The 234321-nt window shown below is 44.6% G+C and overlaps 1 protein-coding gene, 2 long non-coding RNA genes and 2 pseudogenes across 22 annotated transcripts; 3 read left to right on the top strand and 2 right to left on the bottom strand.

Moving 5' to 3' along the window:
* The first annotated feature begins 13459 nt into the window (after positions 1–13459).
* Positions 13460–218106, top strand: brip1 (BRCA1 interacting DNA helicase 1). Of its 20 annotated transcripts, none has more exons than XM_088380206.1 (19): positions 13468–13877; positions 14296–14354; positions 35862–35973; positions 38639–38760; positions 48598–48864; positions 77593–77814; positions 77993–78192; positions 78300–78432; positions 100933–101087; positions 101421–101619; positions 116596–116736; positions 132851–133012; positions 149540–149699; positions 150396–150517; positions 153904–154016; positions 160772–160854; positions 177506–177739; positions 185783–185854; positions 185924–186517. In XM_088380206.1, the coding sequence occupies exons 5-19, from the start codon at positions 48733–48735 to the stop codon at positions 186406–186408; spliced, it is 2613 nt and encodes an 870-aa protein (XP_088236332.1). In that variant the 5' UTR covers positions 13468–13877; positions 14296–14354; positions 35862–35973; positions 38639–38760; positions 48598–48732; the 3' UTR covers positions 186409–186517. The 20 variants fall into 20 exon arrangements, 16 of the variants coding, with proteins under 16 accessions (XP_088236339.1, XP_088236331.1, XP_088236330.1 ...); XR_015859327.1 differs by lacking the exons at positions 14296–14354; positions 185924–186517 and adding exons at positions 196696–196762; positions 212692–218106 and having other exon boundaries at positions 13480–13877; XM_088380199.1 differs by lacking the exon at positions 14296–14354 and having other exon boundaries at positions 13469–13877; positions 132935–133012.
* Positions 88360–107512, bottom strand: LOC148394793 (uncharacterized). Its single transcript, XR_015859330.1, has 2 exons — positions 105834–107512; positions 88360–88778 (listed from the first exon to the last, which is right to left on the bottom strand). It is a non-coding gene; the product is annotated as an uncharacterized LOC148394793 (long non-coding RNA).
* On the top strand, positions 95760–96983 carry LOC148394794 (uncharacterized; annotated as a pseudogene).
* On the top strand, positions 126564–129246 carry LOC148394792 (uncharacterized; annotated as a pseudogene).
* Positions 134072–135913, bottom strand: LOC148394791 (uncharacterized). Its single transcript, XR_015859331.1, has 3 exons — positions 135426–135913; positions 134588–134698; positions 134072–134492 (listed from the first exon to the last, which is right to left on the bottom strand). It is a non-coding gene; the product is annotated as an uncharacterized LOC148394791 (long non-coding RNA).
* Positions 218107–234321: the final 16215 nt, after the last annotated feature.

Here is a 234321-nt window from a genome sequence, read left to right as displayed (position 1 = left end):
CGAAGCAAGAGGTCATCAGTAAAGGAAGAGTAACTCCAGAGTTAAAAGGTACGCACGATCGAAAACAAGTTTTTGATTCCATGTGCTTTATTGAGTGTTTTTATGTGTGAAGACTGCTGATCTGAGATTTTAATTAAAATAGTTCAAATTAAATAATGAATAAGCCACACTAGAGCAGCGTTCCCCAACCTTTTTTGTGACACGGTTAGTTGTTATGTTCAGAAACACGCGGACAACGGCTCCGTGCTCAGCCACACTCGTGTACTTTGACGTAAAGTCACATACCACACTCAGTAATCAGGGAGCTTAATTTTGTCCGATCGCGCAACTGCAGCGCACCGCCAAACGCGCAACCGTTGCGCGCTGCCGACCGCGCAACTGCACCATGCGGGTCGCATTATTGTGACAGAGCAGTCGCTAAAATTTAGAAAATATTTTTAAAGTCCTAATGGACTTTCCAAAACTTAAGTGGACCTCAGTGCGCAGGGAGCTTAATTTTTTCCGATCGCGCAACCGCAGCACGCCTGGCGCTCACTGTCGCATTGCTTTAGGAGAGTCTTTGTGTTTTAGGATGGCTTTACTGCTCCCACTTGCTTCCTTTGGAGGCATGATTACAGTTATGCAATCCTCAGAATAACGAGAATGTAATAACGAACGGAGTCAGTTGGCATACGGGTCCTCTCGGCTCATCTCACGAGGTTCGACAACCGAATTTCGTCCGACATCCGAAGCAAAAAATCTCGAAGTTTTTGTTTGAATACCGATATGTTCGAGAACCAGGACGTTCGATAACCGAGGCTCCACTGTATTCTGAAGTACTGTGGTGGTCCTAACGATCATTCGTTCATTTAGGTTTTCCCGCGTGTCAATCTGCTCTGTAGAGAACAATTAAGAGAAAAGTTATTATTTGGAAATTGTTTGAAAGACAGTATAAGCCAAAACATATTTGTATTTCTTTTTAGTTTTACAGTTTTCTGTTTTGCACATTGGTGTAAAATAAAGGAGAGGAAAAATCAGAGGTTGGCATTCCTTTTGTTGTTCTCCCCACCTAGCTGTTCTACAGTTGCCAGTAGTTAGATACACAAACAGATATCGTAAAATTCGGACTATAAGCCGCGATGTTATTCTCAAATTTTGAACCCTGCGGCGTATAGTGCGGTGCGTCTTATATAGGATTTTTCCCGTGATTTTTGTGATGACTTGATCACTTTTATATACTCGTAAAAAGGCTGTGGACCGCTGTTGTGCGGCACCGCTTTGCTGGGCGGAGGGATACTGGGGAGAAAAGTGGTGTGTTGATCGCATGTCCATCCGCAAATAGTGCCGTATAATTCACACAAAGAAGAGACAGAACGAGGTCAAGATGAACATTACTGAAAGGAAGCTTTTATACACAAACCGTCATTATGGGGGACAAAAGAAATGCATGTTACACCACTTTTAAGTTAAAGGCAGTCGATTTGGCCCATTGTTGATGACATTGTGTTTTCTTTCTTTATTTCCCAGTAACGTCTACTCTGGAGCTATACGTGTAGCTCGCTATTTTAATGTAACTTGGTGCTTCGTGCATGAATAGAATTAGCATGAACAGACCCTCATCATGGAAAATGCTAGAAGAAATGCATAAAAGCGACGACAAAAGAGACTGAGAAAGCGTGTGGCAAAGGATGTCTAACGCTATTCCAATCGGACACTGAGGAGGAAGACTTCGATGGTTTCAGTGCACAGGAGGTAGATGAAGATGACTCTTTTAATGGCTCTTTTTTTTTTTAACTTTTACTGGTGTGTGTTTTTAACCAGCCCTGTTAGTGCTGTACTACTGGGTTGCTGCTGTGTTACCGCCGCGTCTCAGTGACTTTTACCGGTATGTTTTTTTTTAATCCAGCCCTATTAGTGCTGTTATTTCCGTGTTGCTGCAGTATTACTGCCGCGTCACAGGCAGTGTTTGGAAAGACATGTTAAAGTTTGTTGTTAAAACTTTAAAAGGCTTTCTGTGTACTGTCTTTCTTAGTAAATAACTCCTACGCACGCGCGGCTTATAGTCCAGTGCGGCTTATATAAGAAAAAAAAACTAAAATATCCACGAATTTTAGATGGTGCGGTTTATAGTCCCGTGCGGCTTATGGTCCGGAAATTACGGTACATAAACAGACAATATAAACATCAGACACGACAAAAACTATAACAAAAGAGAGGAATAGATCAGATTAAATTAAATAGATATGTTAATTAGAGATGGTAAACTCGAATCAGCCCGCTCGACAAAGCACTGAGAATTTTAGAAGTGGAAGTGTCGCTGAGTATGCCCACTGTCACGTGACCACTGCGAGTGAGGCCTCGGTACGTCACAATGCATCATGAGCTTCGCGGGAAATTCTAAAAATCTGGCCATTTCAGTTCTGTACGTTGAGTATTTAAAGAAGACCTGAATCAGCTCAAACCATGGGGTTGAGAGAAGGAGATTGACATTTCCATTGCTATTTGTCACAGTTATTACTTCACCCAGGGAAAGTATTTGTATAGTATTAGCTTATATTAAGGTCTAGAATAGGGCCAAACTTTAAAAGGTATGATGGAAAAAAAATAAGAAGAGGATATAAAGAAGGCTATGGCTGAGCTGAAAAAAGTAGAGTCAGTCAGTCTGACTGCTATGACAAAGCTGCTATGATCATATGAATCTGGATGGAAATCTTGGGGCCACTATGTGAGAGATAATGGCACTGATTTAACGAGTGTTTTGTTGGGAGTGGGGCATTTCACCCAGTCACACACAGGCGGACATTTAAGGGATGCCATGGAGCTGCAAATTGAACAATGGGGCTTGAAAAAGACAGTTCACTGTTTGATTACAGACAACGCTTTGATCTTGTTTCGATGTGCACAGCTCTTAAAAGTGCGCAATGTGCAATGTTTTGCACACAGTTTCAACCTTGTTGCGAAAAAAGACTTCGAATTAATGACTGTGCTTGGAGGGGAGCCTGAGGACTGTTAAAGTCAAAGTCAAAGTCTGCTTTATTGTCAATTTCTTCACATGCCAAGACATACAAAGAGATCGAAATTACGTTTCCCACTATCCCACGGTGACAAGACACAGTACACAATATACACACAAGTAAACAACACAAAAAGTAAAAACAAGACGGCACAAACAATGAATAAATAAGCGCGATGAATAAATAATAAATAAACAAATAACATAATAAATAAGAGGAGCAAAAATGGAGCAAGTGTGCATACAGCAGACAGTCTGAATATAGCGCAAAAGTACAGGACGTTACGCAGGAGGGGGGAGAGAGTTCAGGATCCTAACAGCCTGGAGTATGAAGCTGTTGGTGAGTCTGGTGGTGCGGGAGCGCAGGCTCCTGTACCTCTTCCCAGAGGGCAGAAGATCAAACAAAGAGTGAGCGGGGTGACTCTCATCACACACAATCGTGGTCACCTTGCGGGTGAGATGGGAGGTGGAAATGTCCTTCAGGGAGGGGAGTGAAGCACCAATAATCTTACAAGCTGTGGTCACTATGCGCTGCAGGGCCCTCATGTTGTATTCAGTGCAGCTGCCACCCCACACAGCAATACAACTGGAGAGGACGCTCTCAATGGTGCCACGGTAGAATGAGGTCATGATGGCCGGAGGAGCACTTGCTTGCCTGAGTTTTCGCAGGAAGTACAGGTGGCGCTGAGCTTTCTTCGCCAGTGATGCAGTGTTGGTGGTCCAGGAGAGGTCCTCACTGATGTGCAACCCCAGGAATCTGGTGCTGCTCACCCTCTCTACCACAGCACCGTTGATGGTCAGTGGCAGGTGTTGGGTGCGACTCTTCCGGAAGTCAACAACAATCTCCTTGGTCTTGTTGACATTCAGCAGGAGGTTGTTGTCCCTGCACCACGTGGCCAGAAGGTCGACCTCCGACCTGTATTGAGTCTCATCGCCCTCGGTGATCAGAGCCACGAGAGTCATGTCGTCAGCATATTTCAGCACGCGGTTGCTGCTGTAAGTCGCAGTGCAGTCAGGGTGAAGAGCACCGGACTGAGCACGCAGCCTTGGGAGGCCCCCGTGCTCAGCGTGATGCTGGCGGAGATATTGTCCCCAACACGTACTACCTGAGGCCTCCGACAGAGGAAGTCCAGTAGCCAGTTGCAGAGGCAGGTAATGAGGCCCAGCTTGTCGAGTTTGCAGATGAGTCGCTGCAAACTCGATAAGCTGGGCCTCAGTACCTGTAAAGGGGGTTGGCTCGGAAGGGTATGCTCTTTTCGCCCCCGGGTGTCGTACAGCACGTGAGTTACAATGCTCGACTTCTGACGTCACACAACTTTGCAAGACGGCATGCATTACATAACTGACTGGATGTAACTGCTTAGATACTACAAGAGCTATAAACTGAGACAAGTTAGACAACACGCCAAACATAAGTCACGAAAGACAAATAAAACTGGATTCCTGAATACCTGGCGACTGTTCGTCACCGTGGCGCTGCGCAATAGCGGCGGCCATGCGTGGAAGCTGCCCATACGACGCGAGGCAAACTTCAAAGAGCGTGCCCTGCGATCGTCTGGCAACCAGTTCAGGGTGTCCCACGCCCGCGACGTCCACGACCCCCGTGGGGACAAGCGTCATAGAAAATGGATGGATGGAACATAGGAACATTTCTAACAGTGCTTGCTGAAATAAGAGTAAAAGCATGCCGAATTGTCACCTACTTTAAGACCAGCGTCAAAACAAAAGAAAAACTTGGTGATATTCAAAATCAACGACAGAACCCATCACACAAACTCATACAAGAGGTTGAAACACATTGGAACTGAAAGCTGTATGAACAGCGTGAACCTGTCAAAGCAGGCCTAGCATCCCTCACAACCGATGTACCTCCCCTCTATTACCATGACTATGAAACGGCTCGGTGGGGCACTGGTCAGCACGTTCACCTCACAGTTAGGAGGGTGCGGGTTTGAGTCCACCTCCGGCCCTCCCTGTGTGGACTTTTCATGTTCTCCCCGTGCCCGCGTGGGTTTTCCCCGGGCACTCCAGTTTCCTCCCACATCCCAAAAACATGCATGGTAGGTTCACACTTCAAATTGCCCCTAGGTATGAGTGCGAGTGCGGATGGTTGTTCGTCTCTGTGTGCCCTGCGATTGGCCTGCTGCCCGATGACTGCTGGGATAGGCTCCAGCACGTCCGTGACCCCCGTAGGGACAAGTGGAATAGAAAATGTACTATGTATGTATGGATGGATGAAACAATCAATGTGTTTGAAAGTCTTGGCAGCATTTAATATGACCTCTACAGCAGTGGTCCCGAACTTTTTTTGCGCCACGGACCGGTTACGTCTCAGAAATATTTTATTTAAATAATACATTTATATAAATAAATAATACATTTATAATAAATACATAAATACGATGAACTAAAATGATACGACTTGTCAATCATGCACTTATCTGATGTAAGTTACCGGCTCTGCGTTTAAAGGGTAAAATTCTGGACTGTAGCCCATCTGCAGTAACGCAGTCTGTAGGGAAGACAGTAATTGATTTAAAGGCCTAGAGACATCCCTTTTTTTTTTTCAATTAGAACGGAATTTGATAAAATGTATAACGTGAACACATTTGCCGCATTGGAAATTAAAAATGGACACCGATTACTAAGAATAAAGCTAAAATGAAATGCCAGTTTATCGATCGGGTCCCGCACGAAGCCACACTGGCGACGCCATTACTGTGACGTCACAAGTTGTGCATATGGATGTCAACAAACCCAAACAACATGGCAGATGATAGCGACAGCTCCGTTTCTAGCGGCAATATTAGCATCATTTTATCCGATTCAGAAACCTCTTTTGACGCAGAATATGATGAATCTAGCAGTTCACTTGGGCTGAGCTGAGCACATTTTCTGAATTGTGCCCCTCCCCTTACTCTGGTTAGGTTGGCATCGTAAAAAGTGTTCTTGGGGGCTTTAGAGTGCCGAGTTTATCTCGGCACATGAAGACATGACCACCTGCAACGTTTGGTTTAGGTTTTATAAGCATTTTTAATTTTATTGCTTAAATTGCATTTTCTCGACGAGCTGAGCACGTTTTCTGAATTGTGCCCCTCCCGTCACGCTTCGACATACTTTTCAAAGTCAAAGTCTCAAAGTCTCCTTTATTGTCAATTCCTCCGCATGTCAAGACACACAAAGAGATCGAAATTACGTTTCTCACTATCCCAGGGTAACAAGACAGAGTTCACAACGCACATACAAGTAAACAACACAGGAAAATTAAAACAAGAAGATGAACAATAAGAGTGATAGCACGCTAGCCTCTCCCGATGCACAGCAGAGTCCGGAAAGATGACAGTCAACCAGGCCACTGTGAACACGAGCACACAGCAGGCACGCACTGTCCGGTTCGTGGATCCTATCAGGCGAACGCAACCCATCTTGTCGTCCCGCGAACGAACGTACGCCAGGAGAATGGAAGGCACGGCTAGGCGAGCTGGGTTGGCCGCAAACCTGGCCCGACGTCTCCGCGCTGGCCCCTCTTCTCTTTTTGTTTACATTCACTGAAGCTAAACGCGTACAACTTGAGACGTCATGCGACGTCACTTCCGGCTGGCGGCTCGGTGCAGTCAAACTCGTCTGCGCGGCAAATTTAAATTATATTTTTCAGAGCAACAACTTCCTTTTCGTTGTTTCGATCGTCAATTTATATTTATAAGCCCATAAGCTAACTAAAACCGATCTATACATATACCGGTGTCTGTGGGCCTTTAAACCGGTATGGAAAGAAGATTCGTTCTGAGTCTAACCGCTGTTCAGATGACTAATCTATTGTTAGATTAATTCCGTCATTTCCGGACGCCAGTCCCGCTTAATTGTCTCGTTAGCTAGCCTGTCGCCACATATTATGCAGAGTGGGCTTGGTTTGCGCGTCAGTCACCTGTGGCGATAAATCCATATTTTAAGTAGGACTCTTTTAAATGCAGCTTTCCGATTCTTAGAACCTATTCTTCTTCCGTCTCCTCATTGTTTTTTTTTCTCTTTGCAAAGAAGCTTTCCAAACATCTCTGTTTCTTGCTCATATTTGCTTGCTTCGCGGGCTCGACTGAGGTGACATGTCACGTGACCGAGACGAGTGTCTTGACCTGACCCGATGGATGTAATTGGGAAAGAATCGCCAATTTTTTTATATTTTTCAAAATAAATTTTTACTCATTTTTGCTAGCTTTGCGGGCTCGACTGGGGAGACATGTCACGTGACCAGGACGAGCATCTTGACCTGAAGTAATTGATCGTCAAAAAATAAATAAATAAATAAATAAAAATTCTGTGCGACTTGGCGCCCCAATACCAAGTGACGCATGGACCGGTACCGGTTAGGGACCCCTGAATTAGTGGGAGCACTCAGCTTGTTTCTCAGACTCGAGCCGGTCCAATTTAGGCGTAATCTGAGACAATGTCCTTCTTGTTCACGTTTTTTTCCTTAAAAAAAATCCAAAGGTTTATCTTTTAATGCAGGGTCCTTGGTCTCCATGTGCCGAAGCAGTTTTGAAGGCTTCATTGCCTTGTTAGCTAGCCTGTCGCCACATATTGTGCAGAGTGGGCTTGGCGCGTCAGAATCACCTGTGGCGATTAATCCATATTTTAATTAGGACTCCTGAAATTTTCTTTTAAATGCAGCTTCTCTTTTCTTAGAAGTTGTAGCCTCTTCTTCTTCCGTCTCCTCATTGGTTTATTTTCCCTTTCCGAAGAAGCTTTCCAAGCATCTCTGTTTCTTGATCATCTTTGCTAGCTTCGCGGGCTCAACGGGGGTGACATGTCACGTGACCGGGACAAACGTCTTGACCTGAATTAACTTGTGTCAAGAGATACAGATGCACCGATGGATGTAATTAGGAGAGAATCGCCACATTTTTTATATTTTTCAAAGTAAATTCTTATTCATTTTTGCTAGCTTTGCGGGCTCAACTGGGGAAACATGTCATGTGACCGGGACGAGCATCTTGACCTGAATTAATTGATCGTCGATAAAAGATATATATATATATATATATATAGCCGTATATATATATATATATATATATATATATATATACGGCTGACTAGCTCAATCAGTAAGTGACATGACTTACAAACGGAAGACCCGGGTTCGATTCCCGGCAGGGGCACAATATGAGCAATGAGCGATTACCTTACCAACAGTCAGTGTGGGTCCTTAGGCAAGACCCTTAACGATACCGCCTACCTCAGAGATAATGAGAGTACAAGAAACGAAAGACATGCCGGCTCAGACGTCGCCCGGACAAACAAGGTCTGCGTCAGGTGCTGGGGAACCAGAGCACCCTGATGAAAAATGGGCTACTGGAACAAGACACAAATGGGCGAGATGTGAGAATAAGGATCTGTTGGAATGCTACTACTCCAGCAACCCGAGCGAGAGGGGTTACATGCGGAGAATGCGGGAACAATGGCAATTTCAATACCCACAGTCAACACTATCGTCCAAGCAACTAGTAGCTCAATGTTCCAATATCCATAAACGGCACCTGCTATCACACCTCGAGATTGATGAGATACAACACAAATGCCATAACGAAGGCCAACCAGAGCACCGGGTCAGAGACGAGTTAAATCCATGTAAAAGTCCAGAGGTTGGGTACGAAACCCCAATAAGCATAATCAAGCTGAACGAGGCAGCAACTGACCTGAAGAACAAGATCACGGTGAGAATGAATGCTCGGGAACCTAGATACACACTGCAGAGGCTAAGTGAAGTACCCTCAGAAAGTCTCCTAGAAGATGTGAATGCAGCATTGACAACAATTCCTACGGCTACCATCACTGAAACCAATGAGCTGATATACACCTCAGCAGCAGTGATCCTAGAAATGCTTGGCTACAAGAAGAATGACCATATGCGACCACAACACTGCCCACCATGGAAGAGAAGGCTGGAGGCCAAAATCAAGATAGCACGGAGAGAAGTGAGCCAAATGACAGAGGCCCAGAAAGGTGCAATGAAAAAGCTCCCAATAAATACAGCCAGATGCCCATACCTGAAGCACTCGAAACTGCCAAACAAAGACTCCAAGCCTTGGCCAGCCGCCTAAAGAGGTACACAAGAGAGAATGAAGCCAGACGAATAAACAGGTTGTTCACAACACAACCAGCGAAAGTGTACGCTCAGTGGCAGGGGAATAATAGCAGAGCAGACCCACCAAGGCTGTAAACTGAACAGTACTGGAAGGATATATGGGAGCGGGAGGCATCACATAAGAAGGATGCACAGTGGCTGGTGGCTCTGAGAAAGGACCACAGCAAGCTCCCTGAACAGAACCCAGTAACCATCACAGTGGCAGACATCCAGAGAAGAGTCTCAGGAATGAAAAACTGGACAGCACCAGGCCCTGACATGATCCACAGCTACTGGCTCAAGAAACTTACAACTCTCCATGAGCGCCTGGCAGCACAAATGAACCAGCTGCTAATGGGACTCACCCTGAATGGCTAACCCAAGGGCGTACGATCCTGATCCAGAAGGATCCATCAAAGGGTACAGTCCCATCCAACTACCGGCCAATCACCTGCCTCTCCACAACATGGAAGCTGATGTCGGGCATAATATCAGATAAGATCAGCAGGCACATGGATCAATACATGAGCACTGCTCAGAAAGGGATTGGTAAAAATACCAGAGGAGCAAAACATCAACTCCTGGTGGATAGAACAGTCACCCAAGACTGCAGAACTAGACGTACCAACCTGAGCACTGCCTGGATTGATTACAAGAAAGCATATGAATCAATGCAATATACTTGGATCACTGAATGCTTGAGGCTGTACAACATCAATGGGACTCTGAGAACCTTCATCGCCAACTCGATGAAACAGTGGAAAACCACACTTGAAGCCAATGGCAAGCCACTTGCACACGTGACCATCAAATGTCGTATATACCAAGGACGCTCTGTCCCCAATGCTGTTCTGTATAGGACTGAACCCCCTCAGCCAAATAATCAACAAGACGGGCTATGGATACCAACTCAGGAATGGGGCCACCATCAGCCACCTCCTCTACATGGATGACATAAAGCTGTACGCTAAGAACGAGCGGGACATTGACTCCCTGATCCACACTACCAGGATCTACAGCTCTGACATCGGAATGTCATTTGGACTTGAGAAATGTGGCCGCATGGTGACTAAAAGAGGAAAGGTAATCCACACAGAGGGGGTCTCACTCCCAGAAAGAACAATAGCAGACATTGAGGACAGCTACAAATACCTTGGAATTCCACAGGCAAATGGCAACCTTGACGAGGAAACAAGGAAAGCAACCACAGCCAAATACCTCCATCGAGTAAGGCAAGTCCTAAGAAGTCAGCTCAATGGCAAGAACAAGTCCCTAGCCATTAACAGCTACGCCCTACCAGTAATCAGATACCCTGCAGGAATCATACGGTGGCCAAAGGAAGATATACAGACCACAGATATCAAGACACGGAAGCTCCTAACCATGCATGGAGGGTTCCATCCCAAGTCCAGCACCCTGAGACTGTACACTAGCCGTAAAGAAGGAGGCCGAGGACTAGCGAGCGTGAGAGCCACTATCCAAGATGAAACATCCAAGATCCATAAGTACATTAGGGATAAGGCCCCAACGGATCACGTGCTCAGTGAATGTCTCAGACAATGGGCATCAAAGGAAGATGAGGTGCTGGAGGGACCATCATGGGAGGACAAGCCCCTACATGGGATGTACCACCGAAACATAGCTGAAGTAGCTGATATCCAGAAATCCTACCAATGGCTAGAAAGAGCTGGTCTGAAGGACAGCACAGAGGCACTGATCCTGGCTGCACAAGAACAGGCCTTGAGCACCAGAGCAATAGAGGCCCAAATCTACCACACCAGACAAGACCCCAGGTGTAGATTGTGCAAAGAAGGTCCTGAGACAATCCAGCACATAACTGCAGGGTGTAAGATGCTGGCAGGTAAAGCATACATGGAGCGCCATAACCAAGTAGCTGGAATAGTGTACAGGAACATCTGTGCACAGTATGGACTGGAAGTCCCAAGATCCAAGTGGGAAACACCTCCAAAGGTGGTAGAGAATGACCAAGCCAAGATCCTCTGGGACTTCCAGATCCAGACAGACAGAATGGTAATGGCGAACCAACCGGACATTGTGGTGGTGGACAAAGAGCAGAGGAAAGCCGTTGTGGTTGACATAGCCATCCCAAATGATGGTAACATTAGGAAAAAGGAACATGAGAAACTTGAGAAATATCAAGGGCTCAGAGAAGAGCTGGAGAAGACCTGGAGAGTTAAGACTTCAGTGGTACCTGTGGTCATTGGAGCACTAGGGGCAGTAACCCCCAAACTGGAGGAGTGGCTGAACCAGATCCCAGGAAAAACATCTGACATCTCAGTCCAGAAAAGTGCAGTACTAGGAACAGCAAAGATACTGCGTAGAACCCTCAAGCTCCCAGGCCTCTGGTAGAGGACCCGAGCTTGAAGGGAAAAAGATACCACCCGCGGGGGGTGAGGAAAAAGTTTTTTTTTATATAGTATATATATTTGTTTTCTGTGCAGCTTGGCGGCCTGGTACCAAGTGACCCACGGACCGGTACCGGTCCGTGGCCCGGTGGTTGGGGACCACTGCTCTACAGAGTTGTCTGCAGAAAAAACTGTGTGCGCTTCAAAAGTCATACCTTTAAACCGAATGGTACAACACAAACTCGCCACAAAGACTCTAACACTGGCGAATGATACAGCAATTGAACTGAGCCAACACTTGCAACATCTTCTGGCTACAAGATGCAATATGGAAACTGTAAGGGTCCTGGCATTTACCACAGTTCTCGATCCACGTTTTAAAACACTTGCCTTTGGAAACCAAAGTTATGCAAAAGAGGCAGTCAACAGGCTGAATGCAGAATGAGCTTCTGGAGTTCGAGTCGACAGAACTTCAGAGGTACATTTTCATTTAATGAAATGCTCTATTTTGTAACATATGGCTGCCCCTTCAATATGATGAACTTCATCAGGAAGCACCACAGGAGGAACACGAGAATGGGGAACTTATGGGAACTGTTGGACAGCAGAGTTGGTTTGTATAATTATATGTCCAATTTTCCCTCTCGGTCGTCCTCAGACGAGCTTCCATAGTAGAAGCTATACATTGCGCATTAATAATGACTGTGGGGCGCAGCTCCTCACAGCATCCCCAATCCAACCCTTAATGTTGAGTGTCAAGCAGGGAAGCATCGGGTTCCATTTTATAGTCTTTTGGTATGACTCGGCCGGGGATCGACCAACAACCTCCCAGTCTCAGGGTGGAAACTCATACCACAAGGCCACTGAGCTCTGAGAAATCTTCAAATTAAAGTTAAAGTTAAAGTCCCAATGATTGTCACACACACAACTGGGTGCGGTGAAATTTGTCTCTGCATTTAACCCATCCCCGAAGGGAGCAGTGGGCAGCAGCGGTGCCGCGCCCGGGAATCATTTGGTGATCTAACCCCCCAATTCCAACCCTTAATGCTGAGTGCCAAGCAGGGAGGCAATGGGTCCCATTTTTATAGTCTTTGGTATGACCCGGCCAGAGTTTGAACCCACAACCTTCCAGTCTCAGGGCGGACACTCTACCACTAGGCCACTGAGCTGTTGTAAAATGATAATTCATTTTATTTTTGTTTTAGGTGCAACTCAAAGACAATGCGACCACGGATGCCACTGTCGAGGTCCAACGCTTCTTGTCGCAGCCCTTCTGTAAGGGATCAGACAGTACAGCTAAGTGCGTAGCGACAGAGACTTTATTGTGGGAGGGGATGATGGGAATAGCTGGTGCTGGAGCGGCGATCTGGCTGGGGTGGACAAGCAGTTCTGCGGATTTCCGAATTGTAGAGTCAGTTTCTCAGGGACTGATGAGCGAAGCATCACGGAACAGACTGACACTCGGGTCTGCGCTGGCGGCGCTGATATAGCGCTGTCCATGAGCCCGTGGCAGGTGACGGCGATTCCACTGACAGGGGGGCGTGGTCCTGTCGCAGGTGGTGCCAGCACGTGACACCTTCCTCTCCAGAGAAGACCCTCTCAAATAATGGGCTACACGGGCAGCAATCTACCCACATTTGCAGAAAATGGCAAAAAAAAAAAAAAATTTTACTTAAATTCCTAAAAAACCTACAATAAAAGCTTAATTGAGATAAGAGCTATGAAATGCATTAAAGTACACGTGACTGGATTTTTTCCCTTTTATCTTTATTGTCATAATTATTATAACTATTACAACTCAAGCCACATTAGTCATAAATTAATGCGCGCGTTCGTCAGAGCATTCTAAATCCGGAAGATGTCACTCTTCAAACTGTAAGTTTGGGACAGTTGTGTTGAAGTGAATCATTGGTTCATCATGAACGTGCCCTTCACACCCGCGACGAGGTAAAAAGAAGGAAGGAGAAGAAGAAGAAAAAGAAGGAGAAGAAGAAGACGAAGAACAAGAAAAAGCAGAAGAAAAAGCAGAAGAAGAAAATACTGAAGAAGAAAAAGCAGAAGAAGAAGAAGAAGAAGAAGAAGAAGCAGAAGAGGAAGCAAAGAAGAAACAGAAGAAAAAGCAGCAGAAGAAGACGAAGTAGACGTTTTCAGTTTGCGGGAAGTTGAAAAACGTTTTTCAATTTGCGGGAAATTGAAGACCTTCGAATGCCATCGAAGGTGGTCAAATGCACAGTCGGTGTCGGTACCTGGTCTACATCAGACGAAGCTTCAGTGTGTGGGTGTTAGTTAAACGTATTACAAAAGCAGCAACATGGCATCATCGTTGGAGTACATCATTGGAGGTGTGCGGATCCAGTTCCCGTGTAAGGCGTATCCATCCCAGCTGGCCATGATGAATTCAGTATGTAAAATAAACACGTTCATGTTAGCTCAAAAGAACGCGCTCAGTACGCTCAAGTTAAATGTTCGTGTAGACAGTCCATTGCATTGTGTTTATTACCATAATATCTGAGCGAAGCGATAAGAAGAAAGACTCATTACAAAATGAAAATACAAATATTTCCCAGGGATAAAAACGAGGAACAGATAAGCAGGCTTCACATAACATTGTTGAAACTGGGTGGTTTTTATGGCCTTTACGTTTCGTCTTATTTCTGTTTGTGTGCAGCATCACCAAATTGTGATATCTTTCATATCTCTTGAGGGTTGTGTTCAATTACTCAATGGGGAGTGCACCAGTCGTACTCCGCGGCATGAATCTAACACTGATTGTCTATGCTAACTTACTCAATGTGTGTTCGTTTTTCTTCTGTGTTAAGGAAGGTACAGTAATCCCTCGTATATCGCGGATAATTGGTTCCAAGACCACCCGCGATAGGTGAGGATCCGCAATGTAGAGAAAATATGTTGTTACAATATCCATAAAATACTTTTGTGAACCTTTATTGTACTTTCAAACACTGTATACTCTATTGTACTTTTAAATATGTCATTGTATTTTAAACACTTTTTAAAAATTTTATACGTGTCACGGCTCCTGCCTTGCTGACCGGCTGACGCGCCCCAGCAGCTCAGCAGCGAGGGCATCCGCACAAGACATTTAGACCATAATTTTCGGACTATAAGCCGCACCGGACTATAAACCGCACCAGCTAAAATTCGAGGATATTTGAGTTTTTTTCTTATATAAGCCGCACCGGACTTTAAACCGCACGTGCGCACGAGTTGTTTACAAGATAGACAGTACACAGAAAGCCTTTTTAAAGTTTTAATCATATTAACATTTTGTTGTAAACACGGAAGTAACAGCACTAGCTGGGGTAAAGTTTTAATAACACTAACATTTTGTTGTAAACACGGAAGCAACAGCACTAACTAGGCGGGTAAAAAACAACAACACACCAGTCAACAAAGTCACTGAGAGCCGTCTTTGTCTTCCTTCTGTCCACTGAAACCAGCAAAATCTTCCTCCTCAGTGTCCGATTGGCGCCAGATGTACATCGCAACACTCTTTCGCATCCTCTCTTTCGTTGTCGCTTTCATCGTCACTCTCGTCCTGAGGCAAATACACTCCTGAGGTTGTGCTCTCCTCTCCGTCATGCAGCAGACCGGCTTTTCGAAACCTGTTGTTGATGGTGGATTTTTATTGTTATTTATTTATTGTATTTTTAAACATTTTAAAGTGTAAACGTGTCACAGCTCCGCAGTGCTCTTGCCATGCTGAGCAGCTGATGCACCCCCGCAGTGCAGCGTGAGGGCATCTGCATATACATATCCTTTACACTTATAACAAAATGGCGGCGCGCACGGACGCAGCGGCTTACGGCTCTTCACGCCAGTGCTCTTTTCTCTTTACCTATCTTTTTTTATTTTTACTCTTTGGCACATTCTGTATTGGGAATCTCAAGTACCTCAGATCTACACTTTTTCACTGTACTTCTATGACCACTGATTGTACTTCTGCTGCTGTGTATGTATGTGTGTGTGTGTGGGGGGGGGTTGTGTGTTATGTCTGTGTTATGTCAATACTCTTATTACACACTGTGTGTGTGTGTGTGCGTGTGTGTGAATGTGAGAGAGAGTATTTTATTGTACAGTATTGCACATGTCTTATCAGCATGTTAGTGTTGGAATGACTGCAATGTGTAAGTGTGCATTGTCTGTGTTTATGTTGTGAATGAATATGTCAGAGAAAGAATTGTAAATTCAGTATGAGTAAGTTAGCTGTGTGTGTGTTGTGTGTGTTGTGTGTATGTGTGTGTGAGAAAGAAAGAGATTTATGTCAATGTCTTATTTAAATGTTCTTAGTTAAACTGCACATTGGAGACTGGTCAAACGCAATTTCAAACTTCTGTGCTAACCCTGTTACATAGAATTTTTGACAATAAAGTAAACTTGAACTTGAACTTGAACACTTTCCACTCGCTAATGGACATTGGATATCAATCACGGATATTTATTTCAAGTAACTTTCACCGCAAGCACAACATCCCAGACGAGATCGCGAGATCGCCGGGGTCTCCGTGGATTGTTGTTGGGTCTGGGAGGCGACGCAGGTGAAGAAGAGAGAGGAAGCAGAAGCGAGGCCGTCGGTCTGGCCTAATGCTAAGGCTACGTAAACAACCGCACAAGCGGCCTCTCCCGAGCCTGTTTCTCTCCAACGCCAGATCCTTGCTGCATAAAATGGATGACCTGGATCTACAGCTCACAGGGAACCGCTACGTCCGGGACTGTTGTGTGATTATTATAACCGAAACCTGGCTACACCCGGACATCCCCGATGCTAGCAGCTAGCTAGCCGCTCCCTGCTACGCGCGGACAGAAAATTGGACTCCGGTAAACGCAGGGGTGGGGGGCTTTGTATGTATGTGCACGATAACTGGTGCAACAATGCGACCATCGTAGGCAGCCACTGCTGTCCGGACCTCGAGTACATGTTAGTTAGGTGCTGGCCTTTTTTCTTCCCGAGGGAGCTAGCTGTTATCGTCATTGCTGTTTACATTCCACCCGACGCTGACGTAAGCAGGGCACTCTCTCTTCTGCTGAGAGCTGTGAGCGAACAACAACGGGCTCACCCTGACGGCTTTCACATTGTAGCGGGGGATTTTAACAAGGCCAACTTAAAGACTGTACTGCCAAATTTCCACTAGCACGTGAAGTGTGCTTCACGAGGCGAGAACACCCTGGACCATGTCTACACCAGCATCAAACATGCATACAGAGCCATCCCCCTCCCCCACCTCAGGCAATCAGACCATCTGTCCCTCCTGCTCTTCCCTGCCTACACCCCCCTCAGATGCAAACTCAGACCCACCTTAAGGACCATCACCTCCTGGCCTGAGGATGCACTCCACAAACTCAAAGACTGTTTTCAATGGACAGATTTGGACCTGTTCGACCACCAGGAGCTGGGGACACACACAGACACAGTTCTGGACTACATCCAGTTCTGCACCAGCAATGCGACTGTGACCAAAACCATCCGGGTCTTCCCTAACCAGAAACCCTGGATGTGCAGCCAGGTCCGCTCTCTCCTCAGAGCCCGCGACGCCACCTTCAGGTCAGGAGACAGAGCTCTGTACAGCGCTGCCAAAGCTGAGCTGAGGAGAGGAGTCAAACGGGCAAAAGCGGACCACAGACAACGCATCGAGTCCCGCCTGTCCAACAACAACGGCCGTAAGGTGTGGCAGGGCATCCAGGACATCACCAACTTCAGGGACAGTGCCGCTCAAATCGAAGACCAAGGCGCACAGCTGGCAGAGGAGCTAAACAGCTTCTTTGCTCGGTTTGGAACATCCCAGCAGCACTCCCCTGTCCCAACACTGCCCCCTCCCCCATCCAGCTCTGACATCACTCCACTCACTGTTCAGGAGCACAAGGGCAGAAAGGTGCTCCTTGTAGTGAATCCCAGAAAGGCCGCAGGCCCAGACGGAGTCCTCGACAAGGTGCTGAGGGCATGCGCTGAGGAGCTCGCCCCCACCTTCACCACGATCTTGAACCGCTCCCTGGCCCAAGCAACCGTCCCACCCTGCCTGAAAACCTCAACCATCATCCCAGTGCCGAAGAAATCGACCATCTCCAGCCTGAATGATTACCGACCAGTGGCCCTCACTCCGGTGATCATGAAGTGCTTTGAGAGGCTGGTTCTTCAGCACATCAAAGATTGTCTCCCCCCCCCCACACCTTGACCCCCACCAGTTTGCATACTGGACCAACAGATCCACAAAGGACGCCATCGCCGTAGCCCTCGACTATGCGGTGAACCACCTGGAGCAGCAGCAGAGCTATGTCTGGATGCTCTTTGTGGACTACAGTTCGGCATTCAACACCATCCTCCCGGACAGACTCACCACAAAGCTGGACACCCTCGGACTCCCCTCTCTCACATGTGCCTGGATTAATGACTTTCTGACCAACCGACCCCAGGCTGTGAGAGTTGGCCCCCACCTTTCCTCCACCCGTACGCTGGGCATCGGCTCCCCACAGGGCTGTGTGTTGAGCCCCCTCCTCTTCTGCCTCTACACTCGCGATTGCAGACCGGCTCACAACCACAACCAGATTGTCAAGTTCGCCGACGATACCACTGTGGTCGGTCTCATCTCCAAGGGTGATGAGGCAGCCTACAGAGAGGAGGTCCTGAAGCTGGCTGACTGGTGCTCAGAGAACAATCTCGCTCTGAACACCAAGAAGACTAACGAGATCATCATAGACTTCAGAAGGCATAGCCCTGAGCCAGCTCCCCTCTTCATCAACGGCGAGTAAGTGGAGAGGGTCCACAGCGTCAAGTACCTGGGCGTCCACATCTCTGACCGGATCTCCTGGTCAGAGAACATCACCACCATCGTCAAGAAGGCCCAGCAACGGTTACACTTCCTGAGAGTCCTCAGGAGGTACAACCTCAACACCGACCTGTTGCTGACCTTCTACCGCTCTTCCATCGAGAGTCTGCTGACCTACTGCATCACAGTACGGTTCGGCAGCTCCACCGCCGCTGACAGGGAGAAGCTGCAGAGAGTGGTGAAGGCAGCTCAGAGGATCATTGGCCGCCCTCTGCCGTCCCTTACGGACATTTACACTGCCCGCTGCCTCAGCAGAGCTAAGGCCATCTCAGCGGACAGCTCCCACCCTGGCTCCGCCCTGTTTGACCTGTTGCCCTCTGGAAGGCGCTACAGGCAAATGAAGACCAGGACAAACAGACTCAAAAACAGTTTCTTTCCCAAAGCCATCGCCGCCCTCAACTCCAACCGGCACTGATGACACTTTTCTCCATGCACTATTACCGCACTTTATCCGCACTACTGTATCGTATTATTCATTTGCTTTCCTATTATTCATTTACTTGACTGTGTTCCTTACTGTATCCCTCCTTAGTTTGTGGTGCTCCTAAGGACGGGGACACCGGGGCATCCTTCTTCTGTTGATTATTTATTTGTATCTATTTAGAACATGACTTGTACTTTTATCTACCTCTCATGCACTGAATGGAGGCCTCCAATTTCATTGTACTATGTAGAATGACAATAAAGGTTTTCTGATTTCTGATGTGATACACATATTTGTGTATCAATAAGTATTTATTAAACCATATACCGTATTTTTCGGACTATAAGTCGCGTTTTTTTCATCGTTTGGGTGGGGTGGCGACTTATACTCATGAGCGACTTATATGTGAAATTATTCACAAATTTTTACTTGGTCATTAACACATTACTTACTAGTATAGTTGATCACTTCACATGTTATTTTCACTTTAAACCTATTAAAGGGCGCACTATGGCTGTGGAAAAACGAGGCTCCACTGTACTTTTTATATCGTTATATGGGCCTGTGGAATAATTTGAACTGCAACTGACGACGTGGAAGAGCGATCCAGGGTGCTTGCATGTGTTGGCTCACATGTTGAGCTCTTGATTTGTGAAATAAAGAGCCGGTTGCATACCGTATCGTTTAGCCTGTTGTTTCTAGTTCGTGTCTGTTCTTGGTGTTGGATTTTGTCGAATAAATTTCCCCCAAAATGCAACTTATACTCCAGAGCGACTTATGTTTTTTTTCACTTTATTGTGCATTTTATGGCTAATGCGACGTATATTCCGGAGCGACTTTTAGTCCGAAAAGTACGGTAGTTATTTGAATGGTTTTGTTTATTTGGTTGTTTTATCAAAGACAAAGTCTGCTTTATTGTCGATTTTTTTTTTTCATATACCAAGACACACAAAGAGATTGAAATTACGTTCCCACTATCCCTCAGTGAGATAGTACACATATCCATACAAGCAACACAAAAAAACCCAAGAAGGCATAAACAATGAATAAATAAGAGTGTTGAATAAATGATAAATAAACAAATAATAATAAATAATAATAATAAATATAAGAGGAGCAAACAGACAGTGGACTTGGACATGGTGCTTTAAAGTGTTAATTGCTTTATTTGATGTTTTCTCTATTTTTTATGTTTTGAATATGTTCAAGATAAAGATATAAAAGCATGTTAAGTGATCAACTATACTAAAAATAACATGGGAAGTGGTCAACTATACCTTTAAGTGATGTCTTAATAATCAAGTAAAAATTTGTGAAAAAAAACATATATAAGTCGCTCCTGAGTATAAGTCGCCCCCCCACCCAAACTATGAAAAAAAAACCGCGACTTATAGTTCGGAAATTACGGTACTTTATAGTTAGCTAAAATGCAGAATTCAAATATTATTTTAAAATGTACCAATATGACTGACCAAATTGAAGAATATTAAGACTGTGACCAAGGAAAATGGACCAGAATCTGAATAAAGACTTTAGAATGTACTTTAGAATGCACATTTCAATATATATCTAGTATATTTAGCCAGATGGAAGTATTAATAACACTAACAAAATTTTTAAGTTTTCTCAAATGATCAAGTCCACACAAATGCATGTTTGGGTTAGATTAAGGTTGGGGTTGAACTTGATAGATCATCTTTATAAAGGCAGACCTAACAAGTCTTAAATCTTAACAGCAAGCACCATAACTGGCTAAATAAATCGTGTGTATAGGTGGACCTCTTATGGTTGAAATATTAAAAGGGAGCCCCATAACTGACTAAAAATCTCGTGTGTAAAGGTGGACCCCGCAAAGCCTGAGGGTTAGAAACAGGCCCCACAGGTGACTGAAAATCTAACATGTGATTTTGAATCATTGAAAGTGATTTTTAGTAACAAGATTTTTTTTGGGACTTGCCTGATTTTTTTCATAGTTCTTGGACCACTAGAAAGGGTGGACCCCACAACTCAGTAAAGTACTTTGGGTCCTGCTGAGGATGTGTGTGTGTGTGTAAATACACCGAGGTTTGAAATATATATATCAGGGCTGTGGACTCGGACTCGGGGACTCGGATTCGGTCATTTTTGCCGGACTCGGACTCGGTGCTGATTTTGACCGAGTCCACCGAGTCCAACAATAAAAAAAAAAAAATACGTTCAATTTTATTTTCATCATGCTGCTGAGAATGCGCGTAGGAATACTGTCCCTGCTTACGATCAATGCGGCCACGTTGAGTTGCACTTAGGCTAATGTTTACATTATGTACCAATGTCAAGGATGATTATGTCACCCATCTTATATCATTATTTTGATTTTGATCTAAATTAGCCTTGAATAAAGACGAAGCAGTCACATGAATTAACAGAAAAAATGGACAGCCGGACTCGGACTCGGACTCGGTGGTCAAGAGGCCGGACTCGGACTCGGTGCAAAAATCCGACCGAGTCCACAGCCCTGATATATATATATATATATGTATTATATACAGTATATACAGTATCTCACTAAAATGAGTACACCCCTCTCATTTCTGCAATGTTTTAATTATATCTTGTCACGGGACAACACTGAAGAAATGACACTTTCCTCCAACGTTAAGTAGTCACTGTAGAGCTTGGATAGCAAAGTAAATTTACTGCTACTTCAAAGTAACTCAAAATACAACAATGAATGTGTAAAATGCTGGCAACAAAAGTGAGTACACCCCAACTGAAAATGTCAAAATTGGACCCAAATGTCAATATTTTGTGTGGCCACCATTATTTTCCAGCACCGTCGTAACCCTTTTCGGTATGGAGTTCACCAGAGCTTCATGCCGCTGGAATCCTCTTCCACTCTTCCATGATGACATCACGGAACTGGTGGATGTTGGAGAGCTTACGCTCCTTCATCTTCCGTTTGAGGATTCCCCACAGATAGGGTTTAGGGATCAATAGGGTTTAGATCTGGGGACATGCTTGGCCAGTCCATCACCTTCATCCTCAGCTTCTCTAGGAAGGCAGTGGTCGTCTTGGAGGTGTGTTTGTGGTCGTTATCATGTTGGAATACTGCCCCGCGGCCCAGTTTACGGAGGGAGGGGATCATGCTCTGCTTCAGTATTCCACAGTACATGTTGGCATTCATTGTTCCCTCAATGAACTGTAGCTCCCCAGTGCCAGCAGCACTCATACAACCCCAGACTATGACGCTCCCACCACCATGCTTGACTGTTGGCAAGACACACTTGTCTTTGTACCGTATTGGCCCAAATATCGGCCCCCCAGATCCCCGGCTACTGTTTTTTCACATTTGCCATTCTCATCCCTGTATATATAGCCCCAAAATTTCACTTGTGCGCAGCGGTAAGTTAAAGGTTGCTGGTATCGACTGAGTATGTTGCTGTTGTCGTGTGGGTCTTTGACACAAACTGAGTCACACCACGGTTTTCGACCACAATCCGTTCCAGAAGGCGGTTCGAGAAGTGAATCGGTCGAATTCCAAATCTATTTTTCCCATTACAAATAATGGAATTTTTTTTAATCTGTTCCAAAACTAAAAGAAACGCCTTTTTAAGCATATTTTCATTTGTGCATTTTTGTCCGATCGCGCAACTGCAGCGCACCGCTGAACGCGTAACTGCAGCGCACTGCCAAACGCGCAACTATGGCGCGCTGCTGATCGCGCAACTCCACCGCGCTGCTCGCATTATTGTGACGGAGCCGTCGCTGAAATTTACAAACTATTTTTAAAGTGCTGATGTGCAGCTCAGTGGGCTAGTGGTAGAGTGTCCGCCCTGAGACTGGAAGGTTGTGGGTTCAAACCCCGGCCGGGTCATACCAAAGACTATAAAAATGGGACCCATTGCCTCCCTGCTTGGCACTCAGCATTAATGGTTGGAATTGGGGGGTTAGATCACCAAATGATTCCCGAGCGCGGCACCGCTGCTGCTCACTGCTCCCCTCTCCCCCAGGGGATGGATCCAAATCGCATGGGGATGGGTTAAACGCACAGTACAAATTTCACCACACCCAGATTTGTGTGTGACGATGGTCATTGGGACTTGGGGGGGACTTTACTTTCCAAAATTTAAGGAGACCTCAGTGCGCAAGGAGCTTAATTTGGTCCGATCGCGCTGGGTGCTCACTGTCACATTGCTTTAAGAGCGTCTTTGTGTTTTAGGAGGGCTTTCCTGCTCCCACTTGCTTTCTTTGGAGGCATGATAAGGGGTGAATACAATTCTCATAGTATCGGAAATACAATAACAAATGGAGTCAGTCGGTATCCGGGCCGCGGGGTCGGGTTTTCTCGGGTCCTTTCGGCTCATCTTGCGAGGTTCGACCTCCGAATTTTGTTCGACAACCGAAGAAAAAAAGTCGAGACTTTTTAGTTCGAATTCCGATTTGTTCGAGAACCGGGACGTTCGAAAACCGAGGTTTGACTGTACAGTATGGTCTCATAAAATTGGAATATTGTGATAAAGTTCTCTATTTTCTGTAATGCAATTAAAAAAACAAAAATGCCATACATTCTGGATTCATTTCAAATCAACTGAAGTATTGCAAGCCTTTCATTATTTTAATATTGCTGATTATGGCATACAGCTTAAGAAAACTCAAATATCCTTTCTCAAAATATTAGAATATTTCCTCAGACCAAGTAAAACAAAAAGATTTATAACAGCAAAACGAAATCAAACATTTGAAAATGTCCATTAATGCACTCAGTACTTGGTTGGTAATCCTTTTGCACGGATTACTGCAACCAATGCGGTGTAGCATGAAGGCAATAAGCCTGTGGCATTGCTGAGGTGTTATGGATGCTTCAATAGCGGCCTTTAGCTCATTTGCATTGTTGGGTCTGGTGTCTTTCAGCTTCTTCTTCACAATACCCCACAAATTCTCGATGGAGTTCAGGTCAGGGGAAATGGCAGCCCAATCAAAGACAGCAATGCCATGGTCAGTACACCATTCACTGGTGGTTTTGGCACTGTGGGCAGGTCCCAGATCATGCTGGAAAATAAAATCATCTCCTGCTTTTCAGCAGACGGAAGCATGTAGTGCTCTAAAATCTCTTGATACACATCTGCATTTACTCTGGACTTGACGAAACACAGTAGACCAACACCAGCAGCTGACATGGCTCCCCAAACCATCGCTGACCGTTGGAACGTCACACTGGATTTCAAACGACTTGGATTTTGCTCCTCTCCAGCCTTTCTCCAGACTCTGGCGCCTTGACTTCCAAATGAAATACAAAACTTGCTTTCGTCTGAAAAGAGGACTTTGGACCACTCTGCAACTGTCCAGTGCTTCTTTTCCATAGCCCAAGTCAGACGTTTCTTCCGTTGTCTTGAGTTCATAAGTATCTTGACCATGGGCATGGGAATACGGCTATTGTAGCCCATTTCCTGGACACGTCTGTGAACAGTGGCTTTTGATACCTGGACTCCAGCTTCAGTCCACAGTCTTTGAAGCACCCCCAAATTCAGGAAGCAACTCTTCTTCACAATTCTGTTAAGGCTGCGGTCATCTCTCTTGGTTGTGCAGCGTTACCTGCCACATTTCCCCCTTCCAACAGACTTTTTGTGGATGTGCTTTGAAACTGCACTCTGGGAACAGCTTGCTCTTTGAGAAATTTCTTATTGTGTCTTACCCTCCTGATGGAGGGTGTCAATGATGGTCCTATGGACAGCAGTCAGATCAGCAGTCTTCCCCATACTTGTGATTTAGTTTACTGAACCAAGCTGAGTGTTTTTCAAGGCTCAGGAAACCCTTGCAGGTGTTTCGAGTTAGACGATTCAAGTGATTAGTTGAATACCCAACTAGTATACCTTTTCATGATATTCTAATATTTTGAGATAGGATATATGAGTTTTCCTAAGCTGTATGCCATAATCAGCAATATTTTGAACCACTCTGGAACTGTCCAGTGCTTCTTTTCCATAGCCCAAGTCAGACCCTTCTTCCGTTGTCTTGAGTTCAGAAATGGCTTGACCAAGGGTGGGCAAGCTCTTTGAGTGGCGGGCCAAACTTGTTTCTAAATTTTGACCGGGGGGCCGAACCAGGAGCAGATGGATGTAGTGTTTGTGTGAAGTAATAGAAATGGCATGTAAAGGTCATTTCATAAAAGTACTTTTAGTGGGTAGTAAAGCATGGATATTCAAAAAAAGCTTTTTGAAAACAAATGCATTTATTAACAGCATTAAAAAAATATTTCACCAAAAAACTACTATCAGTGATTCTCATTAAATACGACACTGTTATTATGAATAATAGTTTCCACCACTTCACCGCTTGCAGGTCAGATTCATGAAATATGTTTATCTAATGAGGCGAAATCATATCAAACGGCAAAAATTCTGACCAAATACATCATCTTGAAGAATCAGTGAAAGGTAAAGAGGTAAAGACCCAATGATTGTCACACACAGATCTGGGTGTGGTGAAATTTGTCTCTGCATTTAACCTATCTCCGAAGGGAGCAGTGAGCAGCAGCAGTGCCGTGTCCGGGAATCATTTGGTGATCTAACCCCCCAATTCTAACCCTTAGTGCCAAGCAGGGAGGCAATGGGTCCCATTTTTATAGTCTTTGGTATGCCCCGGCCGGAGTTTGAACCCACAACCGTCCAGTCTCAGGGCGGACACTCTACCACTAGGCCACTGAGCTGAAAGAATACATCTAAATAAAATAATAAAGAAATCAATAGTATTGTTTGTCTCGCTTTTTTGCTAGTGCATCATGGTCTGGAGTAAAATTTGTTGTGGTAATTCTTAGGATAAAGCCGAGGTGTCGGTCCGTTAACCTAGATCTGTGACGGGCTTTGTTGACGTTCATGTGGCTGAACGTCTGCTCACACATGTAGGTCAAGCCAAATTGTCCACTCTTCTTTTTTTTAAACACTCGGCACTCAGTGTCCACCTTTCTTTTCCACGGGCCACTCATTTTAATGGAAGGATTCCAGGGGAAGGTTTCGAAATTCGGCAATGATGGAAATAGAGCGCGGAGTGCGCCGCGTCCGTACTACTTAGTACGTACACGCACTTGTGAGTGTGCACAGAGCTTTCTGACATGGCTTCCGGTAGTAAATGCGCGGGCGGGTGTTTCCCCATCTATTGGGGAAACATAGTAATTCCTGGGAAAATGACGCAAAAAAAAGTTTAATAACACAATTTATTCAGGTTTGGCGGGCCGGATTAAACGGCCTTGTGGGCCGGATGTGGCCCGCGGGCTGTAGTTTGCCCATACCTGGGCTTGACCATGGGAATAAGGCTATTGTAGCCCATTTCCCGGACACGTCTGTGAAGAGTGGCTTTTGATAACTGGAATCCAGCTTCAGTTCACTGTCTTTGAATCTCCCCCAAATTCTGGAAGGGACTCTTCTTCACAATACTGTTGAGGCTGCGGTCATCTCTCATAGTTGTGCAGCGTTTCCTGCCACATTTCCCCCTTCCAACAGACTTTTTGTGGATGTGGTTTGAAACTGCACTCTGTGAACAGCTTGCTCTTTGAGAAATTTCTTTTTGTGTCTTACCCTCCTGATGGAGGGTGTCAATGATGGTCCTCTGGACAGCAGTCAGATCAGCAGTCTTCCCCATACCTGTGATTTAGTTTACTGAACCAAGCTGAGTGTTTTTCAAAGCTCAGGAAACCCTTGCAGGTGTTTCGAGTTAATTAGACAATTCAAGTGATTAGTTGAATACTCTACTAGTATACTTTTTCATGATATTCTAATATTTTGAGATAGGATATTTGATTTTTCTTTAGCTGTATGCCATAATCACCAATATTACAATAAGAAAAGGCTTGCAATATTTCAATTGATTTTTAATGAAATCAGAATGTATGACATTTTTGTTTTTTTAATTGCATTACAGAAAATAAAGAACTTCATCACAACATTCTAATTTTCTGAGACAGTCCTGTATATACGTACATTTCATTGTTACTACTGTCCACTGTTGTGCCGTTTGTCAGGTCGCGGTTTGCTTTGTGTGCGCGCTGTTTGATTGACAGGTCCGGTGCGCTCCTTTAAGTTTGCCTCGCATCGTACGAGTAGCGGTTACGCAGCGGCATGGGGACTAACGGTCGCCAGCAAATGTACCATATTTTTCAGACTATAAATCGCGTTTTTTCTCATAGTTTGGGTGGGGGGGCAACTTATACTCAGGAGCGACTTATATGTGAAATTATTCACAAATTTCCAAAATTCAAAACTCCGCGATGTAGTGAAACCGCGATAAACGAACTGCGATTATTGCAATTTGAACTGCAACTGACATCAGCGGCGCGGCGCACACGCGCCGGTTGTTTACATAAAGGACAAAGGATTCAATCATGGGTTTTAATGACTTGGAGTGACAGATTGTTTGATAAAATTGTTGTTTATAATTATATGGGCCTGTAGAATAATTTAAAGGGCTCCGACGACAGCGGCGCGGCGCACACGCGGCGTTGATTCCATAAAGGCCAATCGATGTATTTAATGATTTGCAGACACATATAGTTTGATAATATTGTTGGTTATATAACAGTTTTTGATATATAATTTATATATTGTTATATGGGCCTGTAGAATAATTTGAACTGCAACTGATGACGAGGTCCGCGGCTTAAAAGATGATCGATGGATTTAATGATTTGGAGTCACACAGATGGTTTGATAAAGGCGTTATTTATGTTATAGTTATTTGGATAACTGTTAATGTTACGTCAGGCCCGTTCTCAGCTCTTTGTTTGTGTTTGTCACGTTAGCATACCGTATCGTTTAGCTTGTTGCTCGTTCATATCTGTTCTTGGTGTTGGAGTTTGTCGAATAAATTTACCCCAAAATGCGACTTATACTCCGGTGCGACTTACCGTATTTGCCGGTGTATAAGTCGACTCGGTGTATAAGTCGACCCCCTAAAATTCGACGGAAATTTACGATTTTATGATATATCATTTGTATAAGTCGAGCTCAATTGTTGCATTATATTAAACTTCAAAATTCAATCAGAAATATGCGGAATTTATTGACGAAATGTGTTCAAATTCTGGGAGGCCATGCGCATGCGGCTGTTTATAAGCACCGCGGAGGAGATCGCGGAGCCTCATTCGACTTCCAGCGGCCGGCGAGCTCGCGCACGCCGCCCGGCACCACCGGGAGGCCGGAAATAGCTCCAAGCCGAGCGGATCAGCACTTTATAAGCACCGCGGAGGAGATCGCGGAGCCTCATTCGACTTCCAGCGGCCAGCGCACTCGCGCACGCCGCCCGGCACCACCGGGAGGCCGTGCACACGCGCCAAGTGGCCGGAAATAGCTCCTGCCGAGCGGACCGGCTCTTTATAAGCACCGCGGAGGAGATCGCAGAGCCTCATTCGACTTCCAGCAGCCGGCGAGCTCGCGCATGCCGCCCGGCACATCCGGGAGGCCGTGCGCACGCGTCAAGTGGCCGGGAATACCTCCCGCCGAGCGGATCGGCTGTTTATAAGCACCGCGGAGGAGATCGCAGAGCCTCATTTGACTTCCAGCAGCCGGCGAGCTCGCGCACGCCGCCCGGCACAGCCGGGAGGCCGTGCACACGCACCGGGTGGCCGAAAATAGCTCCGGCCGAGCGGATCGGCACTTTATAAGCACCGCGGATGAAATTGCGGAGCCTCATTCGACTTCCAGCGGGCCGCGCACTCGCGCACGCCGCCCGGTTCAAATTTTCTAAGTGCCAACGGCTCTTGCGCCATAAAGAGTCCGCCTCGGCTGGTTCCCCATGTCGGCCAGAACAAGTGAAAATTCGGCCTCTTCCCCTGGAAGTCCGGCCAAGTTTGGCGAATATTTTCTAAGTGCCAACGACTCAACCGCCGTAAAGTGTCCGTCTCGGCTGGTTCCCCATGTCGGCCACCACAAGTGAAAATTCGGCCTCTTCCCCTGGAAGTCTGGCCAAGTTTGGCAAATATTTTCAAAGTGCGAACGACTCAACCGCCGTAAAGTATCCGCCTCGGCTGGTTCCCCGTGTCGGCCACCACAAGTGAAAATTCGGCCTCTTCCCCTGGAAGTCCGGCCAAGTTTGGCGAATATTTTCTAAGTGCCAACGACTCAACCGCCGTAAAGTGTCCGGCTCGGCTGGTTCCTCCGGTCGGCCAGAACAAGTGAAAATTCGGCCTCTTCCCCTGAAAGTCTGGCCAAGTTTGGCGAATATTTTCTAAGTGCCAATGACATTCATTTAGACATGGCGATTGAATGTTTACGTACCGGTAGTTATTGTCGTTGCTTGACGCGCGATGACTCGCACATTCGCTCAATACCCAGTACTTCCCCCTAGCAGTCATCGTCGCTGCCTGGCTTTCGATGTCCGTTATTGAGGTGAGAATATTTGAAATTTTTGCTGAGGATGCGTGTTAATGCGACGAACGCTTTATAATGATTCAGTTTCTCGCTGTTTGATGAGCCTGACGGACGCACACCCACGCACAATGAGATGCATGAGAAACGGCCTTGGTTACCATCACATTTGAAGCGATGAATACGAAGTTAAATTTTATGGCTCGGTGTATAAGTCGAGGTCGATTTTTTTTGGTCGATTTTGGATCGAAAAAGGTCGACCAATACACCGGCAAATACGGTATGTTATTTTTTCACTTTATTGTGCATTTTATGGCTGATGCGACGTATATTCCGGAGCGACTTATAGTCCGAAAAATACGGTATTTTGTTGTCTCGATGACTTATGTTTGGTGTGTTGCTGAGAGTATTTCATTCATGGTTATTTAATATAGCGGAACCGTTACGCGCAGTTAGTTATGTAATGTGTGCCGTCTACGAGTGTTGTCACGTCAGAAGTTGAGCGTTGACTTGCGTGCTGTATTTCTGTCTGTTGCTGAACCACGCGTGCGCACGTGCGCACACACACACACACACACACACACACACACACACATTACACACACACCCACACACCCCACACACCCTTCACACGCTTCATACAATAATCAAACACACGAGAATCACATTCACACACCCAAAGACTCAGCCATGTACACTACACACACCTGCTCTCATGTCCTTACGACCAAACAGGTGCCTACACCCTTTTGCCAGTTTCCCTGTATGCCCCTATGAGCAACAGTGCCTGTTACTTTTTTGCCAATAATTTAGTAAAGCAGTCATAACTGAATCACGTCTTCCCTCCTGTGTTCTGACCGACACCCGGGGGCGAAAAGAGCATAACCATCCGAGCCAACCCCCTGTACAGTCGAGTAGCCGTTACGTAGCGGGACGGAAACTAATGGTCGCCAGCAAATGTATTTTGTTGTCTCGATGACTTATGTTTGGTGTGTTGCCGAGAGTATTTCATTTATGGTTATTTAATATAGCGGAACCGTTACGCGCAGTTAGTTGTGTAATGTCTACTAGTGTTGTGTCACATTAGAAGTTGAGTGTTGACTTACGTGCTGTATTTCTGTCAATTGCAGAACCACACACGCACCAACACACATGCAATCACACAAACACATCACACCCACCCACACAACCCACACACCCTTCACATGCTTCATACAATAATCAAACACACAAGAATCATATTCACACATGTATGTAATGTGTGACGTCTACTAGTGTTGTGTGATGTCAGAAGTTAAGCGCTGACTTCCGTGCTGTATTTCTGTCTGTTGCAGAACCACGCATGCACACACACCACACACATCACACACCACACACCCTTCACACGCTTCACACGCTTCATACCATAATCAAACACACAAGAATCACATTCACACTCCCAAAGACTCACCCATGTACACTACACACACCTGCTCTCACGTCCTTACGACCAAACGTATGCCTATACCCTTTTGCCAGTTTCCTTGTGTGACCCTATGAGCAACAGTGCCTGTTACTTTTTTGCTAATAATTTAGTAAAGCAATCAAAACTGAACCACGTCTTCCCTCCTATGTTCTGACGGACACCCGGGGGCGAAAAGAGCATAACCATCTGAGCCAGCCCCCTATACAGTCCTCAGGCTCCCCAACAAAAGCGGTAGCAGTTTGCATTATTTTATTGCAATGTTTTTCTTTATTCAGATTTGTTTCAAGACTACAGTTACAGATAGACTTCAGTTTGATGGTTAATGCAGTTATTGCAATGTTGTCGTTTTATTACAGTAGATTGTTTTATTTACATTTCAAAAACCAGAAGCCATTCATTTACAAATGTGATTGCACTTTAGTTTACATATTTAAATGTATGTACATCAACTCTAATCATGCCTCCAAAGGAAGTAAGTGGGAGCAGTAAAGCCCTCCTAAAGCAATGCGACACTGAGCGCCTGGCGCGCTGCGGTTGCGCAATCGGACCAAATTAAGCTCCCTGCCCGCTGAGGTCCACTTAAATTTTGGAAAGTACATTAGGACTTTAAAAATATTTTATAAATTTTAGCGACCGCTCTGTCACAATAATGCGACCAGCGCGGTGCAGTTGCGCAGTCGGCGGCGCGCAACGGTTGCGCGTTCGGCGGTGCGCTGCAGTTGCGCGATCAGACAAAATTAAGCTCCCTGCACACTAATGTCCACTTAAATTTTGGAAAGTACATCAGGACTTTAAAAATATTTTCTAAATTTCAGCGACGGCTCTGTCACAATAATGCGACCAGCGCGGTGCAGTTGCGTGGTCGGCGACGCGCTACGGTTGCGCGTTCGGCAGTGCGCTCCAGTTGCACGATTGGACAAAAATGCGCAAATGAAAAAATGCTTAAAAAAGTTTTTTTTTTGGCTTGGAACGGATTAATTTTTTTCATTATTTGTAATGGGAAAATATGATTCGGAATTCGAACCATTCACTTCTCGAACAGCCTTCTGGAACGGATTGTGTTTGAAAACCGAGGCTCCACTGTGTGTGTGTGTGTGTGTATATACACACACACACACACACACACACACACACACACACACACACACACACACACACACATATATAATATCAGCCCCCCCAGACCCCCGGTCAGAACCCCAGACACCCGGCTACTTTTCAGTGTTTTTTCACATTTGCCTTTCTCATCCCTCTTAAAACTAATTTCACTTTTATGTCAATATTGTTTTTTTTATTTCCAAAGACGATTTAGTTTTACTAAGATTTAGTGACAGTTTATCATTGAACCACTCATTTAATTTAGTAATTACATTAGTCAATTAATCCATTAACTCTTTTCGTCTCTTGCTACTACCCAGGATGGTTATATCATCGGCAAACTATCAATTTTAATTTACTTGTAGTATTGCATATATCGCTAATGTATGTACAATAGGAACAGCGAAGACCCCAGTACCGACGCCTGGGGGCCACCACAAGTAATACGTTTCATCTGCGACCTGATATTACCCATATGTACAAATTGCGGTCTGTGAATGATATGTGAATGATATGAATACATATAAGCACATGCACTTTAAACCAATGGGTATATGCATATGCATTTTGCTGACAGGGAATTTGAATCCACCCCTTCAGTCACTCTGAGGCCAACCATCAAAAGATGATTTCCGCCTGCATGTAACACCAAGTCACTCTGTTGACCCCTGCATGTAACCTCAAGTCCCTCTGTTAGCCTCTCTTCCAGGGGTTCCTTTGGGGAAAGGAAAAAATTCAATCCATGCTGGAGTCCAAACAAAATTCAGTCCAGCCACAGTCACCACAACTGATCACATTCAAGCAAACACTCCACACACAAAAGCTGAACACCGTAGGTGCTCTAACATCACTTATAAAACATTCAACCACTAAGCCATAAACATTATAATGTATGTCTCAAACAACAACAGACTGACTACAATTCAAACCAGGATGAGGGAGGGGGGGATCCTTCTGTTTGAAATCCCAAGCAGTTACGACTTCTGGTCAATTGATTGGTTATTGAGACTGGTGTTGTGCCAGTGTTGTGTTGTCCAAAATTTGTTACTGAAACTTCTGGACTCTTGCTGGTGATAGTCTTTGCATTTTATTGAGTAAACTAACTTTATTTAGATCTATGCTTGTCAGGGCTCACAAAATACCTAGCCTGACGTCAGGCAACTAAGATTTTACACCACCTGCCTGACTGACTGCAGTGCTGTCCTTCTGCATGTTGTGTGCAGCCATGCAGCTGCTCGCTTCCCCGCTCACTTTCCCGCTCTCCTGTTTGCTCACTTTCTTGTATGCAGGCTGAGATGTCTCAAGGCTGTGGAAAAAAACTACACTCAAACAGTTAAGAAAAAAGGCAAAAGGTCAAAAAGACAAAAGTCCAAAGGAATAACCATAACCTTATGACATCTCCATAAATGGGGAATCAGTTGGATCCTTTTGTCCTGAGACAGCTATTTATTTCTGGATGTTGCGCACAAAGGCCACAAGACATATTGTACATAAAACTGTAAAAACAGTGAGCAGAGGCAGAGACTGTGGCACAGAAGGAAATGTCTTAGGAAGATTCAAGATTCAAGAATCTTTATTCGCCATGTTTGAGCATGCCAAACAAGGAATTTGACTTCGGTACATCACAGCCTCTGTTCAACATTTAGGTGACTAACAACACTCAGGACATGTGTGAAAATTGACAAATGTTCTCAAACATCCCCTGATCTTAAAGTCCCAGGAGGGCAAGGAAATACTCAAAACTCCAACTAGGGGAAATGAGAAACCTTAAGAGACCACAGATGGGAGGATCCTTCTTCTAGGATGACCAGGCTGCAATGGATGCAGAGTGGACACACAGTACAAATAATACAGACAATTCTAAAAAGGTGTGGAGAGCAGGATGTTATTGCACAGCAATGACTCTGAGAGTGAAGAGTGGTGTGAGTTCATCAGAGCAACAGCCTGGGGGAAGAAGCTGTCTCTGTCTGCTGGTTTTGGCGTACAGGGCTCTATAATGCCGTCCGGAGGGGAGTAGCTCGAACTGACTGCAACCTGGGTGAGAAGGGTCTACAGAGATGTTACTTGCACGTTTCCTGGTCCTGGACAGGTACAAGTCCTGGCTAAATGGGAGGTTGATTCCAATTATCTCATATGCAGACCTGATTGTCCGTTGGAGGCCGATCCAAACCAGACAGTGATGGAGGTGCAGAAGATAGACTGGATGATGGCAGTATAGAAGGTCTTCAGCAGCTCCCGCGGCAGGTTGAACTTCCTGAGCTGTCTCAGAAAGTACAGCCTCCTCTGGGCCTTCTTCCGGACATAGTCTATGTGGCTGGTCCATTTCAGGTTCCGAGAGATTGTGGTTCCCAGGAACTTGAAGGTGTCTGTGGAGAGAATAGTATTACTGCGGATAGTGGGTGAAAGTGGTGAAGGGTCTCACCTGAAGTCCACTGTCAACTCCACGGTCTTGAGCGGGTTCAGCTCCAGGTGGTCTTGGCTGCACCAGTGGACCAGCCGCTCCACCTCCTGTCTGCATGCAGTCTCGTCACCGTCCCGGATCAGTCCGATGAGTGTTGTCTACATACTTTAAAGTTTAACTTTAACTTTCAGGAGCTTCACAGGAGAGTCACCTCAGTAGCAATTGTTAGTGTGGAGAGAAGAGCAGTGGGGAGAGGACACACCCCTGAGGGGTGCCAGTATTGGTGGTCAGGGTGTCGGATGTGATGGTCCCCAGTCTCACGCGCTGTCTCCTGTTGGTCAGGAAGTTGGTGATCCACTGACAGCTAGAGGCAGGCACCGCGAGCTGGAAGAGCTTCTGTTGGAGGATGTCAGGAGCGATGGTGTTGAATGTCGAGCTGAAGTCCACAAACAGGCGTTTTTTCCTGGGGTGTCCAGGTGGTGCAGGATGCAGTGCAGTCCCATGTTGATCGCATCGTCCACCGACCTGTTTGCCCGGTAGGCAAACTGGAAGGGGTCAATCAGGGGGCCCGTGACGTCCTTCAGGTGGTTCAACACTAACCTCTCAAACGATTTCATGACCACAGATGTCAGGGCGACAGGTCTATAGTCATTCAAACCTGTGATGGCGGGCTTCTTGGCCACCGGTACGATGGTGGAGCTCTTGAAGTACGAGGGCACCTCACACAGCTCCAGGGAGCGGTTGAAGATCCGTGCCAAGGTGGGTGCCAGCTGTTCAGCACAGACTTTCAAGCAGGAAGGGGACATGCCATCTGGGCCCGGTGCCTTCCTGATCTTTTGTCTCTGGAACATCTGGCGCACTTCCTCCTCGCGGATCTGGAGTGCGGGCCCGGCCTCCACAAGAGAGAGAGTAGGTGACAACGGTGATAGAGGTTTGGACAGAGCGGTTGTGGGGGGAGGTGAGTATGTTGATTGTGCTGCAGGAGGTCCTGTTTTGTGGCAGGCCCGATTAAACCTGCAGTAAAACCTGTTTAGCTGGTTTGCAAGCCTTGGGCTCTCTACAGGACGGTGGGTTGGTCTCTTGAAGCCTTTGATGCTCTGCAGACCTTTCCACACTGTTGAGGGATCAGGATTTGCAGAGAGGTGTCTCTCTAGGCTCTCCCCGTAACACCTCTTGGCTTTCCTGACCTCTCGGTTCAGCGTGTTTCTGGTCTGCTTGAACAGGTTCCGGTCGCCACTCCTGTAGGCCTCCTCCTTGACAATGCGCAGCCTCCTGAGGTTCGGTGTAAATCAAAGTTTGTCGTTGTTATCTGTGTTGTCTGCACACACAGGTCCTCCCAAAAACTGATGTATGATGTCACAGTGTCAGTGAGTCAGTGTCAGATGAGACTGTTCCCTTAACTGGCATTTTTTAATTTACCAGAATAATGCATTTTCTTGTTCTTGTTCTGCATTAATAAAAGATCTCAAAATATTAGTTAAGTTAAATGTGCTATCACTTGCATTAAAAACAGAAAATGGGCCAGTTCATTTCATTTCGGGCTACCAAAACCTGAAGTGCCTGCCCGAAGGGCCACTAGGTATTTTGAAATTTTGCGAACCCTGCTTGTATTATTGCGTACGTTTTGTAGTTTTCTATGTATTGTATTGTATTATGTTTTGTTCTGTAAAATGCTTTGTTACAGCGACAAATGTTGTGTAAGCACAATTTCTTCTTGTATTATGTTTGTAAACAGGAGTGCTTTTAATTGTATTTAGAACCCATGATTATCAACACTATCATTACTAACAGGATACAATTTTAAACTTTCCGTCAAATTTACAGATCATACGAGGGTTGAACTCTGGGCAGCATTGTTTGCTGGAGAGTCCTACTGGAAGTGGCAAGAGTCTAGCCTTGCTGTGTTCAACGCTCGGATGGCAGCAGGCACAGTTTGGTCAGTAAACAAATTCTCTGCTGAACTTTTATCCGGGTTAGTTGTGTGCAAATGTGACCTGAATACTTTTATTTTTTATTACATTGGTACAGTATTGAATTGTTAAATTCCATCTTCATCCTCATTAAGTACTCTCTAGATCAGGGGTCCCAGACCCACGGCCCCGGGACGCTAATTAGCGGCCCCCGTGTTTATATGACAGATCAATGTTAGTGCGGCCCGCAAGATTGATATTTCTGACACTTTTCTGCGGAGCTGAATGAACCAATCACGGTGAGGTATATGGCTCTGGAGGGCGGGACATCGGCCGGGCTGTCCAGTGCCTCACTCACTTATTCATTCATTCCTCCAGTCAGCTGGGCGGAGGAGAAGCCATGAAGACGCTGACTCCGCTCGGCGCCCACAGTCCTCCAATTAAGTGTAGGCGCTTGCAAGTGAAACTGAAACTTAAAAGTAAGTGTGTTTACATGACACTTGAGGAATTTGGATAACTGTCGTTATCCGATACGATCGGAGAAGGAGGACTCCGATTGAGCTACCCAGAGAACTCCGATAGCTATCCGGATCTCTCTGCCATATATACACCTTTTATAGCGAGAGCGAAAGTGCTTATGCGCCACAGCCCCAGCCAACTGAAAGTTAAAGTTAAACACCAGACTGACTCCAAGTGGAATCACATATTACAGAGCCCCAAAGATGTCTCTTTCAAAGCCTGCAGTGAAGAGAAAGGTCGGTGATGAGTACAGACAATCTCAGGAAAAGTGAGGAGTGCAATATTTCTTTGTTGAGCACAGGGGCACCCCAACGTGTCTTATTTGCACTGAAAAAATTGCGGTGCACAAGGAATATAATTTGAAATGTCATTGTAACAACTTTTTGTTTTTTGACAGTACTTACAATAATTTTGATAATGGACCAGTTCTAAGTTCGGCTATATGTGTAGTGGTGATAGAATAAGCAAAATAAATGACCACAGACCAAGGTTTGACTTGAACTGCCGGCTTATTTTAGTAGAGAAAATAGTTGACATACAATTTACAAACAATAGACATACAATTTACATTTAAACTCAACGTTAGTTGAAGAAAATAATTTCCCTTTCAGTTAAAACTTTTCAGTTTAAGGAATTTTAGTTTCAACCCGGGTTGTTTTATTAATTCTAAGTTTCAATCTGTTTAGTTACCTCACTTTTTGTTGTTTGAATAACATTCAGTACAGTTAAGTAATTTGAAAGTAATAGTAAATCTAATTTGAGTTCAGTTAAATCCACTTTTAAATTCCCACCATTTCACTGATTTTGTTCAAACCAATCAATATTTCAATAACACCATTACAGCATCATCACATATATGGTTCACAAAAATAAAAGTGACAAAATGTACAAAACTCAAAACAATTCAGCAAAAGACTGAACGACTTTCAATATCCAAATGTCTCTATATCCCTTCAGTTGGCTTCTCCTGATTTTCCTGAATAGTCCGTCAATCCTTTCCGAATTCACTTCAGTGTAGCAGAGGAAAAAAATGGATAGATCCTACCAGGTTCGATGAACAACGTCCAGTGAGTGCTCTCTGCTCCTGCGTGAGAGACAATTCAAAGGTCTCTTTGGTGACTCGCCATCTTGCGACTCGCACAATAAATCAGCTTCGTTATTAGTTCAGATGTTTCTGAACCAACTCTCGTGAATCAAGTCCCGTTCCACACTTAGTGCATCACCAAGGTGAAAAGAAAGCTTGAAAATAGAAAAATAAGTCCATCAGATACAAAAAAAAGCTTGATATAATCCTGTTTCACTCTCTCTCTTTGCTTTACTTTAACGTACTTACTCCCGTATTTAGTGCACCTTCATCGTCATCCCGAAAAAAGAATGGCGGGAAAAAAAAAAAAGAGTTGAGTTTGCATTTCTGGTCGCATGGGTCTTTTCTTTACGTCATCATGTCTCCTTCAAAATAAAAGTGAATGTTCACACTTTTATCATTTTAACAAATACAAAACATTAATGAAATAATGAATTTGTATTGTTTTAATTTATATGCTTTTAATCTGTGTTGGGCTGTTTAGAAGATATTTACAATGTACTTTCTTTATGACTGGCTCTTATTTTACAAGGCTATGTTAACCTGGGTTACATCATTATACAACAAGACATGCTGAGGAGTACGAAAAATATTGCGAGTGGTTAGCAACCAGTTCAGGGCGTCCCCAGCCTACTGCCCGAAGTCAGCTGGGATAGGTTCCATTGTGCCCGTGACCCTCCTGAGAATAAGCAGTTTGGATTATAATATAAAACAACTTTCACTAATAAAAAAAAAAAAGAACTGCAACTTTAAAAAAAACTCAATTCAACTCTCTCCATATAATTTTAATATCGAACACCGATTTTTGATGATGGTGTGCCTCAAGTTTTTTTTTTTTACTATGAAAAGCTGTGTCTTGGGTGAAAAAAGGTTGGGAAACACTGACTCAAAAGATATGTTAAGTTACCCAAACATGGTATTTGATTTGAATAGTACTGACAAATTGGTTGGTTGCAAAAACAATTGTTTCCTATCCCTATATCATATGTATTGTTCTCACCAGGTGTTCGTTTAAAATTGATAATGTATGATGTCACAGGCAGTATATTTATCACATGTACTCACTTGATTTTCGTTGTGTTTGTCAGCTAAGTCAGTTCCCGGAGAAAGGTTACCCTCTGAGCTGGTTGAGACAAACCAGTTTTCCCACATTGGTGACGAAGCAAATTTCCAGCCTGAGAGGAAACGCATTCGCACTGCAGAACCCAAGGTGGGATTAAGTTTTCAATTATAATTTAACTTTACAGCATGTTACCTTACAGCACATTCTTCACGCAGAAGTCAATTTTGGGCCCTGCAGAATTTTATTTATTTATTTTTTTATTTCATTCTGACGTTTTATCAGACCCTATTTGTTAGTTTTTCAAAGTATTTGACATACTCAGCATCTGTTGGTGATGATTATATTTGCACAAAATAGGTGAGAGGCATTTATTGTATGGAAGAAACCAAGACCAGAGAATAACTTATAATATTATGGATTTACCTGGACTCTAATTTCACCTGGTATTTTTTGGTATATTTCTCAGTTGGTCGTACCAGCACTTGATTTGGGCGCACTTTTTTTTGTGGGAGATGTCCAGCAAGACCTTTCATGCTGATTTCTGAGATACAGTAATCCCTCGTTTATCGCGGATAATTGGTTCCAAAACCACCCCGCGGTCAGTGAAATCCGTGAAGTAGGGTCACCCTCTCATCTGTACATATTTTGTGTGTCGATAAATGTATATGAAACCATTTATATTGGCTAATAATATGTTATTATTAGAACATTAAATAATAGTTTCAAACATGTAAATAATACATTAATAGTATAAATAACAGAAAATATTGTATAAATATTGAAAATATAAATATGATAGGTGCGTGTGTGTGGGTGTGTTTGTGTAACATATGTAGATGTGACGTTCTGTTGTTAACTTTGGACCTCTAGTGGTCACAAGTTACCATAGCAGCGCGATGCGCATTTTGTAGACGTACGTATAGGGGAGAGTGGGGTAAGTAGTGCCAATTTTTACTTAAAGTGCCCTTAAAGCAAGGGGATAACAGTAATGCCACCAACTAAAGTCAAAAGTCAAAGTCTGCTTTATTGTCAATTTCTTCACATGCCAAGACACAATCGATGGATTTAATGAATTGGAGTGACACCGATGGTTTTATAAACATGTTATTCATGTAATAGTTGTCCTTAATCACTCTATATGTTACGTCAGGCCCGTTCTCAGCTCTTTGTTTGTGTTTGTCACGTTAGCATACCTATCGTTTAGCCTGGTGTTGCTATTTAATGAATTGGAGTGACACCGATGGTTTTATAAACATGTTATTCATGTAATAGTTGTCCTTAAATACTCTATATGTTACATCAGGCCCGTTCTCAGCTCTTTGTTTGTGTTTGTCACGTGAGCATACCTATCGTTTAGCCTGTTGTTGCCATCGTTTAGCCTGTTGTTGCTCGTTCATGACTGTTTTTGGTGTGGGAATTTGTCGAATAAATTGCCCCCCAAAATGCGACTTATACTCCGGAGCGACTTATATGTTTTTTTTCACTTTTGGGGGCATTTTATGGATGGTGCGACTTATACTCCGGAGCGACTTATAGTCCGGAAAATACGTTATATGTATTTAAATGTTTATATATGTATATATGTATATATATATATATACCCCCATATAGCCTATAAAAAATACTTTTCTCAACGGATTTACACAATTCACGAAAATACTTTCGACGGAAAAAAAACACGGAAATCTGCGGATCCGCGGAAAATTCTCATCCCTGACAATAACAATAAAATAAAATAAAGTAATATATAGTAAAAAAACAGAATAAGTTGGCCCTTTGGCACAAATCACCCCAGCCCCACCATTTAAAAAAAAATGCATCCCCCTGCTGTTTTGAGCAAGCATCATGCTAATTCTATGGACTTATGCTGTAGCTTACTAAAGCACTAAAACACGTGTTTTCAAAGTTGTTTATTATTCTTCAAACACAGTAATCAAAAACATTAATCACAGAAATTTCACTTTTGAGGGCAAAAAAATGACCAACTTTTCCTATGGTTTTCTGGAAAAGGGGTGGCACTACTTGCCCTTTGGCACAAATTACCCCACTCTCCCCTATGTAGATGTAGCTATAGTATGCATACTGTAAATATGATTTTAGGACTCTTTTATTATTATAACAACTTTTTACAACAAGGTACAATACTGTCAATATATTTTCAGAAGGCTTTTATTATAACAACTTCTTTTATAACAAAGAACACTGCAAGTATGTTTTTAGAATTTTTATTATAACAACTTTTTTTTAGCTGGAAAAAATCCGTGATGCTGTGAAGCCGCGATAAACAAACCGCGAAGTAGCGAGGGATCACTGTTCATATGTGCTGTCCTCACGACATGTGACTGTGCAGCTAGATCTAGATACAAAAATAGAAAACTCCTTTTCTTGCTTTTAGTTTTCTTGTCCATACAATCATGTTTGTATGTATACATCTATTTGTCTCTCTCATTTTGTAACTAACAAAATGAGGAAAGAATACAGAACATATTGATAAATAAATAAAAGAAGCTTGCTCGTAGTGCTGGCCTACATAATAATAAAAATAAACAGTCTTTTTAATGAAACATAACTACACGTTTCACCTCAAATAACTCTGTAAAAATGATACAGTAATCCCTCGTTTATTGCGGATAATGTTTCCAAGACCGCCTGCGATAGGTGGAAATCTACGATCTAGAGAAAATATACTGTTACAATATCCACGAAAGACTTTTATGAACCTTTATTGTATTTTTAAACACTTTATTGAACTTTTAAACTATTGTTTTGTATTTTTAAACAGTTTTATAAACATTTTAAAGTTGAACTGATTTCCAGAAACATTCTCATTTATTCAAATAAATAGGAAATTAAAGAAAAATAAACAAGAGTAAATATATTTTTACAATATCCACACAAGACTTTTTTGAACCCTTATTGTAGTTTTTAACACTTTTTTAAAACACTTTTTTTGTATTTTTAAACATTTTTGTAAAAATTTAAGTCAAACTGACTTTCAGAAACCTTATTTATTTAAATAAATAAGTAAGAAAATAAGAGTAAATATATTATTACAATAATCACACAAGACTTGCTGGAGTGTTGCTGGACGACAAACTCGACTGGTCTGCGCATAAAGACGCTTTGTGCAGGAAAGTAAAATGGAAAGGGTGCGTCCTCAGGCGGTTGACATCCTTCATTGTCTGCGATGTCATGCTGCGGCTGTTTTATCATTCTGTTGTGGCGAGCGCCCTCTTCTTTGTGGTGGCATGCTGGCGGTGGGATGCCTCCTGCCTGGATGAACTTGTGAAGAAGGCGGGTTCTGTTGTGGTCACAGAGCTGCCTGATCTGACGTTTGTGACAGAACAGTAGGTTTTGGCCAGGCTGGTGTCAATCATGGACAACCCCGTCCACCCACTGTACAGCACCGTCACTGGGTGGAAGAGTAGCTTCAGTGACAGGTTGTTGACACCATCTTGCTCTACGTAAAGGCTCAGGGGCTCATTTCTTCCGCATGGCCTGAGACTTTTTAACTCGTCGCTGGGGGTTAGCGGAACATTCATGGTCATGATACTGTTTATTGATTATTTATTTATATCTATTTAATTATTATATACATCCATCCATAGATCCATTTTCTGAACTGCTTGTCTCCATGGGGGTCGCAGGCGTGCTGGAGCATATCCCAGCAGTCATCGGGCAGTAGGCAGGGGACACCCTGAACCGGTTGCCAACCAATCGCAGGGCACACAGAGACGAACCACCATCTGCACTCGCATTCACACCTACGGGCAATTTGGAGTGCTCAATCCGCCTACCATGCATATTTTTGGGATGTGAGAGGAAACCGGAGTGCCTGGAGAAAACCTACGCGGGCAGGGGGGGAACATGCAAACTCCACACAGGGAGGGCCGGAGGTGGAATCTAACCCGCACCCTCTGAACTGTGAGGCGGACATGCTCCACCGTGCTGCCCGCATACCAGTTACCATACCTTGACATTTTGGCGTAAAACAATGCTTGTTACCATTTCTTTTTAGCACCAGTATTTAAAAATAAAGAAGTTTGCCAACTCTGTCTCAACGGCAAATATATATGTATGTTTGTAAGAGGCTGACCGGTATCCTGTTCAAACTGTGACAGGTTTTGATCAAAGTCAAAGTCCTAATGATTGTCACACACACAACTGGGTGATCTAACCCCCAAATTCCAACTCTTAATGCTGAGTGCCAAGCACGGAGGCAATGGGTCCCATTTTTATAGTCTTTGGTATGACCTGGCCGGGGTTTGAACCCACAACCTTCCAGTCTCAGGGCGGACACTCTACCATTAGCCACTGAGCTGGTTGCATTTGTAACTCTACACTCCCTTCAAAAATAAGTAGAGTATGACATTGTTTTATGCCCAATTTGTAGAATTTGACATTACATTCTTGGTTGATGGTAATGGTGTAAATGTATTGTCAGTATGACGGTAATTGTGTAAATGTATTGTCATTATTAACAATGGATAACATCAAATACAGTCATAGGCTAATATTGCATGCAATGTAAAAACTGTTTGTTCCCACTGTATTTTTAGGGACTGTCCACAAATTAAATGTCCTAGGGTGACGGATATCAGGCGAACCTCTGTTTAGGGAACCATCATCAAATTACAGGGTGACATGTCTGAAGTCACCCTCAGTCAAATAAGATTTATTGTTTTAATTATTCTTAAAACGGACACGGTAGACTACCTCTCGCCACAGCTGAACGTGGGATATGTCTCATTATAGAGAAATGAGGGGCATTTAAGTTAAAAGGCATAAATTGACAAAAATATTAACCAAAAATTAAGTGGAAGTGGAATTGAGTTTTTTTTCTCATTCATATACAGCAGGGGTGTGCAAACGTTTTGCAAGGAGGGCCAGATTTGATAAAAAAAAGGGGCCCGGGGGTCAATAGTTTTTTCGGACATTTTTTAACTACAAAAATTTCATGTAAATACACACTGTTATGAATCAAATTTAATTGTCCCAATTGTCTTTATTTTTTAAAATGACAAAATCACCGAATATTAGCCACTCAGGCAGATGTGAACAATCTAAAAACACAAATTCTGCCTTTCATTCATATCTGAAGATTCAGATAACATTGAACAAACTCTATGAAATACCTTGAATTTACATGAGTTTAAAATTATTTTTGCCTCATGGACATTTTAAACAGGGGTTATTAGTAATGCAAAGTTGTCTATTATTAAAACTTAAAACAAGTGAATTTTGCTCTTGTCATTTGTAATATCTTTTAGAAAGTAATACCGTATTTTTTGGACTATAAGTCGCGTTTTTTTCCATAGTTTGGGTGGGGGGGCGACTTATACTCAGGAGCGACTTATATGTGTACTTATTCACAAATTTTTACTTGATCATTAACACATTACTTTCTAATATAGTTGCTCACTTCACATGTTATTTTCACTTTAAAACGCATGAGGGTGCACTATGGCTGTAGAATAATTGGAGCCTCACTGACAATGAGTTCCATTCACTAACTTCCTGAGTCAGGAGATTTAATGACTTGGAGTGACACAGATGGTTCGATAAACTTATTTATGTTATAGTTATCTGATATATAGTTTATTTAGAGTAGCAAGATATGTTATTGGACTTCAGTAGTTTCCAATTGTCTAGCAAGGCCGTGAAGGCAGGAGGGGGTGGGGGCGGGGGAAGAGCGATCCAGGGCACTTGCTTTGAGCACACACTCATATGTTGAGATTGAGTGAAATTATATAATAATATAATAATAATAATAATAATAATAATAATAATAATATCTGTGAAAATAAGAGCCGGTTACCAAACCCACGTCTTGCCTGGTACTTTGGTAACACTAGGAATATATGTACTTATATACGTAGAGCTGTGGAATAATTGGAGCCGCAACTGACGACGAGGATGATGTCAGCGGCGCATGGAGTTCCGGAGTCAACAGCTGTTTTTTTTTTTTTTAAGTGACAGAGGACGAAGATTTCGATGGATTTAATGATTTGGAGTGACACGGATGGTTCAATAAAATTGTTGTTTATATTATAGTTTGACATATAATTTATATATAGTTATATGGGCCTGTGGATTAAGTTGAATTTCAACTGACGTCAGCGGCGCACTGCACACACTTCCGGGGTGAGAAGCGCCCATGTTTACACAAAGGACGAAGATTCCAATGGATTTAATGATTTGGAGTGACACGGATGGTTCGATTGAAATTGTTGTTTATATTATTGTTATTTGATATATAGTTTATATCTAGTTATATGGGCCTGTGGAATAATTTGAACTGCAACTGACGACGAGTCCTAAAACACAAAGACGCTCTTAAAGCAATGCGACAGTGAGCGCCCTGCGCGCTGTGGTTGCGCTATTGGACCAAATTAAGCTCCCTGCGCACTGAGGTCCACTTAAATTTTGGAAAGTACGTCAGGACTTTAAAGGTGTTTTATAAATTTCAGCGACGGCTCTGTAACAATAATGCGACCAGCGCGGTGTAGTTGCGCGGTCGGCGATGCGCTACGGTTGCGTGCTCAGCGGAGTGCTGCAGTTGCGCTATCGGACAAAAATGGGCAAATGAAAAAATGCTTACAAACGGCGTTGTTTTTAGTCTTGGAACGGACACATTTTTTTTTCCATTATTTGTAATGGGAAAAAGAGATTCGGAATTCGACCGAATCGCTTCTCGTACCGCCTTTGTTTGTGGTCGAAAACCGAGGTTTGACTGTAATTCCCATTTCTCTTGAAAGTGACGGCCCTCAATGGCAACCTTCCTCGTTTTCTTTGTAGTCGCCATGGCAGAAATGAGTGGAGGGGTGGTGCTTCCACCTTTTGGTAATAGGAGAAATTACAGTTTCAAGTTTCCTTTGTATTCAGTTTGACAGTCCAGGCCGTAAGTAATACATTATAAGACCGAAGCTGCGGGCCATATCAAATCTGACCGGCGGCCGGACTTTAGACATATACAGTATACATAAATACTGTATTTTTCGGACTATGTCGCGTTTTTTTCATAGTTTGGGAGGGGGGGGGGGGGCGATTTATACTCAGGAATGACTTATATGTGAAATTATTCACAAATTTTCAAAATTCAAAATTCCGCGATGTAGTGAAACTGCGATAAACAAACCGCGATGTAGCAAGGGATTACTGTAATTTGAACTGACGTCAGCGGCACGGCGCACACGCGGCGTTTACATAAAGGACAAAGGATTCGATCATGGGATTTAATGACTTGGAGTGACAGAGATTGTTTGATAAAATTGTTTATAATTATATGGGCCTTTCAAATAATTTGAACTGCAACTGACGACGAGTCCGGCGTCAGCGGCGCACACATGGCATTGTTTACATAAAGGACGATCGATGGATTTAATGATTTGCAGTGACACAGATGGTTTGATAATATTGTTGTTTGTATAATAGTTATTTGATATATAATTTATATATTGTTATATAGGCCTGTGGAATAATTTGAACTGCAACTGACGACTGGTCCGGCGGCACAGCGCACACGCGGCATTGTTTACATAATGGACGATCGATGGATTTGATGATTTGGAGTGACACAGATGGTTTGATAATATTGTTGTTTATATAATAGTTACTTGATATATAATTTATATATCGCTATATGGGCCTGTGGAATAATTTGAACTGCAACTGACGACGAGTCCGGTGGTGCACACGCGACATTGTTTACATAAAGAACGATCGATGGATTTAATGATTTGGAGTGACACATATATACTGTATGTACATACATTCACTTGTATACACTATACAGTAAGCTTACATTAATATAAAAAATACAGGCATTCATCTATTTAAATGAAATGACATTTTGCAAGATTGGTTTTGATCCCCTCCACTCCTAATGAATGTGTGCGTGCATGCGTGCGTGCGCAGGTGTATGTTCACTAAACCAGTGATTTTCAACCGGTGTGCCGCGGCACACTAGGTGAGAGATCATCAGGTGTGCTATGGGAAGGCTATTTGTATTCACTTTCAGCTAGGATGCAACAGCACCGAGTCCGCTGTGCTTGGTATATGGTGAGAAGATGTCCAATAGCGCCATGGTGCCAAGCAAGCCTAAATGCCATCTCCAAATGAAACACCCTTCCGTTCAAAACAAGCTGATGGGCTATTTTGTACGCTTACGTACAAACAATGAGAAACAGGCAAATTTTTGGAGAAAAACCACAAAGGTAAATGAGAGAGCCCTCAAAGCTAGCTATCTTTTCGATGATCTCGTAGTTAAATCAAAAAAGTCGCACAGTGTGGCAGAATCATTAATACTGCTAGCTTGTAAAGCCATTGTAAATTAGATGTTCTGACGCAGCCAAAGAGATAGCTAAAGGGCCTCTCTCAGATAACACAATTGCCCGTCGTATTGATGACATGTCTATGGTTATCAAAACTGTTGTTTTAGAAAAGATACGTATCAGTAAGAAATTTGCCTTGCAACTTGATGAGTCAATGGATATTGGTGGACATTGTCGGCTCTTGGGCAACGTGTGTTTTGTGGATGGAGAAGCCATTAGAGAAAACTTCCTACGTATTTTGCAAGGCACTGCCTCAACAGGAGAGGAAGTATTTCTGGTCACGTCGGAATATCTTTACAAAAGCGGACTTACATAGAAAAACTGCACAGGTGTCTGCACTGATGGGGCAGCAGCCATGGTCTTTGATGCGCAAAGGCTTCGTAAGTAGGGTCAAAGAAAAAACCCCAGATATTACTGCTATGCACTGTTTTTTTGCACCGTGAGGCCCTCATGGCAAAGACCGTACCAGCAGATCTAGCTCCTGTGTTGGATGATGTGGTGCGCAAAGTGAACTTTGTGAAGATGCGACCTTTGAAATGTCGCCTATTTGTGTCTTTGTGTGAGGGAATGAGAGCGGAACATTAAGTCTTATTGCTCCACATGGAGGTCCGGTGGCTGTTGCGCGGCAAAGTGCTGGCCCGAGTGTATGAGCTGCAAGAGGAACTTAAGGTTTCTCTGACAAACGAGAGGTCCGGTTACTCAAAGCTGCTTGCAAGTGATGAGTGGTGTGCAAAGTTGGCATACCTGGCTGATATACTATATATTACATCATCTGAATTAACTTAACACACAGATACAAGGCAGAAATGAAAATCTGCTTACAAGCACTGATAAAATTAACAGATTCCGTATAAAGTTGCAGCTCTGGCAACAACATGTGCAGTGTGGCAGCCTTGAGATGTTCCCACTCACCATGAAGCTGCATGATGGTAACACTGCTACAATGTACAAGGTCATTGGCACACATTTGAAAACTCTTGAGGAGAAATTGTCATTTTATTTCCATTCAGCCTTTATAGAATGCCTTGACTGGGTTAGGGATGAATACAGCTCAACATCTGTTGCTGGAAAGGACATGTCTTTAAAGGAGCAAGAGGAACTCATTGAACTGAAACAAGATTGCAGTTTAAAGCTAAAATTTACTGATCTTCCTTTGGACATTTTTTGGTTATCTGTTGCCAAGGAATTCCCCATTCTGGCCAACAAAGCTATTTTGACATTGCTCCAGTTTTCAACCACATATCTGTGAGCTGAGCTTCTCAAGCTTGACTGCGATTAAAAACTAAAAACATAGACTAGAGCTGTTGAGCAAGGATATCCATTTTGTGTTCATCGAAACAGGCCCAGCTTTCACACTAAATGAGTGTATAAATTCATTAAAAAACACACTAACTATATGTATTACTGTGTTAGTGTCATTTTGTGTAATTTATGTTGGTGGTGTGCCCCAGGATTTTGTAAATGTAAAAAATGTGCCGCGGCTCAAAAAAGGTGAAAATCACTGCGGTAACTCAATCAATCAATCAATCAATCAATGATAATCTTTTGACATGTTTTGGTTTTACAATGTTTTTTATATACGGTGTGAGGACCCATGAAGTCTGTCTTTCTGTTGTCTAATCCATCTTTTTATTTTTTTCTCTATTTGTAGTCCCCTGAATCATGCTTCCAGTGCCCATGTGCATCAGCCAAGGATAGTGCAAAGAATAAAGATGGAAAAAGGAAGGTCCCTAAGATTTTTTTGGGCACACGTACTCATAAACAAATAACTCAAATTGTTCATGAGATGAAGCGTACTGGATACTCCACTGCTCCAATGACCATATTATCCAGCAGAGATTATACATGTGTCAACCCAGATGTGGCACCTCTCGCAAACCGGAATGACCTCTGCAAGGACCTAATGGAAGCTAAAAATGTGAGATGCCACCAACATCCATCACACTCTTTTACAAAGCGGGCTTTGCATTACAACCTGAAGTTTTTGTGTATCTCTGCTGTCATAACAGTTTATGCACACTCATTTGGTTGTGTGATAGTGTTACCTTCTGTGATACAGTTGGCCTATTTGACTTACAACTCAATCATTTTCGTACTACTTTGGCATTACTTTCAGTAAAGTCAGTAAATTTACGGATTTATTTTTCATCTCGCCAATACATTTAAGGCCAATCACTATTCCGCTTAGCAGTCTGTTGTAGGTGTTTTACAAGAACAGGATATTACAATTCTCAGAGGGTTGGTCATCATCCGAAAGCGGAGACAGCTCTGATATATAGCATGTGAGCTAGCAAGTGTATGCCACACATAGGACCAAGCCATCTCACATGACATCACAAAAACAATCAATCAAAAAAAAGGCCCAGCTATGCACCTCCATCTCTATGCACCTCTATGCATCTCCAATGTTTGTAGAATGTCCCCAAGACGAGAGCATTTTGAAGTGGTGCTTTCTTTGGAAAATATTGCTTGTCATTTGGCGAAACCACTGTTTTACAAAACATAGGGTAAGACATGTTTTTATTTACGGCCATTTGTTTGTTCCTCTCCCCAACCTATTTCGTGCAACATCCACTTGTGGATTCTTGATGAGCAGCGAAATTCATCGCAGCCTTTTAAAGGACACATCATGGAAAATTGACTTTTTTTTGCTTTTAAAATAATTTTCTTGCGTATTTGGAGTCTCCAGGAGTGTAGAAAAGTATAATCCATCCCTCCAGGTGCTGCAGAGATACTTCTATGATTTGTTTGGGGGGGCTATTTTTTTACTCCGTTCAGATTATCTATTACATCACATACGTTGGGGCGGGACAAACCAAACAAGGTAATGGGGGTTGCCAAATGGAAATCCGAGTAATAAACATGGCGGATTTGCGAAACCACCATGTTTTTTACGAATCCGCTATGTTTATTACTCTGAGAGACTTTTGTAGTTCACAAAACTCAAGGATGTCGAAGTGGAGAGATTAAAATGTTCCGTTGTTGGATGCATCAATCCACACAAATCATTGCACCAAGTGCCTGGTTAAACTTCATTTTTCAAGCAGTGTTCCCACGTCTGTGGGCAAAGTCCTGCTTGTTCAAGGAGTGTTTCAGAATTATTTTGTCAGTATAGAGAAAAATTCGCCGAAGACTTCGTTTCGTTGATGGTTCAGTTCAATCTATGGAAACGACGGACACTGTAAAGCGGTAAGCTTGAGATGACACAAAAATAATTAACTGTATTTCACTTTGTCTATGCACTCGTTTTCATACCATTAGCGTTAGTCTTTCTGCTGATTTTGGAGCTGTGCGCTCCATGTTTTTACTTCTTGTGGGTGTATTTTGAGTAGTTGTAGCAGATGAATTGAATCGAAGGTGCTGTATTATTCTTGGGGAACACAATAATGTAAATGTATTTGTTAGCTTCTCGCTAGCATTAGCTTACTTTGTAGCTTGACTGCAGTGCTTGTTTACAAGATGTTCATAAATATTGTGAGGGGATTTATTTTATTACGTGTTATTGTCATGCGCCGGTGTCTCTCAGCCACGCCCCGCAATCACCAGGATCACTATCACCTGTCGCGGGCTCATTGGGAGCGTTATATCAGCGCGGCCAGCGCTGCAACCCTTGTCAGCTTGTCTCGTGATGTCCTTGTGCACACCGGTCCTCGTAAACTTGACTTCCCGTTTCATTACGATTCGGTCCTTGTCCTGTCTGTATGGTTCTACCTTGTCAGTCCACAGTTGCTCTCCTTAGAGACCACCCGCCCGCATCCAGTTCATGCCCACGAGAAGCCCAGCCGCCCGCTCCCTCCCCTGGCTTCCCATCAGACTACCCACCCCCGACGAGCGCAGCCTCACTCGTTCGCCGCTCCAGCTCTCCACCGTTCCCCTTCCCCTCAGCAATAAAGTCTGCTTCACCCTGCATTTGGCTGTACTGTCTGATCTCTCACTGTACAAGCTGACCAACACAATTGGTTGGACCAAATGCATTGTTCCGACTGGAGCGGACCGAGACAGCAGTCAGTAGCCTCTCAGCGGACAGCCGAACCTTGATCAAGGCGGGCCAGCAACAGCAGCGCCAGCTGCAGCAACAGCAGCAACAGCTTAATCAGCAGCGGCTGGAGATGGCTCAGGTACTTGGCACCCTCCGCAGCATGTCAATAAGCCAGCCACCCAGTCACGCTCCACCGGCTGTTACTGCATCCTCCTCCACGTCCACCCGTCACCGAGCCCCTGAGGCTCGTGGATGTTCCGGAGCCTTGTCTCGGCAATATAGAAAAATTAAATGGAGATCCAAAACATGTCAGGGCGTTCGTGACCAACTGTCGCATCATGTTCGGTCTCCAGCACGTCACGTTCGCGACCGAGCCAGCTAAAGTAGGGTTAGTCCTGACTCACCTCACGAGCGAGGCACGACTTTGGGGAATGGCCGAGTATGAGCGAAGAGCCCTGGCTTGTGATTCGTTCGACGCCTTTGCGAGCGAGCTCCTATGGCCATTTGACAGAAGACGCCGCCGAGGAGCTGGCTACGTTGCAACAGGGTAGCCGATCAGTGGCGGACTATGCGCTCAAGTTCCAGACATTGGCTGGCAGCAGCCAATGGAACACACCGGCTGTTGTGAGCACCTTCCTCCACGAGCTCGACGATTATATATGAAGGACGAACTGGTGTCCTATGAGCGTCCTCGAACCTTGGAAGGGGCAATGGACTTGGCGGCCCGAGTGGACCGAACTCGGTGACGCGAGCGGGAGCGAAGAGCACCGCGAAGCCCGTGTAGCCACCCTCCTCCACTTGTTCGGGTTCCATCAACCGCCCTACCCGCCGAACCGATGCCGTTGGGGCGAGCCCGCTCTCCCGCGGAGGAACACCGTCGACGGCTCAAGCAAGGACTGTGCCTGTACTGTGGGGAGGGAGGCCATCGGGCAGTGAGGTGTCCGTTAAAAGGCAAGAGCTCATGTGGCGTCAGGGGATCCGCGTGAGCTTGACTAGCACCAGCTCTCCCAGCTACAATCCCAGTTCCTTCAGGCTACAGGCACGCATCCAGCTTGCGGCGGGCGGCCGCAACGTGGCGGCCTTGGTGGATTCCGGGGCGGAAGGGGACATCATGGTTGGCCCGTCAGTGGGGGATCAAGGTGCTGCCCCTGAGCCCTTCCATCCCCGCTCATGCCATTGACGGGCGACTGATCGGCGAGGTGACATCCATCACGGAACTGGTCATCACCATGAAACTATTCAGTTTTTCCTTCTGTCCCTCCCAGAGCAGCGGCTCATTCTGGGGCATCCCTGGCTGCGGCAGCGCAACCCGGTGCTGGACTGGGAGGTGGGAGTTGTTCGGCAGTGGCGCGAACGTTGCCATCGCCTATGCCTAAAAGCAGCAGCCAGCCCGCTCTAAAGATCCACTCCCGGCTCAAACCCCGACGTTTCCAACATTCCAGTGCAATACCTAGCACTCAAAGACATTTTCAGCAAAGCCAAGGCGACTTCTTTTTCCCGACACCGATCGTACGATTGCGCAATCGACCTGCACCTCCCAATAGACGGCGGGCCGAACGCGATTTAAGTGAACTTGATTGATTTGCATTGAGGGAGTACACAATTCTTTGTGTGTGATATCTAGTTATCATATTAACCCGGATCTGCCCACATTTTTGTTTCTAAAAAGGTGCATATTTTCTGGGTCCTTAGGTGTCCCTAAGTACGAATATGTTGCACGTTTTTGGTTATGACAAAAACAATTTGTTGGGAGCTAATTTTTGGTCATCCTTTTTCACAATCTTATATTTTAATTAAACATTTTCTCATGCATATCGTTGGACACCTGTATCTGATAAACCAATGACAATTCGCATACGGGGATTGAGGACCCCCCCCAAAAAAAATGTAAACAAGATGGACCTGCATGCTGTCTGCATTGCATCGGAAGACCGTAAATACAATTCTAATAAAACTTTCAAGACTATGATCCAACTTGTGTAGTGTTTTCATTAAATTTCACTAAGATAGTTGAACCCTGGCATATTTCCTTTTGTATTTCGCAAACGATTGAGCCATACTGACGTTACCGAGCTTGCTTGCAATTAACCTAGATGGCTAACGTTAACGTGATATTAACGTTAGTGCTTGTAACGTTACTAAGTGGCGTATTTATTCATTTAGGTATTTACAGTGGGAAAGATTGAAGTGGGGTGCTGCATGCATGTGTGCCATTCATGAGAAGAGCCCACTAAAATAATTCCATTTTCAGAGACAAGTTGGGTCAAATGTATTAATTGTACATTGCAGTGGGCTAATTTAGATGTCCCAGAGAGTGCAATAGCGCAATTTGCTGTTAAAACATTCAACTTAACAGTTAACAGCCCGATTCCAAATGTGCTAGCTAATGCAAGTTGCCACAGAGAATGCTACGTGCAATTTGCAAACACACGGAACATAGAGGCTGCCTGCAAGAGGAAGGAAAAAATAACAAAGACCGCAAAAGGTTCATACCAAATTAGATTAGGTTCAAATTTATTGTCAATGTACAGCACAAGTACAGTACAGCAAAAAGAACTTTGACATCCAACCAGAAGGGCAAAAAGCAGTAAATTGCAGAGTAAAAAGAATACTGAGCAGTAGGTACAGTGCAATCAGGTAAATATGAGGCGAGTTATACTATGCGGGATAATATACAAGAGGGACGAGTGCGGATATGACTGGCTAATTATTTACAATAAGGTGCAGTAGAAAGAAAAACTTTACAGGCGGTTCTAGAATGCTAATTATAAATATAGGGTTATAAATATATATAGTGTCAGTATAACCAGATATGAACAGATATGTACAAGCGGAGTAAGAGTGATGAATACATATATAGATTATATAGAATTATATGCAGATATGGACAGTATATGCAGGTAATACAGGTGTTGTGGTGGGGTTATTGTGCTGCAGGGTTCAGAATGATAAGAGTTCAGGGGGATGACAGGGGTGTTGAGCTGCGGAGTTTAGGGCGATGACGGCAGAGGGGAAAAAGCTTTGATGATGCTGCGTGCCTTCTTCAGGCACCGTTTTTGGTAAATCGACTCGATGGTAGGGAGTGATGGGCCTATGATGCGTTGGGCCATCTTCACCACCCTCTGCAGTGACTTCCGGTCCGTGGTTGTGCAGTTGCCGTACCAGACCGTGATGCCGTTGGTGAGGATACTCTCGATGGTACACCGGTAGAAGTTCACCAGGATTCGAAGAGATAGATGGGCTTTCCTCAGTCTCCTCAAAAAGAAGAGACGCTTGTGGGCCTTACTGACCAGTGACGAGGTGTTGAGGAACAAGGAGAGGTCATCGGAGATCTGGACACCCAGGAATTTGAAGCTGGCGACCCGCTTGACCTCCTCCCCGTTGATATGGATGGGGGTGTGCGTGTCAGCCTCAGTCTTCCTGAAGTCAACGATGAGCTCCTTGGTTTTCTTGGTGTTGATCACTGCCGTAATCTCAATAGTCAGTCTAATATTTATTTATTCATATATTTATCTATTTATTTACTACGTAGTAGAGTGCCATGACATGACGTCACATCAGATTTTTGTTTAGTTATGTGTCAGTGATCAGATAGACAAACTGCAGTTGAAAACCTAAATGTTACTTGAAGCACTCTTATTATTTTCCTTCGACAACTTATTATTGTACGTACTTGATAAAATGATGAAATTAGAATTGGAAGCTGTTATCCAAAAGTGTTTCCAAACATTTGACTGGTACTGGAGCATAGCCTGGGGATGTGTCAATGACCTCCCTTCTCAGGAGTCTGAAATATAAGCAGAGGCTGAAGTGAGAGGATCTTTCAATTTGGCAGTAATAACTTTATTTAATTCCAATCCTAAATCTCATCTGGAGGAAGGAGATGTGACGAGAATGTGAATGATTGCTGGTCACAGCCTTGTCTCAATGGTGGCTCATGTATGGATCTGATAAATGACTACATTTGTCATTGTCCTCTTGCTCAATGGTAACAGCCAACATTGGATCCCTGTTTGAGGATTTGACACCACCACATGCTTAGCTCCATTCCGCCGATTTTGGACTGCATACTTGGATCGTTTTTTTGGACTCGAGGCCAATCATCTCGAAGACTCTTGGCTGGACTGGCAGAAGCGGATCAATCTAGTACAGCGTACACCCCCAACGCGGCATTTGTCCTATCAGCTGACGGTGCCACGGGCAATAGGAGACCGGCCGAGGAGGGACTCGGCCGGTCTCCTATTGCCCGTCTCTGTACTTTGTGCACTTTTCAACGTGTATTATTACAGACGCTTGCCTATGGTCTTTTGGCCTATGTTGACTATTATCTGCCTGAGCGTTCTGGATCAATCCGGAAGGACCACTGGCAGTCATTCGCACAGGCCAGCCATAGTCTACTATGGTGGTGGCACGATGGACTACAGGCTATTGCCCAGAGACGTTCTTACTTTCTGGATCACTAGAAATACAGGACTTCCTAATCTGTCTGGGCTATAATTTCCACTGTATTCCTTTTTTCAAATTTATTGTTAATGCACAGCACAAGTACAGTACAGCGAAAAGAACTTTTACATCCACCCAGAAGTGCAAAAAGCAGTAAAGTGCAGATTAAAAAGTAATACTGAGCAGTAGGTACAGTGCAATCAGGTAAATATGAGGTGAGTTATACTATGCTGGATAATATACATGAGGGACGAGTACGGATATGACTAGCTAAGTATTTACAATAAGGTGCAGTAGAACAAATATTTGCAGGCGATACTAGAATGCTAATTATAAATATAGGGTTATAAATATGCAACATAGTGTCAGTATATGAACAGATATGTACAAGCAGAGTAAGAGTGATGAATAAATATATAGGATAGGAATGCAGCAATCATATGCAGATATGGACAGTATATGCAGGTAATACAGGTGTTGTTGTGGTGGGGTTGTTGTGCTGCAGGGTTCAGAATGAGAAGAGTTCAGGGGGGTGACAGGGGTGTTGTGCTGCAGAGTTTAGGGCGATGATAGCAGAGGGGAAAAAGCTTTTCTACTCGTCTTGACCCGAAGAGTCTGGTATCGCTTCCTAGAAGGAAGAAGAGTAAACAGTCTGTGGTTGGGATGATAGGAGTCTTTCAAGATGCACTTTACTTTAAACATATGACACATGGTTACTGTATTGTATTTTACTGGACTGTCCATGAAATTTGCCCTGGTTTTTCTCTTAAGGAGAAAGCTATGAATATGGGTGTGAGAGGTGTATTAATCCTGTAACATGGACACAGCATCTTAATCCTGTAACATGGGCACATCATGTATGAGTCAAAGTCAGATCTAGTCTGGAATAGACACGAATCAACAGAATGTTTATTTTGTGATGTGTAACTACAGTGCAGGGGTGTCCAGCGCAATCTTTGATCTTGCAAGATTACGATACACCGCTCAGGCTAGGTTAGATTAGATTAGGCCTAGAAGATATCTGTAGTGTCGTCCAAGGTTGAGCATCTGGGGAAACAGAAAAACAACCAATACATTTTAGAGCATTGCTACTACAATACATAAAGTTAGTCATCACATTATCCCTCTATCTTAACCGCCCATCCCACTGTATTTCCCTTTCAAATGTAGAAGACCCAGAGGCACACGTAACTGAGAGAGAAAAATGATGAAGACAAGAGCACAGGGAACATACAGTATCACAGAGGATACAAGCACTTCTGTGAAACACCTACCTTGTGCAGACGTGTGTGTGTGTTTGGACTGTCTGTACATTGTTAATTACAAATGGTAATGTTGTTATTGTGTTACCAATATACATGACACAACATGCTAGTGTAACAACCCACCCAGCGCGGCTGTCGAGGTGGGCTAACGGCGAAGCTAAAAGCTAACCCCTACAAACCGCCGCTTCCATCCATCTTCCTCTCCAACGTCCGCTCACTGGATAACAAAATAGACCATCTACAACTGGAACTCTCTTCAAAGAGGGAGTTTAGAAACTGCTGCGCTCTCATCCTGACGGAGACATGGCTGAACTCATCAATACCGGACAACGTCGTTAGCCTGGAGGGGCTCGCTACATTCCGCGCCGACAGAAACGGCGAACTAAGCGGTAAATCCCGAGGGGGTGTGTGTTTACATCAACAACAACTGGTGTAAAAAATGCTAGATCTGTCGCCAGCTTCTGCTCTTCGGACATCGAGCTTTTGACTGTTAACTGCAAACCCTTCTACCTGCCCAGGGAGTTTACTGTTATTAGCATCACTGCTGTGTATGTGCCTCCCAGCGCTAATACTAAAGAGGCCATGAGCGTTCTCTATCGGAGAATCGGTGAGCTGCAATCCACGCACACAGAGGGTGTTTTCATCATTGCTGGGGACTTTAACCAGGCTAATATGAAGATGATTCTCCCTCATTTTTACCAACACGTGGATTTTCCAACTCGGGGAGAGAACACTCTAGACTTGGTTTACACCAATATAAAAGATGCATTCAGAGCAGCCCCCCGCCCCCACCTCAGCTCTTCAGACCACCTATCTGTTATGCTAATCCCTGCATACAGGCCCCTGCTGATCAGAGCAAAACCCACAGTGAAGCAGGTGAGGGTGTGGTCTGAGGGGGCCATGGAGGCACTCCAGGACTGCTTTGAGTGCTCTGACTGGGACATGTTCAAATCAGCAGCAACATATGACAACCAGATCAACATTGATGAGTACGCCATGACTGTGTCAGCCGAGATCAACAAATGCACCGAGGACGTCAGCACCACTAAGAACATCATCACCCGGGCCAACCAACGACCCTGGATGAATGAGGAGGTACGTCAAACGCTACGAGCACAGAACTCAGCCTTCAAGTCTGGTGACAAGGAGGCACTGAGGACAGCGAGAGCCAACTTGAACCGGTTAGCGAAGCGGAGCCACAGTCGGAAAATTCAGGATATTTTCCACGACGCCAACAACACCAGGAGTATGTGGCAAGGCACACGGGCGATTACAGACTACAACTCACCCTCCCCCCCGGTGGGTGAAGTTGATGCTGTCTTCCTAAATGGACTAAATAACTTCTTTGGGAGGTTCGAGGCACTAAACAGCACTCCAGCAGTTAAAACTGTTCCCCATCAGGAAGAGGAGGCACTCTGCCTTGACTCTGCCGATGTGTTGAAGACTCTGAGGAGAGTCAACCCACGTAAGGCCCCAGGCCTTGACAACATACCTGGGCGGGTGTTCAGGGAATGTGCAAGTCAGCTGGCTGGGGTCATCACAGACATTTTTAACACTTCGCTGGGCCAAGCCACAGTGCCAGCGTGCAGTAAGACTGCCTCCATCATTCCGGTGCCGAAGAAACCTCAACTCACCTCATTTAATGATTACCGGCCTGTTGCACTGACTCCGATCATGATGAAGTACTTCGAAAGGCTCCTTAAAGAACACATTGTCTCCAGAGTCCCCCCAACATTCGACCCGTTCCAGTTTGCCTACCGGCAGAACCGCTCTACTGAGGATGCCATCTCCTCCGCTCTTCACCTGAGCCTGGCTCACCTGGAGGAGAAGAACACCCATGTGCGGATGCTGTTCCTGGACTTCAGTTCAGCGTTTAACACCATCATCCCACAGCATCTGGTAGGAAAACTGGAACACCTGGGCTTCAGCACCCCCCTTCGCAACTGGCTGCTAGACTTCCTCACCAACAGACCTCAGTCAGTCCGGGTCGGACAGAACACCTTCGATGTCATCACCCTCAGCACAGGCTTCCCTCAGGGCTGTGTCCTGAGCCCTCTGCTGTTCACCCTGATGACACACGACTGTGTACCCAGGTTCACCACCAATCACATCGTGAAGTTCGCAGATGACACAACGGTGGTGGGCCTCATCAGAGACAACAACGACCTGGACTACAGAGAGGAGGTGGAGCAGCTGGTGGGCTGGTACAGAGACAACAGCCTGATCCTGAATGTGGGGAAGACGAAGGAGATCATCGTCGACTTCAGGAAAAAACAGCCTCACCACGCTCCACTGATCATCAACAGCTCAGCTGTGGAGGTGGTCAGCAGCACCAAATTCCTGGGGGTCCACATCACAGACGACCTCACCTGGACTGTGAACACCACGGTACTGGTCAAGAGGGCACAGAAACGCTTGTACTTCATGCGGAGGATGAGGAGAGCCCACCTGCCCCCACCCATCTTGAGGACGTTCTACAGAAGCACCATAGAGAGCATTCTGACAAGCTGTCTCTCTGTGTGGTGTGGAGACTGCAGCGCCTCCGATTGGAAGAACGTGAGGAGAGTGGTGAGGACAGCAGAGAGGATCATCGGGGCTCCTCGTCCCTCCATTCAGGACATTTCATCCCAGCGCTGCGTGTCCCGAGCCCGTAACATCATCAGTGACCCATCACACCCCCACCATGGACTGTTCTCCCTGCTGCCCTCTGGGAAGAGGTTTCACAACATCCACTGCAGGTCCGCCAGGTTCTGCAATAGCTTTTTCCCTGCTGTCATTAGACTGTTGAACATTTGAACTGCTGAACTCTAAACTGAACTCTGCATCACACATACACAGAACTGAACATTATGACACTACGAACCACTATCTTGCACTGCCAACTTTGCTGAACTTTTACAATCCATGTAAATTTAAAAGTACGCAACCTGGTTTAGCATTCCTCTGCACACTTTTTAAATACTGTTTTGTCTCCTTGCACTGTTACATACTTATCACACATACGGCTGGTAAGATTATTGGTGCTTCGCTCCCCTCCCTGAAGGACATTTACACCTCCCATCTCGCCCGCAAGGCAACCTCGATTGCCAGAGATGTGAGTCACCCGGCTCACTCTTTGTTTGACCTTCTGCCCTCTGGGAAGAGGTACAGGAGCCTGCGCTCCCGCACCACCAGACTCGCCAACAGCTTCTTTCTCCAGGCTGTTAGGGCCCTGAACTCGCTACCCCCTTCTGCGTAGCGTGCGGCACTGTTGCGCTATTTTCGGGAATGTCTGCTGTACGCGCACTTGCTCCTTTTTTTTTTTTTTTTCCTGCTCCTCTTATTTATTTATTTATTTATTGTTGTGTTATTTATTCATTATTTATTCAGCACGCTTTTGTTATACTTGTTTACTTGTTTGTCTGTTGTGAGCCATGTCTTGTCACCGTGGGATAGGGGGGAACGAAATTTCGGTTTCTTTGTGTGTCTTTGGCATGTGGAGAAATTGACAATAAAGCTGACTTTGACTTTTGACTTTGACTTTGCACTTTATACTTCCATCCATCCATCCATCCATCTTCTTCCGCTTATCCGGGGTCGGGTCGCGGGGGCAGCAGCTTTAGGAGGGACTCCCAGACTTCCCTCTCCCCAGCCACTTCATCCAGCTCATCCCGGGGGATCCCAAGGCGTTCCCAGGCCAGCTGAGAGACATAGTCTCTCCAGCGCGTCCTGGGTCGTCCCCGGGGTCTCTTACCGGTGGGACATGCCCGGAACACCTCCCCAGGGAGGCATCCAGGAGGCATCCTGATAAGATGCCCGAGCCACCTCATCTGGCTCCTCTCAACGTGGAGGAGTAGCGACTCTACTCCGAGTCTCTCCCGGATGACCGCGCTTCTCACCCCATCTCTAAGGGAGAGCCCGGACATCCTGCGGAGAAAACTCATTTCGGCCGCTTGTATCCGAGATCTCGTTCTTTCGGTCACGACCCATAGCTCGTGACCATAGGTGAGGGTAGGAGCGTAAATCGACCGGTAAATTGAGAGCTTTGCCTTTTGGCTCAGCTCTCTCTTCACCACAACGGACCGGTACAGGGTCCGCATTACTGCCGACGCTGCACCGATCCGCCTGTCGATCTCACGCTCCATCCTCCCCTCACTCGTGAACAAGACTCCAAGATACTTGAACTCCTCCACTTGGGGCAGGATCTCATCCCCGATCCGGAGAGGGCATTCCACCCTTTTCCGATCGAGGACCATGGACTCGGATTTGGAGGTGCTGACCCTCATCCCGACCGCTTCACACTCGGCTGCGAACCGTTCCAGCGAGAGCTGGAGATCACAGCCTGAAGAAGCCAACAGCACCACGTCATCTGCAAAAAGCAGAGACGCGATGCTGAGGTCCCCAAACCGGACCCCCTCAACGCCTCGGCTGCGCCTAGAAATTCTGTCCATAAAAATTATGAACAGAATCGGTGAAAAAAGGGCAGCCTTGGCGGAGTCCAACCCTCACTGGGAACGAATCCAACTTACTGCCGGAAATGCGGACCAGACTCTGGCATCGGTGATACAGGGACCGAACCGCCCTTATCAGTTGGCTCGGCACCCCGTACTCCCGAAGCACCCTCCACAGAACCTCCCGAGGGACACGGTCGAACGCCTTCTCCAAGTCCACAAAACACATGTGGACTGGTTGGGCGAACTCCCATGCACCCTCGAGGATCCTGCCGAGGGCGTAGAGCTGGTCCACTGTTCCACGGCCAGGACGAAAGCCACACTGCTCCTCCTGAATCCGAGGTTCGACCCCCCGACGGACCCTCCTCTCCAGCACCCCTGAATAGACCTTACCAGGGAGGCTGAGGAGTGTGATTCCCCTGTAATTGGAACACACCCTCCGGTCCCCCTTCTTAAAGAGGGGAACCACCACCCCAGTCTGCTAATCCAGAGGCACTGTCCCCGATGTCCACGCAACGTTGTAGAGGCGTGTCAGCCATGACAGCCCCACAACATCCAGAGCCTTTAAGAACTCCGGGCGGATCTCATCCACCCCTGGGGCCTTGCCACCGAGGAGTTTTTTAACTACCTTAGTGACTTCGACCCCAGAGATTGGAGAATCCCGCCTCAGAGTCTCCAGGCCCTGCTTCCTCAATGGAAGGCGTGTAGGTGGAATTGAGGAGGTCTTCGAAGTATTCTCCCCACCGACTCACGACGCCCCGAGTCGAGGTCAGCAGCACGCCATCCCCACTGTAAACAGTGTTGACGTTGCACTGCTTCCCCCTCCTGAGATGCCGGATGGTGGACCAGAATTTCCTCAAAGCCGTCCGAAAGTCATTCTCCATGGACTCACCAAACTCCTCCCACGCCCGGGTTTTTGCCTCAGCAACCGCCGAAGCCGCGTTCCGCTTGGCCATCCGGTACCTGTCAGCTGCCTCCGGAGTCCCGCAGGCCAAAACGGCCCGATAGGACTCCTTCTTCAGCTTGACGGCATCCCTTACCACCGGTGTCCACCAGCGGGTTCGGGGATTGCCACCACGACAGGCACCAACGACCTTACGGCCACAGCTCCGGTCGGCCGCCTCAACAATGGAGGCGCAGAACATGGTCCACTCAGACTCAATGTCCCCCGCCTCCCCCGGGACGTGGGAAAAGCGGGAGTTGAAGCTCTTCCTGACAGGAGATTCTGCCAGACGTTCCCAGCAGACCCTCACAGAGCGTTTGGGTCTGCCAGGTCGGACCGGCATCTTCCCCCACCATCGGAGCCAACCCACCACCAGGTGGTGATCAGTTGACAGCTCCGCCCCTCTCTTCACCCGAGTGTCCAAAACATGCGGCCGCAAATCCGATGACACGACTACAAAGTGTGAAACAACTATTAGCATTGGGTTAGGGTTGTTTGACTAAGGTTTATGTTACATAACTATCTGAGAAAGACAGTAAGGCAAAACCAGGAGTTACTATAGCTACTCTCTGTAACGTAAATTAGCCATGTGTAATCTCTGAAGCCAAAATTGACTGCAAATAAACTGCTGATGACTCCTAACATCCTATCAAATTTTAGGGCTTTTCACACTGCACGTTCTTAGCCCCGAGGCTATCCTTAGCCATTTTCAATATGAATTTATGTTAAATAAGAACTTACCAAGTGCAATCAAAGTCCATTGTTGTCAATAGAGCGGAGACAATATTTACTTCCTAGTTCCTGAGTTGGAGGAATGCCATTGGGAGACATCAAGTCACATGACGTTACGAGTTTTGACCCCTTTGCAGCAGTGCCTGTTGCGTTTCGCAATCAAACATTGATTTTCATAAAACGATGACCAAAAAACAGCTCCCAACAATTAGAAATGTGTTAATATAAAATCTGTGTCGGTCATATTAAAATATCACATCCTCCCTACAACCAGATCAATCATTTCACTAACGAAAGCCTCTAGCGAGCTTCGGCCCGCCACCTACAAGGGTCGCATACACTCCTTTTCTGTTTGTGAGCGCAAGGCCATGGAGGAGTACATCTAGGACTCTCCTGCTGCTGGTATCATTCAGCCATCCTCCTTGCCCGCAGGAGCTGGACTTTTCTTCGTGGGGAAGAAGGATGGGATGCTTCGCCCATGCATTGATTAACGGGGGATCAACGAGATCACCGTAAAGAACCGCTATCGCCTGCCTCTCCTCTCCTCCGCCTTTGAGAGCCTGCAAGGCGCCACCATATTCACAAAGCTGGACCTTCGCAACGCTGATCACCTGATACGCATCGGGGAGGGAGACTAGTGGAAGCCTTCAACACCCCGAGTGGGCACTATGAATACCTGGTGGTTCCGTTTGGGCTCACCAATGCTCCAACAGTTTTCCAATCCCTAATTAATGACGTCCTGCGAGACATGTTAAACAAGTTCGTGTTCGCTTACCTCATCTTCTCCCGATCACTCTCCGAATACATTAAACATGTCCGGGCAGTGCTGCGCTGTTTCCTTGAGAACTCCCTGTACGTAAAGGCAGAGAAATGCGAATTCCACACTTCCTCTGTCAAGTTTCTCCATAGAGATGGACCCCGAAAAGGTGAAAGCAGTCACGTCTTGGCCAGTTCCCAAGACACGCAAGCGGCTACAACAATTCTTGGGATTTGCGAACTTCTACCGCTGCTTCATCCGCAACTACAGCACCATGGCGGCACCACTCACGCTCTTACCAGCCCCGCCTCCCCATACAGATGGACAGACCAGGCAGAGCGAGCATTTCTGGAACTAAACAAGAGGTTTGCGTTCGCCCCTATCCTCCGAGTGCCCCATCCCGAAAGACAGTTCGTGGTCGAGATGGATGCCTCCAATGTAGGAGTCGGGGCAGTGCTGTCCCATATTAGCCACGAGGATAATCGACTCCACCCATGCGCCTTTTTGTCCTGCCGCCTGTCATCCGCGGAACGGAATTATGACAATCGGGAACGCCTGGCAGTCAAGTTGGCTCTAGAGTAGTGGAGACGCTGGCTGGAAGGCGCCACCACTCCGTTCATCATCTGGACGGACCACCGGAATCTGGAATACCTGAGATCGGCCAAGAGGCTGAACGCCAGGCAATCTCAGTGGGCCCTTTTTTTTTGACTGGTTTGAATTCTCGCTCTCTTTCAGGCCGGCTTCCCGCAACGCGAAAGCAGACGCCCTGTTGTGGATGTTTCCTGGGGAGGAGGAGGAGGAGGAGGAGGAGGGGCCAGCTCCCACTATCCTCCCGAGCTCTGTTTAGGTGGCGGCCCTGTCATGGGAGATTGAGCGTCAGGTGGAGGCTGCGGCGCGCGATCAACCTGGTCCCAGCAACTGCTCGGAGGGTCGTCTGTTTGTCCCCGAGAACCTGCGGTCATCCGTCGTTCAGTGGGCGCACGACTCCCGCCTCGCCTGCCATCCCGGGACTGCCCACACAAGGTTTTTGGTGGCTCAGCGGTTTTGGTGGCCCACCTGGAGAGAAGACACTTGCGATTACGTCCAGGCCTGCCCCATCTGTAACCGCTGTAAGTCATCTAATCGGTCTCCGGCCGGGCTGCTCCAACCTCTGCCCATTCCTCGGCGTCCCTGGTGTCGCCCTGTCGATCGACTTCGTCACGGGGCTCCAACACTTGGATGGGAAGATGGCAGTTTTCACGGTCGTGGACCGTTTTAGTAAAATGGCCCACTTTATTCCCCTGCCCAAACACCCGTCGGCGAAGCAAACGGCGTCCGTTCTGCTGCGGGAGGTAGTTCGGCACCACGGCCTTCCTCAGGACATTGTTTCGGACCGTGTTCCACAATTCGCTTCCGCTTTCTGGGCGGAGTTCTGTCAACTCCTTGGCGCCACGGCCAGCCTCTCCTCGGGGTTTCACCCGCAGTCGAATGGGGGAACCAGGAGCTAGGCAAAGCCCTCCAGTGGATGGCCGCAGGAGATCTGCGCGGGTGGGCCAAACAGCTTTGTGGTGATTAGGAGTGTGCACACACATCATCAGCAAACAACACAAGCTTTTTGTTCAGTGAGCAACACAGCAGCAGCAGCAGCAAACAGCACTGAGCTCCACGGAGAAAGGAAAAAACTCATGGGAAAAGGAGACCAAAGTTTTTCACCTTGATTGTTTTGCTCAATAAAACCCAAACAAAGAGTGAAATCCCAGTCTGGTCAAATCCTTCCTTTTCAAGTGTGGAAACCCATGAAGTTAAAATACACTTGCCAGTGCCAATACTGAGTGGCACAGCACATTGAGTTTTCTATTTTTTCCTCCCATTGTTTATTGTTTTAAATGGCCGTTTGTCATTTGCTCTTTCATAAAAAACACAAGTTCTCTATATAAAATAAAATGTTTCCCTTGATATTTTTTTTCAGAAAATAGTCTGCATGTGTCCTAATAATGGTGAGCATGACTGTTAGGGTTGATAGATTAGTTTGATCCTATGCTTATGTTGGAATGTAACCTGTAATAATTAACCTAGCTTGTCCTGTCTTAACAAAAGTAGTAGAACAAAGTGCTAAGATCTTTAGAACTGATTGACCAGCTGCAGAGGAAGCAATCAAAGTTGTTCTGTTTACATGTCGTAAAAAAAAAACCTGCTATGCTTTGACCAGAGGCCAGGGGCTTCAACCCCATCCTGTCCACTCTCACCACCACTTTCACCTCCACTCTCACCCTGACTCTCACCCCCACCCTGTTTCTCTCAATAAAAATGCTCTTGCAAGAGGCCTGAGTCAGACCTCATTCGATCATCGCTGTACGCACAGCGATGAATAACTCTCCACTTGCAAGTGCTTAAAAAGGGCATACTGTCTCCCGTGTGGTTCTTGCAAAAATAAGTTAGAGTGAGCACCACTCTAACAATGACTGTTTTGCTGTTTTGATGTGTCTACAAAATGTTATGTGCTTGTTTGCATTTTTAGATCCTCAAAATCAGTCGTCAGCTATTCCGTAGCGGAATCCATCTCCAGGTTTACTTTCATGTAATAGTATAATAGTAAATATAAGCAATCAGGTGTCACGTCTCGTCCCCAGCCGTGTTACTATGTGTCTCTGTCTTGGTTTCTGTCTGTGTGCTCGCCCCTCCCCTCCTGTGTGCCCATGATTAGTTTGATTATTCTCACCTGCGTCCTGTTACCTGCCGTGTATATAAGTCATGTCTGCCCCTCACGCCCTGTCGGCTCATTGTGTCTTGTTGTCTTGATGTCTTTTTGGTTCCTGTTGTTGTAATGTCTTCACGTCCTTTGTTTCACGTCCCTGTCGGTTAGTCCTTTATTTATTTTGTTAAGTCGTGTCAGTTTGCCGAGTCTGTCTTTGAGTTCCCATCAATAAACCCTGGTCCAAGCTGTATTTGGTCGCCCTGCTCCATCCGATCCATGACATCAGGTTTCTTCTCCATGATTAAACTGATTCAAGAATTGACCACCTGATATGAAGTGATCACATCAGTCTGTAACTGCCACTATGAGAACAAGCCTGTCAGGTATTTTCTCTGACTGAATATCTGTATAAAAGAAAATGATCAGCAGACAAAACAAGTGAGGCAGAATATTTAGTTTTTTCTCGCGAAGAGTGCATCCAGATTTACAGCAATCTGACTACACTAAAACTCTGTTTGCACTCTTCGCTCTTTTTATTTGGAATGCCCTACCCACAATGTGAGACTAGCCCCTAAGGAGGTGGGGAGAAGGCGTGGACTTTGTCTCATTAGAGAAGAAACGAGATTCTATGTGAAACAAGGAGTCGCAGACAAGACGTCATGAGAGCAAGGACAAAATGCTATGTGAAACAAGAAGTCGCAGACAAGATGTCATGAGAGACTAAAGAGAGTGCAAGGACAAAATGCTATGTGAAACAAGAAGTCACAGACAAGACGCCATGAGAGAAGAATGCAAGGACAAAATGCCATGTGCAGACATCAACAAAATAGAGTGAGCTATCAACAACTTTCATGGTTTCCCAGAGGTGTAGAAGGTCAGGAAGCTCCAGACAGCATGGTTTGACATGTTGTTGACTGGTGGACGTCTGCAAGTCGAAACAGCAAGCATTCTGTGCAATAATCTTAATAATAAGTACTCATTAGGGAACGCATGATAACATATACATACAATTTATCTAACAAAGCCCATTCGTCTTTTTTATCTCTCTTCCTTTTTTAGGGCTGCATGATGCATTAGTTCTTGTTTTGGCAGTCTGTAGAGCGCTGATCACTTTTTTCCCTACTTGCTGTTGCACACAAGTTGTCTTTCATTTCCCAAGTGTGGCTTTTGCGTTTGTTCAAAGGAGCAACATGTGTTCTAGATTACCAAAGACTACTCGATCTTTGCGTGGTGTAACCCAGAAAGATCACACTTCTCAGGTGAACTAGTGTCCATCACCCTGATCCTCTGCAGGGATGAGGATGATGAGGCACCGCGCGTCCCTTCTCAGAATGGTTCCCTTGCAGTCCTTTTCCTTAGACTCCTTGGCAACCGGATTTGGAGACTTGAGTTGAAACCTTCATGTGGACATCCCGGACGATGCCTTTGGAATCTGCATTTACACTGATGACTCTTGCTAGCTTGAACTGCCCCCTTAGTACATTTTGATCGCAGAGCCAAACTATGTCTCCTACGGCAACATTCCTATCCACAATATGCCACTTGCTCAATGTGCTGTGTCACTCAGTATTGGCACTGGCAAGGGTATTTTAACTTCATGGGTTTCCACACTTGAAAAGGAAGGATTTGACCAGACTGGGATTTCACTCTTTGTTTGGGTTTTATTGAGCAAAACAAACAAGGTGAAAAACTTTGGTCTCCTTTTCCCATGAGTTTTTTCCTTTCTCCGTGGAGCTCAGTGCTGTTTGCTGCTGCTGCTGCTGTGTTGCTCACTGAACAAAAAGCTTGTGTTGTTTGCTGATGATGTGTGTGCACACTCCTAATCAGTAAAAATTACGCTCAGCTGTTGAGGCGCTCTGTGGAGCTCCGCTGCGGGCTGCGCGTTCACGTCACACACCTGCAGTCACCCCTTGTGGTCACATGCACCCGCAGAGAGGCGCGCACCTCCCAGGTCGCCACAACACCTCCCACTCGATCTTTGCGTGGTGTAACCCGGAAAGATCGCACTTCTCAGGCGAACCAGTGTCCATCACCCTGATCCTCTGTGGGGATGAGGATGATGAGGCACCGCACATCCCTTCTCAGTATGGTTCCCTTGCAGTCCTTTTCCTTAGACTCCTTGGCAACCAGATTTGGAGACTTGAGTTGAAACCTTCATTTGGACATCCCGGACGATGCCTTTGGAATCTGCATTTACACTGATGACTCTTGCTAGCTTGAACTGCCCCCTTAGTACATTTTGGTCTCAAACCCAAACTATGTCTCCAACGGCAACATTCCTATACACAATATGCCACTTGCTGCAGATGAAGAGGTTTGGACCTGCAAGTTGGCTCCAGGATTTCCAAAAGTAGCCAACTTGCTTCTATATCTCTTGCAGTCTTTTGAAGTGGTAAGTAGTGTAGTCGAATGCCTTGAAATTTCCGCTCTGCGTGGCTCGACCAAGCAACAGGGTGTCTGGAGTGATGCATTGGATGCGGTCTTCACGGCTCTGGATTCTGGCGTCGATAGGCCTTTCATTGGCTAGGTTGAGCACAGTCAGGAATTCACTGAACGTAAGGCCTTGTCCTGTACCAAGACTTTGGATGGCTCTTTTCGTGATCTTGACAGCAGCTTCGGCTACACCATTTTGGTGAGGTGAATCGGCTGGAAGGATTCTCCACATCCAGTAGGACCCATTCTTGATAGCATACTCTTCGAGCGATGTCTGGTTTTGTTGTTTCAGGAAAGTGTACATTTCTTCGAGGACAGGTTTTGCTCCAATAAAGTTCGTACCTGGATCGGACCAGATCTTCTGAGGATGGCCTCAGACAGATGTGAACCTCTGTTAGGCCACTAGAAAGCACTCTGTTGCTAGCGTGTTTGCCAGTTCAATGTGTATGGCTCAGCTTGACATACAACAGAAGAGTACGCCCCATACCTTCATGCTCACTCTCCTCTTGACGTCATCCTTCACTTGGTATAGTCCGAAGAGGTCAACAGATGTAAATTGAAATGGTGCAGCCGGACTTAACCTCTCTTCAGGCAAATCTCCCATTACTTGCTGACACACTCTTGCGTTTGCCTTTTTGCAGACGACACACTTGTCAACAATTGGCGTTATTCTCCCTCCGATGACCCATGCTCTCTTTCGCATCCGCAGCAAAGTTCCTGCCACTTCATCATGACCCTCACTGTGTGCTTCTCGGGCACGGAGTGTGGAGATCCAAGCTTGGAAAGGTAAGAGAGGAACAGCTCTGTGGTCTTCTTTAAAGGTCTGGATCCTGCCACCACACATCAGGAGTCCACTTAAGTGATCCTTGTAAACGACCAGTCCGTTGTTGTGTTTCGAAAGTGCACACCCTCCTGTCTGTTCTGGAACACAGCTTCTCTTTCATCGATCGTGATGATGCCAGATGACTGCACTGCCTCCCACTTTTCTTTATCTCAAATCTTACACAGGAACTCTTTAGCTGCTCTCAAAGTCCATGCTATTGTCCCAACCAGCTGCCTTATGCTGCTGAAGCACCTTTCGTCCAATAGCTTTTGGACTGCTACTGCCGGTGGTCCTCTGGACGGCTCCTTTCTGCTTTGCTGGAGCCACAATGCCAAGTGGATCATAGAGACCAGAGACTTGGCTTAACAGCTCTCTTCTGGTGAGTGGGTCTGGGATTTGTTCTCTTACTTCCTCTCTTAGTAAGTTCTGGCCGAGGCGCATTGTCTTCCTTTTCTTGGAGTAGTTAACTTAAACCATGACATGTAGCTTGTCATCTTTGATGGTATAACTAAGGCCGAGGGCTTTGTTGTCCACTTCAGTAAGCTGGTTTGGCAGAATCATGGTCTTTGACTCCATCTTCTCACCTTCCGGCCCTTTCCTCCCACTGTGATCAGAGTAGACCCAGGGCTTCATGAAGAATCCCCCTGCTTTAAGGATCTGCTCGATGTTCGACGTGAGGAGTTTCAGTTGGTCGAGGTCGTTGTGAGAAGTCAAGATGGCGTCGACATATGCGTCTTCCTCTAGCACACACTTCTCCTCTTTGAAGAAATGGCTGAATGGAGGCAGGTTGGCGGTCTCTCGCATGGCGAGTTCGGCTATGAACCTGCAGGATTGTGTCCAATGTTGACTCTTGTTATGGCAAAATCTTCTATTTTAGATTCCTCAGTATCACGCCACAGGAACCTGTGCAGGTGGACCTCTCTTTCTTCCAGCCAGACAGAGTTGTACATTCTGTGGACGTCACCAAGAGCAGCAAAGACTCCAGTTCGGGAACCTGAGCAGGACAGCTCTGATTGTATTCAGGACGTCAGGACCTTTGATCAGCATATCGTTCAAACTCAGGCCTCTGTACTTCTGGCTGCTGTTCCATACTAGCCTCACTGGGGTGGAGACTGAATGGGGATTTGGTCCAATCAGGTGACTTATGTACCACCCAGTCCAGTTCTGCAGAACTTCTTTGTATAGCTTCACTGCAGCCTTGCGATTAACATGGACTTGTGAGCTATTGGCCCTCTTCCACTCTGGTTCCTTTACCAGCTGCCTCTCCATTCTGCAAAATGTGGCTTCAACCGCTCTTTTATTGTTGGGTAGAGATACTGGATCTGCTGTCCATGGGTACTTAGCGTGCCAGTGTGGTTCAGGGCTGTGATGGTCCCCTTTCACATACGTCAAACCATCTCTTCCCATCTCCATCTCTCGTTCTTCAGCCAATGTCATCTCTTTCCCCCCGGGTTGGCGGTTCCCGCAACGGCATCCTCCGCATCTCGGCTCACAAGCGGCTCCGATGCTTTCCCATTTTCACCACTTCAGAAAGTCTCTGCTGCTAATGGCTGTATTGCACTGGGTGCTGGGATGGTTGGGAGCCTGGAAGGAGACTGGATCCTTCCAGGTGAGCTCAGTTTATTTGACTGCTGCAGTTCTCATGGATCTTGTGAAGTGTTTTTGATGTATGAGCCATGAAGGTGACTTCTTCGAAGAGGTCTGGGTGCCTGCCTCCGATGGTCTTGCCGAGCGGGCCGTCCCAAAGCACTAGGTCACAGACAGAACGTACCTTCTGGGGTACCAACTGCCCTTCTTTGTGGCTGATCAGAAGTTGCACTTCCTTTGGTCTTGCAAGGTCTTGGAGGGAAACATCCGGGAAGATCCTCTGTAACTTGACTGCTGGAACATGTATGTTTTATCAACAGTTGGTGTGACTTGAGAGTTCCTCTTGGAGTACTGGCACGTATCCTGAGGAGGTAGCACTTGGTTGCTACAGACACCTTCATCCCTCCAACGCTGTAAACCACCAGTGTCACATCTTGACTTCTCAGGTTTAACTTGCTTGCAGCTTTGTGCGTTATGTAGTTTGTGTCTGATGCCCGGTCGATCAGGGTCCCAATTCTTTGCCCATCGTTGGCAGTGACGTTAAGGAGCATTAGGATTACTGGGTACTCGTTTAAGCAGTTTTCCTCCAGAAGGCCTCTCTCAGCTGCAGTGGAGTTGTATGCCCTGGATGCTACATTGCAAAAGGCGTCGACACTGCTGCGCGAGCTCCGGCGTAAGTTTGGAGAGGAACTTTTATTGAGTTTCTGTGTATCTTTTGCCCTCAGCTCTCACTGGACTGGATTTGGGTGTTCCCTGGGACTGAGGTCTGGCAACTAGACAGAGAAGCTAGTGGTGTTGGTCTTTGCACTCTGGATTCCTGCACAGGTAAGTAGTCTTCTTGCAGTCGTCGCCGTTGTGGACTTCGAGGCAGCTTTTGCAGGCACCAAGCTGATCTGCTGCGTCCCTCTTCTCCGATGGCATTAGGTTTATCCTAAACTTTCTGCAGAAATATAGTTTCTTTCTGTGCTTTGGGTCACCACAAATGATGCAGCCTACTGTTTCACTGCTGGACTTGGTTGTCTTTGTCCTGGCATACTTTTGAAACTTGGTTTTATCCTTGGCAGGTTCGACGACATCTCTCAGCTGATCCAGTTGTTCATATATGGATTCTTGTGATTTCAGGTATGTGATTAGCTTGTCGAAGCGGTTGTGGCAGTTAACAGCATTTCTCTCATCAGCAGCATAGGTCAGCCAGTCTTTCTTTAAGGTTTCCGGGAGCTTGCCCTCGATGGATTTAGTCACCATCGGGTTCTTAATGGCGTCTGCATTACCCAGTTCTCTTAAATCATAAAGAGCCTTTTCCACCATTTGGATGAGCTCTATGACTTTTCTTGGCTGATCGTTCCGGACTGGTGGAGTCGCTTGTAGCTTTTCGATGATCTTGAAAGCGATGGTGGTTTGGTTCCCAAACTGGTTCTCCAGGACTCGAAAGATGTCATCTGATGAGTTGTATGTCGACAGACATAGATCTCTAGCCACCTTCTCATCGAGGCTATCAAGCAGTTGAAATTTCTTCACCTCTTTGGAGCTGTTCGGTTCCCCTTGTTTCTGCAGAGCCTCCCATTCTTGCCTCCATCTGTAGTAGCCTCTCTGGTTACCAGCAAACTTTAGTAGGGCTGTGGCTGTTAGCTTTATGGCTGCCACTGGATGAGGACCTGGGCGTTCTTCATCGTCTGATTTCATCTTTGCTGCTTTGATGAAGGCTGCCTTTCTTGACGACAACTGGGTAAGGTGCACCTCCAGCTGTCTTAGGTGGTCATCAAAGTCTCTTTGTTCGGTAGGGGGAGCCCAGCGGTTCCAGTTCTGGTGCGCTTCTTTTGCCTTAAGCACCAACTTCTCTAAGTGAGTCAGCGTGAACTCATAAGCCTCCAGAGTTATGTCTGGCTGGTCGGATGAGACATTTCTGCGCTCAACATCTGCAACATGGCTAGCTAGGGACAGTTCTTTTCCTCCATATACGCCCCATTGTGTCTCTTGAATTAGACATTTAACTTCTTTAGTCTTTTGCCCACAATCCTTCTCCGTCTTTTCTAAGTCGGTTCTCAGTTGGACATCTAGATCCTCCACAGTCGTTACATGGGCCTCTGCCATGTATGCGGCTTCCATTTCTTCGTTTGCATCCATGACTCTGGAGCTCTCTAGTGTAAGCTTCTTGAAGTTCTCCTTGAAGTCCTCTATTGACATCTCTGTGTGGGTCCTCATAATGCTATTGGCAAGACGGGAGAAAAGTCTCTTAGCTGTGGTCCTTTCCAATTTCAAATCATCAAGTGACTTTGCCACCTTGTCCTCTTCAGCTGATGGGCAGCAGGCTTTTATCCTCCAGGCCCGCAGGAGGAGTGTCTTCCCTCTCGGTTGTGGCCACAAGTGGAGTCTTCACCGGTCCCAGGCAGTTTTTCACTGGCAAGTGTATTTTAACTTCATGGGTTTCCACACTTGAAAAGGAAGGATTTGACCAGACTGGGATTTCACTCTTTGTTCAGGTTTTATTGAGCGAAACAAGGTGAAAAATTGGTAGTCCCTTTGGTCTCCTCTTCCCATGAGTTCTTTCCTTTCTCCGTGGAGCTCGGTGCTGTTTGCTGCTGCTGCTGCTGTGTTGCTCACTGAACAAAAAGCTTGTGTTGTTTGCTGATGAACACTGGTGTGTGCGTGCTCCTAATCAGTCAAAATTGCGCTCAGCTGTTGAGGCGCTCTGTGGAGCTCCGCTGCGGGCTGCGCGTTCACGTCACACACCTGCAGTGACCCCTTGTGGTCACATGCACCCGCAGACGGGTGCGCACCTCCCAGGTCGCCGCAACAGGCACCCTTGCTTGTAAATCAGTATGGGAACATATTGTGACGCTCCTTTGGTAAATTACAAATGAGAATCTCTTATTCTAAATTGTCTGTGCTCATGGGACATGAATCAACCAACAAATGACGAAAAGCAATCTGTTCTTTTTTTGGTTTATCACAATTTTGAAAGCAAAGAAGCTGCCTGAGGACATCAAAAGTGCTATAATTCGTGAATACAAGACCTCCAAAGTGTATATAGCCATTTCCAAAGAACCTCCCTGGATGAGGGAGAAAGAGAAAAAAAAAACAAGTTTGATGCAAATGCTTGAAAAAAACCCACAGCAAACATCCAAAGTCCTGAAGGCCAACCTGGAATAGTCTGGGATCATGCTTTCGACATGTACCATACGCCGCACACTGAACCAAGCCAGGCATCATGGACAAAGCAATGACTAAACTTTGCTAAGGAGTACCTGGACAAACCACAATCCTTTGGGGAAAATGTTTTTTGCACGGATGAGACAAAATTAAAGCTTTCTGTCAATGTATTCAGAAAATGAATGTATGTAAAATATGAAGGGGTGCCAATACTGATAAGGACAAAGGTATGTTGCTAAAAATGTCATTCTAGTAATGTTTGTGTTTTTGAAAGGAGCGTTTAGTCAAACACCGAAATTTATTTCTGAATAACTTTGGGTAAGAGTACATTTTCAAGAATTACAGTGGTGTCCTTAAATTGGTGCCGATAACGAACCGATTCTCAACATCTCGATTTTATCTAAGTTAAGAAATAAGAAATTGAGAGACATCCATTTTTTAATCCCAGCAAGACGTGCCTCATGATTTCAGCAATCCTGTGGATTTGTGATTTCCAGTGGCATAATTGGGTATTGTACGCATAACAATGAAATCTAATGTTATATTTACGTATAATGCCAACAAGTGGAAGCATGTCAAAACATTACAGAAAAGGTCTAAGAACAGATCCCTGTCGGACGCCACGTCACATTAAGGTCAGAAGTTGTGTTGCCATACACTACACCAGGAAAGTGCTGACCTGAAATATCAATGCCCATTGTAAGACCTCTAACAGTATGTTATGATTGGCAGTGTCAAAAGCAGCACTAAGATTGAGTAATAATAGTATTGATGAGGTGTCCGAGCTTGTAGGTAGGTTGGAGAAGGTTTAGCAAGGCTTGTCTCAGTAGAGTGGTCAGCTCTGAAACCAGGTTGAAATCGATTTTTAGCAACTATATAATCATTAAGTTGTTGCACCAAGACTTTTTCTGGGAATTTTTGCAATGAATGGGAGATTTGACGCCAGCCTATAATTAACAAATAATAATAGAAATAATTATTGAACGAGTTTGCCAGAAATTGGGTTGAGTAAGAAAGTTGTCGGTTTTGCCATATATTTGTTTTCCCATACATTTGCCATACAGTTGTGTAAGACTTTCAAGGGACACGTTTTTAAAATGTGAGAGGCCTTATTTATTTTAACTTCCGTAATTGTAGTTTTTGACTGGGTTGTTGGAACAGTCTCTGTGATCTCATCCCTAATGGACTGAATCTTCTGAGTGAAAAATTCCATCAATTTTTTTTTGTATTGTATTTCGGCAGGCTGTCACACCATGCCTGACAGAAGACCTCATGGTTAGTTACACACCATTTGCACTCAAGCTTCCTGTGCAATTGTTTATATGCGCGAGTTTCATCCATGTACCAGGGAGTAAGCCTCGTAGGACAAGTTTAAATTCAGTAGGACAGTGATAAATTCTCCTGTTTTACATTTTACTCATTCAGTTGTGGTCTATATAAAGTGGAACAGCGATGCTTTTGTCTAAATTCCTCGTTTTGAGAGCATCACAGGTTCCTCTTTTCTACTTGTTCTGAGGTGCGGCTCAGAGCAAACCGTTCTGGTGCGGTCTCTTTAAATGCAAATGAGAAACTTCACACCACAGTCCCTCTAGGCAGCAAGATGTCCAACTCCCTTTCCGGTCGACACATTTGTAGTTATAGCCGAGGTAGCGTTTACTTGCGCCGCAAACCTTTTGATTGATTAAAATATGTCACTGGCAGAAGAATTGTCCATACATACATAACATGTAACAAAATAAATCCCCTCACAATATTTATGAACACTTCTTGAAAACAAGCACTGCAGTCAAGCTGCAAAGTAAGATAATCCTAGCGCTAGTGTTAGTGAAAAGCTAACTAATGCATTTAACAGATTGTGTTCCCCTAGAATAAAACAGCACCTTTGATGCAATTCATCTGGTACAACTACTCAAAATACACCCACAAGAAGTGAAAACATTGAGTGCACAGCTCCAAAATCAGCAGAAAGACTGACGCTAATGATATGACAACAAGTGCATAGACATGCAATATTATTAAAGTGAAATACAGTTTATTATTTTTGTGGCATCTCAAGCTTACCGCTTTACTGTGTCTGTCATTTCCATAGAGTGAAGGAACTGAACCATCAATGAAACGAAGTCTTTCAGCAAATCATTCTCTATATTGACAAAAGATTTCTGAAACACTCGTCCTTTAACAAGCAGGGCTTTGCCCACAGACATGAGAACACTGCTTGAAAAATGAATTTTGACTAGGCACTTCTTTGAGGTTCTTATGTTGGGGGACGGTTCAATGATTTGTGTGAATTGATGCATCCGACAATGGAACATTTTGATCGCTCCACTTTGGCATCCTTGAGTTGTTTGGACTATAAAAGTCTCCGAGTAATAAACATGGCAGATTTGCGAAACCGTCGATCATAAAAGTATCTCTGCAGCACCTGGAGGGATAGATTCGTCTTTTCAACACTCCTGGAGACTCCAAATACACAAGAAAATGATTTTAAAAGCAAAAAAAGTCGATTTTCCATGCCATTTAAAAGGCTGTCATGAATTTCGCTGCTCATTAAGAATCCACAAGTGGATGAGACATTGGAACCAGGTGTGAGATTATCAATTGAAGCAATATTAGAGGGGAATGAGGCAGTTGCCAGAGGAAGTAGCTCAGTCGTTGTTGCAGAATTAATATTACGGCTGCTGTAGCTTTAATTGCATTCCTGATGTTAAGAGAAAGCCAAAACTTAGTGATCAGGCCATAACAGTAGTGTACGGTACCATTATATTTCCTTCAACCTTTGCTGCTAAGACATGAAGAAAGAGCCTTCTTGGCTTGGCCAGCTGACTGCAAACCCACTCCAGAACCGCTCCGAGCTCATCAATCCAACAAGACGTTCAGTGAGTGCAAAAAACCAGGGTAAAAAACGTTTGGTGCTTAAATTAGGTTACAGGATTTAAGTTAGTTCATGGCCATCCCCGTAAAACCATTTCATGACATGATATTTTATTTTAGGTTGCTTTTATTGTTTGTCTTGTTCGTCAGTTGGTATTCTCATTATTTGCTATTCTTTCCATCGTAATTAGTTTTCCTTGATATACTACTTGTAATGCACATGTAGATTTAGAGAATAAATGTCCATATCATAAAGCTACACAGGGTATCATGAGTGTGCTTAAATAAAAGCAAGTTACCTCTACGTTCCAGAACAAGCGCAAACCTTTTTACTGGAGCAGCCTTCTGACAGAGGTTTTTCATGAGTTTAAGCCTTTTTAAACTTTGAAGAAAAACAATGGGATGCCCTTAGTGGAGGTTGATTGTACTGCAGGCAGTAGAATTCCACTGCCATTGACTAAATAATTACTTAATTAATTTGATCATTAATGACACCATATTTGCCACAGAAAGTAATTGTCTTACTGGTCCGTATCACAATATTGTCTTTACATCTTAGGGACGATCATGCCATTACTTCCATGCAGTGCAGAAAATCGGCAGCCAGAGCACAATGCAGTTGGTCCATGGAATTCACCAAGCCTGGGACATTGAGGACCTGGTCTCATTGGGCAAACGGCTTCATTCATGTTCATATTATGCTGCTCGTGAACTCATGAAAGGCTCCGACATCATCTTCTGTCCTTATAACTACCTGTTAGATCCACTAATCAGAGAGAATGTGAGTAAACTCGGAAATCTTTGATAGAAAAGGAATTTGTGATTGTGCAATTACTTACGCAATGTTTAATGCATGTAGAATATAATTAAAACTGTAGCATACGATTGACTAGCTAATACGGGTAATAGCAGCAGTCATTTTTCTCCTCTCTCTAATCCATTGTTTTCTTGTCAACCAGATGGAGATTAATCTTGCAGGCCACATATTAGTTCTGGATGAAGCCCATAATATTGAAGACTGTGCTCGGGAAAGTGCCAGCTTCACATTAGACCATAATAGTTTGCTGATGTGCAGGGACGAGCTTGACAGCATGGTCAACAACAACATCCGGCGTTTAAAACACGAGCCTCTTAGGGATTTTTGCTATAGTTTAGTCAAGTGAGTGTAATTCTTTCCCTTTTTTCCTCCAGCCGTCCCGTGGCCTACATCTGTGTACAGTTTTTTTTTTTAATTATTCTTATTGTGAGGCATTTATGTCTGAATAGCTGGATCTGGCAGAGCCAAACCCTAATGTCTGATATGGAATATGAAGATGCATCTAAAGTTTGGAATGGAGATGAGATACTCAGCATTTTCCACACCCTGGGTATCACTCCTGAAAGTGTCCGGATGCTGAAGGTATGCTAGTATTATTGTACATAGAAACCATAACATTTTAGCATTTACAATTGTTGGTTGCTTTGGAGATTTTTTGTTTTTGTTTTTTCCAAAGCAATAACAATGAAATGTATACAGATAAAACAAACATAAATCTGTGATTGTGACCGTGTCCGTAGGTGTAGTTTCACATATATAATTATAGATGATGATATGGAGGGGACATTGAAAAAATAATTGCAAATTGTAATAATAGTTGGAATAATAACTATAGCAGTTGCTAATTTAAAAAAAAAAAAAAAATACCAGATGTAATGAAAAAGATATGCTAGGGAAAATAATATGATCGAATGATGCAAAATTCTTTTCAGGTTCTCAAAGTCAAGTCAAGTTTATTTATATAGCCCTAAATGACAGACAAGTCTCAAAGGGCTTCACATGTACAAAAATTGACAAATATTGTCAACATCCCCTGATCTTAAACTCCCAGGAGGGCAAGGAAAAACTCAAAAAAACCCTACTGGGGAAAATGAGAAACCTTGAGAAGAGACCACAGATGGGAGGATCCCCCTTCCAGGATGACCAGGCTGCAATGGATGCAGAGAGAAAACATAATGTAGAAAAATCCAAAGAAAAAGTGGATGTCCATATTCAAAGTAAAGCGCTGCAGGAAGGTGCCCTCAATTGTCCTGATCCCAATCGGTCGACAAGAAATCCCAACAGCCGTTTTCCGTTTTGGTGTCACTTCCCAACTGGGAAGGGGGCAAGACAGAGAACACAAACTCCAGCCGAATCGGCCAACACAGGTTAATTAAAGGCCATAGCTTAAAAATGTGTCTGTAGTCGTGTCTTAAATGTTTGAGGTAGCAGTTCTAATATCTACCGGTAGGGCATTTCAAAGCTCTGGACCCCAAATAGAAAATGCGATAAACCCTGCGGACTTCTTTTTGGCCCTCGGGGTCACTACAAGACTCAGGGATGAGAATCTTCAACGGATCTGCGGATTTCCTTGTTTTTTTTCGTCGGAAGTATCATTTTCGTGAATTGTGTAGATCCGTTGAGAAAATTGTTTTTATATGGGGTGGAGCGGCTGGCAGCAGTATTGCGACAACAGCCGCCTTATTTTCGGCAGCATTTTGGCGCTACTTTTGTCACATCACTTGCCTACTCATTTGCCTAATGAGCAAAAGTTTTAGCCAGCATGGTGAACGTTTTAGAGAAAAAAGATGAGGATCGTGCCAGGCAAATAGACAAGTTGAATGGGATCAGGAACTGCTTCAGATGGGCATGGTACGAGAGCAGCGTCATCTTACAACTCGGAACACAGTCCGTAAACACCTGCCTGACGGAACATATCCGTAAATTAGATGTCCCGGGGAAGGTTTTGTGCATTCTTTGTCAAGATGTGATAAAGTTAAAGTGAAGTTAAAGTCCCAATGATCGTCACACACACATCTGGGTGTGGTCAAATTTGTCCTCTGCATTTGACCCATCCCCGTGTGATTTTGATCCATCCCCTGGGGGAGAGGGGAGCAGTGAGCAGCAGCTGTGCCGCGCTCGGGAATCATTTGGTGATCGAACCCCCCAATTCCAACCCTTAATGCTGAGTGCCAAGCAGGGAGGCAATGGGTCCCATTTTTATAGTCTTTGGTATGACCCGGCCGGGGTTTGAACCCACAACCTTCCAGTCTCAGGGCGAACACTCTACCACTAGGCCACTAAGCTATGGAGGTCACAGCGCTTCGAACATTAAGGAGCACATCAAAACAAAAAACCACAAAGGTACGTTACTTTTACAAGCATGTGGGTAACATGTTACATGTAAGCTAATGTTAGGCTATTGTCATGATATCGTTAAAGAATACCGCATTTTTCAGACTATAAGTCGCGTTTTTTTTCATAGTTTGGGTGGGGGTCGACTTATACTGAGGAGCGACTTACATGTGAATTTTTTCACAAATTTTCAAAATTAAAAAAAGTGAAACCGCGATAAACGAACCGTGATGTAGCAAGGGATTACTGTAATTTGAACTGCAAGTGACGTCAGCGGCGCGGCGGTTGTTTACATAAAGGACAAAGATTGATCACGGGATGACGAAGGGCCCCACGTACTACCGGCATCATGAGCGGCTTTGTTTGTAAGTGACACGGAGGACGAAGAGTTTGAAGGATTTAATGATTTGGAGTGACACAGAAGGTTTGGAAAACTATTATGGCTTTTACGTGCGCCCGGTCCCACTCTACGGAGCTCTCTTTCACCTCCGTGGATGGAAGTCGGGGGCCGGCGCTCGGCAGCTGGCTGTCCGGGGACGGTGGATGGGGGTCGGACATTGCTCCTACGCACGCCCCGTCCTACTCTACGGAGGTCCCAGCCACCTCTGTGGCTGGAAGTGCCACCTCCGGAGATGGAAGTCCACACCGCCACACGCCTGGAAGTCGACGCCGGTGCTTGGGGCCGTGTGGCAACTTGTATATGTTTTTATCGTTACAGTTCAGTAGTTGTTGGCTCGTTGAACTCTTGTTTTGTTAAATAAAGAGCCGTTTACCAAACCCACGTCATTCCTGGTACTTTGTTAACGCAACAATATAGTTATATAGAAGATCTGTGAAATAACGACGAGGTTTAGGTCAGCGGCGCACGCGTGGCGTTGTTGACAAAGGATGAGGAATTTGATAGATGGATTTAATGATTTGGAGTGACACAGATGGTTTGATAATATTGTTGTTTATATGATAGTTATTTGATATATACTTTATATATCATTATATGGGTCTGTGGAATATTTAGGAACTCACAACGAGTCCGACGTCAGCGGCGCGGCGCGGCGCGTACGCGATATTGTTTACATAAAGGACGATCGATGGATTTAATGAATTGGAGTGACACAGATGGTTTTATAAACGTTTTATTTATGTAATAGTTATTTGAATAACTCTGAATGTTACGTCAGGCCCGTTCTCAGCTCTTCGTTTGTGTTTATGTCACCTTAGCATACCTATCGTTTAGCCTGTTGTTGCTCGTTCATGTCTGTTCTTGGTGTTGGATTTTGTCTAATAAATTTCCCCCAAAATGCGATTTATACTCCGGAGCGACTTATATATGTTTTTTTCACTTTATTGTGCTTTTTATGCCTAATGCGACGGATATTCCGGAGCGTCTTTTAGTCCGAAAAATACTGTAAATCTTGATAGATAGATAGATAGATAGATAGATAGATAGATAGATAGATAGATAGATAGATAGATAGATAGATAGATAGATAGATAGATAGATAGATAGATGCAAAAAATTAACAGTTTTCATCAAAAGGAAAAAGTCCAGAATTGATTGTCCCATTTTGATGTAATATTCACCTTGGTAGCCCACCAAGCAAGAATATTTTTTTAACAAAACTGTTGAAATTGAGTGATGAAATTAATGGTTTTGGGGTTGCTATACTGCCAAAATCCTGAAGTTTCCAGGGAGCTTTGCCTCCTGAGCCACCTCCGGGGCGTTTCCACTGGCCCCCTGCGGCCCCCAATGGGGGCCTGTGGGCCCTGTGGCCCCCAAGAAAGGCCTGTGGCCCCTGGCCCACTGCGGCCCCCAATGGGTGCCTGTGGCCCCTGGTCCACTGCGGCCCCTGGCCCCCTGCGGCCCCATTCGGGAGGCCTTTGCCCTCCCCCAGTGGGGCATGCGGCCCGCAGACCCCGGCTACTTTTCAGTGTTTTTTTTCATTTGCCGTTCTCATCCCTGAAGACTAGCATTTTGCGAGCGAAGGTTACGGGACGGAAGGCACAAGCGGTGTGCACGCTAAGGCTGATACAAAATTTGGACTTCTAGTTCATGAAACCCACAAAAAACAGGAATTCAAAATTAGAATAAACCAATCCACTCTTTTTCAAACCTATAAACTCTGCTTCTTATGTGCTGTATATTATATTTTGTTTGTATCTAGGTCTCATACAAAGTCATAATTTATGACTTTCACCTTGATTTATTGATTTATTGTTTAAATGCTTGAAATAAATTCATTCATTCATTCATTCATTCATTCGTTCATTCATCGTTCCCCGCCTCCTGCTTCTCCATCCATCTGGGCTGTGGCCTCCAGCACACACATAGCCAAAACAGCACATTCCACGTCCCTGGTCCTGAAATTCCTGTGTTTTTTTCTCTACAACGTCATGCTGACTGTGAACAACATGTTTACTGCTATTGTCGTCTAACATACAGAGAACATACCGGGAACATACACGCAGAATATTAGTTTTTGCTTATAAATGTCGGTTATCTGTATGTATGCAAGTTAAACTGATAGAGTACAGTGCAGGGCTCGCAACATTTCAAAATCTTTATATTGTCCTTTCACAACAGTTGTCGCTGTAGCAAAGCATTTTACTAAACAAAACATAATACATTACAATACCACAAAACATGCAATAATACAAGCAGGGCTTGCAGAATTTCAAAATCCCTAGTAGCCCTTCGGGTAGGCACTCTTAAGGTTTTGGTAGCCTGAAATGAAATGAACTGGCCCATTTTTATTAATGTTTTAATGCACGTTATAACAAATTTAACCAAATTAACATTTTTGGAACTTTTATTAATGCAGAACAAGAGCAAGAAAATACATTATTCTGGCAATTTAGAAAATGCCAGTAGTTGCTGTGTCAGTCTCATCTTCCTCAGACATTTACTCTTGTGCCACAGTCTCCTCTTCTCTGGTCACTGTTTTTTCAGTTTTGTGTACAATGTCTTGTAGCCTTTGTGTTCAACATAATAATAATAATTCATTCAATTTATATAGCGCTTTTCAAGGACCCAAAGACACTTACAGAGAAACAAGGTGAGGACGTACTGGGGGGACGAGAGGGAGACAGTAAAATAAAGTTAGAAACAGGACACCGGTTATGGGTAGTAGGCTTGAGAGATTGAGAGAAGAGGTATGTTTTCAAACGGGACTTGAATATGGGGAGTGAACGTGAGTCGCAGACAGATTGGGGAAGAGAGTTCCAGAGTCGGGGTGCTGTGCGGGAGAAGGCTCTGTCACCGAAGAATTTGAGTTTGGACTTTGGGACTGTCAGGCGTGAAGTAGTGGATTAGAAGGGACGGGTGGGGCAATGGAGGATGAGGAAGTCGGATAGGTAAGGGGAGGGCAGGTGGTGAAGGGCTTTGAAGGTGAGGAGATTTTGAAGATGATGCGCTGGTTGATGGGGAGCCAGTGGAGAGAGTGGAGAATGGGAGTAATGTGTTCGCAGGACCGGGTGTGGGTAAGGAGGCGGGCAGCAGAGTTGTGGACTAGTTGAAGTCTATGAAGGGAGTGAGCAGTGATGCCAGTGAGAAGGGAGTTGCAGTAGGCAAGCCGGGAGGAGATGAAGGCATGGATGAGGGATTCAGCGGCAGGGAGAGAGAGGCAGTGTCGGATTTTGGCGATGCGCCGAGGTGGAAGTAGGGGGTCTTGACAACGGAGATAACACGGTGGAAGGAGACGGTGGGGTCCAGGATAACATAGCGGTTGCGTGCCAGAAAGGATGGACTGATGGTTGAGGAGTCGATGGTGAGTAAGACGGGTTTTATTGAGGGTGGATTTAGTGCCTTATGAGGAGGAGCTCTGTTTTGCCACTGTTGAGTTTGAGGAAGTTGTGGGTCAGCCATGTTATTATTGTAGAGATGCAGGTTTCAAGGTGGGTGAGGGGAGGCTTTCGGGTAGGTGTGGTGCATATGTAGATCTGGGTGTCATCAGTGTAACAGTGGAAGTCCAGGTTGAGTTTGCGGATGACATAGCCCAGGGGGAAGAGGTAGCCGTTGAACAGGAGGGGGCCAAGAACTGAGCCTTGAGGGACCCCGTGTGTGACTGGAGAGAAGATGGATGTGTGGCCGGTGAAAGAGACAAACTGTTGCCTGTTGGTGAGATAGGAGGTGAGGCAGTCGAGTGCAGTGCCCTCAACACCTAGTTGGCGCAGCTTTTGAAGAAGGATGGAGTGGTTCACAGTGTCAAAGGTCGAGTAATCGCAGGATGTTGAGTGCACCGGAGCCTGCGGAAATGAAGAGATCATCGGTGACTTTAACGAGCGGTTTCGGTGCTGTGAAGTGGGCGGAATCCGGACTGGAAAGGTTCGTAGAGGTTGTTGGACTGGAGATGGATGTGGAGTTGGGCGGAGACGATGCGTTCCAGGGTTTTAGAGAACAACGAAAGGTTGGAAATGGGACAGTAGTTGGAGAGGTTGACTGGGTCCAGGGTGAGCTTTTTGAGGATGGCGTCAAATATATAGACAGTAGGAAAGTGGCAGAGGAATAGAGACAGATTAAAAAGGGTGGTGAGGTGAGGGAGGAGGACAGGGAGGCAGGCCTTAGTTAGGGTCGTTGGAAGGGGGTCGAGAGAGCAGGTGTTTGTCCTGGATGCGGTGATGATGTCCAGAATGTGGGAGGCGTTGACAGGAGAGAAGGCAGTGAGAGAGCGGAAGGGCGAGAAGTCAGGAAGGGGGGGGGGGGGGGGGGGGGGGCAGGAGAGGTAGGGGAGGAATAGTTACTGATGCTGGCGGTCAGAAAACTGTTGATTTGATGATGATGATAGAACTTTATTCATCCCACAGCAGGGAAATTTACTTGTCACAGCAACGTACAAGACTGCAAGAATACAAGAGACAAGTGCCAAATGTAAAAATGGATAAATAACAGACAAGGACAAACACAAGTGCCACTAGTAGCGGTAGACGAAACACATGATCAGGTGCCACGCATGTTGTAGAGTGGGAATGGAGGACCTGCGGAATCTTTCCTTCCTACACCGTGGGTGTAATAGTATTCTGCTAAAGGAGCTGCTCAGGGACCGCACAATGTCATGGAGGGGGTGAGAGGTGTTGTCCATGATAGATTTCAGTTTCATTAACGTCCTCCTCTCACCCACAACCTCAATGGAGTCCAGGGGACAGCCCAGGACAGAGCTCACTCTCTTGACCATCTTATTTAGTCTCCCCCTGTCCTGGTCCATACTGCCCCCACCCCAGCAGACCACAGCGTAGAGGATAGCTGAAGCCACCACAGAGTCATAAAAGGTCCTGAGGAAAGCCCTGCACACACCGAAGGACCTCAGTCTCTTCAGCAGGCGGAGGCAACTCTGGCCCTTCTTGTACAGGGCGTGGGTATGATCAGTCCAGTCCAGTTTGTTGTTAAGGCGAACACCCAGGAATTTGTAGTTCTCTTTCACCTCAATGTCCGATCCCTGGCTGTGGGGTGCGATTTTGTTGTTAAAGCTGAGAAGGAAAGTGTTCCAGAGTGTGGGTGAGGAGGGTGGGTCGATGGCCGGTGGCTGGAGCAATTTGTTGACGGTGGAGAACAGGATGCAGGGATTCCGGTTGGTACCATTAATGATGGATGAGAAGTGAGCGGATTTGGCAGCAAGAATTTCCGGTTCCGGTTTGCCACGTAGAGCGTCATGTAGAGCGCCGCAGCGAGATGATCTACATTCCTACATTTGTATATTCTTTTCTAGTTTTTTCTTGCTTTTTACATTTTTTACTCCACTCGGATTCACTCACTCGTCGCCTCATGAAACCACGTGTCGGGTCAGAAAACTCGGGGTTTTGGTTGAGATGCAGTCACATTTCCCATTACCGGTGTTCTACCGTTGTCTAATCTGGTGACTGGGTTTGAGTTTTTCTTTGCTTTTTACGTTTTTTACTCCACTTTTGGGAGATTACTTTTGTTGAAAGTTGCGGATCGTCAATCCCTGCCATTTCGACCACGTCACTGTCGTGGCCGTTTGCCTACCGTCGATCATCAGACGCATAAAGTATGGCTGTGGATCAAGAGGTTTGTACGGCTTCTTGCACCAACTGCACCCTTCTCTTAGAGAGGTTGTCCCTGCTAGAGGGACGTGTCCGCCAGCTAGAGTGCGATAGAGAATAGTGCGATAACAGTAGATGTGGCGGACACAGACGCAGACTGTAGTCAGCCCGCTAGCCCAGTTAGCATTAGCCCCAAGCGGCTTGCTAATGGCGATGAGCCAGGTAAGACGCATAGCCGTCCAAAGTCATCTCGGTCTACTGGCCCTCGCACTTTGGTCATAGGTGACTCCATTACCCGAAATATTACGCTTAAAAATCCAGCCACGGTAATGTGTATTTATGGGGGCAGAGCACCCGACATAGAAGCTAATCTTAGGGAGCTGACTCGCAATAGGCCTAGTCAACAGCGTAGTTCCAGCAACGCTAGCTACTCGGACATAGTGATGCACGTCGGCGCCAATGATGTTAGGATGAGGCAATGAGAGATCACAAAGAAAAACAGCGAGGACTTGTGATCTCGCCAGAAAGATGAGTCAGCATCGAGTATTTGTCTCTGGCTCCCTGCCTGGGAGAGGCACTGATGAGAGGTTTAGTAGATTAGTCTCCCTTAATCAATGGATGGCTGGGTTTTGTAAAAAGCAGGGAGTGTATTTTATAGATAACTGGTCCTCCTTCTGGGGCCGCCCCGACCTGCTGAGGAAGGACGGCCTTCATCCTAACCGTGAAGGCGCCTTCACTCTTTCTAGGAATATAGATTACTGTTTGAGCCACTCATGACAGGTCACTTTAGAGCAGGTCAGGGCACAGGTGATGAGACCACCTGTTAGGATGGGTTTGGAGTTTAAGTTAAAGTTAATTAGCTAGGCTAGGCTTCCAGCATGCGCATAGCTCCTTGTGTAGACTAGAGCGTCACAGTTTGAATCAGTACACGTGAACACACTTTCTACTGAGGTAGAAGACAAATCCAATCACTCCACCCCGACCGGTATTGCTGATGAAACGGTGCCTGTTTCAGATAATATTACATGTGTAACAAATATTTACTATCAAATTCCCACGGTCGTATAGTCCCACTGCGCTAATAAACATTTGAGAGGTGATGTCAGGCCTAGAGAACACGATCTTACTCGCATTTCATTGAAAAATCCTTCGATAGATACAAACCCTGATCGACCGATTACACTTAAACTCGGTTTTATGAATATTAGATCGCTTCATACGAAAGCAATTCTCGTTAATGACCTCATCACGGAACATAATCTAAATGTTTTTGGTCTTTGCGAGACCTGGTTAAAACCTAATGAACTGCTGCCGCTTAATGAGGCCTCACCTTCAAATTTTGTGAGCACATGTGGCGCGTCCTCGAAAAAAGGGTGGGGGTGTCGCCCTCATCTCAAATCCCGATCTTAGATTTAGGCCTCGTTCGATTAACGTATTTAAAACATTTGAAGTTCTCACTGTCCGATCCACCGCTTTACCGTCATTTTATCTTGCTGTCCACCCGGAGCTTACTCTGGCTTCCTGGATGAATTTTCAGAATTCGTGGCTGATCTAGTGACAAATGCGGATAATATAATAATCATGGGCGATTTCAATATCCACATGAATTTACCGTCAGAGCCACTTACTTCGTCGTTTCAGACTTTAACTGATACGTTTGGTTTTACGCAAGCCGTACAGGCAGCAACGCATAAGAATGGAAGTACCTTAGATCTGGTATTATCCCGAGGACTTGCAACCTCAAATATAACAGTACTGCCATACACTACTGTTTTGTCTGATCATTACCTCATAAAATTGGAAATTTTAGTTCTTTGTCAATGACAAAATCAGAATTATAGCAGCCATAATATTAACTCCATGACTGCAACTGCGCTATAGTAACAGTAACTCTACTGTCGCCGGCAACTGCCATATTTCCCGCGTATATCGGCTCTATTGACAATCTTACAAATGAATTCAATGCGACAATGTTAAATGCCATCGACTCTGTGGCGCCGCTACGTCTGAAAACTAATCGTAGATTGCCTACTCCGCGGTTCACAGATGAAACACGTACGCTTAAGCAGTTACCATAATTTCCGGACTATAAGTCGCGGTTTTTTTCATAGTTTGGGTGGGGGGGCTGTTAGGTTCAAAATCAGCAAAAGGATCAGCAGACAAAACCAGTGAGGCAGAATATTGAGTCTTTTCTCGCGAGGAGTGCATTCAGGCTTACAGCAATCCGACTACACTAAAAATCTGTTTTACACTCCTCGCTCTTTTTATTTGGAAATGCCCTACCCACAGTGTGAGACGATTAGCCCTTAAGGGGGGGGGGGGGGGGGGGAAGAGATTGTGGCTTCGTCTCGTAAGAAAAGAAACAAAAAGTAACGCACAAAGTGTTGCGTGCAGATATGGCTATATCAGCAAAACAGTTTAAGCGATATTCCGAGAGATAAAAAGAGAAAGTGACGTTCTTTAAGGAAGATCAGAAGGTTCATGACGCATCGTTTGACGTGTTGTTTTCACGATCTGTTCTGGTGGACGCTGAGCTGTCAGCAGCATCTTGTTTGACACAACCGTCATCTCGCCCCTGACCCAGCCGTAATCCTTCTGTTCTGTTGTACAAGATAAGAATAAGCAAGGCAAAGCAGCAAGCATACTGAACAGTAACATTGTGAATAAGTACTCATTAGAGAACGCATGATAACATATATATACAATTTTTCTAACAGGGGCGACTTATACTCAGGAGCGACTTTTTTTTTTTCACAAATTTTTACTTGATCATTGAGACATCACTTACAAGTATAGTTGACCACTTCCCATGTTATTTTTAGTATAGTTGATCACTTCACATGCTTTTATATCTTTATCTTGAACATATTCAAAACATAAAAAATAGAGAAAAAATCAAACAAAGCAATTAACACATGCTTATGTGTACTATCTCACCGAGGGATAGTGGGAACGTAATTTCAATCTCTTTGTGTGTCTTAGTATATGAAAAAAAATCGACGATAAAGCAGACTTTGACAAAACAACCAAATAAACAAAACAAAAAACTACATCTGAAAAAAAATACATTTTCAGACGAAACTGGATGAGGACGCTCTAAGTTTCACCGCTGGCCGTGACTCATCAACTGGGTGGGCTTAAGAAAAATGGCACCAAAAAGAAACTCATATTTTGCAGGTTACAAACTTCAAGTTGTAAAATATGCAGCTGAAAACAGTAATCGAGCAGCAGAAAGAAAGTTTGGAGAACCGTGATGTACTAATGGATTACTATTTCAAGTGACGTCAGTGGCGCGGCGCGGCGGTTGTTTAAATAAAGGACAAACGTACCCACATAAGGACTACCGGCATCATTAGCGGTGATCATTTCTAAGTGACATGGAGGACAAAGAGTTTGAAGGAATTAAGGATATGGAGTGACATAGAAGGTTTGAAAAACCATTATGGCTTTTACGCACGCCCGGTCCTACTCTACTGAGTCGGGGGCCGGCGCTCGGCCGAGTAGCTGTCCGCGAACGGTGCATGGGGCTCGGACATGGCCATTACGCACGCCCGGTCCTATGCCATGGAGCTCTCGTGTCTGGAAGTCCACGCCGCCACACGCTTGGAAGTTTGTTTTGTTTGATAAAGAGCCGTTTACCAAACCCACGTCTATCCTTGTACTTTGTTAACGCTACAATATAGTTATATACTAGATTTGTGGAGTAAAGACGAGGCTGGCGTCAGGGCGCACGCGCAGCGATGTTGACAAAGGATGAGGAATTTGATTGATGGATTTAATGGATTTAAAGTGCACGGATGGTTTGATAATATTATTGGCTTATATTGTAGTTATTTTAAATATAGTTTATCTATCGTTATATGAGCCTGTGGAATATTTTGAAGTGCAAGCGCCCTCAGCCGCGCGCACCCATTGTTGACAAAGAACGATCGATGGATTTAATGAATTGAAGTGACACCGATGGTTTTATAAACATGTTATTTATGTAATAGTTGTCCTAAATCACTCTATATGTTACGTCAGGCCCGTTCTCAGCTCCTCATTTGTGTTTGTCACGTTAGCATACCTATCATTTAGCCTGTTGCTATCGTATCGAACGATCGATGGACTTAATGAATTGGAGTGACACCGATGGTTTTATAAACATGTTATTCATGTAATAGTTGTCCTTAATCACTCTGTATGTTACGTCAGGCCCGTTCTCAGCTCTTTGTTTGTGTTTGTCAAGTTAGCATACCTATTTTTTAGCCTGTTGTTGCTATCGTTTAGCCTGTTGTTGCTCGTTCATGACTGTTTTTGGTGTGGGATTTTGTCAAATAAATTGCCCCCAAAATGCGACTTATACTCCGGAGCGACTTATATATGTTTTTTTCACTTTTTGGGGCATTTTATGGCTGGTGCGACTTATACTCCGGAGCGACTTATAGTCCGGAAAATACGGTATGTAGAAAGCATGAGCGCAGATGGCATTCAACCAAACTTGGTTTTCCATCAGACATGGCATGACAGCCTCCTGAAATATAAAGATGCGCTTATCTTAGCGAAAACCCGTTATTTTTTGCAAGTCATTAATCTCAATAAAAACAATCCTAAATACCTATTTGATACAGTGGCAAAGCTAACACTACGCCAGCCGACCCTCGATAGCTCCTTCCACTCAGCTGACGAGTTCATGACATTTTTCGCTCGAAAGATTGAATCCATTAGGGATGAGATCAAGATGACCATTCCAATCGCTCAGTCGAGACCGCCGATTACCGGCGCTGACGGTCATGCAATAACGCTCTCAAATTTTAAAAGTATGTCCCTTGAAATGCTTACACAATTGGTTAGTGCGGCTAAACAGATATGTTTACTCGACCCGCTTCCAGCCAAACTAAAGAATTATTTCAAATTTTAGGACCGTCCGTCTTAAATATAATTAATCTGTCTGTCTCCTCTGCGATTGTGCGAACAGCCTTTAAAACCGCTATCATTAAACCGTTACTTAAGCGACCAAATCTTGACCCGGACTGTCTCAGTAATTATAGGCCAGTTTCAAACCTCACATTCATAGCAAAACTTCTTGAAAAAGTAGTAGCGCAGCAGCTTATTGATTACATAGTCGCCAATAATCAATATGAATCTTTTCAGTCTGGTTTTAGAGCTAATCATTCCACTGAGACAGCACTTGCTAAAGTGACTAATGATCTCCTCGTAGCTATGAATTCAAACACTTCATCGGTATTGTTTCTACTCGATCTTAGTGCTGCCTTCGACACTGTAGACTTCGATATTTTATGAGAGCGTCTTAAAAGTTGTGTTAGTATTTCAGGGTCAGCTCTAGGCTGGTTCTATTCCTTTCTATCAGACAGGACGCACTGAGTGGTCCATGGCAATACGTCCTCTGAGCTCTATAATGTTACGTGTGGTGTCCCACAGGGATCGGAACTCGGACCAATTATATTTAATATTCATATGATTCCGCTTGGGGACATAATACGTAAATATAATATTAGTTTTCAATGTTACGCGGATGACACCCAATTATATATGCCGTTATCGATGACAGATCTGGGGGACTGTTGTGATCTTGAGATGTGCCTTGCGGAGATCAAGCAATGGATTCAAGTCAAGTCAAGTCAAGTTTATTTTCATAGCCCTAAATCACAAAGAGTCTCAAAGGGCTTCACATAGCCAAAAATTGACAATTATTCTCAAAGCATCCCCTGATCATAAGCTCCCAAAAGGGCAAGGAAAAACTCAAAAAAACCCTGCCAGGGGAAAATGAGAAACCTTGAGAAGGGACCACAGATGGAAGGATCCCCCTTTCAGGATCACCAGGTTGTAATGGATGCAGAGAGGGCACAAGTAATACATAATATGAAAATCAATGAAAAAATGGATGTCGGAGGTGCCCTCGATTGTCCTGGCAGTGTCTTCAAGGAGGTTGAGCTGCAGTTTCTTCATCTTGAATTGGTCCCCGAGAATCCGCTATCAGCTTTTGCACCACCTAACCCCCTCCCCAGCCAGGGAGGGGGTGGGCAGAGAGAACAACACAAACGCCGGCCAAATCGGCCACTCCAAGTTAGTTAAAGGCCATCTCATAGAAATGTGTCTTTAAACGTGTCTTAAATGTTTCTACTGAGGTAGTAGTTCTAATATCCATTAATAGGGCATTCCAAAGCTCTGGAGCCCGAATAGAGAATGCTCTAGAACCTGCAGACAATTTCTTGGCCCTCGGTGTAACTAAAAGACTAGAGTTTTGCGAACGAAGGTTACGAGACGGAACATAAGGAACGACTAGGTCGACGAGATATGAAGGCACTAAGCCATGCAGTGATTTATAGGTTAGTAGAAGAACCTTGAAGTCACATCTCAAATGGACCGGGAGCCAATGTAATTTGGCTAATATTGGGGTAATGTGATCAAATTTTCTTGACCGTGAGAGCAGCCTCGCAGCGGCATTTTGCACTAACTGTAGACTTTTGATACTGGACTTAGGAAGACCAGAGAATAATACATTACAGTAGTCTAGGCGCGACGTGACGAACGCATGTATAATAGTTTCCGCATCCCCGGTCGAGAGGATCGGACGAATCTTAGCAATATTACGAAGGTGAAAAAACGCAATCCTGGTTATATTCTTAATGTGTTTTTGAAAGGAGAGCGTTTGGTCAAATATTACCCCGAGATTAGTTACAGTATCACTCTGAGTGATAGTACGGTTATCTATAGTTATAGTGGTTTCCTTAAATAAGTGTTGATAACGAGTAGGACCAATTATCAACATCTCAGTTTTATCTGGGTTAAGACGAAGGAAGTTGAGAGACATCCATTGCTTGATCTCCGCGAGGCACGCCTCGAGATTACAACAGTCCCGCGGAATCTGTCATCGATAATGGCATATATAATTGGGTGTCGTCCGCGTAGCATTGAAAACTAATATTATATTTACGTATTATGTCCCCAAGCGGAATCATATGAATATTAAATAAAATCGGTTCGAGTACCGATCCCTGTGGGACACCACATGTAACATTATAGAGCTTAGAGGACGTATTGCCATGGACCACACGGTGCGTCCTGTCTGATAGATAGGAATTGAACCAGCTGAGTGCTGACCCTGAGATACCAACACAACTTTTAAGACGTCCTAATAAAATATCGAAGTCTACAGTGTCAAAGGCAGCACTAAGATCGAGTAGTAACAATACAGACGACGTATTTGAATCCATAGCTATGAGGAGATCATTAGTCACTTTAGCAAGTGCTGTCTCTGTGGAATGATTAGCTCTAAAACCAGACTGAAAAGATTCATATTGATTATTGGCGATCATGTAATCAATAAGCTGCTGCGCTACTACTTTTTCAAGAAGTTTTGCTATGAACGGGAGGTTTGAAACTGGCCTATAATTACTGAGACAGTCCGGGTCAAGATTTGCTCGCTTAAGTAACGGTTTAATAATGGCGGTTTTAAAGGCTGTTGGCACTATCCCAGAGGAAACAGACAATTGATTATATTTAAGACGGACGGTCCTAGAATTGGAAATAATTCTTTAAGTAGTTTGGCTGGAAGCGGGTCGAGTAAACATGTTTGTTTAGCCGCACTAACCAATTTTGTAAGCATTTCAAGGGACACGCTTTTAAAATTTGAGAGGGTTATTGCATGATCCCCAGCGCTAGTAACCGGCGGAGCGATTGGAATGGTATTCTTGATCTCGTCCCTAATGGACTCAATCTTTTGAGCAAAAAATGTCATTTTATTTCATATCCACTCAATTTCGTCAGCTGAGTGGAAGGAGCTATCGGGGGTCGGCCGGCGCAGAGTTAGCTTTGCCACTATATCTAATAGGTATTTAGGATTTTTTATATTGAGATTAATGACTTGCGAAAAATAACGAGTTTTAGCTAAAATAAGCGCATCTTTATATTTCAGGAGGCTGTCATGCCATGCCTGATGGAAAACCTCAAGTTTGGTTAAACGCCATCTGCGCTCATGCTTTCTACATAATTGTTTAAGCGTACGTGTTTCATCTGTGAACCACGGAGTTGGCCATCTACGGCGAGTTTTCAGACGTAGCGGCGCCACAGAGTCAATGGCTTTTAATAATGTCGCATTGAATTCATTTGTAAGATTATCAATAGAGCCGCTGTATGCGGGAAACATGGCGGTTGCCGGCGACAGTAACTCAGATAGCGCAGTTGCAGTCATGGAGTTAAAATTACGGCTGCTATAATTCTGATTGCTCTCTTGTCTTTGACAAGGAACTAAAATTTCAAATTTTATTAAGAAATGATCAGACAGAACAGTAGTGTATGGCAGTACTGCTATATTTGAGGTTGCTAGTCCCCGGGATAATACCAGATCTAAGGTATTTCCATTTTTATGCGTTGCTGCCTGTACGGCTTGCGTAAAACCAAACGTATCGATTAAAGTCTGAAATGCCGAAGTCAGTGGTTCTGACGGTGAATTCATGTGGATGTTGAAATCACCCAAGATAACTATATTATCTGCATTTGTCACTAGATCAGCCACAAATTCTGAAAATTCATCCAGGAAGCCAGAGTAAGCCCCGGGTGGACGATAAATAACAGCAAGATAGAATGACGGTAAAGCAGTGGATCGCGCAATGAGAACTTCAAATGTTTTAAATACGTGAATTGAGCGAGGCCTAAATCTAAGCTCAGAATTTGAGATGAGGGCGACACCCCCACCCTTTTTTCGAGGACGCGCCACATGTGAGCTCACAAAATTTGGAGGCGAGGCCTCGTTAAGTGGCAGCAGTTCATTAGGTTTTAACCAGGTCTCGCAAAGACCAAAAACGTTTAGATTATGTTCCATGATAAGGTCATTAACGAGAACTGCTTTCGTATGAAGCGATCTAATATTCATAAAACCGAGTTTAAGTGTAATCGGTCTATCAGGGTGCGTATCTATCGAAGGATTTTTAAACGGGATGCGAGTAAAATTGTGCCTAACATCACCTCTCAAAAGTTTATTTGCGCGGTGGGATGAAACGACCGTGGGAATTTAATGATGAATATTTGTTACACATGTGAAGTTATCTAAAACAGGCACCGTTTCATCAGCAAGACCAGTAGAAAGTGTGTTTATGTGTACTGCAGCACTATTTAAACTGTCGCGCTCTAGTCTACACGAGGAGCTATGTGTATGCTGAAAGTCTAGCCTAGCGCTAGTTAACTCTAATTTAACAGACTCCAAACCCATCCTCACAGGTGGTCTAATCACCTGTGCCCTGGCCTGCTCTAAAGTGACCTGTCATGAGTGGCTCTGTCATGAGGCCGTCCTTCCTCAGCAGGTCGGGGCGGCCCCAGAAGGAGGACCAGTTATCTATAAAATACAGTCCCTGCTTTTTACAGAACCCAGCCATCCATCGATTAAGGGAGACTAATCTACTAAACCTCTCATCCGTGCCTCTCCCAGGCAGGGGGCCAGAGACAAATACTCGATGCCGACTCATCTTTCTGGCAAGATCACAAGTCCTCGCTATGTTTTTCTTTGTGATCTCTGATTGTCTCATCCTAACATCATTGGAGCCGACGTGTATCACTATGTCCGAGAAGCTAGCGTTGGTGGAACTACGCTGTTGACTAGGCCTATTGCGAGTCAGCTACCTAAGATTAGCTTCTATGTCGGGTGCTCTGCCCCCAGGAATACACATTACCGTGGCTGGATTTTTAAGCGTAATGTTTCGGGTAATGGAGTCACCGATGACCAAAGTGCGAGGGCCAGTAGACCGAGATGACTTTGGACGGCTATGCGTCTTACCTGGCTCATCGCGATTAGCAGGCCGCTTGGGGCTAATGCTAACCGGGCTAGCGGGCTTACTACAGCCCGCGTCTATGTCCGCCGCAACTACTGTTATCGCACTATTCTGCTCTAACTGGCGGACACGTCCCTCTAGCAGAGACAAACTCTCTAAGAGAAGGGTGCAGTTGGTGCACGAAGCCGTACAAACCTCTTGGTCCGCTGCCATACTTTGTGTCCGAAGAGCGACGATCGATCGAGTGGCGTGAGTGCGCCGGCCGCCGGAAGTAGTGACTGCTCAAAGGAGAGAGGATGTCTCTCAACTTCCTTCGTCTTAACCCAGATAAAACTGAGATGTTGATAATTGGTCCAACTCGTTATCAACACTTATTTAAGGAAACCACGATAACTATAGATAACCGTACTATCACTGAGAGCGATACTGTAACTAATCTCGGGGTAATATTTAACCAAACGCTCTCCTTTCAAAAGCACATTAAGAATATAACAAGAATTGCGTTTTTTCACCTTCGTAATATTGCTAAGATTCGGCCGATACTCTCGACCGGTGATGCGGAAACTATTATACATGTGTTTATCACGTCGCGCCTGGACTACTGTAATGCATTATTCTCTGGTCTTCCTAAGTCCAGCATCATAAGTCTACAGTTAGTACAAAATGCTGCTGCAAGGCTGCTCTCACGGACAAGAACATTTGATCACATTACCCCAATATTAGCCAACTTACATTGGCTCCCAGTCCATTTAAGACTTCAAGGTTCTTCTATTAACCTATAAACCATTGCATGGCTTAGTGCCTTCATATCTCGTCGACCTAGTTGTTCGTTATATTCCGTCTCGTAACTTTCGTTCGCAAAACACTAGTCTTTTAGTGACACAGAGGGCCAAGAAAATGTCTGCAGGGTCTAGAGCATTTTCTATTCGGGCTACAGAGCTTTGGAATGCCCTACCAATGGGTATTAGAACTGCTACCTCACTAAAAACATTTAAGACACGTTTAAAGACACATTTCTATGATATGGGCTTTAATTAACCTGTAGTGGCCAATTCGACTGGAGTTTGTTTTCGCTCCCTCTCCCCATCCCCCCCTCACCCCAACCCTCCCCGACAGGGTGGTTAGGTGGCACCCAAGCTCACAGCGGCTATCTGGATTCCCGTGGACCAATTCAGGATGAGGGAACTGCAGCTTACCCTCCTCGAAGACACTGCTAGGACAATCGAGGGCACCTCCGGCAGCTCTTCGCTTTGACTTGGACATCCACTTTTTCATTGATTTTCATATTACGTATTTTATGTGCCCTCTCTGCATCCATTGCAGCCTGGTGATCCTGAAAGAGGGGACCCTTCCATCTGTGGTCCCTTCTCAAGGTTTCTCATTTTTCCTCTGGTTGTTTTTTTTTTTAGTTTTTCCTTGCCCTATGTGAGTATTTTCAACAAGGTTCTTCGAGTTTCGAAGTAGTTTATTTGATATAGACCATTATTAGCCGTCTGTCAGAGGTGAGGCCTACCTGAAAGTGTGGCTTGACAAACAATAAGTGAGATAGGGGAAGGAACGGAGCCTCCGTTGTGAGAAGTTCACAAATTCATAAATGTAAAGACATTGTGGTTTTCTGCAACATATTAACAGCTGTGCAGCATTTTTTTCTCCATCCCTCCACATTGATTAGTCAGATGACCAGTCCGCATCTAATACTGCTTATTTTCTTGAAACTATGGCACTTTCACTTTTAGATGTTGAAAATGACACATATATGCACAACTTATTTCGTCAAACGTTGTTGCTGTAGCAACATGCTGTTTGCCAAGAAAAATTATGCTGAGTTTTTTTTCCAACATTCATGAAAGCTTATGAAACTTGCACGCACATGAGGCCTGGAAAAGCAATAGGGGGTGCTTTTATGATTTAAAAAGGCTCACAAGCACACCCTAGAAATATTCAACCAAGCAGCCCTGTTTCACTTCTGTTTCACTCATGTCCATGAAAACTGGAGGCATATGTGTTGGGTCTAAATACGATTAGACATTAAATCACTCGCTGGAATGAAGAGGAGAAGACAACCAGAACAGGTTTACTCGCGAGGAGAACGATAGAGAAAGCAATCTCAGTTACAACCTCCATCAGTTCTGAGTCCTTTCTCCACGTGCCCCTCTTTTTAATGTTATGGTTGCCCTGGTTACAGAGGCGTTGCTACACTAAAGGGAGGGGGGATTGTGTCTGTAGCAACGCTGATTAGCAAAAGAATGTAGTGTGGTGTGAATTAGCACTTCGTTGTTGGCTCTTGAACCCCCGCAGAGACCGTCCTCAGCCGTCTTCCCTCACAGTTGGCTGACTCCTTCTCGACTGTGGTCAAATACCCTGAAGCACGTTGATTGCCCCTTTGCTGTGGAACAAATGCAACTAGACCTTTGCTAACTTTGTCTACTTGGTAATTAACACATAATAATAATAATAAGTAACTTGTCCTAAACACTTCAACACACATTAAGCAAACGTGAGGTAACCGGTATGCAGTTCCTTAAACAAACATTGAGTAAATATGGGATAACTTTTATGCAACTACTTCTAACTGTATGTAACCTTTAACAAAGAAAAACAGGTCTGATAAACTACAATCTATGAACCAAAACTATATCTAACTGCAAAGGAATGAAGTTCCTGTGAATCAAACAAAGAACATGTCACCTATGCAAATAAGCCTTGCTCATTGTTAGTGAAGGCCTCTTACGGGAACGTAAACACACAGACAACATAAGGACAGGAAGGACACAAATGGCTGACAGGGATCAAAAGACATCCCTATCACTAAAAAGGAAGAACCTAGACAAAAGGAAAGATAAACTCGTAAAGGCGAGGCCTCCAGGTCTGGCAGGCCAAAGCTTCACTTAAAATTATTCCAACAATATGTAACAGCACAAAACCTGCACCAAAAGTCTCTTGGAGCCATATCTTGAACCTAACAGAATGTCCACCACTATTAACTGATGTACTTCTCCTCGAGGGTTATATGATATTACATGATTTCGCTGAGGAGTGTTTAGGCTTTGATTATGAATGAATGAATGAATGAATGAATGAATGAATGAATGAATGAATGAATGAATGAATGAATGAATGAAGGACTGCGCTGGGGAGCTGATGGGTGTCTTCACGGGCATCTTTAATATTGCCCTGCAGCTGGCCATCGTTCCATCATGTTTCAAGGCTGCCACCATCGTACCTGTGCCGAAGAAACTTGCTCCATCCTGCTTCAATGACTACCGCCCCGTGGCACTGACACCCATCAACATGAAGTGCTTTGAGCGGCTTGTCATGGACCACATCAGGTCCATTCTCCCCCCCACCATAGACCCCTTCCAGTTTGCGTACTGAGCCAAACGGTCCTCTGAGGATGCCATCTGCTCTTCCCTCCACTCAACCCTCACCCACCTGGAGAGGAGGGACTCGTATGTGAGACTGCTGTTTGTGGACTTCAGTTCTGTATTCAACACCATTTTACCACAGTGACTCATCTGCAAACTCGACAGAGGCTGGGCCTCAGTACCTAGTACCTCGGCGACTGGCTACTGGACTTCCTCTGTCAGAAGCCTCAGGTAGTACGTGTTGGCAACAATATTGCCGCCAGCATCACGCTGAGCACGGGGGCCCTCCAAGGCTGCGTGCTCAGTCCGCTGCTCTTCACCCTGCTGACACATGACTGCACTGCGACTTACAGCAGCAACCGCGTGCTGAAATATGCCGACGACACGGCTCTGGCGGGTCTCATCACCGAGGGCGACGAGACTCAATAAAGGTCGGAGGTCGACCTTCTGGCCACGTGGTGCAGGGACAACAACCTCCTGCTGAACGTCAACAAGACCAAGGAAATTGTTGTTGACTTCCGGAAGGGTCACACCCAACACCTGCCGCTGACCATCGACGGTGCTGTGGTGGAGAGAGTGAGCAGCACCAGATTCCTGGGGGTGCACATCGGTGAGGACATCTCCTGGTCCACCAACACCGCATCGCTGGCAAAGAAAGCTCAGCGCCGCCTGTACTTCCTGCGGAAACTCAGGCGAGCAAGTGCTCCTCCGACCGTCATGACTACATTCTATCGTGGCACCATTGAGAGCGTCCTCTCCAGTGGTATCACTGTCTGGGGTGGTAGCTGCACTGAATACAACATGAAGGCCCTGCAGCGCATAGTGAACACGGCTGGTAAGATTATTGGTGCTTCACTCCCCTCCCCAACGGCATTTACACCTCCCATCTCACCCGCAAGGCGACCACGATTGTGAGTGATGTGAATCACCTCGCTCACACATTGTTTCATCTTCTGTCCTCTGGGAAGAGGTACAGGAGCCTGCGCTCCCGCACCACCAGACTCACCAACAGCTTCATACTCCAGGCTGTTAGGCTCCTGAACTCTCTCCCCCCTCCTGCGTGACGTCCTGTACTTTTGCGCTATATTCTGACTGTCTGCTGTATGCACACTTGCTCCATTTTTGCTCCTCTTATTTATTATGTTATTTGTTTATTTATTATTTACTCATCGCTCTTATTTATTCATTGTTTGTGCCTTCTTGTTTTTACTTTTTGTGTTGTTTACTTTTATGTATGTTGTGTACTATGTCTTGTCACCGTGGGATAGTGGGAAACATAATTTCGATCTCTTTGTATGTCTTGGCATGTGAAGAAATTGACAATAAAGCAGACTTTGACTTTGAATGAATGAATTTCTTTATTGTTATTTATTATATGTTTAAACAAGCGTGTGATGTTTTGTCAAAGGCTACTTCTTGAGACACACAGATAAGAAAATATGTTATTGAACATCTAACACAATCTAGAATCAGGCCTGGGCCAGTTTAAAAATAAATATTCAATTCCATTGTATGTGTACCCCGAAGGGATGGGAAGGCCTTCATAGCTGCTTATTACTTTTGTTTTTTCTGTGAAATAATGCTGGTCACAGCATTATTAACATTTGTTTCATATATTGCAGCAAAACATGGCTGCAGTGCTTGAAAAGGAGGAGATTATAGGATTTATAAATTGCAAAGATAACAGAATGCAGGTCCCAACGATAAGCTCATCATCATCCAGTATCCTCAAAGGACTCTTCATGGTTCTTGATTTTCTCTACAGAGACAACTGCAGGTTTGAGTCATTCCAAAACATAAAAGCAAATCTATGGAATTTTAAAATATCATAAGATACACATTGCTATTATTGCTGACAATTTCCATCCATTTAGCAATTGACTGTACTGCTTGTCCCTCGAGATTTTAATCTAATGGTACCAGTTCTCAGTATTATTGCATAGACTGAATGTGTGTGTTGTGTGTGTGTGTGTGTGTGTGTGTGTGTGTGTGTGTGTGTGTGTGTGTGTGTGCGTGCACATGTGTGTGTGTGTGTGTGTATTTGTGTGTGGGTGGTGCGTGTGTGTGTGTCTGTGTGTTTGTTTGCGTGTGTGTGTGTGGGAATTTGTAGGTATTCTGAAGACTACAGAGTTGTACTTCAAAAGACATATTCTTGGATAAGGAAAGACATGTCCAACATGAGTGACGCGCAGGGCTTCATGGCCCAACAAGGTCAAACGCAACACCCAAGAGTCAGAGGGAAGACTGGATCTCTGTCACTAAATTTCTGGTGCCTCAATCCTGCTGTGGTGAGATTACCTATGTACTTGGTATGATGTTTGCTACATTTCATTTCAAAATACATTAGATAAAGTATACAGCACAGCTATAAATATTAAATGGAAATATCCCAAAAGCTGTTGTTCTTCCCAGCATATACAGTTTTTAATTTTTTAATTTTATTTAACCTTTATTTACCCAGGCAAACAATTAAGAACAAGTTCTTATTTACAACAGTGGCCTGACCCAAAGAACAATGGCTCTTTGAGGGGGGTGGGTGATGGAGTGCTAAAAAATAAATAAATACATAAAACAAGGTTATATAAATATACAATCAAAAATAAAGAACAACAACCAAGAACAATAAAATATTTAAACTAACAGCTGCAAGAGTCGGTTAAAACTTGTTGTAATTTTTGTTTGAAAACTGTAAATGATGTGATGACAGTGAATTTAAGGGTATTTTGCATAGTATTCCAATCATAAGGTGCAAAGAAATGGAAGGAGTTTCGACCAAAAACTGTACGTACTTTGGGTATGGTGAGTTTAATAAGATTACTGGACCTTAGATTGAGGGAACAATGATGACAGTGCAGGAGGGAGGAGAGATAGGGAGGTGACATCCCGAGTATGGATTTGTAAATGAGGTGAAACCAATGGTGAAGTCGTCAGGTGTGGAGTAATGTCCAATCAATTAATTTATATAAATCACAGTGGTGAGTGGAGAAGTGCGCACCTATGGCAAAGCGGATAGCGGAGTGGTGAAGAGGGTCCATCTTATTGAGAGTGGAGTGGGATGCCATCCTATAGATGGTGTCGCCATAATCAAAAATGGGCAAGATGGTCATTTTGACAAGAGAGTGTCTAGCTGCACGGGTGAAGGAGGCCTTATTGCGATAGAGGAAGCTAAGACGAGATTTGACTTTTGACTGTAGGTGTTTTATGTGGGTAGTGAAGGAGAGGGACGAGTCCAACCATAAACCAAGATATTTGTAACAATTTACAAACGCGAGTTCAGTGCCATCTGCACAAAATATTTTAGGGGTATTGTTGGGAGCGCGAGACCGGTTAAAAATTATGCATTTGGTTTTCTTAGTGTTAAGAAGGAGATGGAGATTATGGAAATATTGTTCAACGGAGGTGAAGCAAAGTTGTCATGAGGATGCTGCAGAATGGAGAGAAGGACCTTCAGAGTATAGGATAGTATCATTAGCATAAAAGTGGATATTTGAACTGCCGACATACTTGACTACATCATTAATGTAAATGGAGAACAGCAACTGGCCTAGGATTGAGCCTTGAGGAACCCCTTTGGAGATGGTGAGAGGGTCAGAATATTATTTTTATTATATTTATTTTCCAATTTAATTTTCTGGAGTCGATTATTTAGGTAGCTGGCAAACCATTCACATGCCTGTGATGACAGGCCAATAATAGAGAGCCTCTGCAGGAGGATGGATTAGATGATAGAGTCAAAGGCTTAAATCAGGTCAATGAAGGCAGCAACACAAATCTGCTTGGAATCCAGGGAAGTAATGATATCGTCGAGGACCTTCAAAGTAGCTTTCGTCCATCCATAGCCAGGCCGGAACCCAGACTGCAGTTCGGACAGGATGTTATTTGAGGCCAAATGAAGACTGAGCTGGTTGTGGACCAGTTTTTCTAAGACCTTAGCCAATCAGGGCAGGATGGCAATAGGTCTATAACAGTTGGGGTCAGAGCCAGAACCTCCTTTAAAGAGTGGAGTAATCAATGCGGATTTCCAGCCTGGAGGAAAGACATACAACTCCAGGGACAAATTAAAAAGCCGCGAGATGGGGGCAGCAATAATGGGAGCAGCAATTTTTAAAAATCTTGGGTCCAACTTGTCGTACTCGTACCTGCCGACAAATTAGTGTCCAACTTAGAGAGTTCCTCAAAAACCTCTGAGGTCAGGATGGGTCTAAAGGAGAACCTCACCGGGCTAGAACACATAGATGAATGTAAAATGGCAGTGGTAGGGGGTATGACTGGAAGGTTAATAGCTGAATTAACAAATTGTTGATTTAAAAGAGAGGCCATAAGAAACTTATTGTATTTATTTTCCAATTTAATTTTCTGGAGTCGATTATTTAGGTAGCTGGCAAACCATTCACATGCCTGTGATGACAGGCCAATAATAGAGAGCCTCTGCAGGAGGATGGATTAGATGATAGAGTCAAAGGCTTAAGTCAGGTCAATGAAGGCAGCAACACAAATCTGCTTGGAATCCAGGGAAGTAATGATATCGTCGAGGACCTTCAAAGTAGCTTTCGTCCATCCATAGCCAGGCCGGAACCCAGACTGCAGTTCGGACAGGATGGTATTTGAGGCCAAAAAAAGACTGAGCTGTTTGTGGACCAGTTTTTCTAAGACCTTAGCCAAGCAGGGCAGGATGGCAATAGGTCTATAACAGTTGGGATCAGAGCCAGAACCTCCTTTAAAGAGTGGAGTAATCAATGCGGATTTCCAGTCTGGAGGAAAGACAGACAACTCCAGGGACAAATTAAAAAGCCGTGAGATGGGGGCAGCAATAATGGGAGCAGCAATTTTTAAAAATCTTGGGTCCAACTTGTCGTACTCGTACCTGCCGACATATTAGTGTCCAACTTAGAGAGTTCCTCAAAAACCTCTGAGGTCAGGATGGGTCTAAAGGAGAACCTCACCGGGCTAGAACACATAGATGAATGTAAAATGGCAGTGGTGGGGGGTATGACTGGAAGGTTAATAGCTGAATTAACAAATTGTTGATTTAAAAGAGAGGCCATAAGAAACTTATTGGTAACAGCAGTGTCACCAAAAGTCACAGCACTGGGAAATAGGGGAGGTGTCAATTTATTTTCCATGGATTTGACTGTTTTCCAAAATGTTTTGGCGTCAGAGAAACAGGATGCAAATTTATCCAGAAAATAGGTGACTTTGGTTTTTCTGATTGCCTGTGTACATTTGTTTTTACATTGCCGAAAAGGAAGCCAATCACTTGGCGACTGGGAGGAACGGGCTTTCCACCATAAGGTGTTCTTTTGATGGATTAACACAGCGAGATCTCGGGAAAACCAGGGACTGCAGCGGTCTTTGATTTGTAGTTTAATGAGCGGAGCATGTTTGTTGATGATTGGTCCAAAAGTCGATTTGAAGTAGGACCAGGCAGCATCTACAGTAGTAAAAGTCCACCACACTGCAACAATGTCCTGGAGAAAGGTGTCTAGGTTAAACTTTTTCAGGGAGCGTTTATAGACCATCATGGGTGGGCGTTTAACCGAAGAAACAGAGCTTATGCAAGCAATAGTGCAATGATCACTCAGATCTTGGCTAAAAACACCAGTCTTATATTTAGAGGGAGCGTTTGTAAGGATAACATCTAGCAGTGTGGCAGAAGAAGGAGATTTCAGGTTATGTCTCGTGGGTTCAGATATAATTTGAAAGAGGTTTAGGGCATCAAATTGTTGCACAACCAGTTCCGGTGGGTTAGTCATATCCCGATTTAGATCACCTAAAAGAATGAACTCAGAGGAGATATGTGGGGCCAAGAGTTCACTGAGGGTAGTCAAAGATGAGACAGGGGCAGAAGGTGGTCTGTAGCAGACAGCAACAGAAAGGGAGAAGTTATTAGACAGTTTTATCTTTACCACTAATAATTCCAATTGCTTAGGGACAGACCTTGATAGGGAAACAGTACATTGCAGATGGTCTTTAATATATACGTAAAGCAACACCACTCCCTTTGGTGGCTCTGTCCTGACTGAAAGCAATGTAACCTGGTATAGAAATTACAGAATTGACAGTACTTTTTCTAAGCCATGATTCTGAAATAGCAAGAACACCAGGAATAGCAGTATGAATCCATGATTTCAACAAATCAAATTTGGCTAACAGGCTACGAATGTTAATATGTAAGAAACCCATATATCTGCAAAAATCAGCACATGACAAATTAGAAACATTCTGATTAAGAATAGTTGGACCTGGGTTTGGATGTACATTGCCTGAGATAAGCAGCATGAGAATAATTAAATTGCGCCTGAGCACATAGATAAAAGGTTTTTTAGGAGTATTGCAGTTGTCTTTCAATGAGGTTTTAACATATAATAGAAAGGGAGAGTCAATGAATTGCTGCAATAGAAAAAAAGGAATACAGTGGAGATTGTAGCCCAGACAGATTAGGAAGTCCTGTATTTCTAGTGATCCAGAAAGTGAGAACGTCTGTGGATAATAGCCTAAATCAGGGGTCTCAAACTCAATTTACCTGGGGGCCGCTGGAGGTAGAGTCTGGGTGAGGCTGGCCCGCATCAAATCGTAATCCACAAAAGTAATCCATAAAAAAGGTCAACTGATCCAATCTTCTCAATTTGAACAAATTAACAGTCAGAACATGCAGAACATGAAGAACAGGAACAGCTCTTCAGAACATAGGCTTCATTTCTACTTCCTCCTACTCCTTGCTGCCAGAGACTTCTTAGATGTTACCAAACAGCTCCTTTTTTTCCGGGCAGACAATACTTGCAGCCTGGATCATGCACTGTTTCACAAACTCGCCGTCTTTGAAGGGCTTTCCAGCTTTTGCTATCATTTCACTCACAACATAGCTAGCTTTCACAGCCGCTTCGTTCTCTTTGCTTGTTTTTTTGAAAAAAACTTGTTGCCTCAGTAGAGATGATTTAAGTTTGGCGACCCGATCCTCTCGCTCATCTCCCAGGTATTTTGCATACTCCTCAGCATGTTTAGTTGAGTAATGACGTCTGATGTTAAACTCTTTGTTAACAGCAACTTTACCCATGCATATTAGACAGGTTGCGACATTCCTGTGCTCAACAAAAAAATATTCCGCCTCCCACTTCTCCTGAAATTGCCTGTGCTCATCCGCAACTTTTCTCTTCACGGCAGGTTTTTGAAACAGACATGACGGGGGGACTAGGTGACAGTGACAAGATATTTCCCTCCACTCGCTCATTCAAACATGTCAAAGTGCTAATTCGCCAATTAGCCAATTGCTAATTCGCCCAGTTGTCACGAGCCTGAGCTACGGGAGCCCATACGTGTCAAAAAAAGTAAAACGGCCGGATGCATGTGCGAAACGAAATGCGCGGGCCGCACGAACACACAGCTTAGATGTCACGCAGGGGGCCGCAAAATATTGTCCCGAGGGCCGCAATTGTCACGCGGGCCATGAGTTTGAGACCCCATCGTGCCACCACCATAGTAGACTATGGCAGGCCTGTGCGAATGACTGCCAGTGGTCCTTCCGGATTGATCCAGAACGCTCAGGCAGATAATAGTCAATATAGGCCAAAAGACCATAGGCAAGCGTCTGTAATAATACATGTTGAAAAGTGCACAAAGTACAGAGGCACTGAGAATGGTGTTCACCTTTTGGAGCAGGCGCCTCCCGGCCTACCCAAGCAACCAGGGTCCCGACGCTGTCGTGGGTCCCGGAACGGCGGTTGCGAAGGGAAGCGATGAGAGAGGACGGGCCCGACTCGAGACTCGTTTTCCGGACTTTTGTCGACCCAAATCCCGCGCGCCAACTCACCGGTTCCGCTCCAGACGAACAACACAGCGGCGTCCCGATACGTCGCCGGCGCACGACACCTAATCGGGCGGCGAGCCGTCAGCGTCTCTCCTCGGCCGGTCTCCTATTGCCCGTGGCACCATCAGCTGATAGGAGGACAAATGCCGCGTCGGGGGTGTCCGCTGTACTCGATTGATCCGCTTCTGCCAGTCCAGCCAGGAGTCTTCGAGGTGATTGGCCTCGAGTCCAAAAGAACGATCCAAGTATGCAGTCCAAAATCGGCGGAATGGAGCTAAGCATGTGGTGTTGTCAAATCCTCAAACAGGGATGCAACATTGGCTGTCACCGTTGAGCAAGAGGACAATGACAAATGTAGTCATTTAGCAGATCTATACATTAAATTAATTAAAAAATTAAATTAAATTAATTAATTAAATTCTCAATGATCATCACACACACATCTGGGTGTGGTGAAATTTGTCCTCTGCATTTAACCTATCCCCGTGTGATTTTGATCTATCCCCTGGGGGAGCGGGGAGCAGTGAGCAGCAGCGGTGCCGCGCTCGGGAATCATTTTGGTGAGCTAACTCCCCAATTCCAACCCTTAATGCTGAGTGCCAAGCAGGGAGGCAATGGGTCCCATTTTTATAGTCTTTGGTATGACCCGGCCAGGGTTTGAACCCACTACCTTCCAGTCTCAGGGCGGACACTCTACCACTAGGTGAGCCACCATTGAGACAAGGCTGTGACCAGCAATCATTCACATTCTTGTCACATCTCCTTCCTCCAGATGAGATTTAGGATTGGAATTAAATAAAGTTATTACTGCCAAATTGAAAGATCCTCTCACTTTAGCCTCTGCTTATATCTCAGACACCTGACAAGGGGAGGTCATTGACACATCCTCAGGCTATGCTCCAGTACCAGTCAAATGTTTGGAAACCCTTTTCGATAACAGCTTCCAATTGTAATTTCATCATTAATTTTATCAAGTACGTACAATAATAAATTGTCGAAGGAAAATAATAAGAGTGCTTCAAGTAACATTTAGGTTTTCAACTGCAGTTTGTCTGTCTGATCACTGACACATAACTAAAAAAAAATCTGATGTGACGTCATGTCATGGCGCTCTACAACGTAGTAAATAAATAGATACATATATGAATAAATAAATATTAGACTGACTATTGAGATTACGGCAGTGATCAACACCAAGAAAACCAAGGAACTCATCGTTGACTTCAGGAAGACAGAGGTTGACACGCACGCCCCCATCCATATCAACGGGGAGGAGGTCAAGCGGGTCGCCAGCTTCAAATTCCTGGGTGTCCAGATCTCTGATGACCTCTCCTGGTCCCTCAACACCTCGTCACTGGTCAGTAAGGCCCACAAGTGTCTCTTCTTCTTGAGGAAACTGAGGAAAGCCCATCTATCTCCTCAAATCCTGGTGAACTTCTACCGGTGTACCATCGAGGGTATCCTCACCAACGGCATCACGGTCTGGTAAGGCAACTGCACAGCCACGGACCGGAAGTCACTGCAGAGGGTGGTGAAGATGGCCCAACGCATCATCGGCACATCACTTCCTACCATCGAGTCGATTTACCAAAAACGGTGCCTGAAGAAGGCCCGCAGCATCATCAAAGACTCTAGTCATCCCAACCACAGACTGTTTACTCCTCTTCCTTCTAGGAAGCGATACCGGACTCTTCGGGTCAAGATGAGTAGACTGAGGAAAAGCTTTTTCCCCTCTGCCGTCATCGCCCTGAACTCCGCAGCACAACACCCCTGTCATCCCCCTGAACTCTTATCATTCTGAACCCTGCAGCACAATAACCCCATCACAACAACACCTGTATTACCTGCATGTACTGTCCATATCTGCATATAATTCTATATAATCTATATATTTATTCATCACTCTAACTCCGCTTGTACATATCTGTTCATATCTGGTTATACTGACACTATATATATTTATAACCCTATATTTATCATTAGCATTCTAGTACCGCCTGCAAATGTTTGTTCTCCTGCACCTTATTGTAAACAGTTAGCCAGTCATATCCGCCCTCGTCCCTCTTGTATATTATCCTGCATAGTATAACTCGCCTCATATTTACCTGATTGCACTGTACCTACTGCTCAGTATTCTTTTTACTCTGCACTTTACTGCTTTTTGCATTTCTGGTTGGGTATCAAAGTTCTTTTCGCTGTACTGTACTTGTGCTGTCCATTGACAATAAATTTGAATCTAATTTAATCAAATGTGAATGTCAACAAGTCTAAATAGTAACTGTCGCCCATGCTGAAATGCTTTGCAGTCATCAAAGATTTCCAACTATTGACCTGAGGTCTACTAAGCAAGATGCTAATGCTAATCCTTTCTAGTCAGTAAAATTTGTTTCCACAGAAGGGAAAACCAATGCACGTGCATTGAAAATAAGACACAGCTTACTCAATTGTCAATTTTAATGAGGCTGACTTTTTTGTCGCCAAAACCTGTGCCATGTCGAAGTATCCTTGAGCAAGATACAGTATTCCCTCGTTTATCGCGGATAATTGGTTCCAAAAACCACCCGCGATAAGTGAAATCCGCGAAGTACAGTCACCCTCTCATCTGTACATTTTTTTTGTGTCAAATATGAAACCATTTAAGTGCATATTTTATTATTAGAACATTAATAGTTTCAAACATGTAAAAAATACATTAATAGTATAAATAACATGCAGAAAAGTTTGTATAAATATTGAAAATATAAATATACGTGCGTGCGTGTTAAGAAGTACTGGGCAGGCTAACGAGTTAGCGGAAAGATGCTAATTTGCGATTGTGCTAATACGAAAACGGACCTCTAAAGGAATTTAAATGAACATCTGGAGCAATACTACATTGTCCTAAAGGTTAGACACATATCATCGTTCATTTCTCTTGTTAGGAGACCCACTTAGATCTTCAATGACTCCTCTACCACTGTAACCGACATATGTATACGAACGTAAAACCGGAAGTGGTCAATATAAATCACCCTACCTCAAATCAAAGCACGGCTGAATAACATAAATAACATGGAGAATTCTTAACACATACTGTAAATATGTTTTTAGAACAACTTTTATTATAATTGTTTTATAACATGGTACAAGGGTACATACTGTAAATATGTTTTTCGAGCTCTTTTATTATTATAAAAAAAATTCTATAACAAGGTACAACACTGTAAATGTGTTTTTAGAACTCATTATAACAATTTTTTTTTTATTAAAAGGTACAAGTGTACGCACCGCAATTGTGTGGGCACTCCTTGCCTTCTGCTGGCGTGTGGGCAAGTTTTGTGCCATAATTCCTCAATTTAGAAATGTTATTTTGACTTTTAAATGTTCTTTTAATTTGGAAAAAAAATCTGCGATGTAGTGAAACCGTGACAAACGAACCGCAACATAGCGAGGGATTACTGTACTCTATCCCCAATTGCTCCTGATGCTGCGCCATCAGTGGATGAATGAGGTGGAAAAGCTAAAGACTATTTACCATCCCTACACTTAACTAATGACGTTTTTCATGTGTTGTGTTACCCGGAGTTGAATGTGTGTCATATTTATTAATAACTTTAAAAAAAAAAAAAATTAAACAAACCAAGACTTTAAGTTGCGTGTGAAATAGTAAAATCCAGGACAACTCCCTGCTTTAAATGGTGATTCCAGGTGCTAATGCTTGGCACTCAATTGTTGCTCTATGTGGGTTGCCCCAGTCACACTCCACGGCATACAACCAATACAAATTTTCTATGTCCAATTTACTCAATGCATGTTCGTTTTTCGGTTAACTTTGGGGTGATTTTGTACCATTTCTGGACATTTTTGATGTTTTAATGTGTTGCATCTAACGACGGGCATGAAAAACAAAAACACTAGGGTGCTGATTATTCAAAAGGATTATTAAAACATGCAGAGGGTCTAAATAGCACTATCCTGGAGTTTCTCACTTATTTCATATGGGCGAGATAAACCTTTATTAGGTTCTTGTTAGAATGTCCATTCTGTAGCTCATTGACTCCCATCATAAATCAAAATGTTCTGTAAACTTGATGTGTTATCAGAATCAGAATCAGCTTTATTGGCCAAGTTTGTGCATACCAAACAAGGAATCTGACTCCGGTTGATCTCAGCCTCTGTACAACTAAAACAAACAATAAAGATTTGCTCAAAAAATAATCAACTTTACCTCTTTTGGGATAAAAAAAGAAACTTTTTTTTCCTCTTAAAATTGACTTGTTGCATTGAACATTTGATTTTGATTTGACAAGCATTGAACAAGCATTGAATAGTGTTGAAGCTTGAATGAGTCTTTTGCACTCATACTACATTTTAGTGAGAAACATGGAGTTATGGTGAACGTTTTTTTGGCTTTAGCTACGAGCAAAGAAACCGCATAAGAAGCCTTCAGGGCTTTGGCAGATGTAGTGGAGGCATTGTGTCTTGGGATGACTTGAAGTCAGAAAGTTTCCTCCTGAAGAACTCCGGTGGCTTACCAACATGGCATCCGTGTTTTGCGGTGAGATGCCGCTGGAGATGTGCCGGCTTCATGCTAGTGTTGGCTAATTTCTCCCCGCAAAAAAGCACAGCGCTTTGGGTGGGTTACAACTTGTGGACGTAAATCCCATCAAACAATAGTCTTCCATGTACTGTCGGTACTTCGTCGGCTCTGGTTTTGCCTTCATTTGTACTTGTTTCTCCGTGTTTTCAACAGCAGCATCGCTGCTACGCTTTAGCCACATCTCCATGTTAGAGTGCGTCATCAAGGCCACCACAGGTGACTGCTATTGGTTTGTGGAGAGTCCGTTTATTAAGGATTAAAATTTAATACTGAATACTGAATACATTTGTATTTCATCAAACTTTTTATAACAAATTCTCAAGACAATCAGGCTTCCTGTTTTTTTTTTTCTTTTTTAATACCGGTATATATTTTTGTAAAATCTCACGTACCCCATGGAGTACCTCCATGTACCCCCAGGGGTACACGTACCCCCATTTGAGAACCACTGGTGTAGAGAGAGAAGAGCAGTGGGGAGAGGATGCACCCCTGGGGCGCGTCAGTATTGGTGGTCCGGGTGTCGGATGTGATGGTCCCCAGCCTCACACAGTGTTGGTCAAGAAGCTGGTGATCCACTTACAGGTGGAGGCAGGCACCGCAAGCTGGATGAGCTTCTGGTGGAGGATGTTCGGAGCGATGGTGTTGAACACCACAAACAGGATCCTGGCGTACGTCCCTGGGGTGTCTAAGTGGCGCAGGATTTAGTGCAGCCCCATGTTGACCGCATCGTCCACCGCCCTGTTTGCTTGGTAGGCAAACTGCAGGGGGTCGAGCAGGGGGCCCGTGATGTGCTTCAGGTGGCTCAACACTCGCCTCTCAAAGGATTTCACGACCACAGATGTCAGGGCGACAGTTCTGTAATCATTCAATCTTGTGATGGCAGGCTTCTTGGCCACGGTACGATGGTGGAGCTTTTGAAGCACGAGGGCACCTCACACAGCACCAGGGAACGGTTGAAGAACCGTGTAAAGATGGGTGCCAGTTGTTCAGTACAGACTTTTAGGCAGGAGGGAGACACGCCGTCTGGGCCCCGTGCCTTCCTGACCTTTCGTATCCAGAACATCTGACACACCTCCTCCTCGCAAATCTGAAGTGTGGGCAAGGCTTCTGAAAGAGAGTAGGTGATAATAACGATGGCGGTTTTAACAGGAGCGTTGAGGGGGAGGTGTGTATGTTAATTGGAGATCCTATTGCGTGGTTGGACCGTTCAAACCTGCAGTAAAACCTGTTTGGCTGGTTTGCAAGCCTGGGTTCTCCACAGGATAGGGGGTTGGTCTCTTGAAGCCCGTGATGCTCTGCAAGCCTTTCCACACTGATGAGGGATCAGGATTGGCAGAAAGGTGTCTCTCCAAACTCTGCCCATAGCTCCTCTTAGCTTTCCTGATCTCTCGGGTCAGTGTGATCCTGGCCTGCCTGAACAGGTCACAGTCCCCACTCCTGTAGGCCTCCTCCTTGGCTTTGCGCATTATCCTGAGGTTTGGTGTAAACCACGGTCTGTTGTTATTGTACGTGCAGAAGGTCTTAGTTTCCACACAAGTCCTCATTAAAGCTGACGTATGATGTCACAGTATCGGTGAATTCATGCAGGTCTGAAGTTGCAGCTTCAAAAACACCCCAATCGGTGCATTTAAAGCAGGCTTGGAGGTCCTGCTTTGACCCCACTGTCCATTTCCTCACAATCCTCACCAAAGGCTTAGAAGTTTTTAATTTCTGCATGTAGGTTGGGATCAGATTAACTAGACAGTGGTCTGAGAGTCCTAAACCTGCACGGGGCACAGAGCGGGATGCGTCCTTTATTACGGAGTAGCAGTGGTCCAGTGTCTGTGTCCCTCTGGTGGGACACGTTATGTGCTGCGTGTGTGAGGTTCGCTCTGTTAAAATCACCCAAAACAATGATCAGTGAGTTTGGTAGTTTTATTATCCATGTCTGTTATCTGGTCAGCCAGCAGCTGCGTGCCTTCGATCACACGTGCGTGTGGTGAAATGTAAACAGCCGCCATTACGATCGAGAACAACTCACGTGGTGAATAAAACGGTTGGCAGTTTATCAAAAGTGTCTCTAGGAGAGGGCTGCAAGACTCTGTCAACACTGTGACATCAGTACACCAACCTTCATTAATGTAGAAGCATAGACCACCTCCCTTACGCGATCCGCGCGTATGAGCCGAAATCCGGGCAGCTGAATGGCGTGGTCGGGGATGTGTTCGTTGAGCCACGTTTCGGCAAACCACAGGGCAGCAAACCTGCTAACGTCCGGGTTCCTTGGGATGAGAAGGCAGCAGTTCATCCATCTTGTTCGCCATGGAGTGGGCATTCGCCAGATGAATTGATGGTAGGGGAGCACGGAACCCTCTCTGCCTCAACTTCATGCGGGCTCCGGCGCGCTTGCCACGCCGCCGTCTCTGGCAGAAATTGTAGAGCGCCGCCGCTCCGGCTAAAATATCCGTCAAACTGCCTGGGTCAGTGAAAACCGGAGAGAAAGTGCCAGGAGAAGACTGTCCGATGTTAAACAGTTCTTCTCTGCTAAAATGTATCCGGGATGGGCAGCAGAAGACGCAAAATAACACAAAGTAACAGAGAGCGAGTCACTGAGGAGGCCATCCGCGGCGCCATCTTGTGACGTGCTGAGAGACCAGTCTTTCAAAGCATTTCATGACTACAAGCGCAAGTGCGACAGGCCTGTAGTCGTTGGGGTTGTCCACCGCTGTTTTCTTGGGGATGGGGATGATAGTGGAGGTCTTGAGGCAGGGAGGGGACGATGGCCAAGGATAGGGACAGGTTGAAGATTCTTGAAACACACCCGCCAGTTTGTCAGCACACGCTCTAAGTACCTTACCGGGTATTCCGTCAGGGCCGGCTGCCTTCCTTGGTTTCACTGTCCTTAGCGCACATCTTAATTCATGCTCCTGGAATGTCAGTGTACTGGTACTTGGGGGAGGTGGGGGTGATGTGACCTCTGGGGGCCTGACAGTCTCAAACTGGGCAAAGAAGCAAATTAATTCATCTGCCAGTGAGGCATCAGTCCTGGCTGTTGTCTGGTGGTTGCCTTTATAGTTCGCGATGTGATTTATTCCCTGCCACATCCTCCTTGGGTATTTTCAGCGAAGTGATCTTCAATTCTTCTTCTGTAGGCCACTTTGGCTTCCCTGATACCCCTTTTCAGGTCCGCCCTGGCCTTGCTGTACTTGCCCTGTCCCTTGACTTGAAGGCAGTGTTGCTTTGTTTCAGGAGGGATTGCAAAAACCCTGACCCTTTTGTTGACGGTGACGTTGTCAACGCAGCTCCTGATGTAGGAGAGTACGGTGTCAGTGTACTCCTGGAGGTTGTGGATATACAGTAGAATAAATCCCATATGGTAGTGGCATAAATCCCATATGGTAGCAGGTTTCCGTAAGCGTGCTGTGTTCAACTGCCAACTGACATCGATTTGCAAAGCTTAGTCCAAGAACCAGGGCAAAGACTTCCTGACATTTTGCGTCAAAAACCAAAAACTGTCAAACCTCAACATACACATTTAATTAGTTCTGGGACCTACTTTGTATGTTGAAATAGTCGTATGTTGGATCAAATATTTCCATAAGAATACACTGTAATTCGATTAATTTGTTCCACAGCCAAAAAAACAACGATAACTCTTTGATAAATACTGCAGATAATTACTCATAGCAATAAAACAAATGCATTCTATCAGAAAGATGTAAAAATAATTATCATCTATATGGCGCCTAGTTTGTCGGAATACAGGAAATATTAAAACTGAAACTGTCTTAATGTACCGTATTTTCCGGACTATAAGTCGCAGTTTTTTCATAGTTTGGCCTGGGGTGCGACCTATACTCAGGAGTGACTTATATGTGAAATTATTAACACATATTACTTGATTGAAATATTACTTACTTACTTACTAGTATATCACTTCACATGTTATTTTCACATTGAACTGCATGAGGGTGCTCTAGGCCTGTGGAATAATTGGAACTGCAACTGACGATGAGTCTGACATTAGCGACATAGAAAGGAAGCACCGCATCTACTTCCGGACTCCACGGAGTTGTTTAAAAGTGACACAGAGGACAAAGATTTCGATGGATTAAACGATTTGGAGTGACAATAACTGTTTATATAACAGTTATATAAATAACTGTTATAGTTATTTGAAAAACTCTTAATATGTTGCATCAGGCACATTCTCAGTTCCTCGTTTATATGTTTTACGTTAGCTTACCATACCGTTCAGCCTGTTGTTGCCTATTCATGCCTGTTCTTGGTGTTGGATTTTGTCAAATAAATTTCCCCCAAAAATGCAACTTCTACTCCGGTGCGACTAAAATATGTTTTTTCTTCTATATTATGCATTTTATGGCTGGTGCGATTTACATTCCAGAGCGACTCATAGTCTGGAAAATACGGTAATGCTGAGGTCGCGAAAAGCATTACACCTTATGAGATTTCTGGCTAAAATACTACATCTATATGCATGATTGCAAGCTAGCAAGAGGCACTTGGGACTCCACAGACATCATCTTCTTGCTATGTGTAGGGAAGCGGCCGGCATACAGGAATTTCCAGGGAGCTTTGCCCCCTGAGCCCCCTCCGGGGCGTTGCCCCTGGCCGCCTGTGGCCCCTGGCCCCCTTGCGGCCCCCCCCAATGGGGGCATGCGGCTCCCCAATGGGGGCATGCGGCTCCCCAATGGGGACATGCGGCTGCCAGACCCCGGCTACTTTTCAGTGGTTTTTCACATTTGCCGTTCTCGTTCCTGGTATCAGTTTAACTGCCAGTTGCAATGACATTCACAAAAGATAATCATTTCTACACACAATTACGGCTGGAGCTTTGAGTTTAATTCAAAATAAAACAATGAAATGAAATAAATAACTGTTGTGTGTTTTGTCTGTTTTTAGGCCTTTTCTGACTTAAGCGAGACAGTGCACAGCATTGTTCTAACGTCAGGAACATTGGCTCCAATGGCATCCTTCTCCTTGGAACTTGGAGTAAAATTTTCTGTTCAACTGGAGGCCAACCATGTCATCAACAAATCTCAGGTCAATATAGTGTATTTGCAATTCAATTGAATTGGATTTTTCTCAAAAAGTTAAACAATTTATAACATGTCCCAAACGTCACTATCAGGGAAGTACTGCGCCAGAAATTTCCCTCTGTAATTTGTGCCCTCTGGTGTGCACTGCATACACTATGCATCGACATGAAACAAACTGTTTTGAATTTGAAACAAATTCCCTTTAGCGTTAACGTTTGTGTCAGGAGCTCTTCTATTCCAAATTATTAAAACTAAAACAACTAGTCAGGTAGCAAATCATGGGAAAACAAATTACAAGCTAGCAGGCAAGCTAGATCTTAAGTGCAACCTTGCAATCGATTGATAATGAAATGGACAAACTTTGCAGGACAAAACAACAATTCTTATTGAAATACTTGAGGACTCACCTCTAAGCAGCCTTTCTTAGTGTCTTTCTGGAGTGATTTTGTCCATAAGACCCAACAGTCGTCGACTTAAACTCCAACATACACACAGGAAAACTTTACTTGCTCCGCACACTTCTTGTTTTGTTTTACAGTGGCACACAATTTATGCACGTTGCTGCCTCCTAGTGGGAAGTTATTGAGTTGTTTTTACTCTAAAATTGATCTCCGTCCATAAGACCCAACAGTCGTCGACTTAAACTCCAACAAACACACAGGAAAACTTTACTTGCTCCGCACACTTCTTGTTTTGTTTTACAGTGGCACACAATTTATGCACGTTGCTGCCTCCTAGTGGGAAGTTATTGAGTTGTTTTTACTCTAAAATTGATCTCTGTCCATGGGTTTTATTTAAGATTTAAAAAAAAGCAATATAACATTTCTACATTGTTTATACAACTTACATCTGGTTTAGAGTTTAATATTTTATCTTTGATAGATTTTATTTTGTTGTCTATATTTGGTCTCTGCAACAACCAATTATAGACGCCTCTAAATATGGTTACAAAAATAGCCACAGTTTACACAGATCAATGGTTGTTTCAAACAAAGCAATACAACTTTGTACATTATTTCTAAAATTTACAGCTGGTTTAGAGTTTAATATTTTGAAATATGATCATATTTGTTGGATTTATGTATGTCTATATTAGATCTATGTATAGCCGAATTATAGACTTGTCTAAAATCAGTCTACACATAGACAAGACGTCTAAAGACGTCAAGTGCTCAGTGGGAATGGTGTTTAGATTTCCAATTAAAACATACATCGTTCCTACTTCGCCAATTTTCACCTATCACAGGTGGTCTTCGAACCAATTATTAGGGATTACTGTGTATATACTTATATACTGTGTATATTATATCGTCTATATTAGGTCTATGTATAGCCGAATTATGGACTCGTCTAAAATCTACAGCATAATCATATACAGTACATACATATACATATATATATATATATATATATATATATATATATATATATATATATATATGTGTGTATACTGTATGAAAAATATGGTTGGCTTATGCACTGCTACCCCACCAGTGCATAAGCCAACCATATTTTTCACAACACTGGTCAATCCGGTTAGGACAGGGGTCGGCAACCCACGGCTCCAGAGCCGCATGCGGCTCTTTAGCACACCCCTAGCGGCTACCTGGAGATCTTGCAAAAGTGCGTGAAAATGGAAAAACATGTTTTTTTTGTTTTGTTTTGTTTATTTAAATGTGGTTTTTAGATGGTAATCATGACACAAACATTCTTATGCTATAGAAAATGTATGTATTTGTAAATATATTAAAAATACAGAATTTCAGAATGGCGCAAAATTGCGTCATAGAAAGCGACACGGCACAGGCGAGTTGTAAACAAACAGGTGTGTGAGTGACGGGCCATGGATTCAAAAGGCAAAAAGAGAAAGACTGCTGATGAGAACAGAGGGATTAAGAAAGAATGGACTCAACTACCGTAATTTCCGGACTAGAAGTCGCGTTTTTTTTCATAGTTTGGGTGGGGGGGCGACTTATACTCAGGAGCGACTTATATATGTTTTTTTTCACAAATTTCTACTTGATCATTAAGACATCACTTACTTACAAGTATAGTTGACCACTTCCCATGTTATTTTTAGTATAGTTGATCACTTCACATGCTTTTATATCTTTATCTTGAACATATTCAAAACATAAAAAATAGAGAAAACATCAAATAAAGCAATTAACACTTTAAAGCACCATATCCAAGTCCACTGTCTGCTGTATGTACACTTGCTCCATTTTTGCTCCTCTTTATTATTATTATTATTTATTATTATTTGTTTATTTATCATTTATTCAACACTCTTATTTATTCATTGTTTGTGCCTTCTTGGGTTTTTTTGTGTTGCTTGTATGCATATGTGTACTATCTCACCGAGGGATAGTGGGAACGTAATTTCGATCTCTTTGTGTGTCTTAGTATATGAAAAAAAATCGACAATAAAGCAGACTTTGAATTTGATAAAACAACACAAAAAAATTATATTTTCAGACGAAACTGGATGAGGGCGCTCTAAATTTCACCGTTGGCCGTGACTCAACTGGGTGGGCTTAAGAAAAATGGCACCAAAAAGAAACTCATATTTTGCAGGTTACAAACTTCAAGTTGTAAAACATGCAGCTGAAAACAGTAATCGAGCAGCAGAAAGAACGTTTGGAGAACCGTGATGTACCAATGGATTACTATTTCAAGTGACATCAGTGGCACGGCGCGGCGCGGCGGTTGTTTACATAAAGGACAAACGTACCCACGTAAGGACTACCGGCATCATTAGCGGTGATCATTTCTAAGTGACACGGAGGACAAAGAGTTTGAAGGAATTAAGGATTTGGAGTGACATAGAAGGTTTGAAAAACTACTATGGCTTTTATGCACGCCCGGTCCTACTCTACTGAGTCGGGGGCCGGCGCTCGGCCGCTTGGCTGTCCGCGAACGGTGCATGGGGCTCGGACATGGCCATTACGCACGCCCGGTCCTATGCCAAGGAGTTCTCGTGTCTGGAAGTCCACGCCGCCACACGCTTGGAAGTTTGTTTTGTTTAATAAAGAGCCGTTTACCAAACCACGTCTATCCTTGTACTTTGTTAACGCTACACTATAGTTATATACAAGTCAAGTCAAGTCAAGTTTATTTGTATAGCCCTAAATCACAAACAGTCTCAAAGGGCTTCACATAGCCAAAAATTGACAATTATTCTCAAAGCATCCCCTGATCATAAGCTCCCAAAAGGGCAAGGAAAAACTCAAAAAACCCCTGCCAGGGGAAAATGAGAAACCTTGAGAAGGGACCACAGATGGAAGGATCCCCCTTTCAGGATCACCAGGTTATAATGGATGCAGAGAGTGCAAAAGTAATACATAATATGAAAATCAATGAAAAAATGGATGTCGGAGGTGCCCTCGGTTGTCCTGGCCGTGTCTTCAAGGGGGTTGAGCTGCAGTTCCTTCATCTTGAATTGGTCCCCGAGAATCCAGCTAGCCGCGATCAGCTTTTGAGCCACCTAACCCCCTCCCCAGCCGGGGAGGGGGTGGGCAGAGAGAACAAAACAAACTCCGGCCAAATCGGCCATCACAAGTTAGTTAAAGGCCATCTCATAGAAATGTGTCTTTAAACGTGTCTTAAATGTTTCTACTGAGGTAGTAGTTCTAATATCCATTGGTAGGGCATTCCAAAGCTCTGGAGCCCGAATAGAGAATGCTCTAGACCCTGCAGACATTTTCTTGGCCCTAGGTATAACTAAAAGACTAGCGTTTTGCGAACGAAGGTTACGAGACGGAACATAAGGAACGACTAGGTCGACGAGATATGAAGGCGCTAAGCCATGCAGTGATTTATAGGTTAGTAGAAGAACCTTGAAGTCACATCTTAAATGGACCGGGAGCCAATGTAATTTGGCTAATATTGGGGTAATGTGATCAAATTTTCTTGACCGTGAGAGCATCCTCGCAGCGGCATTTTGCACTAACTGTAGACTTTTGATACTGGACTTAGGAAGACCAGAGAATAATACATTACAGTAGTCCAGGCGCGACGTAACGAACGCATGTATAATGGTTTCCGCATCCCCGGTCGAGAGGATAGGACGAATCTTAGCAATATTACGAAGGTGAAAAAACGCAATCCTGGTTATATTCTTAATGTGTTTTTGAAAGGAGAGCGTTTGGTCAAATATTACCCCGAGATTAGTTACCGTATCACTCTGAGTGATAGTCCGGTTATCTATAGTTATAGTGGTTTCCTTAAATAAGTGTTGATAACGAGTAGGACCAATTATCAACATCTCAGTTTTATCTGGGTTATATACTAGATTTGTGGAATAAAGACGAGGCTGATGATTTGATAATATTATTGGCTTATATTATAGTTATTTGAAATATAGTTTATCAATCGTTATCTGAGCCTGTGGAATATTTTGAAGTGCAAGCGCCCTCAGCCGCGCGCACCCATTGTTGACAAAGAACGATCGATGGATTTAATGAATTGGAGTGACACCAATGGTTTTATAAACATGCTATTCAGGTAATAGTTGTCCTTAATCACTCTATATCTTACGTCAGGCCCGTTCTCAGCTCTTTGTTTGTGTTTGTCACGTTAGCATACCTATCGTTTAGCCTGTTGTTGCTATTTAATGAATTGGAGTGACACCGATGGTTTTATAAACATGTTATTCATGTAATAGTTGTCCTTAATCACTCTATATGTTACGTTAGGCCTGTTCTCAGCTCTTTGTTTGTGTTTGTCACGTTAGCATACCTATCGTTTAGCCTGTTGTTGCTATTTAATGAATTGGAGTGACACCGATGGTTTTATAAACATATTATTCATGTAATAGTTGTCCTTAATCACTCTATATGTTACGTCAGGCCCGTTCTCAGCTCTTTGTTTGTGTTTGTCACGTTAGCATACCTATCATTTAGCCTGTTGTTGCTATCGTTTAGCCTGCTGTTGCTCGTTCATGACTGTTTTTGGTGTGGGATTTTGTCGAATAAATTGCCCCCCAAAATGCGACTTATACTCCGGAGCGACTTATATATGTTTTTTTCATTTTTTGGGGCATTTTATGGCTGGTGCGACTTATACTAAGGAGCGACTTATAGTCCGGAAAATACGGTATTTGCTTTCATTGCCAATGCTGAAGGGTTGCCTGAATGTTTGATTTGCAATGAGAAGTTGTCAAATATAACAAGAGCAATTTAAAGTGACATTTTCAGCTAAAGCATGCTAAATTTGCTGCCGATCACCCAGTTGGAACTGAGAGGAAAGGTGCAATTTGAGGAACGAAAAAACTGTTTCAAGAAGTGATTGCATCTCCAAATTCTACTACTGCTGCAAGTTTTGTTGCAGCCCAGGAGATAATAAAGCGCGGAAAACCATTCACCGATGGCGAGTACACAAAGGATTCATTCGTTAAAATATCAGAGTACCTATTTTCGGACTTCAAAAACAAAACCGAAATCATTCAGAAAATTAAAGACCTGCCTCTCTCCACAAAAACAGTGAAAGAAATGGTAATTTGAATGGCAAACACTATCACCGATCAGCAAATCAAGGACATTAATTCAGCTCCAGCTTTCTCAATTGCGTGTGATGTGACCGCTATTGAACAGATAGCTCTGCTATGCAGGTACGTGAACTCTAATGGGCCGCAAGAAGAAATTGCTACCACTAAAAGGCCAAACACGGGGGGGAGGACATCTGCAAGGCTGTGCTGCAGTGTTTAAATGACAGAGATACACACTGGCCACCTGATTTCAGTCGCTACAGACGGCGCACCGATTATGAGAGTGTCGCAAAAATTTGTCCATTGCATATTGCACCAAGAGGCGCTGTGTGCATAAACATTCCCACCGGAGTGTATAGAGGTAACGAACCTTGTCATCCATATTGTGAACAAAATAATCGCAAAAGCATTAAACCACCGCCAGTTCCGTGAATTGCTAGATGAAGTTGACAGCGAATATGCCGGTCTCCTGCTGCACAACAAAGTCCGCTGGCTATCCAGGGGCGACGTTTTGCATCGCTTTGTTGCTTTGTATTTTTAGCCTACTTAATTAATTTAATAGTAGGCATACAGCTCATGTATTGACAGTCTATGTTGCCTTATAAAAAGCTTTTAGATTTTTGCGGCTCCAGACAGGTATGTTTGTTTTGGGGGGGGGGGGTCAATATGGCTCTTTGAACATTTTGGAGTGCCGACCCCTGGGTTAGGAGCTCCAAGAAAGAGAGGTGAGCTCATGGTTTCTGAAGTTTTAATTAGATTGGCAGCCTCAGCACAACTGTGTGTATGTGTGTGTTTGTGGTTCTATAAACAAATAATAATTAGTGTTAATCATATAATATTTACAATAATGTAAATATCACAACAATATATATGTAAAATAGCGCAATTCAAAGTTGTATGCATGGACGCAAAACCGCGATGATAGCTCTCTTAAACATGCGTAAGGACATTTTGTATCACTAACTGGCAGTCAAAGAGGCTGGTAGTTATAAACAATAAACAAGGTGTGGAACTTACTTACTTTACGCACACTCTGAAGTGGGGTAAACTGTACTGGGCTGAACTAAACTTAAACTATGTGAAATCTGAACTTTCTCCTTTCTCTTCTGCCTTTCTCCTTCTAACACATACGACGAAGCGTGGTCTCTATGTTCCGCCCTCTTAAAGGATACAGTCTCACAGTCCTCGAGCAGCCTTTTCTGCACTGTATATTTGTGTTTTAATTTACTGCTATCACCGTCTTTGTTGTACTTGTACAGTTGTTACATGTAAAGCACTTTGTTATAGCTGCAGCTGTTATGAAATGTGCAACAGTATATAAAGTTATACAGTAATCCCTCGTTTATCGCGGATAATTGGTTCAAAGACCACCCGCGATAGGTGAAAATCTGCAATGTAGAGAAAATATATTGTGACAATATCAACAAAATACTTTTATGAACCTTTATTGTATTTTGAAACACTGTATTGTACCTTTAAATGCTTTTTTGTATTTTTGAATACTTTTGTAAACATTTTAAAGTCAAACTGATTTTCATAAACAATCTTTATTTAAATAAATAACAAAATAAGAGTAAATATATTGTTACAATATCCGCACAAGACTTTCATTAACCTTTATTTTAGTTTTATACACTTAATTGTTTTTTTAAACACTTTTTTGTATTTTTAAACACTTGTAAATTTTTTAAAGTGAAACTGACTTTCAGAAACATTCTTATTTATTTACAAAAATAAGAAAATAAATAACAGTAAATATATTGTTACAATATTCACACAAGACTTTTATGAACCTTTTTTAAGTGTAAACATGTCTCGCTCCTCTCTGCTTTTGCGTCCTGGCCGACCCCGCAGCCCAGCACAAGTGCTTTCGCACAATAATATATACTTTTATTTTTATACTTATATTTTGTACTTTTCAATATGTTATTGTATTTTAAACACTTTTTTGAACATTTTAAAGTGTCTCCGCTCTGCTCTTGCAGTGCTGACTGGCCCCTGCAGCCCAGCGTGAGGGCATCTGCACATGACATTCATAATTTTATTTTTAAACACTTTATTGTAATTTTAAACATTTTAAACTGTAAACGTGTCACAGCTTCGTTCTGCTCCGCTCTTAAGGTGCTGACCGGCTGACGCGCCCCCGCAGCCCAGCACAAGACTTGTATAATGTTAAACACTTTATAATAATTTTAAACACGTTATTATATCTTTAAATACTTTTTAAATAACATTAAGAAGCTTGCTATCCCCTTCTGCTTCAATGATGCACGACGCGAGCTCGTCAGCCTGCCTCGTAGTCCTGCTCTGCCGGCATTCCAGACCTCCTTGTTTCCTTTAAACTTTCCCCAAATAAAGAGCCCATGTTGCATTTGGTTGTCCTGCCTCGTGCGTGACAATAAAACAAAGCGCAAATCAGAGATGCCGCTGATTCTGCTGACACAAACGAAGTGGAGTGGATGCGTCGCAGGAGATTGAGATAAAGCCTGGTTAGAGTTGCTCTAAGCCAATCATCGGCAAGGATACAGATCAACATATCCCATTGGTCTCCTACCGGCCATTAGTGTGCTGCAAAGTCATATGGGTAGACAAAGCCCTGCGCTCCAAGCAAAAAGCTGCGATGCACCAAATATAGCCGCAATATTTGTTTTCATAAAAATCTGCGATGCACAGAAGCCGCGATAGGTGAACCGCAAAATAGCGAGGGATTCCTGTATTCTATTTTAACTGAGCAACACTGAGCTCCATCCTGCCTGCTCAGGTACATTTATTTTGCTGATCAGGCAAAATGTGTGCTCTGTCACGGATCGGATGGAACATGGAGCAGGGCGACCAAGTGCAGCTTAGACCAGGGTTTATTGAGGAAAAGGGGAAGTGGAACGAGGCATCGAGGGAAACAGACGAGAACTGGCAAACTAATAACATGACAGACTGACCGACAGGGATTGCAAACAGAAACAGACTCGAAACAGACAGGAACCACAAGGACAGCAAACGTGACGACATTGACGATCCGACAGGGAGTGAGGGGCAAACAGGACTTATATACACGACAGGTAACGAGAGGCAGGTGGGAATAATCACACTGATCATGGGCACACAGGAGGGGAGGGGCGAGCACACAGACACACGAACATAACTATGACACGATCGGGGACGAGTCCTGACAGAACCCCCCCCACAAGGGACGGCTCCCGACGTCCCAAAAAACAAACAACTTGGGGAACCGAACCGCACTCGGGCGGCGACTTGGGGAACCGAACCGCGCTCGGGCGGCGACTTGGGGAACAGAACCGCGCTCGGGCGGCGACTTGGGGAACAGAACCGCGCTCGGGCGGCGACTTGGGGAACAGAACCGCGCTCGGGCGGCGACTTGGGGAACAGAACCGCGCTCGGGCGGCGACTTGGGGAACAGAACCGCGCTCGGGCGGCGACTTGGGGTACAGAACCGCACTCGGGCGGTGACTTGGGGTACAGAACCGCACTCGAGCGGCGACTTGGGGAACCGAACCGCACTCGGACAAACGGAGAGTCAGAACCGCATGCAGCGGCAAGAGTCACACGCGCCGCAGCAGTGGGAGTGGAGCCATGGACGATCGCTAGTTTGGCGCAGCTGGCTCAATGTCCGGCGTTGCTGGCAAGAAGTCCGACGACGGCCGTGGGTCCAGTGACGCCGGGGTGAGGCCCGATGGTGGCCGTGAGTCTAATGGCGGCCGCGGGTCCGGCGTCGCCGGAGCGAAGTCTGATGGCGGCCACGGAGTCAATGGCGCCGGGAGGAACTCCAATGGCGGCCGCGGGTCCGGTGTTGCGGGAGTGAGTTCGACGGCGGCTGTGGAGCCCATGACGCTGAAACCTGCTCAGATGTGGATCGGGCGTCGCAGCGGGAGCTGGTGGTGAAGGGGGGTCCAAGCGCTGGTCACTGTGATGGTCGGATCGTTCTGTCACGGATCGGATGGAACATGGAGCAGGGCGATCAAGTGCAGCTTAGACCAGGGTTTATTAAGGGAAAAGGGAAGTGGAACGAGGCATCGAGGGAAACAGACGAGAACTGGCAAACTAATAACATGACAGACTGACCGACAGGGATTGAAAACAGAAACAGACTCGAAACAGACAGGAATCACAAGGAAAGCAAACGTGACGACATCGACGATCCGGCAGGGAGTGAGGGGCAGACAGGACTTATATACACGACAGGTAACAAGAGGCAGGTGGGAATAATCACACTGATCATGGGCACACAGGAGGGGAGGGGCGAGCACACAGACACACGAACAGAACTATGACACGATCGGGGACGAGTCCTGACATGCTCACTGGTAAGCGTTTCAGTATGTTGCCCTCAGGAAGGTGAGGTTTTACCTGCACACTTTCTTCATCTTTATTGTTTCTGCATTTGTGCTGTCTTTCTGGTCAAAATCTTCTTGAATGGCCGCCTTTCCCAGAACGGTTCAGTTTGCTCTGTCTGTCTTGCTTAATGTTGCTTGACTTGGTTGGGGCAGTGTATTTTGATTTTTCAATGTTCATTAATTTTAAAAACCCATTATTAATTACAATAATATGGAAAAAATGTCCTGTCACATGAAATATTTTTTTTTATCTCGTTGTAGTTGCCAACTATTTTACATGAGGATGGTCAAACCTCATTGACAGGTAGAATTAAAATTATGTGTCTATCAGCAACAGGAGCTGAGATATCAATTATTTAGTAGGTGTTGACAATTGTGTTGAATTCCCATTCCAGCTTTAGGCCTTATTGGGTTAAAGAAGTGCTTCTCAAATAGTGGGGCGATACCAAGGGGGGCGCGTGTGACACCAGGGACCAACATGCTTTTCTTTTGGCTGTACTAGATTAAAGGGTAATTAGACATCCACTGCAGTAGGTGGCGGTATCACAGGAAGAGTGTGCTCAAGGAGCAGTCACTCTACAGTATAGAGCGCACGGAACAAAAGCACACACAGCACAGAGCAGGCGATAAAAAGTGCAGTGTGACACCATGGAAAAATATGGAACAAGGTTGAAAAGAACGGCGGAGAGAGACGGAGATAAGAGAATTGAGAGTCACACGAAAGCTAAGACAAGGATATATGACGAAGCGTACGTAGCGCTCCACTTCAGTATGACTACGATGGGAGACGAGGAAAGACCGGTGTGTTTTCTGTGCCTTACAATGTTGGCAGCGGACACTATGAAGCCAAATAAATGAAGGTGGCACTTAAAGTCATTGCACCCCAATCACGTTGATAAGATGCTTGAGGTTGTTCCCACTGTGTCTGTAGGAGATAAAGGCGTGGATGAATCTCAGCTTCCTGCAAGTCAACAGTGACAAAACCCAAGCCATGTTAATTGCCACTCCCCATCAGATCCATACCTGCCCAATAACAAGCATCTCATTCGCCGGTCACACTATCCCCCTCTCAGCCACTGTCACCAACCTGGGTGTGAAACTGGACCCTTAACTCAACCTAGAGTCACACATAAAACACATCTGCAAAACCTTCTTCCACCTCAGGCATATTTCCAAGGTGTATATTCTCACACTTACCCTAACGGATGCTGAAAAACTTGTCCACGCCTTTATCTCCTCCAGGCTAGACTATTGTAACGCACTCCTCATCGGGATCCCTAGCAAGAGCCTCCAGAGGCTTCAATACATCCAAAACAGCGCTGCTAGGATCCTGATGAGGGTGCGGAAAAGCGACCACGTCACACCCATCTTCCGTTCTCTGCACTCCCCAGTGTATCCTCGGACATGCTCCCCCATACCTCAAAGAACTCCTTGCCCCAAAACCTGCCACCCGAAGCCTCCGCTCATCCAATTCACACCTTCTCCATGTCCCGAAAACCAAGTTGCGCACCATGGGCGACCGGGCCTTCTGCCATGCAGCCCCCATACTGTGGAACTCCCTCCCCGACCACCTAAGAGCACCCCAATCCACTGACTCTTTCAAAACCGGACTTAAAACTCACCTCTTTACTCTAGCATTTCCGTAATTCCTGTTCTCATATCCTGGTTGTCGTCCAGTTGTTTTATACTTGTCCTTGCTTTGTTTTCTTGTTTTTACTTGCCATGTAGCACTTTGAGATTCCTCCGAATGTAAAGTGCGTTATAAATTTAATTTATTATTATTACTATTATTATTATTATTATTATTATTATTATTATTATTTCAGTGAAAACAGGCTGAATATTGCCAACAATCATCCCACTTTGTGAATGCTACTTCAGTCAATCAGCAAACTCTGTAAGCATCATATAAAGCAGCGTACCATATTGCTCAGTGCAAAAAAAAAAAAAAAAACACCATTGCAGAAGAGCTGATACTACCTGCAGCCGTGGAATGATGCCTCATTTTGATTAAAAAAACAGCATAAATTGTTTTATTCATTTTTGTTTTGTAGGTTAAAATGTTTTATATATTGTGCTCCTGAGTTAATGTTGCTGATTACTTTGAACTGTGTTAGGGTTTTCCAGGTTATCTTTATCATAGGATTATGTTGGAATGCAACAGGTAATAAATACCTTACCTTGTCCTCCTTATCACAAGGTCGTAAAACATCCCCTGACATGTTTAGACTAGACAAGGGCTTTCTAGCCAGCCTACCCATACCCCCACTCTGTTTCTCTTAATAAATATCCACTTGCAGGAAGGAGGCTTCAGACTTCATTCCTTGAGCGAGTGAACTCTCCACCTGCAGGTGTCTAAAAGGACTTACTTGTCTCCCGTGTGGTTCTTGCAAAATAAGTTGGAGTGAGCAAATCTCTAACAAACTGAATATTATTTATTGCTGTTATTTAATTTGATATTATATGTTTATTATTTTATCGTATTTTTTCAGCATAAAATGGCAGTTGGTCAAGAATGTTTATAGTTTGAATAATTATAATTTATTTTTTAATTTCAGGCAAAGTGGTGCACTTTGAATCTGTTCTGTTACAGACTAAAAAAAACAATGTTATAAATAAAGTTATTCTTTATTGTAAGTTGATCTTTCTTTTTTATTTATTTTTTGTTTTTCTTTAATGTTCCATCCATCCATCCATCTTCTTCCGCTTATCCGGGGTCGGGTCGCGGGGGCAGCAGCTTTAGGAGGGACTCCAAGACTTCCCTCTCCCCAGCCACTTCATCCAGCTCATCCCGGGGGATCCCAAGGCGTTCCCAGGCCAGCTGAGCGACATAGTCTCTCCAGCGCGTCCTGGGTCGTCCCCGGCGTCTCCTATCGGTGGGACATGCCCGCAACACCTCCCCAGGCAGGCGTCCAGGAGGCATCCTGATAAGATGCCCGAGCCACCTCATCTGGCTCCTCTCAACGTGGAGGAGTAGCGACTCTACTTCGAGTCTCTCCCGAATGACCGAGCTTCTCACCCTATCTCTAAGGGAGAGCCCGGACATCCTGCGGAGAAAACTCATTTGGGCCGCTTGTATCCGGGATCTCGTTCTTTAGGTCACGACCCATAGCTCGTGACCATAGGTGAGGGGAGGAGCGTAAATCGACCGGTAAATTGAGAGCTTTGCCTTTTGGTTCAGCTCTCTCTTCACCACAACGGACCTGTACAGAGTCCGCATTACTGCTGACGCTGCACCGATCTGCCTGTTGATCTCGCGCTCCATCCTCCCCTCACTCGTGAACAAGACTCCAAGATACTTGAACTCCTCCACTTGGGGCAGGATCTCATCCCCGATCCAGAGAGGGCATTCCACCCTTTTCCGATCGAGGACCATGGACTCGGATTTGGAGGTGCTGACCCTCATCCCGACCGCTTCACACTCGGCTGCGAACTGTTCCAGCGAGAGCTGGAGATCACGGCCTGAAGAAGCCAACAGCACCACGTCATCTGTAAAAAGCAGATACGCGATGCTGAGGTCCCCAAACCGGACCCCCTCAACGCCTCGGCTGCGCCTAGAAATTCTGTATATAAAAATTATGAACAGAATCGGTGACAAAGGGCAGCGTTGGCAGAGTCCAACCCTCACTGGGAACGAATCCGACTTACTGCCGGAAATGCGGACCAGACTCTGGCATCGGTGATACAGGGACCAAACTGCCCTTATCAGTTGGCTCGGCACCCCGTACTCCCAAAGCACCCTCCACAGAACCTCCCGAGGGACACGGTCGAATGCCTTCTCCAAGTCCACAAAACACATGTGGACTGGTTGGGCGAACTCCCATGCACCCTCGAGGATCCTGCCGAGGGTGTAGAGCTGGTCCACTGTTCCACAGCCACGATGAAAGCCACACTGCTCCTTCTGAATCCGAGGTTCGACCTCCCGAGGGACCCTCCTCTCCAGCACACCTGAATAGACCTTACCAGGGAGGTTGAGGAGTGTGATTCCCCTGTATTTGGAACACACCCTCCGGTCCCCCTTCTTAAAGAGGGGAACCACCACCGCAGTCTCCCAATCCAGAGGCACTGTCCCCGATGTCCACGCAACGTTGTAGAGGCGTGTCAGCCATTACAGCCCCACAACATCCAGAGCCTTTAAGAACTCCAGGCGGATCTCTTCCACCCCCGGGGCTTTGCCACCGAGGAGTTTTTTAACTACCTCAGTGACTTCGACCCCAGAGATTGGAGAATCCGCCTCAGAGTCTACAGGCCCTGCTTCCTCAATGGAAGGCGTGTAGGTGGAATTGAGGAGGTCTTCGAAGTATTCTCCCCACCGACTCACGACGTCCCGAGTTGAGGTCAGCAGCACGCCATCCCCACTGTAAACAGTGTTGACGTTGCACTGCTTCCCCCTCCTGAGACGCCGGATGGTGGACCAGAATTTCTTCGAAGCCGTCCGGAAGTCATTCTCCATAGCCTCACCAAACTCCTCCCACGCCCGGGTTTTTGCCTCAGCAACCGCCGAAGCCGCGTTCCGCTTGGCCATCCGGTACCTGTCAGCTGCCTCCGGAGTCCCGCAGGCCAAAACGGCCCGATAGGACTCCTTCTTCAGCTTGACGGCATCCCTTACCGCCGGTGTCCACCAGCGGGTTCGGGGATTGCCGCCACGACAGGCACCAACGACCTTACGGCCACAGCTCCGGTCGGCCGCCTCAACAATGGAGGCGCGGAACATGGTCCACTCAGACTCAATGTCCCCTGCCTCCCCCGGGACGTGGGAAAAGCTCTGCCGGAGGCGGGAGTTGAAGCACTTCCTGGCAGGAGATTCTGCCAGACGTTCCCAGCAGACCCTCACAGAGCGTTTGGGTCTGCCAGGTCGGACCGGCATCTTCCCCCACCATCGGAGCCAACCCACCACCAGGTGGTGATCAGTTGACAGCTCCGCCCCTCTCTTCACCCGAGTGTCCAAAACATGCAGTCGCAAATCCGATGACACGACTACAAAGTCGATCATCGAACTGCGGCCTAGGGTGTGTCCTGGTGCCAAGTGTACACATGGACACTCTTATGCTTTAACATGGTGTTCATTATTGAAAATCCGTGTCGAGCACAGAAGTCCAATAATAGAACACCGCTTGGGTTCAGATCGGGGGGGCCGTTCCTCCCAATCGCGCCCTTCCAGGTCTCACTGTCATTGCCCACGTGAGCATTGAAGTCACCCAGTAGAACGATGGAGTCCCCAGAAGGAGCGCTCTCCAGCACTTCCTCCAGGGACCCCAAGAAGGGTGGGTACTCTGAGCTGCAACAGTCAGGACCCGTCCCCCCACCTGAAGGCGGAGGGAGGCTACCCTCTCGTTCACCGGGGTGAACCCCAATGTGCAGGCGCCCAGTGTATACCCACACCTGCTCGACGCCTCTCACCGTGGGCAACTCCAGAGTGGAAGAGAGTCCAGCCCCTCTCGAGAGGGCTTGTACCGGAACCCAAACTGTGCGTGGAGGGTAGTCCGACTATATCTAGTATTTTTTCTGCCTCGCACACCAGCTCGGGCTCCTTTCCAGCCAGAGAGGTGACATTCCATGTCCCAAGAGCCAGCTTCTGCAGCCGGGGATCAGACCGCCAAGGTCCCTGCCTTTGGCTGCCGCCCAGCTCACATTGCACCCGACCCCTTTGGCCCCTCCCACAGGTGGTGAGCCCATGGGAAGGGGGACCCACGTTTCCTTCTCGGGCTGTGCCCGGCCGGGCCCCATGGGCGAAGACCCGGCCACCAGACGCTCGCCTTCGAGCCCCGCCTCCAGGCCTGGCTCCAGAGGGAGGCCCCGGTGACCCGCGTCCGGGCGAGGGAAAACGAAGTCAATTTATTTTAATCATCATAAGGCGCTTCTGTGAGTCGTGCTTTGTCTGGCCCCTCACCTAGGACCCGTTTGCCATGGGTGACCCTACCAGGGGCATGAAGCCCCCGACAACATGGCTCCTAGGATCACAGGGGCACGCGAACCCCTCCACCACGATAAGGTGACGACTCACGGAGGGGTTCTTTAATGTTAATAAGGGTTAATATGAAGGGGGGGCGCGAAATGTTTTCTTCTCCCTGGGGGGGCATCACAGAGAATAATTGAGAAGCACTGGGTTAAAGGGATCACAGCCACTCATGCACACAAATTTACCCATGACGTATAACAACTGGTAATATAATTTATAAAATAAAATAAAAAAATAACCAAACTTTACATTTGATAGCACACGAGAGCAGACATTCTCTGAATGAAAAACTTGAAAATTAAATTGGAAAATGTTTTTGCAGGTTTGGGTTGGCACTGTTGGTGTAGGACCTCAAGGTAGAAAGCTTTGTGCCACCTTTCAACATTCTGAAACGTATGCCTTCCAGGATGAAGTTGGTGCCCTGCTACTGAATGTCTGCAAAGTTGTGCCCAAGGGTGTGCTTTGCTTCTTGCCTTCCTACAAGGTAAATATGTACACATATCAATTTAAAAGAAAAAATCTGCTAAGTGTATTTGGCATCCGGTGATGTACATTTCAGCATTGTGAGCACAGCAACTATTATAAAGGCTGGCTAAAAGTGAGCCATGATTTACAATGTCAGTCTCACGTTTTGGACTTCATATTTCTGGGAATGTCACGGTGGTTGCTGTGTGTCCATTTGAAGGCTTTTTGTCATGTTTGATTTCTTGGATCTTATTTGGATTAATAACACAAATTAATGACTTGGTTACGGATTCGACACTAGGAAAGAAATACGGACATTAACTTATGTTTGGAGATTCTGAATTTAAGAAATCTTGTCAGGTAAGTTTTGAGGAGCTGTAACAGATTATTATGACTGTATTTTTCAGGCTAAACGTCGCTCCGGAATATAGGTCACATTAGCCATAAAATGCACAATGATGTGAAGAAAAAAACATATACAAGTCGCTCCGGAGTATAAGTCGCATTTTGGGGGAATTACAATACCGTATTTTTCGGACTAAAAGTCGCTCCGGAATATAGGTCGCATTAGCCATAAAATGCACAATAACGTGGAAAAAACAAACATTGCTCCGGAGTATAAATCGCATTTTGGGGGAAATTTATTCGACAAAATCCAACACCAAGAACAGACATGAACGAGCAAGAACAGGCTAAACGATAGGTATGCTAACGCGACATAAACACAAACGAAGAGCTGAGAACAGGCCTGACGTAACATTTAGAGTTATTCAAAAAACTATTATATAAATAAAACGTTTATAAAACCATCTGTGTCACTCCAATTCATTAAATCCATCGATCGTCCTTTATGTCAACAATGGGTGCGCGCCGCTGGCGGCGCTTGCACTTAAAAATATTCCACAGGCCCATATAACGATATACAAATTATACTATATCAAATAACTATTATATAAGCAATAATATTATCAAACCATCTGTGTCACTCCAAATCATTAAATCCATCGATCAAATTCCTCGTCCTTTGTCAACAACACCTCGCGTGCGCCCTGACGTCAGCCTCGTCGTTATTCGACAGATCTAGTATATAACTATATTGTAGCGTTAAAAAAGTATAAGGAAAGACTTGGGTTTGGTAAACGGCTCTTTATTTAATAAAACAAGAGTTCATCGAGCCAACAAGTACTGAACTGTAATGATAAAAACATATACAAGTTGCTACACGAAATAAAATATATCAAATAATTATAACACAAATAGTTAACCGCCACACGGCCCCAAGCACCGGCGTCGACTTCCAGGCGTGTGGCGTTGTGGACTTCCATCCTTGGAGGTGGCACTTCCAGCCACGGAGGTGGAAGAGAGCTCCATAGAATAGGACCGGGCGTGCTGTAAAAGCCATGTCCGAGCCCCATCCACCGTCCCCGGACAGCTAGCCGGCCGAGCGCCGGTCCTCGACTTCCATCCACGGAGGTGAAAGAGAGCTCCATAGAGTAGGACTGAGCGTGCGTAAAAGCCACAATAGTTGTTCAAACCTTCTGTGTCACTCCAAATCATTAAATCCTTCAAACTCTTCGTCCTCCGTGTCACTTACAAAGCCGCTAATGATGCCGGTAGTACGTGGGGCCCTTCGTCATCTTCGTCATTCCGTGATCGAAACTTTGTCCTTTAGGTAAACAACCACCGCGCCGCGCTGCTGACGTCACTTGAAATTCAAATTACAGTAATCCCTTGCTACATCGTGGTTTCACTTTATGAAAAAATTCACATAAGCTCCTCAGTATGTCACCCCCCACCCAAACTATGAAAACAAATGCGACTTATAGTCAGAAAAATACGGTATTATTATTTTCATTATTAATCGTAATAATTATTATTATTACCGTAATTCCCGGACTATACGACACGACTTTTTGCACATGCATTGAACCCTGCGGTTTATAGTCCGGTGCGGTTTATCCATGGATTTTTCATGATTTTTATGATATTGTAAAAGGATTTGTTTTGGTTAAACAAGGTAATAGAAATGATGGCATTTCATGGAAAACACCTGCATCTTATAGTCCAGTACATCTTATATATATCGAGCCATGCCCATCTGAAGCAGTTCTTGATCCCGTTCGACTTGTCTATTTCCCTGGCACGATCCTCGTCTTTTTTCTCCAAAACTTTTGCCATGCTGGCGAAAACCTTTGCTGAGTAAGCCCTAGATCCATCCAACTAAATAACTCATCTACAAGTGATGAAAACTTAATCGCAAATTCACATTGTGGCGGTGTAAAAACACTTTGCTCTCCGCGTAAGTTAAGTTAACAAGTGGAAATGATGTGACGAAGGTAGCGCCAAAATGCTGCCGAAAATAAGGGGGATATTGTCGCATCACTGCTGCCCGTTAGTTAGGTTTACAGAGGCAAGCCGATTTCCGTACTCACAGCTAAACTAATTTTGCCTTGAGATGTGCCAAAAGATGCTGTCGAAGTAGACGGGCGAATGCTCGCAAGTTGCCGAGGCTAACGTTGATACCCCCCCCAGTGTCAGATTGTTCACCAAAGACACAAGAGTTCTTTGTTACAGACGTTTACTCTGATTCTTTAACATCACAGCCACACCGTAAAACTGGTGATGACACGTATATAAACTTAGATTTATAAAACATACACATCAAATACAAAAGTAAAACATACATACCACTTTGGCCTGCCAGTGAACAACCGGATACTTTACTTAACTTATTCAACTTATTAACTTGCGATGATGCGTCGTAGGTCGGCCGTTAACTACCGCGCTGTCATGACGTCGTCTTCCCGCGTCTTTCCCAGAAACAGGAAGTGCCCTCGAAGTTGGTTTTACTTTCGTTTCTATTCCAACTTAATATTAATAAGACACTTCAACAAACTATATACAAATAAGAAATAAAAATAAATTCACACAAAAATAGTTTGCACACCATGCAAAACTTGAAGCTTCGCCAGAGCCGCAACAGCTCCGCCCAGCGGCGAAAGACACAACTGCTTCGACTTCAGCAGTTACACCTCATATATACATAAAAAATATATAAAAAAATGTCAACAGATTTACATGATTCACGAAAATGATACTTTCGACAGAAAAAAACACGAAAATCCGCGGATCCGCGGAAAATTCTTATCCCTGGATATGGACTCAAACACCTCATCTGCACTATTATTACTCGATCATCGTGCTTCCTACGACACTGTCGATCACAACATACTATTAGATCGCCTTGAAACCGTCGTTGGTATTTCGACGCCGGCACTTTCTTTCAGGGCTGTGGACTCGGTCGGATTTTTGCACCGAGTCCGAGTCCGGCCTCTTGACCACCGAGTCAGTGTCCGAGTCCGAGTCCGGCTGTCCATTTTTTCTGTTAATTCATGTGACTGCTTAGTCTTTATTCAAGGCTAATTTAGATCAAAATCAAAATAATGATATAAGCTGGGTGACATAATCATCCTTGACATTGGTACATAATGTAAACATTAGCCTAAGTGCAACTCAACGTGGCCGCATTGATCGTAAGCAGGGCTGTGGACAGTATTCCTACGCGCATTCTCAGCAGCATGATGAAAATAAAATTAAACGTATTATTGTCGGACTCGGTGGACTCGGTCAAAATCAGCACCGAGTCCGAGTCCGGCAAAAATGACCGAGTCCGACCGAGTCCGAGTCCCCGAGTCCGAGTCCACAGCCCTGCTTTCTTTAGTTTTTATCTCTCAGAGAGGATCCACCTCTCCATGGCAACACGACCTCTGAGTTCATTAATGTTACTTGTGGTGTCACGATCTGTAGTTGGACCTACTATATACTATATATATAAATATAGTACACTATATTTACATGATTCCGCATGGGGACATTATACGTACATATAATATTGGTTTTCATGGTTATGCGGATGACACCCAATTATATATGCCGTTAGAAATGACAAATCCGCGGGATTGTTGTAATCCTGAGGTGTGTCTTGTTGAGATTAAACAACAGATGTCTCTCCATTTCCTACTTCCTAACCCAGATAAAACCGAGATGTTGATAATTGGTCCTGCTCGTAATCAGCACCTATTTAAGGAAACCGCTGTCAAGCTAGATAAATTACCCAAAGTGATACTGTAACGAATCTTTGTTTAATATATAACCAAACTCTCTCTTTTCAAAAACACATTAAAAACATACCGTATTTTCTGGATTATAAATTGCTCCAGAGTACAAGTCGCACCAGCCATAAAATGCAAAATAAAGAAGGCACTGGAGTATAAATCGCATTTGGGGGAAAATTTACTTAATAAAATCCAACACCAAGAACAGACATAAAATAAAAATAGAATAAAGGCAACAACAAGCTGGATATTTGTATGATATGCTAATGTTACATGACAAACAATGAACTGAGAACGTGCCTGGTATGTTACATATTAAGAGTTATTCAGATAACTACAGCATAAATAACACGCAAACATGTTAACCAAACCACCCTTGTCACTCCAAATCACTAAATACAATGAAATTGTTATCCTTTGTGTCACTTTTAAACAACTCCGCTAACTCCGGAGGTAGAAGTTGCGGCGCTTTCTTTTCTACGTCACTTACGTCAGACTCGTCAGTTGCCAACACAGGCCTCGAGTGCCCTCTTGCGGTTTAGTGTGAAAATAACATATTGAATTACGTAATAATGTGTTAATAATTTCACACATAAGTTGCTCCAGAGTATAAGTCACACCCTATGAAAAAATACTGTGATTTATAGTCCGGAAAATACTGTAACTAGAAACTGCGTTTTTTTTTTTAAGATATGTCCGATCCTTTCAACCCGTGATGCGGAAATTACTATACATCCGTTCATTACGTTGCGCCTTGAGTACTTTAATTTTTTGTTCTCTGGTCTTCCTAGGTCTAGTATTAAAAGTCTACAGTTGGTACAAAATTCTGCAGCTAGACTGCTCACAAGGAAGAGAAAGTTTGATCATATTGCCCCGGCACTAGCCAACTCTCATTGGCTCCCAGTCCACTTAAGATGTGACTTCAAGGATCTCTTACCAACCTACAAACCGGATTCCGTTGAAGTTGGGAAATTGTGTAAAATGTAAATAAAACCACAATACAACGATTTGAAAATCCTTCTCAACCCATATTCAATTGAATACACTACAAAGAGAACATTTAATGTTCAAACTGATAAACTTAACATTTTTTTGCCAAATAATAAGTAACTTTGAATTTCATGGCTGCAACACTTCCAGTAGAAGTTGGGAAAGGTGGCAAAAAATACTGAGAAAGCTGAGAAAAGCTCATCAAACAGCTATTTGGAACATCCCACATGTGATCAGGCTAATTGGGTACCATGTTGGGTATAAAAGGAGCCTCTCCAAACATGCTCAGTCATTCACAAGCAAGGATGGGGCGAGGTTCACCACTTAGTCCACAACTGCGTGAGAAAATAGTTGAACAGTTTAAGAAAAACATTGCTCAAACCAAAATTGCAAAGAATTTAGGGTTTTCAACATCTACGGTCCAATATATTATCAAAAGGTTCAGAGAATCTGGTGAAATCACTGCACGTATGTAAGCGCCACGGCCGGAAGCCAAGACTGAATGACCGTGACCTTCGATACCTCAGACTGCACTGCTTTAAAAACCGACATGAGTGTGTAAAGGATATCACCAAATGGGCTCAGGAAAACTTCAGAAAACCACTGTCAGTAAATACAGTTCATCACTACATCAGTAAGTACGGGTTAAAACCATGCAAAGCAAAAGCCGTTCATGAACAACATCCAGAAATGCCGCCGGGTTCTCTGGGCCCGAGCACATGTAAAATGGACTGATGCACAATGAAAAAGTGTTTTGTGGTCAGATGAGATCACTTTTCAAGTTGTTTTTGGAAACACTGGACGTTGTGTCCTCCGGACCAAAGAGGAAGCGGACCATTCAGACTGTTATCAACGCAAAGTTCAAAAGCCAACATCTGTGATGGTATGGGGGTGCATTAGTTCCCATGGGACAGGTGACTTACATTTCTGTGAAGGCAACATAAATGCTGAAAAGATTTTGGAGCAACATATGCTGCCGTCCAAGCGACATCTTTTTCATGGACGCCGCTGCTTATTTCAGCAAGATAATGCCAAGCCACAATCTGCACGTATTAGAACAGCATGGCTTCGAAGTAAGGGAGTCCAGGTTCTCCCCTGGCCCGCTTGCAGTCCAGACCTGTCTCCCATTGAAAATGCGTAGCGCATTATGAAGCGTAAAATACGACAGGGAAGACCCCGGACTGTTGAACAACCAAAGCGGTTCATCAAGCAAGAATGGAAAATAATTCCACATGAGAAGCTAAGAGAATCCTCTTTTCCAAAACATTTATTGAGTGTTATTAAAATGAAAGGTGACGTAACGAACATGCCCTTTCCCAACTTCTACTGCACGTGTTGCAGCCACGAATTTCTAAGTTAATTATTATTTGAAAAATAAAATAAAAGTTTATGAGTTTGAGCATTAAATATGTTGTCTTTGTAGTGTATTCAATTGAATATAGGTTGAAAAGGATTTTCAAATCATCGTATTTTGTTTTTATTTACATTTTACACAATTTCCCAACTTCATCCGAATCCGGTTTGTATATAACACTGCATGGTTTAGCGCCTTCCTATCTCGTCGAACGTGTTGTACCTTATTTGTACTAAGTTCATCTTGTTTTTCCTTTTTTTTTAATCACTTCACTGGTTTCTTTTATATCAAACAAATTGTTTTAGGTTCATTACCTGACATGTTTCGGCGGTTTCTTCCGCCTTCATCAGAGTGTCCACTGATGTTTGATATAAGAGAAACCAGTGAAGTGTTGTACCTTATGTTCCGTCCCAAACCCTTTTTTCGCAAAATGCTGGTCCTTTAGAAGTCTGGAGAGACAAGAATATTCTCTATTCGAGCTCCAGAGCTTTGGAATGTTCTACCGATAGATATCAGACCTGCTACCTTATGATGATGATGATGATGATGATGATGATAGAACTTTAATCATCCCACAGCGGAGAAATTTACTAGAAGCAATATGACATGATTAAAAACCAAGTTTTATGCTTTGGCCTTTAATTAACCTGTGTTGGCCGATTTGGCTGTGGTTTGTGCTCTCTGACGAGGAGGGGATTAGGTGACACCCAAAATGAAAATGGCTGTCTGGATTCCATGTCGACCAATCAGGACTAGATCTGAGGCGGATCACCCCCTCATAAACATTGCCATGACAACTGAGACAACAATCTTCCTGCTATTTGCATCTACTTTACTTTTTCTTTGGATTGTTTTATATTGTGTGTTCAATGTTGCCCCCTCTGCATCCGTTGCAACCTGGTCGTCCTGGAAGGGGATCCTCCCATCTGCAATCCCTTCTCAAGGTTTCTCATTTTTCCCCAGTTGGGGTTTTCTGAGTTTTTCCTTGGGCTCACGGGAGTTAAGATCGGGCGATCTAGAGATTAATTCTCAACTGTGGATATGTGAAGCCGTTTGAGATGTGAGGGGCAGACAGGACTTAAATACACGACAGGTAACAAGAGGCAGGTGAGAATGTTCACACTGATCATGGGCACACAGGAGGGGAGGGGCGAGCACACAGGCACACGGACAGAAACTATGACAATATGCACATAATAAAACAACCGAGGATGAGACGTGACACTGAATTGGCATCACAACAGTGATTCTTCACGCGGGGCTGTGAGTCAAGAGTAAATATTACTAAAGCAAGCTCCGAAGTGGCCATGTTAATACTGTTGATGTTATGAGCCTGTAGACGTGACACAAACTATTACCGTATTGGCTCGAATATAAGATGGTGTTTTTTGCATTGAAATAAGACTGAAAAAGTGGGGGTTGTCTTACATTCGGGGTCTCGACATTATACCCATTCACAACGCTAGATGGCGCCAGATTTCTTTAAAGCGAATGCTGAATTTAACTCCCCAGGCCAATGTGAACCTCTGTCACGGAGAATAATAATAAAAATAACGGTAGCACGAAGAAGAAAAATAAAAAACAGAGGTAAGCAAGAAAAGAGAAGAAAATAAGAGAAGAGATAACAGAAAAAAGAGAAACGTAGCGACAATCTGGAGAAAAGTGGGTCGAAGATCGGCCAGGTTAACCGGCAGCTGAGGAGATTGTTATGATGCAAACTTCAAGATGATGGTGATAAATGAGGCAGAGTCTTCAAACAATTGCAAAGCGGCTGTGAAATATGGTGTCACAGAGTGTAATGTACGGAGATGGAGAGCTCAAAAAGATCGCCTAAAAATGCTCACAATCAGAGAAAAGCTTTCCATTGTCCTCAAAGCGGCCGCTTTCAAGAGCTCGACAGGAGTGTGTGCGCGTACGAGGACGGGTTCGTTTTGGCCTGGGGAGTTAAGTTCAGCATTCGCTTTAAAGATATCTGGCGCCATCTAGCATTGTGAATGGGTATAATGTCTACACCCAAATGTAGGACGACCCCTACTTTTTGAGTCTTATTTCAATGCAAAAAACACTGTCTCAGATTCGGGCCAATACGGTAATTATTTTCTGTATAAAAATTAAATTTGGTGTTCAAAAAGTTTTTTTCAAACTTGAGTCAGGGTCGTCTTATATTCAGGCCAATACGGTACTTTCTGAAAGATATTGTTAATGACAAGAGCAAAATTCACTTGTTTTAAGTTTTAATAATAACAGACAACTTTGCATTACTTATAACTCCTGTTTAAAATGTTCATGAGGCAAAAATGATTATAAACTCATGTAAATTTAAGGTATTTCATACAGTTTGTTCAATGTTATCCGAGTCTTCATTTTTGTTGTTTCCAATTTGTGTTTTTAGAGTTGTTCATATCTGCCTGAGTGGCTTATATTTGGTTATTTTGTCATTTGAAAAATAAAGACAATTGTGACAATGAAATTTGTTTTAGAAGAGTGTGTATTTGCATGAAATTTTTGTAGTTAAAAAATGTCCGAAAAAACTACCATGTTTTTCGGACTAAAAGTCGCTTCGGAATATACGTCGCATCAGCCATTAAATGCACAATAAAGTTAAAAATAAACATAAATAAGTTGCACCGGAGTGTAAGTCGCATTTTGGGGAAATTTATTCGACAAAATCCAACACCAAGAACAGACATGAACGACCAACAACAACAGAGAAAAGTATCAGCAGACAAACACAAGTGAGACAGAATATGGATTCAATCCTCGCGAGGAGTGCAGTACAGATCACTTACAACAATCCTACTACACTAAATATCTGTCTGCACTCCCGCTCTTTTTATTTGGATTTGTCCTACCCACAGTGTGAGACTTATTGTCCCCTAAGGGTGGGGGAGAAGCGCGTGGGCTTCGTCTCATAAGCAATAAATAAGAAGTGATGCACAATGTGTTAGATACTGATAAGATAGTATCAGCAAAACGGTTTAAGCAATCAACAACTTTCTTCGGCTCTGAGAGATGGAAACAGGAAGGTGATGTTCTCTTGAAGGGTCATGGCACATCGTTTGACGTGTTATTTTACTACGATCTATTCTGGTAGATGTTCTCTTCTCTGAGGTGTCAGTAGTATCTTGCTTGACACCGCCGTCACCTCTCCCCTGACCCAGCCATAACCTTTCTTCTTCTGTTGCACAAGATCAGAAACAGCAAGGCAAAACAGTAAGAATACTTTGCAGTAATATTGTGATTAAGCACTCATTAGAGAACACATGATAACATATATATACATTTTTCTGACACCGTCTCCTCGTCGCACAAGCGGCAGCGATCCGAGTCGGATTTCCCCATAAGGTGGAGCGAACGACGGAGCAGGGGATGGTGTCCACTATGGAAACGAATCAGATCGGTGCGATCCCCTTTCGGCTAGGCAAGTTCTTCCTCAGTGACTTTTGCGGTGTATGTCTGCAAGAGGCAGGGGTGGTAGAAAGGGGGAGGGCGATCTTCACGCTGGATGATGGCGCGTCTCGTGGCTGCATCGGGGGGGTGGGAGGTTGGCCGTCGTTCGACCCTAGTTTAGCTTGCCTGTTCGCCAGGTTGTTCCCACGTAGGTGACAGTGGCCCGGGATCCACAGTAATTGGAGTCGCTGAGACGGAGGGAGAAGTGTGAGATCACCCTGGAGCCTCTGAATGGTAGGGTCTTCAGGGATGAGAACCTTCCGCGGATCCGCGGATTTCCGTGTTTTTTTCCGTCAGGAGTATCATTTGCGTGAATCGTGTAGATCCGTTGAGAAAATTGTTTTTATGTTTTTTAGAGAAAAAAGACGAGGATCGTGCCAGGGAAATAGACAAGTCGAACGGGATCAGGAACTGCTTCAGATGGGCATGGCTCGAGAGCAGCGTAGCGTCATCATACAACTCGGAACACAAAGACGCTCTTAAAGCAATGCGACAGTGAGCGCCCGGCGCGCTGCGGTTGCGCGATCGGACTAAATTAAGCTCCCCAGCGCACTGAGGTCCGCTTCAATTTTAGAAAGTATATCAGGAGTTTAAAAATATTTTCTAAATTTCAGCGACGGCTCTGTCACAATAATGCAACCAGCGCGGTGCAGTTGCGCAGTCGGTGATGCGCTACGGTTGCGCGTTCGGCGGTGCGCTGCAGTTGCGCGATCGGACAAAAATGTGCAAATGAAAAAATGCTTAAAAAAGTCTTGGAACGGACTAAAAATTTTCCATTGTTTATAATGGGAAAAATAGATTCGGAATTCGACCGATTCGCTTCTCGAACCTTATTCTGGGACGGATTGTGGTCGAAAACCGAGGCTTGACTGTATTATATTCACCTTGGTAGCCCACCAAGCAGGAATAGTTTTTTTAACAAAACTGTTGAAATTGAGTGATGACATTAATGGTTTTGTGGTTGCTATACTGCCAAAATCCGGGAGTTTCCAGGGAGCTTTTCCCCCTGAGCGTCTGGGGCGTTGCCTGCGGCCCCCAATGGGGGCCTGTGGGCCCCAATAGGGGACTGCGGCCCCTGCAGCTCCCAATGGGGGCCTATGGCCCCTGGCCCACTGCCGCCCCATTGGGGGGGGGGGGGGCTGCGGCCCCTGGCCCCCTACGGGCAGTGGGGCATGCCGCCACCAGACCCCGGCTACTTTTCAGTGTTTTTTTTCATTTGCCATTCTCATCCCTGGGTCTTGCGTAAGGGGGTTTCCCATGGCTAGAACTAGTGATTTGCAATCAGTGAGGAATATTGATGTTTGCCAGTTGGGTGCTGTCATCAGCCAGGAGACTGCCTCAGTGAGTGCCACTTTTTCGGAGCTGCTTTGAGCACCTGTGGCACCATGCCATTGATGGAAGACCAAGTCCTCCTTGAAGACGATGAACCCTGCACCGCCATCCGTGGTGTCTTCTTTAGTGGATCCGTCCGTGAAGATGTGTTTTACCTACATTTAGGATCAGCTCTTCGGCCCTAGCTCTCTGTATCCTGACTGGCATTTGCTTTAAAAGTTGAGCAAAAACAGTTGGAGTGGGAGGAGGTAAAAGCCAGGGTGGTAAGGGCTGGGAAGAATATATACAGGGAAGGTGAAGGTTAAGGGCGGTAAGACGGGGGAGAGTTGTTGAGCGCCAGTCTGACTTCTTTTGCAGCCGCATTTTAAGGTTTTCGTGAAGAAGGTGGTATCGGGGGTCTGTAGGGGACAGCTGGTTCCATGCGTCAGCTTTCAGAAGGGACTGCACTTTTAGACAGGGTGAGAGGGGTGTAAGATGAGCCTCGTGCAGGACTGCTTCGTTGGGGTTGACCGGACATGGTGGGTTATAGCGCAGGCTGCTTCCATTTGGGCTGTTTCAAGGGACTTGAGGTGGGTTGCAGCCAGCCTGAGGGCCCATGCAGCATATTCTGGAAGGCTTTTTTGGGTGGCAATATAGGTACACCTTTCTGAGGTCGTTCGGTTGCCATCCCCGCAAGGTGCCACTGAGCTTGCAGAGGAGGTTAAACCATTTTGACATTGCTTGTCGGACTTTTTTGCGTGCTCCGTAAACGTGAGTTGTCGGTCGAAAGAAACACCAAGGAAGGTGGGGACGGGGTTATGTTTGAGCCTTGCGGAAGTCCTTCTGTGAAGGTTACCAGCTCAGTGGCCTAGTAGTAGAGTGTCCGCCCTGAGGCTGGAAGGTTGTGGGTTCAAACCCCGGCCGGGTCATACCAAAGACTATAAAAATGGGACCCATTGCCTCCCTGCTTGGCACTCAGCATTAAGGGTTGGAATTGGGGGGTTAGATCACCAAATGATTCCCGAGCGCGGCACCGCTGCTGCTCACTGCTCCCCTCTCCCCCAGGGGATGGATCAAAATCACATGGGGATGGGTTAAATGCAGAGGACAAATTTCACCACACCCAGATGTGTGTGTGACGATGATCATTGGGACTTTAACTTTAACTTTATGCTCCTTCCTGAGGTGGCGTTAATCTTGACTCTGGCTGTATGGTTAGTGAGCCAGGAGGCGGTCCATTTGATGAAGCGAAAGCGGACCCCCATGTCTGCCATTTTCTGAAGGAGACCTGTTCTCCAGACCTGATCATACGCTTTGCTGAAGTCGAAGAATGTTGCAATCGTACGCTGGCGCTTTGTTGACTGAAAGCCGTCGGAGATTAACTGCGACAGTCGAAGGGCTTGGTCCGTCGTACTCCTTCCCTTTTGAAAACCGGCCTGCCAATGACTGAGGAACCGTTTGTCTTCCAACCACCATGCAAGACAGTTGACGATGGGCCGCTCCATCGTTTTGCTGAGCGTAGAGGTGAGAGCGATGGGTCTGTAGTTTCCAACGTCCTGTGGTGCTTTCCCTTTTTTGAGGAAGGGTATGACGGTAGCCACGCACCAAGCTTGCGGGCACCAGCTCTCTAGCCAACTGGTATTGACGATGTGGAGCAGTTCAAGGAGAAGAGCTTCCGGGAGGTTTATCAGGTGGTCGTGAGCAATGCCATCAGGTCCAGCTCCCTTGCCTGCTTTGAGTTGATGTCGCGCGGCCTGTAGCTCATTAACGGTGAACGGGAGCTCGAGTACTTGTCGCGGTGAACCGAGTAAGCTGTGGGTTGTCGTTCGAAGATTATGCACCACTCTTCTCCTTGGTTTGTCACTTTTGCGTCCGCCGACCGAGGCATACTCTGATAAATGCAGTGGTTTTGGCGCGGTCGCTGACTTATTCTTTATTCTTATAGACCAGTGTCTCACCAGAGTGTTGCGTTTTGTTGCCTGAGAGGGACTTTGCGAGGGACCACGCTTATCCCGTAGATTTAGTCTCGGCAGTCTTGGCTAGGTGAGCACGACATGCATTTCTTTTTGCTTCATCAGTTTCTTCCTTGACACGTTTACAAAGGTTAAGCCATTCTTTCCCATTGTTATGTAGATTTTGGTGCAGTATATCCCTCTCGTGGATGAGTTCTTTCAGGTCCTGTGTCAGCCAAGGGAGCTCCTTCTGGTGGGTAACTTTAGCTGGTATTGCCAGAGCGGCTGCTTCCTTCATATGCTGGACTAGGAGTTGCAGCTTTTCCGGGGCTGTAGCAGCAGAGGATATCAGTGGTAGCCGGTCTAGTATGATGGCGCTGACTTGCTTCCAGTCCGCCTTCGAAAGGTTGGGACACACTCGTCATTCTTGATGATCAACTTTTAGTGTTTGGTTCCATCTAATCAAAATAGGCCTGTGGTCAGACGTCATTTCGTCGATCGGTTCCCAGCACAAGTGTTCAGCCGTAGTGGGGTCCGCTATCGTAAGGTCGGGAGTGCTCAGGCCTGCTCCTTGTTGGTAACGGGCAGCCCTTGTTGGTACACCGTCATTAAGGAGAGTTTTGTCATGGTCGTCGACCCATTCGTGGCATTACCCCTGGGATCTGCCTTTGCAAATTCATCCCAGGCCGTGTGGTGTGCATTGAAATCCCCGCAGATAAGGCCCTTCTCTGTAGGAAGCCGGCTCAGCCAGGAGGGGTCTTAGTGGACCTGACACTGTTCCGATGTCGCCGGGGGGATGTAAGCGTTAACATGCGTTAACATGCCTACGGGCGATGGGGATGTGTAGATGTTGGAGTTTGAGTGGACCTGAGGGAGTCGAGGGAAGAATGGAGTAGGGGGGTGCCGGATCTCAGGTAGATAAGAAGACCCCCGCCTCGCCGTAGTTTTGTGCCTGAGCCTTTACGATCTTGACGAATCACGTTGAAGCCAGGTAGCTGAGGCGTTGGGTCCTCGATTGCCAGTTTCGTTTCTTGCAGGAGGATGAGGTCGATGTTCAGATTTGCCGTCACTTCTTGGAGTTCGATAATCTTTGTTGCCAGGCAATCACAGTTCCACTGTAGGATGGTGTTGTTTTATGTGATGCTGGGAGATCGGCTATCCTGTCAGTGGCTTGTTGTGGGCAGGAGGGTTTAAGATCTTGACAGCTTTGGCAGCACCAGTTGTTGTTCCTGCGAAGTAGAGTCAGTGTATGTCGTGTTTCGGGGGCGCATTTGGCATGGAAGGCGCGCTTGCAGGACCTACTACAGGTAAAGGGGGAACGCAATACAACAAGTTTTTTATCACAGATAGGGCAGTTAGCATTTATAGCTTGTTGTTGTTGTACTGTCGCTGGTGCTTGGGTGGTGGATGAGGATGGTTGTGATAAAAGGTTTTGTGGTGATAAGATAGGCGAGCAGTTTGAGCATAGCCAGTTTGTAAGTTTGGGAGCGAGATAGGATTTGAGCGGTGGGATTTGTTGGGGCAGTTAGAGCAGAGGGTGGGGGAAATGGTGGAAGGGAAAGAGATTTTGCAGACACAGCATTTACCTTTCGGTCCCCTGTAGACTGAACGATTTAATGATTTGGAGTGACACAGATGGTTTGATAATATTATTGCTCATATAATAGTTATTTGATATATAATTCATGTATCGTTATATGGGCCTGTGAAATATTTTGAAGTGCAAGCGCCGTCAGCAGCGCGCACCCATTGTTGGCATAAAGGACGAGCGATGGGTATAATGAATTGGAGTGACGCAGATGGTTTTATAAACGTGTTATGTATGTAATAGTTATTTGAATAACTCGGAATGTTACGTCCGGCCCATTCTCAGCTCTTCGTTTCTGTTTAGTTCACGTTAGCATACCTATCATTTAGCCTGTTGTTGCTCGTTCATGTCTGTTCTTGGTGTTGGATTTTGTCGAATAAATTTCCCCCAAAATGCGATTTATACTCCGGAGCAATGTTTGTTTTTTCCACGTTATTGTGCATTTTATGGCTAATGCGACCTATATTCCGGAGCGACTTTTAGTCCGAAAAATACGGTATTGTAATTCCCTCTTGAAAGTGACGGCCCTCAATGTCAACTTTCCTCGTTTTCTTTGCAGTCGCCTTGGCAGAAATGAGCGGAGAGGGGTGGTGCTGCCACCTTTAGGTAATAGGAGGAATTACAGTTTCAAGTGTCATGATTTTTTTATTCAGTTTGACAGTGCAAGCAGGCCATAAATAATACATTATAAGACCGAAGCTGCGGGCCGTATGAAATCTGACCGGGTGCCAGATTTGGCCTGTGGGCCGGACTTTGGACATGCCTGATCTAGGTCTATTCTATCTAGCTCATTCACCGAACCCCTCTTTAATGAAAAATAAAATAATTTCTTTAAACTCAAGACATAGATGTTTTTTACTGGTGCACAAAATGAGCCGTGCATGAACGTCACCTTGTTCAAAGAACAAAACGAATTCTTCTTCAAAGAGCAAAACGACTTCTGCTGTTGCCTTTGCAAGACCAGTTCAGATATCCGTCATCACCAAATTACACAATGAATCAAGTGTGTTCCGACCTCCGCAGTGGAGGCTCTGCCGAACCCCTGAGACCGACTCACCGAACCCCTAGGGTTCGATTGAACCCAGGTTAAGAACCACTGATCTAGGTCAATCTGCCTACCATTCATGCTTTTAGGATGTGAGAGGAATCCCGATTACCCGGAGAAAACCCACACAGGCATGGGTAAAACATGCAACTTTCACACAGGAAGGCTCGAGCCACAATCAGCTGAATTGTAAGGCGAATGTGCTCACCGCAGATGTACTTCATTTTAATTGTAAATCCCAATTCCAATGTGCCAGTATCCCAACGTGCCAGTAACACAATGTTGCCAGAGCTGCAAGGCCCTTTGTAGCTGCTCACAGCTCTTTTTTTTGTTTATTCATCCATATATTTTTTTTTCATCGTATATATTTTTGACTGTTCAAACTTTAAAATGTTTGAGCTTATCCTAACCAATACCAAAAAGCCCCAAATAGAAAATGTTTTTAAAAATACTTGTTTTAAATAATAGTAAATGTATTTAATAATACTATCACAATGTGTTTTTGTATTGTGGGTGCTATTTTCCTTGTTGGAAATATACATTACAAAATGTTTTGATTGTTGGAGGGGGTAAAATTCCATTTATTTCAAAAGCTAAAGGTGATTTGAGGTGTTTTGAGTTCCTAGCATGGTCACAGAATTGAACTCATCTCAAGGCACCACTGCAATGGATTCTTCTTATTTAATAAATCAATTTGACAATGACTATTTTTTCAATATGAGGATATTCTAATTTGTTCAGATGCTCAATAAGATGCGGGATCGGTGGAACATCACCGGTGTTTGGGAAAAACTTGAGAAACAAAAAGAAGTGATAACAGAGCCTCGTGGTGGTGGCAAGAATGACTTGGATGAACTACTTCAGGCTTACTACAATGCGATTAAGTCCTATGAGAAAAGAGGTGAGATTTCTTTTGTATTCATCCCTCAAGGTGATTTTCAACTCACATTGCTTTATATTTGACCTGTTTTTTTAGCTTTTGGAAGCAGCAAGATACAAATTGTCACCGTCTGGTTTCTAAGCTCCAGTTCTTTAAAATTATCCACTTCACTCAACTTAAAGTGGAAGTCAACCGAAAGACTAGTTGGACTGTGCAGTTCACCTAGGCAAAACAACGTTTTCTGATTAATGTTTCGTTGGTCGACTTGCCAGCGACTGAAAATTACCTCTTAATTTTCAGGTCTCATGTCACAACCAATACGGCTCACCAGTTTTGGCAAAATTAGAATACCATATTTAGAGTAGTAGACATACCCTAGTAAGAGACATATTGCGAATAATTTTTTGGGGGTGACTTCCCCTTTTTGAGTGCAGCTCCAAATCATTTTAAATTCCTTTTATTGTACTCTATACCAGTGGTCTCCAACCCCCGGGCCGTAGACCGGTACCGGTCCGTGGATCATTTGGTACCAGACCGCACAAGAAAGTATAAATAACTTATTATTTCCATTTTATTTACCTGAGTCTGAATGATCTTTTATTTTGAAAAATGGACTGGATTCTCTCCTACACCTACTGGTGCTAAAAAGATTGGGGGTCGCTGCTCTATACCCTTCCCTTGTGGTGCATATTTTCACTACCGGTTTTGTTCCCATAGATGGTGCTCTGTTCATGGCTGTGTGTCGGGGAAAAGTGAGTGAAGGACTGGACTTCACAGATGACAATGCCAGAGCAGTGATCACTATTGGAATCCCATTCCCAAATATTAAAAATCTCCAGGTAGGTAGTGGGTGATCAACTGTTGCTGTTAATCTATGATACTTTCAAAGTAACACCGGGAAAGATTCAGTTTTTGTTGATTATTGCGGTGCCTATGGACAAAAAACGGTAGTGTTTTTGCATGAAGATAACCACGTTTCCTGAGTGCCAGCGCGCAGTGTCGTGAAATCCTGAGCGCTCACTCGCCTGGTGTTGAACTGAAAAACGTTTTTGTTTCCACATAGAGCAGTGTATAGATTTTAAGTTTGTCAAAACTGTACACTTGTGTTTGTTGTTTTAGCAGTACTGCATGATGAAAGATCTCCAAATCATTTTTGTCAACTTTTTGTGTTTAAATTGCCAACGTTCCTATGTTGATTTCTGAGTTCCTTTTATAAATCTACACTCTCCTCAAACGTTTGTTGTAGACAGTAACCATTTGGGATTCACTTCAAATTATACATAATCAATATTTCATCTTTTATTTCCAGATTTACATCTAGCCTCAAGTAGCTGTTTTTTTTGGGGGGGGGGTATTTTTGTTTTGTTTTTTGCAAAAAAAAAAAAAAAAAAGACAACATGGAACTAACTTGACTATTGAGTTAGTAGGAATAATGTGATAAAATAGCAGTTTATTTTTTAAACGAATGCCTATGTTCCTTGCTCACTCAAGCAGACACATCTTAATGAGTCACAATGATGTCAATTCATTTGAGAAACAGATGAAAGCCCCAGCAACCTCAGTGATGCCGCGAACTGCCACAGGGAGAGACATGTAGCTCAAAATTCGCCTCCTTTTTAACCACCACCTCCAAAGTCCAGTTTAAAATAGTATTTAAGATGTCCTTTGCTAAGAGCCATGTCTTATAAAGGTCAAATATATTTTTCAGGATGAACAGGTTTCAGAAATCAAAGCCAAGGCAAGCAAGTGATCCCTTGACATTTTAACTAATCGCTTCTAGCTTGTTGTTTCTTGCACATTTTTGAGATTTGCTCCAAGCCAGAATTGGCTTTTTCACATATGTTACCTGTCATGTTAGATTGGCAATGACAGTGTGCAGGCCAGATTTGTTAGAAGCCCAAATGCTACAATGGGTTAGGATTGGATTTAGATGACAAAATCCCCCTGGGCTACTGGCATTTTGTGCAGAAGCTGTCTCATGCGGTTCATGGCGGACAATCACTTTTTTTGGCATGTTTAGATAGATAGATAGATAGATAGATAGATAGATAGATAGATAGATAGATAGATAGATAGATAGATAGATAGATAGATAGATAGATAGATAGATAGATAGATAGATAGATAGATAGATAGATAGATAGATAGATGGGACAGACGGGAAAGGACAGATTCTGTTTTTTCGGCAGTATTCATACTGCAAAGTGGGTACCGTATTTTTCGGACTATAAGTCACATTTTTTTCATAGTTTGGGTGGGGGGGGCGACTTATACTGAGGAGAGACTTATATGTGAATTTTTTCACAAATTTTCAAAATTAAAAAAACGAAATGAGTAATGTAATTTGAACTGCAAGTGACGCGGCGCGGCACTTGTTTCCATAAAGGACAAAGGATTCGATCACGGGATGACGAAGATGATGAAGGGTCCCACATACTACCGGCATCATTAGCGGCTTTGTTTGTAAGTGACATGGAGGTCGAAGAGTTTGAAGGATTTAATGATTTGAAGTGACACAGAAGGTTTGAAAAATTATTATGGCTTTTACGCACGCCCGGTCCTACTCTACGGAGCTCTCTTTCACCTCCGTGGATGGAAGTCGGGGGCCGGCGCCCGGCCGGGTGGCTTTCCGGGGACGGTGGATGGGGCTCGGACATGGCTTTTGCACACGCCCGGTCCTATTCTACGGAACTCTCTTCCACCACCGTGGCTGGAAGTCGGGGACCGGCGCTCGGCCTGGTGGCTGTCCGGGGACGGTGAATGGGGCTTGGACACTGCTCCTACGCACCCCCGGTCCTACTCTACGTAGGTCCCAGCCTCCTCCGTGGCTGGAAGTGCCACCTCCGGGGATGAATGTCCACGCCGCCACACGCCTGGAATCCACGCCGGTGCTTGGGGCCCTGTGGCGGTGAACTATTTATGTTATAGTTATTTGATGTATTTTATTTCGTGTAGCAACTTGTATATGGTTTTATCGTTACAGTTCAGTAGTTGTTGGCTTGTTGAACTCTTGTTTTGTTAAATAAAGAGCCGTTTACCAAACCCACATCTTTCCTGGTACTTTGTTAACGCTAGAATATAGTTATATACTAGATCTGTGGAATAACGACGAGGCTGACGTCAGCGGCGCGCGCGCGGCGTTGTTGACAAAGGACGAGGAATTTGATCGATGGATTTAATGATTTGGATGGTTTGATAATATTGTTGTTTATATGATAGTTATTTGATATATACTTTATATATCGTTATATTGATCTGTGGAATATTTACAACTGCAACTCACGACGAGTCGGACGTCAGCGGCGCGGCGCATACGCGGCATCGTTTCAATAAAGGACGATCGATGGATTTAATGAATTGGAGTGACACAGATGGTTTTATAAACGGAGCGACTTTTAGTCCGAAAAATACGGTATATAAAAGACTGAGCGCAACTCAATAGGCTTCTAGTGTTTCACTGTGTATTGATAATGATGGTGATTTTGTGTTTTTCCACAAGCACGTAGTACCTATTATGTGGTTCTTTCAGTATTTGAGCTGTGCTTAGTCATAGTGTTGTAACTATTTGAAAAAAGGCAAGCCATGCTACAATGACTTTGTTTGATACACATGGAGGAACATTATGTCACATCCCTTTGTTCCTCTGGGCAAAGTGATAGTACCTGTCAAGATTAGTCATAGCTCTGTTCAGTCACTTGCCCTTCATGGCTACCCCTCAGATGGCAGGTGAACTTTTCATTGCTCCATATCAAACTGTTGATGCTAATAGTCAGCATTGACAGATTCCACTGGATGCAAGAATTGTTGTAATTTTTGGACAGGAATGACTTCCACTTCCATCCCCTCAATTTGTCATGGTATATCTCCCATACAGTATATGTGAGGTAAGATAAAACTATCCATAGTTTTAAGTTCAGGTTCATGTTACGACTAAAGTTATTTTCAGAATAAAATGCTGTTTCAGGCCATTCTTGTTAACATTTCTTCACAGATCAACACATTACATGTGCCCATGTATTAAATAAGTAAATAGTATAGACACCTCTCTGGGACATTAACAAAATACCCAAAGGACCATGAGTATTTTTTAACAACCCAAACAAAGATTAAATGTTGATAAATGTATTTTCAAAAGTAATTGAGTGGTCTTTTAATGGGTTTTGACAGAACCATTATCCATATCTTACAGAAGTTCCAAAGTTTACTATATAACGGTGTGTTACAGGTCGAACTCAAGATGAAATACAATGATCAGCACTCAAAGAGTAGAGGTCTTCTCTCTGGCCATCAGTGGTATGAGATTCAGGCTTACCGAGCTCTAAACCAGGCCCTGGGAAGGTAAATATGCTATTGTAATTTTATTGGTTTGGATTTAAATCTAAGGCTATGTTCAGAATGCAAGCAAATACAGCTCAAATCATTTTTTTCCCATATGACCTGCATCTGTTCTTTCTTTATGACAGCCTGAAATAGGGTTTTAACAATACATCTACTTGATCAATGTGCCTGCCCTTCAATTTAGCTACATCGGACGTCGCTGGACAAGTGCACATCATTGCTGGGCAGTGGCCACTCATCAACACAGAAATTTTGTCAGATCGCAATCGATTGCACAGATAAAATTGACAAAATTATTGTATCCTCAAAATTCCTAATACCTTTATACTTTTTCATTCAAGTGTGAATGTCATTTTTAATCAACTCCCACACGTCATCTACTGTTGGCTACAGAGACTGCAAGCACGAAACATAGATAATGGCAATGAGGGAAAATAGATAAGATGACAATGCAAATATGGACACACTTTGGATTTAGCAAGAAAGATGATAATCTTAACAAGACGGCTACCGTCTAAAGCCTTTGGTATGACTCAACAGCGACGGATGCCATGCAAGGTAGTGGGAGCAGAAAAGTTCAAAAAGGTTTTTCTGCCTTATTTATTCAAAAACACAATCAGTTACTAGGCATCAATGGATATTTATGCACATTTTGCGCACGCGGTTTGTAAATGAGGCCCATTGTAACCCTTTGCCGAAATTGTTCCATATACAAAAGATAATGTTTATTAATATTGTTCAGATAAAAAAGTTTAAAAAAGGCAGAAAAAGATGGCACCCGTGATGGCAAGCCGTGTGCCTCGCTCCTTTGCTGTTAAGTCTTTTTCCCTGCTCCTGCTGCTTTCTGCCTACCAATATGTTTCTGCTCTGCGGACATTTGATCACCAAACCCTCCTCAACCTTAGGGCTTGGTTTGAATCCCCCTGCTACCTGATGGCCCATTTTTGGATCAGCAAACACCGATGTTGGCAGACATTCCTGAACACCTGCGCCGACTGTCTACTGTCTCTCCCCGGAGGGATCGCGACCGAACGTTCCAACGGACTCTGCGGCTCCGAACACCGACGCCAGCTGTCATGCCCTCTCCCCCAGAGAAAGTGCTCTAGAAGACGAGGAAGACGTGCCGGTGTGATTGTCCGCCTCAAAGCTCACCTGAGAGTCTCCTCCTCGGCTGAGCTCCGCCGCGGATTTTCTCCTCCTGTCCGGTTCGTGTGTGGCCGTTGGATCCAGCCCGTCTTTCCGGTGCCAGCCCCGCTGATTGCTCCGGTGGGCGGACCTGCTACCCTGGCGCAGCTTAGGGCTGGAGCATCGCGGAGAGGGCTTGTTTGCATCTGGCCTTCCGACACCAGCTCCATCTCACCCGCCTGGTCCTCCACTCTTTCGGTTGCATCACGTCATCAGAGCGCCGACACCACGGTAACAAATAGCGCTGGAAACATCGCGAGACTTGGCCATATTGTCTGTTGAGGGAGGAGAAGTGTGGATCCCAGCCTGCTCTGTCCCATCCAGAGATCAACTGATCAATTCCACATTAATACTGAACTTTTTAATGCTCAGTCCCTGTCAAATCAAGCTTGGTCCATGATCACATTCTTGATAAAGATATTGACCTGATGTGCCTCACTGAGAACTGGCACCAACCTCAGGTTTTTTCATCATTAAATGAAGCCTGTCCCCCTGGTTACAGTTACCTGCAGAGAGCTCGCTGCACTGGCCAAGTTCGTGGCCTGGCAGTGATCTACCGCGACACTCTCAAGCTGTCTTCTCTGTCTCTACCTGAAGTGTCCTCTTTTGATGGCCTTCAAATCAAAACTTCCGTCCAAGATCAATGCTGTTCTTATTTACCGGCCGCCCAAACCACACCCATCGTTCATCCCTGAGTTTCATGACCTTCTCACCTCCCTCTGCTCTCTATCTTCCAATAATATAATACTGGGTGATATGAACATTAATAGTGATAATCCCTCCTCCCCCCCTGGCAGCTGATTTCCTTCATGTGTTGGACTGTCTCAACCTCACACAGCATTTTGATGCTCCCACACACGCCAGGGGCGCACTTTAGACCTGGTCATTTCAGACTCTCCCTCCATCAATAATCTGGTACTCCGACCACAGTGTTATTTCCATGGACATTTCCACTCACTAAACTCAGGCCATGTCCCGCCATCACTCAAAACCACCGCCTCTCCTGAAAAAACCCATCCTCGACCCAGAACATCTCTCCAATTACCGGCCCATCTCTCTTCTTCCATTCCTGTCCAAAGTCCTTGAAAAAGCTGTTGCCATACAGCTACAGGAACACCTTCAACACCAGTCACTATTTGTACCTGTACCAGGCTGTCAGTGAACAACAGACGGCGCACCCTGATGGTTTCAGCATCTTCGCTGGGGACTTTAATCATGCTAAACTGAAGTCTGTTTTTCCGAGGCTTCACCAGCATGTTAATTTTCCAACACGTGGTGACAGCTTCCTGGACCTGGTCTACTCTACACATAAAGGAGCTTTCAAGGCCGCCCCCCTCCCCCATCTTGGACTTTCTGACCATCTCACTGTTATGCTTTTGCCCGCATACAGACAACGGGTGAAGGTTCGCAAGCGGGTACGGGTGTGGCCTGAGGGTGCCTCTGATGTGCTTCGAGACTGCTTTGGCACTACTGACTGGGACATGTTTAAGCGGGCGGCAACTTGCAACGATCTGACAGACATAGGGGAGTATACTGACTCTGTTTCCTCTTACATCACAAAGTGCATTGATGATGTGACTCACTCGAAATCCATCGTCACTCGGGCTAACTGGAAGCCATGGCTGATGGGGGCTGTCCTCAGGCTGCTGAGGGCCAGGGATAAAGCCTTCAGAGCGGGGGACGAGGCTGGCTTGAGGGCAGCGAGGGCCAACCTGTCCCGGGGCATCAAGGAAGCGAAAAGGGCGTTCTCTTGCAAGATTACCGCTCACTTCAAGGACAGCAGGGACGCACGGAGCCTTTGGCAGGGCATTCAGACCATCACGGACTACAAGCCCGCACCGCAGAGCTGTGAGGGCGACGTCCGTCTGCTCAACGATCTTAACCGCTTCTTTGCTCGCTTCGACGCTCAGAACAGCACTTGCCCGCTGAAGACCACTCCCCCTCCACAGGAGCAGCCCCTGTGCCTCTCTGCCGACAGCGTGAGGAGGGCGCTTTCCGCTATCAACATCTGTAAGGCGGCGGGCCCTGACAACATCCCAGGTCGAGCGCTGAAGGACTGCGCTGGGGAGCTGACGGGTGTCTTCACGGACATCTTTAACATTTCCCTGCAGCAGGCCATCGTCCCTTCGTGTTTCAAGGCTGCCACCATCGTACCTGTGCCGAAGAAGCCTGCTCCGTCCTGCTTCAATGACTACAGCCCCGTGGCACTGACACCCATCATCATGAAGTGCCATTAGCGGGTTGTCATGGAGCACATCAGATCCATTCTCCCCCCCACCATAGACCCCTTCCAGATTGCGTACCGAGCCAAACGGTCCTCTGAGGATGCCATCTGCTCTGCCCTCCACTCGGCCCTCTCCCAATTGGAGAGTAGGGACTCTATGTGAGATTGCTGTTTGTGGACTTCAGTTCTGCCTTCAACACCATTGTGCCACAAAGACTCATCTGCAAACTCGCCAAGCTGGGCCTCAGTGCCTACCTCTGCAACTGGCTACTGGACTTCCTCTGTCAGAGGCCTCAGGTGTTACGTGTTGGCGACAAAATCTCCGCCAGCATCACGCTGAACACGGGGGCCCCCCAAGGCTGTGTGCTCAGTTCGCTGCTCTTCACCCTGTCCTACAGCGACAACCGCATAGTGAAGTTTGCCGATGACACGACTCTGGTGGGTCTCATCACCAAAGGTGACGAGACTCAGTACAGGTTGGAGGTTGACCATCTGACCGCGTGGTGCAGGGACAACAACCTCCTGCTGAACGTCACCAAGACCAAGGAAATTGTTGTTGACTTCCGGAAGGGTCACACCCAACACCTGCCACTGACCATCGACGGTACAGTGGTGGAGAGGGTGAGCAGCACCAGATTCCTGGGGGAGCACATCAGTGAGGACCTCTCCTGGTCCGCCAACACTGCGTCGCTGGCGAAGAAACCTCAGCGCCGCCTGTACTTCCTGCGGAAACTCAGGCGAGCAAGTGCTCCTCCGGCCGTCATGACTACATTCTACCGTGGCACCATTGAGAGTGTTCTCTCCAGTGGTATCGCTGTCTGGGGTGGTAACTGCACTGAATACAACATGAAGGCCCTGCAGCGCATAGTGAACACGGCTGGTAAGATTATTGGTGCTTCACTCCCCTCCCTGTAGGGCATTGTTTATTTATTGTTTATCCATCACTCTTATTCATTCATTGTTTGTGCCTTCTTGTTTTATTTTCTTGTGTTGTTTACTTGTATGTACATTGTGAACTACGTCTTGTCACCGTGGGATAGGGGGAACGTAATTTCGATCTCTTTGTGTGTCTTGGCATGTGAAGAAATTGACAATAAAACTTTGACTTTGACTTTGATCTAAAATCTCACACCCACACTGTCACCTCTGGGGTCCACCAGGGCTCTATGCTCAGTCCCACCCTCTTCACCATCTACAAACCGGATTCGGTTGAAGTTGGGAAATTGTGTAAAATGTAAATAAAAACAAAATACAATGATTTGAAAATCCTTTTCAACCTATATTCAAATGAATAAACTACAAAGACAACATATTTAATGGTCAAGCTGATAAACTTTTTTTTTTTTTTTCAAATAATAATTAACTTTCATGGCTGCAACGCGTGCAGTAGAAGTTGGGAAAGGGCATGTTTACCACTTCGTTACATCACCTTTCCTTTTAATAACACTCAATAAACGTTTTGGAAGAGAGGAGACTAATTCTCTTAGCTTCTCATGTGGAATTATTTCCCATTCTTGCTTGATGAACCGCTTCAGTTGTTCAACAGTCCGGGGTCTTTCCTATCGTATTTTATGCTTCATAATGTGCCACACATTTTCAATGGGAGACAGGTCTGGACTGCAAGCGGGCCAGGGGATAAGCTGGACTCTTTTACTTCGAAGCCACGCTGTTGTAACACGTGCAGAATGTGGCTTGCTGAAATAAGCAGCGGTGTCCATAAAAACGATGTCGCTTGGATGGCAGCATATATTGCTCCAAAATTTGTATGTACTTTTCAGTATGTACTTGATGTTGCCTTCACAGAAATGTAAGCCACCCATGCCATGGGAACTAATGCACCTCCATACCGTCACAGATGTTGGCTTTTGAACTTTGCGTTGATAACAGTCCGGATGGTCCGCTTCCTCTTTGGTCCGGAGGACACAACGTCCAGTGTTTCCAAAAATGATTTGAAAAGTGGACTCATCGGACCACAAAACACTTTTTCATTGTGCATCAGTCCATTTTACATGTGCTCGGGCCCAGAGAACCCGGCGGCGTTTCTGGATGTTGTTCATAAATGGCTTTTGCTTTGCATGGTAGTTTTAACCCGCACTTACTGATGTAGTGACGAACTGTATTTATTGACAGTGGTTTTCTGAAGTTTTCCTGAGCCCATTTGGTGATATCCTTTACACACTCATGTCGGTTTTTAAGGCAGTGCCGTCTGAGGGATCGAAGGTCACGGTCATTCAGTCTCGATATCCGGCCGTGGCGCTTACGTGCAGTGATTTCACCAGATTCTCAGGACCTTTTAATGATGTTATGGACCGTAGATGTTGAAATCCCTAAATTCCTTGTAACTTTGCTTTGAGAAATATTGTTCTTAAACTGTTCAACTATTTTCTCACACAAAGTGGTGACCCTCGCCCCATCCTTGCTTGTGAATTACTGAGCATGTTTGGGGAGGCTCCTTTTATACCCAATCATGGTACCAACCGGTTCCCAATTAGCCTAATCACATGTGGGAGGTTCCAAATAGGTGTTTGATGAACTTTTCTCAGCTTTCTCAGTATTTTTTGCCACATTTCCCAACTTCTACTGGACGTGTTGCAGCCATGAAATTCTAAATTAATTATTATTTGGCAATAAACAATTCAGTTTATCAGTTTGAACATTAAATATGTTGTCTTTGTAGTGTATTCAATTGAATATGGGTCGAGAAGGATTTTCAAATCCTTGTATTTTGTTTTTATTTACATTTTACACAATTTCCCAACTTCAGCCGAATCCGGTTTGTACATGGATCCCCTCGAGTGTATCATCAGAAGGCAGGCATGGACTCCACTTCAGGATTGACTTAATATTTGACTTTAATTTATTCCCTCTTGAAACATGACACTTACAGTGGACTTCTGTTCCGGTATTGGTACTTCTAACCTGTAGAGCACTCATTCATCACGCACAGCAATAACATGGAGTCATCTTTAATAAATGTCTCCATGAAATGAGGAAATCAAAAAGCCTCATCTCATTTCCCTGAAATATTTCTATCTTGTCTAGGATCGCTCCTCTGAGATGATAAAGAGATTAGCCTCTATACTGCCTGGCCATATTTACTTCTGTAAACTACATTTTATGTTATATTGTCTCTTGTGTGCATACGGTTCACTTTGGGAATGCATTTTGGTTCACACACCAGATAGACAGAGGTTGCAATTAATACAGTATATAATGTGAAGGATTGCCCAAAAATCGGATTTCACCCCAAAGTTTGATATGAGCAGTAAACCTGTAGACTAAACGTAGCCTAACACACCTCATTTAACATACATGTCCTACTTATACAATTGTACCTGTTGTTCAGGTGTATTCGACACAGAAATGACTGGGGTGCCCTAATTCTTGTGGATGACCGTTATAGGAGTAATCCTAGCAAGTATATCAAAGGTAAGATTGTGTATTTAAATAATTTTCACTTAATTTACTTCAGGTTCTGTGGTAGCTTTCTCAACCTTAACTGTTTGATTTTGTCCATGTTTTAAATCAGTTGTTAATTACACTAAAATGATTTACCAGTCAAAACCTTTCTCATCTCGTATCTTTCTTAGGTTGCAGTGTGTATTAAAATGTTTTAATGTGCACCTCTTATTTATTATTCTAATTTCACATACTGATTTCAATGATTGTGTTCTTGAATGAATGAGCTGAAAGCGGTACTGGAGTGGCTCTGCAGTCAGCCGAGCCACAAAGTCAGGAGTTGGCAGCAAAGGTTGATGGAAAAATTTAAAATAAAGATGGAAAATGAAAAAATTGAGACAAGGCTGGTCTCGCACAGCACGTGGTCACGGGAGCTCTTCAGCATTTGCCAGCCTGATTTTTATCACCTGGCTGTTGCATTATCCTGGTCTCGCACAGCACGTGATAACGGGAGCTCTTTAGCATGTGCCTGTTTTTTATCTCTTGGCTATTGCAGCATCCTGCCCTGTGCGTGTACCGGAACGATTCTGGCACGCATTCACCGAGGCAAGCCGTCGCTGCTCTCTTCGTAGACACGTGGAGCGCAATCCACAGGGCTGGCCCGGCCCAAAACAAATAATGGCAGCTTGGTTGAAGCTGAGCCAAGTCGCTTGCCCATATGCTCGCAGTGAATCAAGGGAACCCGCCTCCCCATCAGAGAGGGGTCGTAAAAGAGGGTTCAGAAGAGGGTACCAGCAAAGAGAGCAAGAAAGGAAGTGGTCTCTGCTTTTATACGTTAGAGAAACCAGACATGCCCCCAGCTCAGGGATAGGCTGAAGGTTTCTGTAACCCAATACCAGCCGTAATTTGAACAGGGGTTAAAATGGCTCACAGTTTTGGCATATAACAAATCTAGCTTTGAAACCTAATCAATGTTCAAGCAACCCATCATGAGTAAATCTGAAAGACAGCACATTTTAATTCTAAAATACATATAACTCATATTCCAATAGATTAATGTAGGTAAGGCATTGTGCAGACATAATCAGATATGCATCACAACATGAAACACAAATGCAATCTCTTAAAGTTCTCAAAATTGCATACACACCATGTTGTTGATTTCGTTGGACATTGTGTTCAAGTGAGGTGTCAGTCTAAAGTCCAGCCCTGTATTTGAATTTTCTGCCACAATGGTGACGACAGCATCCTCAGATTGTGTCTTGGTTAGTGTCATATTCCACATGGGAGCAGCCCTTATACCAAGGGTGGGCAATTAATTTTTACAAGGGGCCACATGAAAACCTGAGTTGTGTCAGAGGGCCACGCCAACAATAACTTAAACCTTCTCAATTTTCTTCCATGGTAAAATGCACTAAATTGCTTATTTTAAATAGCTGGTACTGGTAATTAGAAGAAGACAATTATTCTGTTTATATTTACTATATTAGTGAAATTGTGATGTATAGGTCAAATAAAAAAATCATTAATCAGTACAATTTATTTGTAACTTCTTTAACTTTTCCACACCAACGATAAATTAAACCTGCTCAATTTTATTCCATTGTAAAATGCACTAAATTGCTTATTTTAAATAGCTGGTACTGGTAATTAGAAGAATAGAATTATTCTGTTTATATTTGTGAGATTGCGGTGTATAGGTCAAACAAAAAAACAGCAACAATCATTAATCAGTACAATTTATTCGTAACTTCTTTAACTTTTCCTTAAATGACAAAACTTGTCCTGACCGCTGCATCTCTGTGGGTGTAAAGTTTGATAAAAAGTCTTTGTTGGGCTTGCAGTTTTGCTCGCGATGCATCAGCCTCTGTTGCGCGCTCTTTATCAGACAGATTGTTAGAGATTTGCTCACTCCAACTTATTTTGCAAGAACCACACGGGAGACAAGTAAGTCCTTTTAGACACCTGCAGGTGGAGAGTCCATTCGTCGCTGTGCGTACAGCAATGTTCGAATGGAGGTCTGAACTCTCCACCCTGCAAGGGCATATTTATTAAGAGGTTCAAGATGGCGGCGCGTGCACACGCAGCGGCCACTCTCTATCCCGTTCGGTGTTTTGTGAGTGTTTACTGAGTGTTTGTCCGGCAGTTTTGTGTGTGTTCGTTTCGTGTGATACGTCGTGCTACTAGCGCGGCGGGCATGTTCTGCTCAACATCGGCGGAAGTGGGTTTTATGGCGTTCTGGACTTTGGTGCGGAGAGATTAAGGGCGCTCGGACTGCTTCGTCATGGAGCGACGCCGGACTGGCCTGCTCTTCCTCCCCCGGTTGGACTGCATCGTGAGCTCGGACTGCTCCGTCCTGGAGCATTGTTGGGATGTGTCGGCAGCGGGTCTGCGAGGCAGCGGAAGAGGGGCCAGCGCGAAGACGTCGGGCCAGGCTTGCGGCCAACCCAGCTCGCCCAGCCGTGCCTTCCATTCTCCTGGCGTACGTTCGTTCGCGGGACGACAAGATGGGTTGCGTTCGCCTGATAGGATCCACGAACCGGACAGTGCGTGCCTGCTGTATGCTCGTGTTCGCAGTGGCCTGGTTGACATCTTTCCGGACTCTGCTGTGCATCGGGAGCGGCTAGCGTGCTATCACTCTTATATGTTCATCTTCTTGTTTTATTTTTCCTGTGTTGTTTACTTGTATGTGCGTTGTGAACTCTGTCTTGTCACCCTGGGATAGTGAGAAACGTAATTTCGATCTCTTTGTGTGTCTTGACATGCGGAGGAATTGACAATAAAGGAGACTTTGACTTTGACTTTGAAAAAAAAACAGAGTGGGGGTATGAGTAGGCTGGCTAGAAAGCCCTTGTCCTCTAGTCTAAACATGTCAGGGGATGTTTTACGACCTTGTGATAAAGAGGACAAGGTAGGGTATTTATTACCTGTTGCATTCCAATATAAGCATAAAACTAATCCAGCTAGGTTATTTATTACAGGTTGCATTCCAACATAATCCTACGATAAAGATAACCTGGAAAACCCTGACATCTCCCTCCTGTTTTATCATATGATTATGCCACCCCAAACAACAAAGACAAGCAAAAAAAACACATATACATGTATAATGAAGAAAGAAGAATAGTAAAAATAAAAACAACAAACAATGATAGCAACACTTTCCAGTGAAGATGAGGTATTACCTTAATACCCCAGATCAAACTTATTGTGTAAGCGAAAAACCTGCTGGCCAGATGTCACACGGTCCCTCTGCCTTAGGCAACCAGAATGCTATCAATAAAAAAAATAAAAAGAAAAACACAGAAACGGTACATCATTGTATCCATTACTTGCGAAGCATTTTTGATGGTCAAATCATCAAGTTTCTGTAAAACATGCTCAACAGAAGAGCATCTACGCAATCCACGTTTCATTATCGTCATCACATCCGTCATCTCTAAGAAGTTGTATATGAACTTGGGCTACAGTAGAGGACACAAACTTCGTCACAGCAGACTTCAAACATGGGATAACGCAGGACGTAAACAAGCACAACACCACCAGCACAACAAGCACAGGAGACAGCAATTTCAACAGCAGTTGCCACCAGTTGCCAGAGAATAGCTATGAAAAGAAATCAAACTGATGTGGGACCTTGTCTTTAGACATGGCCTGCTGTAAGTTCTTCAGCGAATTCATGGCGTCGTTGATGTGGGTGTCATTTTCTCCTGGTATGTATGTGCAACAGGGAGTCCCAATGATGTGGCACACACCACCTTGTGCTGCCGTCAACAAGTCCAGAACCATCCTGTTTTGCAAGACCATCAGTCTAATAGCCTGAATCTCTCTATTTTGTCCATCGTTGACTTGCAGTTAGAGATTCACAAAGGATTGAAAACGATAGTTCAGTGTCTCGATGAAGAGCGATAGTTTCCCAACCCCAATCTGAGGAAAGAGCGCAAGGACAACTTTGTCTCCGACGGACCATACTTTATGGTCATCTGGAACGTTCGCACCCCAGACAGGGTCATGAGGGTCAAAGGTTGCAAATGCCCTGCGTCGACGTCCAGAAGAGTTGTGTGCTCCTGTCAGCTGATGATGTCGTATCCTGTAGGTGTGGTCCGTCACCCACACTGGTGCACACACTTGTGTCCAGTTGGCAGGCAGCATCAGACAACTCTTGTGACCACAAAACCACGATCCATTCTGAACAGGCACGTGCACTCATAGGATGCAGGTGAGGCAGTGCCTCTGAACTTCTGGATGAAGTAGGTCCCGTCCGATGGTGCAGCCATGCTGGTAGTAGAGCCCTTACACCTTGAAAACGGCCCTCTCATCCTGGCACACAGCGGTGATGTCCAAAGCTCCCATCCAGTTTCCTCCTGGAGAGCAGTTGTCGTTAATGCATTTGTGGGTCCTGCTACCTTGGATGCAACATGTGTAATTCACTCCAGCTGGTCTCTCTGTGTAGGCCACTTTTGGTATTGTTCATCCTCTAACAGTCACATTGAGATTTACCCAGAAGAGTTCATCATAGGCACCGTCTGCAAGTCCAGAGTGGGATGGGTCGGCATCACTGATTGTGACAGCTCAGTGTTGATATCCAACTCCTCCCATGGATGCCATACGTTTCGCTTCAGTGACATTCATTGCTCTGGCCTCCAAGTGACCTTGTGTGGAGAAAGAGGGGAGTTTCGAACACACATAACACCCCTCCTGTGTGTGAGCTCTCACAGCGACCTTTATATACCGGTACCAAGTGTTGGTTTCGTATGGCTTCAAAATTCTCATCGTGTGACCATCGTTTTCCATGGTCAACATTGTCACTTGGTCTGTTCAGAAGAGTCCATAGACCATAGCACGCTCCAACCACAACGCAGCAGAGGATCCATCTGGCATATGGATCCCCATTGCTACTAGGATAGCAGAGACACCGGGACATCTCCTCGCCTAGCGGAGTGGGGATCGTTGTTCGCTCCACCATCATTGAGACGCCCCACAACTCCGAATTAGGGGTCCAGCACTCTCCGCAACTTGCAGTGGCTGAGGTGAATCCAGCTGGCCATTCAGCAAACTTCCCTGCGGTAGTCAGCAAGACTTGGAATGGTCCCTCCTGTCGTGGCTGGCCCAGTTTGAGCGTCCTGATCATATAATCTGCCAAGGACTGCTCTTCATCTGTTGTTTGCAACTCTCGTAGACAATTGTAGTGCCCATTTAACTGGCAAATAGGAGTGTTTGCGGGAAGAGTTTGAACACCTCCTAATGATTCCCTTTAACCAAAGACTACTTATGACAGGGGCGTTCCCATTTATTGCCTCCTGGTTTAAAAAAGATTGTCTTACCCATGCCTTCTTTCTCCTCACACGGTCGCACCCACACAGGGTGCGCGCGCACACACACACACACACACACACACACACACACCTGCACGCACACATACACAAAAGGGCATACAAAGTTCAGACGAACGACAACAGACTGTCACAATTTTACAGAGATTACGCACGAACACAGAACACACAGACAAAGGGATTCTAATCCATCTCTCATGTAGCTTCTTTTGATAGAATCTCCTATTGGTAACTGTATAGCAGACGTTTTATCATATAATCCCATACTCTGCTCTCTCGCTTCTACTTTTTCATGTCGGTGCAGTCGTAGGTGGCCCCTATTGCAGTCATTGTCTTGTTAACTGTCGCCTTGTGCGACTCCTTTGCATGATTGTGTGAATGTCAAAAATTGAACGTACCTAACTTTCTGACCATCCAACCTCCACTGTGGTACAAAAAACCTTACTATTGTATTGAGTAGGTACATTGAGCAACCTAGCTTCCTCCTGACTGCCAAATGTCCTGTTCTAAAATTTACCGTATTTGTCGGTGTATTAGTCGACCTTTTTCGATCCAAAATTCACCGAAAAAAATCGACCTCGACTTATACACCGAGTCATAAAATTTAACTTCGTATTCATCGCTTCAAATGTGATGGTAACCAAGGCCGTTTCTCATGCATCTCATTGTGCGTGGGTGTGCGTCCGTCAGGCTAATCAAACAGCGAGAAACTGAATCATTATAAAGCGTTCGTCGCATTAACACGCATCCTCAGCAACAATTTCAAATATTCTCACCTCAATATCGGACATCGAAAGCCAGGCAGCGACGATGACTGCTAGGGGGAAGTACTGGGTATTGAGCGAATGTGCGAGTCATCGCGCGTCAAGCAACGACAATAACTACCGGTACGTAAACATTCAATCGCCATGTCTAAATGAATGTCGTTGGCACTTAGAAAATATTCGCCAAACTTGGCCGGACTTCCAGGGGAAGAGGCCGAATTTTCACTTGTGGTGGCCGACACGGGGAACCAGCCGAGGCGGACACTTTACGGCGGTTGAGCCGTTCGCACTTTGAAAATATTTGCCAAACTTAGCCAGACTTCCAGGGGAAGAGGCCGAATTTTCACTTGTGGTGGCCGACATGGGGAACCAGCCGAGGCGGACACTTTACGGCGGTTGAGTCGTTGGCACTTAGAAAATATTCGCCAAACTTGGCCAGACTTCCAGGGGAAGAGGCCGAATTTTCACTTGTTCTGGCCGACATGGGGAACCAGCCGAGGCGGACTCTTTATGGCGCAAGAGCCGTTGGCACTTAGAAAATATTCGCCAAACGCTCTTGATGGGACAGAAGACGACCTTATCTGGGAAGAGGAGGAGGAAAGTGTGATTTTGATGATGTCTGTGTACAAGCTGAAATAAACAAACAAACAAAAAAAAAACTAAGGATAGAAAAGACCAAGAAGATGCCCTTTATGACGACAAACTAAACGAAAACGAATGGAATGAGCTTTTCGGAAATAGCGACGATGAAGACGAATTTTGAACTCTATGTACCGGCAATCACTTTATAATTATAATTTGTTGTTTCTTAACTAAAAATAAACCAGTTTTTAAGAGTGTTCATTGTTGTTAGTCTCTCTCGGCGCGTAATATCACAGGGTCATGAAGTAAATAATATTTAAAATGGCGTATAGATCGCTCGCTACACACTCGCAAATTTGAACACATTTCGTCAATAAATTTCGCATATTTCTGATTGAATTTTGAAGTTTAATAGAATGCAACAATTGAGCTCGATTTATACAAAGGATATATCATAAAATCGTAAATTTCCGTCGAATTTTAGGGGGTCGACTTATATACCGAGTCGACTTATACACCGTCAAATACGGTATATAACTCGACCTCTACGTCTTAAGCTTGATGAGCCAAAATATCAGATCTTGCTCTTGTTTCCTACCGTTTTAGCCTATTTGTTTTATCCAAATCCGTTCAATCTCTGATTATAATGCTTTTCTCTGTAGCCCTACGTATTTTTAATTTTTTTTTTATTTATTTATCAAATCTCCTCAGTTCTGTCAAACTCAGTGCACAATGAACCTCCCTTCCACTTTGAACCAAGCTTCACCAAATTTGGTAACGCCGTAGCAAGGAGTGCGATTTGGTTGTCGGACACTCCAAGTCCATATCTTTTTGCCGCACTTCACCCTCTCAAGTTGGTGTTCTTTTATTGTTGCTTCAGAGCTACCCCATCCATCACTCTTGAATGAGTCCATTGTTCAAATGAGTCAATTTTCATCATTGTGAGTTCCTCCGCTTTTCACTGTCTTTTCCATCCTCGAGGATGTTGTATTTCCTCCGGAGTGTACTTGTCCCCCTCCAAGCACAACAGCAGTCTTTTCTTGTCCTTTGCCAAAGGTCAAAGGTGCTTCAGAGCCAGGCACCATTTTGTAGTTGTTCACGGCTGCAGGCGAAGTCTCGGATTGGGTTCCAGGGACCCTGACACTGAGAATGACAGGCTGGGACATCAAACTTGTAAGACTATCTCCAAATGTAGCTGCTTCCATCAATTTGCTGGTAACGTTTGTTTACCAAACTTCAAATTCTCCTAATAACAGCGGTCTCGTTTTTATATAGTAAATCCTGCAACTCATCCTATTCTTTAACATATACAGCGGTTGTTGACAAAGTACACATATAAACATCATACTTTCATGGCAGTCCAGATCCGACACGGCAGATCATCCTGCAAAGGTCAAATTGATCTTTTAAATTGAAGGCATTCAGTGTTTTTGTTTTTGTTGAAACAAGCTCTACAAAAAAAAAATGTTTTGTTTTGAAAATGTTTTGAATATGAATCAAATCCATATGTTGTATAAAGCTGACTGACCTGCCCCACCATCCCTCCTCTTGAGCCATGTGACACGCACCATGGCTCAATATTGCTGCCCATTTGCATAGGTTCTTTGGTAGGGTAGGTCATTTATAGATGCCATTCTCTAATCTTGCCCCTCTTTTCGTCCATAATTGAATTTCACTCTATGGACTTTGTTGCTGCACATCTTTAAAAATGTTTCAGTGATCTAATCTGCTTCTTGTGTATATAAAATTTGAAGTGTCTTTTGCGCTGCAGCTTTGTGGAATCTGTCTTGTTACCTCTTGACACCTTATCAGTCTCGTGTGTGTGTGTACTGCACACGTGCATATAGCTACTTTTCGTGGCAATTGGACTGTCTTGACAACTAGCTTAGCAAGTAAATGGATGGCCTCCCCGAATGGGGAGCGACTCAGCTAGCAAATGATTAGCCATTTTCACTTTCTTGTAGTTTCTTTAGTTACTTTTCAATCGTTTTCTCATTGTTTATCACAAGAATCTTAGAAATTTGAATACGAATCAAAACGTATGTTTTATTTTACTCAATTGTATGATTTAGAGAAACCATATGTAGTAAAGTGTTGTATTACTACATATGATTTCATCACCATTTAATTTGACTTTCTTTCCAAAACTCTTCTTAATTTCTCAGTTCACACATCTTCTATATGTGTTACTGGTTCTCCAGTTTTTTCTCTAGTTAATTATCAATCCAAAAGCTACGTGTTTCTTTCCAACATTCAACCTGCTCAAAATCACTCTTTCATCAAAGTTGCTCTACTAATTTTCTATAGTAGTCGCCAACGGCTTCAACCATTCAACCTTTCATGCAGGCAATCATTCATCAATGCTCATCATATGCATCTCACACAGTCTCCAAAAGGGAGTCTTCCTATCACATTGGTCCCAATTCATCCAAGCTCACCACACAACATTCATATATTATTTTCAACTCGGGTTTCCTGGTAGAACAATCCACCAATTCAAAAAAAAACTTAACTAAAACAAACAACTGGCAAATTAATCTGAATTTTTTCTTTGTTTTTAAATTTGAAGAACTCAAACTCTCAGATTTAGCTTGCATTTAGAATTTTGTATAATCTTATAACACAACCAATCAATTATTCCTATTAAATGTAGCATTGCAAAATCTTAAATTCACAATTTAGCTTTTTCCAATTCCTGAAAGCATGTTCTGTCGTTTTTTTTTCTTTGAATTTCTCATGTGGGCTCGACACTTAACATGCACTAGTGTGGATTAGTTTCTGCTCGCAAACAGATTTCTCTCTTTTCCTCTCATTTTTTTCCGTCAAATTGTTTCTGTTCTGCGGTGTAAATTGAATAGACAACAGTCTAGCAAATTTCTTTATACTAAAAGTTTAGCCAATCTTCATCAATTTAACACATACGCACACACATGCACAGCTCTCGCGTGCGGAAGGTAGGTCCCAGCACCAATGATTCGTCACAGGCTGGCCATTTCCTGTGGTCGATCATGAGCTGGTCCCTCCCATGCACACGAGGACAGCACAGTCTAATTTTTTTTATTTATCTTCTAGAAGCAAGTTGCATTTCTTTACCACTTGATTTGCATATTTTAACTTTAGTGTAACACAATTTGGTCATTTGTAATTTGCCACCTCAAAAATATTATTATTATTATTATTATTATTATTATTATTATTATTAAACTCCTTTTGCCCCTCGCTTAAGCCGCGGCTTGAGCTGCGGCCTTGCACCTGCTCACAGGGGCCTTATTGTGTCCTGGTCTGACAAACACTTATGACCTCATCAGTTTTCATCTTTCTAGCTTTTGTCTCTTGAATTCGTTCTCATCTCTTTGTGAAGATTTCAACCACACTCTAGCACTTCTACCACTTCAGCATGTATTGCATACAATTAAGAAATCTACTTGCCATGAACTTCTCATCTCAAAGAAGAGTAGAGCAAGAGATTTACCGTTCTTATTTCCCATCTTAATTTTAGTAGTTTAAGGTTTTACAATTTTTTTTTCAATTTTTTTTTTTCCTTTGAGGATCCTCAATGCAGGTTTAAATTGACCTTTCAACAAATTACTAGCCTGTTTTATTGTCGTGGATTAACGCTAGAACTGCTTTTTAGTCAATTTATCCCACCAGTCACACACTCAATCACACAAACCCCAGCGCTTTTTTAGGCCTCATAGCTCGGACAAACCAAAGCCGTATCTCATAGCTCAGACAAACCAAAGCCATATCTCATAGCTCGGACAAACCAAAGCCGTATCTCATAGCTCGGATAAACCAAAGCCGTATCTCTCGTGCACCTGTGTTTTTTTACGCGTTTCACAACAACAACACAATCACACAACTTCAGGCCTTTAACTTACTTGTCCCCTGGTTCGTTGCACTGCCGGGTCCCGTCAATCCACCTCTGTCAGACGAAGGCAGACCTAAGATGCTGGCCCAGCGAAGAATTCTCTTCCCAGGACTTTCTCCTCCAGGTCCTCTTAATGGACGCTGGCTTGTCGACAATGCAGCACGTCCTTCTTCGTCAGACAGATAGCGGGTATGAGGGATCCCGGGTTTCGGCACCAAAATGTTAGAGATTTGCTCACTCCAACTTATTTTGCAAGAACCACACGGGAGACAAGTAAGTCCTTTTAGACACCTGCAGGTGGAGAGTCCATTCGTCGCTGTGCGTACAGCGATGTTCGAATGGAGGTCTGAACTCTCCACCCTGCAAGGGCATACTTGTTAAGAGAAACAGAGTGGGGGTATGAGTAGGCTGGTTAGAAAGCCCTTGTCCTCTAATCTAAACATGTCAGGGGATGTTTTACGACCTTGTGATAAAGAGGGCAAGGTAGGGTATTTATTACCTGTTGCATTCCAACATAAGCATAAAACTAATCCAGCTAGGTTATTTATTACAGGTTGAATTCCAACATAATCCTACGATAAAGATAACCTGGAAAACCCTTACACAGATTTCTGTATTTTTCCTCATGCTTGGTCGTGTAGTGGTGACTCAAATTATATTCTTCAAACACAACAACCTGTGTACCTCAAATCAGGCACACAGCTTTTTTTTTTGTAAAAGAAATACTTGGCAGTCCATGTCTTGTTGAAAACACGGCACTCCTTGTCAACTTTTCTTTTCTTAGCGTTAGCACACATTTTGAGGGCAGCATTACTTCGCACTGTTCACCTTCACGCACAGCTCACATACACGTACGCTACACGGAAGTGCGACGCCTTTCAAAATAACAGTTGTATTGCACCCACAACGCAGATTTTTTTTTTTTAATTAAGTTGTAATCAAATGTAATTTATGATTGGCCTCATGCGGGCCGGACAGAGACGTACAAAGGCCCGTATGTGGCCCGCAGGCCGTATTTTGCCCAGGACTGCTTTATACCATGAGTGGATTGTGTAACTGGGCAGAGGAGAGGGCCAGTGTCACAAAGGTGACCTCTTGTGGACACCTGTGCACGACCGGCACAGTCCCCCTTTGATTAGATTTTTCTTCTTTTCATTTTTATTTATCTCCTTCATTGATGTGCTTTCTGGTCAATGGACAGTTCAACTCTAGCAAGCAAACACTTATCTACACGTCTATGCTTGCGAAGGAACAGGAAATCGTATAGTTCTTGCCCCCTTCCACATAATGTAATGACTTCACAAGCATACAAACCAAACAAATGCATCCAAATATAATGAAAATAAACAAAAAACACCAAAATAAGCAAGTGCAAAAATTCATGAAGTACAAACCGAACACCTCGCGAGATGATACAAAATATATACAAAACCAGACCAAAAACAACAAAATTAATAATTAAGTGAAATGTAGACACAGCTGTCCATATAATCCTGCTGTTCTGTCTTTAAAGATTTTTTTTCAATTAGAATACAGTAATCTCTCGTCTATCGCGGATAATTGGTTCCAAGACCACCCGCGATAGGTGAAAATCCGTGATGTAGAGAAAATATATTGTTACAATATCCATAGAAGACTTTTATGAACATTTATTGTATTTTATTATATTTTTAAACACTGTATATTGTACTTTTAAATGGTTTTTGTAATCTTAAACACGTTAGTAATATTTTAAAGTCAAACTAATTTTCCTAAACATTTTTTATTTAAATAAAAAGGAAGATAAAGAAAAATAAATAAGAGTAAATATATACAATATCCGCACATGACTTGTATGAACCTTTATTGTAGTTTTATACACTTTATTGTTTTTTTCAAACATTTTTTGTATTTTTAAACACTTTTGTAAAATGTTTAAAGTCAAACTGACTTGCGGAAACATTATTATTTATTTAAATAAATAATAAAATAAATACAGTGGAGCCTCGGTTTTCGACCACAAACCGTTCCAGAAGGCTGTTCGAGAAGTGAATCGTTTGAATTCCGAATCCTGTTTTCCCATTACAAATAATGGAAAAAAATGTTATCCCTTCCAAGCAAAAAAAAACCGCACCTTTTTTAAGCATTTTTTCATTTGCGCATTTTTGTCCGATCGTGCAACTGCAGTGCGCCGCCGACCACGCAACTGCACCGCGCTGGTCGCATTATTGTGACAGAGCGGTCGCTTAAAATTTAGAAAATATTTTTAAAGTGCTAATGGACTTTCCAAATTTTAAGTGGACCTCAGTGCGCAGGGAGCTTAATTTGGTCCGATCGCGCAACCGCAGCGCGCCGGGCGCTCACTGTCGCATTGCTTTAGGAACGTCTTTGTGTTTTACTGCTTCCACTTCCTTTGGAGGCATGATGACAGTTGATGCAATCCTCAGAGTAACGGGAATGTAATAACGGAGTCAGCTGGCATGCGGATCCTCTCAGCTCATCTCGCAAGGTTCGACAACCGAATTTTGTCCGACATCCGAAGCAAAAACATCTCGAATTTTTTGTTCGAATACCGATTTGTTCGAGAACCAGGACGTTCGAAAACCGAGGCTCCACTGTATGAGTAAATATTTAGTGTAAACGTCTCTGGCTCCTCTCTGCTCTTGCGTGCTGGCCGACTGACGGGCCCCCCGCGACCCAGCGCGAGCGCATCCGCACAAGACTTATATTATTTTATTTTTGTACACTCTATTGTACTTTTAAGTACATCATTATATTTTAAACACTTTGTAAAACATTTTAAAGTGTCACGCACCCCGGCAGCCCAGCGCGAGGGCATCCACAGAGGCACGCCCTCCGCTTAGTGCTCATTGTCTGTGCTGTCCCAAATCCTGGACGGCGGTGCTTTTTTCCTACGTGCGCGGTTACGCTCACTGCTGTTTTCCTGATTGTTTCTGCACAGCAGTGCATTTTTCCTTTAAGCGTGGCTGTGTCACATCTCCACTGGCATCACGCGTCCTCCGCGCTAGACCTCTGCGGTGCGCGTCGCCAATAGGAAACTGCTAATCGTCAGTCCTCACAGTTTTGTCTGTTTTGACACACACGCCTGATTCTCGTTTGCCTGAACCGCTGTTACGAGATACATGCACAACGCAAGCTCGCTGACCGGCTCATCATCTTAAAGTGTAAATGTGCAACGGCTCTGCTCTGCTCTTGCCGTGCTGACCTGCTGTCGCGCCCCCGCTGCCCAGTGCAAGGACATCTGCACAAGACTTTCATAATTTTATGACGGGCAAACAGGACGGTCCGATCGGGAGTGACAAGCAGACGCAGTTCTACTTCGCATGCCGATTGAGGAGCGGACACGTGATAGTATGTGCGCAAGTTTGAGGTGCTGCTGATATGTTGACGCAGACGGGGTGCATAAAAGTCCCAAAGTCAAAGTCCCAATGATCATCGTCACACGCAGATCTGGGTGTGGTGAAATTTGTCCTCTGCATTTAACCCATCCCCATGTGATTTTAATCCATCCCCTGGGGGAGAGAGGAGCAGTGAGCAGCAGTGGTGCCGCGCTCGGGAATCATTTGGTGATCTAACCCCCCAATTCCAACCCTTAATGCTGAGTGCCAAGCAGGGAGGCAATGGGTCCCATTTTTATAGTCTTTGGTATGACCCGGCCGGGGTTTGAACCCACAACCTTCCAGTCTCAGGGCGGACACTCTACTACTAGGCCACTGAGCTGCTTTAAAGTGCATAAAGATAAAGTGTAGTTAGAACTGCTAAGCCAATCAGCTGCAAGGACACAGATCAACATGTTCTCATTGTCATTAGTGTCATATGGGCAGACAAAGCCCTGCGCTCCAAGTGACGCCGCAAAAATCTGCGACCATCGGGGAGTCGCTGATGGTGTAGTGGTGCACTTGCCTGGCTTGTTGCCTGGCTTGTGTGCTTCATTGCATATGACGCTGTGAGTGTGTGTGTGTGTGTGTGTGTGTGTGTGTGTGTGTGTGTGTGTGTGTGTGTGTGTGTGTGTGTGTGTGTGTGTGTGTGTGTGTGTGTGTGTGTGTGTGTGTGTGTGTGTGTGTGTGTGTGTGTGTGAGAGAGAGAGAGAGAGGCAGACTTAAAAAATAAATCCGCGGTGCACTGAATCTATCCGCAATATTTGTTTAAAAAAAATCCGCGATACAGCGAGGCCGCGATAGGTGAACCACGAAGTAGCGAGGGATTACTGTTTATTTATACAATACTTGATCTCATTGTAAAGAGAATTCCATAGTTTAACTCCACCATTGTTATACTCATTTGTTTTAAAGTTTTCCGTGAATGCTGATGTTTGAAATGACCTTTTCTTCTATGCTCCTCATTCTCTGAAGTGACGACAAACATTTTTTGTAAATTAGCTGGTAATGCTTTACTTTTAGCCCTAAACATAACACACAATGTAATTTATCTAGGTCCTGTAGTTTCAATAACCCAGAATTAATAAATAATCTTTGTGTGTTCTAGATACCATATTTTCCAGACTATACGTCGAAGTTTATTTTTCATAGGGGGCGCGACTTACACTCGGGAGCGACTTATATGTGTAATCATTACTTACTTACTAGTAGTACATCACTTCGCATGTTATTTTCAGATTAAACCGCAAGAGGGTGCTCTAGGCCTGTGGAATAATTGGAGATATAATTGATGATGAGTCTGAATCTATCCACTGACTTCCGGAGTCAGCGGAGTTGTTTATAAGTGACCCAGAGGACAAAGATTTCGATGGATTTAATGATTTGGAGTGACAGGGAAGGTTCGATAAACTTATTATAGTTATTTGATATATAGTTTACATACAGGTATATAGGTCTGTGGAATAATTGGAACTGCAACTGACGATGAGTCTTTCTTCAGCTCAGAGCAAAAAAAGACAATGCTTGCAAAACAAAATGTGAATGTTTTCGGTGTGGACCCCATTCACCAGGTAGACAAATTTACTCCAGTTTAACTGGGGCTAGGTTTAAACATCTCGCTTATTCTCACAGCTTTGTCCTTAAAATTAAGGCGTTTCTGAAGCTTAAGTTAGTTCCTATGATAATGTAGCAACACTGTATTTTCCCACAAGTAGAGCACACTGCACTGATCTGGTTTTGACTGTTACGTGTGTATCTAAATAAATAAATGCTCCTCACTCGGGGCACCATTTCTGTCGTGAATGTGGGGTAATTATTGATCGAATTAATCAAATAACTATCAATTAGTTAGTTAAATAATTAAACGGTTAATGGTGGCAAATTTTACTGCCAGCAGTAAAATCAACCGCGACTAAGGGCACCCCGTTGTTTCTTTCGTATAGTTTAAGAAGGCTTGAATAAATGAAAAATATGAAATCAGTCATTAAGTAGAGGGCGGCTACAGTTAAAAAGATTGGGTTAGTTTTGAAAAACTCACTAAGGTCACTAAGTTTAGACACACACAATAACCAATGCAGCTTTATTGTGGATGTTTATTGTCTAAATCTACAGGGCTGATTGTTCTTGGATGGGTGACCTGAAAGGGGTTCTAGAGTGACTCTGCAGTCAGCTGAGCCGCAAAGCAGGCAAAATGTTGAAGCAAATATAAAGATGGAACATGGAAAGATTGAGACAAGGCTGTTTCTTTTTCATTTTCGCACGCGTTCACCGAGGCAAGCTACCGTCATTGTAGACACTGTCATTGTAGACGCGCAGAGCGCGATCCACAGTGCTGGGCCAGCCAGAAACAAATAAAGGACACGGTACCTTGAGCCGAGTTGCTCGCCCACGTGCTCATGCTTTGTGAAACAAAGGGATTTTCTTATTTTGGAACAGGAAATAAAGGAGAAAGATTTCTAATTAATCCGTAAAGCAATATGGGAAAAGTCAATACACCCAGTCCATCTTGGGGAGTCACTCATGCGGCAGGTCGTGTTCCCCCCCTTGTCTCAAAGAACATGTTCAAAAGTACTTTGCAACAAGTAAAGGACAGGCAAATGTCTGGCGAATGCATGGCAACTGAAAACCTTAAAAAACCCTGATATGAACGCAACATTCACTACCTTCACAAACACTCACAAATGTTCACTCTTTGGTGGGATAGGGGCTTAAAATGATAATTTTGCAAAATAACGTTTTTCTGATGTGCTTTAGGTCTGTCCAAATGGGTTCGCCAACTAGTCCAGCATTATGACACCTTCTCCAGTGCCATGCAATCCCTTGTTAAGTTCTCTCAAGAACTACAGAAATGTTGCTATCTGACAGACACCCAGAACTCAACCATCTCCTTCCCAAGCAGCATAACCATAACTAAGGCATTACAAGATTTACCCAAACCAGTGGATTTTTCATCCCACTCACAAATTAACACTGAATGTGGTGAACAAGGTGAGTCAAATTTAAATGTTGTCTATTCCTGGTTTATCAAAGTCAAAGTCAAAGTCAAAGTCAGCTTTATTGTCAATTTCTCCACATGCCAAAGACACACAAAGAAACCGAAATTTCGTTCCCCCCTATCCCACGGTGACAAGACATGGCTCACAACAGACAAACAGTAAACAAGTATAACAAAAGCGTGCTGAATAAATAATGAATAAATAACACAACAATAAATAAATAAATAATTAATTAAGAGGAGCGTAAAAACGCGTACAGCAGACATTCCCGAAAATAGCGCAACAGTGCCGCACGCTACGCAGAAGGGGGTAGCGAGTTCAGGGCCCTAACAGCCTGGAGAAAGAAGCTGTTGGCGAGTCTGGTGGTGCGGGAGCGCAGGCTCCTGTACCTCTTCCCAGAGGGCAGAAGGTCAAACAAGGAGTGAGCCGGGTGACTCACATCTCTGGCAATTGAGGTTGCCTTGCGGGCGAGATGGGAGGTGTAAATGTCCTTCAGGGAGGGAAGCGAAGCACCAATAATCTTACCAGCCGTATTCACTATGCGCTGCAGGGCCTTCAAGTTCTGGTCAGTGCAGTTACCACCCCAGACAGCGATGCAACTGGTGAGGACGCTCTCAATGGTGCCACGGTAGAATGTAGACAGGACTGCCTGAGGAGCACATGCACGCCTGAGCTTCCGCAGGAAATACAGGCGGCGCTGAGCTTTCTTTGCCAGTGACGAGGTGTTCGCGGACCAGGAGAGGTCCTCACTGATGTGCACCCCCAGGAACTTGGTGCAGCTCACCCTCTCCACCACAGCACCGTCGATGCTTTTATATGCTTTTATAGAGAAAAGGGCACAAACATTTTGTTTTGCAAAATGAGTAAACTGAATTATTTTACACACATTTAACCGTTACAAAAAGTGGATTAATCAGCCTCCGCATATATATTCTATCCGTCCGTCCATCCATCTGTCCATCCTTTCACATGGGAGTTGAAAGTCACTCTGACAGGGGATTCTGCCAGACATTCCCAGCAAACCCTTACAATAAGTTAGGGTCTGCCAGGTCAGATCGGTATCTTCCACCACCATTGGAGTCAACACACCTCTAGGTGGTGATCAGTTGACAGCGCCGCCCTTTTCTTCATCCAAGTGTCCAAAACATGTAGCACAAATCGGATGACACGACTACAAAGTCGATCATCGAGTTGTGGCCTCAGGTCTCCTTGTGCCAATTGCACCTATAGACACCATTATGCTCGAACATAGTGTTAGTTATGGACAATCTGTGTGGGACACAGGCCAATAACAGAACACCACTTGGGTTCAGATCAGAGTTCCTCCTATTGACGCCCTTCCAGGTCTCACTGTCATTGCCCACATGAGCACTGAAATCTCCCAGCGGAACGATTTTGAACTGGGAAAGTGCTCTCTAGAACACCTCCAAGAACTCCAAAAAGGGTGGGTGCTCTCTAGAACACCTCCAAAAACTCCAAAAAGGGTGGGTGCTCTGAACTGCTGTTTTGTGCATAAGCACAAACAACAGTCAGCACACTAGCTCAGTATACCTCCCTGCCATGTTTCTGGATCTTGTATCTCTACCCCGGGATTGGAACAACAAATTTCCCGCATTTGGGCACCGCTCAGCTCATCATGAGCTTGACCCCTTGGCCCCTCCCACAGGTGGTGAGCCCATAGGAAAGGGTTCAACAATTCAGCGCCCGTAAATTCTCATATATGTGGAAGTTGTAGAAAAAATCCCCACCATCTTTTCCGGAAAATAAATGTTATTTTATTAGCATTTCTCTAAAAAGATTTTTTAAAGATGTGGTATTTGTGTTTGTAAAAAGAAAAACAACTAGACTCGAACTGCGAGCAGCTATAAAAGGTTTTCGCAGCCCTGGCAACCTTAGGGTACTGGCACATTGAGATACTGGCACATTGGAATTGGGTTTTCCAGAAAATGAATACATCATCAAACGTTACTGCCATAAAATATGACCTCAATAAAAGGCCAAAAGTGACACTTTTTTTTTTCTTTTTTTTAGCATAATTGCGGCTCCAATTATTCCACAGATCTACGTATATATTATAGTCACTCCCCATATGCCGCCGATTGCGGCTGGGAGCTTAGGATCAGGGGATGCTTTGAGAATAATTGTCAATTTTGGCTATGTGAAGCCCTTTGAGACTGTTTGTGATTTAGGGCTATACAAATAAACTTGACTTGACTTGACTCCCTGTATGCCGCCGATTGCGGCAGGGACTCCCCAAATGCCGCCGATTGCGGCTGGGACTCCACGTATGCCGTCGATTGCGGCTGGGACTCCACGTATGCAGCCGATTGCTGTGCGGACTCCCCGAATGCAGCCTATTGCACGCGGACTCCCCGAATCCCGCCGATTGCGATTGCGGCTGGGACTCCCTTTATGCCGCCAATTGCGGCAGGGACTCCCCGTATGCTGCCGATTGCGGCGCGGACTACTCGAATGCCGCCGATTGGGCCTGGGACTCCTGGGGAGTACAATATAGTTATAAACTATATAACTATATTGTAGCGTTACCAAAGTACCAGGCAAGACGTGGGTTTGGTAACCGGCTCTTTATTTCACAAAACAAGAGCTCAACATATGAGCCAACACAACAACACGATGATGATGGCTCTTCCCGTCTCCTCCCGCCCCCTGCTGCCTTCACGGCCTTGCTAGATAATCGGAAACTACTGAAGTCTAACAACATAGACGTTGCTACTCTAAATAAACTATATATCAAATAACTATAACATAAATATCTGTGCCACTCCAAATCTCCTGACTCCGGAAGTCAGTGAATGGAACTCATTGTCAGTGAGGCTCCAATTATTCCACAGCCATAGTGCGTTTGAAAGTGAAAATAACATGTGAAGTGATCAACTATACTAGTAAGTAATGTGTTAATGATCAAGTAAAAATTTGTGGATAATTACACATATAAGTCGCTCATGAGTATAAGTCGCCCCCCCACCCAAACTATGGAAAAAAACCGCGACTTATAGTCCGAAAAATACGGTACTTTATTTTCCGCACCATAAGGCGCTCTCAAAAGCCTTTAATCTTCTCCAAAAACAAAGGTGCGCCTTTTTAATAAGGTGCGCCTTTTGTGTGGACCGAATTCCAAAATCTGTAAAATTGTTTTGTGTGACTTCCGCCACACAGACGTAATATACAGTTGTAATATGTAGACCCGATGAACCAATCAGAGGACATTACGTTTTATGTAGATCTGGGCGGTAAACCAATCAGAGGACTGTACGTAATACGACCCTCCGCCGCCATTGATAAATAAATACTATTGTTTGTGCAAAGCAAACAGCATTAGGACCCTCTAAAATGGTATCAACAGAGACATACTTACAAGGCACAACTCAAGCTTTCTGGAAAGCTGGGATCATTGCCAAAACATAACATGACAATGACAAGAAGGAACCGGTCATGTTTAATGGTGAACTTGCTCAACTGTTTAATTTGGATACAGAAGATGAAGACTTTGATGGATTTGCAAAATAAGATTGATTAACAATGTGATTACAATACAGTACATGATTAAGTAGTAGAATAAAGTAGAACTGAACTCACTGCCTTGCTCCTGCGACATTTTTTTTTTTTTTTTTACCGTAAATCATGGCTTGCCTGCACCCTATAATGCGCTGCATCCTATGTGTGGATTAAGCACAGAAAAGCCCCCAGAATTGAGTCTGCGCCTTATGGTGCGGAAAATACTGGAAAATGGAAAATGGTGCTAGTGGTTGACTCACTAGCAGGAAAAAACAAAAAAGAACAAAACATTTTCTGCACCCAGTAGGCGGTGCGACCACTGCAAACAAGTTTGTGGATGTTGACAGGCCTGGACTGTCATCAAATGTGTAAAAATTGGAGAAGATATAATCATCTTGGTCAAGTTAATTTTAACAAGATAGGATCATGTGAGTAATGCTACAGCAGCTTTTAAAGGCAAAGCTGCACCAATTTTTAAAGTAAATTCGAATTGTCAAACTTTCTGTTATTTTTAGCATATGGCTTCAAGAGACTTCATATATACGACCAAATATATGAGAGAGAGAGAGAGAGAGAGACACACACAGAGAGAGAGAGAGAGAGAGAGAGAGAGAGAGAGAGAGAGAGAGAGAGAGAGAGAGAGAGATTGATTTACTGGACTTTATTGATCCCCGGGGGGAAATTAGGCTTTCCAGCAGGATTCATACCACAGAGTTGGCATATATGTAAAAGACATACTGATGACATGAGCACAACTCAATAGGCTCCTAGAAAAGGCTGCCACTCAATGGCACCACAAAGAAAACCAATAAGTGCGAAAGTTAAGTCACCAACAAAGACAATAACAACGGAAAAAAGTAACAGCAGGCCAGCTGGTGAGAGCCAAATATTGTAAATGAATGTAAATTATTCTGAGGTACGCCACACAGCCCCCCTGAATACCTAGAAGAACACCCCAAAACACATAAAAAGCCTCCACAGGATCCACAAATGGGCGTAACGGCAGTTTAGTTAAGCGGGCGAATCGCAGTCAACAGTGCGAGCCAATGGACCGTGGTTGTGAATCGTTAAAACATCACAAACAGGCAAACGTGTGAGCAGCGTCCTGGGCAATCAGTCGGGGCACATGCAGATGGTGTGCCTTGTCCCCAAGGGGCAGGCACAGCGATGTTCGGTCACATCCAGGTTCCGACGAGCATGAGTGAACAGACATCTCACAGGGGTCGCAGTTGCGAGGCAGAGGCACGGGAGCCGGACCCGGTCACCACTGGCTGGATGAGCAGGACGGTTGTCGCCATCTCGGCTGCCAAGCACGGGAAAAACATCCGATCCGAGCCAATCTCCACACGACGAGGTGTGGTAGAAGGCACCGGCGTCACCAAATGGACGGACGAACCCCGACCGTGGCCATGAGGGCCAACTCCATATTACAAACAAAAAGAAAGGAGGCATCCTGGAGGCATCCTGATGAGATGCCCAAGCCACCTCATCTGGCTCCTCTCAATGTGGAGGAGCAGCGGCTCTACTCCGAGTCTCTCCCGGATGACCGAGCTTCTCACCCTATCTCTAAGGGAGAGTCCGGACACCCTGCGGAGGAAACTAATTTCGGCCGCTTGTATCCGGGATCTAGTCCTTTCGGTCACGACCCATAGCTCGTGACCATAGGTGAGGGTAGGAGCATAGATCGACCGGTAAATTGAGAGCTTTGCCTTTTGGCTCAGCTCTCTCTTCACCATGACGAACCGGTACAGAGTCCGCATTACTGCCGACGTTGCACCGATCCGCAAGTCGATCTCGCGCTCCAACCTGTCCTCACTTGTGAACAAGACCCCAATACTTGAACTTCTCCACTTAGGGCAGGATCTCATCCCCGATCCGAAGAAGGCATTCCACCCTTTTTCGACTGAGGACCATGGACTCAGATTTGGAGGTGCTCACCCTCATCCCGACAGCTTCACACTCGGCTGCGAACCGCTCCAGTGAGAGCTGGAGATCACAGCTTGAAGAAGCCACGTCGTCTGCAAAAAGCAGAGATGCAATGCTGAGGTCCCCAAACCGGACACCCTCAACGCCTTGGCTGCATCTAGAAAGTCTGTCCATAAAAACCATAAAAGTTATGAACAGAATCGCTGACGAAGGGCAGCCTTGGCAGAGTCCAACCCTCACTGGGAACGTATCAGACTTACTGCCGGAAATGCGGACCAGACTCTGGCATCGATGATACAGGGACCGAACCGCCCTTATCAGTTGGCTCGGCACCCGGTACTCCCGAAGCACCCTCCACAGAACTTCCCGAGGGACACGGCCGAACGCCTTCTCCAAGTCCACAAAACACGTGGACTGGTTGAGCGAACTCCCATGCCCCCTCGAGGATCCTTAAGGCGCACCTTAATTGAATGTTTTATTTTAAAAATATTTCCATATATAGGACGCACCGGATTAAAAGAAGTTACTGCATCAAACTGGGCTTGCGTTATGCATCCACTAGATGGAGCTGTGCTAAAGGAATGTCAAACCAGTCAACAAGGTAGTCCGTCAAACTTTATATACAATACGACATGCAATACAAAAATTGCACAATAACACAATGTTGTTCAAACAATAATGTGCATATTTACATATTCCTGTCCTCAAATTCCTCAAACTTTATATATGGAAAACTTTATATACAATATGATATACGATTCAAACATTGCACAATAACATGACGTTCAAACGTTAATGTGCTTATTTACATATCCCCATCCACAAATCTGTCAAATTCTTCCACTTCCATTTCCGAATTGAAGAGGTTTTTTTGAACAGTTGAATAATACAAACATTGCACAATAACATGACGTTGTTCAAATGTTAATGTACATATTTACATATCCCCGTCCACGAATCCGCCGAATTCTTCCTCTTTCGTGTCCGAATTGAATAGTTGGGCGAGTGCAGCATTCGTTATGCCCGGCTCCCTCTCGTCATTATCCGAGTCACTGTCGCTGCTATTCCCTGGCAGTTCAGTTATTATTCCTGCCTTCGCAAAAGCTAAGAGCACAGTTGAGACTGATATATAACCCCAGGCATCCACAATCCATTGGCAGATAGTGGCATGCGTGTCATTTATACACACAAGTGGTGTTGGACTAGGAGTAAGCACAGTATCGGTGTTTACCGCTATTACTTCTGTGACACCCCTTACCACAGTTGCCGTAATGCTGAAAGCTATACGACCTTGTAATTTACTAGTTGTACTGAAACATTTTGGTAGAGCCCTGTGTACACCCAGTATGGATCAATAAATTCACCAATTAACACCTGAGTTTGAGTCTTTTGCTGCCAAGTCCAACTGTCACCACACAGTCAGACAGCGGCACGAAGCACACACAATAGGCACGGGGGCGTACTTGTCCACTAGACATGACACAACTCAACATTACACAACAAAACTTAACATAACTCAACACAACCTACCAGCTCCACAGTAAGGGAATTGGGCCCTTTTTAAGTTAAGCTGTCCAATCAGTGCAGCTGGTAGCACACCTGAAGACAACAAACTACTTCTTCCTGCAAAAAGAGCACACTTAATGGCCCCAAAATAACATGAGACATAACACCAACCTCGAGCTTGTCAAAATTACACACGTTTGATGAGTCTGCACCTGAAAACACTTCTGAACCTTATTTTAACTTAGATGTAGCGCCACCTCCTAGTTACAGGAAATGTTTTATTCCTTGATGTTTTTCTCTTAGCGGGTCAATCTTATCACAAATTTTCTCAGAAAAGTGTTTAGGCTTTCATGATGCTTAAGTTTGAGTGTTTGGCAAACATTGTTGCCGTAGAAACAGACTTTCCCAAGGAAAAAACACTCAGTTTGAGGATATAAACATGCAGGGAAACTCATGAAACTACACATACATCAGGCTTGGTATAATCATCAATATGTCATGAATTATCCATCCATCCATTTTCTGTACCGCTTTGTCCCCACGGGGGTCGCAGGCATGCTGGAGCCTACCCCAGCAGTCATCCGGCAGTAGGCGGGGGACACCCTGAATCGGTTGCCAGCCAAATGTGATTTAAAAAAAAACTATGTGATTCCCCATTAACTTAAATTTAACGGAGCATTTGTTTGTACGTTTCACCAAAATCTGTTTATGTCACAGCCCAAAAAAAGCCCTAAAAAAGTGTTTTGCAGCCATATGTGATACTTAAGAAGTCAGCCATTTGGAATTAACTTTATAATTTGGCATAGTTTCTACTTAAAAAATCTACTGGAACAATACTCACATAATCCTGTCCGGTCATAATTGCTCACATTTGATTACAGTGATAGATCTGAAGACACCTACAAACTTCTTTTTCAGTGTATTGGTAATGAATGCCACTTGCTAACAGGAAATGTTTTATTCTTTGATGTTTGATTTTATTTTGACACGAGTGTGCTGTGCACTTATTTAGTTTCCATTTATCTCTTAATAGTATATTGTTTAAAAATGAGATGTAAAAATGCTAACTTTGTCGTCCTTGTTGTAGAATGGCAAAGGGTGACACACGATCATTTTTCAGCGCCACTTTTACATCCGCCACCTGCCCTTCTAACCTCAGGTAATTATTTTCAAAAACACCTGTTCGAAAAATGAGAGCATTTAGAAACTTTTTTTTTTGCCTTTGTAGAGCGACAACAAATTCTCTCTCTGCAAAAGAAGTCAGAGGACTCAGTCCTTGAATTATCAGCTGCAGTTAAATCCAGTGAATTCAAAAAGAGGAAATCGAAAACACTAACATCCCATTCAAACACCAGTAGTAAATTGACTCTAACAAACCAAACAGATGAAAACAAAGAAGACAAAACTGTCTTTTTTACACCTGAACTTTTTAAAGCAGAAGAAGCTGATACCCATGAAGGAGCTGAGATTGAATCTCCATCGCAGATCATTTTTGGAGCAGAGTGTCGAACCTTGCACCCACAGAATTTTTTGGGATCTGAGGTTGCCCAAGTTTCTCCGTTGGATGAAAAGCGCGTGGTTGCAATCGACGCAACAAAGATAGGGTTACCGGGCAGAGAAGATATTAATGTTGCAGGAGAGCATGTAAGAAACAAGAACAGGCTGTCTAGATCCAGACAGAAAGCTCACTTTTCTCTAACAGATAAGTCATAGCCTCGGGTCAACAAATAGATACTGTACCAAATACAGCTTGAATTGTATGTGTTTTTTCTTTCCAAAATGTTTTTAGAAACAATAAAGTAAACATTTAACAATCACTGTACTTTGTTAATATACATTTTTTACAAGCCTCCAAGCTTCATTCAGACAGTCATCGCCAGCTTTCATTGTAAAAAAACATATTTGAGCGGTAAATACAACAACAGGCGGCAAATACACACAATAGGCGGCAAACTATTTTGGAGAGTGGTAAATACAACAACATGGTGACGCACTGATTAGAATGTCCGCCTCACAGTTAGGAGGGTGCAGGTTCGATTCCACCTCCCCATGCCCTGGGTTTAATCCGGGCACTCCGGTTTCTCCCAGATTCCAAAAGCATGCTTGGTAGGCCAATTGAACACTTCAAATTGTCCAGAGGTGTGAGTATGAGTGTGAATGGTTGTTCGTCTCTGTGTCCCTGCGACTGGATGGCACCCAGTTCAAGGTGTCCCCTGCCTGCTGCCTGATGACGGCTGGGAGAGGCTCCAGCACGCCCGTGACCCACGTGGGGACAAGCGGTACAGATAATGGATCGATGGATACTTGCCAGCATCTTTTGCTATGAACTACAGAGCAGTCAGCTGCGAAGCAATTCTGTGAAAATTTTAATATCCATTTGTGCAACTAAATGCTCAGCAGCAATCACTCATTACCACCAGTCATTAGGCAGAACGCTGCTAGACGTGTGAACTTCCAACCTTGCTGTTTACACTAGTTACATTCACTCCTGGAGTCTAAGACACCCTGGATGCTTTTCAACACATATGCCTACATTGATGGCGTGTGTGGGAACATTTAAGCATTCATCAGACTGTTTGAACTTACTGCTGTGTTTGTTTAATGCATAGATAAGAACAGATAACTTATCTTTCAGGCAAGCATCTGACATACATGTAGTCAAAGGTATTTTCATTTTTTTCTTATACATTATACAGTTGGTCACAGTCAAGACACAATTGTTTTATGCCCTTATTTTGTTGTCCACTAAAAAGTGGACAGACAGAACAGAGGTGCAATTACAAATTACAATAAAATATACTGGAATCATGAAATTTGAGATGTGAATTATGAATATCCATCCATCTTCTTCCGCTTCCCCGGGGTCAGGTCGCGGGGCAGCAGCTTTAGGAGGGACTCCAAGACTTCCCTCTCCCCAGCCACTTCATCCAGCTCATCCCGAGGGATCCCAAGGCGTTCCAAGGCCAGCTGAGAGACATAGTCTCTCCAGCACGTCCTGGGTCATCCATGGGGTCTCCTACCGGTGGGACATGCCCGGAACACCTCCTCAGGGAGGTGTCCAGGAGGCATCCTGATGAGATACCCAAGCCACTTCATCTGGCTCCTCTCAACATGGAGGAGCAGCAGCTCTACTCTGAATCTCTCCCGGATGACCGAGCTTCTCACCTTATCTCTAAGGGAGACCCCGAACACCATGCGGAGGAAACTCATTTCGGCCGCTTGTATCCGGGATGTCGTTCTTTCGGTCATTACCCATAGCTCATGACCATAGGTGAGGGTAGGAGCGTAGAACGACCGGTAAATTGAGAGCTTTGCCTTCTGGCTCAGCTCTCTCTTCACCATGACGGACCAGTACTGAGTCCGCATTACAGCCGACACTGCACCAATCTCGCGCTCCATCCTGCCCTCACTCATGAACAAGACCCCAAGATACTTGAACTCCTCCACTTGGGGCAGGATCTCATCCCCGATCCGGAGATGGCATTCCACCCTTTTCCGACCAAGGACCATGGACTCGGATTTGAAGATGCTGAGCCTCATCCCGACCGCTTCACACTCGGCTGCGAACCACTCCAGTGAGAGCTGGAGATCATGGCTTGAAGAAGCCAACAGCACCACGTCGTCTGCAAAAAGCAGAGATGCAATGTTGATTCAAGATTCAAGATTCAAGAGTTTTTTATTCGCCATGTTTGAGCGTGCCAAACAAGGAATTTGACTTCGGTAAATCACAGCCTCTGTTCAACATTTAGGTGACTAACAACAACACCCAGGACATGTGAAAAATGAACAATATTCTCAAATATCCCCTGATCTTAAACTGATCTTAAACTCCCAAGAGGGCAAGGAAAAACTCAAAACTCCAGCTAGGGGAAATGAGAAACCTTGAGAAGAGACCACAGATGGGAGGGTCCCTCTTCTAGGATGACCAGGCTGCAATGGGTGCAGAGAGGACACATAGTACAAACAGTGTAGACAAAAAAGGTGTGGAAAGCGGGATGTTATTGCACAGTGATGACTCTGAGACTCTAAGAGTGGTGTGAGTTCATCAGAGCGACAGCCTGGGGGAAGAAGCTGTCTCTGTGTCTGCTGGTTTTAGTGTACAGAGCTCTATAACGGCGTCCGGAGGGGAGTAGTTCAAACAGGCTGCAACCTGGGTGCGAAGGGTCTGTTGAGATGTTACTTGCACGTTTCCTGGTCCTGGACAGGTTCAAGTCTTGGATAGATGGGAGGTTGATTCCAATTATCTTTTCTGCAGTCCTTATTGTCCGTTGCAGTCTGTGCTTGTCTTGTTTGGAGGCCGATCCAAACCAGACAGTGATGGAGGTGCAGAGGACAGACTGGATGATGGCAGTGTAGAAGGTCTTCAGCAGCTCCCGTGGCAGATTGAACTTCTTGAGCTGTCTCAGGAAGTACAGCCTCTGCTGGGCCTTCTTCCGGACAGAGTCTATGTGGCCGGTCCATTTCAGGTCCCGAGAGATTGTGGTTCCCAGGAACTTGAAGGTGTCTGATGAGAGAATAGTATTACTGCGGATAGTGAGGGGTGAAGGTGGTGAAGGGCCTCGCCTGAAGTCCACTGTCATCTCCACGGTCTTGAGCGGGTTCAGATCCAGGTGGTTTTGGCTGCACCAGTGGACCAGCCGCTCCACCTCCTGTCTGTACGCAGTCTCATCACCGTTCTGGATCAGTCCGATGAGAGTGGTGTCGTCTGCATACTTCAGGAGCTTCACAGAAGAGTCACTTGCGGAGAAATCGTTGGTGTGGAGGGAGAAGAGCAGTGGGGAGAGGACGCACCCCTGAGGGGCTCCAGTATTGGTGGTCAGGGTGTCAGATGTTGATGCTCCCAAGCCTCACACGCTGTCTCCTGTTGGTCAGGAAGCTGGTGATCCACTGACAGGTGGAGGCAGGCACCGCGAGCTGGATGAGCTTCTGTTGGAGGATGTCAGGAGCGATGGTGTTGAACGCCGAGCTGAAGTCCACAAACAGGATCCTGGCGTACTTTCCTGGCGTGTCCAGGTGTTGCAGGATGTAGTGCACTCCCATGTTGACCGCATCATCCATCGACCTGTTTGCCCGGTAGGCAAACTGGAGGGGGTCCAGCAGGGGGCCCGTGACATCCTTCTGGTGGTTCAGCACTAACCTCTCAAAATATTTCATGACCACAGATGTCAGTGCAACAGGTCTATAGTCATTCAGACCTGTGATGGCGGGCTTCTTGGCCACTGGAACGATGGTGGAGCTCTTGAAGCACGAGGGCACCTCACACAGCTCCAGGGAACGGTTGAAGATCCGTGCAAAGGTGGGCGCCTTCCTGATCTTTTGTCTCCGGAACATCTGGCGCACTTCCTCCTCGCAGATCTGGAGTGCGGGCGTGGCCTCTGCAAGAGAGAGAGTCGGTGACCACGGTGATGGAGGTGTGGACAGAGCAGTTGTGGGGGGAGGTGAGTATGTAGATTGTGCTGCAGGAGGTCCCGTTGTGTGGGAGGACCGATCAAACCTGCAGTAGAACCTGTTTAGCTGGTTAGCGAGCCTTGGGCTCTCCACAGGACGGGGGATTCGTTTCATGAAGCCCGTGATGCTCTGCAGACCTTTCCGCACTGTTGAGGGATCAGGATTGGCAGAGGTGTCTCTCCAGGCTCTCCCCGTAACACCTCCTGGCTTTCCTGACCTCTCGGTTCAGTGTGTTTCTGGTCTGCTTGAACAGGTCCCGGTCAACGCTCCTGTAGGCCTCCTCCTTGACATTGCGCAGCCTCCTAAGGTTCGGTGTAAACCAAGGTTTGTCATTGTTGTACGTGCAGAAGGTCTTAGTCTGCACACACAGATCCTCACAAAAACTGATGTATGATGTGACAGTGTCAGTGAGTTCATGCAGGTCTGAAGTTGCAGCTTCAAAAACTCTCCAATCGGTGCAGTCAAAGCAGGCTTGGAGGTCCTAGCTTGACTCCACTGTCAACTTCCTGACAGTCCTCACCACAGGCTTAGAAGTTTTTAGTTTCTGTCTGTAGGCAGGGATCAGATGAACTAGACAGTGGTCCGAGAGTCCTAAAGCTGCACGAGCCACAGAGTGGTATGCATCCTTAATTACGGTGTAGCAGTGGTCCAGTGTCTGTGCCCCTCTGGTGGGACACGTTATGTGCTGTCTGTATCTGGGGAGTTCGTGTGCGAGGTTCGCCCTGTTAAGATCACCCAGAACAATGATTAGTGAATTTGGTAGAAGTTTCTCTGTCTGTCACCTGGTCAGCCAGCATCTGCGTGGCTTCACTCGCACGTGCATGTGGTGGAATGTAAACAGCCGCCATGACGATCGAGGAGAACTCCCGTGGTGAATAGAACGGCCGGCAGTTTATGAAAAGTGTTTCTAGGAGAGTGCTGCAAAACTCTTTCAACACCGTGACATCAGTACACCAACGTTCATTACCGTATTTGCCGGTGTATTGGTCGACCTTTTTCGATCCAAAATCGACCGAAAAAAATCGACCTTGACTTATACACCGAGTCATAAAATTTAACTTCATATTCATCGCTCCAAATGTGATGGTAACCAAGGCCGTTTCTCATGCATCTCATTGTGCGTTGCACTTAGAAAATTTGAACCGGGCGGCGTGCGCGAGTGCGCGGCCCGCTGGAAGTCGAATGAGGCTCCGCGATTTCATCCGCGGTGCTTATAAAGTGCCGATCCGCTCGGCGGGAGCTATTTTCGGCCACTTGGCGCGTGCGCACGGCCTCCCGGATGTGCCAGGCGGCGTGCGCGAGCTCGCCGGCCGCTGGAAGTCGACTGAGGCTCCGCGATCTCCTCCGCGGTGCTTATAAACAGCCGATCCGCTCGGCGGGAGCTATTTTCGGCCACTTGGCGCGTGCGCACGGCCTCCCGGATGTGCCGGGCGGCGTGCGCGAGCTCGCCGGCCGCTGGAAGTCGAATGAGGCTCCGCGATTTCATCCGCCGTGCTTATAAAGTGCCGATCCGCTCGGCGGGAGCTATTTTTGGCCACTTGGCGCATGCGCACGGCCTCCCGGATGTGCCGGGTGGCGTGCGCGAGCTCGCCGACCGCTGGAAGTCGAATGAGGCTCCGAGATCTCCTCCGCGGTGCTTATAAACAGCCGATCCGCTCGGCGGGAGCTATTTTCGGCCACTTGGCGCGTGCGCACAGCCTCCCGGATGTGCCGGGCGGCGTGCGCGAGCTCGCCGGCCGCTGGAAGTCGAATGAGGCTCCGCGATCTCCTCCGCGGTGCTTATAAAGCGCCGATCCGCTCGGCTTGAAGCTATTTCCGGCCTCCCGGTGGTGCCGGGCGGCGTGCGGGAGCTTGCCGGCCGCTGGAAGTCGAATGAGGCCCCGCGATCTCCTCCGCGGTGCTTATAAACAGCCGATCCGCTCGGCTGGAGCTATTTCCGGCCACTGCGCATGCGCACGGCCTCCCGGAATTTGAACACATTTCGTCAATAAATTTCGCATATTTCTGATTGAATTTTGAAGTTTAATATAATGCAACAATTGAGCTCGACTTATACAAAGGATATATCATAAAATTATAAATTTCCGTTGAATTTTAGGGGGTCGACTTATACACCGAGTCGACTTATACACCGGCAAATACAGTCATGTAGAAACAGAGACCACCTCCTTTTGATTTTCCGGAGAGCTCCGCGCTGCGACCTGCACGCGTTAGCCGAAACCCAGCTAACTCCATGGCGTGGTGGGGGGTTCGTTCGCTAAGCCACGTTTCAACAAAACACAGCGCGGCGGATCTGCTGAAGTCTGTGTTCCTTGGAGTGAGGAGCAGCAGTTCATCCATCTTGTTCCCCAGGGAGCGGACATTCGCCAGATGAATTGACGGTAGGGCAGAACGGAACCCTCTCTGCCTCAGCTTTACGAGGGCTCCGGCTCGTTTTCCGCGTCGCCGCCGTCGCGCTAGCTTGTATAGCACCGCCACTCTAGCTAAAATCTCAGACAAGCAGTCTGAATCAGAGAGAACAGGAGAGAAAATACCAGAAGAAGACTGACCGATGTTTAACAGTGCTTCTCTCGTAAAAGTGATCCGGGATGGACAGCAGAAGACACAAAAAACACACAAAATAAGACAAAGAAACAGAGAGCGACTCACCGTGGCAGCCATCCGCGGCGCCATCAGATGACGTCTCCAAACCGGACACCCTCAACGCCTCGGCTGCGCCTAGAGATTCTGTCCACAAAATTTATGAACAGAATCAGTGACAAAGGGCAGCCTTGGCGGAGTTTAACCCTCACTGGGAATGAATCTGACTTACTTCCGGAAATGCGGACCAAACTCTGGCATCGGTGATATGGGGACCGAACCGACCTTATCAGTTGGTTCGGCACCCGTATTCCCGAAGCATCCGTCACAGAACTTACGGAGGGATACGGTCGAACGCCTTCTCCAAGTCCACAAAACACACGTGGACTGGTCGAGCGAACTCCCATGCCCCCTCGAGGATTCTGCCGAGGGTGTAGAGCTGGTGCACTGTTCCACGGCCAGGATGAAAGCCACACTGCTCCTCCTGAATGTGATTCCTCTGTAGTTGGACCACACCCTCCGGTCCTCCTTCTTAAAGAGGGGAACCACCACCCCAGTCTGCCAATCCAGAGGCATCGATGTCCACGCAATGTTTTGCAGAGGCGTGTCAGCCAGGACAGCTCCACAACATCCAGAGCCTTTAAGAACACCGGGCGGATCTTTCCCCCCGAGGAGTTTTTTAACTGCCTCAGTGACTTCGACCCTAGAGATTGGAGAGTCCACCTCAGAGTCTCGAGGCCCTGCTTCCACAATGGAAGGCGTGTCGGTGGAATTGAGGAGGTCTTCAAAGTATTCTCCCCACCGAATCACGACGTCCCGAGTCGAGGCCAGCAGCACGCCATCCCCACTGTAAACAGTGTTGAGGTTGCACTGCTTCCCCCTCCTGAGACGCCGGATGGTGGACCATAATTTCTTCGAAGCCGTCCGGAAGTCATTCTCCATAGCCTCACCAAACTCCTCCCACGCCCGGGTTTTTGCCTCAGCAACAGCCGAAGCCGCGTTCCGCTTGGCCATCCGGTACCTGTCAGCTGCCTCCGGAGTCCCGCAGGCCAAAACGGCCCGATAGGACTCCTTCTTCAGCTTGACGGCATCCCTTACCGCCGGTGTCCACCAGCGGGTTCGGGGATTGCCGCCACGACAGGCACCAACGACCTTACGGCCACAGCTCCGGTCGGCCGCCTCAACAATGGAGGCGCGGAACATGGTCCACTCAGACCGGGTTTTTGCCTCGACAACCGCCGAAGCCGCGTTCCGCTTGCCCATCCGGTACCTGTCGGTTGCCTCCGGAGTCCCACAGGCCCGATAGGACTCCTTCTTCAGCTTAACGGCATCCTTTCCCGCCGGTGTCCACCAGCGGGTTCGGGGATTGCCGCCACGACAGGCACCGACCACTTTACGGCCACAGCTCCAGTCGGCTGCCTCAACAATGGAGGCACGGACTCGGACTCAATGTCCCCCGCCTCCCCCGGGACGTGGGAAAAGCTCTGCCAGAGGTGGGAGTTGAAGCTCTTCCTGACAGAGCATTCTGCCAGACGTTCCCAGCAGGACCCGTCCCCACCCAAAGGCGGAGGGAGGCTACCCTCTCGTTTACCGGGGTGAACCCCAATGTGCAGGCGCCCAGCCCCTATGTATCTCACATATGCCCACACCTGCTGGAAGCCTCTCACCGTGGAAGAGAGTCCAGCCCCTCTCGAGAGGGCTTGTACCAGAGCCCAAACTATGTGTAGAGTCAAGTCCGACTATGTCTAGTCGGAACTTTTCTGCCTCACACACCAGCTCAGTCTCTTTTCCAGCCAGAGAGGTGACATTCCATGTCCCAAGAGCCAGCTTCTGCAGGCAGGGATCGGACCGCCACGGTCCCCGCCTTTGGCCGCCGCCCAGCTCGCTTTGCACCCGACCCCTTTGCCCCCTCCTACAGGTGGTGAGCCCAAGGGAATGGGGACCCACGTTTTCTTTTCGGGCTGTGCTCCATGGGCAAAGACCCGGCCACCAGGCGCTCGCCTTTGAGCCCCACCTCCAGGCCTGGCTCCAGAGGGGGGCCCCGGTGACCCGCGTCCGGGCGAGGGAAAACTAGGTCCATATATTTTATTCTGAGCCGTGCTTTGTCTGGCCCCTCACTTGGGACCCTTTTGCCATGGGTGACCCTACCAGGGGCATGAAGCCCCAGACAACATAGCTCCTAGCATCATAGGGGCACGCAAATCCCTCCACCACGATAAGGTGATGACTCACGGAGGGGTTTATGAATTTATTATGAATACTTATATACAAAATAAATGCTGTTTAAAAAAATAACATTCAATTATGAAAGACACATAATATAACTACATATTATTTATTCATATGACGTAAATAGTCCAACATATTGAGTTAAAGCAAATTTTCATTTGAGTCTTAATTCTGGGTCCCTCTTGCGTAAAGTCAGTGATAGGCTTAAGCTCAGTTTGAATATTGTATGTAATTCTGTGTGTGTGTGTGTGGGGGGGTGTTTGTGTGTGTGTGTGTGTGTGTGTGTGTGCTGTTGAAGAGATTTGTTTTGTTAAAAGAACTAAAATGGTAAATTATATTTGATTTGTCGTTGTCAACCTGAAAATCAATAAAAAGACATTCAAACGAAAGCTCACTTGTGACCCCGATAGTGAGGGTATAAAATGGATGCTTGGATACATTTTTATTCATTTAATTTCTATATTCCGGCTGGAGATCACACAAAGTGAAAAGACTTTTTCATTATATTTCTGAAATGTTCATTTACATAGTTTATATTAATAGGAAATAAACATGCAACAGATCGATCATTTGAGTGAAGCATATTAGTGGACACTGAACTATAAATGGGGAAGACAGTAGGAACATTATCCATCACTGGATCTGCAGCTCCTCCCCCCCAGCGTGCGAGGCTTCAAATAATCAAATTCTTCAAATTCTTTGTCTCCATAAGACTCTTTAGCACGGGTTTTCCTGGGCACTCCGGTTTCCTCCCACTTCCCAAAATCATGCATGGTAGGCTTATTGAGCACTCAGTATTGCCCGTAGGTGTGACTGCGAGTGCGGATGGTTGTTCATCTCTGTGTGCCATGCGATTGGCTGGTAACCGGTTCAGGGTGTCTCCCGCCAACTGCCCGATGCTCCAGCATGCCCGGATCCCACGTGGGGACAAGCGGTACAGAAAATGCACGGATGGATCATCATGGATGGATTATTAAGTGGCCATATGATACTTCAATAATAGTTATGTGTGTATCATTGTCATGTGCATCACTTTGTTTAGGAAAGGGAAGAGAGAGCCTTCTGCCCCTTTAAACATCAGATTGCAAAAAATAACGCTAACTACATTGCACAAACATTAAGTTGTCATGTTTGACATACCACTTGAAGATGTTAAACATAGAGCATCCACAAACAAATTAAAGGTTACCCGACTGTCTGTGGTCAGCCTGGGATAATAAAGGGAAAAATGATAAGCAGTGGAAAATGGATGGGTTTCACAGAAGACTGCAAACATTTTCTTCTTCAAAGGAGGAGGTTAGAGTGATTTCTAAACTGGTCATGAAAATATTAATACACACGATTGAGACAATATAGTCAGATTGAATGTAGTTGTAGAGTCAACAGTTAGTGGGGGTCGCAGCTGCCACCCCTTTATCCGTCAGTGACAACATCCCCCGATCTACCCTCTCCCTAAAAAAAAAAAAAAAAAAAAAACACCTTCAGCACAAGCAACTTACAAAGTACAACCTACCAGGCTTGGTGGCTTACAGGACAATATTACATTATAAACACAAAAACAAATTGGATTATGTCCAGTTGAATCCATTGAACCCTCTTTTACACATAAGTTCAGCAGCCTTAAAGTAGCATTAAATATCCTTTCTTTCACACAGATATAAACTAAGATTGTGCATTGTATCTAACTTCCTAATTGCTAAATTGTTTGTAATTTGTTTTCTAATGGCACAATATTTTTTTTAGATGGGGTGAGGTGTTGAAAAGTTGAAAAGGTGTAGAAAAGGCCACAAAGACTTCAACCAAGTAAATGGTATGATACTTCGATAAAATAACCACAAAAAAAACACAAAGTTAGCATAAATGTTTCTTTTCTTACAGATTTACACAATTGATTAAAATTAATAACTTACTAAATTAGCAATTTCACTATTTCTTTAGTTGATCACAATAAAGCTACTTGCAGTGATTCTATTGAATTTAGTCATTTTACAATCATGGTGTATGCTGCACAAAGTAATTTACACCTAAATTTGGATTTTATGCGGAGTTTGGGGTCCAGAATTTGGGAATGGTGTTAAATCCGAAAGCACGTCGTATAGTGTTCTTTTAGAAAGGCATGTTTTTAGGCAGCCGAACGGGTCCTTTGTTATATTAATTCATGTCAGGCATGTTGTTGAGGGGCCAAAGAGATCCGTTTGCTGTCCGTCACTCACACACATCGTAGTCTGTTGACATTTTATTAAAAGGGAAGCAATTCGCAGATGACAATTTCAGGCAAATTGAGTAAGTCATTCTGATGCCATGTGAATTGGATGGAAGAGAGAATAAAGCAACCACTTATTCTACTACTGTGTCCGGCCATGCTCTGTGACCCGCGAGTGACTGTGTGGATGAGATGCTTCCGTAACTCCCCACTTTACGAATCAAAAACAATCTTCGCTCTTCGTATCACTGTAATAAAGCAGTCATAAAGATCAAACAGCCCTACTTCTTATTATCAAACGCCTTTAAATTGGTCACAGAAGTTCATCAAATCACTAGCGCAAAGGCTCAGGCGCTAGCTTTGCTTAGCTTTGTACGGTTCTTATATCGTCCATTTAAAATAATACCTAAAGATGTATTTATGACCAAAAAAATGGGGTCCATGATCAAACCGCATTAAACAGAAAGTCACGTAGGATCGAAGCGAGTAAAATTGAGATTTCAATAAATTACCATAGTGAAGGATTCTACAGTATGTTATTAAACAATTGATAATTTATTTAATTTGTAACTATCAAATGAAACTAGTGGTATTTAAGCAACCTCAAATTGTATTTCTGATTATGTAATTGAAAAATATTGTTGCATAATGTGTAACAGCTTAATAGTTCTTTATTAAGCCTCTATCACATTGTAAACCACAAAGACAGTCACCTGACAAATAGCACAATAATTTAGAGCATTAACTGGCTAATGCTGTAAGCACAGATAAGACCAAACAAGGAATGTCCAAATCAAGATTAGTATACTTATGAAACCACACAGGGAGATTAGGTGTCTAATTCTCCTGACCCTCTGAAATAAATCTGGGTTTATTCTTCCGAGTAGTTTCAAAGCGATGACTCAAGCCAAGTTCTAACAGCTGCTTCGGTAGACAGATTTTTTAAGGCCAGATGATCTGGTTAATCAAGTTAAATAAGCTTAATGAAATCAATTTCATTAGCTGTTGTCACGGTGTCTCCCTTCCTCCATACAAACTGTATGTACGTATGTATGTATATATATATATATATATATATATATATATATATATATATATATATATATATATATATATATATATATATATATATATGGGGGGGGTATATACATGTATATATACAAATAAACGTGAACAAACCACACGTTGGGCATCATTGTCTCCGATTACGCCTACATGGGACCGCCTCGTTTCTGAGAAACAAGCTCAGTGCTCCCACTAATTCAACGTAATGGTGGGTTAGATTTTTATGTGGTTTATAGTTGTTTTTATGCTAGTTGTATCATTTTACTTCATCATATTTATATATTTATTGTAAATGTATTATCTATTTATATAAATGTATTTATTTATCGAAAGGCCCGTCCTCGAAAGTATTTTTGACACGTAACCGGTCTGTGGCGCAAAAAAGGTTGGAGACCACTGCTCTATAGGTCCTTTCTAATGTCTGGTTAAGTCTGATTCTACTTACCGGAATTTTCGGACTAAAAGTCGCTCCAGAATATAGGTCGCATTAGCCATAAGATGCACAATAACGTGAAAAAAAACATCTAAGTCACTCCGGAGTACAAGTTGCATTTTGGGGGAAATTTATTCGACAAAATCCAACACCAAGAACAGACATGAACGAGCAACAACAGGCTAAACGATAGGTATGCTAACGTGACATAAACACAAATGAAGAGCTTAGAACGGGCCTGACGTAACATTCAGAGTTATTCAAATAACTATTACATAAATAACACGTTTATGAAACCATCTGTGTCACTTCAATTCATTAAATCCATCGATCGTCCTTTATGGAAACGATGCCGCGTATGCGCCGCGCCGCTGACGTCTAAATATTCTAAATATTCCACAGACCCATATAACGATACATAAAGTATATATCAAATAACTATCATATAAACAACAATTTTATCAAATCATCTGTCACTCCAAATCATTAAATCCATCGATCAAATTCCTCGTTCTTTGTCAACAACGCCGCACGTACGCCCTGACGTCAGCCTCGTCGTTATTCCACAGATCTAATATATAACTATACTATAGCGTTATGGGGTGGCGGGTCAGAGCTTGCTTTGACAAAGGAAGTGCAAGGCGCTCCTTCCCTCCGCTAGCCTATGGGAGGTCCTTGGGCCAGACTGAGTACCCATTTAGCCCCCCTTGTCAGGGTCACGATGAAGCCACGGGAAGCAGGTGGTGGATGAAGTTTGAAGGCAGCCAGAGAGTATCTTTGTTATTGGTTTTGGACTTCGTTGTTCTGAGCAGAGGATAGCCTTAGGTACAATGGTCAGGACAGCCGACCAGTATGGGCACTGCTCGGACAGAAAGCAATTGCAACATACTGTCTGTAAAATTGCAAAGAAAGTCATGGAAAGACATTCAATGCTTAAATCGAAGATGAAAGCTTCGGATGACAGAGAAGAATGGAGGGCCATGGCCATCAATGCCTGTTCCAGGCAAGACACCTGATGATGATGATGATGATAGCGTTAACAAAGTACAAGGAAAGACGTGGGTTTGGTAAAGGTCTCTTTATTTAACAAATCAAGAGTTCAACGAGCCAACAAGTACTGAACTGTAACGATAAAAACATATACAAGTTGCTACACGAAATAAAATATATCAAATAACTCTAACATAAATAGTTCACTGTCACACGGCCCCAAGCACCGAAGTTGACTTCCAGGTGTGTGGCGGTGTGGACTTCCATCTACGGAGGTGGCACTTCCAGCCATGGAGGTGGAAGAATAGAATAGGACCGGGTGTGCATAAAAGCCAAGTACGAGCCCCATCCACCGTCCCCAGACAGCCACACGGCCTAGCGCCGGCCCACGACTTCCATCCACGGAGGTGAAAGAGAGCTCCGTAGAGTAGGACCGGGCGTGCGTACAAGCCATGTCCGAGCCCCATACCGTCCCTGGACAGCCACCTGGCCGAGCACCGGCCCCCGACTTCAATCCACGGAGGTGAAAGAAAGCTCCGTAGAGTAGGACCGGGTGTGCGTAAAAGCCATAATAGTTTTTCAAACCTTCTGTGTCATTCCAAATCATTAAATCCTTCAAACTCTTCATCCTCCGTCTCACTTACAAACAGAGCCGCTAATGATGCCGGTAGTGGGTGGGGCCCTTCATCATCCTGTGATCGAATCTTTGTCCGTTATGTAAACAACCGCCGCGCCACTGACGTCACTTGAAATTCAAATGACAGTAATCACTTGCTATATCGCGGTTCGTTTATCGCAGTTTAAACCAGCTCATTGGCCTAGTAGTAGAGTGTCCGCCCTGAGACTGGAAGGTTGTGGGTTCAAACCCTGGCCGGGTCATACCAAAGACTATAAAAATGGGACCCATTGCCTCCCTGCTTGGCACTCGGCATCATGGGTTGGAATTGGGGGGTTAGATCACCAAATGATTCCCGAGGGCGGCACAGCTGCTGCTCACTGCTCCCCTCTCCCCCAGGGGATGGATCAAAATCACACGGGGATGGGTTAAATGCAAACGACAAATTTCACCACACCCAGATGTGTGTGTGACGATCATTGGGACTTTAACTTAACATAACTTTAACTTTGTTTTTCCTTTTTTTTTTTGAATTTTGAAAATTTGTGAAAAAATTCAAATATAAGTCTCTCCTCAGTATAAGTCGCCCCCCCACCCAAACTATGAAAAAACCGCGACTTATAGTCCGAAAATTACGGTATATGTTAAGATGTGATATTTAGATCAGTATTGTGTATATTCTAATTGATATTTTACATTTTCTGTTTTAAGACCTCTGTTATTGGATTTCTTTGTAGGATATCTGTTATTGAATTCCTGCTATCCATTATCTGCTACCCATTATTTGTTATTTATGATGAGGATGATGATGATGATGATGATGATGATGATGGTGATGATGATGATGATGATGATGATGATGATGATGATGAAGATGATGATGATGATGATGATGATAGAACTTTATTCATCCCACAGCGGGGAAATTCACTTGTCACAGCAGCGCATATGAGTGCAAGAACAATACGAGTACAAGAATAAAAACAAGTGCCGGAATTACAAAAAAGGGTAAATAACAGACAAGGACAAACACAAGTGCTGCTAGCAGAGATGAAACACATACATTTTATCAGGTGGCATGCATGTTGTAAAGTCTGACAGCAGAGGGAATGAAGGACCTGCGGAATGGTTCCTTTCTACACCGAGGGTGCAAAAGTGTGCTGCTAAAGGAGCTGCTCAGGGACCGCGCAATCTCATGGAGGGGGTGAGAGGTGTTGTGATGGATTTAAGCTTAATCAATGTCCTCCTCTCACCCACAACCTCAATGGAGTCCAGGGGACAGCCCAGGAAAGAGCTCGCTCTTCCGACCATCTTATTCAGTCCCCCCCTGTCCCAGTCAGGACTGCCCCCACCCCAGCAGACCACAGCGTAGAGGATGGCTGAGGCCACCACAGAGTCATAGAAGGTCCGGAGGAGAGCCCTGCACACACCGAAGGACCTCAGTCTCCTCAGCAGGTGGAGGCGACTCTGGCCCTTTTTGTACAGGGCGTGGGTGTGATCAGTCCAGTCCAGTTTGTTGTTGAGGTGAACACCCAGAATTTGTAGGAATTTGCAATGTCCGATCCCTGGATGTTCACCGGAGTGAAGATGGGTGCTGTCCACCCGAAGCTCACAATCAACTCCTTCGTCTTGCTGGTGTTCAGCTGAAGCTGGTTGAGCTCACACCAGCTGACAAAGTCCTTGATGACCGTCCTATATTCCAGATCGTTCCCCTCCGAGATATTCAACAATGGCCGTGTCGTCGGAGAACTTCTGGATGTGGCAGTGAGCGGTGTCATGGGTAAAGTCTGAAGTGAACAGGGTGAAAAGGAAAGAAGAGAGCACTGTACCCTGGGGGCCACCTGTGCTGCAGCGCACCACGTCGGACTCACAGCGATGTAACCTCACATACTGCGGCCGGTCGGTGAGGAAGTACGTTGTCCATGCATCCAGGCGCTGGTCCACACCCGCCTTCTCCATCTTCACCCTAAGCAGTGACGGCTGGATGGTGTTAAAAGCGCTGGAGAAATCGAAGAACATGATCCTCCCAGTGCTCCTGTTGTCCTCCAGGTGAAGCAGTGTTCTGTGCAGTAAATAAATCACTGCATCGTCCACCCCAAGACCAGGCCGGTAAGCAAACTGCAGGGTGTCCAGCTGCGCTCCCACCAGCGAACGCAGGTGACCCAGGATGATCCCCTCCATCGTCTTCATCAGGTGGGAAGTCAAGGTAATCGGCCTGAAGTGGTTAGGCTCCTTGGGGTGCGGCACCTTCGGTACGGGGACTACCCAGGAGGTCTTCCACAGTCCTGGGACCTTGTTCAGGCTCAGGTTGAACAGGTACCTGACCACACCACTCAGCTGGTCCGCACAGTCCCTGAGCAGTCTCGGCCAGATGCCATCTGGGCCCGGGGCCTTCCCTGCCTTGATCTTTCTGAGGTGACTCCTCACCTGAAGATCTGTAAAGGAGACGGGGACGTCGGAAGACCGGGGTGATGGAGTGGAGACAGAAGAGTGACTCCGGGGGGGTGAGAGGGGGGTTGGTGAGCTGGCGGGGGGGCTGGAGTGTCGAAGGGGGCAGAACGAGGTGCGGAGCAAGGTGAAGGGGCGGGCGGGAGGCGGAATCAAATTTATCATCAACCATCTATCATTTCTCCCCCTGTAAATCTGGAATTACCATCTAACCCCTGAGTAAAGATACCCAATCCATTGCATCCTGTATTCTTACCGATACACCATCCTGCACGTTGTATGCATCCTAACGACTCAGCGAAAATAGCCTCCTCAATAAGGAATGTGGACACTTTGATGACCACAAGGGAAACATTTCAGAGACTATTTAACACATGCCAATTGGGAATAGGTGGACACCATAGATGGCGCATGAGGAAGGGCAAGTGAACTGGAATGAGGGGAATCGGGATTTCAAAATAAAACAGGAAATGACAGGACAAGACAAAATTTCAGAAAGAAAACCTCATCGCGGTGTGACAGGCTGTAGGTGCGCACTAGTTGCCACGCTTCTGTTAGCCTGGCCCAGGACTGCTGTGGCTATTTATGTAGCTTACCACCACCAGAGTGTGATTGTGTGAGCGTATCAATAATGCATTTACTGTGAGCGCTTTTGAATATATATTTATATTATATATATATAATATATATTATATATATATAATATATATATTTATATATAAATATATAATTTATATATTGCCAATATATTATTGTCTTTATTATTTAATTCTATGGAAGCACCCACGATAATGGTCTATGCTGAGGATGCCTTGGTGCTGGTTACGCAACCTCGGCAATGTTTACCTGCAATTTCTATGTATAATTAACAGGTTTTCTCAGCTGTTAGGATTCAAGGTAAATTGGAATAAATCAGAGGCCCTCCCATTGACACGTCACTGCTTTGAGAAATGATTATATCTGGTAATTTCAGTGGGCCACTGTCAGGAATAAGGTGTCTTGGAATTTTGTTTCCTCGCTCTCTTTCGGATTTGGTGAGGGTAGATTTCTAAACGCTATTAGATTCAAGATTCAAGATTTTTATTCGCCATCTTTGAGCGTGCCAAACAAGGAATTTGACTTTGGTACATCACAGCCTCTGTTCAACATTTAGGTTACTAACAACACTCAGGACGTGTGAAAAATGACAAATATTCTCAAACATCCCCTGATCTTAAACTCCCAGGCGGGCAAGGAAAAACTCAAAACTCCAACTAGGGGAAATGAGAAACCTTTAGAAGAGACCACAAATGGGAGGATCCCTCTTCTAGGATGACTAGGCTGCAATTGATGCAGAGAGGACACATAGTACAAATAGTGTAGACAATTCAAAAAAGGTGTGGAGAGCAGGATGTTATTGCATAGCAATGACTCTGAGAGTGAAGAGTGGTGTGAGTTCATCAGAGCGACAGCCTGGGGGAAGAAGCTGTCTCTGTGTCTGATGGTTTTTGTTAGAGATTTGCTCACTCCAACTTATTTTGCAAGAACCACACGGGAGACAAGTAAGACCTTTTAGACACCTGCAGGTGGAGAGTCCATTCGTCGCTGTGTGTGCAGCGATGTTCGAATGAAGGTCTCAACTCTCCTTCCTGCAAGAGGATATTTATTAAGAGAAACAGAGTGGGGGTATGAGTGGGCTGAATAGAAAGCCCTTGTCCTCTAGTCTAAACATCTCAGGGGATGTTTTACGATCTTGTGATAAGGAGGACAAGGTAAGGTATTTATTACCTGTTGCATTCCAACATAATCCTATGATAAAGATAACCTGGAAAACCCTAACATCTCCCTCCTGTTTTATCATATGATTATGCTACCTCAAACAACAAAGACAAGTAAGAAAAAAACACATATATATTTATAATGAAGAAAGAAGAATAGGAAAAATATAAAACAACAAACAATGATAGCAACACATTCCAGTGAAGATGAGGCATTACCTTAATACCCCAGATCAAACTTATTGTGTAAGTGAAAAACCTGCTGGCCAGATGTTATTACCAGGAAAATTCTTACACGGTCCCTTTGCCTTAGGCGACCAGAATGCTATCAATAAAAAATAAAAAGAAAAACAAAGAAACAGTACATCAGCGTATCCATTACTTGCGAAGCATATTTGATGGTCAAATCAACAAGTTTCTGTAATACATGATCAACAGAACAGCATCTACGCAATCCACGTCTCATTATCATTATCACATCTGTCACGTCTAAGAAGTTGTATATGTGCTCGTGTTTTCGTCAGCTGATGATGTTCTAGTCTGTAGGTGAGGTCTGTCACACACACTGGCGCACACACTCGTGTCCAGTTGGCAGGCAGCATCGGACAACTCTTGTGACCACAAAACCATGATCCGTACTGAACAGGCACGTGCACTCATAGGATGCAGGTGAGGCAGTGCCTCTGAACTTCTGGATGAAGTAGGTCCCGTCCGATGGTGCAGCCATGCTGGTAGTAGAGCCCTTACAACTTGAAAACGGCCCTCTCATCCTGGCACACAGCGGTGATGTCCAAAGCTCCCATCCAGTTTCCTCCTGGAGAGCAGTTGTCGTTAATGCATTTGTGGGTCCTGCTACCTTGGATGCAACATGTGTAATTCACTCCAGCTGGTCTCTCCGTGTAGGCCACTTGTGGTATTGTTCATCCTCTAACAGTCACATTGAGATTTGCCCAGAAGTGTTCATCATAGGCACCGTCTGCAAGTCCAGAGTGGGATGGGTCGGCATCACTGATTGTGACTGCTCGGCGTTGATATCCAACTCCTCCCATGGATGCCATACGTTTCGCTTCAGTGACATTCATTGCTCTGGCCTCCAAGCGACCTAGTGTGGAGGAAGAGGGGAGTTTCGAACACACATAACACCCCTCCTGTCGTGGCTGGCCCAGTTCCTTCTTTTGATGACCTCGATGTAGACCCAGTCTCCTGGATTGATGGGGTTGTCGACCTGTGAGGAGGAAAGATCAAGCGGCAGTAAATTTGTCTTTGACATAGTTTGAGCGTCCTGATCATATAATCTGCCAAGGACTATTCTTCATCTGTTGTTTGCAACTCTCGTGGTCAATTGTCGTGCCCATTTAACTGGCAAATAGGAGTGTTTGCGGGAAGAGTTTGAACACCTCCTAATGATTCCCTTTAACCCAAAACTATTTATGACAGGGGCGTTCCCATTTATTGCCTCCTGGTTTAAAAAAAAATTGTCTTACCCATGCCTTCTTTCTCCTCACACGCTCGCACCCACACAGGGTGTGAACACACACACACACACACACATCTGCACGCACACATACACAAAACGGCATACAAAGTTCAGACGAACGACAACAGACTGTCACAATTTTACAGAAATTACGCACAAACACAGAACACACAAACAAAGGGATTCTAATCCATCTCTCATGTAGCTTCTTTTGATAGAATCTCCTATCGGTAACTGTATAGCAGACGTTTTAGCATATAATCCCATACTCTGCTCTCTTGCTTCTACTTTTTCATGTCGGTGCAGTCGTAGGTGGCCCCTATTGCAGTCATTGTCTTGTTAACTGTCGCCTTGTGACTCCTATGCATGATTGTGTGAATGTCAAAAATTGAACGTACCTAACTTTCTGACCATCCAACCTCCACTGTGGTACAAAAAACCTTACTATTGTATTGAGTAGGTACATTGAGCAACCTAGCTTCCTCCTGACTGCCAAATGTCCTGTTCTAAAATTTATATAACTCGACCTCTACGTCTTAAGCTTGATGAGCCAAAATATCAGATCTTGCTCTTGTTCCCTACCATTTTAGCCTATTTGTTTTATCCAAATCCGTTCAATCACTGATTATAATGCTTTTCTCTGTAGCCCTACGTATTTTTCAAATTTTTATTTATTTATTTATCAAATCTCCTCAGTTCTGTCAAACTCAGTGCACAATGAACCTCCCTTCCACTTTGAACCAAACTTCACCAAATTTGGTAACGCCGTAGCAAGGAGTGCGATTTGGTTGTCGGACACTCTAAGTGCATATCTTTTTGCCGCACTTCACCCTCTCAAGTTGGTGTTCTTTTGTTGTTGCTTCAGAGCAACCCCATCCATCACTCTTAAATGAGTCCATTGTTCAAATGAGTCAATTTTCATCATTTTGAGTTCCTCCGCTTTTCACTGTCTTTTCTCGTCCCCGAGGATGTTTTCTGTCCTCCAGAGTGTACTTGTCCCCCTCCAAGCACAACAGCAGTCTTTTCTTGTCCTTCGCCAAAGGTCAAAGGTGCTTCAGAGCCAGGCACCATTTTGTAGTTGTTCACGGCTGCAGGCGAAGTCTCGGATTGGGTTTCAGGGACCCTGACACTGAGAATGACAGGCTGGGACATCAAACTTGTAAGACTATCTCCAAATGTAGCTGCTTCCATCAATTTGCTGGTAACGTTTGTTTACCAAATTTCAAATTCTTCTGATAACAGCGGTCTCGTTTTTATATCGTAAATCCTGCAACTCATCCTATTTTTGAGCTACATTTTATCTATAGTTCCAATTTAATCGGACAGTATGTTGTCTTCAGTATCATTATTGAAAATCAACTCATCGAGGTCTGCTTTCCACATCAAGCCCTGATCTGTATGTCTTGACCTCTCACATGTTATTGTCATGCTTGCTCAAAAATGTGACTTCGAGTATGGTGCTGTGAATTCTCAATCTCCCCAATGAAATTGGATCCCACCTCGTAGTTCTTATCGTTCTCATATTCCTGTTAGCCTGCAATTGTCCAAATCAAAAATGTTTTCTTTTAACTGTCTTTCTTTTGAACCTCTAAATCTCTCGTGTTGCTAACCTATCTACACCAGAACAAAAAATTTACCACAGTATAACACCAAATGTATTCGAAAATTCATTGTCATAAAGTGTTGTATTATTACTATCTTCCACTATCTGTCCTACTCACTCCCTCCTTTTGAGGCTTGGCAACGCCCATGCCTCACACCTTGACAAACTTTTTGGGAGAATGCGTTCTTTACTACATACGATTCCATCATCATTTAATTTGACTTTCTTTCCAAAACGCTTCTCAATTTCCCAGTTCACACATCTTCTACATGTGTTACTGGTTCTGCAGTTTTTTTTCTAGTTAATTATCAATCCAAAAGCTACGTGTTTCTTTCTAACATTCAACCTGCTCAAAATCACTCTTTTATCAAAGTCGCTCTACTAATTTTCCATAGTAGTCGCCAAAGACTTCAACCATTCAACCTTTCATTCAGGCAATCATTCATCAATGCTCATCATATGCATCTCACACAGTCTCCAAAAAGGAGTCATACTATCACATTGGTCCCAATTCATCCAAGCTCACCACACAACATTCATATATCATTTTCAACTCAGGTTTCCTGGTAGAACAATCCACCAGTCCAAAAAAAACTTAACTAAAACAAACAACTGGCAAATTAATCTGAATTTTTTCTTTGTTTTTAAATTTGAAGAACTCAATCTCTCAGATTTAGCTTGCATTTAGAATTTTGTATAATCTTATAACACAACCAATCAATTATTCCTATTAAATGTAGCATTGCAAAATCTTAAATTCACAATTTAGCTCCTTCCAATTCCTGAAAGCATGTTCTGTCGTTCCTTTCTTTTTTTTTCTTCATCGAATTTCTCATGTGAGCTCGACACTTAACATGCACTAGTGTGGATTAGTTTCTGCTCGCAAACAGATTTCTCTCTTTTCCTCTCATTTTTATCTGTCAAAATTGTTTCTGTTCTGCGGTGTAAATTGAATAGACAACAGTCTAGCAAATTTCTTTATACTAAAAGTTTAGCCAATCTTCATCAATTTGGGACTTCAACTTTAACACATACGCACACACATGCACAGCTCTCGCGTGCGGAAGGTAGGTCTCAGCAACAATGATTCGTCACAGGCTGGCCATTTCCTGTGGTCGAGCATGAGCTGGTCCCTCCCATGCACACGAGGACAGCACATTCTAATTTTATTTATATATCTTCTAGAAGCAAGTCGTATTTCTTTACCACTTGATTTGCATATTTTAACTTTAGTGTAACACAATTTGATCTCTAGTCATTTGTAATTTGGGCATATAAACAGCATTGTCATACTTCTTGGATGGACAGGACTTCTAATAATCTAAAAAAAATTCTAATAATCTGACAATGACATGTTTTGCTGTCATATGGGCATCTATTCTATCTTTCTCTGTATGAGCATAAGCGGTCAAAGAGGAGGAAGCTTGTCATGCTAAAAATTTGGCTTTTCCTCTGCTCCTTCCTCCACCCTTTGATTGGTATTGTTTTGCAAAACGACACTCTCGTGCAAAGTGTCCTCGTCTCCCACAGTTCCAACAGTTGTCTGAATCTGATGGGGGTTTTGATTTGAATGGTGGCTTGCGACCTTGTTGGTATCTAACTCTTCCTCTGCCCCTTTGGGAACTTTGGAAGAAGATCGTTGTATCTTCATTTAGATCATTATCATCATCTAGATGAAATACATCAGAACTTTTGCCTTTCTCAATCCCTTTGTCAGCGTCTCTGGGCCACTGCATGTTTTTTGTAAACCAAGCAGTGTCCGCTTCCACCAAATGTTTCCTCACCCAACTGCCCAAGTCAGGGGGGAAACCAGTGAGGAGCGCAATTTTAAGATGTTGCTGATAAGCACTCTCATCTGCATCATTGAATGGGATGCCACTATGTACCCAGAATTATTTTTCAAATCTCAATTGAATGGCGGCTTCATCACTTTTCAACTTTCCATCTTTTGTCTTTTGGATTTGTTCTCTTCTCTCTTGTGAAACTTTTAACCACATTTTAGCACAATCCAATTCTCTCTCTTTTTTCTTTTTCAGTCCATTTTTCTTTCTATCCACACTCTTCTAAAACATCAACTACTATCTTCCACACTTCAACTCTCAACTACCCTTCTACTCCATACTTTTTCTTCCACTTCGGCATATATTGCATACAATTCAGAAATCTACTCGCCATGTACTTCTCATCTCTGTCAAGAGGTAGAGATTTACCGTTTTTATTTCCCATCTTAATTCTAGTAGTTTTAGGTTATAAAATTTCTTTGTCTCAAAAATATTATTATTATTATTATTATTATTATTATTATGTATTTATTTCTTTCTTTGAAGATCTTCAATGCAGGTTTAAATTGACCTTTCAACAAAGTACTAGCCTGTATTATTGCCGTGGATCAATGCTAGAACTACTATTTAGTCAATTTATCCTACCAGTCACACACTCAATCACACAAACTCCAGCGCTTTTTTAGGCCTCATAGCTCGGACAAACCAAAGCCGTATCTCATAGCTCGGACAAACCAAAGCCGTATCTCATAGCTCGGACAAACCAAAGCCGTATCTCATGGCTCGGACAAATCAAAGCCGTATCTCATAGCTCGGACAAACCAAAGCCGTATCTCTCGTGCACACAACTTCAGGCCTTTAACTTACTTGTCCCCTTGGTTCGTTGCACTGCCGGGTCCCGTCAATCCACCTCTCTCAGACGAAGGCAGACCTAAGATGCTGGCCCAGCGAAGAATTCTCTTCCCAGAACTTTCTCCTCCAGGTCCTCTTAATGGACGCTGGCTTGTCGACAATGCAGCACGTCCTCCTTCGTCAGCCAGATAGCGGGTATGAGGGATCCCGGGTTTCGGCACCAAAATGTTAGAGATTTGCTCACTCCAACTTATTTTGCAAGAACCACACGGGAGACAAGTAAGTCCTTTTAGACACCTGCAGGTGGAGAGTCCATTCGTCGCTGTGCCTGCAGCGATATTCGAATGGAAGTCTGAACTCTCCTTCCTGCAAGAGGATATTTATTAAGAGAAACAGAGTGGGGGTATGAGTGGGCTGAATAGAAAGCCCTTGTCCTCTAGTCTAAACATCTCAGGGGATGTTTTACGATCTTGTGATAAGGAGGACAAGGTAAGGTATGTATTACCTGTTGCATTCCAACATAATCCTATGATAAAGATAACCTGGAAAACCCTAACAGTTTTGGCGTGCAGAGCTCTATAACGCCGTCCAGAGGGGAGTAGTTCGAACACACTGCAACCTGGGTGAGAAGGGTCTGTAGAGATGTTACTTGCACGTTTCCTGGTCCTGGACAGGTACAAATCTTGGATAGATGGGAGGTTGATTCCAATTATCTTTTCTGCAGTCCTGATTGTCCGTTGCAGTCTGTGCTTGTCTTGTTTGGAGGCCGATCCAAACCAGACAGTGATGGAGGTGCAGAGGACAGACTGGATGATGGAAGTGTAGAAGGTCTTCAGCAGCTCCCGCGACAGGTTGAACTTCTTAAGCTTTCTCAGGAAGTACAGCCTCTGCTGGGCCTTCTTCCGGACAGAGTCTTTGTGGCCGGTCCATTTCAGGTCCCGAGAAATTGTGGTTCCCAGGAACTTCAAGGTGTCTGTGGAGAGAATAGTATTACTGTGGATACTGAGGGGTGAACGTCGTGAAGGGTCTCGCCTGAAGTCCACTGTCAACTCCACGGTCTTGAGCAGGTTCAGGTGGTTTTGGCTGCTCCAGTGGACCAGCCGCTCCACCTCCTATCTGTACGCAGTCTCGTCACCATCCCGGATCAGTCCGATAAGAGTGGTGTCGTCTGCATATTTCAGGAGCTTCACAGGAGAGTCACCTGAGGAGAAATCATTGGTGTAGAGAGAGAAGAGCAGTGGGGAGAGGACACACCCCTGAGGGGCGCCAGTATTGGTGGTCCGGGTGTCAGATGTGATGGTCCCCAGCCTCACACGCTGTCTCCTGTTGGTCAGGAAGCTGGTGATCCACTGACAGGTGGAGGCAGGCACCGTGAGCTGGATGAGCTTCTGTTGGAGGATGTCAGGAGCGATGGTGTTGAACGCCAAGCTGAAGTTCACAAACAGAATCCTGGCGTACGTTCCTGGGGTGTCCAGGATGTAGTGCAGTCCCATGTTGACTGCATCATCCACCGACCTGTTTGCCCGGTAGGCAAACTGGAGGGGGTCAAGCAGGGGGCCCGTGACATCCTTCAGGTGGTTCAACACTAACCTCTCGAAAAGATTTCATGACCACAGTTGTCAGAGCGACAGGTCTATAGTCATTCAAACCTGTGATGGCGGGCTTCTTGGCCACCGGTACGATGGTGGAGCTCTTGAAGCACGAGGGCACCTCACACAGCTCCAGGAAACGGTTGACGAGCCGTGCAAAGGTGGGTGCCAGCTGTTCAGCACAGAATTTCAACCAGGAAGGTGACACGCCGTCTGGGCCCGGTGCCTTCCTGATCTTTTGTCTCCGGAACATCTGGCGCACTTCCTCCTTGCGGATCTGGAGTGCGGAAGCGACCTCTGCAAGAGAGAGAGCAGGTGACAACGGTGATGGAGATGTGGACAGAGTGGTTGTGGGGGGAGGTGAGTATGTTGATTGTGCTGCAGGAGGTCCTGTTGAGTGGGAGGACCGATCACACCTGCAGTAGAACCTTTTAGCTGGTTTGCAAGCCTTGGGTTCTCCACAGGACGGGGGGTTCGTTTCTTGAAGCCCGTGATGCTCTACAGACCTTTCCACACTGTTGAGGGATCAGGACTGGCAGAGAGGTGTCTCTCCACGCTCCCTCCGTAACACCTCCTGGCTTTCCTGACCTCTCGTTTCAGTGTGTTTCTGGTCTGCTTGATCAGGTCCCGGTCGCCGCTCCTGTAGGCCTCCTCCTTGACTTTGCGCAGCCCCCTGAGGTTCGGTTCAAACCATGGTTTGTCGTTGTTGTACGTGCAGAAGTTCTTAGTCTGCACACACAGATCCTCACAAAAACTGATGTATGATGTGACAGTGTCAGTGAATTCATGCATGTCTGAAGTTGCAGCTTCAAAAACTCCCCAATCGGTGCACTCAAAGCAGGCTTGGAGGTCCTGCCTTGACTCCACTGTCCACTTCTTCACAGTCCTCACCACAGGCTTAGAAGTTTTTAATTTCTGCCTGTAGGGATCAGATGAACTAGACAGTGGTCCGAGAGTCGAGGTTCTGACAGATCGTCGCTCTTCGGACGCAAAGTATGGCAGCGGACCAAGAGGTATGTACGGCTTCGTGCACCAACTGCACCCTTCTCTTAGAGAGGTTGTCTCTGCTAGAGGGACGTGTCCGCCAGTTAGAGCAGAATAGTGCGATAACAGTAGTTGCGGCGGACACAGACGCGGGCTGTAGTCAGCCCGCTAGCCCGGTTAGCATTAGCCCCAAGCGGCTTGCTAATCGCGATGAGCCAGGTAAGACGCATAGCCGTCCAAAGTCATCTCGGTCTACTGGCCCTCGCACTTTGGTCATAGGCGACTCCATTACCCGAAACATTACGCTTAAAAATCCAGCCACGGTAATGTGTATTCCTGGGGGCAGAGCACCCGACATAGAAGCTAATCTTAGGGAGCTGACTCGCAATAGGCCTAGTCAACAGCGTAGTTCCAACAACACTAGCTACTCGGACATAGTGATACATGTCGGCTCCAATGATGTTAGGATGAGACAATCAGAGATCACAAAGAAAAACATAGCGAGGACTTGTGATCTTGCCAGAAAGATGAGTCGGCATCGAGTATTTGTCTCTGGCCCCCTGCCTGGGAGAGGCACTGATGAGAGGTTTAGTAGATTAGTCTCCCTTAATCGATGGATGGCTGGGTTCTGTAAAAAGCAGGGACTGTATTTTATAGATAACTGGTCATCCTTCTGGGGCCGCCCCGACCTGCTGAGGAAGGACGGCCTTCACCCTAACCGTGAAGGCGCCTTCACTCTTTCTAGGAATATAGATTACTGTTTGAGCCTCTCATGACAGGTCACTCTAGAGCAGGCCAGGGCACAGGTGATTAGACCACCTGTGAGGATGGGTTTGGAGTCTGATAAGTTAAAGTTAACTAGCGCTAGGCTAGACTTTCAGCATACACATAGCTCCTCGTGTAGACTAGAGCGCGAAATAGTGCTGCAATACACATAAACACACTTTCTACTGGGGTAGTAGACAAATCCAATCACTCCGTCCCGACCGGTCTTGCTGATGAAACGGTGCCTGTTTTAGATAACTTCACATGTGTAACAAATATTCATCATCAAATTCCCACGGTCGTTTCATCCCACCGCCCTAATAAACTTTTGAGAGGTGATATTAGGCCTAGAGAACACAATTTTACTCGCATCCCGTTTAAAAATCTTTCGATAGATACGCACCCTGATCAACCGATTACACTTAAATTCGGTTTTATGAATATTAGATCACTTCATACGAAAGCAGTTCTCGTTAATGACCTTATCACGGAACATAATCTAAACGTTTTTGGTCTTTGCGAGACCTGGTTAAAACCTAATGAATTGCTGCCACTTAACGAGGCCTCGCCTCCAAATTTTGTGAGCTCGCATGTGGCACGTCCTCGAAGAAAGGGTGGGGGTGTCGCCCTCATCTCAAATTCTGAGCTTAGATTTAGGCCTCGCTCAATTCACGTATTTAAAACATTTGAAGTTCTCATTGTGCGATCCACTGCGTTACCGTCATTCTATCTTGTTGTTATTTACCGCCCACCCGGGGCTTACTCTGGCTTCCTGGATGAATTTTCAGAATTTGTGGCTGATCTAGTGACAAATGCAGATAATATAGTTATCATGGGTGATTTCAACATCCACATGAATTCACCGTCAGAACCACTGACTTCGGCATTTCAAACTTTAATCGATACGTGTGGTTTTACGCAAGCTGTACAAGCAGCAACGCATAAGAATGGAAATACCTTAGATCTGGTATTATCCCGGGGACTAGCAACCTCAAATATAGCAGTACTGCCATACACTACTGTTCTGTCTGATCATTTCTTAATAAAATTTGAAATTTTAGTTCCTTGTCAAAGACAAGAGAGCAATCGGAATTATAGCAGCCGTAATCTTAACTCCATGACTGCAACTGCGCTGTCTGAGTTACTGTCGCCGGCAACCGCCATGTTTCCCGCATACAACGGCTCTATCGATAATCTTACAAATGAATTCAATGCGACATTATTAAAAGCCATCGACTCTGTGGCACCGCTACGTCTGAAAACTCGCCGTAGATGGCCAACTCCGTGGTTCACAGATGAAACACGTACGTTTAAACAATTATGTAGAAAGCATGAGCGCAGATGGCGTTTAACCAAACTTGAGGTTTTCCATGGAAGGACAGCCTCCTGAAATATAAAGATGCGCTAATTTTAGCAAAAACTCGTTATTTTTCGCAAGTCATTAATCTTAATAAAAACAATCCTAAATACCTATTTGATACAGTGGCAAAGCTAACTCTGCGCCAGCCGAACCCCGATAGCTCCTTCCACTCAGCTGACGAGTTTATGAAATTTTTTGCTCAAAAGATTGAGTCCATTAGGGACGAGATCAAGAATACCATGGCAATCGCTCCGCTGGTTACTAGCGCTGGGGATCATGCAATAACCCTCTCAAATTTTGATAGCGTGTCCCTTGAAATGCTTACAAAATTGGTTATTACGGCTAAACAAACAACATGTTTACTCGACCCGCTTCCAGCCAAACTACTTAAAGAATTATTTCCAATTTTAGGACCGTCCGTCTTAAATATAATCAATCTGTCTGTTTCCTCTGGGATAGTGCCAATAGCCTTTAAAACCGCTATTATTAAACCACTACTTAAGCGAGCAAATCTTGACCCGGACTGTCTCAGTAATTATAGGCCAGTTTCAAACCTCCCATTCATAGCAAAACTTCTCGAAAAAGTAGTAGCGCAGCAGCTTATTGATTACATGGTCGCTAATAATCGATATGACTCCTTTCAGTCTGGTTTTAGAGCTAATCATTCTACAGAGACAGCACTTACTAAAGTGACTAATAATCTCCTCATAGCTATGGATTCAAATACGTCGTCTGTATTGTTACTACTCGATCTTAGTGCTGCCTTTGACACTGTAGACTTTGATATTTTATTAGGGCGTCTTAAAAGTTGTGTTGGTATCTCAGGGTCAGCACTCAGCTGGTTCAATTCCTATCTATCAGGCAGGACGCACCGAGTGGTCCATGGTAATACGTCCTCTGAGCTTTATAATGTTACGTGTGGTGTTCCACAGGGATCGGTACTCGGACCGATTTTATTTAATATTTATATGATTCCGCTTGGGGACATAATACGTAAATATAATATGAGCTTTCAATGCTACGCGGATGACACCCAATTATATATGCCGTTATCGATGACAGATCCACGGGACTGTTGTAATCTCGAGGCGTGCCTTGCGGAGATCAAGCAATGGATGTCTCTCAACTTCCTTCGTCTTAACCCAGATAAAACTGAGATGTTGATAATTGGTCCTACTCGTTATCAACACTTATTTAAGGAAACCACTATAACTATAGATAACCGGACTATCACTCAGAGTGATACGGTAACTAATCTCGGGGTAATATTTGACCAAACGCTCTCCTTTCAAAAACACATTAAGAATATAACCAGGATTGCGTTTTTTCACCTTCGTAATATTGCTAAGATTCGTCCTATCCTCTCGACCGGGGATGCGGAAACCATTATACATGCGTTCGTTACGTCGCGCCTGGACTACTGTAATGTATTATTCTCTGGTCTTCCTAAGTCCAGTATCAAAAGTCTACAGTTAGTGCAAAATGCCGCTGCGAGGATGCTCTCACGGTCAAGAAAATTTGATCACATTACCCCAATATTAGCCAAATTACATTGGCTCCCGGTCCATTTAAGATGTGACTTCAAGGTTCTTCCACTAACCTATAAATCACTGCATGGCTTAGCGCCTTCATATCTCGTCGACCTAGTCGTTCCTTATGTTCCGTCTCGTAACCTTCGTTCGCAAAACGCTAGTCTTTTAGTTATACCGAGGGCCAAGAAAATGTCTGCAGGGTCTAGAGCATTCTCTATTCGGGCTCCAGAGCTTTGGAATGCCCTACCAATGGATATTAGAACTACTACCTCAGTAGAAACATTTAAGACACGTTTAAAGACACATTTCTATGAGATGGCCTTTAACTAACTTGTGATGGCCGATTTGGCCGGAGTTTGTTTTGTTCTCTCTGCCCACCCCCTCCCCGGCTGGGGAGGGGGTTAGGTGGCTCAAAAGCTGATCGCGGCTAGCTGGATTCTCGGGGACCAATTCAAGATGAAGGAACTGCAGCTCAACCCCCTTGAAGACACGGCCAGGACAACCGAGGGCACCTCCGACATCCATTTTTTCATTGATTTTCATATTATGTATTACTTGTGCACTCTCTGCATCCATTATAACCTGGTGATCCTGAAAGGGGGATCCTTCCATCTGTGGTCCCTTCTCAAGGTTTCTCATTTTCCCCTGGCAGGGGTTTTTTGAGTTTTTCCTTGCCCTTTTGGGAGCTTATGATCAGGGGATGCTTTGAGAATAATTGTCAATTTTTGGCTATGTGAAGCCCTTTGAGACTGTTTGTGATTTAGGGCTATACAAATAAACTTGACTTGACTTGACTTGACTCGAGCCACAGAGTGGTATTAGAGGTTTCTCAATGTCATATTGAAATTATACTGGCCTCACTAAACGTGTAGGTATTCGGCTATCCAGCATGTGTAAACAGTTCGGTGAGGAGAACAACAAAGGTAATGCCGAACGATCCTCTGATTTTTCCTCTCCTTTGTTTTACACAGATGTGCAAAACAGAAAGCTGTAAAACAGCATTGCCCTCATGGGGAATCACAACTGTAAAACTTTCGAACAGACTTTTCTTGCGGAGCTGAGTTAACCGCTAGCTTTAACTGCCTCGTGTCGTCTAACTGAGCTCTTGTTCCAAACAAGAAGAGAACCGGAAAAACACTCAGCTGCACTGAATACAACATGAAGGCCCTGCAGCGCATGGTGACCACAGCTGGTAAGATTATTGGTGCTTCACTCACCTCCCTGAAGGACATTTACACCTCCCATCTCACCCGCAAGGCGACCACGATTGTGTGTGATGTGAGTCACCCCGCTCACTCTTTGTTTGATCTTCTGCCCTTTGGGAAGAGGTACAGGAGCCTGCGTTCCCGCACCACCAGACTCACTAACAGCTTCATACTCCAGGCTGTTAGGATCCTGAACTCTCTCCCACCTCCTGCGTAACATCCTGTACTTTTGCGCTATATTCTGACTGTCTGCTGTATGCACACTTGCTCCATTTTTGCTCCTCTTATTTATTGTCATTTGTTTATTTATTATTTATTCATCGCTCTTATTTATTCATTGTTTGTGCCTTATTGTTTTTACTTTTTGTGTTGTTTACTTGTATGTATATTGTGTACTGTCTTGTCACCGTGGGATAGTGGGAAACGTAATTTCGAGCTCTTTGTTTATTTTGGCATGTGAAGAAATTGACAATAAAGCAGACTTTGACTTTTGACTTTGACTTTGTATACTAAAAGTGGACAATAGATGTCGCTAACGCACCGCAAATGACTCAAGGGAAAACCTAGATGAACGAATGGTTGTAGGACCAGAACAGAAATGTTGGCTCCTCTGTATTTGTCTTTATCAGGCAAGGTTAATGTTATTAAAATAACCTGTATTCCAAGGTTTAGCTATCTTCTACAGACACTTCCAGTGAGGATTCCGCTTCGGTCAATTCATCAGACTTTATAATTTTATATGAAATGGTAAGTGCCTCAGGGTGAAGCTGCACCACTTACGGAAACAAACAGATAAGGGTGTTCCTGATTAGTTTCACATGTGATTTTAAAAAATGGCTCAGTAGCGCCCTCGACAAAATTTTATCGATAAAGGTTCTGTTGTATGTTTAAACTAACCTTTAATTTCTAGTCGTAAAAATAACTCTAAGGGGAAACCATGGATAACGAATGAACTAAAAAAATCTTCACGTAAAAAAAAAAATCAAAACTTAACAGAAAATCTATTGCAAATCCCACCCCTATAAATATAGAAACATACAAGAAATATAAAAATAAATGTACAGTATTACTAAGGAAAACCAAACAAACCTACTATGCTGATAAGTTTAGTCAAGCCTCTGGTGACATTAAAATATCATGGAATCTTATCAACCATTTATTACATTGCAAAAAATCTAAAACATCTACCCCGAGTGAGATGCTGGGGAAGAATGGAGCCCATTCTAACCCAATAGATATTTCTAATGGTTTCAATGATTTATTTGTAAATGTTGGCGCTACCTTGGCATCTAGCTTCTCAACCTCTGATACAAGCCCCTGTTGCCTAATTAAAGGGCAGTTTCCTTCACTCTCCATTCTTGACCCTCCTACTGTTGAGGAAGTTTACAGCATCGTCATGAGCTTGAAAAACTCAGCCCCTGGCGATGACGAGATCAGAAGCATACTTATTAAGAAAATCATTCATTCAATAATAATCCCACTAACACACATTTTCTCCTTATCTTTAAAATTTGGCATTGTACCCCAAGAACTAAAAATTGCTAAAGTCATTCCTATTTTCAAAGCTGGTGAGACAAATAAATATGGTAATTTTCGGCCTATATCCATTCTTCCATGCTTCTCCAAGATTCTAGAAAAATTGGTTTATTCAAGATTGGCAAAGCACCTAGAAACAAACAATATTCTCTACAAGCATCAATATGGTTTCCGCAAAAAGTTTTCCACTGAGCATGCACTGCTTCAGCTTGTCAACCATATCTCAACAGCTCTTGACAATAAGAAATTCGCTCTTGGTGTCTTTCTAGATCTAAGCAAAGCGTTTGAGACTGTCGACCATAAGATCCTTATTGCTAAGCTAGAGAGATATGGAGTGAACGATTCTGCCCTGAAATGTTTCACAAACTATCTCGCCAACAGAGAACAATATGTATGTATAAATGGTTGTTCTTCCACAGATCTAAAATACTGTTTGGGGTCCCGCAGGGCTCAATATTGGGTCCTCTATTATTTTTGGTGTACATAAATGATTTCTCCATGTCTTGTTCTAATTTTCTCCCTCTGTTTTGTCCGCAGTTACAAAATGGTTCAAAACAAATACATTGACACTCAATATAAAAAAATGTAACTTCATGATCTTCTGCAATATAAATAAATCTTACCCCAAAGAACAAACCAAAATTTACATAAACAATAACGAAATCCAACAAGTTACTAGCACCAAATTCCTAGGAGTTATAGTAGACGAACACTTAAACTGGTCTGAACATATTGATTTGGTTTGCAAAAGATCTATGAAAATGCTAGGTATTTCACGAAAAGTTTGTCCCTTGGTCCATCCTTCTGCTCATCTCACTCTGTATTATAGCTTCCTGTTTCCTTTACTCAATTACTGCAACATAGTCTGGGCAGCCACATATCCAACATACCTCAACAAATTACTCATCATACAAAGGAAGTTCCTAAGAATGATCTAATTTTCAAATAGATATGAACCATCGGCACCACTGTTTAGAAATTATTCACTACTGTCAATTGATAAAGTAAATATTCATCAAACCTGTCTACTCATCCATAAATACATGTATAGGCAACGCTGTCTTCCAGCCACTTTTCATAATTTCTTCACATTTGTATCAGACATTCATTCATATCCAACAAGACAGAGGGACAATCTCCACCCACCTTCCTGTCGAACATCACACCATCAATATAATATCCACTTTAGAGGGCCCTCACTCTGGAATGAGCTACCAATCCATATCCGATCCATATCTTCACAGGCTGCTTTTAGAAAGCACCTGAAACACCACCTTCTCCACTCATGATCCTACCACTCCATAATTACTCCACTGCACTCAGCTGATCCATACTAAGAACATCAACTTAAACCACAATTTATACTCTGATTCTTCCTTGTTTTGTTATTTTCTGTTTGCAGTTCTTCTGTTTCCTTTTAGCTATTCCTACCTGGTGTCTCCTTGATTGCTTCCACATCGCTAAGTGTCTATTTTTTTTCGCGTGTTTCTTATTTTGTATAGTGTATCTGTTTATGTATGTATACATACACATTTTTATATATGCATATATAAATATGATGAATCAATATTTAGCTTGTTATGCTTTTGTTTATTTACTTATATTTTAACACTTGAGTGACATTTGACTACACAGCACTTTGTTTGTTTACACTTTGTTTGTATATATAAGAGGAGTGGAGCTCTCTACAAGCCCTAGGCTTCGTCTCCCTCCTTGCACTGTTATTGCTGTAATAATATGTGCTAAACAATAAACTAAACTAAACCTAGAACTATGAAAATGTGGTGGGTATGTCTAACAGCCAAAGACCTACAAAAAAGTCTTTTGGAGCAATCTACTAAACCTAAGAGGAAGTCCAGTATTTGATTTATTTTTGAATTGGCCCTACTTTTTAACTTAATAGAAGTTACACATTAAAGAACTCCTAGAGGTTTTATCTGTTTGTATTGAAACTGCGTGATTCATCGAAACATCCATCTATCCATCCAATATCTGTACCACATTCTCATGATCCATCTATCCATCCATTTTCCATACCGCTTGTCCCCACGGGGGTCGCGGGTGTGCTGGAGCCTATCCCAGCAGTCATCGGGCAGTCGGCGGTGGACACCCTGAACCGGTTGCCAGCCGATCGCAGGGCACACAGAGACAAACAACCATCCGCACTCGCACTTAGGGGCAATTTGGAGTGCTCAATTGGCCTACCAAGCATGTTTTTGGGATATATATATTCATGATAATAAAAAAAATCAAACCAAAGCTTATTTTGTTTGCTAAAAAAAGGCAGATTTTGATAGCCTTAACATTCATAAAAACATGAAACTTGGCACACACATCTCACCTGGTAAATTGCTAATTACTTAATGAGTTTATTGCACCTTTAAAAAAAATGTATAACTAGTTGTGCCCTCTACAAACTTTTGATGAAACAGCACCTGTTGAACGTTTCATGAAGATCTACTGAAAATTCGGGACACACGTATGCAACAGCTCTACAAAAAGTCTCTGGAGCTTAAATCAAAAACTCAGGAAGTCGGCCATTTTCTATTTCCTATGAGATTTTGCCTGACTTTTGTCCGTTCATTGAGGTTATGTTTTAGTATAGTATCTTTTACTCTTGTGTATTTTAAATAAGGTTATATACCCATCCATCCATTTGCCATACTGCATGTCCCCACAGGGGTCACGGGCGTTCTGAAGCTTTTACATCATCATCGTGTCATCGGGCACTAGGCGGGGGACACCCTAAACTGGTTGCCAGGAAATCGTAGGGTAAGAGGTCGCTGTGACCAGGCTCCTATATTCCTCCTCCCGTCCATCTCTAATACAGCCAACAATAGCAGTGTTGTCCGCAAACATCTGCACATAGCAGAACTCAGTTATACTGGAAGTCAGAGGTGTACAGGGTGAATAGGAAGGGAGAGAGCACCGTTCCCTGCGGACCTCCCACAGTCCGTTCCTCACGGACTCCTCACCGTTCCTGACCTACAGCCTCCCATGCGCACATACTGAGATCTGCCCATTAGGTAATCCATGAGCCATGCCCTCAGGTATGAGCTCACACCCATCACCAACATCTTCTTACTCAGGAGCACAGGCTGAATGATGTTAAAGCCACTGGAGAAATCCAGGAAAGTAATCCTTACAAGCCTTTTTCCCTTGTCCCGGTAAGAGAGAGAGAGAGAGAGAGAGAGAGAGAGAGAGAGAGAGAGAGAGAGAGAGAGAGAGAGAGAGAGAGAGCGATGCAACATATAGGCAAAAGCATCCATCGCCACCTTCTCCCGATACGCAAATTATAGAGGGTCGAGAGCATTCAGAATCGGAGGCCTGAGGGGGTGAAATAGCAATGGCTCCAGAGTCTTAATTATGTGTGAACTCGGCGCGACTGGTCTGAAATAATTTAGCTCTGCGGGTCGCGGCTTCTCCAGCCGGGACAGGGACGATGCAGGACGTCTTCCACAGCTGATGCACCACACTCTTTTCCAGACTGATGTTAGTAGTATTGTTTGGCTGTCAAACCACGACCCCCGTATCTCTCAGCCAGTTGTTAAATGCCTCTTCACAGTTCAGCACTGTTTGAATGCCTCCAGCCAATCTCGTGATGAGACATATGTTGAGGATGTGATCAGTGTCCTGCTACCCCTCCCAACACCGCGGGCACGTTGGTAACACTCGAATGCCCCAGCGGTGTAGGTTCTTCTCCGTTATTCCGTGGCCAGTCAGAAGTCTATTTGATGTGACCCACTGTCTTCGTCGAACCGGTTTAAGGGTAGAAAGGGTCCACACCATGAGATTCCTGGGAGTGCAGATATCTGAGGTCCTCATCTGGACTGCGAACACCTCAGCTGTGGTAAGGAAAGCCCAGCAGCGTCTCCACTTCCTGAGAGTGCTCAGGAGGAATAACCTGCCTGTACATACTACTGGTTTTTCTATATATTTTATATGATTTTTACATTTTATTTTGCATACTCTAATGCTCTTTTATTTTAATTTGCTTTTTGTACCAAAGGGAGCAGCGCTCAAATTTCCATGTACTGTGTACAGCGACAATAAAGGTGATTCTGATTTTGACATGGCATTCCTGAAGTACACAATATAGCAGATGACATCATTGTTTCTGGAGAAACCACCCAACAGCATGTCAAGAGACTACATCAAGTCATGCAGCGACTGCAGGAAAGAGGCCTAATCGTCAATAGAGAAAAATGCTAACTCAGGATCTCAGAGCTTGCGTTTATGGGTCATGTGCTGTCCAAAAGTGGCATTGGGGCAGCTCAGTCCAAAATTGAAGCAGTAGAGAACACGAGCCACCCAACAATTGCAACTGAAGTCAGAAGTTTCATGGGGCTTGTCAACTATTGTGGCAAGTTCCTTCCTAATTTTGCGACGATGTCTGAACCACTGCGGAGGCTCACAAGACAATAATGCCAATGGACATGGGAAGCCGACCAGGAATCAGCTTTTGCAGAGTTTAAAAGACAGCTGGCGAGTTCACGTTATGGCATACTTCAAACAGGATGCGGAAACACGTCATTGTGGATTCTATTCCCGTTGGACTGGGGGCAATATTAAGCCAAAATCAAATGCCAGCAGAGCCTTGTCCGACGTTGGGGGGACGACAGCAGTTTGTCACCATTGATGAGAGCCACTTTAGACATAAACAAAAGGCAAGTACACATTTCAAGATACTAATGAAAATTACTTTTGAGTCACAGATTATTCTTTCTGTAATAATTCACAACATTTAGAGGCCGAAGCTAAGGCGGAGTGATAGCAGATAGATACAGACGCGAATGAACACAGTGAGAGAACATCGACGTAAAAGAGAGTAAAGCAGATTGTGAATCCTTTGATATTGCTGTACTAAAGCAGGAGCTTTCCAGTCACTGCACACGAGTTAATTCAACTCGGTAGGTGAGTGCGACTTTTCGGCAATTTTTTTTTGTTCCCCCCTTTTTATTCCCATGTGACGGATTGTCGTTCTGATAAATCCGCTTGTATCGATGACGAGCCTTCCCAGTTGGATCAAAAAAGAGATACTTTGTGTGACTTCTGCAGCATTCACCGGTGTGCTAGGCCCGAGTTGCAAATACCTGCACATTCACCCCCGTACACATTGTACGAAACTGAACACCCAGAGACTTTCAACTACTATGGAGTTACCTTCTATTTAATCTCATATCCCGGGAATATTTGGACTGAAATTTACCTTTATAATTTTCTGGACTTTCGACAAATTTGTAAATGTGTATTGGTGATTGTTTTGTGGATATATTTTTCTGCACAAAGGTATTTGTAAGCCAAATTGATAGATCTCTTTTGTGAAATTTTGATTTCAACTTAAAAGTGATAATTGGAATTTGAGGTTATTTTACCAATTTTCAAATCACACTGGGTGCACCCTAAAAAGAAAAAGATGAACAGAAATTTCCATTGGCCAATAATGTATTGCGAGTGTGAACAATTTGTTTTCTATTTTCTATGTTATGTGTTTCAAAACTGTTAATATTTTTCTATATTTTTCACTAAAGCCGGCAATATAATTCATATTATCTCAGTGTCTCAATTTGAACGCTCACTCAGCTTTTGCAGCCGAACCAACTGGTCCATTGAAGTAATTTATGGTAAATAATCATTAAATTATCCTTCATAAGTGTTACAAGTGCGTGTTTGGGATGCTAGGCGTGAGTCGGAGAGTGAAAAAACATGCAAAGCCTGTTCTTCGCTTAGTAAAGAAAAGAAGGCAGGACCTGGTGGCACAGCGTATCATGTCAAAGTGGTATCTACAATAATAAGTGATGAAAGGCAGGCTTATCATAATGCTCAGCTAGGCTACAACCATTTCACTGTCAATCACAGTGTATCTCGTGTCAATGCTCAAACAGGTGCACATACTCAGCATATAGAGAGGGCCTGGAGAACGGTTAAGGAGAATGTGTGGAGACTCAGAGGGAACCGTAGAGATGAGTTACTGGTCTACCATCTCAGAGTTATTGAATGGCATGAGTGACTAGCCCGTATGCATGACAAAGGGCCAATAGGATGTATAATCCTTGATGTATGATCATTAAATGTTCCTCTTAAATTTTGTTAGCACAGCAAGTGTCAAAAACCTTTGTATACTGTTGTATACTGCGTTTCTGTTTTTCTTTACATTAAACAGAATGTTCAGAATTGATTTGTGGTGTCTCTTTAGTCAGGTTCATTACACAGAAAAGCCTACTGGTGGTAAAAAAAAAGAAGGAGAAATGTTTGATATTTTAAATATCATGTTGGATTTCGTCCTCAATTTAGGGAGCGCGCTATCTGCACCTCACGTCAAATGCCATTGCCAATCACCTGTTATCCAATTTACTCACTGCATGCTCGTTTGATTTCTTCAGATTTAGGAAAATGCTAAGACACTGAAGCAGAAATTAGACTTACACAGGTTGGTTGAGTTCAATCACAATTCTTGTTCAGAAAGCTCTGTTTTAAGGAAAGTACAATACAGCGCTGGGCCTTTCAAGAGTGGAAAGTCTCCATTCAGAAAAGTCAACGTTCAAGGTTCTTTGGTCAGCTTCTATTCAGTCGGCCAGTGTGGGCCGAGTTTGATGGGTGATGAGTCTTTGGGGTGGGGCAAGTTCGCAGGAGAGTTTGATTCCATGGGAGTGGGTGCTGGTTCGGTGAGAGCTGGTTCCGTGGGGTTGGGTGCTGATTATGGGCGATTCGATGTGTGGGGGCTGTTGTTTTCCTTTCCGTCTTTCAGCCTTGATGATCATCTTTGGCTGGGCTGTCTCCCTCTGGCACCTGCTGGTTTTATCTCCTTCCTGTATACATTCTCCTCCATTCTTGCACATACACTGTTCCACCTCATCCATTCATCATTCTTTCAATTTTGTCATTTTGTACGGAATTATGTGAGCTTTTGGCTGTGACATCATCTACGTATTTATTAATGTTCCCTGACTATGCAAAGTTTGTACTCACCACTTACCATGTTTTTGTTTGTTTGTTCTTTTGATCTCCATGTACTTGTTTGCGTCATCATATTCTTAGTTTAACCATGCTTTCTTAGGCAAAATATTTCCCTCTGTCCAGAACGTTCAGTAGTACTAATCGAAAACTGGCGTCTAGCATTCGTCAAAACATAAGATACAATCAAGTACTGAACATTTTTAGACGACTTTGGCAGTGTCCGTGATTTAGAAAATCATCAGGCATGCATTAAACAGTTCCTTGAGGGTCATTAAGCTATTCAGTCAATATATCAAAAAACATTTATTTCAAAGTGCTCAGAAATATAGTATATCAGATCATAAAGTTATAAAAACCTTTCTCATTACCACTTATCAAAAATGTCTAGTTATGTCTTCTTTATTGATTTGGTGTGTCTGTATAATTATATGCTTAAAATGTTTCTTTTATTTATTTAATATGTGAATATACTTGTCTGCTTATTAAAGAGAAATGTGCTTCCGGGAGTTTGCAAACATATTTTTTAAGGTTGTGTTAAACTTATAATCATATTAATATCTAGTATTGGAGTGCTCGTGTGGATTGGTGGGTGGCGAAGAATGTGCAGGCAAACTGCATGAACTTGTTTTCGTCGAAGTGTTGTGGAATAGGCCCAGATAGGGAGTAACGGACGAGAACACCTCAAGGTCGGTGAGAAACAAGAACAACAGCACGTCTATGTGGCCGGGCTTCGCGGGGAAAACCCAACCGCGTGACCTCAGCAACACCTGGACGGGGAGGAGATGACCATCGACCAATCATCTCACAATATTTTGCATGCTTTTATATTTATATTGTGTTTCTTCAAAACTGGGCAACCCGGAAGAATGTGTCATCTTTTGGTGGTCACAAAAACGCACGAGTTTTAGTGTGAGGGACCCAGGCCTGTATTAGTGCGCTTTGTCAGGAATAAACAATTGGTAAATTTGGTCTGATTGATCTACTGGTCGTCTCTTTGACAGAACGAACTCGCAAAATTGTTAGGTGCGCCAGTGTGTGGATTAGGACATAGCAATTTATGTTTTAAGTGTTGATCGCAATTTGGAGTCAGATCAATAACTAAAATCCGTAACCTAACATTATGTACTTTATTTAACGCGGTTTGAGCATATATGTTTTTGTAGCTAGGCAGGACTTTTTGTATTTCGATCCCATTCCTTCACTCACATCACATTTCTTTACCTTTAACTTGTTCCACCCAGGCCTGGAGTTGGGGCTCGATTGATCCATCCATCCATCTTCTTCCGCTTATCCGGGGTCGGGTCGTGGGGGCAGCAGCTTTAGGAGGGAATCCCAGACTTCCCTCTCCCCAGCCACTTCATCCAGCTCATCCTGGGGGATCCCAAGGCATTCCCAGGCCAGCTGGGAGACATAGTCTCTCCAGCGCATCCTGGGTCATTCCAGGGGGCTCCTACCGGTGGGACATACCCGGAACACCTCCCCAGGGAGGCGTCCAGGAGGCATCCTGATGAGATGCCCGAGCCACCTCATCTGGCTCCTCTCAACGTGGAGGAGCAGCGGCTCTACTCCAAGTCTCTCCCGGATGACTGAGCTTCTCACCTTATCTCTAAGGGAGAGCCCGGACACTCTGCGGAGGAAACTCATTTCGGCCACTTGTATCCTGGATCTCGTTCTTTCGGTCATGACCCATAGCTCGTGACCATAGGTGAGGGTAGGAGCATAGATCGACTGGTAAATCGAGAACTTTGCCTTTTGGCTCAGCTCTCTCTTCACCACAACAGAGTCCGCATTGCTGCCGACACTGCACCAATCCGCAAGTCGATCTCGCGCTCCAACCTGCCCTCACTCGTGAACAAAACCCCAAGATATTTGAACCCCTCCACTTGGGGCAGGATCTCATCCCCGATCCGGAGAGGGCATTCCACCCTTTTCCGACCGAGGACCATGGACTTGGAGTTGCTGACCCTCATCCCGACCGCTTCACACTCGGCTACGAACTGCTCCAGTGAAAGCTGGAGATCGCGGCTTGAAGAAGCCAACAGCACCGCGTCATCTGCAAAAAGCAGAGACGCGATGCTGAGGTCCCCAAACCGGACACCCTCAACGCCTCGGCTGTCCCTAGAAATTCTGTCCATAAAAATTATGAACAGAATCGGTGACAAAGGGCAGCCTTGGCAGAGTCCAAACCTCACTGGGAACGAATCCAACTTACTGCCGGAAATGCGGACCAAACTCTGGCATCGGTGATACAGGGACGGAACCGCCCTTATTAGTTGGCACGGCACCGCATACTCCCGAAGCACCCACCACAGAATCTCCCGAGGGACACGGTCGAACGTCTTCTCCAAGTCCACAAGACACGTGGACTGATTGGGCGAACTCCCATGCACCCTGAACCCTGAATCCGAGGTTCGACCTCCCGACGGACCCTCCTCTCCAGCACCCCTGGATAGACCTTACCAGGGAGGCTGAGGAGTGTGATTCCCCTGTAATTGGAACACACCCTCCGGTCCCCCTTCTTAGAGAGGGGAACCACCACCTCAGTCTGCCAATCCAGAGGCACCATCCCCGAGGTCCACGCAATGTTGTAGAGGCGTGTCAGCGATGACAGCCCCACAACATCCAGAGCCTTTAAGGACTCCGGGTGGATCTCATCCACCCCCGGGTCCTTGCCACCGAGGAGTTTTTTAACTAACACATTGACTTCTACCCCAGAGATTGGAGAGTCCGCCTCAGAGTGTCCAGGCCCTGCTTCCACAATGGAAGGTGTGTAGGTGGAATTGAGGAGGTCTTCGAAGTATTCTCCCCACCGACTCATGACGTCCCGAGTCGAGGTCAACAGCACACCATCTCCACTGTAAACAGTGTTGACGGTGCACTGCTTCCCCCCTCCTGAGACCCCCTTCCCCTGCCGGATGGTGGACCAGAATTTCCTCGAAGCCGTCCGGAAGTCATTCTCCATGGCCTCGCCGAACTCCTCCCTCGCCCGGGTTTTTGCCTCAGCAACAACCAAGGCCGCGTTCTGCTTGGCCATCTGGTACCTTTCAGCTGCCTCCGGAGTCCCGCAGGCCAAAACGGCCCGATAGGACTCCTTCTTCAGCTTGACGGCATCCCTTTCCGCCGGTGTCCACCAGCAGGTTTGGGAATTGCCGCCACGACAGGCACCAATGACCTTACAGCCACAGCTCCGGTCGGCTGTCTCAACAATGGAGGCGCGGAACATGGTCCACTCGGACTCAATGTCCCGCGCCTCCCCCGGGACGTGGGAAAAGCTCTGCCGGAGGTGGGAATTGAAGCTCTTCCTGAAAGAAGATCTGACTGTTGTTCGTGTCTTTCTTTTCTTGCACCAGCATGACGTCAGTGCGTACTTTGACTCTATGGACTCAGCACATCCCAATTTCTCAGCCGTCACACTGGCCACAAAATAATTTGACAGTTTACTGGGGGGAATAATCCGACCGTCTACCACTTGCATCTTAAGAGCCTGAAATAAATACCTACCTCGGACAGCTGACCCACATTTCGCAGCATAAAGTGCTGCAGTAGTACTGAGGTAAGCAAATGCGACATTGGCTGTTAAACAGCCCTTCACAGGTATAGGGTTCCCATTATGATCCTTCAAACCAAATTTTGGTTTTGTAAAGGAAAATTGCGAAAATTGCATAGTGACTACTGACTGGTACGAGACAATTTTGATACTGTGTCCAATATAAGTTCAATATCATGAGTCTAGAACAGTGGTCCCCAACCTTTTTTGTGCCACGGACCGGTTACGTGTCAGAAATAGACTGGCCTTTATATAAATACATTTTTGTTTGTTTGTTTTATTTAGGATCCCCATTAGCTCTGCCAATGCCAGCGCTACTCTTCCTGGTGTCCTTAAACCATTCTTCACATAGTCAACACAGTCACATTCATAACTCATCCAAACTAAAATGAAGATACATAGTTACACAACACACTAAACAGACAATACAGAGCTCCCTCAGTCAATTTACATAATACATTTGTTACTCATTCAATAGTTTTTTTTTTCCTTCACATACTTTACACCGCCTCAACAGCCCAATAGTATATATACTTTACCATCATAATTTCCAGATCAATCTGGCCCAGAACAAATACAGACTTGATAGCAACATTATAACTTACAAAGAACTGTTTCTGTTCTAAGATGTTATATGCTTATACTTATCCTTCATTATATTTCCATAGCTAACAGATACTCTTTAATTAACTTTTTAAACAGGATTTTACTATTGTCTTGTGTTATACTATGTGGTAATTTGTTCCATTGATTCATTCAAATGATGATGACGATGATAGAACTTTATTCATCCTACAGCAGTGAAATTTACTTGTCATAGCAGCGTACAAGAGTGATATATAGACAGTATAATACATTTATATAAATAATACATTTATAATAACTATTTAAATACGATGAAATGAAATGATACCACTGGCATAAAATAAAGTATAAACAACATTATTTATTTATTTATTTATTTATTTATTAGTAATTATTTATTTATTACTCATTACATTTTATTAATAAAACTCACCATTACGTTGAATTAGTGGGAGCACTGAGCTTGTTTCTCAGAAACGAGCCGGTCCCATCTAGGCGTAATCGAAGACAATGACACCCGAAGTGGTTAAGGTTTGTCTTTTAATACAGGATGCTTGGTCTCCATGTGCCGAAGCAGTTTTGAAGGCTTCATTGCCTCATTAGCTAGCCTGTCGCCACATATTATGCAGAGTGGGTTTAGCGTGTCAGAGTCACCTGTGGCGATAAATCCATATTTGAAGTAGGACTCCAGAAATGCTCTTTTTAATGCAGCTTTCCTTTTCTTAGAAGTCGTAGCCTCTTCTTTCGTCTCCTCATTGTACTTTTTTCCCTTTCTGAAGAAGCTTTCCAAATATCTCTGTTTCGTGCTCATTTTTGCTTGCTTTGCGGGCTTGACTGACGTGACCGAGACGAGCGTCTCGACTTGAACCAACGGATGTATAATTGGGAGAGAATTTTTCAAAATAAATTCTTACTCATTTTTGCTAGCTTTGCGGGCTCGACTGGGGAAACTTGTCACGTGACCGGGACGAGCGTCTTGACCTGAATTAATTGATCGTCGATATATTTTTTTTTAAATGTATTTATTTTTTCCTGTGCGGCTTGGCGGCCCGGTACCAAGTGACCCACGGACCGGTACCGGTCCGCGGCCCCGTGGTTGGGGACCTCTGGTCTAGAACACTGACTTTAACAGTGCAACGTATGCAATCAGAATAATCTGTATCCACATTTAATATAACCACGTCTGGGGCAGCTACGTGTACAGATGTACTCCCCCGAGAGACCTTGGCAAAGTGGCCTTTCTTCTTGCAAGCATTACAGAGCGCTTCATTTGCAGGGCATCCATGAAATATAGCAGTGTGTTGGAATGAGCCACATCTGTAGCATTATCTCCCATTGGACAATGGCGGTGGCAAAAGCACTTGGTCCTTGCAATGCCTGCCTTCGAAATAGCAGTCTTAATTTGACATCTAATGGTCAAAGCCTTTGTGAGCATGAGGGGTTCTTCCAGCAGTAAACGCGCACTGAGTTCGTCTTTTGAACGAGTTGGTCTCTAATCAATTCCTATTCCATTAATGTTTGCGATAACGTTCGGCCACCACATTTACATTCGGCCTGAAAAAAAAAATCCTTCAGCGCTTCCAGTGCCGTGTCATATTTGTCATCTGTGACCGTTAGCGTGTAAAAAAAGTCTATGACAGGGGTCACCAACCTTTCTTAAACCGAGAGCTACTTCCTGGGTACTGATTAAGGCAAAAGGGCTACCAGTTTGACATACACTTCTGAAATAGCCAATTTTCTCAATTCGGCTTTCACTGTGTTATTATTGTCATTTGCAGTTAACATGTAAGTGTGATTTTAACAAGAATAGCAGAAATACAGTCAAACCTTGGTTTTTGACCACAATCCGTTTCAGAAGGCGGTTCGAGAAGCGAATCGGTCGAATTCCGAATCTATTTTTCCCATTACAAATAATGGAAACATTTTTAATCCGTTTCAAGACAAAAAACCCGCGTCTTTTTTAAGCATTTTTTCATTTGCGCATATTTGTCTGATCGCTCAAATGCAGCGCACCGCCGAACGCGCAACCGTAGCGCGTCGCCCACCGCGCAACTGCACCGCGACGATCGCATTATTGTGACAGAGCCGTCGCTGAAATTTAGAAAATATTTTTAAAGTCCTGATGTACGTAGTTTCCAAAATTGAAGTGGACCTAAGTGCGCAGGGAGCTTAATTTTGTCCGATCGCGCAGCTGCAGCGCACCACCGAACGCGCAACAGTAGCGCATCGCCGACCGCGCAACTGCACCGCGCTGGTCGCATTATTGTGACAGAGCCGTGGCTAGAATTTAGAAAATATTTTTAAAGTCCTGATGTACTTTCTAAAATTTAAGTGGACCTCAGTGCGCAGGGAGCTTAATTTGGTCCGATCGCGCAACCACAGCGCGCCGGGTGCTCACTGTCGCATTGCTTTAAGAGCGTCTTTGTGTTTTAGGATGGCTTTACTGCTCTCACTTGCTTTCTTTGGAGGCATGATTAGGGGTTAATACAATCCTAAAAGTAACGAAAATACAATAACAACGGAGTCAGTCGGCATCCGGGCGGGGCGGTCGGGTTTTCTCGGTTCCTCCCGGCTCATCTCGCGAGGTTCGACCTCCGAATTTTGTTGGACAACCGAAGCCAAAAAATCTCGAATTTTTTTGTTCGAATTCCGATTTGTTCAAGAACCAGGACATTCGAAAACTGAGGTTCGACTGTAAAATAAATAGATGCAGCTCACTGACAAGTGCCGCTATTTGAGCTAATTTTGGAATAGTCCTGCGGGCGACTCATGCGGTCCTCACGGGCGACCTGGTGCCCGCGGGCACCGTGTTGGTGACCCCTGGTCTATGACCTTTGGCATCCAGGCAGTGATGCAAGTGATCCAGTGCAAGTATTTTTGCGCGTCCGGTAGTTCCGAGTAAGATATCGTCAGCAAATAATTCTGTTCTTATCCACGCCTTGAACGGCACTGGTGGTTACCCAACCGCTCACAGAAAAAAGGGCGGTGTTGCTCAGTGGTAGTGTTTGTCTCCCAACTTGAATGTTGTGAGTTCAAACCTCATCCCTGGTGACCATGTGGAAGTGTCCTTAAGGGGGGAAACTGAACCCTAATTTGCTCCCATTGGCTGCTGCCATGGCACCAACCTCCCACTGATAGACTATCATTATTTCTTGGTACACCAGTTGTACAATGACAATAAAAGCTTTTTTTTTCTCTCTAGAAAAGTTGCAGGTTGGACCAAGTTCAGAGCCACCATCCTCTTCACCAATATGTTGTATTCCAAAAAGAAAGCTGTTGCGTTCATTCAATTCCTATTTATTTTACACCTTCTCCAGCATTCAACAGCATATGCAACCCTCACTCATGGTCTCTCTTCTTTCATTTCCACTCCCTATCCTATCTCTATATTCCTCCTAGCGGCAGGACCAATACACCACAGGTACCTACACCCTTCCACTCCTCTGCAATGATCTTCTCTTAAATGTTAGCCAAGGCCCCTCTTATTAATACTGGTTTGAAGTCCCAATTTCATTCTGGCTTTAGACTGTCTTTGTTGTTATGTTGGTGTGATTGTATTTGTGCTTTAATGTATTGTTTTTTTACTGTTTTACAGTTTATTGTCTTTGATTCTCATTGTTGAAATCTTTGTTACAGTTTTGTTAAGTCAAGTCAAGTTTATTTGTATAGCCCTAAATCACAAGCAGTCTCAAAGGGCTTTACATGTGCAGAATTTTTTTTGACAATTATTCCCTAAATCATCCCCTGATCTTAAACTCCCAAAAGGGCAAGGAAAAACTAAAAAAAAAAAAAAAAAAACTACCAGGGGAAAAAGGAGAAACCTTGAGAAGGGACCACAGATGGGAGGATCCCCCTTTCAGGATCACCAGGCTGCAATGGATGCAGAGAGGGCACATAGAATACATAATATAAAAAAATCCAAGAAAACTGGATGTCCAATTCAAAGCGAAGAGCTGCAGGTGGTGCCCTCGACTTTCCTGGTAAAATCTTCGGGGGTGGCGTAATACGTTGCAGTTTCCTCATGTTGATTGGTTCACGAGAATCCATACAGCCGTTGTCAGTGTGGTTGTCTCCTCGGAGGGTT

The sequence above is a fragment of the Syngnathus floridae genome, chromosome 7, assembly GCF_059516105.1.
Source record: "Syngnathus floridae isolate MCC-2025c chromosome 7, RoL_Sflo_1.0, whole genome shotgun sequence".
NCBI classification, from domain to species: Eukaryota; Metazoa; Chordata; class Actinopteri; order Syngnathiformes; family Syngnathidae; genus Syngnathus; species Syngnathus floridae.
This window is presented reverse-complemented; position numbering and strand designations above follow the sequence as displayed.

Excerpts from the sequence above, each read along its gene's own strand:
- brip1 (XM_088380196.1), top strand. The coding sequence starts at position 13,788 with ATGGCATCATCGTTGGAGTACATCATTGGAGGTGTGCGGATCCAGTTC. Across the intron at positions 48,865-77,592 it reads ACCTAATGGAAGCTAAAAAT|GGACGATCATGCCATTACTT; the intron begins GTGAGATGCCAC and ends TTTACATCTTAG. Across the intron at positions 154,017-160,771 it reads CTAAACCAGGCCCTGGGAAG|GTGTATTCGACACAGAAATG; the intron begins GTAAATATGCTA and ends CCTGTTGTTCAG.